Genomic DNA, 288,358 nt, shown 5'->3' on the forward strand with positions numbered 1-288,358 from the left:
TTTTGTTCATCATAGTTTGTAACTGAGTATCCTATTCCTAGGTTGCTTCTCTCCAAGGTAACCCCTAGTACATTTTTTAATATCTGAATTTTTTTCTTTTCTGGTACATTTACTCATTTGGTCTATAGATTCTACATGTAAGCGATACCATACAATGTTTGCCTTTCTCTGACTTATTTCACTTAGCACAATGCCCTCCAAGTCCATCCATGTTGCTGCAAATGACAAAAAAAATGTGTGTGTGTGGTTTTTTTTTTGCAATGTAATTACTCTCTAATCTGTGTGTCACACTCAGGATATGGACTTGACTATATCACTTCCACCCTTCCTACCTGTCTCCTTGAGGTGTGTACTTTGTCTTCAGTTGTAGAAGAGATTTTTTTCCTTGTAGGTTCCAGTCTTTCACTGTTGACATTTCTGCAAATGTCTGTGATTTTGATGTGACCTCGTGAGAAGGTGAGCCCAGGGTCTTTCTACTCCTCCGTCTTGTCCAATCTCTCCCAGATCAGTAAGTTTTAATGAGCAGACTAATTGGTTTTTTGCTTACTTTTATTTGTTATTTCCCATGTGGTGCTTAAGCTCATTCACTTAACAACTATTTTTTGAGAACTGTTTCATGCTGGGGCCAATTCTGGGTGTCAGAGCAGGGAACAAGATAGGCAAAGTTGCTTTTCTCATGGAACTCACATTGTAGTAGGTGCAGAGAAGACAAAAATTAAGGATATAAATCAGTAATGACTGCTTTGAAGAAATAAGGAGTAATGTAACAGCCCTGACTACTTCAGAGTTAATAATCAGAAACATCTCCAAATAAGTGACCTTTAAATAGACTATAAGCCAGTTTATAGAAGATTCGGGGGGACATTTCAGACAGAAAAACACTAGGCAGGTAGGTAAAGTACCTCACATATGGTCATGTGGTTAGGAGTTTTTAGAATCTTGGCTGAATTCACTGAGAAACCATTACTATAATCTGATGTATACTTTGTAAGTCTTCTTGGGATTGTTTAACAGATTTCAGAGGACCACAAAAATGAAGCAAGAAGACCAGCCCTAGGAAATCGATGTCTTGGTTTAGAGTGGTAGTGATAGTGGTGAACTCTGAGTTAAAGAGTATTTTAGAGTTACAATTGATAGATGATGTGAAACAGTGAGAAACAGTGGGGCCAGGAATGCCTTTCAGGCTTTTGGTTTGAGTGACATAGTGATAATAGGGTCATTTATTAAGACAGAGAACCCAGAGAAAGAACAGTTTAGAGGTGCTAGTGGAGATTGTTTCATGTATCTGGACTAGCATTTTCTCAAATGCATTAGTTATTTGGAATATCTCCTGTGACTATTTAACAAATATATTAAAAATGTCCCTCGGATGCCAGAGATTATGCTAGACAGTTGATGCTTCATAAAAAAGAAGATGCCCTTATAGAATTTCTGGACTAATCAAAGTAATAGACATGGTAATTACTATAAAACTGCAACAGTGACTGGTGCAAATATTGAGAGGTAAGTAATAATCCGATACACTAAAAAAGTGTGATTTGACCGAGTTATCGAAGTTTGGGGAGGTTTCTCTAAAGAAATGACATTAAACTTTGAAACAGATCAGTGGTTTTGTGAAGAAGTAAGTTTAAAAGGCTCACAACAGGAAGAAATTGACCAAATACTCAGAGCTGATAAAAGCTGAGTCTTAGCCTCAATTCCTTAAAAGAGCCTGCAGCAGTCAGTATATGGACTACTAATTTATGAGGGAGTGCAGTCCCCATAAACTAGTATTAGGCACAAGGGAAAGGGAGAATGAGGCAGGAAAAAAAAAACAACCAATTAATAGATTCTATTCAATTGGCCCCTGTTAAATGCAAATGATTGATCTAATCCATGGGACGATCCTGTATAAGGGATGTGGGAAGGGACATGAGACAAGAAAGAAGGTTGGAATTTACCTACCAGTTTCCCTGTATCACTGTAAATCCCTTACTCTGTGTACTCTTAACTCCTCCATGAGCAGGAATAGGGACCAGGCAGGGTTCCATGGCATCTCAAGCCATAGTGGCAAGGGAAGAGCTTTCTGGAAGTTTCATCATGAGCACTCCCCTTCATTTCCACCTGGATTTCGTCTGTCATTCATGGGGAGCCACTCACTCCAACTGCGGCTGGTACAAGACTGACAGCACCTCAAGAATCGGAAGCATTTGATACAACCACTGTAATAGGAAGGAAGGGAGGGAACGATGGTAAACAATGGGATTCAGGACCTGAGGAGGAATCTGACCGTGCTGGATAATGAGGAGCAATTAAAGACTTTCTGCTCTCTCTTGAGAACAATGGAAAGTCATTTGGGGGAGCAGAGTAGGGATGAAGTTGGTTTAGCTGAAGTGCTCCTGGGCCAATCCAGGACATACGCAAGCAATCACATCAACAGAATTTAGTGACAGGTTGAGCGTGGGGAACAGAGAAGACTGAATATGAAGGATGATGGTTAATGGCTTGAGTACTTACTGTTGCTTAAAAGCACTGAGCTGTCCAGTTGTGGTAGGGGGTGGGAGTTAAACAGCTTTAGCAGGGGAAAATTATGCATCCACTTTCGAAACATTTTTCCTCCTGTCATCAGAGGGCAGACATCAAGTAAGAAGTCATCTATGGAAAACTTCAGGTGTAAGGATTTTGGAATAGAAAATACTTCAAAGTTGGCAGTCAGGATGTGACAATCAAAGTCTTGGGGGTGTGAGATACTTCAGGGAAATGGTAGAGTGAGAAAGAGACTTAGGATTGAGTCTGCCAGGAACTTCAGGATCCAGTAAGCTTGTATACCATATTTTCTTCCTGGAGAATTGCATTGTAGCAGATTTCTCAACTTTTCAATGACTGCTTTTTAGGTTGTATACACCGAACTGTTTTATAGACACAGTTTTGTCTGTTTTCCCCTAGTATACGCTCTGACCATACTATATTAAAACCAAGAAGTTTCTAACCATGAATAAGTCAGCTTTAAACTCAAGCCCACCTTTGTAAAGCATTTCTAAGAGGAGTGAGGGAATAAAAAAAGTATATACTGTATGGAAACTGCTTAGTGCACGGAAATTGCTTTTTAGAAATCACAATTTTCAGTTGATTTTCTGCTGAGCCAGATCAGGTGTTCCAATTACCCACTAGCCTTGGTGGAAAGTACAGCCTATTGGATGTTTTCTTGCAAAGGGACACTTCCACATTGTTCTAAAACCAATCAGATGAATATACGTTCACTTTAATTTTACATTTATCATAACTATAGAGTTTATTGGCATATTACAGTTTGTAGATGTGGATGATATTAAATGGTCTATTTGTAAAAATTATCATTCAGCTCAAAATACCTTACTTATACCTTTATGCTCTACTAATTTATACTTCATTTACAGATATCCCAGGATCAGAGGCAACTGAAGGTAAGGTTGATATGTAAATTCTGACTCTCCTTATGTGGATAGAAAAAAAAGGAAACATTCTTAGAGTACGTGAAGTTGAACGTTTATTGGGAAACTTGAATTTCTTGTATACTGAAAATATTTTTAAACCATACATATTCATAGGCATAATACAAACACCACCTACAATACAAACACATTTTAATAAGGTTCTCTATGAATATTAATTCTAGCCAAAAGAAAATCAGGTAAACCAGTTCTGCGTATCTTTCATCTGCCTTGATGGTGTAATCCAACAATTTAAGATATAAACAAAGTAAGCTTTGGCACAACCCTACTTATTTCACTATGGGTACTAGGATACATACTACCACAGATTACAAACCCAATCCCTTCATAATCAATTTAAAATTGTTACAAGAAGCAAACCTTAATGACATGTAAACATTTTTAGGGTTTCAATTGGCAATTATGTCTTAAATGCTTAGAAAAACACACCACCATTTCTCATTAGTGTTCTCTCTTTAGCTCATCTCTTCCATGAATATAAAGTAGGAAAAATATTATTTGAGACTTCCAGCATAATTCCATTGTGCTTTACACTTTTATAAATATGGATACATCTAAAATATCAGATGCCTTTTTACCAACAGAATAAATCCACCAAATTCACATTTTCTTATAAACACATGCAAAATTAGTGAAAAACACTTTTGTATAGCAAAGACCCTGCTTAATTTCCTTCTGATTAATAATTTTGGATGGCATGTGCAAACCATACTGCTCATTGAACAGTAGATTCATTTCCTGTAGATTTGGTTTTCTATAAAAATATATTTATGTGTTCACAGGAAAAAAGTTGGTATGTGTGGAGTGACTTTTTGACGTATCATTAGATTATAGGTTTGTTTATGAAGTTAGAAGGCATCTTAGCTTTTATCATTTTCAAATTTTTCTTCATACAAAAGAACACCCTGTGACAGAGATAAGGTAACTGAGATCATCATTAGCACTTTGAAGTTGAGACAGTTTGAAGCAAAGGGGTCAAGCCACTTGCCTAAGGTTTACGTACAACATCAGTGCTGGAACCAGGAAGAGAACTTGCGTTTTCCTAACCCTTGAACAGCTCCCTAGGAACTGATCCCCACCATCAATCCTGGAGATTATATACAATCTATTACATTGAAATAATATTGGCTGTAGGCTAGAGAAAGTTAGTCATAGACCTATTCCTTCTGTGCAGATTCCCAGTAGAAACCAAATGCTATTGAAACAGGGTAATGAAGAGTCATAGCTAAAGGCAATCTTATAGCAATCTGATTTTTCAAATCCATATGTTTGGGACATTCAGAAAATATGAGCAGGTACATGCTTATTGCTCACAAGTTAAAGAACTCTGTGATCCAGGAAAATAAAACATTATTTGTGTTAATTTCTAATTGAAAGGTGATTAAATTTATATTAATCCTAATGCATTTTTAAGACTATGTCCAACCTGCAGAAACCTTTTCAGCTGATGACAAAGATGAGGAACCGGGATACTAGAGGAACTAAACTCATAAGTCCTAACCTTGGCCTCATTGATAGCTGAGTACCAGAAATTCCCCCCAGGTAAGTCAGAACATGATGACTCTTCCTTGAGAAAAGCTCTGCCTTAAAATTAGATGGGGATCAAGCTCAAGTGCTGGAGGGGTGTGTGGCTCCTCATTCCCAGCTTGAGGACCACAGTGCCTTCCCACTTTGGTAATCCTTCCATCAGAAGTGTGGTCAAGTCCTGAGCCCACCAAGTTTTGTTGTAAGTAAGACATTCTTTTCTGCTGCCTATCCATTTCGGAGGACACACAGGTTTAAAAGGATAATTAGCTATTCAGTGTGGATTAGTAATTGACTATTATACACAATTCCTCATTTTGGTCCATAAGAGAGAGAGTGGGCTATATGAATAGAAGTCCAGGCTTGAACAATATATACCCATGGGTAGAGTTCAAAAATGAAAGGAAAAACTGTGAGTTGGTTTCACATAAACATAATTCAGAAATATACTTAAGGATTTAATGGTAAGGTTAAGAAATATTTCCATAAAATGGGCTCAACACTGAATTTTACTGACACACATGCACAGCCCTTCATAGTATTTCTAAACCGCTCTCATGTACAATTTTAGAAGGACTAGTAGCTCACATGCCAGGAAATAAATTCTCTGAATTTGTACTAGCTTTGATAGAAGGAGAACACAGAAAAATATCCCACCCTGAAGATTCTTAAAATGTGATATAGGCAAACGTATGTATAGGAATTTTAATTTATGCTGTAAACGGTTTTTCTTTTTGGCGGGCTGGGGTACACTCAAAAACAACAATCTACTTTGAAAAATATGAAAACATTCCCCTCAATATTTATATGATATTTTATTTTGAGATTGTTGGAAAAGCATATAAGAACAAAATCCAAATGCTTTGTACAAAGTCTTCAGTTTGGGAACCTCATGTTATTGGTCACAGCTGTGGATTGATGAAAAATGGTATATTACTATATACTCTAGCTGTACAGACATGCCTGTTAATGTTCTTTCTCACTTCAAAATAAAACAATCTCTATTTTAAATTGTGTAAATATTAACATAATATGTACAATGCATTCATGAAATATATGGAACATACCATTATACAAACATAGAAAAAAGGTAAAAGCAGTCAATTTAGAAATGGAGATATCAAATAGATACAGTTATCAGACCCCAGCACAGACACCTCTCTTGCCTGTTCTTTCGTAAGATAATCTGACCACTGCTTCTTTTGCAGCTGAATTGAGTCCAGAAAAAAAAAAAACAAAACCATAAACAAAAATGTTTTTAGGTGTCCTAACTGATAGAAACTAAGTTCATGTTGAAATTGAAAGAATTCTATTTAAACAAGACCGTCTCTGGGCAAAGAGTTAGGAGCTCAATAAATACTAGTTGATTGTTCACCTAAGACTTCTGCTAGTAACATTTTAAATAATAAACTCAGACTATATATATTCAATGAAGTGTTATTTAATAAGACATTCATATTCCTCTTTACAGCTTAAATAACCAGGTGGCTTACCATCTTTTAACCATTCATGAAGTGAAGTCACTGAGCCAGTTCTCTGAGAGTGAGGACACATGTGCATACGCAGAAAACCCACAAGGCAGCAACGTCTATGCAAACACAGTGAAGAGTGGGACCAGGCAGGTATGCATTTCACCGGATAGAGACTTTGGATTCAGTTGCGGTGAACCTAAATACAGGATTTGTTTTTGTGGTTTGCATTTTGAGCACCTGAAAGAAAAAAAAAAACTCCAGGCCTATAGTGCTAAGTAGTTTCACTTTTTCAAGGCAGTGCTTTTTTTCTTAACAGAGTTGCAGGATGTTTGAATTCTGGGTGAAAGCTTCTGCCAGAATGTTTCTATTCTATATGAAAGTTCTTGCTCCCTTGAACAGTTAAATCTGGAAGGTTGGTGTGAACCACTGGTTTGTTGCTACGTGCTCTGTTTATGCCCGGAGTGGAAACGTTGCTGTGGAACTTCCATTGCTTTCCACAGATCCTTTCTCCTTAGACCCAGCATAGGCACCAATAAAAGAGCCATCCTCGTTGAAGAGACCGTGGTCACCTTCTCCGTACTCCACTAAGCTGTCGGCACTCTCTGTGGCCTGCATATCCCTGTTAAGGGACCGAAGGCTTCCTTTGAGAGGTTTTTCGTCACTGTCACTAGAAAATCAAAAAGAATAGTTTGACAAAATCTGAAATATTCATGGAAAGCAAGACTCATGCCAAAGTGCTAATAGGTTTTAAAAATTTCCAGATAATCATGTTAGCACTGAAGACACTAAATGACCCTTTCATAGAGAAATGTTTAGAAAGTCATTACCAATTTGTGTTATGCTGAGTAACTGAGAAACTTTTCTGCTATTCACAACACTCCTGCTTCCCTTTAAAATTGAGACATGCAGATATTCAATCTGCTTATGTACATAGAGAACAAAAGTTATTTCCTTCACTTTCAGGAACTTTTAGAACTCCTGGTCATCAAAGCTTGATCTTCTGCCTTCACCTTTGATCCTCCGTATTTTTCCAGATCCTTCCAAAAATGTCACTCTCATCCGGGTTAATCAAATTCTGTTGCTTGTAACCAAAGAACTTCAATACAGTTTATAAACTCAAAGTTGTTAAATTAGAAAAAGAATAGCTGGATTTTTAGAATAGGAATGCTACAAGTATCCTGCATTTATGCTCTGAGTTTTATTCTTTAACAAATCCAACTCTGAGTTAGTAAAATGTCTTTCAAATGACACAGTTTTCTTAATTTCTACCTGAGGATTTTTTTTTAAATACCAACTTCTTTCACACTATAAAGCTGTATACCAAATGAGAAGATTTTATGAAATTCTAAAAAGGAAAAATTGGGGGAAAAGGTAATTAGCACATGATGAGCACTTTATAGAATGGGGAAGTAGCTGGTGGTGTCCATCAAATTGTTCCATTAGCTCAGTTTTTCTAGAAACAGGGCAGGATGGTACTTCACTGCCCTCTGTGTTAGTGAGTGCCGTATGATTGGCTTTGGCCAAAGAAAGGTGAGCAGGAATGACAATATCACTTTAGAGCTGCTGTTCCACGTGCCATATTCCGGTTCACTGCTGTGGTGATCTGCATACTCACCTACCAGCCAGTTCTCCTAAGCACCAAGATGGCCAGAGCCATCTATGGTGGACACAGGCACGTGCACACAGAACTTGAGAAAGAAAAATATCTGGAGTTGTTTTCACTAGCAGTGTAACTACTGCACAATTGCACTCATATCACACGCTAGTAAAGTTATGCTCAAAATTGTCCAAGCCAGGCTTCAGCAGTATGTGAACTCCCTGATGTTCAAGCTGGTTTTAGAAAAGGCAGAGGAACCAGAGATCAAATTGCCAACATCTGCTGGATCATCGAAAAAGCAAGAGAGTTCCAGAAAAACATCTACTTCTTCTGCCTTATTGACTATGCCAAAGCCTTTGACTGTGTGATCACAATAAACTGTGGAAAATTCTAAAAGAGATGGGAATATCAGACCACCTGACCTGCCTCCTGAGAAACCTATATGTAGGTCAGGAAGCAACAGTTAAAACTGGACATGTAACAACCGACTGGTTCCAAATAGGAAAAGGAGTATGTCAAGGCTGTCTATTGTCACCCTGTTTATTTAACTTATATGCAGAGTACATCATGAGAAATGCTGGGCTGGAAAAAGCACAAGCTGGAATCAAGATTGCTGGGAGAAATATCAATAACCTCAGATATGCAGATGACACCACCCTTATGGCAGAAAGCGAAGAGGAACTAAAAAGCCTCTTGATGAAAGTGAAAGAGGAGAGTGAAAAAGTTGGCTTAAAGCTCAACATTCAGAAAACTAAGATCATGGCATCTGGTCCCATCACCTCTTGGGAAATAGATGGGAAAACAGTGTCAGACTTTATTTTTTTGGGCTCCAAAAATCACTGCAGATGGTGATTGCAGCCATGAAATCAGAAGGTACTTACTCCTTGGAAGGAAAGTTATGACCAACCTAGACAGCATATTGAAAAGCAGAGACATTACTTTGCCAACAAAGGTCCGTCTAGTCAAGGCTACGGTTTTTCCAGTGGTCATGTATGGATGCGAGAGTTGGACTGTGAAGAAAGGCTGAGCGCCTGAAGAATTGATGCTTTTGAACTGTGGTGTTGGAGAAGACTCTTGAGAGTCCCTTGGACTGCAAGGAGATCAGTCCTGGGTGTTCATCGGAAGGACTGATGCTGAAGCTCAAACTCCAGTACTTTGGCCACCTCATGCGAAAAGTTGACTCGTTGGAAAAGACTGATGCTGGGAGGGATTGTGGGCAGGCGGAGAAGGGGATGACAGAGGATGAGAGGGCTGGATGGCATCACCGATTCGATGGACATGAGTTTGAGTGAACTCTGGGAGTTGGTGATGGACAGGGAGGCCTGGCATGCTGCAATTCATGGGGTTGCAAAGAGTCGGACACGACTGAGCGACTGAACTGAACTGATAACTCAGACTGTCCTGACTCTTACAATAATTGTTTCCAGAACCAGGATGCTACAGTTACAAAAACAAATATGAAGAAAACTAAAAGACCAAATGTGGCATTACCTTACAGATCAGGCAAAGGGATAGCGAAGAAACTATTACCAGAAACTGGAAAGATGAGAATTCACGTTATGTTACTGTCCCCTGGAATAATCTTCCTGAAAACACATAGTTTTGAGGAAAGGTGATAAGAACTATTAACTACTCTAAACAAGATGCCAGTTGAAATAGCGCAGGAGGTGGTTTTACCTGGCTTTTTAGAGCAGCCACAAAACATGAGGCAATGAGTTTTGAGTAAGGCATGTCTTTAGTTTTTTTCCTCATAAAATTGATCAAGTAATATGCCTTTCAATAAAATTTTAAACAGTTGCCATAGATCCTCAATGGCCCTTGCCTTGTGGGATTTGAGGCACAGTTTTCTAGTTTGTGCTTCCCTGGTGGCTCAGAGGTTAAAGCGTCTGCCTCCAATGCAGGAGACCCGGGTTCGATCCCTGGGTCGGGAAGATCCCCTGGAGAAGGAAATGGCAACCCACTCCAGTATTCTTGCCTGGAGAATCCCATGGACGGAGAATCCCAGGAACGGAGAAGCCTAGTAGGCTACAGTCCACAGGGTCGCAAAGAGTCAGACACTACTGAGCGACTTCACCTTCTTTCTTTCTCCCTCCTTTCACCCTTTAATGCTCCTTTTCTTAGATAGTATCTGAAGTCATTTACCAGGAAATATCACAGTATAAAGAATATTTACTAAATGGAGGAAAGAAAAATAAGTATAGAGGCAAGGAGAGCTTACTATGAGGTTCAGATGTACATCGGTGTGTGTGTGTGCATGCGCGCGCGTGTGTGTGTGTGCGCATGTGCGCTTAGTCTCTCAGTCGTGTCTGATTCTTTTGCAACCCCGTGGACTATAGCTCGCTGGGCTCCTCTGTTCATGGAATTTTCCAGGCAAGAATACTGGAATGGGTAGTCATTTCCTTCTCCAGGGATCCTCCCGACCCAGGGACTGAACCCACATCTCCTGCAGTGGCAGGCAGATTCTTTACCATCCGGGCAACCTGGGAAGCCCGCATAAGTTAATGCAGGAGAGCTAATGAGAATATTCCACAACTCTGTGTATAATGATGGATCCAGGGCAGGGGCCAGTCAGAGCCAACTGAGTCTGCTCTGTAATATGGCTCCTGGTCTTGTGTGCTAATGGTCATATACGCTTGGAAACTGCAAGAGCTCCCTTGGCTGCAGTATACAGAGCACCTGGCTGAAAGCAATAGAGTCCTCAGCAGGAACAGGTAAGTAAAGCAGAGGGTGATGGAAAGGTGAAGATGCGCAGTGGCAACACGAGGGTGAGACGGGTAACACACCCTCAAGAGGTACTTACCTCCCACCAGGTTTCTTGCAGTTTCTCCCACTTTGGCACACTTGTGTAAGTTTGGTCCAGGGGTTAAGAGTGACACAATCTTTTTCATCCTTTAAAGGCTGTCTTAACCTTCTTTGGATGAACTTTTACCAGAGCTCATCTTAGACAGCAATAGTTGCTCCCTTTTTTGCTCTTATTCTAATTAATTACAATTATTTGCATAGATAATTCCCCCCCGACACACACACACAGACTAGGTTCATCTTGAGGACATGTTTTGTGACTTAATCACCATTATAGGTGCACACCGCAGGTACACAAGATACGTGTTTATGGGTATACACTGAATACAACCTGAGTTCACAATGGCTACGGTGAGGAGTGACTACAAGATATTTTACCTATTTTATATAGATAATCTCTAAATAACAATACTGTCCGGTGAATAACACCTTTCAAAAAAACTGTCCAAGCACACACAGTCTACCTAGATAGCAGTCACACCTCACACCTCCTCACACAGACATTTGGTTGCTATCAATCATTTGTATTACTATTCTTTATAAGGGTTTTAAAATGTAGTCCTGTAAGCTTTAAGTAGAAATGCTTTTTTTTAACCTGATGGATATATGCTTTGATGCATTTTTAAATGGAGTGTAGTGTTTACCTGTATTCTCCAAAGGTTTCATCTTTCGCTGACTGAACTTCAGGGTCTGGATGAAGATCCTCCTTTTCTTTCACTAGAAAAACACACACACAGGTAGAGGAGTAATAAGAGTCATTTTTGAAGACATATTTCTTCAAAGCACTGTTAATACGTCAAGTGTTTTGTGTCTGTACCTATTCACTCATCTTTCACCTCTTTGTTACCAGAGTTACAGCCTGGTGCAGTTATACATGAATTTCGTATTATGTGGGCAACATGTCTTAATGAAAGAGTCAAACCTAGTTACAGTCTCTCAGTGAAGACCAAATTACTGTGTGAACACTTTACAATGCTAAACTTCCTGAAAATGACATTGGCTGATATCAGATCTATGTTGTTAAACCAAAGGACTAAAAAGTCTATCATTTGGCTGTTCTCTTCTTACTCCAAACTGCCTCAATAATCAGAATACTAAAGTCTTTAACACCATAGGTTAAATGAGATTTATTCTAAACAGTGGGATATAGAACACGAAGATGTTGCGTCATTGTGCTCAGAAAACTCGAACTAAAATCCCGTCGTGGCAGCTTTTACTGTTTACTTGCAGAGGGATGAGAATTTCTCTTGGTTTTCCTACAGTGTGAAATGCTGACTTGTGTTTAAGAGCACAACTTGAAGAAACTCCTTCAGAATCTGGATAAGGTAACACTTCACAAAGGACAATTTGGTGCATATTCTCTACAGTTTTCAGTTACTTACCTAGAACATCCATTAGTTACTGAAACTCTGATTCATAAGAATTCCGTATTCACAAGAAAAGGGGTATAATTGCATAAGCATTCTATGGAATGTTACAAAAATTTAGAAATTATTCTCTGGTTTGATTGTTCAATATACCTAATGGGCTTCCCAAAACATACACTGGATGAATCAGAAGCCAGTAAAGAATTTCATACTGATCTGATCAACAACAAACAAATAGCACTGGGATGTAAATCTTTCCCCCTCTATAAAAGCATCATGAATACTGAGCAAAAATAATAGTAACAATAACAATATACATATATCTAAAAAGATAAAATACATTTGAAAATTGAATGAAGTTAAAGCCAGCTATTAACTAGGATGATTTTTATTTTATGTACCATTAATTCAAGAGGTATTATACCTGATATATATCAGAGGAATAAGGGATGCATTCCCAGCAGTGGTTAACACAGCTGACTAGTGAACCCAGTACTATTAGAATGTACTAGTGCAAAATATCTCTGGGTCATGAGTCTGTAGAGAGGCATACTATTAAAATATATGTGTGTGATTTAGTAACAAGTCTCTCTAACATCTGTGATATTTTACAGATAGAAAATAGAAGCATGGAAGTATTATATGCCTCTCTAAAGCCTATTTTATATACTAGAAATGAATATTTCATTTTTAAAAAGATGGAATACTGTTATTCATAAAACAAGTAACTAGAAATAATTTTCTTGATCATACATACACCTTTTGGTTAGTTAATAGAGGAATTTTCTTTTCCTCTCAATACACTATATAACTAATGTACTAATATAAATAGACTTTAATGTGTAATTAAAACAATTGAAGATGTCTCTTACAAAGCTCTCCTAGAAATTAAATGTAAAGTGTGGAAGTGTTAATCGCTCAGTCGTGTCTGATTCTTTGCGACCCCATGGACTGTAACCTGCCAGGCTCCTCGGTCCATGGGATTCTCCAGGCAAGAACACTGGAGTGGGTTGCCATTTCCTCCTCCAGGGGATCTTCCCGACCCTGGAATCAAATCCAGGTCTCCTGCAGTCCAGGCAGATTCTTTACCATCTGAGCTACCTGGGATGTCCTAAACAGGTAAGTAGAATTTACTTAGTAAAATTTAAAGTCATCGTAAGAAACAACTTTACCTGAGTATTTTCCACCTTTGTTCCTCTTCACAAAGCAAACAGTTAACAATATTAGTGTGAGTAGAGCAATTGCACACATCAATCCAATAAACCAGCCTTGAGTGGAGATGTCATCGTACAGACCAGCATATTCTGTTGTACAAAGAGAAGGCACACTGAGTACTGGAAACAGTCTTTGAAATTAAGCCCCTTTTGGGAGCATTAAACATCATTTTTAAACATACAGAATAGCATCACTTTTGTCCTTGGAGTGCCCCTAGAGGGTATGTGATTTGAAGTACAGTTCATCAGGAGAATCCTGATAAATCGTTAATTCAGTGTTCAGAAATGGCCCTCTCAAACTGCATTTGACTTTGAGGATGAAAACCGAAGAGAAACAGTAGAGACAGATCAAGATAAAGCAGCAGCAGCAAGCAAGCAAAAGCACAAGCTGCTTTGGTTACATGCAGATTGCCAAGGAGATTCTGGGGTTTTGTTTTTAGTTTTTGTTATTAACACATGTTAATTAACCACAGACATTTTTAGGCAACTACTCCGGTAAAAACAATTGAGAGGTAAGTCTGGACATTGGTGAGACATTTTTCATTTTGATACTTTTAAAACGCTATGCCAAAACAAATTGACACTATGGATTTTACAACTACCATACTTCACATTTTCAACATAGGAAGTATGTAAAAGTAAATAATCTACAGAACATAGATGTATTGTCTAAGATGGCTCCAAACAGAATCTCATTTCTCACCTCTCCCTCTTGTCTCAATTACATCTTCAAAAATGCTATTGTTATCAACCCAATTCTTAGTCAAAAGGCGAACTACATGTTCAGCTCCAGGCTCAAATGACTCAACTGGGTGAATCTTTTGAGTAAGATTTACTCCTTCTGATATCTTCCCGACACTTTTACCTAAGAAATGTACACAGTTAATTCATATGAATTGTAATCACTGAAAAGTAGGACATGAAAAGCAAAAAAGTACTGTTATTTGAGATGAATAAGAGAGCCATTTGTAGCATTTTTTCCTCCGTTCTGAATTATCAGAAGATGAAGAAAATGAACATTTCAAGATTTTCTTTTTTAATGTGCTGAAATGGAGTAATGAACTTAATTCATGTCCTTTAAAAATGATACAGTGGTTGATGAAGTGATGCTATAAATTTGCGTGGTCATATGAATGGTTTAAAACCAAACACAGACTTCAGAAAATTATACAATGTCACTTTGTGCAATTTGGACTTTCACAAACCTCGTAGGAACCAGATTTGGAGATTTTGGCTTATAATTGAAAGTATATGGCATTAAAATCTTTACCTTACTTCCTTTGCTCTGGTCATTTTCATAAGTATTGATAGAACAGCATAATATACTCATATTAAATGCTTGAAATTTCTAGAAACTTAGGCTACATAAAAGTGCAGGTTTATAGGTACTTTTAAATGAAATGAAATTTTTGAAGTGTTTGAGAACTTTACACTTCAAAATAAATGTATGTCAATATATTAATTGTAGAATATCATAGTAGATAAAAATGACAAGTACAATTAAAATATACATTTAATTTCTGACCTTATAACAAAATATCTAAAATAATTTTGCTGTTGATCCATAATGTTGCTAAGAATTAATAAAATGGTTTAACAACGTTTAAAGGCTTTAAATGAGAATGTGTCACATGTTAAAATTTAGGTATAACTTTTCAACACAGAGTAAAAATTGATTATATAGTTACTGATTACACAAAGACATCATTAAAAATGGCACCGTGAGAAAAATAAGACGTTATATTAGTTGAAGAAAACCTTCAAGATTGAACACTATTGAAACAAAACACAATTTTGCCTTTAAAAAACATAAATTTAGTGTTCCATTAAATAGCACAAGCTTTTGAAAAACAGAGCAAAGCAAGTATTTTATTGCAACCAGTAATAACACAAAAAAGAATATTTCTGATTAACTTGATTTTCCCCCCTTTTAGATTATGGACTGCAAGCCACCTGAAAATCAGTGACAACCAGAAAATGATGGGGGGAAAAATGCTTGTGTATCAAATCCCATTCTCTGATTTAATCCCAGATGTCCTTAAAATGCACCATCCAGGCAGAGCAAAGAAAAGAAAGATACACAGAAACAGATTCCAATTTGCACAAAAGTTAACAGTTTTAGAGTATTTAGTAATAGTAAGATGGATATTCTCAATAGAAATATATATTTTTTTCATTTTTTCCCAAAGATCATGCTGAAGACTACGGAAAAGACTAGTTTTTTCTGTAAATATGGCCATATAGGCCTATAGAAGAAAATTCAGTGTCAACAGGGGAAGGGGACAGTAGCTGACATTGCAGAATCCTGAAAAAGAACACAAACATACCAGTAAGAAACACTTTCAAATCATGACACATGAGAGTGAAGAAATATGCTATAAGACACTCATTAGATATATTTTGCATTTGCAGAAGAGAGTAGCATCCCTTGTATAGCCACATAAACAGCATTTTCCACCCTCTGAAAACAACTTGTCAATGCAACCAAGCCCAAATTTGCCAATATTTCCATATATATGAGAATGCATGACTATTATAAGACAATTTTGTGGGTTTTTTTCTTACATGCTGCTAATCGCCACGAATAGGACTAGCATTTCTGATATATATTATAGTGTTGGTCCCTAAATAAAAGCAACCCTCCCCTGCCCTTAAACTCTGTTTTAGAAAATGCTATAGTTGCATATTTAGATTACCACTATTCTGACTTATTTTCTTGGTGTCAGACACTTGTTAACCCATCCATTTGAACTCTAGAGGAATAAGAACCTTTTAGTTACTGAGTGTTTTCAGTCACCATTAAAAGTAGATAAATAAGTTCGTCAGTTCACTTGGTGTCCAGTTCATCCTGGGGAACAATTTCAGTTTTTGAGAGAAACTATTTTGGATATATATGTGTGTGTGTATATACATATGTATATATACACATTCCCCCATAAAAGAAAGTTTTGAGTATATAGGAACTGTTAGGAAAACATAAGCTCTTCAGTATTTACATTGAATAGGAACAAAATGAGAGGAAGAAACAAACTGACCACGGTCCCAGTATAACCACTTACACATTCATTTCATAGTGAGTCATGAACTTAAATACATTGCAGTATATATCTTATATAAATGATAGTTCAAGTTTCTTCATTACTATTTTCTCTTTTTCCCATGGATTCTACCTTTCATTTAATCTAAAAATTGGGAAAGCATCCACAACAGTGGATGCATAGTACATGAAACATAAATGACTTGTTTATATTTCCCTTTCTGCTCTCTCCCATTTCCTTTTGCCTGCCTCCAGTAACCCTCTAGGTCTCATCAACTTGACTTCAATGCAAGGCCCTCTTTTTTAAGCTTAAAAGTGTGTTTATCCTTTCCCCCAATCCACTTTCCTTTCTTGTTTTACCTTATTTTATCTCCTAATGCCCTGTTGATAACATAGAAAGCTTAGTAAAAATACTTCTAAAATCATAATTGGAGAAATAATTTTTGAAGGGAAATGGCCCGAGTTGGAAAAAAAAAATAGAAAAGTAAAATTGAATTAGGCGAACTATACAAATGAAATGATACAGTTATGAGCCATTTTCAAGCTAACTACTTGGCATCATCCAGCAGACAGTAAAATAAAATTGGTATATGAATCACTGTAGAGATGAGTCATGACATGAGGGTGAAATGTGTTAGATCAGTGTTGCGAAATGTCTACCAGTGCAAGAGGCAAACATTTTTCTGCGAGGAAACATTTCCAAAAGAAAAATACCCACTCTACTAACCTTATGACTAACTTTGTGACCTTATAGGCCCCTATTTTAATTAAAATTATAGTTCCTGACCTTATATACACTGAGGCTACAGTTTGATTACTGTTGTGCAGAAATCCATAAATTGAGTCAATGTGAACTTTAGAAACAAGAAAAATAAATTCTGTACATCAGTGGAAAACAGAAGGTCAGACAGATTGAGAGCACAATCATTTCTGATTTATAGTGACTACCATGGTGCCTTCCTTTCAGAGCAGTTTAAAATGGAGCATGCATAAACCTCCAGTACTTACTCCCTTCTCCTAATGTAGCACTCTCCTCAGTGATTGGTTTTCCACAGCCCTTTGAAGTGCAAGCCCTCAAGTAGAATTTGTACTTGGTAGTTGCACTGAGGTTCAAGAGACGCCAGCTGGGCTTTGATGGAGTTGTAATGTTGATATCATGTAGCTCTCCAATTTCATCAGTGTCATTGACTGAAGAAAGAAACAGGGACATCAACACCTCGGATTTTGTAGTCTTAACCATTCAAGTTATGTTATGCCTTATTTCTGCTTCTATTTATGCTTGTGGCCTGCCATCTTAATTATTCATAGTTATCAACTCAATTCTATGAGGCAGGTACAATTATTATGACATATTATCCATGGGTAATTTAAGATCTGGCAAGAATAAACACACTGCCTAGATCTAGGGCCACTAACTGGCAAACTAGGATTTGAATCTAAACCACAGACTTTTAACTCCAAAGCCCATGCTCTTAATCACTATGCTACACTGGACAACCACTCCAGCTTTACCATACCTGTTAACAATGATGAGCTTCCCCCCACTGATATATTTTCATTGTATCCTTGACGTGTGTGTGTGCGCATGTCTATATATTAGTCACTTAGTCATGTCTGACTGTTTGTGACCCCATGGAGTTTTGGCCGCCAGACTCCTCTGTCCATGGGATGTCCCAGGCAAGAACCCATGGAGTGGGTTGCCATTTCCTTCTTCAGAGGATCTTCCCGACCCAGTGATCAAACCCGGATCTCTTGCATTGCAGGCAGATTCGCTACCATCTGAGCTAAGTACTTTTTAATCTTTTATTGTAAAAATTTGAACAGTGATTTACTGGAGTCTTCTATAGTTTCTGGTTTAATATGTGGCACTGAACAAGTATTCAGATATAAAGACTCAAGAAACTGATAACTTAATGTATTTTAAAATGTCTACTGTATACTTAGCACTATGTAAAGTGCTGTATGGAAAAATATGATTTAGATAGTGCCTTTCAAAGAACCTGCAGCATAGCAAGATCTTGCTATTTGTGCAAAAGCACGAAGTGCTATAAGACTACCAAAAGAATAATCCGAGATGAAATGGTATGTTCAAGATTGTGCAACCATTAGTGGTAAGAAAAGGGCTAGAATAAACACTTGGTCCAAGAGACCATAAAAATATATTTACTCTTTAACTTAAAAATGCCTTCATTGTAGATATAATGCAGTGAGATAAATGTAAATGAAAAATTACTAATCCAAACATAGGAAAGAAGTAAAATAATCACTCTTGGTAGATTACTTGAGAGCACTCCTGTAAATACCACCAAGTCAATTGAAAAACTACCACAATCAATGTAAGAATTCAGCAAAGTACATAGAAAACTCTCATATACACACTCAACAACTATTTAGAACATATAGCCACAGAAATAGATAAGCCATCTAAGAATATTTCAATCACTTAATAGATAGCTAAATAAGTATAGATATAAGACTAGAGATCTCTTCAAGAAAATTAGAGATACCAAGGGAACATTTCATGCCAAGGTGGGCACAATAAAGGACAGAAATGGTATGGATCTAACAGAAGCAGAAGATATTAAGAAGAGGTGGCAAGAAAACACAGAAGAAATGTACAAAAAAAGATCTTCACAACCCAGATAATCACAATGGTGTGCTCACTCACCTAGAGCCAGACATCCTGGAATGCCAAGTCAGGTGGGCCTTAGGAAGCATCACAAAGCTAGTGGAGGTGATGGAATTCCAGTTGAGCTATTTCAAATCCTAAAAGATGATGCTGTGAAAGTGATGAATTCAATATGCCAGCAAATTTGGAAAACTCAGCGGTGGCCACAGGACTGGAAAAGGTCAGTTTGCATTCCAATCAAAATGAATACCAAAGAATGCTCAAACTACCACACAATTGCACTCATCTCATATGCTAGTAACATAATGCTCAAAATTCCAAGCCAGGCTTCAACAGTATGTGAACTGTGAACCTCCAGATGTTCAAGCTGGGGTTAGAAGAGGCAGACGACCCACAGATCAAATTCCCAACATCCATTGGATCATCGAAAGAAGCAAGAGAGTTCCAGAAAAATATCTACTCTGCTTTACTGACTATGCCAAAGCCTTTGACTTTATGGACCACAGCAAACTGTGGAAAATTCTGAAAGAGATGGGAATACCAGACCACCTGACCTGCCTCTTGAGAAATCTATATGCAGGTCAGGAAGCAATAGTTAGAAATGGACATGGAACAACAAACAAATTCCAAATCAGGAAAGGAGGACGTCAAGGCTGTAAATTGTTACCCTGCTTATTTAACTTATTTGCAGAGTACATCATGAGAAACTCTGGGCTGGATGAAGCACAAGCTGGAATCAAGATTGCCAGGAGAAATATCAATAACCTCAGATATGCAGATGACACCACCCTTATAACAGAGGGTGAAAAACTAAAGAGCCTCTTGATGAAAATAAGAGACTAGAGGGAAACGTTGGCTTAAAGCTCAACATTCAGAAAACTAAGATCATGGCATATGGTCCCATCATTTCATGGGAAATAGATGGGGAAACAGTGAAAACAGCGACAGACTTTATTTTCTTGGGCTCCAAAATCACTGCAGATGAAATTAAAAGATGCCTGCTCCTTGGAAAAAAGCTATGACCAACCTAGACAGCATATTAAAAAGCAGAGACATTACTTTGCCAACAAAGGTCCATCTAGTCAAAGCTATAGTTTTGCCAGTAGTCATGTATGGATGTGAGATTTGGACTACAAAGAAAGATGAGTACCAAAGAATTGATGCTTTTGAACTCTTGTGTTGGAGAAGATGCCTAACATTCCCTTGGACTGCAAGAAGATCCAACCAGTCCATCCTAAAAGAAATCAGTCCTGAATATTCACCGGAAGGACTGATGCTGAAGCTGAAACTCCAATACTCTGGGCAACCTGATCTGAAGAACTGACTCACTGGAAAAACCCAGATGCTAGGAAAGATTGAAGGCGGAAGGAGAAGGGGACAACAGAGGATGAGATGGTTGGATGGCATCACCGACTCAATGGACATGGGTTTGAGTAAACTCTGGGAGTTGGTGATGGACAGGGAGGCCTGGCGTGCTGCAGTACATCAGGTCGCAAAGAGTTGGACTGGACTGAGCGACTGAACTGAAGTGAACTGAAGTAAATATAAAGTCGTTATCTTCCTGAAAAGTCCACATATCAAGTAGTACAGTAACCACAGCGACTTTAATATTTCAGCTTTTTCTCTATATATTCTAAACACTTGTTTTTAAAATAAGTTTAGATATTATATACAGATCAACATGAAGGTAGGAATTTATTTAATATTCAGTTTTTCTATTATTAGAATAAAGATAAGATCTATCTTTACCAAATAAAGTTGACATTGAAAAGTTCTCAAGTATTTCTTCAGTGCTTCCTACATGTTTGAAATCCGGTTTATGGAATTAAGAGACTTAAAGTCTTCCCTGCTGGTAAAGAATCTGCCTGCAATATGGGAGACTGGGGTTTGACCCCTGGGTTGGAAGATCCCATGGTGAAGGAAATAGCTACTCACTCCAGTATTCTGACCTGGAGAATTCCATGGACTATTCCAAGGGGTTGTAAAGAATCAGACATCACTGAGCAACTTTCACTTTCAAGAGCTCAGCATCTAGAGTGCCTGAGCTGGGTTTCAGTGTTTTCATAACACCTGTTTTACTGCATGACTCTTTGTAAGCGAACTCTGTATACTTCTCAGTCATAAAGTAGTGATGGTGCATACCTCATAGGCTTTCTGTTTTCATGAAAAAGGAAGGGAGAGTACTCAATTTTTACTGATCCTGCTAACTAGCCAATACTCAAAAATGCTAAACCGCTGCCTCTATTAGGGTTATGCCTGTACCTGTTTAATCATAGGTACTCAAAGCAGAACAGAAGCTAAAGCTGATACCTGACCTGAACTGCTGCAGGCCTTCAAGGGATTGATGGCAGTTCAGGGTTATGACCCAGTTGACCTATGTAAGCAGTGTAGACTGGGCTTCCATAGACTTGATGGGTCTGCTGTTTAGGAATTCATGCCTTAGTAATATTTTCCTATAAGCTCAGTCCCCTAATCTCCATGTTGAGCTGATACTTAGATTTGAAGACTGTAACAGATGGATGGTGCTATGATTAATCTAATCTAAACAACATGCTTTCATCTAAACATGTTGTTTTTAACTTAATGGCACAACAGCATATGGGGAGAGCCTGTGTGGTAGTCCAAAGACAACTCTAATTCTCTCAGTGTGACATGACTGGAGCAGTGGGCTACAGAAGCAGGATTCTATGAATACAACTATATGCAGAGTTGAGACTGGAAACATGCCTCAGAGACAGAAGAGGCAGGGTAGGGTAGAAGTCAGTGTGCTCTGAACTTCACTATATCACTGCTTTTTCTGTTTAAGTAAATTAAATTTTAAAATTATAAACTAAAAATAGAAACAAGCTATTCACCCGTTTCTCCTACCCCTCCCCAGCTTCCAAGTCTGGGGCTACCACCACCACTACCAATCTATTCTCTATCCACTATATCATTTACTAATTTTTTTCTTTGCATATTTCCTAATTCTCAAGGTATCTTATATATATATAATATCTCATATATATATATACATATATATATATATATATGAGTGTGTGCGTGCTCAATCATGTCTGACACTTTGTGATCCTGTAGACTAAAGCCCGCCATGCTCCTCTGTCCATAGGATTCTCCAGGCAACAGTACTAGAGTAGATTGCTATTTCCTTCTCCAGGAAATCTACCGAACCCAGGGATCAAACTTGTGTCTCCTACATCTCCTGCATTATCACTGATCCACTTGGGAATACCTATATACATATTAAAATGCATATTTTCTGGTATCTATTAACACTGCTTTTCTCCCCTCAAAACAAGAATTGGCAAACCTTTCTGTTTAGGACTAGACTGTAAATATTTTAGCCTTCATGGGCTATGTGATCCCTGTTGCAACTACTCAGCTCTGCCACTGTAGTAAGAAAGCTGCTATAGACAAATATAAGTTAGTGGACATGGCCATGTTGCAATTACCTTGTAAGAACAGGCAGCAGGCTCGATTTGATCTCTAAGCCAGTTTACAAAGCCCTGTGCTATAAGTAAGTATGCCAGCCTACCAACCATGAATTAGATTCTCAGCATGGAAAACCAAATACTCAACCAAAAAAAAATGAAACATTAATAGGCAAATCTAATTCAAATATGTACTCACTTATCTGGTACTGCAATAGATAGCCAGTTAAGTTTCCATTCAATTTCTTGGGTAGCCCCCAGGACAAAGTGGCAGTGTCTTTATCAACTTTGATGACTTTGAGAAAAGTTGGTTGTTCAGGTACTGGAAAACACAAAACCAACAATAGACACTCCAGTAAATTTCTTTAAAAAGCTACTAATAAGGGAGGAAATGTTTTGACCATTGGGATATTTGTTATTTTAAATTGGTATTTATAAACTAGATATTAATCCTAAACTGTCTCACCTCCTTCCGGTGTTTGAAATATAAAAGGCTCACTCTCTGGACCAGCTCCTTTGGAATTATAGGCTAAGACTGTTAAGTGAAATTCACTAAAGGCATCCAGAGAAGGAACCATTCCATAGTTTCTTTGTCCTGAAAATCTCAGAATGTTTACTTCTTTGGGATGTGTCCTTCCATCCAACAGGCTTTTTGTCTTCCACCAGTTTACCTGCAATGAGAATAGGAACCCTTAACATATCACCAACTCAATGGACATTAATGTGAAGGACAGAGAAGCCTGGTGTGCTGTAGTCCATGGGGTAGCAAAGAGTCGGACACAGCTTATGGACTGAACAACAGCGTATCACCAGTGATAGAAGATTTCTCTTCTGAAATCAATCTTACTTACAGGAAATATATTAATTTAACAATGAGAAGAAGAAAAGCTATGATAAAAACCTGATATCCTTTCAGATGTCCGTGTACTCTTTCCTTTGGAACTGTTGACCAGGTAACTTTAACTAATGTGCTGTTTATAACATCCACCCCTTGGATCACTGGAGCTGTATCAGGATCTGTTGGGCACATAAGAGGGATTAGCTTTCAAATAATCCAAACACAATTATTAGGATCCTTTTCTAAAGGTGATCCTTCACTTTTTTTTTTTTTTTTAAATCTGAGGAAAGCACTTTTCTCAAATCAGTTTCAAATGGAATGAAGAGGGTTTCTCATTACAGAAGAGTTTCAGGGCCCCAATATTAATATGTTTCTAGAGAAAAGGAGGGCCTGTACCACACTGAGAAAAGCCCCCGTCCAGATGGATATGGTATAAGCAAGGTAACTGAAAACAGTGGACAATGAAATCCTCCGTGGGCATCTTGCCTTGGAAACGTGAACTAGACTAATATTATAACTTAAATGACTTGGGAGTTTGATGAATAACATTAATTGAGCATATTAATGTTCACATTAATTGAGCATATTCTGTGTGTCAGACACTGTTCTGAGAGCCTATCCTGGATTGGCTCACATAATCCTTAGAACAGTCCCATAAAGTGATATTATCATTATTATCCCCATTCTACAGGGGAGCTAACTACAGAGAAGTAAACCAAACCCACTGCAGCCAAGACTAATGTGTTAGTTCCCAGTGAGGAGATCTGAGTAGTGAAAACAGAGAGAGAGAGTGAGAGTGAAGTCGCTCAGTCGTGTCCGACTCTTTGCAACCCCATGGGCTATAGGAGCCTACTATGCTCCTCTGTCCATAGGATTCTCCAGGCAAGAGTACTGGAGTGGGTTGCCATTTCCTTCTCCAGAGGATCTTCCTGACCCAGAGTTTGAACCCGGGTCTCCTGCATTGTAGGCAGACGCTTTACCATCTGAGCCACCAGGGAAGTCCCGGTGGGAACACAGGTAGCAGGGAAAGGAAGAGCTAGTCGTTTCACATTCCTGCCCTTCTTCTTTTCTTGGATCAAAATATTACTTTGGATACTGTAAGAACAATGAGAATAATGCCTACTATCTAGTTATTTCGGAGAAGGCAATGGCACCCCACTCCAGTACTCTTGCCTGGAAAATCCCATGGATGGAGGAGCCTGGTGGGCTGCAGTCCATGGGGTCGCTAGGAGTATCAGACACGACTGAGCAACTTCACTTTCATGCATTGGAGAAGGAAATGCCAACCCACTCCAGTGTCCTTGCCTGGAGAATCCCAGGGACGGGGGAGCCTGGTGGGCTGCCGTCTCTGGGGTTGCAGAGAGTCAGACACGACCAAAGTGACTTAGCAGCAGCAGCATCTAGTTATTTGCAATGCAGTGTCTTTCCTTTTTCCAAAAATTTGCAGCAGTTCTTATGGTATAAATATCTAATAATAAAATCATGTCATTAGTACCTCAAAATTCTGCGTGTGAGTGCTGCTATATGGAAATCTGGGTCTGCACCTCACCTTCCTTAGAAAGGCTCCAGCCCTGAGGCCAGGCTGTGGCAGCAGGCAGCTGTTAGGAGGTCCTTGACAAATAAGGACACATATGATTGGACACCTTCTAAGAGTCATGCTGCTGAACTGTGTGCACTGATGGTTCCAGGTCTTTGATGTTCATTATGGAAGTAGTTTTTTGGGGGAAACTGAATAAAATTAAACCTTTTCAATGTTCTTCCTCACCATCCCTCTGACAACTCTCCCACAGTCAGCTCTAAAGTAGAAACCATGTGTTCAATTTCTTTTTATCTCCCACTGTAAGTATAGCCTCTTTGCATGCAGTACTTGCTCAAAAATGCTCCTCGACAGTGGTGCAATCTACTTGAGATAAGCTATTCTAGAAGTGGTGGCTGTCTGGTACATCACTTACAGTCTTCTCCAGAATAGAGAATCACTGACTGTGGCTCAGGGCCAGAGCCCAGGTGATTGATGGCTTGGACCTGGACATCGTATGGTGCATAGACAGCAGGTGTCATCACCCGCAGGGTGTGGTTGGTGACTGTCTCTTCCTCCCACTCCACCGGAGCTCCCTGTGGCTTCCAGGTCACTCTGTACTCCAGTCCGGGTCCATTCTGCTCCATGGCTTTCAAAGGCTAAAACAGAAGGTTGGCGTGATCACAGATATGCTGAGTTAGGGGACAGAGAAGCCACCCTAAGTGGTACAAGAAATGTGGCAAAAAAGGGATCATTTTTGGTGAGATCTTTAATCCCCCTCTTTGGTTTGGAAATGCTTGTGAAAAGTTTTTTCATTCTGTTCATTTAAGCTTGATAGTTGCTCCTTCCCAAGTAGAAAGAATCCCACAGTTTCGACGTCTGGATTATGCCCTTGTGGTTAATTCTAACTGTTCATATATGAAAGAACTTACTAAGAATTTCCATAGAAAGTTTTAGCTTTTCTTCGCACTTTCTTCTATATTCTAATTTTTTCATTCCTAAAGAACTGCAGAAATGAAAAGGACATGGCTATAAGTTCCCTTAGAGTTAGTCGCTGTTTGCAACCCCAGGGACTGTAGCCTGCCAGGCTCCTCTGTCCATGGAGTTCTCCAGGCAAGAATACTCGAGTGGGCTGCCACTTCCTACTCCAGGATCCCTAAATATAAATGGGATTTTTTCATGGCTTTTCAGTCAAAACTCTTTCCATCTGACTCCATCTATTATCCCCCATCTTCCTTCCAAGAGAAGAGAGAGAGCAAGTAAATATTTTTGGATAATATGTATTTGTGTGCACCAGTACCCAGAAGATGTAGCTCTTCTTTATAATACAATAGTTCCCAGCTCCTTGCCCATTCTGTTTCTTTTAGGAGAAAGCGCTCCCCATCCTCCAGTTTCTTTTGCTGTACAGAAATTTTTACTGGAGGAACTTCTTGAATAGGAGATTGGTTATTTCCACTCTAGCTTTTAATTAAATACTTTAATTAAAAAACATTAATGTGATTTAAACAATCTGTTTAATATCACGAAAATGGGAATATGCATTTAAATGAATCAACTATATACAACACATAAAAATTGGATTTTAGCCATAGATTTATAAGAGTCACTTATATAACTAATAATTTTGTCTGTATATGCAAGTGATTCAATAACCATATATAATGTTTTTATAGAATTTGCAATACTTCTTGACTCAGATTAATTTATAAGTACTTAATAGAGGGATTGGATGGAATAAAGTTAAAAGAACAGTAGTATATCAGCACAATAATTTCAAGTCTGGTGCTTATTCTAGGGTTAATAGTTAAATTCTCTAAAAGGAAAAGATGTGAAATCAAAAGCTTTCTAAGATTTTCACAGTCACTGTTTATATTTTGCTTTCAAACTTTTGCTCCAAGATATTTCCTACTCTCATATAGATAAACTTACCAGAGGCTGTCACATTGCCCAGATAAGTCAGGCCACAAGCTTTTAGTTCCAGTTCTACAATCTGGAATTACAATTACCTTCAGTCCCAACTGACAATAAATATGTACAAATACTATTATTCAGTTTATGCATGCTTTGCTTCAAGAAAAATAGTTGCATTTGATAAAGCTCTCTGAAAAATTTTAAACTGTGCCACCCTGGTAACACTGTTAAGAAAAAAATCTTACCTAAATTGCCAGCCTCCTTTGGTGCCTAGACTCCCAAAGAAACTGCAGGAATACTTCATATTTGGCTTTCAGACAGTGGACAACAAAACCTCAACAAATTCACAAATATATCCCAAACAAAGATAACAAATCATAGTAACCAGGGATGTGGGGTGGGGAGTGGGGGAAGATCACCAGCATTCCTTCCCCTCATGAAGCTGCTCATAAGAAAGGCGTCTCTATAAGAGGTTCTTAATTTGATGTCTAGGCATCTCTAGATGGGGTCTGTGGATGCCCTTCAAAGGATCTGAAAACCCATGGAACTGCTAGTAACACATTCTATGTATAATTTTGTAGAACAAAACTGTACTTCTATTGTATTTTCAAAGAGATCTATGAACAAAGCAAGTTATACTGACTAGAAACTGCATAGATTTTTTTGTACTGCCTAAGTTCATTTTAAGGCTCGTGGTTTTCTGATTACAATTGTAGTAGAAACAATAAGTCCTACATCTTTTAGAGGGCTTAAACCACTTGGCTGTGATCATATAACCAGGTAACTGGAGAAGTTGCTATTTCCCAAACATTAATGAAATGGGTTTTTGTTTGTTTTGATCATTTTCTGGAATCTGTGAGATTAGATATTTGCTATTTTATTGACGTTCAAATGCAACATAAATACATTTATACTTAAGAATAAAGTATAAACTCATCATTATCTTAGACGATAATGTTAGCTAAAAAGAGTAGTTTTATCATTAAGTTAAAATTTAATGTCACTTTAAAAAAAAGTGAGTCCTTAATATTTACTGTGCCAAATTTATAAAGATAATGTATATACAATAGAACATGAGTTAAATAAGATAACTGAAATCCATTTTGACTGTAAAATAAGGTTCACTTATCAATGAGTAAATGCACATTCACTAATAAGTCACAAGTAAGAGTCTGTATATTATTTTTCTCCATTGACTGTTTCATAATGATATTATTTTATTTCTCCTGTATTTGCCTATTGTCTGTCCCTCCAACTAGATTATACATTCAGGAAAACAAAGACTATTTTTGACTGCCATATATAAACCAAGGACCTCATAATACTTTTATTCATAGTTAATGCTAAAAAGAAAACATAAACCAAAAGAGAATTAGGGACAACCAGTCTGTTCCTATTTAATCCTTTTGTGAAAGATCAATGTTTTCTTCCTTTTTTTTTTTTTTTTAAGACAAATTGCTCCTCTCTGATCATTATCTTGTAAATAGGAATCATTTTGTAAGTCAATCTTCGGAGGGGATCTGGTACTCAATTTATACTGTGTGCTTGTCAACTTGGGGAAATAGCTGGCATTTAACTCCAGTTTATAAGATAATTCATGCAAAAGAATAACTGATGAGTAAATGTTCTTAAACTTCACTGGTCATGCTTATAGTTATTAGGCCTCTGACATTTCAAAATGACATGAAACACAATGGAATATATTATGAAGGTAATTGTCAGCTTAGTTCCAAATCTCTATTTCCTTCCTCTGGTCAGTTAATTACTAAATTACATGTCATTTACTTTTCAAAGACAAACTGTAAACACTTTCATAGTTTAATCCCAGTCTTCCAAGAAGAGAGCACTGGTAATTAGTCTTGTGTGTCTTTGGGGGTGGGGACAGAGTGATTTATGAACAGGATGATCAGTAGGAAGGACTGCAGATCCCAGCTCTCTCTTCATTACTGAGTCAGGGCATGCATCTGGGTACGATCACAAAGCTGTAGCCCCAGCTTCTCTGAATGTAATGCTGACAGCATGGAGCTACTATAGGCCTCCCAGAGGAGTCGTGACAATTAATGAACTAACGTTAGTGGAAAATGGTGCACTTCTCTGAGGAAGTGACCTGATAATTATACACTATTATTGTCATCTAATCCAGTTATATCATCTATCTAATAGAAATTTCTATGGAATTTAAAAGACAATAGATACTCTAAAAGGATAAGATCCTAACATAATTTCAAATGTGGTAGCAGCTATTTGTGGCCATATGTTCAAGAAAATAATACTATTTTTTACTATATTTAACTTCTGTATATTGCCAATTATTTTTCAAATTTTAAGTCTGCAAAGCTTACTCTCACTGAAATGGGAATAAAGGGTTAGTTTTACATAAAAATATTGACTACATATTTTGTAGGTATGGTCAAGGTTATCATACAAGACCAATCCATGATGAAGAAAAAAGGAAATCAAACTTTGTACCTTCTAAAATTCTTCCAAAAATCACATGTGGAATAAGTTGTGGAAATAAGTTAATATATTCCAGCATACATTAAAAAATGCTTGTAAAATTCAGTGACTTCAGTATCAGAAATCTGTTATTAAGTAGAATCGCTAAATGGTAACCTACTTTCAAGTAAGTTAAAATACTTGTTCATGAAACATGTCAAAATAGAGGAGTGTAACATCTTCCACTGTTACAGAAGAAATTTAGAAATGGCATTAAAACAAATTAAAGTCATCCGAGCAGATACAAACTTTTGTGCAAAATTCAAACAGGAAAGTCTATTTTAGTAACTTTTAATATTATATACATATATATATGAGAAAATGAGTAAGTTCAAAGATATTCATGTGGAAATCCTAGTTTTGTTGATTTCTAATTGTATAGTGACGGGCCAGTCTATCCGTGGACCCGTTTCTGTATCTAGGATACAGTATTAATGATGCTCTCTTGACAACATTGGTCTCAGAATTTGATATGAGTACACAGAATGCCTAATAGTGCTTAGTAAGCGGTGACTGTTCCTTAGGGGGTCATACTTTTGATATGCTTAATCTTTATCGGCCATGCACCAAAAGACAGTGAAAGATTATCAGTAGGTTTGTTTGTTTGTTTGTTTGAATGGGAGAGGATTAAGAATATTGCTAATAAAAATATTAGGAATCATAAACTTTGGGGGATCGATTATAATGAAATCAGCCTGTAAAAACTTTCTTAAATTATCCACCACAGTTAAACTCTATTTTACAACACTCTAATCACAATGACTTTTTAAAACATATAAATAAAATATATTTATAAAAAATATAAATAGTTTTCATCTGTTCTTAAAAGATATTGTTCTATCATTATACTTAGGATGTGGACCTAAAAAAAGTAAAAAGAACGCAAAGGTAATAAGCAAAACATAAAGAATCCTCACCTCCCATTTGATAATCATTTCCTTGGGTTGAGAAGCTTGAACTCTTATGTTTTGTGGATTCTTGTCTGGAGCTGAAAAATTATAAATATGAAAATTACTTTTCCCCATTGTATGATCTATAGATATATCATCCCTCTGCCCATAAAAAACATTTTTACATAACTTTGATTATATGTATTTATATCTGGCCCAGTTTGTAAAAAGATTCACAGCACTTTTATATAATGATTTTAGAATGTATATATTTCACATATTATATTTATACATATTATGAAATGATCACCACAATAGTTAACACATCTCACCTCACATAAAGCATATTTTACATATATATATAAGGAGTAAAATCATGTTCATGGATTGATATAATTATTAGTCATTGGAGAATAGAAGGTTTACTTTACCCATCTTCATTTTAAACCTGCTCTTAAAATTCTAAACACACTATTTAAATATACATTTTAGTTTTAAATCTGCTTTTTCTTTTCGAATTATTGTTAGAAATGTGATATGAATGTTTGCCTCTACATGAATAAAATTAAAGGTCATATATTAATATCAACAGCTGAGTTTTAGGGGCATCAAATGGGAAACAGCAGGTAATGCCCCCGTGAAATATATTTGGATGAATCTATTTTATAAGAAGGGTTAAGTATGCAGTTTAGTGCCAAGATGAACTTATACTAAAATCATACAAGTACCTGATTATTATCTCTGCTTATATTTTCTCAATCCCCAAAGGGAATTATATCCTAGCATTTTTATTTCAGACAGGGAAAAAATACCATGCTATGACCACATTGTTAATCATTTCCAATTCAGTAATACAAATTTTAGCACTATCAATATTTTGCTTTATTGATTTATAACATTATATAAGGCTCACGTTTACAGTATTATATTTTGAATTCTGTATATTCTACAGCATGTTGGTTCTTGAGATTTTAGGTAAATATTAGATATCTATTTCACTATTGAGACATAAAAAATACACTAAATGCATAAAATGGCGTTACATGCAGTAAAAATTGAATGCACTATCTATAACATGTCAAGAGTTTTACTTCAGAAAGTTGAAATGAGGAGAAAAATAAAGAGAAAGTTGACTTTAATATACACTGAACTTTAGTTTACAACTTATTTATAGTATCTGATTTTAACATAATACTCAGCTATCAGAAATTGTTCAGAATAATGCTTTTTCACGTTCCTCAAACATTTATATACAACTTACAAGATTGATGTCCTTTGACTATTTTCTGTGTTGTTAGTTCTCTACTGGAGGAAATCTAAAATCCTACACCATGCCATCAATCCTGTTTTTAAAAAGATATTCAAGGATGCGGCAAACTAAAATATTTTGTTAGAAACTTGAGGTGTGAGCGTCCATACCTGCTGGGGGTGTTTCATGATGGCCTGATGGGTGGCTAGGCTGGCTTCTCCCAACTTCATTCATGGCTATGACCCTGAACTGGTATCTCACGTATGGAGCCAAAGACAGCACGGCTGTTGTTTCCTTTCCTTGGACTCGAGTCAGTTCTTCCCACCTTCCAGGCTCCTCTTTGTTTCCTTCAAATTCTACAATATACTCTGGCAGTGGGAACACAGAAACACACATTAGAAAAGACTGAGAATGTTCAAGTTATAATAAGGTTTATATATAATATTAAATGTTTTAAAGGATGTTTTATGGATAATCCACTCATGCACTGATGGCTTTAATATTAACTCTGGCGAGCACAGCTACGCCAAGTCTTCCCTACCGCTGATATTGCTATTGTGGTCATCTCCAGCCTCCCATGTCAGTCGAACACTTCTGTTCTGTCTTTCGGACAAGTGAAGGTTTTCTGGTGGATCCGGAACATCTGATTAATAATGAAAAATAAAGGTAAGGAAAAGGCAGATCAGTGCCTTGTCAATCCCACTTCCTCACTCAAGCACACTGCAATCCTCTGCTTCCCCTCCATGCCCCTGCCTCCACTCCGACCCGCCAAATCTCACCTGACCTTCTGGCTCTATTTCAAATGCAGGTTCATCCACATCTGTTCCCGACTGTAAGTATTACCTCCCTTTACTATGACTAATACAGCTCATACACCTATTTATATGCTTGGTTCATCTCTTGTATGGGACTAAACAGATCTTCCAGAGTAGTAACCATACTTTATTCATCTTTACATCCCCAGAGCCTTGCACATAAATGTTTTGTGACTAAGTAAACACTGTATTATCACTTAAATCATGCATGTAATTATCATATAAGAATCATAAACTTAGGTCCTATAAGTACAGGAAAATAAGAACATGAATGTAGGCTTTCTTTTCAACATGCTTTGGAGTTTTCATTTATAACAATGAATTATCAGCATATCATACCTGGAGTTCTAAAGAAGAGTAGGAAAGGGATTTATATTGGAAGAAGATATTGAGCTGATAAATGTTGTGACAGACTAGAAACCTGAGTAGGCAATGACAAATTTTAAGTGTGTTAAAGACACGGAAATTTCTGGTACTTTAAACATAAAAGGAACAGTAAAAGAAAAAAAATAGTGTATCACTAATGATCCTGACTTCTAAAATTTGGTTTGACTTCTCTCGTAAATTCAAGAACAGATTTTTTTTCAGAGGAGACAATCAAAGTCATATCTAATGACAACTTCTTAGGCGAGCTTTCTTCTCCAAGTGGGAAAAAATATCCATTATCCCTGTATTTAACAACTGTTGGGAATTTATACTGACAAATATTGTTTTTTCACTTCAGGAGACAGCATGTTTATTTTTAAAATGTGGTCAGTGACTACGTTCACACTGTAGAATCCTAAATGATAATTTACTGTAGAGCCCTAAATAAGAATTTATTTCCTCCACAGGCTTGAGGATATCTGAACTCAGAGAATTTAAGCTTGTCTTCAGCACTTACTAAGTCTACTATTTCTCAAATTTCTTGAAACAACCAGTGCAGTCTGTTTTATCTGATATTAAAATCTGCTCTTTCTGAGAATCACATAGAACTACGATAGATGGACTGCAATTGAGACCTAAAAAAATGTTGCTCTTAAAGGATGCTTCTGGCAGGGCTTTTGAAAGTAACTTCTGATTGAAAAGGGTCAACCATATGCTTTAAAAAATGACTTTCCAGCAGAAAAAGTCTTTTAGAAACTATACATGGATTTGACATTTGTTACTGTCAGTTATGAGGATATGCTTCTTAAAATCAGAGACTGACCTGAAAAAAGAGGGTATAAACTCCAAGAAGTGGTAAGAGGATGCCCCCTATCTCATTAATTATTCATTATTTTATTTTCATTCTAAAAACTATCTGGCAATTGCTTCATCAATAAATAGTACATATACTCATAGTCACTATTTAAAATTATCAAACTTTAATAGTTCAAGAAGATGGGAGCCTAATTACAAGACTGACATATCAAATTCCACAAGAAAATTTACGTAGCATGTATCAGGTGGTAGGGACGCCAGTCTCTTTGCCATTGCTCAAAATACTTGAGGGCAAAGCCCATGGATCCTGACATTGACATTTAAAATTGTACCTGGGACAAACTCCAGTCTACCTGAATTTTAACCATTTTATCCGGTGAATCACTTACTGGAATGATTACTAAGGACTGAAACTTTCTGCTTTTAGTTCCCTGAAGTAGCTGAAATACATCTCCTAAAAGGTCTTTCGAACCAAGTCCATACCACCTATCATCTGATAGGTAAAAACTGAACATTGTGGGGGATTTTTAGGTGGTCATTTGTTTCACTTGAAACATGATAGTCATTTATCTCACTTGAAATAAAGTGGTCATTGGCTTCACTAGTAAAGATCTAGCCTCTTTAACTCATTTTCCACCAGCTGACCTCAAGAGGGACTGAATTCTTTCCTCTCGTTCTGTACCCAGGGGAGGCAACCTCCCTGTGAATCCCAGTGACCACAGTGCTAAGGATACAAATGCCTGTTAATAGTAAGGATTTATCTAGACACATGGTCAAGGCATTTAAGATACTTCCGTGGTGGCTGAAGACACTAAAAAAACCTGCCTGCAATGCAGGAGACATGGGTTTGATCCCTGGGTCGGGAAGATCCCCTGGAGAAGGGAATGGCAACCCACTTCAGTATTCTTGCCTGGAAAATTCCATGGACAGAGGATCCTGGCAGGCTACAGTCTATGGGGTCGCAAAGCATTGGACATGATGAGCGATTAACACTTTCTCACACCAAACCACTTTTAAGGACTGTCAGCAAGCTAAAGCAAAAACTAAGTGCTAGCCACTGAAACACAGTAATAAGATAAAATTAAAAGACGCTCATTCCTTGGAAGGAAAGTTATGACCAACCTAGATAGCATGTTGAAAAGCAGAGACATTACTTTGCCAACAAAGGTCCGTCTAGTCAAGGCTATGGTTTTTCCAGTCATCATGTATGGATGTGAGAGTTGGACTGTGAAGAAGGCTGAGTACCGAAGAATTGATGCTTTTGAACTGTGGTGTTGGAGAAGACTCTTGAGAGTCCCTTGGACTGCAAGGAGATCCAACCAGTCCATTCAGAAGGAGATCAGCCCTGGGATTTCTTTGGAAGGAATGATGCTGAAGCTGAAACTCCAGTACTTTGGCCACCTGATGTGAAGAGTTGACTCACTGGAATAAACTCTGATGCTGGGAGGGACTGGGGACAGGAGGAGAAGGGGACGACAGAGGATGAGATGGCTGGATTGCATCACCGACTCAGTGGACGTGAGTCTGAGTGAACTCTGGGAGTTGATGATGGACAGGGAGGCCTGGCGTGCTGCGATTCATGGGGTCGCAAAGAGTCAGACATGACTGAGTGACTGAACTGAATTGAACTGAAAAATGTCTTTGTCAGGCTCCCAGCAAAAAGTAAACAGTTCACACAACTTAAGGTGATTCAGTGAGTTTGTATTAAAGACTCAAAAGATATGAGCAGAATATCTTGGGTGAGGGGTGGTGGGTAGGGCGCGGGCAGTTACTAGAATTCCACCAGGGAGAGCTGTGTGGACAAAGCCTCTCAGAGCACAGATGACTAGGGCAGAGGCACACAGCCAGCCTGCAGGGAGGCAGTATCCGGAGGACACACCCTCCACCCACCACCTCTCCTGCCATGGCTCCCGACTGGCCAAAGCAAATGAAAGCTTGAGGGTAAGCGGTTTATCGATGGCCACCGTTTTCCAGATTCAGAGAGCAGGTGAGACCGAATCCAGAAGGGAAACTAGGAGAGCTATCCAGCAGTCTACAAGCTGTAAGCATGGATGACTGCAAGCATAATCGCACCGATTATGCCAAAGGGGCACGCACATTGCTTTCTAATTAGAATCTTTATTTTTTAAAAAATCAAGCCTTTCTCTGCATAAGAACCCTTCAAGTCCCTCCCTCTCCTTCCGAATGGGGCCCTGGGAATTGAGTTCAGTCCGGCCTCTGGTTTAGATCAGGACCACTGTTTAATCACCACTGGACCCCACCCTGGGCTCTCCACACTAGCCCACCTCTATCCCTCAGCCACATTTCTCTGCGTACAGCTCAAGAGTCCTGGGAACTCAAGCATACTTCCGTTTTCTTTCTGCTGATAGCATCACCTACCTCCCACTGCTTCTGGCAACAGTACCCAAGCAGAAAAAAGAAATTAAGCATTACTTAACTTCTTTAGAAGAAGAAGAGGTAAAAGCATTTGAAAGTAGGGTAACTAATTGAAAAATTTAAACTAACAAACATGCACAGGCTTAATAATCATTGGCTTAATTGCCAAGAACAGTGAATTTAATCAGTAATAGAGAAAAAAATGAACCAAGATTTCTCTATTAGTTAGTACACTTACCAAGGACAGTTACTTGCGTCATATCAGCAATGCTATCCAGAGCAGTGTGCGCTGAACATGAGTATATACCTTCATCTTCCATGGTGACATTAGATATCGTCAGATTAGCTCCATCAATAATTATCCTACCAGGAAAAAAGTGAGTCTGTGATGAGGATGAAAATAATAGAAACAAAAGAAATGTAATCCTGTCAAAAATAAATATTCCCCGTGGAAAATATTTCAAGGAAGAATTTTATTTTAAAAAGCCTGTCACATAATGCATTTTATTAGAGAATTCAATAGTTGAAAACTGGGGATAAAACATTATTAAAATGCACAAAAATGTCTACAAGGCATGAAAGGGATCAGGTTTGTTTGTTTTTAATTTATGAACTCCAACCATCTGTGATTCACGGGTCAGTGATGAACCTGTCTTGCCTGGTATGTCTAAAGACTGTACAATAATTAGGATACATTTGAATAATTCGTAATGCACGTTTGGGAAACCACCTACACAGGATCAACTAGGGTGCTTCTTAGAAAGATGGATTCCTGAGTCACACCTCAGCTCTACAGAGCCAGGATATCTCAGTTCAAGTGTGGTAATCTATCTTGGACAACTTTCTCTTTTCTCCATCCTTCCAACCTCCCACATAGAATGCACATTAAGATCTGATACAAATTAAACTGTGACTCATTTGAACACTAGATGGCAGAATAGGACTTCTTTTTGGAAATTATTTGATGCTTTGCTGCTGCTGCTGCTGCGTCGCTTCAGTCGTGTCTGACTCTGTGCGACCCCATAGATGGCAGCCCACCAGGCTCCCCAGTCCCTGGGATTTTCCAGGCAAGAGTACTGGGGTGGGATGCCATTGCCTTCTCCAATGCATGAAAGTGAAAAGTGAAAGTGAAGTCGCTCAGTCGTGTCTGACTCTGTGCGACCCCATAGATGGCAGCCCACCAGGCTCCCCCGGCCCTGGGATTCTCCAGGCAAGAATACTGGGGTGGGGTGCCATTTGCCAATTTTTAATTGAGTTTACATGATTTTTTTAAATAAATTATACCTTTTATTCTATGCCTATGTATTATTAGCCTAGTTATTCAAGTCATTTTTTTTAAATAAAGTTCCATTAAATTTGAGATATGTTCACAGCAGTTTGTTATTTGGTTGAAATAAATGTCTTCCTTGTGGAGAAGGAGAGAAAATCTTACATAATTTTTTAAAAATATAAAACTCATATGAACTGTTTAAAATTCTGAGTTAAGCCACTTAAAAGTGTAGTAAAGTTAAATATGGTTCTTCCCTTTGATGATAGACGTCAGCCCCTTAGCTTTATGCCAATAACTGAACAATTTGCCAATTGATACTACCTGTTATTGCTAGTCAAGAAACTCACTATAATTCTAATGAAGAAGCTTTGATATAAATCAGTTTCTCAGTTCATGTTAGCTATGTGTCCATTTGGTACAAATATCAGAATATTACATAAACTTACAACCTTGAAAAGTTTACCTGCTTAGATGAAGAAATATGATTTAATAACCTCTTCAGGAGGGCTGTTTGAGCCCTGCACATCCACGAGGGCCCAGAGAAGCTGAAATATAGCCTGAAATATACAATGTTTTGGCCAAGATTTATCCCTTAGTGTGCAGCTGCTTCAGGCCAGAAAGAAAGGGCAACTTTTCTGTAATGCTCTGTGTTTTAAGAACTCAGAAATGTGCCTATTTTTAATCAAGGTAGAATGACCCACTGGTTCTTGAAATGTGGTAGCTATGATGTACCAAGGGAGGTTATTAAAATTCCATGCATTGGCCTCAGTCCAGGTTCTGATTCAGAACTTCTAGGAACAGGGCAAGGGCCTCTGCATTTGAACAAGATAACTAGGGAATTCTCGCTCACATCAAAATTTGACTATTTGTGTTAGCAAGGATGGACTCTGCTGTGCAGAAATAAGAAATAGCTCCATATGGTTTTTATTTTTCAATTTGTTAATGTGGTGAATTACATTGATTGATTTGCGGATATTGAAGAATCCTTGCATCCCTGGGATAAAGCCCACTTGGTCATGGTGTATGATCTTTTTAATGTGTTGTTGGATTCTGATTGCTAGAATTTTGTTGAGGATTTTTGCATCTATGTTCATCAGTGATATTGGCCTGTAGTTTTCTTTTTTTGTGACATCTTTGTCAGGTTTTGGTATTAGGGTGATGGTGGCCTCATAGAATGAGTTTGGAAGTTTACCTTCCTCTGCAATTTTCTGGAAGAGTTTGAGGAGGATAGGTGTTAGCTCTTCTCGAAATTTTTGTAGAATTCAGCTGTGAAGCCGTCTGGACCTGGGCTTTTGTTTGCTGGAAGATTTCTGATTACAGTTTCAATTTCCGTGCTTGTGATGGGTCTGTTAAGATTTTCTATTTCTTCCTGGTTCAGTTTTGGAAAATTGTACTTTTCTAAGAATTTGTCCATTCCTTCCACGTTGTCCATTTTATTGGCATACAATTGCTGATAGTAGTCTCTTATGATCCTTTGTATTTCTGTGTTGTCTGTTGTGATCTCTCCATTTTCATTTCTAATTTTATTGATTTGATTTTTCTCTCTTTGCTTCTTGATGAGTCTGGCTAATGGTTTGTCAATTTTATTTATCCTTTCAAAGAACCAGCTTTTGACTTTGTTGATTTTTGCTATGGTCTCTTTTGTTTCTTTTGCATTTATTTCTGCCCTAATTTTTAAGATTTCTTTCCTTCTACTAACTCTGGGGTTCTCCAACTCTTCCTTTTCTAGTTGCTTTAGTTGTAGAGTTAGGTTATTTATTTGACTTTTTTCTTGTTTCTTGAGGAATGCCTGTATTGCTATGAACTTTCCTCTTAGCACTGCTTTTATAGTGTCCCACAGGTTTTGGGTTGTTGTGTTTTCATTTTCATTAGTTTCTATGCATATTTTGATTTCTTTTTTGATTTCTTCTGTGATTTGTTGGTTATTCAGAAGTGTGTCGTTCAACCTCCATATGTTGGAATTTTTAATAGTTTTTCTCCTGTAATTGAGATCTAATCTTAATGCATAATGGTCAGAAAAGATGCTTGGAATGATTTCAATTTTTTTGAATTTATCAAGTTTAGATTTATGGCCCAGGATGTGATCTATCCTGGAGAAGGTTCCATGAGCACTTGAAAAAAAGGTGAAATTCATTGTTTTGGGGTGAAATGTCCTATAGATATCAATTAGGTCTAACTGATCTAATGTATCATTTAAAGTTTGCGTTTCTTTGTTAATTTTCTGTTTAGTTGATCTGTCCATAGGTGTGAGTGGGGTATTAAAGTCTCCCACTATTATTGTGTTATTGTTGATTTCCCCTTTCATACTTGTTAGCATTTCTCTTACATATTGCGGTGCTCCTATATTGGGTGCATATATATTTATAATTGTTATATCTTCTTCTTGGATTGTTCCTTTGATCATTATGTAGTGGCCTTCTTTGTCTCTTTTCACAGCCTTTGTTTTCTCAACAGATGCAGAGAAGGCCTTTGACAAAATTCAACATCCATTTATGATAAAAACTCTCCAGAAAGCAGGAATAGAAGGAACATACCTCAACATAATAAAAGCTATATATGACAAACCCACAGCAAACATTATCCTCAATGGTGAAAAATTGAAAGCATTTCCGCTAAAGTCAGGAACAAGACAAGGGTGTCCACTTTCACTGCTACTATTCAACATAGCTCTGGAAGTTTTGGCCACAGCAATTAGAGCAGAAAAAGAAATAAAAGGAATCCAAATTGGAAAAGAAGAAGTAAAACTCTCACTGTTTGCAGATGACATGATCCTCTACATGGAAAACCCTAAAGACTCCACCAGAAAATTACTAGAGCTCATCAATGAATATAGTAAAGTTGCAGGATATAAAATCAACACACAGAAATCCCTTGCATTCCTATACACGAATAATGAGAAAGTAGAAAAAGAAATTAAGGAAACAATTCCATTCACTATTGCAACGAAAAGAATAAAATACTTAGAAATATATCTACCTAAAGAAACTAAAGACCTATATATAGAAAACTATAAAACACTGATGAAAGAAATCAAAGAGGACACTAATAGATGGAGAAATATACCATGTTCATGGATTGGAAGAATCAATATAGTGAAAATGAGTATACTACCCAAAGCAATTTACAAATTCAATGCAATCCCTATCAAGCTACCAGCCACATTTTTCACAGAACTAGAACAAATAATTTCAAGATTTGTATGGAAATACAAAAAACCTCGAATAGCCAAAGCAATCTTGAGAAAGAAGAATGGAACTGGAGGAATCAACTTGCCTGACTTCAGGCTCTACTACAAAGCCACAGTCATCAAGACAGTATGGTACTGGCACAAAGACAGACATACAGATCAATGGAACAAAATAGAAAGCCCAGAGATAAATCCACACACATATGGACACCTTATCTTTGACAAAGGAGGCAAGAATATACAATGGAGTAAAGACAATCTCTTTAACAAGTGGTGCTGGGAAAACTGGTCAACCACTTGTAAAGAATGAAACTAGATCACTTTCTAACACCACACACAAAAATAAACTCAAAATGGATTAAAGATCTAAATGTAAGACCAGAAACTATAAAACTCCTAGAGGAGAACATAGGCAAAACACTCTCAGACATAAATCACAGCAGGATCCTCTATGATCCACCTCCCAGAATTCTGGAAATAAAAGCAAAAATAAACAAATGGGATCTAATTAAAATTAAAAGCTTCTGCACAACAAAGGAAACTATAAGCAAGGTGAAAAGACAGCCTTCTGAATGGTAGAAAATAATAGCAAATGAAGCAACTGACAAACAACTAATCTCAAAAATATACAAACAACTTCTGCAGCTCAATTCTAGAAAAATAAACGACCCAATCAAAAAATGGGCCAAAGAACTAAATAGACATTTCTCCAAAGAAGACATACGGATGGCTAACAAACACATGAAAAGATGCTCAACATCAGTCATTATTAGAGAAATGCAAATCAAAACCACAATGAGGTACCACTTCACACCAGTCAGAATGGCTGTGATCCAAAAATCTGCAAGCAATAAATGCTGGAGAGGGTGTGGAGAAAAGGGAACCCTCCTACACTGTTGGTGGGAATGCAAACTAGTACAGCCACTATGGAGAACAGTGTGGAGATTCCTTAAAAAATTGCAAATAGAACTACCTTATGACCCAGCAATCCCACTTCTGGGCATACACACCGAGGAAACCAGAATTGAAAGAGACACATGTACCCCAATGTTCATCGCAGCACTGTTTATAATAGCCAGGACATGGAAACAACCTAGATGTCCATCAGCAGATGAATGGATAAGAAAGCTGTGGTACATATACACAATGGAGTATTACTCAGCCGTTAAAAAGAATTCATTTGAATCAGTTCTGATGAGATGGACGAAACTGGAGCCGATTATACAGAGTGAAGTAAGCCAGAAAGAAAAACACCAGTACAGTATACTAACACATATATATGGAATTTAGGAAGATGGCAATGACGACCCTGTATGCAAGAAAGGGAAAGAGACACAGATGTGTATAATGGACTTTTGGACTCAGAGGGAGGGAGAGGGTGGGATGATTTGGGAGAATGACATTCTAACATGTATACTATCATGTAAGAATTGGATCACCAGTCTATATCTGATGCAGGATACAGCATGCTTGGAGCTGGTGCATGGGGATGACCCAGAGAGATGTTATGGGGAGGGAGGTGGGAGGGGGGTTCATGTTTGGGAACGCATGTAAGAATTAAAGATTTTAAAATTTAAAAAATAAAAAAATGAATAAAATTTAAAAAAAAATAAAATAAAATAGAAGAGTGAGAGGTGGGGACAGAAAAAAAAATAAAGTGGAGCATGGGAATACCAAAAAAAAAATAAATTAAAAAAAAAAAAAAAAGAAATAGCTCCAATTTCTCAGTGCATAAGAACACAACACTTTAGGTCTCTCTTATGTTTCCATCAGAGGTCAACTGTACTCTGCTTGAAGAAGTGCTTTCATTACATTTGTTAAGCATATTACACATTTTAAAAATGGATTCTACTCTACTTATAGAACCTGCTCTCTGGTTTCATCTTCATCTCTGTCCCTCCTAGTCTTTCCTCCTGTTTTTACCTGCTTAATTATCTTCCTTGAGAACCTTGCCATCACCTGCAATGTCTCATCTCCCTCATCTGAAACATCTAGCTTGCTAGTCCCCAACCCAGGTTAACCTCCACTGTTTTCTTGCTCCAGTCTGTCTGTGTAACAGCCAAACTTCACTCCAGACAACATGACAACATGGTTCTCTCTTTGGGGACCTATGTTTGAGGCTCCAACTATGACTGTGTAATCCTGAACAAAACTTGGAGCCTAATTCATGTTATCTAAGAAATGGGCATAACAGTATTTTCTTTCTCTTCAGCAGAAGTAAATGAGGGAAAAACACACAAAATGATTGGTGTACAGAGCCTGGCTTAGTATGTGCTCAGAGAGTGTTACTAATAATATTGATCAAATTGATTTAATTCATTGTTGGCTCATAACTCATCACATTTCTTAATGTCCCCAACTCCCCATTCCTTCTGCCTTTCTGCTTGAACAAACTACCTTAATTCTTCATTTCTTAGGAAGGGACCCTTCTATCCTTATAATCTCTGCCTAATCTAATGCCTTATAGCTCTGAATTCTTGTCTTCCAGCCATAAGTTCTACCCCATTCATTTGCTGCAATTTTCAAGGGGAAAAAGTACCCCTTCCATGATGCCAAGGTAAAGCCTTCCCACTTGTGCTCTTGACACCTTTCCCCTCTCATCCTCCTATTCACAGACATATAGACACATCCCAAACCCCACTGCGATCTCCCCTGCAGGGCAGTCCTTCTCTGTCGTCATGATAGTCTGCATTACATTTGTTAAGCACAGTTGAAATTTTACAAATGGTTTGATATCACATCCATTTTCCATTTCATTTTCCTATGTTAACACCATTGTATTGTCTAGAGCCTCCTGCGGGATACAAATCCACAGAAAATCCCTTGAGATCATTCCAGCCTTCCTAAAAGGTTTGCTGTGAGGATAATCAAGAGGAAGCAAGGATGAGAGGCACTAAAATAACATGAGGCACCCGGCAGGTATAAAGGCCCAGGGTGGCAGTTTTCAACACTCATCACACCCCTGTATGTGACAGGAGGCAGGAAGAAAGATAAGCAGGTATTTTCACTTCTTTTTTTACCCCTCTATGCGTCTTTGGATCAGAAATTTAACCACTTTGTAGGTAAAAAGCTCTGACTCCCAGCCTAGTGACGAAAAGGCACCCTAGCAGAAGGTGGGAGAGAGGAGTCTACTAATGGTTCTACAGAAATTTAGTGGACACCTGTGATCTCAACTTCCTGCTAAAATTTCACACCTGCTCCTGTCTCCAGTCAAGACTAGCCAGGAACAGTCACTCCCAGCCCTTCCCACCCCAGACATCCCTTCTATGTTAAGGTTATTGTCCTTCCCCCTACCCGTGTTTAAAGAAAACTAGAAGAAGATCTCTTAGGTGACCAGATAGCCAGAGCCAGCATCCTGCAGAAGCTGTAACACTGAGTCACAGAAAGAGGCTGTTTCAAATGTCTGGATTCAGGGCCTAAATATGCGGGTAACATCACCAACAAGCCGTGGGGCTGATTTCCTTCTCAGCTATAACCCAGAGATTATATGGAGGATCCCAGATAACTAGACAGTAGTGAAAACAGAGGGAGAATTTGGGGATATCTGAGCAGCTGATGAATCGACTGACACCTAACCAAAGGCTGAAGATCTCTGCTGCAGTGTGTAGCCTATTAGACATCAACGCTATTCTTTTATGCCCCTGACAACTGGTTGCAGTACGTATGCTGTCTTTCCACAAACATTACATTTACAGAAGAGATGCGATAGAATAAATTAAGTACCTAGGCTAAGACCAATCAATGCCTTTAGGGAGAGGTAGCACACACACTCACAAATACCAAAGGAGACCAACCAGGTAACAGAAAGGAGACAAGAGCACTAGAGAAATGAGTAGAATGGGTCATCACAACTAAACTGGACTGTGTAGTGAGTATATTCTAGTACTTGGTGTTAATGCACAATAATCCTATGATGAACTTACCCTGAAAAACTTTTCTGAACTAAACTATGTTATAGAATATAAACCTAAGGCACAGAAAAGTTAGGCAACCCAGAGAAAAGCGTAATTCCAAAAGATATTCCATGAACCCCAGTGTTCACTGCAGCACTATTTACCACAGCTCGAACGTGGAAGCAAGCTTAACGTCCACCGCGAGAGGAATGGATGCAGATGTTCCACGTATGGAATAAACTCAGCCATAAATAGGAATGCAGCGGTGCCATTTGCAGAGATGTGGATGAACCTAGAGACTCTCATACAGAGTGAAGTAAGTCAGAAATACTAACACATGTATTGGGATATAGAAAAAATTGGTATAGATGAACCTATTTGCCAAACAGAAATAGAGACAGATGCAGAGAACAAATGTGTGGATACAAAGGTGGCATTGTGGTGGGACGAACTGGGAAATTGGGGCCGATGTGTATGCAGTACTGTGTGTAAAACATAACTAATGAGAACCTACTGTGCAGCACAGGCAACTCTACTGACTGCTCTGTGGTGACCTAATGGGAAGGAAGGGAAAAATACAAATGGGATATATGTATATGGATGGCTGATTCACTTTGCTGTATAGCCAAAAATAACACAACACTGTAAAAATTTTACTTCAATAAAAATTTTAAAAATACAGAAAAAGTTAGGCACCTTGTCTAAGGTCACAAACCCAGTAAGTGACAACGCTGGGATTCCAACCCAGGCCTCTGGGCTCCAGAGCCCATGCTCTTAATAATGACATTGCCACCATCTCGTGCAGAAAAGCAAGTCCTGTCTAAGGATCTTTAGAGTTAGACATTCAGAATGATGGATAACCAAATAAGCCTGCAGGTGAGACTTGGATCAAACATGGTCACTGTTTAATACCTAACTCAGCAACAATGCAAAAGAACAGAGAACTGTCCTCTGCTTTCAAAAGATAGCATATGTATTCAGTCAATAATATTTTCTTAGATGTACTTAATAATGTTTAGAACTAGTCAGCATCTATTCATACATTATTCTATATTCTCTTCTCTATTTTTATATATTATCTACAAAAAAAAGTGGACAGCTCAAAAATGTACTTGTCCACACTTAATTAATGGGAAGGGTTCAAGATATGATTTAGGTTCTGCCCTTGAGATAGACTCCTGTGAGACTGGGAGGGAGAAGGGACAGGACACCAGCTCCTCCTCTGGGGCCATGTGAGTCACTCAGTTGTGTCCGACTCTTTGCGAGCCCATGGATTGCAGTCCATTAGACTCCTCTGTCCATGGGATTCTCCAGGCAAGAATACTGGAGTGGGTTTCCATTCCCTTCTCCAGGGGTATCTTCCTGACCCAGGGATCGGACCCAGGGATCGAACCCAGATCTCATGCATCGCAGGCAGATTCTTTGCTGTCTGAGCTACCAGGGCCCTGTGAGCAGACAGAGACTCTGGCACAAGTCAGAACTGTCAGTGTTGGGGTCACCAGGAGCACCAATGGGCTGAGGGGGCAGTGAAGGCAGCAGCAATATCAGCCATGTGAACTGCAGCTGCAGGACCACACCACTGAGAACCCAAAAGCTCAGGAAGCAGCGCCCTTAGCCTAACTCCTCCAGTCTTGCCATGGCTTGGTGAGCACCCAAGCCCGTGCACAAGTATAATAACAGGACATTTCCTGTCCTTACAGAATGGTACACATTATATGAAAGTGAAGTCGCTCAGTTGTGTCCGATTCTTTGTGACCCCATGGACTGTAGCCTATCAGGCTCCTCCATCCATGGGATTTTCTAGGCAAGAACCCTGGATTGGGTTGTCATTTCCTTCTCCAGGAGATCTTCCAAACCCAGGGATTGAACATGGGTCTCCCGCATTGTAGACAGATGCTTTACCATCTGAGCCACCAGGGAATTTCTTATATGAAAAACAGCTAATAAAAATGAAAAGACCAATGTTTGAGGGCAAAGTGAAAGAAGTACATTATATGACCTTTTAAATATTGCCTTAAAGACTGAAATGTAATAATCAGTTTTTATATCTTAATGCAGTGTAAATACTTTTACCACTATTTTTCTTTCAAATGCAAGGTTTAATCCCCAGCCAATATCATGAGATATGGTAATGGTGTACTTACCTGCCATCCTCGGTGCCGTTAATCTCAAAGGCTTCTCCATCTTTACTCCAGGACAACTTCAAACTGTATTTCAGATGTGAGTCACATTTGCTCTCACAGTGTAATTCCAGTGTATGTGATTTGGGGACCCGAGGATTCTTGGGAGAAACTCTAAGGTTTGTAGCGTCTGTTTTTATAAAACAAAGATACCAGTCAGAAGTACAGAACAGCTTATTTTATTGTTAAAGTGAAAGTAAAAGTCACTCACAGTCGTGTCTGACTTCTTGCGACCCCATGGGCTATACAGTCCATGGAATTCTCCAGGCCAGAATACTGGAGTGGGTAGCCTTCCCTTCTCCAGGGTAGCTTCCCAACCCAGGGATCGAACCCAGGTCTCCTGCATTGCAGGCAGACTCTTCACCAGGTGAGCCACAAGGGAAGCCCAAGAAAACTAGAGTGGGTAGCCTATCCCTTCTCCAGGGATCTTCCCGACCCAGGAATTGAACCAGGGTTTTTCTGTATTACAGGGGGATTCTTTACCAACTGAACTCTCCTTGAAACTTAAGTTATCGACAATTTGGCAGCGGTGGGATTATTGTCAAGTGCCTGTCTTTTAATCAATCAAAATGGTCAACAGTTATTGTCAAATCTTCATGCACTATTTATCACACTGTCATTTCTTAACATCATATATCATTACTAATTTTGTTCCATCCCGGCCAGGGAACCTCAGTGGAAGTATTAATTAATAGCACTATCCCTTTCTACTTCCTAGACAAAGGGAATAAGAAGAAAGCAAGGAAGCAAATGCATCCAGATGTTGAAAATAATATAAATTCTCCTTCTAGTGCTCTGGATATGTGATAAAAATACCATAAAGAAAAGAAGAAAATAAAATAATTTCCTATTATCATGCTTATTATTAGCTCAAACCTGAGGTTAAATGGTGCAGCCTATGCAGAGATGAACTAACTACACAGAGGTGTGGACCGTGAACACAAGCCCCATGAAGGCAGAGGCTGTATCTATTATGTTACTGCATTCAAGTGTTCACAGAGCCCAGAAGGGAGCCTGTATACAGTAGGTACTCAATACGTATTTGTTGAATGAGTTACAGTGAGTCACATTTTGAAAATAAAGTAGTAATATCAATACGATAAAGCTCAAACATTGGTACCATGGCTATATTGAAAAATGTTTTATTATAATTGTTCCAAACATATAATCCTTACTCCTAGGGACCATAATAAGGCTGACTTCCAATTTCACAATCATGCCCTAGTATTTGCTATCTATATGTTACTCAAAAAGCTGATTAAAATGGGAAAGTGTTAGTAATATTAATTATTTGATATCCCAAGCACAAAATTTGAAGAGATTATCAAACTGAATTAATTCCAAGTAAATTACTAAACATCCTATTCCTAATTTGAAAGTCAGAAATCTACTGAATGATAACCAACACTGTATGATAAGCACTTGTTTAACAAGACTCTAAAGTTCATATTCATTGTGACATTTTATAATTATAACAAATCTTTGAAAATATCTCTGCCTTACAGAGAAGATAACTTAAAGGCTAAAATGAAATTAAGTAATGATACTAATATTTTCTAATTAGTAAGGGACTGAACTGTAATTTGAACTCAAGACTGGAAGAGACCAAAACTCATGCTTTCATGGCTAATAAACACATGAAAAGATGCTCAACATCATTCATTATTAGAGAAATGCAATTCAAAATCACAATGAGGTATCATCTCACGCCAGTCGGGATGGCCACCATCAAAAACTCTACAAACTACAAATGCTCGGGAGGTGTGGAGAAAAAGGGAACCCTCTTACACTATAGGTGAGAATGCAAACTGGTACAGCCACTATGGAGAACAGTGTGGAGATTCCTTAAAAAAAGGGAAATTGAACTGACATATGACCCAGCAATCCACTGCTGGGCATACACACCAAGGAAACCAGAATTGAAAGAGACACACGTATCCCAATGTTCATTGCAGCACCACTTACAATAGCTAGGACATGGAAACAACCTAGATGTCCAGTGGCAGATGAATGGATAAGGAAGCTGTACATATACACAATGGAATCTTATAATGAGGTGGATGAAACTGAAGTCTATTATACAGAGTGAAGTAAGTCAGAAAGAGAAACAATACAGTATAGTAACGCATATATATGGAATTTAGAAAGATGGTAATGACCATCCCACATGCAAGGCATCAAAAGAGACATAGATGTGAAGAACAGACTTTTGGACTATGTGGGAGAAGATGAAGGTGGGATGAACTGAGACAATAGGAAAAGAAAAAACCTCATGCTTTTAATCACTCTGCTGTATAGCCTCTTGATCAACTCCATTCTTGACATTCTTTTTTCATTTGTAACAATTACCCCCTTAATGTGGTGTATTGCACTGACTAACTTGCTTATATTGAAGAATCGTGTGTCCCTGGGATAAAGCCCACTTTATGATGATGCCTTTAAATTGTTGTTGGGTTAAAAAAAATATGCCCTTAACTCTCATGGATATGGTTCCTATATACCCCTTACATATACAGTGGACATTAGAGCAGACCAAAAGTTTATGAGCTTGGCCTTCTCTCTGGCCACCAGCAGTTTCGAGGTCCACTTTGGGCCAAGCACTGTGTTGGACAGTAGGGAGGTCAAGGTTTATTTGGATTCCAGACTTCGCTCCCATTGCCTTTCACCTGGCAGAGCTGCTCAACTTTGATTCAGGTTTTATAATGTATAAAGGGCTCCCCAGGTTCAGTGGTAAAGAATCTGCTGGCAATGCAGGAGATGCAGGTTTGATCCATCAGTTGGGAAGATCTTCTGGAGAGGAAATGGTTACCCACTCCCGTATCCTTGCTTGGGAAATCCCATGGACAGAGGACCCGGGCAGGCTACAGTTCATGGGATTGCAAAAGAATTGGACACAACTTAGTGACTAAACAACAACAACACATAAAGTGTAAAAAGAATCATCTTCATTGACATTATCAGAGTATTTTAAAAATTATATGTATCATTTGAAAATGCAGAGAGACACCCAATATAAGTTGACATCACAGAATATTAATGTTCCTTAAAAATATAGTCCATGGGGTTGGCAGGTTGGGTAACTTTGGGTACAGAAAAAAAAAATACAAGAAAAGAATAAAAGAATATAAGATACAGATGGACCTAGAGAGTGTCATACTAAGTGAAACCAGTCAGACAGAGAAGAAGTATCGTGTGACACCCCTTATATGTGGAATCTAAAAACAAGTGAACGAACTTACAAAACAGAAACAGACTCACAGACTTAGAGCATGAGTCTATGGTTGCCGGCGGGAAGGATGGGAGGGTAGTTATGGAGTTTAGGGTGGACATGTACACACTGCTGTATTTAAAACAGGTAATCAACAAGGACCGACTGTCTAGCACAGGGAACTCTGCTCAGTGGTATATGGCAGTCTCGATGGGAGGGAATTTGGAGCAGAATGGATGCATGTATATGTATGGCTTACTCCCTCCACTATTCATCTGAAATTATAACAACATTGTTAGTTAATCGGCTATAACAAATAGAAAACAAAATACAAAGTGAGAAGGTAAGAAAATACAAGACAGCAATGACAGAATAAGAGGAGGAAAGGAGAGTGTGTGTGTGAGAGAGAGAAATGCTAAGGAAACACTTAACACAGATGATTACACAAACATGCACCCAGTCACCTAAGAAGAGGTAGTAGCTGGTCATGTCAGTGACCTGCCACAAGAAACACAAGTCCTCCCTACATTTACCATACACACGTATGTGTGAGCTCAGTCGTGTCTGACTCTTTGTGACCCCGTGTATTGTAGCCTGCCAGGTTTCTCTGTCCATGGAATTCTGCAGGCAGTCTCCTCCACTGGCAGGCAGATTCTTTATCATTGAACCACCGTTCTCTGTGTTTTCCTGAAAAGGGTTCTCTGAGCAATTTTAAAATCAAAATATTGATGGTGCCTTTGGGTCTGGGTTCCAATTAGCCTGAGTCTAGGTGCAGAGATGCTCCTCTTTGGGACGCTGATATATTTTGGCACATACTTAACCTTTGTGAGCACTTAGAAATAAAATACGTTGCTTGGACAAGAGAAAAAACACAAAGCTGTTTATGATTTGAAAACAGGACGAAAACCTTTGCCATTCTGTCATGCCCTAGTCTTTACAAAACAGATCCCTTATGAATTTATTTGTGAAATTTTTAGTTCTAAGAGTTGAATACTGATGACATTTCATTGAGTTGGTTACTGAAAAAAAAACAGTTACAGAAATATACCAAAATAGGGGATTTTAAAGTGTTGCTGGTCATCCATCACCAAGAACACCCAGCTCTCTCTTATAATGGTATAAAGCTATGGACACATCACTGACATAGCCTCTAATTCTTGTGATGGTCTTTTAGATGAAATCTGATCTAGAGAAAATGGAAAACTGAAGCCTTGTGACCGTTTATGCAAAGTAAAATCAAAATAAAATTACTTCTGATATCCAGATTGGCTGTGACTGCTGTTTTTCCTTTCGCATTTTCTACCCAACAAGAGTAGGAACCAGCATCTTCTTCGGTGGTCTCAGTGATCTGTAACGTGCCATTCTCATGGACATGATACCTTCTGCCGTCGAGAGGTTTTGCTTCTTCCACTTTCTGCCTATGGACATAGAAAGCATGAATTAATTCAGGCTATGATTGAATCGTATCTTTTTTTTTCAAACTGGCCACTGGTGTCATTCAATCTTACCCCTTCTTCACAAAGTTAGCAAACCTTACAAGATTTTCCATTATACTTAACAATTCTTTAAAATATTATGCATGTGGTTGTACTGGGTTGCTGGGTCTTAGTTGTGGCACGTGGGATCTAGTTCCCTGACCAGGCATTGAACCTGGGCCCTCTGCATTGGGAGCACAGATCTCAACCACTGGACCACCAGGGAAATCCTTACAATTTTTTTTTTTTTTTTTTTTGGTAATAGGTGGTAAGTGTATATCTTACCTGCCCGAATAGACTGTAACTGGAGGAAATTTGAGTCTGAGCTCTGTGCTTCTGCTCTATTTATAATAGCTCTCAGTACCACTTTGCATCTGTCCTCAGAGTTTAATAAATTGTTTCTGCCTTATTGATAGTGAACTCTTTAGTTAATCATTGCTGCGGGGTACTAAATGGGAAAGCTAGTAATTGAAAGAGATAATGAACCTTCTGAACCTCCGGCTGTCCAGAGCGAACATTGGTCATTCAGAAATATTATAGGCCAGGAAGACACCCCTGTCCTGTGAACATGGATTACATTTACCCTTATCAGCCCAAAGTCATTTTCTCCAACATTCATCCATTTTCCAAGCTTTTTTCTGCCACAACTTGATTCACCTTCTACATTTCACAATAAGAGGCTGCTGGAGAGAAAACAGCCAAAGGACAAATTCTGACTGCTGCTCACACAAGATGTTAGAGGGTTGGGACTAGGGTAAGACAAGGGAGGCACTTGTCTAAGAGAAAAAATTTAAGGGTTGCCCCCACCCCTGCCCCAAATCTCAGTAATCCAGATAAATACTTTTTTCAAAGTATTTTTTCTTTTGTTTCTGATGTGGACCATTTCTAAAGTCTTAATTGAATTTGTTACAATATCGCTTCTGTTTAAAGTTTTGGGTTTTTGGCTGCAAGGCATGTGGGATTTTGTTTCCCCAACCATGGATTGAATCTGCACCCTGTCTTGGGACAGGGATTCCCTGTCTTTGGAATTCCTGTCTTTGGAAAAACCACTGGACCACCATGGAATTCCCAAGGTATGTAATATTTTAATGCGATATTTGCACAAATCAAAAATAATGCAAAAAAATATCCACAATGAACAAAATAGCTGCCTTTTAAATAAAGACAGAATCTGGTCCTATAAATTATATGACATTGCCCTGCTCACCTCACTCTAATCTCAGCCCCGCAGAGCACTGGGGAAAATCACTTAAGATCCATTTAAGCAAGCTTTCCTAGAGAAGGAACAAGTGTGGTAGATGAACAGAACGATGTGCCTGGAGTTACTATCCCAACCTATAAACTGAAACTAAGATTCAAAATACACATTGAAAACGTTTTAAACACAGGCATTTGTAATGGAATGCAGGCTTAATAATAATGTCGATAATATCCAAAACAAAACAACAATGCAGGACTTAGATACACTCATAATGAAAACCTAAATCTACTTGTAAAATTGTCTTCATCATTGCTTCAAGGCTTCGCTTTCTTTTGTAAGCAGAAATGGCTCTCCCTATTTCCCCATGTGGGAGAATCCAGATCTAGTCAATAGTTCCAGGAGAGGCAGGAAAATAAGTTTGCTACTTTATTTCTCAGAGACACTCGCTACATGTAATAACACTGACACAATGCAGCCTGTCCAATGGTGGCTGGAGGAACATGGGAAATTTACAACCAATGTTCTCTTAAGAAAACTGTGTAACAGCTTACCAGGACACTATTGCCTCCGGTGAAGCAAAGAACTCACAATGTAAGAAAGCACTGTATCCAACCACTGTAGCATAATTTTCTTCATCTGCCGTTTGTATCAATGGACGGACATCTATGTGAAAATAATACAATTTTAAACTTTTGTGTAAGAAATAATACAAGAAAGTTAATTTTTTTCAATATCCTAGTCATATTAATAACAATAGAAAACAGCTGAGTATCACACCATTGTTGTTTAGTCACTATTGTGTCTGATTCTTTGCGACCCTTGGACTGTAGCCCATCGGGCTCCTCTGTCTATGGTATTTTCCAGGCAAGAATACTGGAGTGGGTTGCCACTTCCTTCTCCAATCACAGCATACATTCCTGAATTAGGAAGTATCCCAACGCAGTACCTTTCTGGAAGTTTGGTATGGGGCCTAATACTCAAATGTAAGGCGAAAGGTACTTCGATCCCCTCCGCCCTCCCCCTGCCCCCACAACTGTTTTTTCTTTTTTTGGCTATGCTGTATGGTCTGTAGGGTCTTGGTTCCTTGACGAAGAATTGAACTGGGGGTCATGGCAGTGAAGGTGCTGAGTCCCAACGCCGGACCACCAGGGAACTCCCTCCATGATGTTTCCATGTACTGAGAATTCAGTCGATTTGTGAGTATGACCTTGATCATTTTCCTGAAGATAAGAGTGGATAGATAGCTTGCTCCTGTGTATGCTTGCCTACAGTCCATAGGGTCACAAAGGGCAGGACATGACTCAAGTGACTGAGGACACACACATGCTTACCTACAACATCGATGTTGGCATTGGCAAGGATAGTGCCATGGACATTTGAAGCCTCACACTGGTACACAGCGGTGTGATTCGGTTGTACATTGGTAAAACTGATTTCTCCAGGAGAGATGACATCACCAGAAAATGGATTTCCTACAAGAGATGAAAAAAATGTCAGCTTGATAAAAAATAGAATCTGAAATATTTATATGCCATTCATTAAACGTGTCACACAGTATTTATATTTTAAGACCAGTTTAGGGTGAATAGTTCATCAAAGCCAATTCTTTAGAATTTCTTAACTTGAACCATGGAGTTTTCTTTCAATCCCTTCTGCAGTTTCAGTCTTCCTCCAAATAAGTATTTACGGCCAACATATCCGTTGATCTCTAGCCCAAAGTCTCTCCCTAGATTCCAGATGTTCTGTTTAGCACTGAAATCCCACTGGGAACTGAATCTCACTTACTCTTATAAATTGAGGTCCGGCTACTGCCCAGCATAACCAGATGATCAACACAGCTGGATCCCCCAATCCACCAATATTGGCTGCTGTTTTCCCTCTTGACATGTTGCTCCTTTGTTTCACTTTCCTGCCCTTCTGCAGTTTCCTGATCTAAACCATTCGTTTCAGTTGCCTTCATTTGCTATTTTACCACTTCAGATAAATAGCTCATGTATTTCACTTTCCCAGGAAGACTAAATTCTTCTTGAGAGCACAGGCCAGCTTTTTTCTCCTTTCTTGGCAATAAATCCCTATCCCATTGGTTATACAAGTATAATTCTGGAAATATCTTTTGGAAATGAGAAAATCTAACATTTATGCCACTTTAATTAAGGGCCAAGGAACTCTGCTGGATACACCACATGTGGTATCTCATTAACTCTGCTCAGAACCTGCTAGATCAGCACCAACATGGCTGCTGAGCAGGCCAGGGGGACTGTATTTCAGAAAATACCACGTCCCACAGCAACTGGCCATGTGTCAAATCACATGTCTTACTCGGACACTTGAAAGCAGCACTGGGAAGAAAAAATATATATACTAGCTAGGAATGTTGAATGAGGAGCACACACGGTAAAATTTTTCATTTCAATGTCATTTCAAAGTTAGTAATATATCTAATTTTTAAAGCTAATACCATATACTGATGCATATATGTGGAATCTAGAAAAACAGTACAGATGAACTTATTTCTAAGACGGGAATACAGATGTAGCTGTAGATAAGTAATACATGGGGACACAGGGAGGGATGAGGAGGGTGGGCCAGACCGGTAGATTGGGGCTGACATATATACACTGCCGTGTGTAAAATAGATAGCTAGCGGGAAGCTGCCATAAAGCAGAGGAAGCTCAGCTCAGTGCTCTGTGATGACCTAGAGGGGTGAGATGGCTGGGAGAGGTCCAAGAAGGATGAGATATATGTATGCATATGGCTGACTCCCTTCATCGTACAGCAGAAATCAACACAGCATTGTCAAGCAGTTATATTCCAGTACTTTTTTTTTTTTCTCATGGTGTCTCCATTATAGAAAATAGTCTCACTATACTAAGTATGGGGTTATAGAAAACACTGAATAATAAAATTAAGGCTTTTTGTTAGGCATCATTTGTCCCTCTGGGAGTGAGAAAGGAATATATTTTTACACTTGACTGTGAGCTCCGTGGGAGCAAGAGCTTGTGTGCCCTAGAGTTTCAATCACTAGGTCGTCCCTGGTGCCTGGAAAGTAGCCACAGTGGAGGAGACAGTGAACATGTGCCTAAGGTCAAGCACTCAAGATTGGACAGTTATCCTGGACTCTCCAAGGTGGCCCAATGGAATGACATGGCTGTTTATAATCAGAGAACCTTGCCCAGCTGTGACCAACCAAAGGGAGAAGTGACTATGAAAAAATGATCGGGGAGATGTAGCATTGCTGATTTGAAGTTTGGAGGAAGGGAGCTGTGACTGAAGGGAAGTGGCTACCATCTAGGAGCTGGAAAAGACAAGAAAAGAGTTTCCCCGTGCCCGCAGAAAGAACCGCAGCACTGAGCACACATTGGTTTTAGCCGAGGGAGACTTGCATTGGGCTTCCAACAAACAGGATTGTGAAGTAATAAATGTCTACTGCTTTTTGATGTATGACATGGGAAACCCAAATCCAGTGCTCTGTGACAACCTGGAGGATGGGTGGGGAGGGAGGTGGAAGGAGGGTTCAGGAGGGAGGGGACACATATATGCCTGTGGCCAACTCATGTTGCTGTCTGGCAGAGGCCATCTCAACATTGTAAATTATCCTCCAGTTAAAATAAATACAGCTTTTTAAAAAGTATACTATTTTAAGCCACTAAATTTGTGGTCATTTGTTATAGCAGCAATAGAAACTTGATAGAGTCCTGTAGGACAGTGTATCTGTCAAGAATCATCAGGATGAGTAGCGCTTCTAAGTTTTCAAGGCTACACAGAATCAAGTCTCTGATCTCATTCTGCAGTCTCACACTCTACATCAAGTTTTAAAAGCTTCAGCCTATTCGGTACTCCTTATACCATCTGCCCCATGGTAAATTCTGAGTCTACACTGTGCTACAAAAAGAAGAAATGAAACTCTGGCCTCATGGTTGAGTGACAAACACTGCTCAAAGCTGCCTTCTGGGATAGGTATGGAAACTGTGGAGTACTTGTCGCAAACAGGCTACGGGGAGCTCCCAGAATTCTAAAAACTCAAGTTATTTATCAACCAAAAACCACTCTTTCTGACTCAGGTTGTTTGATCAGTTCAAAGGGCAAAAACGCAATATAGGGGGAGAAGCTTCAGCTCCGGACTTTTTCATTTCAGTTCCATTTATGGCTCTAAATTCACTTGGGGTGTGTCCTCAAGTACGTAATGCAATCTCTCTGGGCCTCATTCGACATATGTACAAACTGGAGAATAAAAAAAAAAGTCTTTCAGGGCCAGAAATATTGGATGCAAAGCGTTTGAAGAAGGTTAGGCTTGCAATCAATAATAGTAATCGTTTTGATTTAAAAACATTACATATAAAGGATAAGTAATTGCTAAAAATAGATGCTTACAGAGATTCCAAACCCTTCAGTAACCCCACAGTCTTCAGACATCCCAGTTAAAAATGGTTATGACCAGTTGGCAGCGGAACAAGGAAAGCTGTGTAAGGAACAGGGAGCATGGGCTCCAAGGATGAGGATGAGGCTTTGGTTCCAGCTCTGCCCTTTCTCAGCCAGGCTCTCTCGTGTTAGTTTATTTTCAGCGATCATGTGGTCATCCACCAACAAACCTGTTAGCTGAACTGTGGATATAAATCCATAACCTAACTGTTACTACCAGCAACCTAGCCCAAGGGCCCAGTATCTTTAAGGCAGCTCTTACGTGGAGTCCTACAACTGCTTCTCCATTCAGAGTCCAGAAGTCTTTCTTAATAAATTAGAGCCAGTCACTATTCTGCTGTAAATACTCCAAGAGCTGCGTATCTGATTCACAATAATATTCTGAGTCCCTTTGGGACCTTCCCCTTTCCATGCGACATGGCCCCAGCACCTCCAAACTAGACCCTCTCAGCATGGCCTCCTCACTCACTCAGCTTAGCTACACTGTGGTCCCTGCTTTTCCTCAACACTCCAAACACACCTCGGGTGTCTCTACACGTACTGACTCCACCCTGGAAGCTCTTTCACTGGTACTGGCATGTCAACATCACTCACCTCTTTCAAATCTCTACTCAAAGGTAAATAACCACAATGCTCTTATTGGCATTATCCTGAAATCTGATAGCAACTCTAGGTTCTGCACTTCCCTTACATCCATCACCTTCCCCAGCTAGCTCTCACTTTGCCACATCTACGTGATTATCTACTGCATATATGTGATTATCTATTGCATATCTATTGGTGTGGAGACACATCTCCACACCAGAATATCTGTTTATGAGAAAAGGAATCATTCATTTTATTCACTGCTATGTCCCAAGCAACAAGGTGAATGCTTGGCTCTTAAGATGAAGGTATTCAATAATATTTGGAGAAGGCAATGGCATCCCACTCCAATACTCTTGCCTGGAAAATCCCATGGATGGATGAGCCTGGTGGGCTGCAGTCCATGGGGTCGCACAGAGTCAGACACAACTGAGCGACTTTACTTTCACTTTTCACTTTCATGCATTGGAGAAGGACATGGCAACCCACTCCAGTGGTCTTGCCTGGAGAATCCCAGGGATGGGGGAGCCTGGTGGGCTACTGTCTATGGGGTCGTGCAGAGTTGGACATGACTGAAGCGACTTAGCAGCACCATTCAATAATATTACTGAATGAAATGATCTGTTAAATATGAATAATTGTACTTCCTTTAAAAGCTCATTTGGGGACAAAGTAGTATGTGAATATTCTTCATATATAGCAAGGTGCCATTCAAATATAAAATTTTATGATTTTATGTTCCAGAGGTTCTGCATTCTTTTAGTGTCCTTAACATTCTTTATAAAAAAAACTGTTTTCACTTCCCTCAGATATACCAGAACTCTTATTTTTCATTTCCTATTCTGTTCTCTAAAAAGACAAGGAAAAAGTCTCAAATTGAGGGTATTAATAATGAGGCCAAAAGTGTCATCAACGCATGAATAAAGAAAATGTGATATATGTGTGTGTATATATGCATATACATATATTCCATTATATATATAATGGAGTATTACAAAGTGAAAGTCACTCAGTCATGTATGACTCTTTGCGACTCCATGGACTGTAGCCTACCAGGCTCCTCTGTCCATGGAATTCTTCAGGCCGGAATACTGGAGTGGGTAGCCTTTCTCTTCTTCAGGGGATCTTCCCAACCCAGATTTGAACCAGGTTTCCCACATGGCAGGCAGATTCTTTACCATCTGAGCCAGCAGGTAAGCTGGAATACTGGAGTGGATAGCCTATCCCTTCTCCAGGGGATCTTCCTGATCCAGGAATTAAACCAGGGTCTCCTGCATTGCACGCGGATCCTTTACCAGCTGAGTTACCAGGGAAGCCCCCATGGAATATTATTCAGCTACAAAAATGAGAAAATCATGTCACTCATGACAGCATGGACGGACCCTGAGGGCATTATGCTAAGTGACATAAGTCAGAAAAAGACAAATACTATACGATCACACTTATATGTGAAATATAGAAAACAAAACAAGATCATAGATACAGAGAACAGTTCATGATTGCCAGAGACTGGAGGACAGGGGGATGGGCCAAATAGGTGAGGAAGGTAAAAAAAGGCATAAACTTCCAATTATAAAATGAGTAAGTCATGGAGATATAATGCACTGCATAGCAATAATAGTTAATAATACTGTATTATATATTTGATAAAATGTGGTCAAATATTTTGGCAATGGCCAACCACTTCAGTATTCTTGCTTTGAAAACCCCATGAACGGTACGAAAGGGCAAAAATATAGGACACTGAAAGATGAACTCCCCAGGTCAGTAGGTGCCCAATGTGCTACTGGAGATGAGTGGAGAACTAACTCCAGAAAGAATGAAGAGACGGAGCCAAAGCAAAAACAACACCCAGCTGTGGATGTGACTGGTGATGGAAGTAAAGTCTGATGCTGTGAAGAGCAATACTGCATAGGAACCTGAAATGTTAGGTTCATGAATCCAGGCAAATTGGAAGCAGTCAAATGGGAGATGGTCAGAGTGAACAGTGACATTTTAGGAATCACTGAACTAAAATGGACTGCAATAAGTGAATTTAACTCAGATGACCATATATCTACTACTGTGGGCAAGAATCCCTTAGAAGAAATGGAGTAGCCCTCATTGTCAACAAAAAGACTCTGAAATGCAGTACTTGGATGCAATCTCAAAAAGGACAGACAGATCTCTGTTCATTTCCAAGGCAAACCATTCAATATCACAGTAATCCAAGTAATCTGACCAGTAATGCTGAAGAAGCAGAACAGTTTATGAAGACCAACAAGACATTCTAGAACTAACACTCAAAAAAAGATTTCCTTTTTATTATAGGGGACTGGAATGCAAAAGTCACGAGATACCTGGAGTAACAGGCAAATTTGGCCTTGGAGTACAAAACAAAGGAGGTCAAAGGCTAACAGAGTTTTGCCAAGAGAACGCACTGGTCATGGCAAACATTGTCTTCCAACAGTACAAGAGAAGACTCTACACATGGACATCACCAGATGGTCAATATCAAAATCAGATTGATTATATTCTTTGCAGCCAAAGATGGAGAAGCTCTATACAGAAGGCAAAAACAAGACCAGGGGCTGACTGTGGCTCAGATCATGAACTTGTTATTGCCAAATTCAGACTTAAATTGAAGAAAGTAGGGAAAACCACTAGACCATTCAGGTATGACCTAAATCAAATCAGTGGAAGTGACACATAGATTCAAGACATTAGATCTTATAGAGTGCCTGAAGAACTATGGAGTTTCATGACACTGTACAGGAGGCAGGGACGAAGATCTTCCCTAAGAAAAATAAATTCAAAAGGGCAAAATGGTTCTGAGGAGCCCTTACAAATAGCTGAGAAATTAGAAGAGAAGCTAAAGGCAAAGGAGAAAAGGAAAGACATACCCATTTGAATGCCAAAGAGTTCCAAAGAATAGCAAGAAGAGATGAGAGCCTTCCTCAGTGATCAATGCAAAGAAATAGAGGAACACAACAGAATGGGAAAAACTAGAGATCTCTTCAAGAAAACTAAAGATCAAGGGAACATTTCCTGCAAAGACAGGCACAATAAAGGACAGAAATGGTATGGACCCAACAGAAACAGAAGATATTAAGAAGAGGTGGCAAGAATACACAGAAAAACTGTACAAAGAAGATCTTCATGACCGAGATAAGCACGATGGTGTGATCACTAACCTAGAGTTAGACATCCTGTAATGTGAAGTCAAGCAGGCCTTAGGAACCATCACTATGAACAAAGCTATTGGAGGTGATGGAATTCCAGCTGAGCTATTTCAAATCCTGAAAGATGATGCTGTGAAAGTGCTTCACTCAACATGCCAGCAAATTTGGAAAACTCAGCAGGGGCCACAGGACTGGAAAAGGTTAGTTTTCATTCCAATCTCAAAGAAAGGCAATGCCAAAGAATGCTCAAACTACCGCACAATTGCACTCATCTCACACGCTAGCAAAGTAATGCTTGAAATTCTCCAAGCCAGGCTTCAACAGTGTGAACCGTGAACTTCCAGATGTTCAAGCTGGGTTTAGAAAAGGCAGAAGAACCAGAGATCAAAATGCCAACATCTGTTGGATCATCGAAAAAGCAAGAGAGTTCCAGAAAAATATATACTACTGCTTTTTTGACTACTCCAAAGCCTTTGACTGTGTGAATCACAACAAACTGTGGAAAATTCTGAAAGAGATAGGAATACCAGACCACCTGACCTGCCTCCTGAGAAATTTGTATGCAGGTCAGGAAGCAAGAGTTAGAACTGGACATGGAACAACAGACTGGTTCCAAATCGGGAAAGGAGTATGTCAAGGCTGTATATTGTCACCCTTATTTAACTTATATGCAGAGTACATCATGCGAAATGCCAGGCTGGTAAAGCCCAATCTTGAATCAAGATTTCCGGGAGAAATATCAATAACCTCAGATACGCAGATGACACCACTCTTCTGGCAGAAAGCGAAGAAGAATTAAAGAGCCTCTTGATGAAAGTGGAAGAGGAGAGTGAAAAAGCTGGCTTACAGCTCAACATTCAGAAAACTAAGATGATGGCATCCCATCGCTTCATGGCAAATAGATGGGGAAACGATGGAAACCAAGACAGACTATCTTCTGGGCTCCAAAATCACTGCAGATGGTAAATGCAGCCATGAAATTAAATGACGCTTCCTCCTTGGATTGAAAGTTATGACCAGTCTAGACAGTGTATTCAAAAGCAGAGACATTACTTTGCCAAAAGAGGTCCATCTAGTCAAAGCTATGGTTTTTAGTAGTCATGTATGGATGTGAGAGTCGGACTATAAAGATAGCAGAGCACCAAAGAATTGATGCTTTTGAACTGTGGTCTTGGAGAAGACTCTTGAGAGTCCCTTGGACTGCAGGGAGATCCAAAACGTCAATCCTAAAGGGAATCAGTCCTGAATATTCATTGGAAGGACTAATGCTAAAGCTGAAATTCCAATACTTTGGCCACCTGATGCAAAGAACCAACTCATTGGAAAAAACCCTGATCCTGGAAAGATTGAAGGCGGGAGAAGAAGGGGAGACAGAGGATGAGATGGTTGGATGGCATCACTGGCTCGATGGACATTACTTTGAGTAAACTCTGAGAGTTGGTGATAGACAAGAAAGCCGGACATGCCGAAGTCCATGGAGTCACAAAGAGTCTAACACGAGTGAGCAACTGAACTGAACTGAAGGTGGAATTTCCTAGTGGTCCAATAGATAGTTGCTAATAGGGGATTTCCTAGAAGTCTGGTGGTTACGTCTCCAATCTCTCACTGCCAAGGGTCCAACCAAGTTCGATCCCTGGTTGGGGAATTAAATCTCACAAGCCACATAGCACGGCCAAAATTTTAAAAAAGGATGCTAAGAGAATAGATCTTAAAAGTTCTCATCACAAGAAGAAAAATTCTGTACGAAAATTCTGTAAGAAAAACTCTGTAAGGTAACAGATGTTAACTAGATTTATTGTGGTGATCATTATGCAATGTATATAAATATCAAACTATGATGCTATACACCTCAATTTAATATAAAGCATACCTTAATATGAAAAGGAAAGAAAAATTAACTTTCAGAACTGTTCAGTGTTTTGTCAAAGTATTTGTATTTTAAATAAGCAGGCACATTGAAAGCTATAACAATTTCAAAATTGAAAGCAATTTTGTTTAGTTACTTTCTGAAAGAGTAGATATGGCCATACTGTTTTTTGCGCAATTCTAGATTAATAGTCAAGCCTATGTAATAGATATTTTTAAATAATTATTTTAATTTTCAATCTCATCATCAAATGTGTTCAGTCAGTTATCTGCTTGTCACTGACACTGTACTTATGATCATACAGAGAAAAAGAAAACAGATGCGCTTCTCAAAAATAATGGTAATAAGCACTAGAGTTTCCTGAGTATTTGCTATGTGAAAACAATACTAAACAGTATTTTGGGAGTATTCTTTGTGTGGTAGCCCCTGTGAAGCGTTCTCTATGTGTGCCTCCTTTAATCTACATAACAACCCCAGTGGTCAGTGCTATTTTCATCTTCATTTTACTGACGATGAAACAAGTTTAAAGAGGGTCAGTAATAGTGGGATGAATTGAGAGAATACACTGAGATACACACTACCATGTGTAAAATGGATAGCTGGTGGGAAGCGGCTATGGAGCACAATAAGACACCAAATCACAGTAAATGCTAGAGCCTGAATGCAAACACAGACCCTCTGGATCCACAGTGTATCAACTGTCACAGTGTTCTACAGATAAGCATTATCCTAGGTGGTAGACTATGTTGATCTCACGCAATTACAATCAACTACCATAGCACCATTTTGTAATTAAACACTTAAGTTTCAGGAGATTCCCAGCTGTATTGGAGTTGCCTGATCAATCTCCCCAAGCTTGAGTGCACAGCCTGGTTGGGACCCCAGAGACACATGTCACTAGGATGCCCACCCTGACATGAGTGGGTCCAAGGCAAAAGGAACTAACAGAAGCATCACACATTATGCCTCAATATTGTAAATGCTCTAAATTAAGCTAATCAACTGACAAACAAGACTTGTTCTATTATCCAACCTTTACAAAGACATTCAAAATGACCAGAGCTCTAGGTTCAAATTGAGGATTTGGGGCTTCTTGGAGCCCTAGGCTAGAACATGGTGGAGTGGGCAGATTAGGTCCATCTCTGCTTTTCCAAGCCAAGGCCACCTGGGAAGGGCTCAGAGCTGACTGCACAGGGGATTCTTCTGGTCTTGGGGACTCAAGCTTGGTTGAGAACCTGAAGTGAGCCTGGTTCCGGCTTTGCATGCCTCTTTGGCCCTGTGGATTTCTCAGATTATGGAGACAGGTGTGCCAGAACGGGTCCTCATTAAGAGCAGAACCCAGTGAGGAGTTACGGTTGCCTGGATCCAAGGCAAGTCCTGAATTTCAGCTGCACCCTCAACCACTGGGTCCCTGTGCCTGTTCCTTCTCAGGCAGAGAAATTTCCTCCTTGGATGCATCCTCTATGTCATTCAATTGTCTTATTTAAAGTAATATAACGGCCAAACAGATAGTATTTATGGCTTTTCCATAAATGTATGCACAAACAGAATTACTTTGAAAGATGCAATTCTGGATTCTCTGGTTAGATCTGTCTGACAGTAAGGACCACTTACCAACTCCACTTTAGCCATAACAAGGGTGTCTAATCATTAAGAATCCCAGCCAAACACTGCCTTCAGCATCGCCTCATAACTGGGGTTTTCACTTACTCTCAATTGGTAAGCCATTGACTCTCCACTTGATCGTGGGTTCAGGCCGTCCTTCAGCCTCACACAACAGGATGCCACTGCTGCCAGTGCTATATACACCACTCTGAGGTTTCTTGGTCCAGCGAGGGGGCTCTGGAAATAAAGGGAAGAGCTCATCAGTGTTTTATCTATTTCAGAAGGTCCAGAAATGCTTTATCAATAACCTCAGATATGCAGATGACACCACCCTTATGGCAGAAAGTGAAGAGGAACTAAAAAGCCTCTTGATGAAAGTGAAAGAGGAGAGTGAAAAAGTTGGCTTAAAGCTCAACATTCAGAAAATGAAGATCATGGCATCCGGTCCCATCACTTCATGTGAAATAGATGGGGAAACTATGGAAAGAGTGTCAGACTTTATTTTTTTGGGCTCCAAAATCACTGCAGATGGTGACTGCAGCCATGAAATTAAAAGACGCTTACTCCTTGGAAGAAAAGTTATGACCAACCTAGATAGCATATTCAAAAGCAGAGACATTACTTTGCCGACTAAGGTCCGTCTAGTCAAGGCTATGGTTTTTCCCGTGGTCATGTATGGATGTGAGAGTTGGACTGGGAAGAAAGCTGAGCGCCGAAGAATTGATGCTTTTGAACTGCGGTGTTGGAGAAGACTCTTGAGAGTCCCTTGGACTGCAAGGAGATCCAACCAGTCCATTCTGAAGGAGATCAGCCCTGGGATTTCTTTGGAAGGAATGATGCTAAAGCTGAAACTCCAACACTTTGGCCACCTCATGTGAAGAGTTGACTCATTGGAAAAGACTCTGATGCTGGGAGGGATTGGGGGCAGGAGGAGAAGGGGACGACCGAGGATGAGATGGCTGGATGGCATCACCGACTCGATGGACATGAGTTTGGGTGAACTCTGGGCGTTGGTGATGGACAGGGAGGCCTGGCGTGCTGTGATTCATGGGGTCGCGAAGAGTTGGACACGACTGAGCGACTGAACTGAGAAATGTTAGGCATTGCATTTCCATTATACACCAGCAGATGGCAGACACAACAAAGTGTTTCACATTAAGTCTTCTCTGAGGTAAGACAGCCATTGTTATTTGCCTGGAATGGGGTTTGTGTGTGGGCATGCGTTTTTCTGAGTGTGTGTGTTGTAATTTGGAATCTTAGCATGTATAGTAAAATCGACACACTAAAAACAGTTATCTACATTCAATTTTATCTAGCTACACTATCTCATTACAGAAAAATGCAGGAAGGGTGAAGTTTACTGAGTGATGACCACAGCTTATTTCAGGCTGAAGCAAGGCATCCAAAATGGCTGATTTTCAAGTAACATATTTTGAAAAATTTTTAATGAAATTAAAACATTCAGCCCCTATTTTAAATATTTCTTAGTTAATGACTTTATAGCATTTTATATCTCCATATCCCAAAGTCCATCTTAGGAATTTGGAAAACATTATTTCCTAGATAAATTCTTTTTGCAAGGGGGTAGGAGAAGGAATCCTAAAAGCAACATTTACCATTCTGCCCTCAGAACAATGGAGGAAAAGATATACCAAATTACTTGCATCTTTCCATGTCGTAATACGCCAATATTATAATGCTAAGTGGTATTTCAGTATAGAAGGAGACATTTTTCTTTAAGTGCAAACATCACTGTCATGTTTTGTCACCTTAAGTATATTACTATGTCAGGAGCGAATAAAAGATTAATATTAAAGTATGGATGGTTTGGATAATTTGATTTCAGAGAAAATTGCACAACACCTACAGGTAGTAATTCCCATCAAGTGTTGCTTGGTTATTTCTCCCAAGATAGTTTTGGATTTACATTTTTAGTCAAAAAGGAAACTCTTTAAGATACATATACGTGTAAAACAAAAGTGTCATTTGAAGAATGTGTTACAAAACAAAGGAGGAAAAGGGGGATTATGTGGGGGAAAATGTCCATAAACTCACCAGGAAAAACAAAGAACTACAAATATCCCTGGCAAGTTCAAGTTTGAGCAAGAGACATGCCTTTGTAATTATTCGACAGGATACAGACTTGTTAAATTCCAAGTTAAATATGTGTGTTCATAATCTACATGGTGTAAATATTTATTCATATAGTTTAAAGTGTAGCTGTCCAAATTATAAACTGCATATGAGCTTTTAAAGTGAAGAGTTTTACTTCTGTGTGTATGTCTACATTTTTACGTCATGGTTACTTTCTTCTGATCTTTTCTTACAACCACTGTAAAATAAAACACTTGAGCTACAGAAAAACCATGAAAGATTTCATATTTACAGTAGAAAACTAAGACTACTGCTTTTAGAACATGTAAAAGAAATCATGGCCATGTAATATACAACATGATGGCTATAATTTATGAATAATAATGTATTACCTATTTGCAAGTTGCTAAGAATATATCTGAAAAGTTATCATCAGAAAAAAATTGTAACTATGTACTGATGGATGTAAACTATACTACTTGTGGTGACTGCTTTACAATACATACCAATATTGAACCATTATATTGGATAACTGAAACTAACGATGTAATATGTCAATTATATCTCAATAAAAATAATAAAGGATGTCATGCAATGATGACCCTTCTCTAAATCTTTCTGAGTAATAAAATCAAGATTTCTATTTCTATTCTCATCCTACAAATTTCATTAATCCTTTGGTACCAGCATTAAGATATACTACTGTTAGATATTGCTTCTCAGCTGATGCAGTGGTAAAGAAACCGCCTGCCAGTGCAGGAGAAGCAGGTTCAGTCCCTGGGTCAGGAAGATCCCCTGGGGAAGGAAACGGCAACCCACTCCAGTAATCTTGCCTGGGAAATCCCATGGACAGAAGAGCCTAGCAGGCTACAGTCTATGGGGTCGCAAGAATCAGACAGTACCCAGTGACAGCCTGCACTCACACACACACTGTCAGATCTTAGGTAAAGGGTACTTACATGACCATCTTAATCCACCCTTTAACCTTACAGATGGAGAACTGAGCTCTGGAGAAGTCATTCACCTTGCCCAGGGTCACCAGTCAAAGAAGCCTCACTTTCTGTTCTTGCCATTCCATGGACCAGCAGATCTACTGAGTGAGAAGCACTGAGACCCCTAACTGAATGTGGTGTTATTTCTAACTCATTACTATTTCATTAATTTGGATCACAGGAACAAAGGCCAAACAGTTGTACCAACTTTCATTTTGTACTTCCAGATCCAAGCTCTCCAACATGTATCATCTGTGCACACTCACATCATCAATCAACTTGGTTGCTGTTTAGTTGCTCAGTCGTGTCTGACTCTTTTGCGACCCCCTGGACTGTAGCCCACCAGACTTTTCTTTCCATGGACTTCTCCAGGCAAGAATCCTGGAGTCAGTGGCCAGTTTCCTTCTCCAGGAATCTTCCCAACTCAGGGATCGAAGCCACATCTCCTGCACAGGCAGGCAGGTTCTTTGTGGCTGAGCTCCCTGGGAAGACCCCACTAAACTTCACCTGAACCCTTTCTGATAAGCTTTCTTTACAAATGCTTAGACATTTGTTTTTATGCTTCTCATCCCTGTTTCTCCTGAAGAAGTAAGCTGCTGCTGCTGCTAAGTCACTTCAGTCGTGTCCGACTCTGTGCGACCCCATAGATGGTAGCCCACCAGACTCCCTGTCCCTGGGATTCTCCAGGCAAGAACACTGGAGTGGGTTGCCATTTCCTTCTCCAATGCATGAAAGTGAAAAGTGAAAGGGAAGTCGCTCAGTCGTATCCGATTCTTTGTGACCCCATGGACTGCAGCCTACCAGGCTCCTCTGCCCATGGGATTTTCCAGGCAAGAGTACTGGAGTGGGGTGCCATTGCCTTCTCCAGAGAAGTAAGCTAGTCCTGAGCAAAGGTATGTTTGGTCATGCGATTTGAAAGGGATTTCAGGCTTGTTCTTCAGTTCAGTCGCTCAGTTGTGTTTGACTCTTTGCGACCCCATGATCACAGCACGCCAGGCCTCCCTGTCCATCACCAACTCCCGGAGTTCACGCAGACTCATGTCCATCGAGTCGGTGATGCCATCCAGCCATCTCATCCTCTGTCATCCCCTTCTCCTCCTGCCCCCAATCCCTCCCAGCATCAGAGTCTTTTCCAATAAGTTAACTCTTCTCATGAAGTGGCCAAAATATTGGAGTTTCAGCTTTAGCATCAGTCCTTCCCATGAACACCCAGCACTGATCTCCTTTAGGATGGACTGGTTTGATCTCCTTGCAGTCCAAGGAACTCGCAAGAGTCTTCTCCAACACCACAGTTCAAAAGCATCAATTCTTCGATGGTCAGCTTTCTTCACAGTCCAACTCTCACATACATACATGACCACTGTTCTTCTTAGAAGCATATCTTCCTGGGTCTGTTGCGACACTGCTCTCAATACCTGCCCAGGCTGAAATTTTCACACCTGGCATCTGCAGTGAGAGCACCTAGACTATATCTCTTAGGTTAGTGATCTGTGAAAAGCCAGGACAGAAATCCTCTCTGATGTCTCCTCTGCTTAGTATAGGGGAGCAAAAATTTGCCACCCCAAAACATCTCTTTGCCATGCAGATTGTTTTGAGCTGAAAATAATCAAGGCCCAAAAGATTCAGGAAGAAACTCTGATCTAGCCACTAACTGCATAAAATAGTTTAGTTAGAAGGCCTGTTTCTGGAATACAGCTCTTGTAGAAATATGTGCCAAGAACAGCTAGCATAGTGGATCAGATGGTAAAGAATCTGCCTGCAATGTGGGAGACCCAGGTTCGATCCCTGGGTCGGGAAGATCCCCTGGTGAAGGGAATGACAACTGGCTCCAGTGTTCTTGCCTGGACAATTCCATGGGCTAGGTTTGGTGGGGGAAACTACAGGGCCTAGACATTAGAGTCCACTCTATGTCCCCCTGTCTGCCCGGCCCTGCAAACACAGACAAATCCAGCATTGGCTCTTCCATCTCCAGTCTTTCTCGGAGATGCTGTCCTCTCCTCTGAAGCCCCAAATATCCTCTTTAGTCTTTAGCTGAAGATGGTGTTTAAGCTGTGGCCCTTTTGGTCAGTTACTCAGTTCTCCTGGCTTGCTCCCGTGTATACATGTTACTACCCTTTTGTTTTTCTCCTGTTAATCTGTTTCATGCCAATTTAATTTTTAGATGAGCCAAAAGAAAAAGGAAAATTTCTTCCTCCCTGATACTGGCACAAAGGAGAACAGATGTGTGTGGTGTAATTTTAAGTTGAACTGAAATGACTTAGTGGGTACCACAGTGAGCCTGAGGACATTGGCTAGGGGACAGGAAATATCTGGTGGTTGCAATGAGGCTATGGGCATGCAGGAACACCAGAACAGATTTTTTCAAAGGTTGGAACATGCAACTGTATTCCTGACAGGTAAGACCTATTTGAAAGGATGGGGGCGGGGGGGGAGGCTTAAGAGAGAAGAAAGAATGATTAAAATGGAAATTTCCGAGAGAAAGCATCATCACTGAATCCCAGTCTTTCATCTATTATCCATAAATCTCTGGTAACTGATGAAAATAACTTATGTTGAAATTTTACTCACTTAGTTATAATTGTAAACAAAAAAATAAGATGATAAATTTCTCTCACGATGATCAAAACTGAGATGCAAATGTCTGAATGTTTACAATGTAATAAGCAAGCTAATTAGAGATGTTTATCACTAGAAGGAAAACAAAACAGAAAACTTGGTACCTATGAAATATACAACACAGAGGTTATTTTCTTAGTAACAGATTTCTATTAAATATCTATATTCTAACAGATCAAAAATTATTAGGTTCAGCAAACTTGGATTTCACTGCAACTTTTTAGAAGTAGATTTGTTACTTGAAAATGAGACTTTCTCAAATAGGTCGATTACTGAATTGTGTTTGAATTCATGACATCTTTTTAAAATGCACCACAATTATGGTTATAAAATTATGTATAAATACTTGCCTATTACATTTACTAAATTTCAAAAGCCCTACATGATGCAAAAGTTTACAACACACTGTTAGTTGGATGCAGTTGAAACATATCTGTGATCATACTTTGATTTTTCTATTTAGAAAATTTTAGAGGCCATTTTGGTTTCCTAGGCGGCACAGTAAAGAATTTGCCTGCCAATGCAGGAGAGGAAAGAGATGCCAGTTGGACTCCTGGGTCAGTAACCCACTGGGACCCACTCCAGTATTCTTGCCTGGAAAATTCCATGGACCGAGGAGTGTGGTGGGCTTGTGAAATTTTAGTTCCCCAGCTAGTGATGACAGATTTTAGTTGTGTATTATATTAATAAAGAATAAATATCACAGATACAGAGAACAGAGTAAAATACATGTTTTTGCTTAAGCACATTGGATGTTTTCAGAATGGGCTACATTGTCAAAGTTTATACTAACATTGCTCTTTTCTCATATGACTAATCCTGTTATTTAATTAGTTTCCAAGCAAGAGACAAAGTAAGGGAAAGAAGAAAGTGCAGGAAGGCGGAATAAAATTGAGTGAAAGTGAATTTATCCATCCATATGATTAATGAAGGATGTATTCACTGCCTTCACACTTTAAAGAAAAGAAAGACTTCTTCAGCTGGGCTTGCTTTTCACTTGCATGTGTGAAGAGAAACTCCTAAAACATACAACTGAGGGCACGTTTAGTAGTTTCTCATTAAGGATAAAGGATTAAATGTCCCCCATAAAAACATTATTTACATCTCAATACTGCTAATAGCTGTTTTATGAATAGCAAGGACAATTTGTTCAGGAAACCTATATTCCTTTGGAGCCCTATAGTCAACATTTTAAATTGCATAATTAATTTTACATCCTTGATTTATTTTTTTCTTTTTGCAACCTTTGCAGTTCTTCTGAAAGCTTCAGTCTCACAGTCAAGAAAACCCATGGCCAGATTGTTAAAATATTCAGCTACCGTAGCGATGTTCCAGCCATCTGGAAGGATTTCTAATAGTCAGCAACTTGGAGTAAGAGCAGCTAACAATTAGACCTGTCGGATTCGTGGGTATGTGTTGGTGCTGCGATGAGGGTCGGGGGCGCAGAGGGTTACAGAAAAACATCCCTGTTGTATGGTCTAGCTCTATTATGCAGAGGCACCAAACACTGACTAAAATTATGGAAAAAATCTCTCAAACTCTTCCTCTCTGAATTCCTTGGTGAATACTGTCAGAGGAATATGTCACTATTGGCAACTGTTGATATTTATGCATAACAACAGGCTTTCTCTTATAACAGGTTTTGCTTTTGTTGAACTAAGGGAAATGATACTCTCATCTTTGGTCTTCCATTCTTCCTATTGTGAGATGTGCTAAGTTGCTTCAGTCCTGGCCAACTCTTTGCGACCCCATGGACTATAGCCTGCCAGGCTCCTCTGTCCATGGGATTCTCCAGGCAAGAATATTGGAGTGGGTTGCATTTCCTTCTCCAGGGGATCTTCCTAACCCAGGGATTGAACTGGCATCTCTTGCATCTCCTGCATTGGCAGGCAAATTCTTTATCACTAGTGCCACTTGGGAAGCCAACACTGAGAGACGGGTTTTGGAAATATGCCGCTATTCCAAATAGCAACATGATTAAAAGTTATCTTAACATTTACTTGTTAATATAACTTCCATCAGAGTCTTTCTTTTTTCCATTAATTAAAACAGTGGGCTTTACTTAGGTATTCCTCGTGCAGAATGAAGCTTTAAGAGGGGAACTTCATTGGAATATAAATGAAAGACTTACAGCACCAGTTCACTAAATAGAAACCTGAAAGAGATCATTTCTTTCAATAGTTAAGCCTGCGCAGCACTAAAAAAGCACAAATGCAGTAATCATCCCATTAATTTGATCCATACAGTCAACCAAATCATACATAAAAACTGCAGTGTTATCAGGACCACGGCAATAGGTCTGCATCAGTCAAATTCACAGGATGACTAGGTAACCTTTACATGCGCCCAGAAGCCAGAGCCCTGATAACAAATACTGTGGCTTACCTTCTTTTTCAATGGTGACATCACTGCCTACTTATTTCTGTGAATACAACAAACAATATACCAGGCTCTGTTGATCAAAAAGCTTGAGTTTACAGAAAGAGGACATGAATATAACGTGGTTTTTGCAACTCTTGGCAGAGAAATAATGCTTACATCATACTATTTTTCTTTCCCATTAGCAACATACTAAATATCATCTGAATCCAAGAGATGTATTCCCCTCAAATAGGAAACAGTTAAGACAGTAATCTGTCTGACTCCCTCATTTCATTGGTAAGAAATGGAGATACAGAAAGGTGAAGTAAATTGGGCAAGGACCCAGGAAGTTAATGCCAGGACTGGGAAACTCCAAGCTTCTCTCAGGCCTATCGTAATACTTTCTATGATGGTAATGCTTTCTTCTTTTAAGATTTCATATTATGCAGTGTTACACACATGTTACACTAAATGTTTTCTTATAATAAGATGATATGAGAGATCAGGTTTAGTGACCAAACAGTCTAAGGCATCTGTGTTCAATCCCTAACCCGAGATCTTTTCTTGTCATCTGTCCCTTCTATGTGGTTTCATGCGGTAAATGACAAACCTGATTAATTGAAGTCTAATATATTCCATTGCTCACTCTACAATTAAATGCTGAAACAGCTTACTCATTTATATATATATATATTCATTTGAGGTGGACTATACATATGAATTCACTTTTTAATAGAAAAGTAAATCAACATGGGAAATGTACCTTCTACTGTAACGTGAAATTCATGAGTGGCTGATCCCAAGAAATTGTTGGCTGTGCAGCGATAGTTTCCTTTGTCCTCATAGGAGACATTCTCTATCTTCAAAGTGTCGACAGAATTATTTTTTGATTCTCCTCCCTTTGGTAAATCACCTCCCATTTTGTCCCAAGCAACTTTTGGAGTTGGTCTGTGAAACAATACATAAATGGTAAACACTTTTTAAGTGAAAAATAAAATATAAAGAAATCCACAGGGTACTTCCCTCACTGTGCTAATTTCAGGCCTGCACTCAAGGGTTCCACTGAAAACATCAGCCTTCCCAGTGCACAGATTTGCACACCACCATCCACCATCCGTAGTGAAGATCAGGGTTGGATCATGTCTCCCTCATTGCAAACTCCTTTAATAGGCTACCTCTTCAGAAATCTTCTGTTTCCTCTACTAAGAGGGCTAGCTCCATGGAAGTGCTGAATACGGATGGTTAGATGAAGGATGGATGACTGGACCCATAGAAATGTACAAGATTTTTTTTCAAGTGTGCTATCTCCCTGTGGGTGGTTTTGAAGGGGCCAGAAATAACAGCCGTCTTCCCCATATGAGTTTGAAAAACACCATAAACTAAGACCCAAGGTTTATGATAGCGGCGGGTAGCTGTGACACCCCTCTTAATCCTTATGAGGCTGCTATTGCAGAATAAGACTCAAATGTGTGTGCCCAGTGTACTGGCTAGACTGGGGAATAGCTCATTTTAGGCCAAGGTGGGCTCTGAGGTGTAGACTGGGTCACCCAGGCAGACTGTCAGCCTAGTAGGGAATACAGGAACCAAGGAATGAACCAAATCTCTCTTGATGAGAAAAATCAGATTGCCCAATATAAACAACAAATGGTAAAAGCAAGAACAAAACAAATCCCAAGTTGATAACTTGTCATACATCAACCCAATGACATTTTCCACCTTATCTGGGTGGAAAACAGGAATGAGGAATCAAGCCAGCTAGGTTTAAAACAGAAAAATCCCATCTGTTGGGATTTTTGAAATGAAAATTTTTGAATGCAAACCAGACAAGTGGAGAACTGGGACGCTCTATGACTTTTGTGATTTAAAAATGATATGAAGAACAGTGATGCCTGATTTTAACTAATGGATGATTTTTTTTTCTCCTCTTCACTTGAGCTGTATGACTGAGTGGAAGAAGTATTTTTGCTGTTTTTACTGATGACTATTTTCTTCTCACTACATTTCTTTTTATCATTAATTCCTAAAAGTTATTGAGTATGTTCTAAATGGGAGCACCATTATCATCATTTTACCAGTGAGGATTCTAAAGTTCAAGAAGTTAATTTGTTTAAAGTCACTGGGGTAATAAATGACACATTAGAACTTGAAATTGTCTGACTAAACTTGTTCTTTTGATCAGTCTTCTATTTTATTTGTGCTTTCCCCATTCTTTTTTTTTCCCCTTCCTAACCATGAATTCTGAGAATATATGCTTATAGGCAAATTAATTAGTTACTAGTTAATAAGTGAACAATTCATACTGTTTGCATCAATTTTCTTAAATTGTATTGTTAGGCAATGGTTAAAATAATTCAGTTATTATGCAAAAAAAAAAACAGAGGGAAAAACGATGATTTTTACACACATCTAGTCTCTTCCCTCATTGCATAAGCACTTGTCTGGAACCACCACTACCATTCATTTCACCAGGCTTAAAATACAGGATATAATACTGACTTCTGTAGGGAACAGTAAGGATGCTCAGATAGGTGGCTATGACAGTGTATTAGCTGTTGGCTTCCTGAGAACACCACCCAACAGGATGCATAACCCGTATCTCCTAACTGCTTGCTTTGCACTCCATCTGTCAAAACGGCAATTTGCCAAAGTGCAGGCTGCTCTGGACCTTAGTTCCTCCAAATCAGGGGATTTTTCTAAGCTCATACTTTAATGGTACAAGCATCTCACCTGCTGTAAAATCTTTTTTTTTTCTTTTTGCCAGTCCTTGGAAACCAGCCTAATCTTCTAATACCTATTCTTTGAAAGAATAGGATAAAATGATTATCTAATAAGTATCATATGACTATAAGACAGATTCATCTGGGGACACATCTGTACCACTGCAAGAACATCCAGCTATTGTCTTGCTAATGTTTTTCTTTCCTTTTTCAAAAGTTTAGTAAACATTTACTAACAGCACTTGAACAATAAATTTTTGAAGGAAAATATACTGCTTAATCCATTTTTATACATAAATCCACACCATACCATCATCTCAACATTTTCTTTAGATCCTTGCCCAGCCAACTTTAATTCTTAAACTTCCTTTGTTTGCAAGAGAATTGTATCTAGCTTCAACCCATGAATTCACAAAACAGAGAAAAGACAGAAAAATTGAGCCCAACAGTCAGCAGAGGGTATTTGCTTTTAAGCCTAACGAAGCTTTCACAGGATGTGAGTGAGTGTGAACTGGTCCATGAATGTGCTCTTTCCACCAAGGGACTCACCGTCTGCACTCCTTTTGGGGAGTGAACACTTTTCTGAATAAAATTCACAATGTTGTTTTTTAGCTATTCTTAGTTTCTACCTTACAGAATCTGAACCCCTCAACCTTTCCCTGTGAAAGCTTTCCCGTTTTACTTAATAGTATCCACATTTTCATTATTACTAGCCCTTTTCTGAAACATCTACTATACCCCACTCCTTTAGACTCAGGCACAGTGCCATCCTCTGTCCACCCTGCCTTTAACTGAACAGAACAGTTCATTTGGTTGAAATATGCTGAAGAAGTCAAATTTAGAGGTAGTATAGGGTTCTGGAGACAAACAGGATGGAATCCCAGCCTCCATTGCGTACTAAGTCTAGAGAGGTGAAGTCCACTCTCCGGCCTGCACTTGCCTAACCAACAATAGGAGTGAGTCATGAGATGCGTGTGGCAAGGATATAATGAGCTAATGTATGTGAAGGGCAAGACACAGTGCCGGACACATAATAAAGAGGACAATATCTTCATTATACTTATTACAGTAGAAGGTTCGTGCTTAAACCTTCTTAGAGGGCCTCCCTGGAAGTTCAGTGGTAAAGAATTTGCCTGCCAACGCAGAAGACATGGGTTCAATCCCTGGTCTGGGAAGATCCTACATACCATAGAGCAACTAAGCCTGAGCACCGCAACTATTGAACTGGTGTTCTAGAGCCCAGGAAGTACTACTGAAGCCTGTGCTCCACAGCAAGAGAGGTCACTGCAATGAGAAGCCTGCACACCGCAACTAGAGAGCAGCCCTTACTCACCACAACTAGAGAGAAAGTCCATGTAGCAATGAAGACCCAGCACTGTCAAAAGGAAATTATTAGATTAATTAAATTTTAAAATAAAACTTCTTAGAATACATTTTTTTTCAAGTACTCTAACAATTTTACTATGTATCACGTTCACCTGGAAGAGAATTAGACCAGATAGGATTCTCAGTCCAAATCCATGATGACTACAAAGAAAACCCTTCAGATGAACTTCTCTGACAAGACCTTAGGAATCCTCAAGTCCTGAAGACACCACATGCCAGTACTCACTTTTTCTCTACTGGCTCATGACGCTGCATTTTCTGAAAAGCCCACAGAGTCTATTTTATTGAAGACCATCCATGCAGTTGGCAGCCCACTCAAGAGGTAAGTTATGGCATTTGTGGGCAACAGGAGAAAAGAGTTACTGACACATTCTCCCTGCCCAGAGTCAACCAAGAACAGTGATGAACCATGGAAGAATGTAATTTCTACCACTATAAACACATTTGAATAAGAGTAAAAATGCAGGCAGTTACCAACATGATCCAAACGAACCTGATGCTTTCATCTCTTCACATAATACAGAGATAAATTATCTGAACAGAGGCCATGTCACTGCACATCTAATTACTCTATGGCAATATACTTGGGCAGTTTAAGACAGATAAGCAACCTGAATATTTTGCAGCATGGAAAGAGAAATTTACAAAGCTTAGGGGTTATAAAACCATTAAAATCTGCTCCTTTTGTTCACAGTCCAATTTAAAACCACTCATTCAGAATATACACTGAACAATGAATGAGTATGAATTTCAAATTCTAGTCCATGAACCAGATGACCAGCTATAAAAGCCCTTAGTTTACAAACTGAGTATATAAACTCAGGTGCTAGGAAGGTGGAATATATTTTCCCGTGGTATTCCCAATGGCAGGGATGGGTATGTGGTGGTAAAGAAGAGTGATGATAGCAAAGAGACAATCTTGTATGAGCAGGTATTAAATAAGATGATCCTTGTTTACATAGACTTATGATAGCTACTTAACAAGCATCACAATTTCAAGAGGTGACCAAGTGAAGTCTTTTCTTGGAGGATTTGCAAAACTATACTTTAGGTGTGAAAACAACTTTGGTTCATTGGTTCTGATGTGAAACTCTCTTAAATCGCATGATCTGGGACTTCTTTGGTGATCCAGTGGTTCAGAACCCACCTGCCAATGCAGGAGACATGGGTTTGATCCCTGGTCCAGGAATATTTCACAATGCCACAGGACAATTACACCTCATGTGTCACAACTATTGCGCCTGTGCTCGAGAGCCCGGGAACCACAACTACTGAGCCCACGTGTGTCACTACTGAAGCCTGCGTGCCTAGAGCCCATGTTCTGCTGCAGGAGAAGCCACTGCCTACACACGGTAACTAGAGAAAGCTTATGCACAGCAACAAAGACCCAGTGCAGACAAAAAAAAAAAATTAATTTATAATTGCATGATCTAGATCTGTTTGTGTGCAAAGGACATGTGGGTAAAATAAGAGATCCACAGAACCTGGGGAAACATAACAAGCAGAAGCAGGACAAATAATAACAGCAGAAAGACATAAACCTGGCACCAGTAGTGACAGGCTGACTCTTCACAACCTCATGCTCTCAGGATGCATCCCCCGTTGACCGAGGTAAGGAGGGCACTGTCCCTGCCACCTCCATTCACACTTCCACCAACTGACAGAGCTATCTAATTATAAATCAATCTCGGTCACAGCCTGAAATCTGCAGAGAGAAGTGCAAATTACTTTCCCCAGAAATGTAGTAACAGGATTTTCTCTTCTAAAGAAATCATTTCTTAAAGATGCACGCAGGCACACTCTTCACTGCTACCTGATTCTTTACAGAACAGAATGGAAAGAGTCATGAACAGGGTCAAGTTACTCACAGGCCTTCAGCAAAACACTCGAGCAGCAGGGTGTCCCCTTTGAGGACGGTGATAGAAGACTCACTGCCACTTTCAGGAGGAGGCAACAATAGTCTGGGTTTTCTCTGCTTGATTGAATTTGCTACAGAACAGAATAGAAAAGACTCAGATTTTGTTCAAACTAAGAAACTCCTTTGGCACTCAATCCTTCCTAAAACATATTTAACCATATGGACCTGTGTGTATGTATGTATATTTACATACAGATTTTTATTTATTTTCACACATTTATTTCACACATTTTAATATATTCCTATTTAAATAGATTTCACTCTTACCAGGAAGCATGGGTTGCCCTTCAGATACATTAACAAAGTGCTGCATTAAGTTTTATAAAGGTTATGATTCAAACCACATCTTCAAATTCAGAAGTTCAAACAGTGTTCAAGATAATTAGTTTCTTGATGAAAGCCTTAAGTTCATCGACAGTCAATAGCTTTATATTCCACATTTTAATCATACTTGGTCATGTTTGATGGCCGTGTGTATTTTTCTTGAATTGAATGTGCCTAAGTATCTGACAGGATTCCTCTTATAATACAGTTTCCTGGTCCCTACACCCAGAAACTCTGATTCAAGAAGCCTGTGGTACACACCAGGCATCTATGAATTTATCAGTGAGATGATTCTACTTTCAGTCTTGTATCCTCAAAGACACTGTTGTACAAAAAGATTCACAAGCCATCTCAGTAACTGGTAAGGAAATGTTCCATTTCTTATTTTCGTAAAGTGAAAGTCACTCAGTCCTGTCTGACTCTGCGACCCCATGGACTGTCCATGGAATTCTCCAGGCCAGAATACTGGCATGGATAGCTGTTCCCTTCTCCAGGGGATCTTCCCAATCCAAGGATCGAACCCAGGTCTCCCGCATTGCAGGCAGATTCTTTACTGTCTGAGCCACCGGAGAAGCCCCCTTTTCCTAAGAAGCCTTTCAAATACAATGGAAAATGAGGAAGCTTCCATTTTCAATGCAGATTCTGATTTCTGCTCCAAGTGTTCACACAAATTTTGTTTCACATCCAATGTCAATGTGATTTGATGGGATATGCGAAGTGTAGAGGTGAGGGCTGCTATCGGAGTAGAGGAATGAAGGTGCTGACAGCAGTGTGTACCTTGCCATAGCTTCCTTACAAGTGTTTGTTTTTTGAAAAATATGAACAGGTATTATATGGTGTGATTTTTTTTTACACTTTTATATTGGAGCACAGCCTATTAACAATTGTGTGATAGGTTCAGATAGACAGCAAAGGGACTCAGCCATACATAAACATGTGTCCATTCTCCCCCAAACTCCCCTCCCATCCATGTGTAATGATTTTATTGAGTGCTGAAAAGATACAACAATATATGTTTGTGTTATTGACAAAGGAAAAGATGTTGCCTATATACACCTAATCAGTCCATTTTCAAACTGAGGATACAGCAAGGAGAGCCCTCATCCAGCCCTGGTGATGCTATCAGTATATTAGATTACCAAAGTTATCATGGAGGGTTCATTGCTGGTGCCAATTATAAAATAAATATTTGTTGCATTCAGACAAATGATTCTTTTCTCTGTAGAAAAACTACTTACTATATAATTTGGTTAAATGTTCTATGGGAAAAAATTTTTTTTAAATAATAAAAACCATTTCATAGACAAGTGAGCCTGGAAAATGCTGCAACTTATATTCTTTCTCACTGAATCACAATGGACAGTTGTGTAGTAAGTACTTCAAGAGGTCTAGAAAGGAAAATAACCATTTGACTTTCTTACACTCCATGCCTTCGCTACTTCTGTTACACTCAACCATTGCTTTTTCCTTTCTTCATGTAGCAGCTCTCTGCCAAACTGCTGATTAACCATAAGGGGCATTTTGGGAGATCCGTCATAATTACTCCATGAAAAACATAATGTTATATATGTATATGTATTTACTTATGGTAATTATATCATCAATAAGTATGTAGGTGTATTTATATAGTTATGCATTCATAAATATTACCCCCTTTTACATAGAAAATAGAACCCTCTATGTTAACCCTTTCCTTACTAAGAGTCAATATATTAATAAACTCAGAAGGTATTAAAGTTCAAATTCTGAGATGACAATGAGAGACCACAGGTGAAAATAAATGTCAACATTCTACATGTCATCAACTTACCCTTGGAAATATTTTCTGTGGATGAACTCGAGTCATTAACATGCTTTACTGAAATAAAAAAAATGGAAGAAAAAACTCACAAACATAATGGTAGATGCTGACATCAAAACAATGAAAAGCCATAGTTTTCTCCTACAAAAATTACAAAATGAGGTATAAGCATACTTCACTAGAACAGCGCCTTTGGGAACATAGGTGAAAAATATTTATAAAGAGCTTAATCTTGATCTACCATAGATGAAATCCAGGTGGAAGGACACAAATTAGAGCTCCATTAAAGAGAACTGACGTTACTGAAGGATGCTATAGTGAAGCCCTGACATAGAGAATCAACACACAACAAACTGATGAACCAAATTATGAAAAAATTATGAACCACGTTAGACAATGGAATGGTCATGCCAACTTTTGACTCTACCAGAGCCAGTTATTCAGTCAATGAATTTCCGGAGATTATCTCCGCCCTTTGAATCTTGGTTATTTCTTCGACTAATAATGACAGTTTTCAAATTTAAGAGCCCAGAATGCCATCTGCATAATCAAGTAGGAAAGAGAAGCAATTCAAATAACTTTGCCAATTTGGGAAATACAGAAAAATTTGATGTGATAAAAATGATCATATTACTTCTTGTTGCTTTTGACTCTGTTCTTTTCTCCCACATGTTCAGCCTTGCCAGTGTATCCAAAATCACAGAGATTCTGAGCCTGAGACTTGCTGAGAAAACCCTGGAATTTTCTTCTGTATTTCACACAAGGAAAGTGACTCGACTCTCTAGTCCTCAAGTGAAATACACTTGTCCTGTGAATTGAGATTTGATTTTCTGGCTGCAGGAGACAGAGCTACTGTCGATGCGCAGCTGCAGATGTTTCTTTCATCTGGAAGGAGTCTCCAGAGTTCAACTAAACAATGCTGGAAAATATCAACCCAGCTTTAACTGGCTTCAACCAGAATAAAATTACAGACACATTTGTCTTCCACATTCATGCTGGCACAGTAAATTATTTCAACTTACAACTGTTAACTGTTAGCTTCATTGGCATTTTCTGCACAATAGTCCTCAATCTCGGGAACGCAGCAAAGCAACAGTAATCGTTCCGACTGTCCTGTTCCTCCACATTTGCGAAGTACAGATCTCCCTTTTGGCTCATGTATACTCTCTCATCTTGCTTAATGTGTTCTAGTTCTGGAAGAGAAATATCTTTTCATTAAGAGGGGCAATTGTCCTTTATTATGCCTCGTCACCTTCTTTTCATTATCCTTTCTTTCACATTATTTTGTTTTTCATGTAGGCTCTTCTTATTCCTCCCAAGTCTGGTCTTACTCGAGAAGTGATTAGTGAGTAAGAAGTAAAACCCAAAAAACCACAAGAAAATCATTGAGAGAGCACTTATCAGCATTAACTGGAGTACCCTGATGGACAGTTAGTCTGGGCATTTGACCTCTCTTGACCATTTAGGATTCTACTTCTGCTCTATGGGTCTGCATTGACTTATTTGAAAACTAGTCAAAACAGATAATGGCCTAATTATTACTTTTATTATATTAGGATCATATTTGTTAAAAACAGATTTTCACAAAATTGTGTTTGAGATATTAATCCCTCTGCCATGATACAGCCTAGTTAGGTTCTAGGATGGGTGGAATCTGGAACTCTGGCTACAACCAAGAGTAGCTTCTTTTGCTTTCTTCCAAATACTGTACGATTATTACTTTTCTCTGTGGGTCATAATGAGAAAAGATTTAGATAGACCTGCTAAGGCACATGCCAGAGGTAGGGTTTACAAGAAGCTGGAATCCCAATGCAAGAGCTGATAATAGCTTTCGGAAAATTAAACACAGAAGTTAATACTAATTTCTAATACTAATAATAATTTGTGCAGCACTGTATTAAGTAGGTGCAACGTATTAAAAGAGAAATATAAAGCTAGCAACACAGATACAAGCCTTTCTCAATTTGACATACTGTATCGTATTAACAGACTCTACTCTTTCCAGATATGACAAAAGCAACACATATTCAGTGGTTTTCTAGTGCTTTCATGTATATTCACAACTTAGAGCAGACTATAGATGGAAATAGTTTTTAAACTATACTTGATTTCACATTCATAGATTCATATTAATTTTGTATCCTTCATTTCAGTATGTCATTTGACACAATGCATAAAATTAAAATGTCCCCTTATTGATAGAACAGAACATTACTTACCAATATTCATCCAATAAATGTGTAAAGGTGGCAGGCCTTTGGGAGGGTTGCATGGAAGGACAATTGGATCACCTTCCTCCACTTCAAGAGGGTCAATTTTTTCTTTGGGAAATTTTGGAGTATCTGATATAAAAAATCATTTAAAGACACTGTTTAAAAATTTTAATCTTACAAGTAATTCTTAATGTTGTAAGTATTATCTTAAAGCATTCTTCTTGTAGAAATTGGAACATTTTTAGTAAATTCAACACCCTAAATCTTCTTGTCTATGACCTGCAGAGGAAAATACTGTTAACAATCTGTGCTGCATCATTATACAACTTTAAAAATATTTCTGCATTCTGCAGAATATTTTTACAATGTTCTGCATTGTAACTGGAGATAACAAATAATTTTGCTTTGACATCAATAAGGCAACAATATGCTTGTGCACATTTCTCAGTGAAGAGGTATAAGCTCTGAGTCACAGGAGTTGCTTAAGTTTTCATAGATTTGGTGTCATTTTTCTCCAAACGTTGTGATTTATTTTTTGGCAAATATTTATTTTCTGTCTTTTGCTTTATTCTGAAGCCCTTGAATGTGACTGGCAAATATTCCATTCAGATCATAATCAAACAAAATACACAATTCAAAGCCCACATGGGGAAAAAATAGTATGAATACAATGAAAAGCCAAACATGACCACTAGAAGTTGCAAAGAGAGCCATCCACATTGGAATCACTCCCAGTAAATAAAATTTTAAGTGAAATGAAATGGATGTAGGACAGGAGACTTTGCAGTATTTGAAAACATTGTTTCTTTCCCATGCTGGAATCAATTTCCTAAAAAGGTCAATGCAATTACTGAGAATGTAAGTCACAACAGTGCAGAATTTGAAATAGAACACTGAAGTTTGATATTTTATGAAGTTATTTGTAAAAGTTTTAAGAATATTCAAAATATATTCCACCTCAACATTCCTTGTACATCTGCACTATAGAATTACTTAGGGCTTGATAGATAAGAAAAGTCTTATATGAGGTATTTATAGCCTTCCTGACCTGGAGGAATTTATTAGCAGTTTTCCATCTCTATATTTCATTCTTAAAATATGGCTCACAAAAGATTACTATTATTCCTGAGAGTCTACAAATATATTCATTTACTGTCAATTTTCCTCTTGAGAAGCTTTGTGCCATTCCCTTGCTCCTCACCCCCACCCCCTACTGTAACTCCTCAGTGATTGAGGGAACTCGCTGACATTTCTTATCGATGCACTAGCTACAGTGAATTGCTTTTTGTCTAAATTCAAGGACCTTTCACAGCTTAACATCGCAGGGGGCAGTGTCTTTATTACACTGCCTTTGCCAGTTCAAAAGACAGGCGCTGGCATGTGACAGTCCTCAGTGGATTCCCTCGCAGTCTACTCATTCTAAAATTTCTCCTGGCAAGTCTGGAAATAAAATTTGAGATAGGAACCATCTTGGACACGAATTTGGTATATTTTCTGCGAAATGATTTGTATAACATTTGGTGTCAGTCAAAGCTAGGGCTTGATAGATATAAGTTTGAGCAAGCTCTGGGAGTTGGTGTTGGACAGGGAAGCCTGGCGCACTGCAGTCCATGGCGTTGCAAAGAGTTGGACACGACTGAGTGACTGAACTGAACTGAACCATTTTAGAATCATGCTTTTGCTCTAGGTAGAATGAAACTTCCAACAAAAGACAGAAGAACATCTGAGTATATCCCCTACATGTACCTTGTTGATAAATTATCAATACCACCTATTTGGTAAAGCCTTAGCTTTGACTGACAGCAAATGTTAAACAAGTCATTTTGCAGAAATATACCTTATGCAAGTAAAGTGCAGTAACTTACAGAACTAGTATGTACCCTAAGCTCCAAATTCAAATCACTTGTTTAGTGAAACTCGCTCTAACTAAAGCTCTGTATTTATTGTTATTGAAGTTAGCAGTGTTGTTTGGTAGTTATTGAATCTATTTATAGATCTCTTTATACTCAGATGATAGAAGCAAAAGAGGAAGGGAAACAGATTAGGAAATAAAAGACGCATGTAATCCTGTTTTGCAACTAGCAAACTTTACAGTGCCCAATATGAATAGACAGTTCCCTGGGTGGTATCTAATGTAAAGTCGCTAATTAAGTTGCATAAAGCCCTAATTGGAGAGCTGTCTCTTTAGAAAAAGTTTAATAATTCAAACAGATAGTATCGCCAGTGAAGCACTATCATCCTTGCATTAATTAAATCTAGATTATAAAATTCTAATTACAAAAGTGTAACTATGTTACTCAACTGGCTTCCAAGGCATTCATAATAAAAAAGATAAAATAAGATTTAGAAGTCTACCAAAGCCTTTATCACATACCATAAATCTGGAACAGCTGTAACCAAAGAGTGAAATTAATACCTGGAAACCGGGAAGAATATTTATATATTTAATAATTTAATGCCCGAGAATAAACACTGTAAAGGATATAAATTTGTCAGGGTTTTTTTTAGATCTTACTCTTTGACTTTCAAACTATATTGTAAATTTGATGCAAAGCAGAAAAGTGAATATTTTAACATCCACAAATAAATGTGAAATTTAATTATTATAACAACTGCAAGCATGACATCTACCTCAATTCATTTAAAAAATGACTATTTAACTCCAACCAATGACTTTTGCTAACTGTATTTCTCTGGTGATAAACATTAGCATTGTTGAGTTTGGACAGATGTAATACTTTAAAAACATGAATTGTAAACAGTCATTTTTCTTTTGTATGAGGCAACTACACAGCTGGAGCTCACCAACACACTTCAAATGAGTGCTCTATTAATACCAAAAGCAAAATCACTTAATTGTGACTGGACTTGATCATGGAATGGTGTCTTTGCAAAGGGATCAGCATCCACGTCTACATTAGCATCTGCCTAACTAGGATTTGAAGAATGTTTGGAAATCCCATAATATCAAGTCTAGATGAAGCCATAAACATTTAGTCCCTATCAGTCTACCTCATCAGAAAATCAAGCAAAGCATAGCACCCATCCCTTTACTACTTTTCAATAGGCTTCCACATTCATTACTCAGTGTAGCAGACAAACTTCTAGTAACAACTCGAAGGGCCCAATTCCCTAAAAACCCACCTAGCATGAAAAGCCTTTCGGAGAGACAAATTAGCTACATGCTAGCAATGGCACCCCACTCCAGTACTCTTGCCTGGAAAATCCCATGGATGGAGGAGCCTGGTAGGCTGCAGTCCATGGGATCGCGAAGAGTCAGACACGACTGAGCGACTTCACTTTCACTTTTCATTTTCCTGCATTGGAGAAGGAAATGGCAACCCACTCCAGTGTTCTTGCTTGGAGAATCCCAGGGACGAGGAAGCCTGGTGGGCTGCTGTCTATGGGGTTGCACAGAGTCAGACACGACTGAAGCGACTTAGCAGCAGTCTTCTTATTGAAGCTATCAACACACAGCAAACCTGCAAATACAAAATCTCTAGGGGCTCTACACTTGAGGTACTGACAATTAATTTTGAAACTCATCATCTTAACTCTTTCAACTAATATACTAAAAAAAATAACATCTTTATATTTGAAATATAGCAGACTTGTGAAAAACAATTTTTTTATCTACAGACTAGCCTATAAATGGCTCTGGCCTGGACACTAAAACTAACTGGCTATTTTGCTTCAGACCACTATCCTTACTTTCTGTGCCCCCTTTTTACTTTTCTCTGGTATCTTAGAATCCTTTCAATTCATCTCTCTGCCACTGCTGCTAAGTCGCTTCAGTCGTGTCTGACTCTGTGCGACCCCATAGACGGCAGCCCACCAGGCTCCCCCGTTCCTGGGATTCTCCAGGCAAGAACACTGGAGTGGGTTGCCATTTCTTTCTCCAATGCATGAAAGTGAAAAGTGAAAGTTAAGTCGCTTAGTCGTGCCCGACTCTTCACGACCCCATGGACTTCACCTCTCTGGTCTCCTCAAAAGCCTCCCTCAGAGGCTTTTCTTAAGGACAAGTTGCACAGTCCCACATGGAAACCAACAGTAAAGAACTGGTAATGAAATGTCCTCAGAGAAATTTAATGAAATACAAGTAATTCTGACTAACCACGTCAATGAAAAGGTACTGGTGACTTAACCATTACCAAGTTACATTATCTACATATTATCTTTATGTTACCTACAGAGTATCTTTTCTCTGATACCCAAAGAATAAAATCAAGTCTCCCTATATTCTCTATCTCTCTCTGAGTCTGATAACCTATTGCCAAGGTTATTTTCAACAAAGAAGGATAATGCTTTTTAGCTCATCCAGAGGATGTGTTAACAGAATAATCAAAGCATAGGCAACACTGTGTAGCATTGGATATAAACATGTGTTCTGGAGCCAGCTGCTTAGGGCTGAATCCTGGCTTCATCCCTTACTATGTGACCTGAACCTATTACTTAATGTGTTTCAGTTTCTTCATTCATAAAATGGAATTCGACATGACACCTAATTCATTGATTTGTGGCAAAGTTTAAATAAACTATTTCATATGAATCAATTAACATAGTGTCGGGCACTTAAAAATCACTCAATATGGTGGCTCTTATTCAAATATTTTCACTTTACATGGTAAACCCAGCCACATTGTATAGAGATGGGCAAAGGGACAAAGGGCTTTCCTTTGCTATTGTTTTTGATCTTTATGTAGCCTATATCATAACAACTTCTACATTTCATTCAACTATTTGGAATTAACTTTATCAAAGAAAGTAGGGAGGGTGCCTGAGGGATGAAAGACTGTATCTTATAGAGAATCTATGGTTTGTTTAATGAATTATTCTGTCCCCTTTCCTATGCCAAAGAGCTTTATCTATTTTGACTTCTCACTTTGTTTACAGGACTGGCCTGGGGAGCTTTTGAGTGCCTTCCATTTCCCTTGAATGTGCTCAGCAAATTGCTGACAGTCTGGCATCATTATCACGAATGCAAGCCACTGAGCTCACATGCTGTATCACCCTGAACTCCAGTTTCTGTCTGCAAAGAGATTTAATTGATTCCCATTTCCTGTAGCGTACCCTATTAACCCACTTAGAAGTACAGAGAAATAGCACTGGCTTTCAGTCTATGAACTGGTAATGAATTCACACTAAGGAAGGACGACCAATGCATTCCATTTCATTCTAGTCACTCACATACTGGGACGTGTGAGGGCAAAATCCTCGGCTTTAATTAAACCTTTAAACCTCTAAGTTGCACTCTCTCCTGAACAAATTGATCCTCCTAAGGTTAGTCTGCATATATTAGTAGAAGAAATTAGCGTATACCACTGGACCCCTAACTTTTGCTATTCTACCCTTCCCAAATTAGAGCAGTAAATAGCCAAGATATGTCTTAAGGAAACTGACCTGAGGAATTCATACAAATGTAGAAACCCAGCACACTAGAAGTTCTAGGTAGTTTCTATGAAACCAACATACAGATGATTTCCCCCTAAACCTGCTATTCCTTGCATTACTTTACGAGTAATGTATACCACATTTTTACCTTTATTCATTCTTTTCATCTTTAGTCAGTAAATCAATCACTGATGATAAGAATTCACACAGCATTTATAAGACAATATAGAGAATGAAGAATAGGACAGGATGATATCATTCTCGCCTTTAATATCCTGATTAATATATTTGACAGTCAAAGTCTCTTCCAAACAACAAAAAATGCTTTTAAAATTCCACAGAAATTACACATGGATATTCCTAACATTACTGATTATTACTAATTTTTTTTATAATAGTCAAAGTTAGAAACAATCCAAATGGACATCAACTGGTGAATGGATAAACAAAATGTGGTATATCTGTATCATTATTATATGAATATTATTCAGCAATAAAAATGAACAAACTACTGATTTATCCTAGAACATGACTGAATCACAAAAATCAGGCTAAGTGGAAAGAAGCTAGATGGAAAAGATCACATATTGTATGATCTCATTTGCATGAAATATTCAGAAAAAAAAATTTCTAGAGGCAAGCGTCAGACTGGTGACCGCCTGGGCGTGGGGACAGAGAGCGCCTAATCTTTCAGGGATGAGGGAAATGCTTTAATACTGGCTTCTAATGATAGCTGAACTGAAAATTTTTATGATAAAAGAAACCACTGTGTACATAAGCTGGTAAAATTTATGATGTGTAAATAATACACAGAATCTATAAGAAAAATTAGTATAGGCTAAAGTTATGACCAACCTAGATAGCATATTAAAAAGCAGAGACATTACTTTGCCAACAAAAGTCCATCCAGTCAAAGCTGTGGTTTTTCCAGTGTTCATATATGGATGTGAGAGTTGGACTGTGAAGAAAGCTGAGTGCTGAAGAATTGATGGTTTTGAACTGTGGCGTTGGAGAAGACTCTTGAGAGTCCCTTGGACTGCAAGGAGATCCAACCAGTCTATCCTAAAGAAAATCTGTCCTGAATATTCATTGGAAGGACTGATGCTGAAGCTGAAACGCCAATACTTTGGCCACCTCATGGGAAGAGTTGACTCATTGGAAAAGACCCTGATGCTGGGAGGGATTGGGGGCAGGAGGAGAAGGGGATGACCGAGGATGAGATGGCTGGATGGCATCACCAACTCAATGGACATGCGTTTGAGTGAACTCTGGGAGTTGGATGGACAAGGAGGCCTGGCATGCTGCGATTCATGGGGTCGCAAAGAGTCAGACATGACTGGGCGACTAAACTGAACTGAAGATAGACTAAGAATGTTAAGTGGAGAAGGCTGATCTGTGCTCTCAGGATAAATAAAACTGAACAGCCAAAATGGAATTATTTACAGCATCATTCTAATTTCACCAATATCTGTCATAATGAAGGCAAGAAAATAGCTTACCTTCTCTCCAGACTCAGTGACCACACCCACAGGATTTAGGTTTCTTGGGTACAGTCTTTCTTTTGTTCACTGCTGTATCTCAAATTACTGGAAAAGTGTCTGACACATGAAGGGAGTTTAATGAAGATCTGTTGAATAATTCACGGCCTATCTTACCATGCCGTATCTTGGAAAATCCATTCAGTTGAATGATTTTCTCCATATTTGAAAACAGTACATTGTATTTGGTTGTTTTTTCTTTTACTCGCTTTTCCTGGCAAAGTCAATTGCAATTTTGTTAAGTGAGCTTGCTCAGTTGTGTCCGACTCTTTGTGACCCCATGGACTGTAGCCCACCAGGCTCTTCCATCCATGGGATTCTCCAGGCAAGAATACTAGAATGGGTTGCCATTTCCTTCTCCAGGGGAACTTCCCGACCCAGGGATCAAACCCAGGTCTCCTGCATTGCAGGCAGGCGCTTTACCCACTGAGCCATCGGGGTAGATAACTAAACACAGTATATAGATTTTTCTGTCTGTAAGGGGTAATGGCTAGATTTTCAGCTACTATACCTATGTCCAAACTTAGAATCTAGCCTTTAGGTTTGTTTTAAAGAAAAGTTTAAGAAATGAGAGTTAAAACTTTAAAGTTTTACAAACTTTAAAACTCATATCACTCTCATATCATATCAGAGTGTAATATAAATGAAGAATCAATTCTCTACACCTTAAGAGAAGAATCAATTGATAAAACTTGTAGGAAGCCTTTAATGGTCTCTGATTTATAAACCCCTAAGAATTGGGCTGATGGTCCTATTCAACATATAAATAATTGCAGAAAGGTGTTAGATGATGAAGTAATTTTAGGAGGAGCTGGAAATGATGCATGAGAAATCTAATTTACTTTCCTCTTTTCTGCAGCAGCAGAAAAAATGGTACAATTATCTACTACACAGCTCAGATTCAACTCTCATCTCTTAATTACAATACTAGCCAATTCTGGCCAGAATTACCCTTACATTTTTCATGCCTTCACTTGGTCTGCTTTGATAATGACAGAGAACATTTTCTTTTCAAAATCCTTTAATTGCAGAACCTTATACTAAAATGTGCCATTTCTCTGCTATAGGTCTAGCAACTGCCTGTTCCTTTGTGTCTCCATAGCAACCACTAGAATTCAGGTTAGGGATCACCCTAATGCCTTGTCTTGTACAACAGATTTTTTTTATATCTTCCTTTCCTCTCCCTCTGTCTCCTACTTCCTCATCTTATTTGTTAATTATATTATATACTTATTATACTTATTATATACTTACTTATTTATATTATACACTATATTATAGTTTATAATAACATAATCTATAATATAGAACGATAACTATAGCTGTATAGTTAGTTATATCTATATGATTTTATGATTCTCGATTACAATTTTCTGACCCAGAATTCAAGAACATTCCCTACCGTCATTCTAAACCCAAACTCCAGAGGCAAATTTTCAAGTCTGTACGTCACTACTGTGCCCACTACTATGCTCTAACCTCACACTTAATAATTCAGTATGTCTAAGACAAATCAGTATGCTACATACTAATTAACTTTGTATATATAAAGACCGCATAAAATAAGTGTAAAGAATAAAAAGAAAGAAATGCAACACTCTTGACCCATCACCCATCGTAAGAGAAACATAAAAGCACCATCACCATTCTATTTGGTGTAGATCCTAGCTGTTCCACATCCCGTTAGAGGTAACTAACCTCCTAAAGTTTGTTTTCATCATTCTCTTTAATGTTCTGCATTATGATTTTACCATATGAAATGATAATCCTAAACAATATTGTATTCATTTTTACATATACTGACCTTACATAAATGAAGTCACATTTATGTTTCTTTTAGAGATTTGCTTTCATTGTTCAACACATCTCTAAGGTTCATCAGTCTTCACTGCTGAGTAATTTTTGTATGAATATGCCACAATTATTTCATTATATCACAAATGAACTTGTGTTTTTGTTCAGTATATTTCTAAAACACAAACAATGCTGCCACAGCTATTCCTGGCGCTCACAGGTAAGGGGCACGTGCACGTGAGCAAAGAGGAATTTCTGGGTCACTGGAGAGAGTATCTTTAACTAAGTAGGCAGCGACCAATATCCTCCACAGTCCAAGCAGTAAACTGGACTTTCCACAGTGGATACCTGTTATGCCGGCCGCAAAGTCCCACCTAAAACTGCTACTTTCAGACTCTGCTGTATTTCCCAATTTTGCAGGAATCAAATGCTTGTATTATTTAGGTTACCATAGATCTATTTCCGATTACTAATTATATTAAGCACATTTTTATATTTGTATTGGCCATTGCAGTCTGAGGTGCAAGTTTATATCTTTTGCCACTTCCTTTTTCGCTCTTCGTGGTGGTGGTTTAGTCGCTAAGTTGTGTCTGACTCTTTGCGACCCCATGGATGATAGCCTGCCAGGCTTCTCTATCCATGGGATTCTCCAGGCAAGAATACTGGACTGGGTTGCCATTTCCTTCTCCAATTTCAGTTCAGTCGCTCAGTCATGTCTGACTCTTTGCAATCCCATGAACCGTAGCACGCCAGGCCTCCCCGTCCATCACCAGCTCCCAGAGTCCACCCAAACCCATGTCCATTGAGTTGGTGATGCCATCCAACTCATCCTCTGTCATCCCCTTCTCCTCCTGCCCTCAATCTTTCCCAGCATCAGGCTCTTTTCTCCAACTTAGAGATCTGTAAAATTATTTATAAATACATTAATATCATCTTCAGTTATATTCATTGGTAATGCTTTTTCTGGATTATTTTTTAAATACCCATTTCTCAACTGTATTTTGGACATATTTACTTTATAGCTTACGTATCATCAAATACTGAAAAACACTCTGCAGTTTCAGGTATAATGTTCTAAACATGCTGATTAGCTAGAGTTTGTGATTGGGTTCTTTAAATCCTCCATGTGCTTTTCTAATGTTTCCTCTGCTTGAGCTCCCAAATAATGAAACACACATGTGAACATCTTTCATCACTATGGTAGATTTGTCTATTTCTCCTTGTACTTCTATTTCTCCTCCATACACCTTCATATTACATATGCCTGGTACATTCATCTCCAGGGAGCCTTTATAAAATAGTCTATTCTGATTGATATTAATAGAGCCATATGTACTTTTCTTTTGAACAGCATTTATTTAAGATATCTATTTATCTATTAAAAAGATGGAACATCTTTTCCCCCTTTTAGTTTCAACAACTCTATCTGCTCATGCTTTAGATGTGTAATGTGGTAAATAGCTTATAACTTTTTAAATTTTGGAGCTTTTAGTTTACTTTCATCTTTAATTAATGATATGTTTAGATTTATTTCTATAGTTTTTTCCTCTCCTTTCTTGCCTTTTTCTTTTTCTTCTTGATACCAGAGTTTCATAATCACTCATATTTTGTTCTGTATGTATCCTGTAACTATTCTATACATTTTAAGACATATACTTGTTAAGATTTTAAATTTGAGTTATAGTCTCTCCTCTAGAACAATACAGAAAACTTAAACAAATTTAAACCCAGTTTCCTGTTCCAGCTTCAAGGATGACACACACGTTTTTCATTATTTGTTCTCCCCAGGTTTGTGTACATTCTATTCCCCCAGCATAAGGTGTCCATATCCTGAAAGGTCTAGAACTCTGCAAGAAGAAATTGCAAAATAGAACCTCTTGGCAGTTTTATATCCAAGAATTTTTCCTTCAAAGCCTTTGGTTAGAATCGAGTAATGCTGGATACCTTAAAATTCAGGAAAATAAATGACCAAATGTGAAAGTCAGTCATCAGAGATCCCATGCTACAGAGATCAGATCTGGTAATAAAGAAGTTGCTTACTCTTGGGATAATTATTGATAAATAACAGCTTTAATGGTAAGGGGACTTGTAGTTTCCCATGGTTATGATCTATGGAAGATATTACTAACATATACTAATATCACTGGGCACTCATACTGAGGTTAGGTGGGGCTATGCCATTTGTTTTGCCCCACCTAACAAGGTGAGTAGAAGCTGCCTGTGTAACTTCTTGTGGGAAGCAGTGTCTATACCCCCACTCTCTGACCCAGATGGTACAAGTTTCACATGGTGCAGAGATAGGATGATGGTATATCCATCAGTTAGGATCTCTGAAAATCTACATGGAGAACAGTTTCTCTGAAGAGCTGCCAGAACTACAGCAAACTGCCTCATCAAGGAACAACCCTGTATTAACACAAGGGCTTGGGGATTACTTGCGACTGCAGCATAACACAGCCAAATCTAACTATTTAACTTCATTGGATTAAGCAAAACAAATACTATTTTTCCTCATGTTACATGTATTATTAGTGAAACACAGCGAAAGTATGTCGCTGTCAAGGTCATCAACTTCTAAATATCAAAACCTGGAAGATAATTTCCCTTATAAATAAAATATAAAGCAATTATAAGCTGATTAAATCAATAATCTTATTTCATTGCAGCCTAGTAGAACTCCTACTAAACTTCACTAAAATATTAAATGAAATCTCCTCTGTAATACTTACTGTTACTGCTGCTGTTTAGATGCTAAGTTGTGTATGACTCTTTTGCAACCCCATGGACTGTAGCCCAGCCAGATTCCTCTCTCCATGGAATTCTCCAGGCAAGAATACTGGAATGGGTTGCCATTTCCTTCTCTAGGGGATCTTCCCCAACCAGGGATTGAACCCACGTCTCCTGCATTGGCAAGCAGATTCTTTACCACTGAACCACCTGGGAAGCACTGAAATACTTACTAGGAACTATAAACTCGATTTCTTCTGACATGGCAATCCCCAGCTTATTAGAAGCAAAGCAGCGGTATTTTCCTTGAAAGTGAGATATGTGCCCATCATTTGGTATCCTGAAAGTCCCCCCATTGTTAGATACAATTATCCGAGGGTCAGAGAGATTAAAGGGCTTGTCATCCTTATTCCACAAGAATCTGTAAGACAAAACTAAAGTTAGCAACCCTGAAAAAAATCATAACTTATTTACAAATAAATATACAGAAATAAGAAAACCGAGACATTTTAAATTAAAAAGTATAAATATATACATCTATTTAACTGAATATAACAATACAAAAAGGTATCTAAAATAATCTGAGAAATCTTATAAACTGCTATAGACTTAATGTTTATGTCTCCCTAAAATTCGTATGTTGAAGTCTATTTCCCAATATATTGTAATAGTATTTGAGGGTAGGGCCTTGGAGAGGTGATTATGTCATGCCCATGCTTGCTCCCTTCTGCCATGTGAGGTTACAAGAAGATGACTGGCTGTGAACAGCAAGCAGGTCATCACCAGACGCCAAAGCTGCCAGTGATACTAAATCTGTCAGTGACTTGGTCTTGGTCTTCTCACCACCAGAGCTGTGACAAATATGTGTCTGTTGTTTAAGCCATTCAGTCCATGGCATTTTTACTGTAGCAGCCAGAACTGACTGAGACACAAGCCATGAAAAAGCTGTGACAATTGGAAGGCGAAAAAAAGATAGGTTTCATTTTGTTCTTTTAAAATTAAAGATATATTTTAAAACTTATCCAATTGAAAAGATAATGTAGGATCTTTACTAATATTTCAGACATTACAGTATTTGGAGACTAAAAAATATAAATATACAATATGTCCATGTATGTGTGTGTGTGTGTATATTTGAGAAGAGCTCACTCAAAATTCAAAAATACACAAAGCAATTATTATCAAATTGGGTTATATAGTCCATCAATATTTTTAGACATATTTGTAACATAATTGAGACCACAGTGAATGTATAATTTTTCCATTTAAGTTTTCCCAATTATTGCAATGCTCTAAAGATAATTTTATGACTACATTATCTTCTGTCTTATGGCTCCTAATTAATTTATCTAACCATTTTCACTTTTTCTCTTTTATGAACAATATTGTTACAAAACTCTACATATTTATTTTGGGTGGTACAAATATTTTATTATGGTAATTCCTTAAAAGTCAGATTGATAAACCCATAATATAAAAAATATTTCATCATTTTTGATAAGCACTGAAGAATTATATTCCAGAAAAAACATAGACAATTCCCACTCCCACATGTAACAGTATCCATTCTATGACATGGTTATAAAAAGTTTTTTTTTTCTTTTAATCTTTAAAAATCTAATAGATATACAGTGACTGCCCAATTAGATTTTATTTTATATATTAATAATGCACACCAATTTGAATATGCTCCAAGAACACAGTCTGACGCTTGTTCAAAAAGAACAGCAAAATCTTATGAGACACAATTTTCTTAGGAGCATGCCTGTCTCCTGACAACTTCTCTTCTCTTCTCTCTGCATCTTTCATATCTTTTTGGTTTTAGGTGCAAATAACATATAGAATCTTTTCTTTAAAATTCTAATACCTTGATTAGGATAACTCTATATATTCAAAATGAAACACTTCCAATTTGTGCCATGCTGCATCTTTTCATTCATTCAAGGTTTCTCTAAACCTCCTACCCAGTATTCATGCTACATAATTGATGCTACGTAGTTTTTGCTATCACTTTCAGTGATATTGCTGTTACTAACAAATGGAATTTCTGGATTTGTTCCTTTTACTATCATGATGGGATTTTTTTCCCTTCTTGTTTTCTACTTATTTTCTGTTTTATATAATAAGGTATTTAACTATACCTTTAAAAAAAGAAAAATTGACCACTTATTTCATATGTATAAAATTTTATTTTTGTCCATTGAATTTTATTGAGTTTTCAGATAGAATATCAATTAATAATAAAGATAATAATAATGTAGTATTAAATATTCTTTCTGTATCTAGTGTCATTAAAAAATTCTTATATAACTATATTAGATATGACTTGAGAAGAATAAATAATGCTAATAGCAGGTACTCTATTCATGATTCTGAATTAGTAGTTCATAATTAAACTTGATACTGGATATTGACATGATAAATATAACTCATTATTAATCATCTCCCATGATTGTATGGTGTATCTCTTGATATAATCAAGTTAACCAATATTTATATATAATAATATTGATTGATCCATATTTGCAGTGATTAATACATTCTCCTTTATTCCATTATAATTTATCCATATTCACATATATGAATTATATTATAGTTGGTAAAAGACAGAAAAATGACAATTAAGAATGCTAATGATTCACTAATAATTTTTAAAATATCAAATTATCAGGCAATAAAAATGTTATTCACAAAACAATTTAAAATAATTAATTTCCATTCTTTCATCTTTAATGGATACAAAATGATCAGGTAAATCAATGAAAGTCTGTAGGTTTGCTTATCATTCTAGAATCATTTAGAACTTAAAAATCTTGAATTATCTTCATATCTTTTCCTCTTTAATTTCGGTACTCACACAGTTCTTTCTCTCCAAACAGTAGGTACTTAGAAAAAACTTTCAGAGGTAATAATTACCTATAGTAACAATTTTTTCATTAATAATAAAATACTAGATAAAATATACCATGTCATTTTTATTTTGTCATCTGAGTTAACATCTTTATAACAAAGTTAAAAATATCAAGTAACAACCTATTCACTGAATATATGTGTCACAATTAAGACATGCAATAATAAATATGTACAAAATAACATTTACAAATATATTAACTTTCATTTAATAAATGCCACCTTTCAATAAAGAGAATAAAGTATTTTCTGTTATCTATCTAGCTTGTTCACTCATAAATAATTGGTGCATGTTTCCACAATGCCAAAGCCTATGCTAAATATTTAACATAAGATGATTTATGATAAAAATAATTTTAGCTGGCAAAAGAACATGCATAAAATAACCAAGCTTTGTTTTTATAGACATAGCTATCATTCACTTGGAAATTTTTACTTTCAATAATGTGTAGATTTAAGTGACTTAGCAGTTTAGTAAGCTTATAAAGATTAGAATAAAATTCACTATAAAGGATTGTATAATTTTAAACAACTACTTAGTTTGAAAAAAATACTCACTTTGGTTCTGGATTTCCTTTAGCTACACATTCAATTTGAAAATACTCATCAAAAGGAAAGGCAACTTGCACTGTTGACTGCTTCACAATTGTTGGAACCTGTTGAACTAAATATTAAAATAAGTATTTAATTAATGTGCTCTCCAAAAACTGGTTGAAGTTAGCTTAGCTACAACAAAAATAATTTCAACACACTTTCTATATTAGTAAGTACAACCAGAGAACAAATCTGACTTCCCCTTTGCAAAATGTAGTTAGCTCTAGGGAATATACTTCATTGCATCCATTTATGTTGTCATATGTTTTTATAAACCCACAATCATGTAACAATGTAATTTTAAAACATCCAACTTATATTGGCATTTCATCTATGTTGATGTGTTTATGCATTTTTACTTGGTTTGGTCATTGACAATTGACAATGTTTGGTCATTGACCATATTTGGTAACTTACCTAATAATTTTATTTTTGGAAATTATACTATTTCTTCATTCCTTAAGTATATAGATTTTTCCTTTATTGAATTAGTTACCTGTGATAAATTTCTAGGCATGGATACTAATGGTAATGACCCTGGATAAATGTAAACATCTCTAAGAGGATATTTACCACAAACAACCTATGAGTATAGCGGTTTCCCACAGCCATGCCATGAATGAATAACAGCATTTTAAAATGATGAAACATTTTGCTAATTATTACCACAAAATAACCCCCTCCACTTTAGTTTTATTTCCATTTATTGATTTTGTTATATTTCCCCTGAGCTTGATTTTCATTTGTCACTTCCAATTTATAAATTTTTAAATATATTTTGCCACCTTGGGAACTTGAGGGTATTCTCCTCCTTATAGAATTTAACACTAATGATCGTTAGGATGAAAATGATAGCTAATATATAATAGTTTATTTATAGAGGATTCCTCAAATTCAGATATTCCTTCATCTTGTGATGATTTTTTTTTCATTTTGACATGTTAAATACCTTCCAGACAAATTTAAAAAGTAGAGGATAGCTTTGTATCTCACCAATTCAGGCAGAGGGATGGCATTTCTGAGAATTATGACCATAAAATAAACGTCCTAATGCTGAAGTTTCAAACTTGGATTAAGTTTTAAAACAGAGCACCAATCATGATATACGTTAAAAATCTGTCATAGAGCATTCAATAGCTTTCAAAGGAAGAAACTACAATTTTAGTACATTTGTAACAAGCTCTGTAAGAAAACAGGATTGAATTCCTAAGAAAGTATAAATGGTTCAGTAGCTGAAATCTGACTTTGGCAAATAGGCTCTGAGAAAGCATTTTCTGTGTGACACACACAGGTGGTATTCCACAGTGGATACAAAGAGGCCCAAAACCCTGTGACCCTAAGCCAGGCCCAGAGCCACACTCTACTTCTCCCATTTGTAAAATGAGAGACTCAAGCCAAGTAAGCAGACTTTTTGGTCACTGGATCCCTTTGCATTCTTAAATATTATATCTTCAAGTGGTTTTGTAATGGTAGGTTGTATTTAACAATATTTACCATATTAGAATTAAAAGCGAAAAATCTTTTAAATATTTATTCACTTAAAACAATCCTATTATTCATTAAACAACATTTTATCAAAAATACTGAATGTAGTTAGAAAAGTGGCATTGTTTTACATTATTACAAATCTCTAATATCTTCAGGGACAACGGCTGGATTCTGTCTACCTCTGTATTCCATATGTTGTTTCGTTGCAATAAATGAAGAGCCAACCTTACCTAGATGTGTACCTAAAAGAAGGCTGAGATATTTTATAGTTCTTTCTGATTTTTGTGGGCTTCCCTTGTGGCTCGGCTGGTAAAGAATCCACCTGCAACGCAGGAGACTGGGGTTCGATCCCTGAGTTGGGAAGATCCCATGGAGAAGGGAAAGGTTACCCACTCCAGTATTCTTGCCTGGAGAATTCCATGGACTACATTCCATGGGACCTCAGCGTCAGACATGACTGAGCGACTTTCACTTTCTGATTTCCGTGGGCACTGTTTTTGGATAGTACCCCCAAAACTCACCAAGCATAATTTCTTAAAGGTTTCTTGCAATATGAAATCGGAAACCCTGTGGATATATTTTCATATTCTGTCATATTAAAATGTTTTATCCACGGGTGCTTTTTAAATCATGCATGTTTTTGTGACATGTAATATTCATCTGGAAAAACTATCAGTTAACTGAGTTATATAAATCTTCCAAATACTGACACATGTCATTACACAATATTAAAATTTCACATTTGTTAATATCGCTGATCTTGGAAATGCCTTAAATGTGGAGATGCTGTCAGTCTCACAGACGATGCAAGCTTTCCACAATTCCAATATGTGCCTAAACACTCATATTTTATCACTGACAATATATATTTTATCAGTTATTTCTGTTGAAGTGACAAGCTCCCTTGGTTCATTTTGGGGAAAATATCCATTTTTTCTATCAATAAAAATGATATCTGGCTTGGCACTCACATAATGACACAATCAAGGAAGACAGACTGTCATAGTACTTCATTACATGGCAGAATTATTTTATATTTATTTCCAAACTCATCCTACAGAATATTAAGAAGAATGTATTCAAGGATGAAGATTTAATAAAATCAATAACACTTAACTGTTTCAACGAGGACAGTCTTAAGCAAAACTTTACTTTTTGGTGGTTTTTAAGATTTTTTGTTGTTGTCATTTTAGTGTAAGTATATGGTCCTGGGAATTCCATAAGTTTGGTGCCAATGCCTTGATCTATGCTGGGCAAGTGCCTGTTTAGCACCATTGCTTTTGCAACATCAGTGCACAGTGGAACATCAACATGGTGGAAAAGTAAAAAGTGACATCTTGGTATTATTATGAAACATTTGATCAATGGACTGCCTGAACAAATCTCTGTGACTCTGAGTGGTCCATGAATCACATTTTGAACACCAATGGCCAGCCTAGTATAACAACTCAGCCATTTCCAATTCTAAAATTCTTTACTTTTTCCTAATGAATCTGATAATGGAATTTTACCACTTTAGCGGCATTAGCCCAAGTTCAGGATTATCCAACTGGACATTTATAAACACTTTAATAACACGTGGAAAACATTCAAATCTTCACTGACATTTACTTGGTTCTGACTACCACCTCTTTCTGTGTAGAGCAGGTCTTGAGCATATTGCAAATTCCTATTATTTAAATGTTATTACAGTTATAACTGATGAGGAGTGATGCACAATAGCAATGGTCCCTAAGATATCAGCTAGTAACTTGTGAACAACTTGTTTATTAGAACATTATTCTTTGTTAAATTTGCTAAGGTTGTAAAGTCTCAGCCATAACTAATTATTCAGGGAATGAAGCTAATAACCTTTGGGTGTTTATAAGAATATATATTCTACATTATAAATCTTTTCCTCCATAATTAGGCCAATTACAGAGACACCAGACTCATTGACATTCAAACTGAATACCTGCCTTACTTCATTTGCCAATGAGAGCTCTAGAGTACTGAAATAAATGGGTAATTTTCAGATGTTCTGAAAACATGTCATTAATATTTTATAACAATTGTTGTCTAAGGACATTACAGCATGAAAATGCATAAGTAACTGAGACAACCAGAAATTTTAAAAAATGTGTCTTATGTACTAATACAACATTTCCTATCACCACTGATGAACTAAATGAGAAAAGATGGAAGGAAAATGTATAGTCTCTGCTCAGAAATCTGAATCAGGAATCCCAGTACATCTTTGGCACTACTGGGAAGAAAATGTAATTATTAACCTCTTTTCCATAAGGATCGCTAAGAACCTTGCTCTTAATTTGGCACTGCATATTCGAACCCAAAGAATCAACTAAAGATGTATCATTTCAGGTTTTTAACCAGTGTTTGTACATATAGGCCAATATATATGATGTGTAGGCTAACAGATTTTCACTTTGAATAAAACAGAGCTTTAAATTTGTACATCTGTACAACAGGTCTGAGGTCAAGACTGATCCTTTGAAGTTTACATGATCTGCAAAGAATATTTCCCATGCTAAGATTATAATGATCAATATATCTTATTTTATGACTCTCCAAATTAGATATAAAAGAAGACAGTAGGGATCAATACTTGAACTGTATGCATAAAAATATGTAAATAATCCCAAATGCTTATAAACAAGAGAAATTCTCCTAAACTGTACTTTAAATACTTGATACATTATTACATAAACTGTTTTTCCAGGTACACTATTTCTCAACTTCTAGTTACTATAACTTGTTCAAGTTGATTTGTAATGGTTAAAGGTTTGCATCCATTTTTATTGATACCAACATATGCTAAGACATATACCCCCAAAATGACTAACATTTTGATATGAATTCACTCCATAGAATGCTTTAAATTTGCAGAGGTATTATCATATTACACTTTTAGTTGTGTACTATAAAAAATGCATTTTCAATATTTTTCTAATTATTTTCATTCTTAAATAGATAATTATTGTGAGAAACAATACAAAGTTCATTCAGTTCCTCTTTTGTCCTGATTGGTTGAATTCCATTAACTTCTGAGTCACGACTCTCTCTAAAATAAACTAATCAAACACCTAAAAGAAATAACTGTTGCTAATATTGCAGATTACCTTACATGGTAAAATACCACCTGATCTATAGGTTGTATTTCTTGTTATGTGCCAAGTTTGCCTACAAGTATAAAAGCCTGAGCTGCAAAATAATTGATTATAGCAAGCAGCCAAGTATAAGCCTTCTGAAAAATTTAAAAGGAGAACATGAATTCCATGTAAATTGCTATAAGACTGGTAGAAATATGGCAGAAAAATCACATGTTCAATATATAATTATTCAACTTGAAAATCAAAATGCAAATATGGACTTCCAAAGTAGATATTGAATATTGTCACTTTACCTGAAAGTGGTATATCAACAGCTGTTGAGAATTTTAACAGGAAGAAAATTAGAGATGTGATTAATCCTCTTCCACTTAACAATACCTCCATTGCTCTTCAGGAAGGAGGCAGCCCAGAAAGAAGGAAAATTGTAATGTCTTTTCTTACTTTTGATCGGAAGCTGGTTACAAACAAACAAACCTGGAAACAAACAAACAAAACAGTAACACATACCCTAAGCTCATGTACTGTAATGGTCAACAGAAGTTGAATATATTTTTCTGTTGGCAATAATTACCTCTTTATCAGACTGTTCTCAAATAACTGCATACAAATGTAAGTTTTTCCTCTTTGTATTTAAAATAAAGGACAGTTGATATGGTAAACCATAAACTACTCCCATAATTTTTTTTTTTTGATCAGAGGAAATTTTACTTGGAAAGTACTCTAGTACACTCTAATGAATGTCAGTGGCTGAGAGTAACTTCAGTTAGCTAATTTCTTTCAAAAGGTGACTCTTTTTCAATCTTTATTTTAAGCATTTAACCTCATTTGAGTTGTTCACTGTCAGAACTTTAATATTTTATTTCCCTGGCAAAATAACTTTTCATGTTCAGAATTATCACACTAATAGAAAGTAAATAGCAGGATACAGGGAAAGGAATAAGGAAGAATGAATGGATAAGGACCAGCCACTACAACTAAAATTCATGAATCTAGACTTGCCTCAAGAAAACATAAGCGCATCAGTTAATTTCCACTTCAGCAGAAAGTTTATTCATTCCATGTTGACAGAAATATATTAAGGGTAAAATATAAATTTCTCCTTACCTTCTTGATTTTGTTTTTATTCTGAAGCATGATAATACATATTCAAACATTATTTATCATGTACTGTTTTATTATACTTTACTGTTCTATATTAATTTTATTGTATAATATTTATAATATATTATATATTATTATTTAATAGTTTATAATAATATACTGTTTTATGATACCACTAGACCATTCAGGGATGACCTAAATCAAATCCCTTATGATTATACAGTGGAAGTGACAAATAGATTCAAGGGATAAGATTTGGTAGACAGACTACCTGAAAAACTATGGATGGAGGTTCTTGACACTGTACAGGAGGTAGTGACAAAGCCATCCCCAAGAAAGAGGAATGCAAAAAGGCAAAATGGTTGTCTGAGGAGGCCTTACAAATAGCAGAGAAAAGAGAAGTGAAAGGCAGAAGAGGAAAGGAAAGATATACCCATTTGAATGCAGAGTTCCAAAGAACAGCAAGGAGAGATAAGAAAGACTTCCTCAGGGATCAATGCAAAGAAATAGAGGAAAACATTAAAATGTGAAAGACTAGAGATCTCTTTAAGAAAACTAGAGAGGTCAAGGGAACACTTCATGCAAAGATGGGCACAACAAAGGACAGAAACAGTATGGACCTAGCAGAAGCAGAAGACATTAAGAAAAGGTGGCAAAAAAAAAAAAAAAAAAAAAAAAAGGTGGCAAGAATACACAGAAGAACTGTGCAAAAAAGATCTTCATGACCCAGATAACCACAATGGTGTGATCACTCACCTAGAGCCAGACATCCTGGAATGTGAAGACAAGTGGGTTCTAGGAAGCATCACTATGAACAAAGCTAGTGATGGAATTCCAGTTGAGCTATTTCAAACCCTAAAAGATAATGCTGTGAAAGTGCTGCACTTGATATGTCAGCAAATGTGAACACTCAGCAGTGGCCACAGGACTGGAAAAGGTCAGTTTTCATTCCAATCCCTAAGAAAGGCAATGCCAAATAATGTTTAACCTACCGCACGACTGCACTCATCTCACACACTAGCAAAGTAATGCTCAAAATTCTCCAAGCCAGGCTTCAACAGTACGTGAACACTGAACTTCCAGATGTTCACTCTGGAGTTAGAAAACGCAGAGGAACCAGAGATCAAATCGCCAACATCTGTTGCATCACTGAAAAACCAAGAGAGTTCCAGAAAAACATCTACTTCTGCTTTATTGATTATACCAAAGCCTTTGACTGTGTGGATCACAACAACCTGTGCAAAATTCTGAAAGAGATGGGAATACCAGACCACCTGACCTGTCTCCTGAGAAATCTGTGTGCAGGTCAAGAAGCAACAGCTAGAATCAGACATGGAACAATGGACTGGTTCCAAATTTGGAAAGGAGTATGTCAAGGCTGTATACTGTTAACCTGTTTATTTAACTTATATGCAGAGCACATCATGCAAACTGCTGGGCTGGATGAAACACAAGCTGGAATCAAGATTGCCAGAAGAAATATCAATAACCTCGGATATGCAGATGATACCACCCTAATGGCAGAAAGCTAAGAAGAACTTTAGAGCTTCTTGATAAAAGTGAAAGAGCAGGCTTAAAATACAACATTCAAAAAAACTAAGATCATGGCATCTGGTCCCAGCATTTCATGGCAAACAGATGGGGAAACAATGGAAATCACAACAGACTTTATTTTCCTGGGCTACAAAATCACTGCAGATGGTGACTGCAGCCATGAAATTAAAAGATGCTTGCTCCTTGGAAGAAAAGCTATGACCAACCTAGACAGCATTTTAAAAAGCTGAGATATTACTTTGCCAATAAAGGTCCATCTAGTTAAGGCTATGGTTTTTCCAGTAGTCATGTATGGATGTGAGAGTTGGACTATAAAGAAAGCTGAGCATCGAAGAACTGATGCTTTTGAACTGTGGTGTTGGAGAAGACTCTTGTGAGTCCCTTGGACTGCAGGGAGATCCAACCAGTCCATCCTAAAGGGGGTCAGTCATGGGTGTTAATTGGAAGGACTGATGCTGAAGCTGAAACTCCAATACTTTGGCCACCCGATGCAAAGAACTGACTCACTGGAAAAGACTCTGATGCTGTGAAAGATTGAAGGTGGGAGGAGAAGGGGACAACAGAGGATGAGACGGTTGGATGGCATCACTGACTCAATGAACATGAGTTTGAATATGCTCCAGGAGTTGGTAATGGACAGGGAAGCCTGAAGTGCTGTAGTCAATGGGCTTACAAATAGTTGGATGTGACTGAGCAACTGAACTGACCTGAATTGTTTTATTGAATGAATGTTTCTTTAACTTCTACAGTGATTCCCAATTTTTAAAAGTTTTTCACACATAATTTCATGTAATCCCTTAATAACCCTTTTATCCTCCTACCCCTAGATTGCCATTTCCCCCACTTTCCTCTATCCACTGATAACCATAAGTTTGTTCTCTATATCTGTGTTTGCTTCTTGCTTTTGTTTTATTCACAAGTTGTAGTTTTTTTAGATTCCACATATCAGTGATATCATACAGTATTTGTCACTTTAATGTCTTCCAAGTCCATCAATGTTACTGCAAATGGCAAAATGTCATTCTTTTATGACTGAGTAGTCCATTGTGTGTATGTATGGATGTATGTATGCGTATATACCACATCTTTATGCATTCATTTGTTGATGGATACTTAGGTTGCTTCCATACCCTGGCAATTTTATACAGTGTTGCAATGAAAGCTGGGAGTGCATGTGTCTTTTCAAATTAGTCTTTTGGGGTTTTCAAAGATATATACCAAGGAGCAGAAAGCTGGGTCATATGCTAGTTCTATTTTTATCTCTTTGAGAAATCTTCATACTGTTTTCCACAGTGCTTGCACCAATTTATATCCCTACCAACAGTATACGAAGGTTCCCCTTTTTCCACATCCTCATCAATATATGTTATTTGTGTTCTTTTTTCGTGATAGACATTCTGACATAATAAAGGCCATATATGACCATCACATGGTCTTCCGTGGTGGCCCAGATGGTAAAGAATCTGTCTGCAATGCAGGAGATCCTGGTTCAATCCCTAAGCTGGGAAGATCACCTGGGGAAGGGATGACTACCCACTCTAGTATTCTTGCCTGGAGAATTCCATGGACAGAGGAGCCTTGCAGGCTACAGTCCATGGGGAAGCAGTTGGACATGACTGAGAGACTGAACAACAACAGGAGGTGAAAGACCTTACTCAGAAAACTAAGACATTGATGAAAGAAATTAAAAATGAAACAAACCAATGGAAAGATATATTGTGTTCTTGAATCAGGAGAATTAATATTGTTAAAATAACCACAGTACCCAAGGCAATATACAGATTCGATGCAATCTCTATCAAAATACCAAGTGCATTTTTGCAGAACTAGAATGGATAATTTTAAAATTTGTATGGAAACACAAACACCCCAAGTAGCCAAAGCAATCTTGAAAAAGAAGATTCCAGTACGGTACTGGAACAAACACACTGATCGCTCAAACAAAACAGAAAGCCCAGAATAAACCCAGTCACTTAAGGTCAATTAATCTACAACGAAGAAGGAAAAAATATATGATAAGCAGGCAAGAATACTCAATAAGCGGTCCTGGGAAAACTGGACAGCTATATGTAAAACAATGAACTTATAATATTTTTTTCATATATAAAAATAAACTCAAACGGATTAAAGATTTAAATGCAAGACCAGATACTATGCAATTCCTAAAAGGAAACATCAGCAGAACATTCTCTGACATAAATTGTTAAAATAATGTTTTGGATCTGTCTCTTAAAAGAAAGGAAACAAAAGCAAAATTAAACAAATGGGACCTAATTAAATTTAAAAGCTTTTACACAGCAAAGGAAACCACTGCTACAATGAAAAGGCAATCTATTAAATGGGAGAGGAAACTTGCAAATGATATAATGTATCCTTAAAAATGAATTTGCTTTAAAATGTGATAATTAGTTTTCCCAGGTACTTAATTTTTTTCTGTAAAAATAATTTACTTATTTATTCATTACAACTAGTAGAAAAATTAATGTAAGTAGAGTCAGATAAGCAATTTAATTTATATTTAACTTCAAATATCTTGACTTTTAAAAATTCCCATCAAGTTGTACCTCAAGATATTATGCACTAGAGCTCTCCATACATTTACGCAAGTAGGTAAAATCCAAAGTAGTAACTAATGCTACTGTGTTACTGTTATAAAACAGAAAGTCTAAAACGACAACAATACATTTATATTTTGACTAAAGTTATATTGATCATGAAGGAAAATACTCCCAACCTCCCCACAAAATGTCATGAATCTTTGTTCTTAGAGTAATGCCAGTTTTACTTTGTCTGATCTCATTTGACCCATTTGTATAATAGAAATTGGAAAAAAAAAAAAAAACTACCCTTGAGTGGTTCAGAATATTTCCTAAAATGAAAAATAACTTACGATGGTAATTAAAAGTTATTTTCAAAAAGGTTATTATGTTCAATGACACCATTTTCCTGGTGAAATGAATTATCCCAGTCAACAAAATAAAATGTGAAAAAAATTGATTTCATTATATAAAAAGCAGAACATTGCCTGAGGACAAAAACTCAGTTCTACATTATTTGTAGAGAGAGAATGAATCATTTAGCTATTTCTAAGGTAAAAAAGTAAGATGAAAATGTTAATTCCTTGACCTTCGAATTTTCCTTTTCCTTCTCTTGAAGTACTGTGAAAATGGTAATCTAAATTCATTGTTTATAGTTATATATAAACATTTACCTGCAATTTATTATTTAATATTCTGTTCCACCAATAGTCAATGCTGATTTAAAGGCATTTTATGTATTTGAGCGGTCCTCTATCTATAGAAGGTGAGGCTTTCAAATGCTATTGTGAGACCAAATTTCCAGATTAATCTATCATCCTACCCTAAATTAGAGAATAAAAATACTAGACAGCCAAATAAGTGAGAACAGGCTTAATTTCAATTAATTACTGATTTAGGTTAGTGAGCTCAACTGTCTCTAATTGCCATAGTAAAATATCTCATAGATATGAATTGTTCTACAGTGATTGTATGACTTTTGTAATTTTAATGATTTTAACCACATGGTCTTGATACAAGAAATTCTCTCCCATAAAAGCATGCCACACTGAAGCCCTAGCTTAAAATAAGCATATAAATTCAGCCCCATAACAAACAATGATGACATCCTTAGTTTCCAGAATAGCGGTAATGGTTAGTTTTATATCTGACCTTATCACCTGCAGGGACTAGCTTCAATTTACCTGAGACTTATATGTTAAGAGGGTGTTACATAAAGGTCACTGGAAGTTAAAATATGAACCCCTGCAAGCAACACTCCATTATGTGATGATGATGACAGCACCAAACAGCTTTCATACTGAAAAGGGAAAGTCAGTCATAATCTCACAGTCAGAAGGCATAAAAGGGCATATTGTTTAGTAATTAGGTTTTACAACAGTACAGTAACAATAAGAGCACATTCTCATTTACCTTTATTCAAAGAATACAAATTTAGAGAATCTGTGGTGGCTCAATGGTAAAGAATCCGCCTGTCAATGAAGACGACACAGGTTTGATTGGAGAAGGCAATGGCACCCCACTCCAGTACTCTTGCCTGGAAAATCCCATGGACGGAGGAGCCTGGTGGGTTGCAGTCCATGGGGTCGCGAAGAGTCGGACATGACTGATCAACTTCACTTTCACTTTTCACTTTCATGCATTGGAGAAGGAAATTGCAACCCACTCCAGGGTTCTTGCATGGAGAATCCTAGGGACGGCAGAGCCTGGTGGGCTGCTGTCTGTGGGGTCACACAGAGTCTGACCCGACTGAGCGACTTCACTTTCACTTTTCATTTTCATGCATTAGAGAAGGAAATGGCAACCCACTCCAGTGTTCTTGCCGGGGGAATCCCAGGGACGGGGGAGCCTGGTGGGCTGCCGTCTATGTCTACGGGGTCGCACAGAGTCAGACACGACTGAAGCAACTTAGCAGCAGTAGCAGCAGGTTTGATCTGTGATCTGGGAAGATCCCACAAGCCCCAGAGCAACTAAGCCATGGTACCACAATTATTGCGGCTGTGCTCGAGAGCCCAGGAGCCACAACTGCTGAGGCCACCTGCTGCAGCTTCTGAAGTCTGCATGCCCTAGAGCCTGTGCGCCACCACAATGAGAGGCCTGCACAGGAGAAGCCACTGCAATGAGAAGCCTGCACACTGCAGCTGGAGAGCAGCCCTGGCTCTGTGCATCTAGAGAAATGCCTATGCAGCAACCACAACCCAGCACAGCCATAAATTTAAAGAAAAAATATTTTTGAAAGAATATGAATTTAATGCTTTACATCAGAACTCAAGATAAAAGTCATTATTGCAACTCAGGATGGTGCTGACACTAAGACAATAAAAAAACATACTAAACTATTCTTGAGGCATAGGTACATAAAGCTGATTAAATGACATTAACTCAGATCCAAAAAAGAACCAACGAATTTTCAGGACTCTGGACCAACTGGGTTATATCTTCCTGCCATACTAGATCCTGCTCAGAAAGAAACAAAATATTCATGACATCTCACTCAAAAGGAAATGGATGTCTCACTGTTATTAAATTGACCCTTCCTGACTTCCTTAACTTTTCCAGAATGACTAGCATGACAACAACTAAGAACACATTGGTTTTAACAGAATCAGAAACATGGATAGGTGTGCATACATGAGCCGCTTCTAATACAGCAATAAGAAAATGAAGGTCTTTGCTTCTCCAAAACAGCAGCCTCTAACATACACGCATCAACAACATTAGAAAGTGAACCCATAGATCTGTCTCATGTTCTTAACACAGCTTCACTGTGGTAAATCTGTGAACAACTTACTCCCTTAACTTAAATTCCTTTTCTGCTTTAGGAACTGGAGGAGAGGTGGCTTAGCCTTTTCATTTCACCTGGCCTCCGTAAGTAAATGTCAAGATACTGCAGCCTGCTAACCAGCCACAAAAGAGAACAATATGTAGTAAATAAGAATATGGAGAATGGAGTCAGTTTATCGTGACTTCAAAGCAATCACTCACTAATCATGTAGCCATGGGCACTTCACTTAACCTTTACCATTCACCTCTATAAACGAATATAAGAGTTGCCGCCCTGTAAGCATCCTTAGCAAGTGTTAAGTGAGGTAATATACGTTTAGCATACATGAGTAAGTGAGTGTATGAGTGAAAGTTTGCTCAGTCATGTCCGACTTTTTGTGACCCCATGGACTATATAGCCCATGAATTCTCAAGGCCAGAATACTGGAGTGGGTAGCTTTTCCCTTCTCCAAGGGATCTTCCCAACCCAGGGATCGAACCCAGGTCTGCCGCATTGCAGGCAGAGTCTTTACCAGCTGAGCCACCAATGAAGCCCAAGAACACTGGAGTGGGTAGCCTATCCATTCTCCAGAGGATCCAGGAATTGAACTGGGGCCTCCTGCATTGCCGGCAGATTCTTTACCAAATGAGCTATAAGGGAAGCCCTAGAGTACATGACAGGATAATAAATGCAATTTACTACTAGTGACACTGATGGTAACTTTGTTGTTAGTGGTAACTAGGATATAGCCTCTGGTAATAATATTTTGATTCAGAGTATAGATAACTTGTTTGGCTTCTATTAGAGTAATAAAATCATAATGACTTAAAACACTTTTCACTATTTAATTCAGTTCAGTCGCTCAGTCATGTCCGACTCTGAGTGACCCCATGTTCTGCAGCACCCCAGGCTTCCCTTGTCCATCACCAACTCCCAGAGATTACTCAGACTCATGTCCATTGAATCAGTGATGCCATCCAACAATCTCATCCTCTGTCGTTCCCTTCTCCTCCCACCTTCAATCTTTCCTAGCATTAGGGTCTTTTCAAATGAATCAGGTGGTCAAAGTACTAGAGTTTCAGTTTCAGCATCAGTCCTTCAAATGAATACTCAGGATTGATCTCCTTGAGGATGGACTGATTGGATCTCCTTGCAGTCCAAGGGACTCTCAAGAGTCTTCTCCAACACCACAGATCAATTCTTCGGCACTCAGCTTTCCTTATAGTCCAATGTTTACATCCATACATGACTACTGGAAAAATCATAGCTTTGACTAGACCAACATTTGTAGGCCAAGTAATATCTCTGCTTTTTAGTATGCTGATCATGGCTTTCCATCCAAGGAGCAAGTGTCTTTTAATTTCATTGCTGTAGTCACCATCTGCAGTGATTTTGGAGCCCAAAAAAATAGTCTCTCACTGTTTCCATTGTTTCCCCATCCATTTGCCATGAAGTGATCGGACAAGATGCCATGATCTTAGTTTTCTGAATGCTGAGTTTTAAGCCAACTTTTTCATTTTCCTCTTTCACTTTCATCAAGAGGCTCTTTAGCTCTTCTTCATTTTCTGCCATAAGAGGGGTACCATCTGCATATCTGAGGTTATTGATAGGTCTCCCGGCAACGTTGATCTCAGCTTGGGCTTCATCCAGCCTGGCATTTCGCATGATGTACTCTGCATAGAAGTTAAATAAGCAGGGTGACAATATACAGCCTTGACATACTCCTTTCCAGTCTGTTGTTCCATGTCCAGTTCTAACTGTTGCTTCTTGACCTGCATACAGATTTCTCAGGAGGCAGGTCAGGTGGTCTGGTATTCCTCTCTAAGAATTTTCCAGTTTGCTGTGATCCACACAGTCAAAGGCTTTGGCATAGTCAATAATGCAGATGTTTTTCTGGAACTCTTTTGCATTTTCAGTGATTCAATGGATATTGGCAACTTGATCTCTGGTTTCTCTGCCTATTCTAAAACCAGCTTGAACACCTGGAAGTTCAGGGTTCACGTACTGTTGAAGCCTGGCTTGGAGAATTTCAAGCATTACTTTGCTAACATGTGAGATGAGTGTAATTGTGTAGTAGTTTGAGCATTCTTTGGCATTGCCTTTCTTTGGGATTGGAATGAAAACTGACCTTTTCCAGTCCTGTGGCCACTGCTGAGTGTTCACATTTGCTGGCATATTGAGTGCAGCACTTTCACATCATCATCTTTTAGGATTTGAAACAGCTCAACTGGAACCTATCACCTCCACTCGCTTTGTTCATAGTGATGCTTCCTAAGGCCCACTTGACTTCACATTCCAGATGTCTGGCTCTAGGTGAGTGATCACACCATTGTGGTTATCTGGGTCATGAAGACCTTTTTTGTACAGTTCTGTGTATTTTTGCCACCTTTTCTTAATATCTTCTGCTTCTGTTAGGTCCGTACCATTTCTGTCCTTTATTGTGCCCATCTTTGCATGAAATGTTCCCTTGGTATCTCTGATTTTCTTGAAAAGATCTCTAATCTTTCCCATTCTATTGTTTTCCTCTATTTCTTTGCACTGATCACTGAGAAAGGCTTTCTTATCTCTCCTTGCTATACTTTGGAACTCTGCATTCAAATGGGTATATCTTTCCTTTTCTCCTTTGCCTTTTTCTTCTCGTCTTTTCTCTGCTATTTGTAAGGCCTCCTCAGAGAGCCATTTTGCTTTTTTGCATTTCTTTTCTTGGCGATGGTCTTGATCCCTTCCTCCTGTACAACGTCACGAACCTCTGCACATAAGTTCTTCAGGCACTCTGTCCATCAGATCTAATCCCTTGAATCCATTTTTTACTTTCACTGTATAATTGTAAGGGGTTTGACTTAGGTCATACCTGAATGGTCTTGTGGTTTTCCCTACTTTCTTCAATTTAAGTCTGAATTTGTCAATAAGGAGTTCATGATCTGAGCCACAGTCAGCCCCCGGTCTTGTTTGTGCTGACTGTATTTACTGGTGAAACAATATTAATAGATTTTAAACACTCTACTAAATAGGAGAGTTTTTTTTGTTTTTTTTGTTTTTTTTTTTTGTTTGTTTTTAGGTGTGGGTGGACCATGGTAGATTGATAACAAAACGTCTTCCATTCTCATGCATCCACATGCTTTGGCAGATGACTTTACATGTATTTCCTCACTTCTTCAATCTGGTCAGCTTTTGACCAACAGTGTGAGCTCTGAGTTGAGGCTTCAAGAACTCATGCATGTTTTATTCTCTTTTGGAACTCTGCTCAGTATAGACTGCACTAGCCTACTGGAAGATGAGTGACAACTCTGCCATCACTCTCTATAATCCTGGCCAACAGCCAGCCAGGACCAATGTAGAAGGACAGCACCCTAAATGAGCCAGCCCCAGATGACCTGCCAGTTGGACACACGTCTAAGAGCCAGCCTGATCAGTATCCGTCCAAGACTGGTTAAGATCAGCAGAACTGCTTGTGTCTTGCCTGGGGTTCAGGACACCCTACCCCCAAACATGCACTTTGACGTATTGACTATTTTAAGCTGAAGGAATTTTAGGAATGGGAAGGCCTGAAGGACTCTTTGACCTTCCCCTGAAGCAAATTCATAAAACCTTCACGTAAGAGCTGCCCTCCCTCTACCACGAGGAAAAGGAATATCCTTATCTCTGAAGATGGAGGGATGCTGCCAAGAATCGAAATAAACAGACCTTGCCAAGTTTCCTGCAGGTCACTGCACTTAGCTCAGATGCCTTTTTTTCCTAACACATTTCTACAACTTTCTGCTCTTTCTCAAATGTAGCATGAAAAAAACTCAGGTATAATCACTTGTTCAGGTCTTTATTTCTTTTTGAGGGCTCCTGTATCACATAAAACTTAGATTAACAGAAACATGCAACTTTATTTAATATGCCTTTTGTTTCAGAGACCCACTCAAGAGGAGTAAAAGAGTAAAGGAAAAATATATATTTATATTTCATCCTCTATACACTGGAACAAACGGTAGACTAAGCAACAATAACAAATGTTTATTGTATGAAATCAATCTGTTTTAGCATGGTTGCAACGCAGAAAGGGCTAACCGATATAGTGCAGAAAGAATGAAAGAATCGATAAAGTATTGATAAATGCGGAAGCCATGCAATAGATGTATATGGAAATTCTTTATTTTGAGGTATATTTTAATATTTCCACAATAAAGACATTTTTAATGTTTATTCAATCAATGGAAATCAGAGATTATCCTGAAGTATTCCAATAGCAGTAAGGAGGTGCCTTAAAGCAACACAAAGTCTTGAGAACTTCCACTAGCTTGCTTGTAGAACAAAAGACAATAGGAAGGAAGGTTCCTTTAAGGCTACCATGCTATCCAGACCTCTTCTGTTTGAACTAGATTCGTAAAATTTGGAATCCCTATGAGGGTAAGTGTATCTCTATTCCACACATCCTGAACAACAATTATATAATATAACACAATGCTTGTTTCTTATTGCTTTATGAGTTTGTAATGTCATGGTCCAACTAAAGAAAATACAAACCCCAAATATAGTATTTATTTTAATCTGGGTAGCTGTTAGTAGAATACTTGATGCCTTCTGGTATTTCTTTCATGCTTTGAGTCTTAACTCACTGATTTTGCATTGTTTCTGTTGGAGTCTGCTTTAAATTCCATTAATGAAGTATAAGAAAGGCAAAAATGAATAGAATAAATCAAGATTACATTTTTACACTGAACTATTATATGCTACCTTTCTAAACTGAAGAGAAATGCAAGTATTTTAAAATTAAATGTCTTGTTGCTTTTGTTAATATATTCTGAATAATAATCATTCCTAACAGCCACTTGTTTTTTACACTTAACAGTAATGGTGTCATGTTTACTCAAAAACCTCTGACACTATTGTTCTCCAGAGGTCCTACTGAATTATAAGCACTTTCTTCCTTGAAGGAAATAATGTAACACAAATTCATATAATTTCATCTCAAAATACGGATATTCCTACTTCCTTTTAAAATGAACCAGAATCTGACCAGTGAGGTAATGGATCAAAAACAGCTTAGAAGGCAGCTAGTTCAAGATACTAAAATTTATCTTGGTGGTATTTTTCACATTCTTGCCATTTTCTGTTAATAATTTTTCACAAACATGCTCAGGTCAAATTTCTAAAGAGAAAATATAATAAATCAGCTTCAAAAGATAAAAAAAAAAACTCTCGTGACCACCGTTTGTAAAAGCCTTATTTCTACTGCAGCAGCTACACAAAGCAGCCATGTCAGCGGCTGTCCATCTGCCATTTCTAAAGAAGGCATAGAAGGTAATCAGCCCCCAAAAGTGCTGTGTTGACATTCCTCTTTACTGAGAAACAGCATGAAGTTGCTGCTGCCACCATGATTTCTAGGGGTCGGAATTAACTTCATGCATGCTAAATCATTAAATAACATTTTTCAACTAAGAAGCTTGAAATAGATCAGCAACTTTTATTATAATCATCAGGAAGAGATATATTATGACATTGGTATCCAAATTACAGCTTTAAAAATAACTCAATAGATTTGTGTAATAGTCTGGCTTGGTGTCATATCATAGAATTATGTAAATTGCATTTTCTTTTCAAAAATAAGGGCTTGAGAATTAGTGACACTTTGTAACACAAAGTGTCTTATATAAAGCAATCTGACATTTTCAGGATGGGGTGGATGTCACCCTCACTTCCCTAGGACCTCAAGTGCCCCTTTACGCAACTCCATTTTATGTGCTTGTCAAGCTAAACGATTCCCTTCATTCCAAAATTAGGTCTTATAGGGAGGAAGTCCAGCATATTTCCATAAGCCTAAAGTGTGATCTGAATCACTCAACACCTTGAAACTGGGAAAGGATAAACACAAAGAAAATGAAAAGGCTTTTGTTCACTCACATGCTTGGCTAATACCATAAATCAATTTACAAGTGTCATAAACACGGTAATCCTGAAATAACTGTTAATGGGCTTTTTGCTCTGAAAACAAAGGAAATATTGTACATTACAGCTAAATCCATTCAAACTGTTTCATGTCACTGAAGTGACAAGACAAAAGAATTGTTTGGAGTTTTAATTCACCCTCCCTGCAGGAGATGAAAGAAATGTAGATTTTCACTATGAGCGAATTGATTTTATTGGGAAAATGTCACCATTAATTAATAATTATGTTGGATAAACTAATATCATTAATATAATACCATTTGTTTGATTAAAGAGCAAAATACTGTGCTTGAACACTGACAGGACTAGAACTGAATCTAACATCTTCTGTCTGTTTTCCCTTTATTTACCTATAAACTCCAAATTCTTACCAAGCAGTATTCTGAGACAATATGTAATTCAAATCCTTTCAAAATGGAGAAAAAGAAAAAGAACCAGATCTCAAGGTCACTTGACTACAGCGATGGAGAAAATGATCTATTTTATACCCCAACATGTAACTCATGTACTGAGCCATTTCTCATAAAGCTTTTACACAGTGATAATCACCTAGTGAACTTTTTAAAAACTGAGGAATAACACAGATGTTCTAAAGTATACAAAACTTAGGTGTGCAGCTCAGTGAATTTTTGCATATGTATAAATTTGTGTCACCACTTTTTAAACCGTTTAGGGAGTTCTAGTGACACAAAACATTATATTAGCTTCCTTCCTAGAGGTACTCCAGATTACCAGTTCCCAAGAGAGCAAACCAGTTTGCGTTCCTCTAGCCTACTGCATCCAAATGAGGGTGGCATCTGGGTTATGTGGGGTGGGGGACATGTATAGTTATAATTTTTATTTATAATTTTTAAAGAATAAATTATACACAATATTATAAAAATTATTACATTTTAAAAAAGAAAATTTATTAAAAACATACATAGGTTTTAGATGGTTTTAATATGCCTTTTTTAGTTTTCTGTATTAGTGAAATGTTTCTCATGTGCATGCTCTACTTATAAAACTAAAATAAGGGTTCTCAAGTTATTTTTGCCCTTGCTTCATGCACATATTTGTAAGAGATTTTATACACCTCGGGGTACATGCCAGATCCTGTCCATCCTTATTCCGCATGTCAAAACCATAGGAGACACTCAATAAACCTTTATAAATGAATGAATGAATTTCATACACTCATTCACAAAAGAATATATTCTGCATAAATGTACAATGTTGATAAAACTCTAAATACATCTTTTTTGTTGTTCGTTCAAAGACAACTCAGAAATTAAATTTTCCTAATTAGTCATTAAACTAAGCAAGGATTTCTATATGTAAAACATTGATGTAAACATTGCTAGGCTTGTTTCAATAACAACTGCTCACAGAAGTAGAACTTTCAATGAATATGACTAATTTTTATCAGGGTTTATTTGAGGCCAACTATTTGCATAGCTTTCAGTGGTTCTGACAATTGTCAACAGAAGTGAAGTACTACATTTTCTACAATTACTTTAGAATACTTCAACATGAACTATGTTAGAGTTGCATAGATATGATGTGCGTGTGCTAACTTGCTTCAGTCGTATCCAACTCTTTACAATCCCATAAGCTGTAGCCTGCCAGGTTCCTCTGTCCACGGGATGCTTCAGGCAAGAAGACTGGAGTGGGTTGCCATGCCCTCCTTCCAAGGGATCTTCCTGACCCAGGGACTGAACTGGAGTCTCTCCTGACTCCTGCACTGGCAGCTGGGTTCTTTACCATAGTGCCACCTCTAACCCATAATCTTCCCAGATGGCTCAGTGATAAAGAATCTGCCTATGATACAGGAGGTTCAGGTTCATTCCCTGGGTCAGGAAGAGCCCCTGGAGAAGAAAATTGTAACCCCCTCCGATATTCTTGTCTGGCAAATTTCAGGGACACAGGAGCCTGGCGGGCTAGGGGTCGCAAAGAGTCGGACACAACTTACCAACTAAGCATGCATGCATGCATAGTTTAGGTAATATTTGAAAGGTTTTAATCAAAACTCTTCTCAATTTCTAATCAAATGTAGAATTGGCCATTACAAGTGCTTCAACTATCTTTATTTTTTCAAGTATCAGATGGCTTGTTCATCACCAGGAAAAATGTTACAAGAATGTTCCATGGTAAAACAAATAGTGTTCAAGATATAGAAGGACTCACTTGAAATATTTGTCCAGAAACAAGCACCCCTACATAAATAGGATATAAAAATCAAGCAAGCCCTACAGCCTACAAGTCCACTGTACTCTTGGCTAAGAATCCTACTCATTCCTGCATTGACCGTCTTTTCCTCTTTCCAATTTAAAGAGTAGCTGAATACAGCAACTAGAACAGCAACTCAACACCTCTATGGACCCTTCCTGCAGAATTCTAACACAATGCCTTGAAAGTTTAGTGCCCAGGACTCCACTGAGCTGACAGAGTAGAGGGCATAACTGAATGTGGTGTGCATGCTTGTGAGCACACATATATATGAGCACATGTGTACATTTGATGCTTAATAAATATTTATTTCCCTGGGAAACTTCCGCCTAAGACTGTCCATGTCCCAAAGCACCTGATAACCACATTGAGAGAGAGAAGAATGAAAACCCTCATCTTCTTTTAAGTCCTGGAAACTATCAGTATCTACAAAAATGATGAAAAAAAATGGATGGGGTCAAGATGCAAACAGCAAGAAATTATTATATGATATGAACTTCCTATGTGGAGGCACTTTCAACAAAGATACTCATAAATCTGAAGAAGTTATATACCATTAACCTTAACCTTGGCTACTTTCAAAGGTATAAAGAATACATTCCAACCACTGGCACTTGAGTATGGTCTTATTTTTCCTTTAATATTCAAAAAGCACTTAAGGTTCTGATACTGATTGGGAGGGTCATCGCTGTTAATAATTGATAATGACTGTCAAGCACATGGACAAGTCATTACTAAGTCATTCAGGGAGGACAGACTGGATGATGAAGATGACTAGACCACAATTTGGGTGTATCTTGCTTATTTTCTCTCTATACTATTTCACAGTTCAGTTCAGCCCAGTTCAGTCGCTCAGTCATGTCCAACTCTTTGCGACCCCATGGACTGCAGTATACCAGGCTTCCCTGTCCATCACCAACTCCTGGAGCTTACTCATGTCCATTGAGTTGTTGATGCCATCCAGCCATCTCACAAGTGCTTGTTAATTGTTTGCATCTTTTCTGCTTTGCTCCCACATTTCTTTTTCCATTCTATGAGGCAAAAGCATCCAAGGCAATTTATTGGTTAAAAATGCTAAAAACCATATAGTACTACTATAACTTTCAACTCATTTTCTCTTTAAATTTGTAGTTCATAAAGTATTCTTCTTGTCAATTCAAAACTTTTAGGTGCAATATAATGAAGCAAATCAACTATGATCAGGGAGTTCTGGGACACAGTAAGGAAATAATATTTATGCCTTGTCACAGTCTAGGGGTTGCCAAAGTGGGATTTCTTTACTCAAGTTTATAAAAAGGTGTAAGTATTTTTTACAAAAGTCTAATAGATGTACAAATGCCTAGTTATGTTAGAAATTTAAAGCTGGTCACTAAACAAGTTCTAAAAAGCAATCCTATTCTTCAAGTCATAAAATTCAAAGTACGATTCCGAGGTACTTAAGAGAAATTTATAAAAAGCTTGCAATTTCCTTCGGTTTATCAATTACTCTTATTATGGCACTATAAACATTAGATGGCATTAGAGCTGACAAAGTTGACTGATAATCCTTTCTGCTCCTACGAGAAGAATTAATGCAGCGTTCTGGGCTGGTGACCTAGATCTCTAACCCCTTTTTATCTTGTAGTTGTTTTTCATGAACAAGAAATAAGAACAAGAAAACATCATCACCTTATACATCATTCACAACTGATTACCTTGTTTATCTGTACTATAACTAGTTAGATACAACTTTCTGTGGTAGAGTTATATGGCTTCTGTAACACATACGTTAACAATGTGAAATAATCTTATGCCATTTGATTCTAATATTAATACTTTTTAAATTGCATTCAGCGGGCATTATCATATACCATTTTAAAGTTTTTGTTTTTTGCCCTTTTTATAACAAAAATATACCCTTATGAAATTTTTATAGAAAATTATTAAATATGATACATATTAAAATAATTAATATGTAATTATAATAATTAGATGAAAAGATTACACATGTCTCTTCTTCCTCACCCCAGCCAACACTTAAGGTATGACCACTTCCAGATATTTTTCTATGGAAACATATTATATAATGATGTATAATTTATCTATTTTTACACAAATGCTATCATGTATCTATGATATTCTGTTGAGTGAAAAGGCAAGTTGTGAACAAAGAAGAACCAAAGAATGTGGGTTTACCAAACACTTCCACAAGGTTTAAGTCATATCCCACTGCCTTTGCCCACCTTCTGTGCAACCAAAAGGAATTCAGGATGAAAAACAGGATGAGGCACTCTGTGTTTTGGATAGACGGACCCTTAGATAGATGCATGGGTGTCCCAAGTGGCACAGTGGTAAAGATCCGCCTGCCAATACAGGAGACGTAGTTTCAATTCCTGGGTCAAGAAGATGCCCTGAAGAAGCAAATGGTAACCCACCCCGGTATTCTTGCCTAAGAAATCCAGTGGGCAGAAGAGCTTGGCAGGCTACAGTCCATGCGGTTGCGAAGAGTCAGACACAACTGAAATTGTGTGCACATGATATATATATATATATGTGTATATATATATGTGTGTGTGTGTGTGTATATATATATATATAGAGAGAGAGAGAGAGAGAGAGAGATTGCTTCTTCTCTACCTCTTCAGAGAAGTTTTCTCATAGCTAAGTGAGTGGCTGCCTAAGGGCTATAGTCCTCAGTAAGGTTGCTGAATAAAACTTGTACCCAAGAGTCTTATCTTGTGTGTCTTTAAGGCAACAAAATTATAAAGTCCTATTTATAGAACTAACACCTAAAAGACCATGAGGCTTTTCATGGGCAAGATATTTCTTTCTGCTCATTTCTGTTTAGGAAAAAATGATTGGAAAAAAATTGAAAGATTTTAAACTTCTCTGGCTAAAAATTATACTTAGGACCTGTGTCGCTGCCAGTTTTACAAACATTTTTAAGTTCATTAAAACGTTAACTCATTTGTTGGATATTTCCAAGTACAAAGAACATTCTCTCTACTATAGAAATTTTCTTTATATTGTTTTGTGACTCCAAAGACAATACTATATGCATTGTGCCAACTTAAAATTGGTACTTGCCTTCTGCCTCTACAAGGATTAAATCACAAGCTGCTGTGACCACTGACCTCCAACACATCCTGCTTGCCACCTCAGCATAGAGATCAGAAATGAGGCACTCTGTGCTCTGGGAAAAACTAGCAGAATAGGACTTCAGATAGTTAGATACTTTCAGGAGATTTTATGAGCCCAATTTTTGCATCCCTTCATATCTAAAAAAGCACTAAGATGATAAATGGTGACATCTGCTTTTCGTGACTAGCAATAACCTTTTGCAAAAAATGTGGACTTGATTGCATGTACCATCTTCACCAAAATCACATACATATACTGAACTTCCCCTTGAACTCTTCAGAGCAATTTCTCAGAACTAATATCTTGTCTCCCAGGCCACTGTCCTCATTTTGCTCCAAATAAAACTTAACCCTTATATTGTGCACTTTTTCTCAATCAACAGTTAGAATATCCTGAAAGAGAGAAAGAAAGTGAAGTTACTCAGTCATGTCCAACTCTTTGAGACCCCATGGACTGTACTGTAGCCTACCAGGCTCCTCCATCCGTGGGATTTTCGAGGCAAGAATACTGGAGTGGGTTGTCATTTCCTTCTCCAGGAGATCTTCCCGACCCAGGGACTGAACCTGGGTCTCCCGCATTGCAGGCAGATGCTTTACCGTCTGAGCCACCAGGGAAGCCCATGAACACTGTAGTGAGTAGCCTATCCCTTCTCCAGGGGATCTTCCTGACCTAGGAATCAACCAGGGTCTCCTGCATCGCAGGATGATTCTTTACCAGCTGAGCTACCAGGGAAGCCCCGTTGACTCTGCTTCAGATCATATTCCTGCCTACCTATAAGCTATCTCTATCAGAAAGACTCAAACCTCAACATTTAGACTCCTTAAACAGAAAATCCAGAGGTGCATTCATTTTCCTCTTATGGCAATTTCCGTCTCAGCACCATCAATCCCCTCCACACACACACACAACCCACCATGATCAGAGCTAAAAGCTTGAGTCCCCTCAGTGTCCTCAACAAATCTTACTCATTTTTGTTGCTGTCATGCAATCTATCATTGCCTCTCTAGATTCTCTCATGATTTCACTTGCTGTCATATTACAGCAGGCTTCTAAAACTTTTCTCTAACCGTTTCTCTAAGCTTTCATTTCTTTCTTCAAATTCTTGACCAGTTTCTTGACCAGTATCTTTCTGAAACCCAGTAATGATCTTTTTCTTCCCATACTGAAATCAGGTAGAAGTGCTTAAATACTTAGTGTTAAAGTGGGGCCAGGATCTGCAACCTGGATAGAAGGAAAAGGGAAGTGGAGTTTTTTATATGGTATTTCCAAGGAAGTTCACTCTTCATAGGTATCTGTGTTACCCTGTTTGAAGACACACACAGACGCAAACTATAGGTGGGGACTAACTGTCCAGAAGCCACGCATAAGTGCTGATGTGGTTTCATTGCTTCCCCATCAGGTTAGTATAATGTGCAAACCTCGGAACATAATATACAAACTCATCTTTTCTCCTTGTGCAAACTCATGGAAAATGGGTTTTCATAAAACAGTTCTATATATTTTATAAATAACTAGATTGATATGTATAAAGCCAAGATATTACATCCTCCAAACATGGTATGAGAATTCAGTGAGGCAACATTTCTACCTAATATTGTACCTGGAAAATCACAAATTCTTAAAATTGGTAGCAATGGTGGGGTTTTTTGGTTGTAATTTCCTCCTATCCTACCACCTTTTTCTCCCCTCATCACCCAAAAAGGAACCAGTGGTATTTACAAATATTTACAACTCCTTGGGCCCACTGTGTTCCCTCATGCTCTGCCCATCTAACTCTCTCTCCCTGAAAAGCTGTATCTTCCTACTTTAGCCAGTAATGACTTACTCAGGTCTCAAGATTTTAACTTATACATTGATTTTACATTTCTAGAGACTAACTTTGTTGCTTTTCTGAAAGCTAAAGCACACATATCATAATGTATGTGTACTTTTTAACACCCCCATCACCATCACCTCACATAATTAACAAATTTTTGTGGGATGTGAACATTTAACATCTAATCTCTTAACTTGCAAGGGTATTATACGGTATTGGTAACTATAATCACCATGCTTTACATGAGATCCCCAGAGCTTACTCACCTTTCACTGGAAGTTTGTGCCCTTTGACCAGCATCTCCCCATTGCACCCATACCTCGGCCCCTCTTCTACTCTTCATTTCTGTGAGTTCAGCTTTTTTAGGTTCCACAGATAAATGAGAATATACCCATTTAAGTAAGAATAGCATTTGTCTTTGTCTTATTTCATGTAATGCCACAACCTGTTATTTATTTACCAGGCTGCTGCTGCTGCTAAGTCGCTTCAGTCGTGTCCGACTCTTTGCAACCCCATGGACTGCAGCCTGCCAGGCTCCTTTGTCCACGGGATTCTCCAGGCATCACTACTGGAGTGGGTTGCCATTTCCTTCTCCAACTCCTCTCATTATATTGTAAAAATATTTATGATCGGGGCTGTTTCAATAATCTCTGTATCCACATCACTGAGGGAAAAAATTAGAAAGAATAAATACTTAAGTATTTCACCCAAAGAAGGCCACAATAAAAGACAGAAATAGTAGAGACCTAGTAGAGGCTGAAGAGATCAAGCAGAGATGAAAAGGATATATGGAAGAACTATACAAAAAAAGGATCTTAAATGAACCAGATTGCTACGATGGTGTGGTTAGCCACCCAGAGCCAGACATTCTGGAGTGTGAAGTCAACTGAGCCTTAGGAAGCACTAGGAAAGCTAGTGGATGTGATGGAATTCCAGAAGAGCTATTCACAACCCTAAAGGATGATGCCATCAAGGTGCTGCATTCAGTATGTCAGCAAATCTGGAAGACCCAGCAGTGGCCACAGGACTGGAAAAGGTCAATCCTCATCCCAATTCCCCAAAATGGTATTACGAAAGAATGTGCCATCCATGGGACAACTGCACTCATCTCTCATGCTAGTAAGGTCATGCTTAAAATCTTGCACGATAGGCTTCAGCATTATGCGAACCAAGAACTTCCAGATATCCAGGCTGGGTTTAGAAAAGGCTGAGGAACCAGAGATCAAATTGCCAACATTTGCTCGATCAGAGAAAAAGCAAGGGAATTCCAGAAAAACATCTACCTCCGTTTCATCAACTATGCTAAAGCCTTTGACTGTGTGCATCATAACAAACTGTGCAAAGTTCTTAAAGAGATTGGGACACCAGACCATCTTTCCTGTCTCCTGAAAAATCTATACACAGATCAAGAAGCAAAAGATAAAACCCTGTATGGGACAACTGATTGGTTCAAGAATGAGAATGCAATACGGCAGGGCTGTCTGCTGTCACCCTATCTACTGAGCACATCATGAGAAATAATGAACTGGATGAGTTACAAGCTGGAAACAAGACAGGTGGAAGAAACATCAACCACCTCAAATATGCAGATGATACCGCTCTAATGGCAGAAAGCAAAGAGGAACTAAAGAGCCTCTTGATGAAAGTGAAGGAAAGTGAAACAGTTGGCTTAAAACTAAATATTATTAAAAAAAAAAAAAACTAAGATCATGGCATTCAGCCCCATTACTTTACAGCAAATAGAAGGAGAAAAGGTGGAAGTAGTGACAGATTTCCTCTTCATCAGCTCTAAAATCACTGCAGATGGTGACTGCAGCCATGAAATCAGAAGACAGTTGCTTCTTGAGAGGGAAGCTATGATAAACCTACACAGTGTGTCGAAAAGCAGAGAGATTACTCTGCCGACAAAGATTCATACAGTCAAGGCTATGGTCTTCCCAGTGGTCACATATGATTGTGACACCTGGACCATAAAGAAGGCAGAACACCAAGAATTGATGCCTTCAAACTGTGGTGCTGCATAAGACTCCTAAAAGTGCCCTAGACAGCAAGGAGATCAAATCAGTGAATTTTAAGGAGAAACAACTCTAAATACTCGTTGGAAGGACTGATGCTAAAGCTGAAGCTCCAGTATTTCAGTCATTTTGCCACCAGCTGACTCATTGGAAAAGTCCCTGATGCTGGGAAACGTTGCGGGCAGAAGGAGAAGAGGGCATCAGAGGATGAGATGACTGAATGGCATCACCAATGCAATGGACATGAACTTGGGCAAACTTCAGGAGATGGTGAGGGACAGGGAGGCCTGGCATGCGGCAGTCCATGGGGTTGCGAAGAGTCAGACATGACTGGGCAACTGAGCAACAACAAGCTTAAACAGCAGATCTGCCATTCAAATTCTTTCCCTTCACCAAGAGGCCGCCCCTCAGAAATAAAAACAGCGATCCAGTCAAATCTCTGGTTAAACATGGTAGTAACAGACTTCCTGGCAAGTAAGTTAATAGCATTGACTAGTGACAGCCCTCTTCTATAAAGTGACTGTCTTTAGCACTGCCTATGGTAAAACAACCCAGAATCTAACATTAGTGGGACATAGTCTATTGAAAAAAGCTAGATTATATGAACATAAAATGCAGATTTTTATGATCTAAATATTGCTTTGTAGTAGTAATGAAAATAGCACACATCACTTAGAGACTCCCTACATGAAACTGGGCCCCATGCATGCTCCAAAGCAGCATGAAAAGACTTTAGAACTTCAGAGGTCAAGTACATCTCCCTCAGGAAATCATGGAGGTGCAGGAAGAAGTCCTTGACCTCCAGTGACGTTCCCAAGTCCTTTCTTGCTGCCTCAGAGCATTCAAGGGGTCCAGTTTTACATAAGGTTTCACCTGTGCCCTAGGATTCTCTGTACCCTTAAAATTATTAGTCACAAGAAAGAAGTCCTGAAACATGCTACAGCGTGGATAAGTCTTGAAATTGTCATGCTAAGTGAAAACAGTCAAACACAAAAACCATATACTGTATTGTTATTGTATAATCCCACTTATATGATATGCCCAAAATATTAAATTCAGAGACAGTAAGTAGATTCCTGATTGCCAGGGGCTAGGTAAGGGAGGAATGGGAAGTGACTATTAACAGCTACAAAGTTTCTTTTTGTGGAGATGAAAATGTTCTGGAGTTAGAGCTGATTCCTGATTATTGCACAACTCTGAATATATTAAAAACCACTAAATAGTACACTTCAAAGAGTAAAGTGTGTGATATGTGAATTAGATCTTCAGAAAGCTGTTTTTTTTTCTTCTAAGAAGTAACAAATATATAAAAATGTTAAAAAATTATTAGTCAAGCTATATTGGGTGAGATCTGTGATTATCTGTTTCACCGTCTGTATTATCTCAAACTCCAATAGGATTATCTCAACCTCCAATAGGATTATCTCCTAAAAGAACATATTTTCATGTCTATTGAGCATAATGGGACTGAAATTCTGAGAGAGATCTTACTGGATTTATCCAACCAACACACATATGCTGACATTGTTTCATTCTGGGGAGTTATAAGCAAAGAAAACAGTCAAGTTTGGTTTTATACACTTAGATGGAAATAAGCCCACTCAGGAGCCCATTAACATAATCACAGATGATTTTCAAGTGGGCCAGCTAATACACTGCCTCTGCACCTTACAACTATACAAGACCTACAGAGTTGGTTTATATTTTGAAATTCAGCTCCAATTTGAAATTCAGTCTCATTCAGCTCCATAACCACCAGCCCACTGTGATGGTCCAGAAACATTTCCTGCATCAGAGTAAAGAATTCACAATATTAAAATCAATGCGGTTTCCTGTTGTTAACCAAGGGTCTGTTTCTTCAGTCCTGCAGAGATGAGGCAAGAACGGAGCTCTCTTTGAAGCGAACAAATGCTTAAGGTCAGATCATCTCCATGGGATACAAAGCAAACCCAGGGAGAAATAATAGCCAAATGTATTTGAAATGTTCTGTTAGAACGAGTATTGCTAAAATATACACCATTCATGCATGACTGCGTACAGTTTTGTTCTCTCGAGTGTCTGAAGTATTGTACAATTTAAAAATATAGTGTTCTATCTCCCATTGATTAAAAGTACCTCTATTTGAGAACTGTCATTACATTGGTTCATACTATACTGAAAGGCATTTTACAAATATGAAATCAATGTTACCCACAATTCCCTAAGTATAATATGCCTAATAATGCGGAAATGTTCTGCTCAGCAAAAAAGAACAAATACAAAGATGATATCACTAATTTTCTCAACCACAAATTATGCTGTTAGGACCTCTTCTCTCTTCCCTTATGTCAGTCTTCAGTCTTTTTCTCTCATTATCTTTGTCTTTCTCCCTCATGTTTATCTCTCCATCCTCTAGCTAGCTCTCTGTCCTATTCCTTTCCGTTGGTACCTCTCCATCTGTGCTCTCCTCATTTATTAACTTCAGGACTCCCCACACCTCTTTCTGTTCTTCCCCAATGCACATTTTCTCCTCCCCATGCTTCCTATCATTCACCCTGCCCTCTTGACTTCATCATGCACTTTAGGGATGTCATTATGCATGTATATTTCAACCTACAAAATGTTATATATATTAGCTTAACTATTCTGCTCTAAAGTCTACAAGCCCCTCTTACAGGGTTTTTTTTTTTTGTTCATGATATGATAAATAGCTACCATGTGTCTGCATCCCACCTTTCTTTTTTATTTTAAATTACTTCCCACCCATTTTGTCCCAGGTATGGGCTCATGGTCTATGGTGGGGCATCCCCAACATCTAACCTCTCCAGGTCATTGTGATACGTGAATGTGTGACCCAAGTGTGAGTAATGAAAACGATAGCCTGAGAATGTCCAAAGCCTCTCTTCCTCTGTGGTTATGAATTTATTAAAGCATGGGTCAAAAACAGTGATCATGGTAATAAATTCATGGAGAAAGTAATTTAAAGAAAAAAATGAAACATAAACAGAAAGAAAAATATAGACAGATATAAGAGACATGAGAGCATTTAAGTCTTTGTACCAGTATCTGTGAGGCCAGATCCATCCATGTTTTCACATAGTTTTCACATATAAAATAATAAATTTCTTATTTTACATTAAGTAATGTGAGTTTGGGCTTCCCTGGTGGCTCTGTGGTAAAGAATCCACCTGCCAATGCAGGAAACACGGCTTTGATCACTGGGTTGGAAAGATCCCGTGGAGAAGAAATAATAACTTATGGACAGAGGGGCTGAAGGGCTACAGTCCATCGGGTTACAAAGAGTCATACATGACTTAGCGACTAAACCAGAACGATGTGAGCTGTTTTTGCCACTTGCAATTTATCTCTAAAAATATATAAATCTATATATTGGAGTATAGATCTGAATTCAGTGAAAGGACATATGTAATTTCCAGTCTGGAGAAAAACAAAGTAAATATTCACCAAGTAAGTAAGTAAGTGCATAAAGAGTTGCTAAAATAGAAACTTCAGTTGCCAAGAGACTCTAGAAACACATTCCAAAGAATATGATAAAGCATAGCATTCACTAAAAAGGGGCCTAACCTCCTCATGACAAAGACAAAGATAGAGAGCTGGTTGGGAATTAGAAATTATTTCTCTGGAAAGACTTGGGCAGTGATTTCAATTTCCATTCTCCCCCAGGTAGGAAACATGCTATGGCTGCGTCTTCTAAACTCAAACCGAAAGAGGAAGAATTAGAGTTGGCAGATGATTGTACAAATAGGTTTTAAATGGTGATTGGAAATCTAAGTCTCAATCAGTAGAACAGAGCATACCTCTTCACTAAATAAGCAGTCTGCCATTTGATAAACAGCAAATGCGTGTGTCTGTGTGTGTGCATGTGTGTGCACGATGTGCACACGCTGTCAAGTGTGTCCAACTCTTTGTGACCCCATGAACTGTAGTACACCAATGTGTCTCTTGCATTGGCAGGCAGATGCTTTACCACCTGAAACAGCAAATACTTACTAGTAAATACCCAACTTTCCACGAATGAATACATACACACAGTAAACACAGAAGAAAAGCCCCCATTGTTGCTTTGCTTTACAGGCCTTTTTCATGTTCTTATCTAACTACTTTTAACTGATCTTATGTGCTCAGTCACAGCTGACTCTTTGGACCCCATGGACTGTAGCCCACCAGGCTCCTCTGTTCCTGGAATTTTCCGGGCAAGAATACTGGATATCCAGAAGCAGAAAATGGATTTTCTTTTCCCCATTGTCTTAGAATAGAGCTAACACTTTCATTTATTTTTGATTCAGGAACTCTGGTAGAGATGGATGATTCAGAACAAAAGGGAAAAAAAAAAAAACTTCCTTTTGAAGGGGAGAATTTGCCAGCCCCAAATATGGCTCTCTCAAATAAGGATTATTTTAGGACAATTATTTTTAAGAACTAGCAGATACAGGAAAAGTTCTGAAAACTGAGAAGTAACACATCTGTGAGAGATGTTTACACTGTTTACACTTGTGAGGCAAATCTCCATTTCTAAGGGTGTCTCCCTCTCCACACCAGGAAGAGAAAGATGACTCTAAATCTCTAGAAACTCTTATTCATGGAGAAGGCAATGATTTAAATAGACATGATAACCTTACCCTTGTTCACTGTGATTTTTCTTGATAAACTTCCTTAACTGGCCTCCTCTCCTGCCACCAAAGATCTTTCTTTTGTCTTTGCTGAATAATGTTTTTAAGATGATCACTTGGGCCACTGTGGAGAGTTATTCAGTTTTCCTGGATATCTGCCATATATGCAGGAAATATGTGTACATGTGTGCTCAGTTGTGTCCAACTCTACAACCCTGTGGACTGTAGCCTGCCAGGCTCCTCAGTCCATGCGATTCTCCAGACAAAAACTCTGGAGTGGGTTGCCATTTCTTCCTCCAGGGAATCTTCCCAACCCAGGGATCGAACCTGCATCGGTTGCATTGGCAGGAGGTTCTTATCAACTGCACCACCTGGGAAGCCCACAGGTAGGTTGCAAAGCCTGAAATAATTTTTTCTGTTGGCTGCATGGATGCAGGAAGACCAAGAGGAGCTACTCCACGTTCAAGGTCAGGAGGGGCAGCTGTGAGGAGATACCCCTCATCCAAGGTAAGGAGCAGCAGCTGCACTTTGCTGGAGCAGCCATGAAGAGATACCCCATGTCCAAGGGAAGAGAAACCCAAGTAAGATGCTAGGTGTTGCGAGATGGCAATAGAGGGCAGACACACTGAAACCATACTCACAGAAAAGTAGTCAATCTGATCACATGGACCACAGCCTTGTCTAACTCAATGAAACTAAGCCATGCCGTGTGCGGCCACCCAAGACGGGCGGGTCATGATGGAGAGGTCTGACGGAATGTGGTCCACTGGAGACAAGAATAGCAAACCACTTCAGTATTCTTGCCTTGAGAACCCCATGAACAGTATGAAAAGGCAAAATGATAGGATACTGAAAGAGGAACTCCCCAGGTCAGTAGGTGCCCAATATGCTACTGGAGATCAGTGGAGAAATAACTCCAGAAAGAATGAAGGGATGGAGCCAAAGCAAAAACAATACCCAGTTGAGGATGTGACTGGTGATAGAAGCAAGGGCTGATGCTGTGAAGAGCAATACTGCATAGGAACCTGGAATGTCAGGTCCATGAATCAAGGCAAATTGGAGAGGTCAACTAGGAGATGGCAAGAGTGAATGCCGACATTCTAGGAATCAGCGAACTAAAATGGACTGGAACAGGTGAATTTAACTCAGATGACCGTTATATCTACTACTCTGGGCAGGAATCCCTTAGATGAAATGGAGTAGCCAGGATGGTCAACAAAAGAGTCCAAAATGCAGTACTTGGATGCAATCTCAAAAATGACAGAATGATCTCTGTTCATTTCCAAGGCAAACCATTCAATATCACAGTAATCCAAGTCTATGCCCAAACCAGTAATGCTGAAGAAACTGAAGTTGAATGGTTCTATGAAGACCTACAAGACCTTTTAGAACTAACACCCAAAAAAGATGTCCTTTTCATTATAGGGGACTGGAATGCAAAAGTAGGAAGTCAAGAAACACCTGGGGTAACAGTCAAATTTCGCCTTGGAATACAGAATGAAGCAGGACAAAAGCTAATAGAGTTTTGCCAAGAGAATGCACTAGTCATAGCAAACATTCTCTTCTAACAACACAAGAGAAGACTCTACACAGGGACATCCCCAGATGGTCAACACCGAAATCAGATTGAAATATTATTTGCAGCCAAAGATGGAGAAGCTCTATACAGTCAACAAAAACAAGACCAGGAGCTGACTGTGGCTCAGATCATGAACTCCTTATTGCCAAATTCAAACATAAATTGCAGAAAGTAGGCAAAACCATGAGACCATTCAGGTATGACTTAAATCAAAACCCTTATGATTATACAGTGGAAGTGAGAAATAGATTCAAGGGACTAGATCTGATCGACAGAGTGCCTGATGAACTATGGATAGAGGTTCGTGACATTGTACAGGAGACAGGGATCAAGACCATCCCCATGGAAAAGAAATGCAAAAAAGTAAAATGGGTGTCTGGGGAGGGCTTACAAATAGCTGTGAAAGAAAAGAAGTGAAAAGCAGAGGAGAAAAGGAAATATACAAGCATCTGAATGCAGAGTTCCAAAGAATAGCAAGGAGAGATAAGAAAGCCTTCCTCAGTGATCAATGCAAAGAAATAGAGGAAAACAACAGAATGGGAAAGACTAGAGATCTCTTCAAGAAAATGAGAGATACCAAGGGAAGATTTCATGCAAAGATGGACTCAATAACGGACAGAAATGGTATGGACCTAACAGAAGCAGAAGATATTAAGAAGAGATGACAAGAATACACAGAAGAACTGTACAAAAAAGATCTTCAGGACCAACATAATCATGATGGTGTGATCACTTACCTAGAGCCAGACATCCTGGAATGTGAAGTCAAGTGGGCCTTAGAAAGCATCACTACAAACAAAGCTAGTGGAGGTGATGGAATTCCAGTAGAGCTATTTCAAATCCTGAAAGATGATGCTGTGAAAGTGCTGCACTCAACATGCCAGCAAATTTGGAAAACTCAGCAGTGGCCACAGGACTGGAAAAGGTCAGTGTTCATTCTAATCCCAAAGAAAGGCAATGCCAAAGAATGCTCAAACTACCGCACAATTGCACTCATCTCACACTCTAGTAAGGTAATGCTCAAAATTCTCCAAGCCAGGCCTCAGCAATATGTGAACTGTGAACTTCCAGAAGTTCAAGTTGGTTTTAGAAAAGGCAGAGGAACAAGAGATCAAATTACCAACATCTGCTGGATCATGGAAAAAACAAGAGAGTTCCAGAAAAACATTATTTCTGCTTTATTGACTATGCCAAAGCCTTTGACTGTGTGCATCACAAGAAACTGTGGAAAATTCTGAAAGAGATGGGAATACCAGACCACCTGACGTGCCTCTTGAGAAATCTGTATGCAGGTCAGGAAGTAACAGTTAGAACTGGACATGGAACAACAGACTGGTTCCAAATAGGAAAAGGAGCACGTCAAGGCTGTATATTATCACCCTGCTTATTTAACTTCTATGCAGAGTACATCATGAGAAATGCTGGGCTGGAAGAAGCACAAGCTGGAATCAATATTGCCAGGAGAAATATTAATAACCTCAGATATGCAGATAACACCACCTTTATGGCAGAAAGTGAAGAGGAACTAAAGAGCCTCTTGATGAAAGTGAAAGAGGAGAGTGAAAAAGTTGGCTTAAAGCTCAACATTCAGAAAACTAAGATCATGGCGTCTGGTCCCATCACTTCATGGGAAATAAATGGGGAAACAGTGGAAACAGTGTCAGACTTTATTTTGGGGGGCTCCAAAATCACTGCAGATGGTGACTGAAGCCATGAAATTAAAAGATGCTTACTCCTTGGAAGGAAAGTTATGACCAACCTAGACAGCATACTCAAAAGCAGAGACATTACTTTGCCAGCAAAGGTCCATCTAGTCAAGGCTATGGTTTTTCCTGTGGTCATGTATGGATGTGAGAGTTGGACTGTGAAGAAAGCTGAGCATCAAAGAATTAATGCTTTTGAACTGTGGTGTTGGAGAAGAGTCCCTTGGACTGCAAGGAGATCCAACCAGTCCATCCTGAAGGAGATCAGTCCTGGGTGTTCATTGGAAGGACTGATGCTGAAGCTGAAACTCCAATACTTTGGCCACCTAATGCGAAGAGTTGACTCATTGGAAAAGACTGTGATGCTGGGAGGGATTGGGGGCAGGAGGAGAAGGGGACAACCGAGGATGAGATGGCTGGATGGCATCACCGACCCGATGGACATGAGTTTGAGTAAACTCCGGGAATTGGTGATGGACAGGGAAGCCTGGCATGCTGGTGATTCATGGGGTTGCAGAGTCAGGCATGACTGAATGACTGAACTGAACTGATTCTTTGTCTTGCCATTAGAAACAGTTTCCTTTCTTAGTAGGTAGCTCTTCTCTATAGACTACATGGGATACTGCCTGATTCATGAATCATTCATTAAAGCCAAATAGATCTTTAAAATTTACTCAGTTGAATTTTCAAGTTAAAAAGGAAGGAAGGAAAAAAGTCAAAGTTTCATCTATCTATATAGTATCATTTTAGTAAGTAGAATTATAATAAGTAACTTAAAATATCATAGAACAGCACTACAGTCTGGCACACAGTAAACATCCCATAAATAACTATGAAATCAACAAAAAAGAATAAATCTATGGCATCGACTCCCTCCCATTTAGACATATATGGTCATGCATTTCCATCATGAGTAGTTTGCAAGCTGAATTCCGGTCAACTTCACTTCTAAAAGTTAAGAGGTGTTCCATCCTGGAATGTGGTGAATTGAACTTATTAACTCTGCTGACTTTAGTTTCTATTTGGTGTACTATTACTAATATATTAAATCCTTATTTAGAAAGAAAGATTATTCACATCCCCGGGTTCACTGCAGTATTACTTACATTAAGCATGATATGGAAACTAACTAGAAGTTCATTAAAGCACGAATGGATAAAATTTGTGTGTATCTATCTATACACACACACACATACACACACAAACACACATACACACAGACATATATATATATACACACACACATATACACACACCCACATATGCACATGCACATATACACACACCCATATATATATACACATATGCACATGCACATATGTACATGTATACACACACATACACACATATATACACACAATGCAGTATTATTCAGCCCAGAGAAATGAAATCTTGTTTTTGTGACAACATAGATGGACTTCAAGAGAATAATGCTAAATGAAATAATTCAGATAGGAAAAGACAAATATTGTGTGGTCTCCCATGGGTGGAATCTTTAAAATAACAAGCTCATAGATATGGAGAATATGGGGCAATTGGGAAAATGTTTTTTTTGGGGGGGGTTTAAGTTTTGATACATTGATTTTTTAAAAATTATTATTATTTAACTTTTTAATTTTAAACATACAGTAACAATAGTCAACATGAAAGAGAAAAAAGAAAACAGAAGAACTTCTCTTTTAGATGCCAAATCTATCAGAAAGAATCTTGGTTTCATTCGGTTTTGGTCACTGTTTTTAGGGTATCAGTCAAAAAATATAATCCTAGTTTTCTATTCTAAGCATATGTAGTTACAGAATATTACATGAGTAATGTGAATTCCGATACATTTCTGTTTCTAATTGAAGTCAGTGGATTCAAAAATGACTTCCTGGATTCTATGCTTATTGTTAAAAATCGTGTATAGCCTTTCCCCTAACAACATCAGAAAGCACACATACATGAATTCAATGATATTCAATGATATATTCAAATCAGAATCATCATCTGGAATCTTTGACAGGAGTGCATAGGAGAAAGATGAAGAGCATTGGCCAGTATCTCACAAATGAGAACATATCTTGCTTGACCTCTGATTTCTAAATAAATATCCAGTATTTACTGAGTTGTATTTTACATTTGTTACTTTTTCTTTCTTCAGAAAAACAGGGGAAAGAGCCAGCCGATTATATATCCATTTCTCTTCCAGCTAAAAAGAGTTTCCTTTACCAGTTTCTACCTCAGCATTTCTAAATTTTAACAATGAATCAATTACTCATTATTTAAAGGTGGTATTTGTTTTATAAACTAACCTAAAGCACTATGCTGTACCTATATTTTTATATCCAAACAACCAATCAATAAATGTTTTACCATAGATCCATAAATCAGGCTGATACAAATCATTAAAAAGCGTTGGTATTTTATACCAGAGTATCAATTTTTTCCCCCCAAGATTTATCTCCTGGGACATAGTGAATCAAACTTTCTAATTATGTTCACTGCATTAATTTCTATTACAGTACTGTAGGCAATGTTTCCAATATAAAAATTTTATATTTAGAAAAGTTTTAAAAAGATGCACTGAATTAATAACAAAAAGATGACTATTTCTGTAAGCAAAATAGCAATACGTAAGTACGTTATGGTGATGGTTTAGTGGCTAAGTTGTGTCCAATTTTTTGTGACCTCATGCTCTACAGCCCACCAGGCTGCTCTGTCCATGGGATTTTCCAGGCACAAATACTGGAGTCGGTTGCCATTTCCTTCTCCAAGGGATATTGCCGACCCAGTGATTGAACCCGGCTCTCCTGCATTGCAAGTGGATCCTTTATGGACTGAACCAAAGAAGCCCAAGTATACAGTTCAGTTCAGTCGCTCAGTCGTGTCCGACTCTTTGCGACCACATGAATCGCAGCACGCCAGGCCTCCCTGTCCATCACCAACTCCCGGAGTTTACTCAGACTCACATCCATCGAGTCGGTGATGCCATCCAGCCATCTCATCCTGGGTCGTCCCCTTCTCCTCCTGCCCCCAATCCCTCCCAGCATCAGGGTCTTTTCCAATGAGTCAGCTCTTCCCATGAGGTGGCCAAAGTACTGGAGTTTCAGCTTTAGCATCAGTCCTTCCAATGAACAACCACGACTGATCTCCTTCAGAATGGACTGGTTGGATCTCCTTGCAGTCCAAGTGACTCTCAAGAGTCTTCTCCAACACCACAGTTTGAAAACATCAATTCTTTGTCCCTCAGCCTTCTTTATGGTCAAACTCTTGTATCCATACATGACTACTGGAAAAACCATAGCTTTAACTATACAGACCTCTGTCAGCAAAGTAATGTCTCTGCTTTTTAATATGCTATCTAGGTTGGTCATTTCTTTTCTTTCAAAGAGCAAGTATCTTTTAATGTCATGGTTGTAGTCACCATCTGCAGTGATTTTGGAGCCCAGGAAAATAAAGTCTGTCACTGTTTCCATTGTTTCCCCATCTATTTGCCCTGAAGTGATAGGAATGGATGCCATAATCTTTGTTTTTTGAATGTTGAGTTTTAAGCCAACTTTTCGGCTTCCCTGCTACCTCAGCTGGTAAAGAATCCGCCTATAATTCAGGAGACCTGGGTTCGATTCCTGGGTTGGGAAGATCCCCTGGAGGACGGGATGGCAATCCACTCCAGTATTCTTGTGTGGAGAATCCCCATGGACAGAGAAGCGTGGTGGGCTACAGTCTACAGGGTTGCAAAGAGTTGGACACGACTGAGTGATTAAGCACAGCACAGCATACTCCAGAAACAGGGCCATGTGTTGGGAAGGAAAAAGTGATGAACACATGGCTCCTTCCAAAATTCTGTTATCAAGGATGGCAAGTTAGAATTTGTCACTCAATTAAGCAAAAAAAGAACCAAGAGACGGAAATACTAAACCAAAGTATTTCAAGGGCTCATTAAATGACTAAGGGAACTAATTTTCTCTTTTCTAACCTAACAAGCATATGCAGGTGGCCCTCATTATTGGCAGACTCTATCTGCAAATTAACATAGTTACTAAAATTTATCTATAGCCCCCAAATCAATGCAGTACTTTTGCAGTCATTCACAAACATATAAAAAGCATGAGAAGATTTGAGTTGCTTGATACACTTGTTTCTAGCTGCCTTGAATGAGTTGCTCTGCCTTCTTGTTGCAGTTTTCATACTGGAGTGCCCTTTCCACAGTCTATTTAGTTTTTCTCATTTTTATATCTTTTGTTTTTGGCTTTTTTTTTTTTTTGGCTGTGCCATGCAGCTTGCTTGCTGGATCTTAGTTTTCCAACTAAGGACTGAACTCATGTCCTTGGCAATGAAAGCAGAGAGCTAACCACTGGACCACTAGGGAACTGCCTCATTTTTATGCTTTCACTATATAAAATGGTTCACTATTTAAAAGCGTGGGGCTTCCCAAGTGGACTGGTGGTAATGAACCCGCCTGCAATCCAGGTGGTATAGGATACTCCAGTTTACTCCCTGGGTGGAGAAGATCCCCTGAAGGAGGAAATGCCAACCCATTCCAGTGTCCTTGCCTGGAGAATCCTATGGACAGAGGAGTCTGAAGGGCTATAGCCCAGAGGATCACAAAGACTCAGACATAACTGAAGTGACTGAGCATGTATTTGAAAGTGTACTGTCTACCAATCCTAAATTCAAAAAGGCTATGATAAGCTTTGCAGGGAAAACAGATGTATTAGGTAAGTTTCATTTAGGAATAAGTTACAGTGCTGTTGATCCTGAGATCAATGTTAATGAATGAACTATATATTCTAAGAAATAGCAAGGGAATTTCAGAAAAACTACTACTACTGCTTCACTGCCTGTGCTAAAGTCTTTGTGTGGATCAAAACAAACTGTGGAAAATTCTTAAAGAGATGTGAATATCAGACCACCTTGTCTGCCTCCTGAGAAACTTGTATGAGAAGTCAAGAAGCAACAATTAGAGCCAGACATTGAACAAATAACTGGTTCAAAATTGGGAAAGGAGTACATCAAGGCTGTATATTGTCACCCTGCTTATTTAATTTACATGCAGAGTACATCATGCAAAATGCCAAGCTCAATGAATCACAAGCTGGAATAAAGACTGCTTGGAGAAATATCAACAACCTCAGATATGCAGATGATACCACTCTAAAAGCAGAAAGTGAAGAGCAACTATAGAGCTTCTTGATGATGGTGAAAGAGGAGAATGAAAAATTTGGCTTAAAATACTCATTCAAAAAAAAAGCACCTGGTGCCATCACTTCATGGCAAATAGATGGGGAAATAATAGAAACAGTGACAGATCTTATTTTCTTGGGCTCCAAAATCACTGCAGACAGTGAGTGTAGCCATGAAATTAAAAAATGCTTGCTCCTTGGAAGGAAAGCTATGACAAACCTACACAGCATATTAAAAAGCAAAGCATCACTTTGCTGACAAAACTGCTTATAGTCAAAGCTATGGTTTTTCCAGTGATCATGTACAAATGTGAGAGTTGGACCATAAAGAAGGCTGAGCATCAAAGAACTGTTGCTTTTTAATTGTAGTTCTTGAGAAGACTCTTGAGAGTCCCTTGGACAGGAGATCCAAGGAGCAAGGATATCACACCAGTCAATCCAAAGGAAATCAATCCTGAATATTAATTGGAAGGACTGATGCTGAAGCTCCAATACTTTGGCCACCTGATTCGAAGAGCCAGCTCATTGGTAAAGACGCTGATGCTGGGAAAGATTGAGAGCAAAAGGAGAAGGGGCTGGGGGGGGGGATGAAATGGTCATATAGCATCATGAACTCAATGGACATGAATTTGAGCAGACTCTGGGAGACAGTCAAGGACAGGAGAGCCTGGCGTGCTGCAGGCTATGGGGTCACAAAGAGTTGGGCATGACTTAGTGACTGAACAACAACAAGGTCTTTGAACAGAAACATACATACAGCAAAGTTATGTATTGATTAGTTAATGAAAAATTTGTAGTCAGAAGCTCTAAGAAACCTAACCCTGTGGTTCCCCTTAGGAACAATGGTTCATATTCACTCAGTATTTGTGGCAACTTTATAGAATGTAACTACCTTCAGTTCAGTTCAGTCGCTCAGTCGTGTCTGACTCTTTGTGACCCCATGAATCGCAGCATGCCAGGCCTCCCTGTCCATCACCAACTCCCAGAGTTCACTCAGACTCATGTCCATCGAGTCAGTGATGCCATCCAGCCATCTCATCCTGGGTCGTCCCCTTCTCCTCCTGCCCCCAATCTCTCCCAGCATCAGAGTCTTTTCCAATGAGTCAACTCTTCGCATGAGGTGTCCAAAGTACTGGAGCTTCAGCTTTAGCATCATTCCTTCCAAAGAAATCCCAGGGTTATCTCCTTCATAATGGACTGCTTGGATCTCCTTGCAGTCCAAGGGACCTTCAAGAGTCTTCTCTAACACCACAGTTCAAACGCATCAATTCTTCGGCGCTCAGCCTTCTTCACAGTCCAACTCTCACATCCATACATGACCACAGGAAAAACCATAGCCTTGACTAGGCAGATAATTAAAATCAGTTGTCAATGTTATTGTTTTAGATTTTATACCATCTCTCATATTTGATTTAGTTTCAGAATAATCCTAATCCATAATGAAAGATTAAACTAAAAAATCCAAGGACCAAGTAACCTATTTTCCATGATTTCATTCACGGTACTAACTATACCAAGTTCTCATATCTTTAAGGTAAAATGAAATGAACTTTGCAGCAGTGAATTTTTAATCTTCAAAGTATCATATAAACATGTTTTGTACAAAACTCCTTCTTAAATGAAAAAAATGTTTCAGACCACAAAATGAATGCAAAACAAATGATGTCTGCATGTGTGTGTGTGCATATATATATATGTATATATATGTATATATATATATATGTATATGTGTGTATATATATATATAGAGAGAGAGACCTGAATTCTAGACTTTCAGTTGACATATTTCCCCTAGATTGTACTTCAGTATCATTTGATCTGTGTTACAATGGAAGAGAGATTGATTATAGGTATTCCAAAGAATAGAATAGGGAAATGTAGGTGTTCTAAAATGCTGCTCTGTTTCACAATTGAGCTTATCCCCCGCTCTTTTTAATAACGTGTCTTCTCCATATAAAGATGGTGTTCATGGTCCTGTTGATTAAAAAAAAAAAAACTTTAAGGGGCATTCCTATGAACAAAACCTGACATACAGAAAATGCAAAGATGAAGACACCCCCGTCCTGCCCCTACTCCCTGGTGCCCGCATGCCATTTGTCAGGAAAATGGTGAGAGCCTTGACCAGTAGACGTGGAGGGTTGGCAGGGATCTGCTCACATCTCCAACATGGTCCCCTCGGGTGACAAACAGCATTTGTGAAACAGCAGCCCAGGGGTCAGGGTAAAATCCACGGCAATGGAACTGGGCCAAAAAATAGACTCAGAGGAACACTAAATCTGTTACCTTGACCTCATTAGTAGTAAACAGTAACCAACTGCTAATTACCTTATGGCTACATTGTAAACTGATGACATGTATATGTAAATTGTGTATGTCTGTATATAAATCATGTATGTGTGTAAACTTGTACACACTTGGTATGCATTTGGCACCTAAAATTTGCAAGGATTTAATATGATTTAAGTTAGGGAGACAAGATACTAGATTAAGCAACAGCCTCTAATGGAAAACGAGGGTTGAATCTTAAAGCAGTGATGAAGTTTCTGGTGGAAAGTATACAAACTGTACAGAGCTCATTGGCTTAGTCACCTGACTTTAGCTTTGTCCTGACTCTGAAGAAGAGGTGATTCAATCTGAATCGAAGTAAAATGAAGCGAGATAAATGATATCAGTAAAATGCAAGATAGCATGCTGTTCCACAAGAACAAAACTTTTCAATTTATCTGGCATTTGGAGGCGCGTCACAATATAAGGGTGCTGTAAGTAAAGTAAACAATTTCTTATTAAGCCAAATTAGTACCATGCATTGAAAATATGACCAAAAGGATTAATTATATCAAATTAGAGAGTAGCACTTACAAATCTTTACAGAAAAAACTTTAGAACAGGTTCTAGATTACAAAGAGAGGTCTCTCTCTTCTTCCCCAAAGCAGAGTTTTATTGTAATATATTACAATAATAATTGCAAAGCCATATGCTTTTTTAATATCTCTGTTCAAGTTTATATAAGAGAAGGTAATAAAATAATCCAAGATATAAGTCTTCCAAGTGGCAAATATGGTTTGAAGGAAAAGCAAAGATCTTTAACCCCTAATAGAAGAATCTTGAGAGTCCCTCAAACTGCAAGGAGATCCAACCAGTCCATCCTAAAGGAGATCAGTCCTGAGTGTTCATTGGAAGGACTGATGCTGAAGCTGAAACTCCAATACTTTGGACATCTGATGCAAAGAGCTGACTCATTTGAAAAAGACCCTGATGCTGGGAGGGATTCGGGGCAGGAGGAGAAGGGGACGACAGAGGATGAGATTGTTATATGGCATCACCAACTCGATGGACATGAATTTGGGTAAGCTTGGGAGTTGGTGATGGACAGGGAGGCCTGGCATGCTGTGATTCATGGGGTCACAAAGAGTCGGACACAACTGGGTGATTGAACTGAACATATTGAGTGTCTATGAGTGCCAGGCACAGAGCTAGCATTCAGAGATACAGTGATAACCAAGACAGATTTGCTAACTCATCGATTAGAATTCATATTTTAATGATGGCAAAAGAAACACATATGAAAGTAATGGTCACGGTAAGTGCCATGCAAGAGACAAACTGGGTGACGTAACTGAGAACAGGGAGGGCATGGACATCTTAGGGGGCTTCAAGGAGGTCTCCCTTGGGATATTTATCTTGGACCAGAATTGTGAAAAGAAGGGTAATGAGTTTTATGAATTACGTTCATTGTGAATTTTTTTCATGTGTTGCTCATTATTATAATTATGTTCAATTATAAAAGTGTGAAGAGAAAAACTTGCCAGAGCAAAACATAATGAGGGAAACTAAATAAAAAACATCACAAGTCTGGAAACACTGCTTCCTCTCACTGCAACCTCTTTTCTTCCCTATCTCAAGGGTCAATGAAGACTCACACAGGTTCATAATTAATGGTGACCACAAATGCAAGGGGAAAAATAAATTCCAGGGTTTCTGTTGCTCCTGTTGTTGTCACTTCTGCAGGAAATTGCTAATAATAAGGCTACTATTTACTAAGCCTTGCTTATTTTATATGCATGCTATTATGTATAATACTTCATTTAATCCTCACAAATCAAGAAGGTAAGTGTTATTAACTTCATTTTGCAGTTCAGTAAACTAGCATAGAGTCTAAATAATTTGTCTGCGATTACACAGCTGTGGAGGAGTCCGGTTGTACTCTGAAGCACAGTTGGACCTGTCAAGACTGATTTTTAAGTACTAGGGTAGAAAGCAAAACTAAGGAAAGAACTGAAGTGATTATCTTCTCTCTGGCTTTCCCTTATTCATCCAGTGCATGTTCTCACTGACTATACTGAATTTTGTACTCAATTACTTAATTGCAGTATAAAAATAGACTTTGGCTTCTCTGGCGACACAACTTTTACATGCCAATGATACTTGTAGAGAAAACAGTGGGAGGGACTTCAGATTTCTCTGAAATGCCCAATCACCCAGCTGTAACCATATCTTCCTCAAATAAGAGCTATCTTGTTGTTTGTATTTTTGCAAAGAATTCCACATTTCCTCAAGATGTTTGACTGGCAGCTGCAGTTTTGACTTGATTTAGCATTTAGTATAAGAGGTAAAGATGTGGTAACAAACTCATTATTCTAATTAATATTTCAATCATGTCTGCAAACAACCTTTTACTTTCAATAGATAAACCCGTTTCTAAAAGGCAAGTATACCCTAAAAGATTTATCAAGGGTTTTTCTTCAAACAGGAAACAGGACCATAAAAATCAGACTACATTATTGTGACTGGTCAAAGAATGACAACGGATTCTACAGTATTTTATACCTAATTTCATTGCCTACACCAATGGAATTATAAATGGATCCACATACAGGTCCATAGTTTTCTATTATCACAAGTACATATAATTACCTCAAATAAAATCTGCTTATTCAGTTACGCCTATTGTAAAATGGGTATCTCAGTCCAATACAAATTTAAAGAAAAATTAGGGAGGTGCTACAAGAAGAGATAAGAAAGCCTTCCTCAGCGATTAATGCAAAGAAATAGAGGAAAACAACAGAATGGGAAAGACTAGAGATCTCTTCAAGAAATTAGAGATACCAAGGGAACATTTCACGCAAAGATGGGCTCAATAAAGGACTGATATGGTATGGACCTAACAGAAGCAGAAGATATTAAGAAGAGATGGCAAGAATACACAGAACTGTACAAAAAAGATCTTCACGACCAAGATAATCACAATGGTATGATCACTCACCTAGAGACAGACATCTGGAATGTGAAGTTAAGTGGACCTTAGAAAGCATCACTACGAACAAAGCTAGTGGAGGTGATGGAATTCCAGTTGAGCTATTTCAAATCCTGAAAGATGATGCTGTGAAAGTGCTGCACTCAATATGCCAGCAAATGTGGAAAACTCAGCAGTGGCCACAGGACTGGAAAAGGTCAGTTTTCATTCCAATCCCAAAGAAAGGCAATGCCAAAGAATGCTCAAACTACCACACAATTGCACTCATCTCACACACTAGTAAAGTCATGCTCAAAATTCTCCAAGCCAGGCTTCAGCAATACGTGAACCGTGAACTTCCAGATGTTCAAGCTGGTTCTAGCAAAGGCAGAGGAACCAGAGATCAAATTGCCTACATCCGCTGGATCATCAAAAAAGCAAGAGAGTTCCAGAAAAACATCTATTTCTGCTTTATTGACTATGCCAAAGTTTTGACTGTGTGCATCACAAGAAACTGTGGAAAATTCTGAAAGAGATGGGAATACCAGACCACCTGACCTGCCTCTTGAGAAACCTATATGCAGGTCAGGAAGCAACAGTTAGAATTGGACATGGAACAACAGACTGTTTCCAAATAGGAAAAGGAGTATGTCAAGGCTGTATATTGTCACCCTGCTTATTTAACTTCTATGCAGAGTACATCATGAGAAACGCTGGGCTGGAAGAAGCACAAGCTGGAATCAATATTGCCAGGAGAAATATCAATAACCTCAGATATGCAGATGACACCACCCTTATGGCAGAAAGTGAAGAGGACCTAAAGAGCCTCTTGATGAAAGTGAAAGAGGAGAGTGAAAAAGTTGGTTTAAAGCTCAACATTCAGAAAATTAAGATCATGGCATCTGATCCCATCACTTGATGGGAAATAGATGGGAAACAGTGGAAACAGTGTCAGACTTTATTTTTTTGGGCTCCAAAATTACTGCAGATGGTGATTGCAGCCATGAAATTAAAAGATGCTTACTCCTTGGAAGAAAAGTTATGACCAACCTAGACAGCATATTGAAGAGCAGAAACATTGCTTTGCCAACAAAGGTCTGTCTAGTCAAGGCTATGGTTTTTCCAGTGGTCATGTATGGATGTGAGAGTTGGACTGTGAAGAAAGCTGAGTGCTGAAGAATTGATGCTTTGAACTGTGGTGTTGGAGAAGACTCTTGAGAGTCCCTTGGACTGCAAGGAGATCCAACCAGTCCGTCCTAAAGGAGATCAGTCCTGATGTTCATTGGAGGGAATGATGCTAAAGCCGAAACTCCAATATTTTGGCCACCTCATGCGAAGAGCTGACTCAATGGAAAAGACCCTGATACTGGGAGGGACCAGGGGCAGGAGTAGAAGGGGATGACAGAGAATGAAATGGCTGGATGGCATTACCAACTTGATGTACATGAGTCTGAGTGAACTCCGGGAGTTGGTGATGGACAGGGAGGCCTGGCATGCTGCGATTCACAGGGTCACAAAGAGTCAGACATGACTGAGCGACTGAACTGAACTGAATGAAGAGAGAAGCCATTAAAGATTAATATTATTTTCTACTTTCTTATAAATCTATCAGAGCAGGATTTTCTTTTAGCAGTTTTCTCTAGTCACTCCCCTCTCCCCAGCTATATACATTAACATGAAGGCAGAAACCATATTTATCATGTTCTCTGAATAATTTCCAACTCTTTCACAGGATGTTTTAACATCTCACATTTCTTTTTTAATGGTCCAGTGTTCATGGTATTGCTATGAGTGTGACTATCTTTTCACTGGTAGGGCTACACAGTTTCATTTAGAAATGAGCCAGACTTCAATTCATTTGGAACAGTGTATAAAAATTTCCATACAAACATTTTAGTGTTGTTCACACGTATATGTAAAGTCAACATGCCAGCAAATGATCATCTCTTTACACTCCTAACATAAAACCTTGTGTGGATAGAAATAAGTCAACATGAATGAATAATTCATTCACATCTTTGCTTTGCTGTCCTGTATTACTCAGATCTCACATTAAATGCCACCTCAGAGTCCTTCGTAGTTCACTAATGTAACCCTGTCATTCTCTCATAACCTTCTGCTTTGATCCACAGAACACTTAGCAGCAATATCTTTTGTTTAGACAATTTTCCCCCCAGATTCTAACCAAAGGCAGCAAAGCACTATATGAACAGAGACTTATATTTCACTAATGTATCCCCAGTACTTAGCAAAGTACTCAGCAAATAAAAGGTAACCAATAAGTGCTTGTGGTATGATATGTGAGTGGATGAATCAATGTGTGAGAGAATGTAAATCTGAGAAACAAAGAAATCCATTCATGCATCCAATAAATATCCCATCTTTTTGATGCACATTTCCTGAGCCCATGGCTTAATCCTTAGAGCATTTTGCCACCTTACCACCCTGGCCTCTTGAGGGCACCAAACTCACCCTAAGTGTGTTAGTTGCCCAGTGCTAAGCTGCTTCTGTTGTGTTCGGCTTTTAGCAACCCCATGGACTGTAGCCCACCAGGCTCCTCTGTCCATGGGATTCTCCAGGCAAGAATACTGGAATGGGTTTCCATTCCCTTCTCCAGCAGATCTTCCTAACCCAGGGATCGAACCTGAGTCTCCTGCGTTGCAGGTGGATTCCTTACCCTCTGAGCCACCAGGGAAGACCCCCATCTTTAGGCATTATTAAATACTGATTTTAAAGGACATGTATATTATGATAAACGAAATAATGTATTTTATACCAGTGCTTCTCACCTGAGTGGAGAGGGGGGAGGACATGTCACAATATCTGAAGGTGTTTTGACTTCTCACAACTGGCAGGGTAGTACTGGCATCTACTGGAAGGCCAGGGATACTGATGCTAAGCATCCAACATTGCAGGAGATTGTCCCCTACAGAAAAGAATTATCCAGTCCCAAATGCTAACAATTACAATGTTGTACTATATTCTCTATTCCTTGTAAGGATTCAAGGTGACACATATTTATTAGATAACTATCATATGCTAGAATCAAATTGATTTCTTATGAATAAAAAGACATATTATAGATGAATTACAAGTGGATTGATTAATAGATAGTTGACTTGCCAGATGGATGGATGAAGGGGTACAGATTGGTGAATGGATACTTTATTGACATATATGCATACATACGTTGAACTAAAGCAGTTGTAATGCTCTGTGTAGGAGTTAAATAAACCACATGTAATTGCTAGTTTCAGGACATTTAAATTCTTCTTATTCATCTTACTGCATCTCCACAGAACTTGTTCTTTTTAACAGTAAAATACTGGACTGAATAGAAAGCTACTCATGAATTTGGGGTGAGACTGTATGGTCATTTTGGCTTTAAATGGTAATGATATTTGTGGATAGATTTGCTGTGAGAACTAATTACCAGATTTTAGTTAAGTGCCTCATGAAATAAATATAATAATGCCTTCTTCAAATGAAAGGCATGTCTCTTTCCCAAAAGTGAGAATCACTGTGACAAGTGAGAAATCCATTAACTATGTAGATGGAATCATTCTGCATATAAGGAGGTATCAAACTGGAATCTAGGAAGACTGTGAGCAGAGGCTTTTTGAAAATAGAGGCTCAAATAGTGGAGATTATACTTAGATCCCTGAAGAGAAAATAAAAATTTTATTTCCCTGGAGGTCCTACATTTTACATAGCATAGCCCAAAGATCAGACTGTAAGTAGCAAAGGCAGGATTTATGAAAAAACAGGGAGTAGAAGTAGCTTCTACCTCACCAAGTCTCCCGCATTTCCACTGTAGTAGGCAGGGATCCATAGTGTATGGTTTGGAAGCATACAAACTAAGACAACACAGAGATTAGCATGGCCCCTGTATAAAGATAACATGCAAGTTTATGAAGTTTTCTATGTTGTACAGTGGGATGACATATTCAAAGTGCTAATGGTCAACCAAAAAGTCTAAGTCACTCAAAACAATTCTGCAAAACTGATGAGAAATTAAGACATTCCCAGGTAAACAAAGACTGATGTGTTGCTAGCATATGTGTCCTATAAGAAATATTACCGTGACTCCTTCAAACTGAAATGAAACGACACTAGATGTTAACTTGAATTTACACAAGGAAATAAAGAACACCAGTAAAAGAAAATATATAAGACATTGTATTTTTGTAAACTTTTTACTCTTGATGAAAAGATAATGGCATAAAACAATAATTATAAAACTGTACAATGGTGAGCTTACATTGTATAAAGATGTAATTTGTATGACAATAACAGCACAGAGAAGAGGAACTCAGATGGATTAAAGAGTTGAGTGTAACGCCAGAGACTATAAAACTCTTAGAGGAAAATATTGGTAGAATTCTCTGACAAATCGCAGAATTTTCTTTGACCCACTTTCTAGAGTAATGAAAATCACAACAAAGATTAACAAGAGGGATCTAATTAAATTTAAAACTTTTTTCACGCAAAGAAAACCATAAACTAGATGAAAAGACAGCTTTCAGGACCAGAGAAAATATTTGCAGCTGACAAAAGATCAATCTCCAAAACACGCAAACATCTCATGCAGCTCAAAACCAAAAAAATAAGAGGGGGATTCATTGGTGGCTCAGTGGTAAAGAATCTGCCTGCCAATGCAGCAGACATGGGTTCAGTTATTGATCCCAAAGATCCCACCACTACTAGAGAGTAGCCCCTGCTTGCCGCAGCTAGAGAAAAGCTCATGCAACAACAAAGAACCAGCCTAAGAAAAAGTAAATAAATTTTTAAAATTTAAAAAATGGGCAGAAGACCTAAATAGATATTTCTCCAAAGACGACATACAGATGGCTAGCAAACACATGAAAAGATGCTCAACACCACTAATTACTAGAGAAATGCAAATAAAAAACACAATAAGGTACCACCTCACACCCGCCAAAGGTATCACCTCACACCTGCCAGAATTGTCATCATTAAAAATCTGCAAACAATAAATGCTAGAGAGGGTGTGGAGGAAAGGGAACCCTCTTGCACTGTTGGAGGGAACGTAAATTGATATAGCCACTGTTCTCCATTCTGAAGAGCAGAATGGAGGTTACTTAAAAAAATTAAAATAGAACTACCATATGACCCAGCAATCCCACTACTGGCCATACACCAAGGGAAAACCATAGATCAAAAAGACACATGAACCCCAATGTTCCATGCAGCATGATTTAACAAGAGCCAGGACATTGAAGAAACCTAAATGTACATCAAGAGAAGAATGGATAAAGACAATGTGTACATATATACAATGGAACATTACTCAGCTATATGGACCTAGACTATCATACAGAGTGAAATTAATCAGAAAGAAAAACAAATATTGTGTATTAAAATAATTTAAAATTTTGAATATTCCATATTAAAAAAAATTTTAAGTGCATATGTGGAATCTTGGAAAATGGTACAGATGTTGAAAGCAGAAATAGAGACACAGAAATAGACAATAAATGTATGGACACGAAGGGTGGAGGGGGGATAGGATAAATTGGGAGATTGGGATTCATATATACATACTATTGCTACTAAATATAAACTAGATAACTAGTGAGAAACACCACCCAGTTGTGGATGTGACTGGTCATAAAAAAAAGTCTGAGGCTGTAAAGAGCAATATTGCACAGGAACCTGAAATGTTAGATCCGTGAATCAAGGTAAATTAGAAGTGGTCAAACAGGAGATGGCAAGAGTGAACACTGATATTTTAGGAATCTGAATTAAAATGGCCTGGAATGGGTGAATTTAACTCAGATGACCATTATATCTACCACTGTGGGCAACAATCCCTTAGAAGAAATGGAGTAGCCATCATAGTCGACAAAAGAGTCTGAAATGCAGTACTTGGATGCAATCTCAAAAACGACAGAATGATCTCCATTCATTTTCAAGGCAAACCATTCAATATCACATTAATCCAAGTCGATGCCCTGACCAGTAAAGCTGAAGAAGCTGAGTTGAAGACTTCTATAAAGACCTAGAAGAACTTCTAGAACTAACACCACAAAAAGATGTCCTTTTCATTATAGAGGACTGGAATGCAAAAGTAGGAAGTCAAGAAACACCTGGAGTAACAGGCAAATTTAGCTTTGGAGTAGAGAATGCAAAAGGGCAAAGGCTAATAGAGTTTTGCCAAGAGAATGCACTGGTCATAGCAAACATCCTCTTCCAACAACACAAGAGAAGACTCTACACATGGACATCACCAGATGGTCAACACCAAAATATCAGACTGATTATATTCTTTGCAGCCAAAGATGGAGAAGCTCTATACAGTCAGCAAACAAGACCAGGAGCTGACTATGGCTCAGATCATGAACTCCTGATTGCCAAATTTGGACTTAAATTGAAGAAAGTAGGGAAAACCACTAGACCATTCAGGTACGACCTAAATCAAATCCCTTACAATTATACAGTAGAAGTAAAAAAATGGATTCAAGGGATTAGATCTGATAGACAGAGTGCCTGAAGAACTATGGACAGAAGTTTGTGACATTGTACAGGAGACAGGGATCAAGACCATCTCCAAGAAAAAGAAATGGAAAAAAGCAAAATGGTTGTTTGAGGAGGCCTTACAAATAGCTTTAAAAAGAAGAGAAGTAAAAAGGAAAGATACATGTATTTGAATGCAGAGTTCCAAGGAATAGCAAGAAGAGATAAGAAAGCCTTCCTCAGTGATCAGTACAAAGAAACAGAGGAAAACAATAGAATGGGAAAGCCTAGAGATCTCTTCAAGAAAATGAGAGATACCAAGGAAACATTTCATGCAAAGATGGGCATAATAAAGAACAGAAATGGTATGGACCTAAGAAGCAGAATATATTAAGAAAAGGTGGCAAGAATACATAGAACTACTATACAAAAAAGATCTTCATGACCCAGATAATCATGATGGTGTGATCACTCACCTAGAGCCAGACATCCTGGAATGTGAAGTCAAGTGGGCCTTAGTAAGCATCACTACAAACAAAGCTAGTGGAGGTGATGGAATTCCAGTTGAGCTATTTCAAATCCTAAAAGATGATGCTGTGAAAGTGCTGCACTCAATACGTCAGGAAATTTGGAAAACTCAGCAGTGGCCACATGACTGGAAAACGTCAGTTTTCATTCCAATATCAAAGAAAGGGAATGCCAAAGAATGCTCAAATTACTGCACAGTTGCACTCATCTCACGCACTAGCAAAGTAATGCTCAAAATTCTCCAAGCCCAGACTTTAACAGTACGTGAACCATGAACTTCCAGGTGTTCGAACTGGTTTTAGCAAAGGCAGAGAAACCAGAGATAAAGTTGCCAACATCCACTGGATCACTGGAAAAGCAAGAGAGTTCCAGAGAAAACATCTACCTCTGCTTTATTGCCTATGCCAAATCCTGTGACTGTTTGGATCATGACAAACTGTGGAAAATTCTTAAAGAGATGGAAAAGCCAGACCATCTGACCTGCCTCCTGAGAAATCTGTATGTAGGTTAAGAAGCAACAGTTAGAACTGGACATGGAGCAACAGACCGTTTCCAAATCGGGAAAGAAGTATGTCAAGGCTGTATATTGTCACCCTGTTTACGTAACTTATATGCAGAGTACATCATGAGAAATGCTTATCTGGATGAAGCACAAGCTGGAATCAGGACTGCTGGGAGAAATATCAGTAACCTCAGATATGCAGATGACACCTCCCTTATGGCAGAAAGTGAAGAACTAAAAAGCCTCTTGATGAAAGTGAAAGACGAGAGTGAAAAAGTTGGCTTAAAGCTCAACATTCAGAAAACGAAGATCATGGCATCTGGTCCCATCACTTCATGGCAAATAGATGGGGAAACAATGGAAACAGTGACAGACTTTATTTCGTGGGGCTCAAAATCACTGCATACGGTGACTGCAGCCATGAAATTAAAAGACACTTGCTCCTTGGAAGCAAAGTTATGACCAACCTAGACAGCATATTAAAAAGCAGAGACATTACTTTGCCAACAAAGGTCTGTCTAGTCAAGGCTATGGTTTTTCCAGTGGTCATGTATGGATGTGAGAGTTGGACTATTAAGAAAGCTGAGCACCAAAGAATTGAAGCTTTTGAACTGTGGTGTTGGAGAAGACTCTTGAGAGTCCCTTGGACTGCAAGGAGATCCAACCAGTCCATCCTAAAGGAAATCAGTCCTGAATATTCATTGGAAGGACTGATGCTGAAGCTGAAACTCCAATACTTTGGCCTGATGCGAATAACTGACTCGTTAGAAAAGACCCTGATGCTGGGAAAGGTTGAGGGCAGGAGGAGAAGAGGAAAACAGAGGATGAGATGGCTGGATGGCATCACTGACTCGATGGACGTGAGTTTGAGTGAACTCCGGGAGCTGGCGATGGACAGGGAGGCCTGCTGTGCTGCCGTCCATGGGGTCGCAGACAGTCGGACATGACTGAGCCACTGAACTGAACGAGAACCTGCTGTACAGCACATGAACTCCACTCAGTGCTCTGTGGTGACCTATATGGGAAGAAAATCTAAAAAAGAGAGGATATATCTATACATGTAGGTGATTCACTTTGCTGTATAGTAGGAACTAACAATATTATAAAGCAACTATACTTCATAAAAAAAAAACAAAAAAATAAAAGATGGTACCATTTTTTTAAAAAGAAGAAAGAAATAACAGGAATGCTTGGGATCTTTAGTTCTTATTGATATTCTTATTAGCATTAACCCAATAAGTTGTTTTATGTCAGATGCTAATTGTAATCCTCAAGGCAACCACTGAGAAAATGAAATTTAAAATACAGAAAGTAGAACAAGGGAAGTAAAATGGTACACTGCCAATTATTTAACACAGAAGTTACTAAAGGAGAGATTAAAATAAAAAATAGATGTAGAAAAATAGCAAAATGCTAGATGTCAAGTCTACTTTAACAGTTATTACATTAGATGTATGTGGATTGAACACTAATTTCAAAGCAGAGATTGGCAAAAGAATTTAAAGAAAAATTTCCAACTATATGGTGTTCAGAAGTGCATAACTTCAGATTCAAAGATGATTATAGGCTGAAAGTAAAAGGAAAAATAAATACCTTGGAAAAGGTAACCAAAATAGATCTTAGGTGGCTATACTACCATTAGGCAAAATAGACTTTAAGAAAAACATTGTTACTTTAAAGACAAAGAGGGACTTTTTTTTTTAATACAATGCCAGCAAGCCAACCCATCAGAAGATATAACAATTATGAAAATAAATGTACCTTAGATCATTCTCAAATACACAAGATTAAAAATGGGTACAATGAAGGGAGAAATAGAGAGTTCAACAATAATAGCTAAAAATTTCAATACTTCATTTTCAATAATGGATAAAACAACTAAGCAGAAGATAAGGAAATTAAAGATTCAGAAGTTTCCATGGGCTCTTGTTTGAGGACACAGAAATGGCTGAACCAAAAACTACAGAGCCACTATACCAAGACGGAACAGACTTATATATTACTAAGAGCTTTCCAGAGAAGCAAAACCAACATGATATGTATATATGTGTACAGTCGTAGATATGGAAATTTATTTTGAGGAATTGGTTCACACAGTTGCAGGGTTTCTTCAGTCTAAATGTGCAGAGCAAGCTAAGAGGCTGACACTCAGGAAAGAGGTGCAGTGTGAGTCCACACGCAGACTTGCTGGCAGACATCCTTCTTGGCATTAGATAAGGTAGATTCTATTCTGTAAAAGACTTCAACTGCCTGCATGAGGCCCACCCACATCACAGACGCCAACCTGCTTTACTCAGTGTCTCCAACTTAAATGCCAATCTAATCCAAAAAGGCTTCCAGATGGCTCAGGGGTGAAGAATCTGCCTGCAATGCAGATGTGGATTCAGTGTTGGGAAGATCCCCTGGAGAAGAAAATGGCAACCCACTCCAGTATTCTTGTCTGGGAAATCCCATGGACAGAGCACCTGGTGGGTTACAGTCCATAGGGTTGCAAAGAGTCAGACATGACTGAGTGACTGAGCATGTATGATACATCCAAAAAAATATCTTTACAGAAACACCTACAATAATGTTTGACCAAATATCTAGGCACTGTGTTTAGCCAAGTTGTCACATAAAATTAACCAGTACAGGCTCCAATGATAAGATAGATAGGTGGCTAAGTCTCAGAGGGGCCCAGCACCACATATGGCTGTTGGCATAGCTGATGTCATTTTAGGCCCTTACATTTTTTCATGTCCTTCCACTGAACCTATCTAGGACTCTGCATACATGTAACTATACTGGGCAGTGAATCACTTCTGTTATCAAGGGCTTTGTAGTTAATAGATATGGTTTAATAATCATTAGGACCAGGTAGCTTCTATGCTGCTTCGTCCCATTAGTTCCCACACAATAAGAACAATTTTCACTGACTATTCCCCCCATCCACAAAAATAGCTATCCATTCATAAATCTAGACATAAGAATGCATGCCCTGTTTCCTAGCACCTATTTTTATACCCTAGGTTAACAATCAAATTGGCCCAGTGGCCTCAAGGCAGTGTTGAATGCAGCTGCCAATGCTTCCAGATCTTTGTCCGCCAATCCCACCCAGAGCCTAAATTACCGTATAATAACTGAGTGCCTCATTATTCAGTCTCACCATGCATGCCCATTTTGGTGGGCACTTTTTGTTCCCAGTGTTCTCCAACACACCACTTAACGAAACTTAAGGTGGACAACCAAAAGCAGAGGATTTCTGGTCCCTCGCAATGCAAAATAACCAGAAGAATCACTATTTACCAGCCTCATAATTTGGAATGCTGGTCATGACTGTGTGATTCAGACATTAAATACTAGTCATGGGGTAGGATGGTAAAACCAAGAAAGGACCAGAAGACATCAGGGCCACTCTTCTAAGATGAACAGACCTGTATATACTAGTAAGAGTTTTTCAGAGAAACAGAAGCAAAAAGATATGTATATATGCATCAGTTCAGCTCAGTCCAGTTGTTCAATCGTGTCCGACTCTTTGCGACCCCATGAAACACAGCACACCAGCCCTTCCTGTCCATCACCAACTCCTGGAGTTCACTCAAACTCATGTCCATCAAGTCGGTGATGCCATCCAGCCATCTTGTCCTCTGTCATCCCCTTCTCCTCCTGCCCTCAATCCCCCCCAGCATCAAGGTCTTTTCCAATGAGTCAACTCTTTGCATGAGGTGGCCAAAGTATTGGAGTTTCAGCTGCAGCATCAGTCCTTCCAATGAACACCCAGGATTGATCTTTAGGATGGACTGGTTGGATCTCCTTGTAGTCCAAGGGACTCTCAAGAGTCTTCCCCAACACCACAGTTTAAAAGCATCAATTCTTCAGTGCTCAGCTTTCTTCACAGTCCAACTTTCATGTCCAACTAGACGGACTTTTGTTGGCCAAGTGATATCTCTGCTTTTCAGTATGCTATCTAGGTTGCTCATAACTTTCCTTCCAAGGAGTAAGCATCTTTTAGTTTCATGGCTGCAGTCACCATCTGCAGTGATTTTGGAGCCCCCAAAAATAAAATCTAACACTGTTTCTACTGTTTCCCCATCTATCTACCATGAAGTGATGGGACCAGATGCCATAATCTTCATTTTCTGAATGTTGAGCTTTAAGCCAACTTTTTCACTCTTCTCTTTCACTTTCATCAACATATAGGTGTATATATTTATTTCGAGAAATTGGTTCACATTGGGAGATTGAATTGATATATATACACTATTGCTACAATATATAAAAGATAACTAATGAGAACATACTCTATAGCTCAGGGAACTCAGTGCTCTGTGGTGTGAGCCCTTTAAATGCACTCATGGAGTCATGTAAATTCCCAGGCTCCTTGGCAATTTCTTTGGGAGTAGAAGTTCTAAAAGTACTAACTCTAAAATACTGAACAATTAATAAGGAGACTAAGTTACTCAAGACAGTTGAGTTTTTACAACCTGAACACTACTGAAATTTTAAATGGATATTTCCTTGCTGCGGAAAGATGCCCCGCTCATTCTAGGATGTTGAGGAGAATCACTGACATCTGAACCACGAAATCAGTAACGCCCTTCCTCTTCTCCCAAATTGTGACAGTCAGCCATCTCTCCAGATATTGTCAGATGCTCCCTGATAGGCAAAATCACTTCAGATGAGAACCACTAGGTTAAAGAAGGTGATATTCTTAACTGGAAAATTTTCTGGCTAACAATTTTACATATAATGTGTTTATCTGTGTATGTGTGTGCATATGTCTACGCATCTCCGTGTACGTCTCTGTGTCTGTGTACATCTCTGTCTGTGTACGTCTCTGTGTACATCTCTGTCTGTGTACGTCTCTGTGTACATCTCTGTGAAGTCTCTGTGTGTATACACCTCTGTGTACACCTGTGCATCTTTGCATGTACATGTGTGCATGCATGTATGAGTGATGGGGAGGAGGAGCACTAACTGTTATCGTTTAGTTGCTAAGTCATGTCTGACTATTGCAACCCCATGGACTATAGCCCACCAGGTTCCTCTGTCCATGGGATTCTCCCGGCAAGAATACTGGAGTTGGTTGCCATTTCCTTCTCAAGGGGATCTCCCTGACACAGGAATCGAACCCACATCTCCTGCTTGACAGGCAGATTCTTTACCACTGAGCCACCTGGGAAGTCTACACTTGCTAATAGTTAACTACTAAAACCAGTGAGGAAAAAGATTACCATCTATAACCCAAGAGAAAACAGTATGTATTAAACTAACCATCCAACACCTGAAAGTTCTTGTAGTTCATTTCTTTATCCTTCACTGATCCCTCAAAGAAATATTTAGTTGACTATTTTATGGTTATAGTTTGGACTATTTTATAGTTATAGTTTAGTCATTTATAGTCAAGGTGATAGTTTTTATTACCCTCTAACTCTAGCCTCTTGTGCCATTCTTGTATGCTTGCCTTTTGACAGATTAAAGTTGTATTTCTCAGATTCTGCTTACATGTAGTAAATATACCAAAAGCAGTTGTCAACCAGCTTTACCAGTAATGAAGAAACTATCAACATTTCTTATCTATTTTGGAGGTTCTCCAGTTTGCCATTAATGACAAAATGATTTGCCACAAATTATTTTCTTCTTTTAAGATTGATTTTCAATTTCTAGGTAAATTTTGTTAGAAAACAGTTTATGTATTATCCATGTCAACACAACATTCTCTTGAAAAAAATACTGGAAAATCTCCCATTTTTTTAAGTACAAATTGTCTTCACTGTTGCTGAAATTAAGATAAATATCTTAGTCTACCAATAACATTTTGAAATCTATTTTTAAAATTTACCTTAATACTGACTTAGTGAAGATATTCCATACACCCATATGTGTGGCAAATAGACCAGTAGAGTCCTATTGTCATTTATCTTTTCTTTTTGTTTAGTGGAAATCTGATTTTATCCCAACCTGAGCATAATCAGTGGTTTAGGAAAAAAGTGGACTATGTGGAAAAAAAAAAAAAAAGGCTATTTTTATGCAATGGTTTTATACTCAGTAGGGAAAAAAAAAAACCTGTTTGCCAAGTAAAGGCATTAACACATCTTCAAGGGACTTCTCAAGTTCAATTTTTTCCCCCTGGCTCAGCATTTCATTTTTACGGCATCTATTAATCAAGTCTAAGAGCCTTAAATCCCCAACCCCTACTTAAGATTATTTCACAACTGCTGTCCTCTTCTCCCTTTGTCTCTAGCAGCATCTTCCTCTTTCTCTATTGTTTTACCTCAGCTCTTCACCCTACTCCTTCCGTCATCCCAAGTCACCATCCTTTCAGCACAGCAGCCATCAATTTCCAAAACCATACAAGGACTAACATTTATACTTTCAAAGGGAATTCACTAAGTAATGAAGATTATTTAAGAAATGTCAGGAAAAAAATGATCACTCCAGAATTTAGAGCAACCAGCCCCAACTGGAGAGGGAAAAATGGAAAAAGGACTAAATTTATCTTTGCTATTTATTGTATTTGAATATCAAAACTCACAGTTAATCAGGAAAGAGATCAGCTATAGCAAATAGACCCCCCTTCAATGAAAATAAACATTTTAAGAAGCTAAATGTATGCAAGATATATGTAAGATTAAAAAAGAAAAACAGTAGGGTGGTGAAAGGACCCAGGTATAATCTCCACTGAGAAATCTGTTCTTTTTATTTCACTAAAGCGGAAAGTCACAGGTAAGTGATTGGCTATTTTCTCCCCTGTCTTCATCCTTAAAAGTAACTGAAAAATTGCTAAGGATCTAAAAGGTCAAACATCGTTGATCTATCTTTTTCTCAGATACTCATCATAATTCTGAATGTTGCTAATATATAGGTCTATTTTATGCATGTCCCCTTAAGAATACGAAGATCTGGGCATAAGAGATACACAGAGAAATCAGAGTAATTCCAAGTTGCTTGAAATCATTTAAAAGCCAAAGGCAAACTTCTACCTGGAAACCAAACACCCTGCCTTTTCTTCCTTAACAAGACTCAAACTAACATTTCTTTCTTTGTTCCTATCCTTGATAGAGTTCAGATACTAAAGCATTACTTCCTGTCTGAGATTTGCAGACTGCCATTTATAACGTTGTAAAAAACGCCTTTTATCGAGTAACTGTGTGCGTATCTCTGCAAGCAAATGGTCTATTCCTCAGGTCCAGTATCCCAAATCTACCATTACGCTTCTTGAACTGACAGGAAAATTGCTTTCAAATGCGATTTCTACTCATCCTTTTTATAGATAGGGTTAAAAAAAAAGCAGCAAATCAAAAAGGAAAACAGGTTAATTTTATGCCAATCACGAAACCTGGTGACAGGTGTTGCCATATGTTGCGACAAGATCTCCTAGCCATGGGTCATTGCTTTGAAAGCAACTAACGAATGGCTTGCAGTACTGTGACACGCGGAATGGCCCCCTGGGATCTCATGCAAAGATCTCATGACGGGTGTGAAATTAACTCGTGGCATCATGCTATTTTCCAAACATGACAGCTCCCAGATCAGTATCCAGTTAGCGCAGTGGGGACTGTAGGAGGAACTTCGACATCTAGTAAATGATTTCAGTGGAGTCCCCTGTGAGCCTTAAGAAAAAACATCCCCAGAGAGAATGTCTGCTGCTGCTGCTGCTGCTAAGTCACTTCTGCCGTGTCCAACTCTGTGTGACCCCATAGACGGCAGCCCACCTAGAAAGGTTAAAATCATAGAAGGTAGTAGGCAAATACATTAAGGTAAGCAAAGTAACTCTGCCTGGGACAGGCTCATAATTTCAATTTGCTTCCTGGACTAATTTTCACAAAGATAAATAAAGTACTCAGTATTATAATTGTGAAGAGCTCTTTATTTCTTCCTTGAGTTAGATCAAGAGATTCAGTCATGAGTTGAGGAAGTACTGAAGTAACCACACTTCTTCCCAACACACACACGTGTGCAAATGAACCTACACAAACACACACTTCTCTGACACATGGAGTAAAACAGAAATGCTCACATTGGAACTTTCATAATTTTATGTGCAAAAGTAAAATTTCTAGACAGTAGGAGTAAAACTTTGCTACAGAAAATAAAAGTGAAAGAACAAAGTGAAACACTTGCATCATGTAATAAATGAATGGGTCACAGCTTTACCTACTGACTTCTGAGTTAGTTCCCTTTCCTACATCAATTTCAAATGTCATATCAAAGATAACAGGTAGAAATGGGCAAATACGGAGTAAGCAGAGTAAGCAAATTCAGCATTTAGAAATACAGCCATCTAAACACAGTATTTATTTTCTTTGAATTTCCAGTACAAAACAACACTTTTTGCATAATGTTCATAGTATTTTTTAAAACAAACAAAACCATAGGCACAGTGACTGTTTGAAATGCAAGCAATGTTTGGTCTTAAAAGCATAAAAGGAAGGCATGAATACCAATGTAGTAGAGAGCGAGAAATTACATGGGATTGAATGCTATGTTCTTTGGCCAACAGGGAAATTAAGTGTATTAATATAATGTGTGTGTACAAATAGAGACCATTAAAATCTGGTTTCACAATCTGGGCACTAGTTACGAATTCCTATTTCTTCATTTTACTTTTTAAATTTAAATTTTCCTCAGAATTACTTTTTGATCCTAGCATGTGGACATTACCATTTAATTCTAGGACTGGGAATACCTGAAGTATCAAATAATAACCTTCAATTTCCAAGCAGATGTTTAATACATTTTAAGATCAATAAGCATTTAACCCATTATAAACAATTTCCTTGAATGGCTATATATGTAACAAACACTACATAATACATATTATGTGCTCAGGACTATTCTAAGAACTTTATAAGAAATTAATTTAATCTTAATAAAACAATCCAGTAAGGTATGTATTATTATTATTCTAACTTTTGGATGAGGTTAACATGGAAGCAGAGTAAGTCATGTAAAACATGTCTAGGGACTTCCCTGGTGGTCCAGGGGTCAAGAATCCACCTGCCAATGCACAGGGCATGAGTTCAATCCCTGGTCCAGGAAGATCCTACCTGTGGCAGAGCAATTGAGCCCGTGTGCCATAGCTACTGAGCCCATGCTCTGCAACCAGGGAAGTCACTGCAATGAGAAGCCTGTACAACGCAACTACCGAGTAGCCCCCGCTGACCACAGCAAGAGAAACCCTAGGCAGCAACAAAGACCCAGTGCAACCAAAGATGAAAAAAAAAAAAAAATGTCTACAGTTAATCTCTGGAATACTCTACAACTGAACCAAAATCCAGACTTTAAAAAAATTTGTAATTGGAAGGTAACTGCTTTACAGTGTTGTGTTGATTTCTGCCCTGCAACAATCTGAATCAGCCTCTGAGTCTCCCTCCTACTCCCCACCCTATCCCACCTCTCTAGCTTGTGACAGAGCACCAGGTTGGGCTCCCTGTGTCATGCAGCAAATCCCCATTGGCTATCAAGTTTACATATGGTCATGTATATGTGTCAAGGCTACTCTCTTAATTGATCGCACTCTCTCCTTCCCCTGCTTTGTCTGCAAGTCTGTTCTCTATGTCTGCATTCCTATTGCTGTCCTTCAAACTGGTTCATCAGTACCATTTGTCTATATTCCATATATATGTGTTAATATACAACATCTGTCTCTTTCGACTTACTTCACTCTGTGTAACAGGCTCTAGGTTCATCCACATCACTAGAACTGACTCAAATTCATTCTTTTTATGGCTAAGTAATACTCCATCGTATATATGTACCACATATATTGTCGTTTGATGGACAATTAGGTTGCTTCCATGTCCTAGCTATTGTATATAATGCTTCAACAAATACTGAGCAACAGACATCTTTAGGAATTGTGGTTTTCTCAGGGTAGATGCCCAGTGGCAGAATTCAGACTCAACCTCCACACCATGAAGTTCAGCGTCCAGTAGGTCTTCAATCCTGACTACTAGTTTGTAGAACTTGAATTACTTTCTTGAACTTTCAAATTCAGGTTTTTTCCACTATAAAAAGGGAGTAATAGCATTTAAAAATGCTATTTTTAATGCTAGAAAATGGCTAGGCACACAATATGTATATTCAATTAACAGTATCTTTATATCATTGCTAATAATGTTTAAATTTCACACACGTCCTTTTATGTAAGCTTGTCTTTATACAAGTGTTCCTTTCAGGCTAAGAACTACCCTTTTCAATAGTAAAAAAGGCCTTTTTTTCAAATTCAGGAAATACAGTTTTCTCATTATAAAACATTAAGTTTATTAAATGCCCCCATTCAACAGTCTTATGAATACAGAAAAAAATAGACTATTGGGAAAAAAGGTGACACAAATAGTCTCCAGGTGTCTGCTGTTCCCTGATTATGACATCATGTAAGCTATCTGCACTCTCTACAGATACTAATTCTACACAGCAACTACAGCAGTTCATAAGATATGTTTCTTATGCTGGAGATGAAGCAAATTTGGACCCACTCTTGCCTTAATACACATTAACAGGATAGATTTATGTTCTCAATCTGACCAATGAATAGTAAGTTTAAGTAACAAATTCTTTTAAGATAGCAAAATATATTCTTAGCATATTAATGTGATATTACATAATGAGTCATGCAATGAGCAACAACCAGGCACAGCCCGGCCACTCGATAGCTAAGTAAACTTGGGCTCACTGATCCTGTCGGAAAGTGAAGGTCATTCAGTTGTATCCAACTCTTTGAGACCCTATGGAATAGTCCATGGAATTCTCCAGGCCAGAATTCTGGAGTAGGTAGCCGTTCACTTCTCCAGGGTTATCTTCCCAACCCAGGGATTGAAACCAGATCTCTCGCATTGCAGGCAGATTCTTTACCAGCTGAGCTACCAGGGAAGCCCTATCCTGCCTGCTCTCCCCAAAAGAGGCAGTTTAATTATTAGCAAATATGTAGAATGACCCCATCCAGCACCTACTGTGTGCACAGTGCCATGCTAGACACTTAAGGTACAGTGGTGAGCAAAACCAGCCTGGAGCCCATTTTAACAGAAGGTACTATCTAAATCGCTTAGTTAGAAAATGGAGATATTGCTTGTCTCATAAAAATGTCAATGAAAAATTATATGGTTCACTAGAATGATAAACGAAGATGCTACAAGGATCACAACGGTTTATATAGAAAATATAAAAAAGTAAATATCAATATTTCTTGCACATTAGCAACTGGATAAATCCTCATATAAATAAAAGAAACAGAAAAAACTGTGCATTGACTGAGGCACAATATAGCTTGTAATGTCCCATACTGGGAGAAGATTTTTTTTAATTAGAAATTTCTTAGATACTCCTAAAAATGGCCACAAATATTCTATTTAAAATTTGAAACCCATGGTAAAGGGGAATCTAAAACTAAGTAATGAGCTGTTACAGTAAAAGGGAGCTGTTGGTAGTGTGTATGTCAGCCTACTTTACACTAGAGTAAAAATAATAATAATAGTAATAATAAATTTCACCAGAAATTTTTTTTTCAGTGCCTGGATTTAGAAGATTGTGAGTTGTTGAACTTTAAAATCAGTTCTTTCCTCATTTAACTTAATTGAATAATGCATTCCACGGTGCATGCATGCTCAGTGGTGTCCAACTCTTTATGAGCCCATGGCCTGCAGCCCACCAGGCTTCTCTGTCCATTGAATTTTCCAGGCAGTAATACCAGGGTTGTCATTTCCTCCTCCATGGGATATTCCTGATTCAGGAATTGAACCCACATCTCTGGCGTCTCCTGCTCTGGCAAGCATATTCTTTACCACTGAGCCAGGAAGGCCTAGAGAAAATGAGCCACCTGGGAAGTCCCATATTTGAATAGTGGGTTTATTTATTCTGCTAAAGACAGCTTTAGTTGTCTTAATAGTTTTGCCTATTAATTTGAGTATGGTTTAACCTAGGCAAACTCATTTACATTGGGGTAGTAATATATCTGAATAGTATCCAAAATATATGTGTATATGTTTTATAGGGATCAGAAATGCCACGTGAGACAGTACTCTGTCCAGATTTGTTCTTTCCAAAATGGCAGTTGCTAGCCACATGTTGTGATTACATTTACATTAATTACACTGAAATAGAATCAAATATTTAGTTTCTCAGTCACACTAGTCACATTTCAAGTACTCGATAGCCACATGTGGTTTCAGGCTAACATATTGGATGAGGCAGATACAGAACATTTCTATCATTGAAGAAAGTTTTATTGAGCAGATCTGCTATGGACATTCATGTATTTCACCCATCCATTATTTTTGCCCATTCATTTTTGATTCTTCGTATCACAAATATTGATCAATTACCTACCATACACCCAGCCCAGGGCTAAGCCATGGGACACAGTGATAAGCAAATAAAGATATTGTTCCAATTACCATGGAGCTTATACTCATATGGGGTAAAAGACATTAACAAATCACACGAATAAAGATAAGATTGAAAATATGCTAAGTGCAAAGAAGGAGGGAAGGAGTGCTATTTAGAGGGAGGAGATGGATGCACCCAGCAAAAATGACTAATGAAGGGACAACTGAATTGAGATCAGGGAGAATGCGCAGCTGGGCAAAGAGGCAAGATCATGTAGAGGGCACAGGTAGATGAGCATGTGCAAAGGCTCAGTGGTCAGGAAGGCCTGGAGAAAATGAGGAGAGTAAAGGTCAGTGAATGGGAGCTGGTGAAGGGGGGTGGGTACTGTGTTCCCAGTTGAGCCTGCAAGTTAATTAGGCTGACATTACTGAAACTTTGTAAACTGTGTAAAAAGCTGGTCTTCATCCAAGATAAACAAAAGCAATTTTAAGGAACAGAAAGTAATTTTAAGCAGAAAGATGGTATGATCAAATTTATATTTCAGAAAGAATCTCTGGGTAGAATATGAAAAACTACCATATGGGCAAGACTAGACAAGAATAGTTAGCAGACACATCGGTGCATATTATCATCTGCCACCTGCCACCTCAAGTTTAAATATAGGCAGGCAGACTATAATTTAAACATACGAAGCATTCAAAAATTTAACTGTTAAGTATGAAAGATACTTATATCATGCTTAGCTAAATTTTTGAAGGATATTATAATTGAAAACATAAACCTAACATCAAACTCATGAAGCCGATAATATCCTAACATACACAATTTCATCCATCCACAGAGACAACAGCAGAGAGAAGCAAAAGGGAATAATGTGAATGTGCTGAATCTAACTCCAACGAGTATTGCTGAGGCTTAATGGCGAAACAATAAAGGTCCAGAGAAGACCCAGCTCCTGAATAAGATTAAAGGAGATGATGGGGGCTAAGGAGGAAATAATGAAGTTTGGGAGGGATCACTACCTCCAAGAAATTCAAAAGTTTAAATTTTGTGGAAAAAAGGCTGCCAAACTAAAACATACTAATTCAGGTTCTTGGATGAGGAACTCTGAACATGGTCACAGGAGAAGCAATCTCTTTTTGGCCATGAAAAAGCTGCTAAGCAAATTCCAGCTTGGTACACTCAGTGATACCAGAGACTGCAAAATGCACAGGACTTCCATGAAGCATTTGATTTACTATGATTTCCTCACTGTTCCTAGGATACATGCCAAACTCTCTTTTCTAGAGTCTTTGCAGATGCTCTTCCTCTCACTTCAATGGCTCCTTCCCAGATACTCACATAGCTACACTTCCTTCCCATCTCTCATCTGATGTCACCCCTTCAGAGAGGCCTCCCCAGACTATACACGAATATACTAGTGGCCCACGTCCCTGTTTTTACTTCTCATAAAGATGAATCAAGTCACAGTACGAATCCAGCAGTCAGTCATCTTTGGAACGTTTATCACAAAATGTGCCAACTGCTACTTTGAACTAGTTCAGAAAACTCTTGCCTGATTTTGCAATGTCTTTGCCACAATGTGAACAACTCCACAGCCTCTCTAGTTAGGAGCATGAAAAGTCTCCCTTGCCTTAGGCTTCCTGCAATTTCAAGTGTCACGGTTAAACCGCTAACTTCTGACATTAACTACCTGAGGGAAGAATCAGTGTCTAACTCATCTTCCTATGTCCACAGAACCAAAACACAGTATCTTGTAATGAAAGGAGCTTGTCTTCTTGAAATGTTTCTGAGAGGAAAAGTGCCATGGGAAAATGAAAGAAGGCTTGAAATTTATGAATTAAAAATACATCCCTTACTATACCTAAGACTTTGAAGAAGACCATAAAGTCCATTCAGAAATGACAAAGAAGATGACTGTATCAATAGGAGTAAAAACATACTTATGAGTTGGAAATACATTTATCACTACCCCTAGAGTTTGGAATAGTACAAGAGTACTCACAAATTTCACAGAAAAACAAGGTTATCAGAGAAATAAAACATCTATAGCAACAAATAAATACATTCTGATGCTTTGAAAAGAATAAATTTCCCCAATATTTTTGGCACTGCTATACAGTCTTGTAAAATAATATGTTTTAAATAACAGTAGCAATATTATGGTAAAGTAAAAAAAATGACAATTTTATAGTAATTAATAGGTATAAGAATTTAATGTTTTTATGGCAACTGGTAAAATTATTTATGTCTATATTATTTACAAATATAAAAATTTCACTTACCCTATTCTGTTGAAATTTTGCTATGTTGCAGAAAATGTCTATACATGATTTCACAGTGAGCACATATCAAAATAGTATTTTATCACAATGTGATTTTTAATAGCTTGAGATAAGACTACCAAATAGATATGTCACAAAAACATGATCTTCACTTAACATGAGAGATGACTTTTCATAAGAGTGCTTCGAACCCAGCATATGTATGAAAGGAAGAACCATGGTGCATACCCGACACCCAATACTCTCAACCACATTCATCAATGTTCACTTTGATTTCCCTTTCCTGTCTCCATTGCTCCTCTGAATCTCTTTGTCAGATAACATTATCACACATTTCCTGATTTCCACAGTGGAATGAAAATACCAGCCTTTGCAGCTCTGCATCTCTGGATTTCTATTTATGGCAATGTCCATTCAAAATTTAAAATTGTAACAGTTTCTCTACCCTCACAAATTCCCTGTATTTCATCTCATGGCAATTTCTCCTTGGTAAGCAGTCTTCCATAATCTCCCCATCAGCCACTCTGCCTATTACTAGGGAAAAAAAAGTTAGTGGGCACAAGGGGTCTACATGGCAGGGAAAATAAAATAAAGGAGGCCTCATGGAGCTCTCTAATCCAGTTGTGACTGGTTGATCAAAGATTCTTACCTCAATTGGAACATTAGCCCGAAATGATTTCATTTTTTTCCTTCAAATGTTGCTTTCAACTTCTCCGTCCCCACCATTCTATGCTATTTTATTCCATAAGACTCAAGTCACTGCTTATTACTAAGTATCAGGCTGATTTAAAATGCTCCCTTCCTCACTATTTTTGGCCAGAACTATGCTGAAAGGAGTTGGAATGAGGAGAGCAATGTCATTGCTTCTTTTATCCACTTCTCTCTCTAGCATCCTGGAATTAGAACCCATTCTTACAGCCTGGATCTTCAGCTGGATCAGCTCCTGTGCAGTCCCCAGCTCCCACCCACAACTGCAGGGCCCAGAGCATCTTGCTCCTGTTGTCGCTGCTCTGAGAAACCCCCTAGGTGAGGTACCAGTAAGACAGCTGGAGCCCAGATACTTAATACCAGGTCTGCTTGATAGACAGGACATTTCAGGTACCCCTGCTGGGCCCAATGGTGAGAGTCTGGGCTGCTCTACTGGCCCATCCTACTTTCTCCTTCCACTTTTCTTCTGCCCTGCTCACATCAGCATAAGAAGTCATCACTGATTCAGGTAAACAGGGAACAAACTGCCAGTTTCCCGTCTTTCAGGCACATCAATCTGTGCTAATGTTTGACTGGACTCCTTCCCTGACATTGCAAAGGGAAAAGAGAATCCCCTCTTATCACCAACAATGAACGTGGCACAAAGCCAGAACATTTCAAAGAGCCACTCTCACCTTCCTGGCCCCAAATCTTTCTGCGTACAAACTGGGCAGCTAAGGCAATGGTTGGGGTAATCTGGCTTCTTCTTTCAACTCTTGGGAAACCCCTGAGTGGTATCCTCGTGTGAGCAAGCAGGACCCTATGAGGCCATCCCAGAATAGACTCCCCACCCATGTCCTCCACCTGCCTTTTGTCTGTTAAAAAAAAAAAAAAAAAAAAACTTTAGTCAAAGAATAAATTCAATCTGAGAAGTGAGAAAATGCAGAAAGTAAAACAGTCAACAAGACAAAATACTTCAGCCATTAAACAAAGGTGAAGACTTTGAGCTCTTCCTCAAGGACTATAGACAATATCCTGAGCCACGTCCTTTTACAGATACCGAAACCCAGAACAGGTGGAAGAAGTTAACTGTATGCTGCTCACAAGCACGCAGACCCCAGACCCGCTGGATGCAGAAGGTTGATGATTAATGATGCTGACTCCCATGTCCCTCACCACTAGCCAATCAGAAGCATGTCCATGAGCTGATCTCACCTTGCTCTGTGAATACTGTCAGACTCCTCATTACCCTCTACAGGGTGGGGCACACATTTAGGAGGGCTTTAGGTTGCTGTGACCCCCTTTGCTTGGCACAGCAATAAAGCTGCTCTTTCCTACTCCACCCAAAACTCTGTCTCCACGTTTCTATCAGGCACCAGTGAACAAAGGCCAAGTTTCAGCAACGCTAGGCTCATCTCTGATTTGGGCTGTGAGTTCTACCTACCAATTTGAGAGCAACAACAGCAATAAAAACACAACATCTCACTCAATACTCCTTTAAGACTCATTAGCAGAGAAGTCTAAATTAGGTCAATTTTTGGCCAGCACCTTAATCACTTTTGTCTTTAAACCCTATGTTCTATAACATTTCAAGAGGAGCAGAGTGAATTATTTCCTAAAACTGAGTCCTACTAATGAACACAGCATCTAAATGCAAACCTGCCAAACTCCAAATATTATTTTTTAGTTTTTTTCAGTCCATTAAATAAAATTAAAATTCATAGCTGTGTCTGAATAATTATTAAGCTTTGCAACATATATTTATGACATGTATAACAATCTTGGGTAAAGGAAAAGGAACATGTATAAACAATTCCATTAATTATGAAATTGAATCCAAAGCACCAACTAGTCATCACTGAAAATACTTTTTCGTATCACTGCTATGGCTTCTAGAAAATTTTATGCTTCATTTTTGCAAAACTAGTGTTTGACTCACTGTTTGAGATAAAACAAAACATAGATGCTTGTGGAATATACCAAGATCTGCATGCAGAGAATTAAATCTATTGAACAGGTGTTGGGACAAAACACATTTAGAGCAAGAATAAACAAAAAACGTGACAATGTCAACAAATATGAATTGAATAAACTACCAGCTGTGATTAAAAACCAAACAAGTTTTTCTTCATAGGAAAGACATACCATTTTAAAATTGACCATCACCAGTGCAACTGACCAAACTCATGGTTAGAGATGAGAATACCGACAAGAGCATTTTTATGAAAATCGTTAGAACTTCTTATGAAAATGTGTTCAATTGGCTCTTATTGTTTTATCAGAATTATTTCATACTTTAAATCTATTTTAACAAAATATCTCATAAATCAGAAGTTACCAGCAAGTGATATTGTATTTAGCATTTTTCTTGAGTTTTATACAACTCAATGGAGAAAATCAACATGAAGCTGGCCTTGCCTTTGAGATGCACAAAAGAACTTAACTAGGTGTTAATGTTAAATCACTGAAGATCATGAATATAATATGTATAAGGTGATTTTAGATTCTCAAGAGGGGAAACTTTACAGATGGGATACATTTAAATTTTCCTTTGGCAAAATAAAAAAATTTAAATTCTCATAATTTAAGGTAATATCAGCCACTGGAAACTTCAAAACACTAAAAGTTCTTAGGAAGTGAATACAATTTTAAGGAGAAGTAAGTAAAAACTAAAATGTGAACAGAAAATAGAAGAAAATGAATAATTCCAACCTAAGGCCTAAATCTCCTCAGAGTGGTTAATTAGAATTTTATGCAAAGTTGCTACCAGGCCAAAGAAACAAATTTTCATTATATTCGGAGCCACAAGTCATGAGGGAAATGATAGCATGAAGCTTCTTAGAGTAATTTTGAGAAGGGATCTTGCTACCAAGTAAATCTGCCTTAAAAATGGTCTCACTTATTTTTTTTCAGCTGTTTTATAGGTATTTGTTTAAAACCTGATGTATACAGGGAAGGGGCACAGACTAACAAAAGCCTAGGATCCTTACTACTGTGAAATATGAAAAACATATTGCAAACAGCAGATGAAGGCAAGGAAGCAGACTCACCAATATGAAAAATAATGAGGATAAATTATGCTGGTAAAAGCTATGGAAGTGTAGACCCGTGATTAGTCACCAACCAGCTTCCCGCAGACTTAGTTCCTAGCATTTCAAGTCGGGGGGCAGGTGAGATGATTTCCTGGATGTCTTAGTCTGTTCAGTCTGTCATAACAGTACCGTAAACTGTGTGGCTTAGAAACAACAGAAATTTATTTCTCACAGTTCTGGAGGCTGGGCAGTAGTCCAAGATGAAGGCTCTGGCAGATTCAGTGCCTGGTAAGAATCCTCTTCGGCGTCACAGGCGGCAGTCTTCTAGCCGGGCTCTCTCAGGGGTGAAGGGCTCTGTGGGGCTCTTTTAGAGGCTCTAATACCATTCATGAAGGCTCCACCCTCAAGTCCTAATTGCCTCCCAAAGCCCCACCTCCTAACACCATCTCGCTGGAGATTCAGCTTCAGCTTAGCAATTTTCGACGAGTCACAAATATTCATTCTATAGCACCGGACCCTAAGAGAATCAGGGAACAGCTTTGGTTAATAACTATTGCTCTAAGAACTACTGTTGTGATCATATGAATGGTAAACAACTGTGTCTTGGAGTGCCCTAGAGTAGCACCCTGAAGTGTTGCTTCACTGATTTAAGAACCTCCCTTCCCACCTGAGAGCTTCAGGGAGCCGCACTGTGCTCGCAGGTATTTCGGGACTATCCCATGTGCTGTTAGCTTATTTGTTCTAAGTGAAAACCACACTATCTCTCATCCTAACTTCTCAATGCATGAAACCTACACAATTTCTCTGAGATAGGTTGCCGCTGAGCGGGGAGCCACACACACCACCACCCCAGAGTGTGCCATTTCACCTTGTGGATTTTTTTCCAGCTGAAGCCAATTAAGACCCAGCAGACTCAGGTAAAGCTTTTTGCCTAAATGGCAACCCACTCCAGTACTCTTGCCTGGAAAATTCCATGGACAGAGGATCCTGGTAGGCTACGGTCCATGGGGTCGCAAAGAGTCAGACAGGACTGAGCGACTTCACTTTCACTTTAACTGCCTATAAAAATTTAGATAGAGGGCCTGTACCTAGAAGAGAGCTATTATCAGAGATAATTTTTATATCTCGAAGACATATCTGCATGACAAGGCAAACATCCGGTTACCAAACATGCTCTTTTCACCTTCCTATGGATTTGCTTCTACATTTTTGAAGCCCAAGTTTCCTACTCCTGTCTCCTTAGCTCAGGATGGTATATAAGCCACAAGTGACTGACTGACCTTGAGTCTCCTATTTTTCTTTCTTTCTTTTCTTTTTTATGGAGCTCCCTGAATCCAAAATTAGGTTTGTTTTTCTTCTGTAGTCTGTCTCACGTTAATTTAATTATTAGACCAACCAAAGAACCTAGAAGAGAAGGAGGGAGAAGTTTTGCACCCCATCAGAAAGCAACCCTCTATCCTAATGTTACTGATGCCAAAGCCAGAGCTTAACATTTTTACAAATAAAGAGGTGTTGTGCCAGCCTGCATATTCAGGAAAGGGACTAATTCTTCCATAAGTTCCATCAACTCCAAGACATCCCAAAGAAACCTACAATCTGAGAAAAAGAGTCTGCCTGTCATGAAGATAGAGCCTCATGGTCAGCGCCTACCCGGCTCCTCACCAGATTGCTGCTGTTGCCACAGCTGCTGGCAACATGTGCCAACTAGGCCACCTAATTTTTCAAAATGCAAGAAAGCAGGCTCTTTTTCCAGGCATTTATGCTTACCCAAGGATGCTGCACAACAACGTTGGCCATGGTTACTAACCTTATCACATTTTATAGACCTTTCCACAACGGCCACTGAGACACTGATCTGCTCCAAGTGGACGAGGTCCAGAGACCCAGAACTGCCACCCTCTTTAAATACCTGCTGGCACCATTTATTTCTCTGTATGGAATGACTTATTCATTTTTATTTCTTTTCCTTAGCAAGCTTGTTATTTTGACTAGGCACTAGAGATTTCAAAAACTTTGAATACTGAGGAGAAACCTCTTTTATTCTCAAAGATCCCTGGAATGTTTATCCAAATTTACCACCTCATTTTCCTTATAGCGACCATCAAGTTTAAAAACCTTAAAATTCCACCTCATTAAACCCTCTGCTTCATTGTGCATACCTAAAAGTTCCTGCCACTGTATTTCCCACACCTTTCTCACAAAGGTTTTGAATGAATGTAGGGAAAATATATTACTGTATAGAAATTTGAGAAACATTCTGAGTAGGAGCTACCCTCTTCCTTCCTTCCATAATGTTATCCTTCTTGTGCGCTTGGGGATCACATCAATCAGATTTTGTATTTCAACTCAGAAACTCAGTAGTTTTTGACTGAAAGAAATTCAGTGTGAACCTCAATTCCTTATTTATAAAATGAGGATAGAGAAAAAGTTCTCTTCTTTAGGTTATAGAAAGCAGTAAGTGATATAAAAGTATCACAATAGTAAATTTACAAAGTATCTATATCTTATTTTAAAAATAGATGAAAGTCTGTATCTCACTTGTAGTCCTTTCCCAACGTCCAAGCCAAAGTTCTGTCAAAAACGCTTGGAATCATAAACCAGGAAGCAAGGACTGGAAAGAAATGTTTAGGCAGAGTTGTAGATGTCTAATTCACTTAGCTTTCTGGCCTTTTATGCAAATAATCCATTATGAAAAAAGAAAGAAGGTCTTTGTATAACAGAATGACACATTTTCCCTACAAGCCCAAGACTATTTTATTAATCAGAATGCCCTTTGTTAAAAGAGCAAGTATCATTCATTCTGAGATAATGAGCAGTCCCCAAACCCCCAATTCAGAATATCTCAAAGATAGGAAGTGAATATTTGCCTCTGCGGGCTTCCCGTATGGCACGCAGTAGGTCTACAATATATTTCCATAGTATATATAAATGATACACGTCAGGGACATTGTGAAAGTGTGACAGTCTTGAGTTATCAAAGGTGCAAACTGCCAGTATTCTCATCACTGATCTCTTATAGTGTTGTTTTCAAAACTACTTCTCCCTTTCTGCATGATCTGTTTATTCAAAAGCCTATGCAATTTTACTATTAATATTACCAAGTTCTTATTTCCATTAGAATACAAATAGGACCTCTACAAGTTCATTTTCAAAATGATTCCCTGGTGTAGGAAAGAGAGCAATAAAGGTGGAGGCTATGAACAGTATCATTTACTGCTTGGACTTTTTTTAAGTGCATAAAGAAATAATTCACCTGTCCTATTCATGTGGCAGTGAGTTTAGTGTCATTTAAATAGAGTACATAAAAAGAATCATTCAACTCATTTAACTGCTCATTGGTTATCCTTAGAGTGAGGTCTGAATGACAGCACCAGACTGACGCATCCAATAGAGAAAGAAACTAGAACAAAAAACTACAGGGCATTTCTGTAAATCCATCTACAGTGAGAGTGCAGCCTATGGACACTATCCATCTTAGAGCCGACCCCTGGGCAGGAACACACAGGAAAAGGTCATTCTTTTCAAATCAATGTTAGCCCTTTGCGCTACCACCCTGTGACTCTGCACATGGATATAATCAAAGTAGCTTATGCAAGTGTATGGAGCTAAGGACAAAGCAAAAACTGGCATCCTTAAAATTACTCTTTCAACACCCACTACTAACCCATCACAGATGGGGTGAATGTTCTTTACGTTCCAAGGTCTGTAAAAATCTGAAAGTAAGATATATAAAAGCAAATATATGTATAAATAAACATAACGTAATTGTTGTCTTTAAGAAGCTGACTCAATAAATCAATTATGTGAATAAATCTTAGCTAGAGGGAGCGATCTGGAGCAGTGACAAATGAAAGTGGAAACAAGGGACCTCTTACATCTTGTCTAGCACATTTCATCACTGGAAGCTTCTGGTAACAAATGCTCATCTCCTTTCTCTAACATTATTCCTTCTTAAAAGAAAACAAAAGAACAAACAAGAAACATGTCACAGTGGTACAGTGAAGAAGTTGCTGAAATTCAGAGCCATAGGATACATGACAAATTTTCAGTTAAATGTTCATTACGTCCATTGCGTACTTTTTTTTTTCATTAACTACTCCAAGAGCTATAACCTCTTAATGCATCAATACCACCACCCTGGGGATGACACTAAATTAGCTCTTTCAGATGGCTAGGAGTTCATTTGATGAATCACTACAAGTCTCAGGGCACTAGAGTGGACAGAAGCGGGTCGATGGGGCAGCTCAATCCTATTTCTGAGAAGCTTAGCTGCTTGGGCATCTGGATTCTACTTGCATGCAAAGCATTTAGCAGGGAAACTGACAGAAGAATCTACTTTCCAAATTTCCCTCACTTTGCACCATGTTTTGGACTAAACATTATTCAGTTCTCATATTTCAGGACCATTCTGAACTATGGGGAGGAATAGTTTTGAAATATCTAAATGAGATTACATAAAACTGTCACTAAGGATTGTCATTAAGGACTTTGGCCACCTAATGTGAAGAGCCTGCTGCTAAGTCACTTCAGTCGTGTCTGACTCTGCGTGACCCCATAGACGGAAGCCCACCAGGCTCCCCTGTCCCCGGGATTCTCTAGGCAAGAACACTGGAGTCGGTTGCCATTTCCTTCTCCAACGCATGAAAGTGAAAAGTGAAAATGAAGTCATTGAGTCGTGTCCAACTCTTAGCGACCCCATGGACTGCAGCCTACCAGGCTCCTCCGTCCATGGGATTTTCCAGGCAAGAGTACTGGAGTGGGGTGCCATTGCCTTACCCAACTGGAAAAGACTCTGATGCTGGGGGGAAATGAAGGCTAAAGGAGAAAAGGGCAACCAAGGATGAGACAGATAGCATCATTGACTCAGCAGACACCAATCTGAGCAATCTCTGGGAGATGGTGAAGGACAGAGGAGCCTGAATGCTTTCTCCTCTCCCTTACCTCCCTCCCTCACCTCCCTCCCTCTCTTCCTCCTTTCTTCCCCTCCCCCTTTTCTTTCTACCTTTTTTTAAGACCCAGCAGTTTACTCGGAGGTAAAAATTAAGTAAACATCATGTTAAATAGATAATATTTTGGTGAATCGCAGCATTGAGTAATTTTTGTGTGCGATTTTGTTTCACTCTGCTTGTATTACGCAATGCCAGACCTTCTCTTTGTACAATGATCAAGGGTAAAAACAGGGGTTTTGTCCAGTCCAGAGACCTGGGAGGCAGAACTAAGCGACCAAACCACCATGGGATTTAACAGCTTAGCTCATCCTTCAGATGATTCTCATTTATTTCTGAAAAACAAACTCAGTACAATTAATTTAATAAGTAGAAAAGGGGGCAGACAGAATGGTTTCTCAAACTGTCAAAAACCAGGCTGATTTCCAACAAGCTGGTGGTTGCAAAGCTGCTGAGACTTCATGGAAATGTCTGGGAAAAATAATTTCATTTAAAAACCATTTTGGGTTTCCTAATCTTGTTTATTTCTTACTGCTTTCCCCCCTTATTTTATTAGCAATGAAGTTTATAGGAAAATAAGAGTGTCTCCTTCCATAGGAAGCTTTTAGGTAGCTCTTTTATTTCTACCATCCAATGCATTGATTTTTGAGGTCAGCATCTTGAACAAGTTTCACAAACTATACCCCAGTGTCAATGAGTTACCTTTTAAAAATGATCTTCCCATCTGTCTGTCTGGTAAGTTACAGTAGCCTACAAGTTCCCATATAAGTATAGATCTTTGTTATCGTAATAGCATGAGAATGTGATTTAGGAAGTAAGAGTGACTCCTCAAGCTATAGTGGCATTGTAGTCAAAAAGGGATTTTTTTTCTTTTTTTTGGTAATTGGAGGATAATTGCTTCATAATATTGTGTTGGTTTCTGCCATACAATAGCATGAATCAGCCATGAGTATATACATAGGCCCTCCCTCTTTAAGCTCCCTCCCACTGCAATCCCAATCCATTCCATTAGGTCATCACATAGCACCAGGCTGAGCTCACTGTTATACAGCAAAACAGGTTTTATTAAGTCCTTTTTACCTCTTTAAATGACAAGCATACTTTATAGCATATGTTATGGTTTGGGGGGTAGTGATCCCAAATTGGTCAGCAATAGGCAAATGACTTAAAGCATAAGATGGAAACTGTTGTTTCTAATGGCTTGGTACAGTTCATGTCTTTTAAGAATGTAAAAGAGAAGAACCATTTTATGACATTCCAAAGATTCACTTCTTGTATTTTTTTTTCAGTTTTTAGTGTACTGAACACTGTGTGCACTCATTCAAAAATACTTCTGCTGAAATTTTAGAACACAGATTAATTATTAGAATCCTGTGCCCTGCAGTCAGAAATTCTAATTCAGCAGGTCCAGAGTGGAGCCCAGGAATCTACATATGTAATTAACATCCCAAGAAATTATTTTACTCATTTATTCAATTATTCATTAACAAAATCTTATTGTGACAGATATTATGCTGTGTGTGGATACACTGGTGAAAAACAAAGTCCCTGCTTTAATCCATTGGTTTAATGTATAAATAAAATGCTTGGAAGCAATAAAAGCCAGGAGTAGAAATAAAATAGGGAAAGCAATTGCAGGGAATGATGAATGAGACAGCAAAATGGGATATTCAGGCAAAACCTCCCTGATAAGATACTGCTGATACAAGTGGTTCAAGGACCAAAGTTGGAGGAAAAACTCCCTTTAAACAGGCTAAGGATGGGGATATAGTATACATATAGCTATGTATACACACAACATTGTAAAGCAATTATGCTCCTATTATATATATAAGTGTGGGGGGGGCAGGTTGCCACTTCCTATTTCTATAACACATACGCATATATATATATATGGGCTTCCCTGGTGAAGGAAATGGCAAACCATTCCAGTATTCTTGCCTGGGAAATCCCAGAACAGAGGAGCCCGGCCGGCTACAGTTCATAGGGTCACAAAGAGTCGGACACCATTTATCAACTAAACCACTATACATACACACACACAGACACACACACATACAGGGCTTCCCCAGTGGCTCAGTGGTAAAGAATCTGTCTACAATGCAGGAGATGCAGGTTTGATCCCTGGGTTGGGAAGATCGCCTAGAGGAGGGCATGACAACTCACTCCAGTATTTCTGCCTAGATAATCCCATGAACAAAGGAGCCTGGCAGGCTGCAGCCCATAGGGTCGCAAAGAGTCAGACATAACTGAAGTGACTGAGCATGTATGCATATATGTATATGTATGTGTGTGTGCATATATATGTATAAGTTTAAAAACAGGCTGCTGCTGCTGCTGCTGCTGCTAAGTCACTTCAGTCGTGTCCGACTCTGTGCGACCCCATAGACAGCAGCCCACCAGGCTCCCCCATCCCTGGGATTCTCCAGGCAAGAACACTGGAGTGGGTTGCCATTTCCTTCTCCAACGCATGAAAGTGAAAAGTGAAAGGGAAGTCGTTCAGTCATGTCCGACTCTTAGCGACCCCATGGACAGCAGCCTACCAGCCTCCTCCATCCATGGAATTTTCCAGGCAAGAGTACTGGAGTGGGGTGCCATTGCCTTCTCCGTAAAAATGGGCTAAGGAAAAATAAAACTTATGTCTTGCTTCTCAGCTTGCACATGATGTCAGATATCTCATATGTCTTCAAATTTCTAATTTCTCTTGGTACTTAACAGTTTACTCTTCAGTTCAGTTCAGTCGCTCAGTCGTGTCCAACTCTCTGAGACCCCATGAACTGGGGTCGCAGCCAGGCCATGCTGTGATTCATGGGGTCACAAAGAGTCGGACACAACTGAGCGACTGAAGTGAACTGAACTGAGGCCTCCCTGTCCATCACCAACTCCTGGAGTTCACTCAAACTCATGTCCATCGAGTTGGTGATGCCATCCAGCCATCTCATCCTCTGTCGTCCCCTTCTCCTCCTGCCCCCAATCCCTCCCAGCATCAGGGTCTTTTCCAATGAGTCAACTCTTCCCATGAGGTGGCCAAAGTACTGGAGTTTCAGCTTTAATATCATTCCCTCCAAAGAACACCCAGGGCTGATCTCCTTTAGAATGGACTGGTTGGATCTCCTTGCAGTCCAAGGGACTCTCGAGTCTTCTCCAACACCACAGTTCAAAAGCATCAATTCTTCGGCGCTCAGCCTTCTTTACAGTCCAACTCTCGCATCCATACATGACCACTGGAAAAACCATAGCCTTGACTAGACGGACCTTAGTTGGCACAGTAATGTCTCTGCTTTTCAATATGCTGTCTACTTCCCTGCAATTCCTATGTCCTCCTACATGCACATAACACAAATCACACATATTTTTATAAAAAAGATGTTGAAAATGAAGACAGTTTGGCACAGTTATAGTCTTTTTCTTTAAAAAGACTGTTCAAGAATGATGTGATAAAATTGCCCAAACGTTGGCAGTCCTAGAATATAGTAAAAATAATAATAAAAATAATGGATCTAGAATAAAGAATGTGATTGTCACACTTTACTTTTCTCCCCCAAGAGACACTTGGGAATTTTTATACAGGTCTAGGTGCTTCAGTTTAATGGATTCATACCAACAGCTCATTCAGAAGTGAGCTTCCATGATGAGAGGTGGGACAGACAGCATCCCATGGAAAGAAGAGTAGAAGGACCTGGGGATGTTTTCCTGTGAAAAAAGATGACTCAAGTGAGATATAAGTCTTCTCTTCAAACATAAGAGGGTCATAGAAAAGGAATAAGACTTTTTTTGTGTGTGTGGGGTCTAAAGAGCAGAACTGGAAGAAACAAAAGAAAATTCCTGGGAGAGATATTTGAGGCTTATACAAACTTAGCTCTAGGTTTAGAGTTACACAGACATGGGCCTGGAAGCCTCAGGAAGGAGCCCCTGTGTCAGAGGAGGTGAAGTAGGGGTCAATGACCACTTAGGGCAATGGGAATGCAAATGCCTTCAAGCCCAAAGGAATGGTTGAATTAAAGGACAGCTGAGGTCCTGCTGACTAAGAGAATCTATGACTCATGATTCAGAATTCCATGACTCAAAACAGTAGGACTGACTGCCCCATGAAACAATAGCCCCTCTTACTCTTACAGGCCTCTCAAACCAGGAGGCATGTTGGTGCTGCCCCAACAGACAGCCCCGTGGGAAGAACTGAACGTCTGAAGTTGATACAGTCGGCCTTTTAAAGGACAGTGTGTCCTTCCAGGGCTTGCTCCCTCTTTTGGGGGCTGCCCTCTCCCAGCCTCCATCATCTTCTCCCACGTGGTCCCTTAGACATATAAACACATCCCCAGAATATGCTGCCTCTGTCGGAACCACCCAGCCTGGTGTTCTCAAGAGTCCATCTTCCTCAAAGGGAGATGCCAAATTAACAAAAAACAAATTCAAAGTTTTTCAAGTCATTCAAGTGATATGTTCATGATTTTTTCATATGCATGGATTACTGCACTTATTTTTAACTGACTTTTCAATTGAAAGTATTTTAAGATAATATGCTCTCTCACTACTATAAAATGGGAACTAAGTACCACATTCCATAAAAAAATAGATACATTGAAACCTCAATAATTAAGTTCTACACAGACATTTTAACCAGCTGAATCCTGGATTTTGAAGTCTGGTCTCTTTTTATGAGAAAGAGATAGTAGAAAGTTAAAATTTATAAACTCATACAAGCACAGATCTATGTGGTTTTTTTTTTTTTTTACTTAATCTGAAGTAACCGAAAGAGAATTAAAAATGAAAAATGTTTGATGCATATGCCTGCTATTTAATCTTAAATTACCTATGATTATTTTATATTCCATCAGTGGTACTCACCCCATAACTAATTAAAACTAATGTCCCCATGTTAGAGGAGAAATGAAGCCTTAACCCCTAAAGCAGCCCAGCTGGACAAAACTTTAAGGAATAATGAATTAGAGAATGCCAGGCACCATGGAAAATCCATGGAAATATCTTTAATCACCTACATAGTAAGTCTCCCTTGAACTGTAGTTTCCATGTAAGGACAACCACAGACACAGGCAGAACTCAGTTCTTGCTTGTAATCCTTTTGCCTAGATTCTAGGTCTGGCAATACAAGGCTGTCCAGTCCAAAGCGTTGACTCATTCAGTAATCCAAAATAACTGGGCAACCACTGTATGCCAACTGCTCTGCTAGGCACTGAGAATACAGCACTTGATACATAAGATTCCTGCGCTCACCTCCAAATTTACATGGGAATTATGTGGGTGCAGGATAGCTACGTCTCTAAGTCAGAGTTTATCCACCTCAGTGTGAATGACATTTGGGGCAGAATAATTCCTTTTTCATAGGAGGTTGTTCTCTGTGTTGCAGAATGTTTAGTGGCAGCCCATTTCTCTACCTCTGTCCAAAGGTAACAACCAAAAATGTAAAAATGTTTCCAGATAGTACTAGATGTCCCCTGAAGGACAAAATTACCCCTGGTTGAAAACCACTGCGCTAAGTCCTTCTTCCCTATATGCAAAGCAACAGCGCCGCCTTGTACAACTTCAGGGAACACCATTCATTTGTACTCCATGTGAATTTCTTCCTTAAAACTGTGTAACAAATGTACATCCCTCAAAAGGAGAAGCTCTGCTGCTTTACTGTGTAATGGGTGAAATTACACACTCTGGTGATATACACCGGGCTTCCCTGGTAGCTCGGATGGTAACGAATCTGGCTTCAAGGCAGGAGACCCGGGTTTGATCCCTGGGTTGGGAAGACTCCTGGAGAAAGGAATGGCTACCCACTCCAGTAGTCTTGACTGGAAAATTCTATGGACAGAGGAGCCATGAATTTAGAGATTTAATAAAAGACAAGGATATAGAATACTTATCAAAGTTTTATCTTTTTTTTCAAACTGCATTCATGAATATTGCTTCTCTTTTCTCATTTCTTCTGTCATGCACACACATACACAAACAAAGGCATGGAACTCTTACTTTGTCTAACACATGATTAGTTCTAAGCAGAAACCCAAAGAAAGTGAAGAAGCAAAAACATTCATTGATGAATGCTGCTGTAAATTCTAGGTAATTCAATGTCCTTTCGGAAACGAGAACAAAGATCCCAGAAAAATTTTTTAAAGGTGAGAGTGTGATACCAGGCAAAAGAAGAAATACCCTCACTTCCCAGATACCTTCCTGTTAGGTATTTTAACAGACCAGTGCTTCTCAACTCTGCTTGTCAATAAAATCATGAGTAGAAGTTGAAAAGCGCAACCCCCACAACAACAACAACAAAAAAACAGCTATCTGAGCTTTGCCTACAAAGTTAGAATAGCTGCCCAGAGAGCCTGAGATCTAAAGAGTGCCACAAGTAATTATTATGGGCACTAAAAGGTGCGAACTACTGTTCTAGGTTGTCAGGAAATACTGGGGGAAAACAGACAAGAAAATAAAGCCTGCTCTGCATTTTCCAGATTTGAGATTTCAGATACTAAGTTTCTCCCATCAAGGAATGACACTTGCCCAAAATAAATGAAAACCTTTAGCATTTACACTTTTATCCAGAGAGTGCACACACACCCACACATACCTGCCAGTTATCAGATACAAAGATGGCATAATGCCCATCTGTGCCTCTTCATGACCTAGAAGTTATTGAATTCCAGAGGTCATTTGAATGACCTCTCATTCGTAAATCAATGTGATATAAACTATAATCATTAAAAATGTCTAAGAAGGTTTTTATAATCACATAAAACTCTAGGAAATATCCCCCATTACCTTTGAGTCATAGCAACTGGAAGTCTAGCCTTTTCAGTGGATAAAGACAGACATCTCTTAAACTACACACAATTGACTAAGTCACAAATAATAGCTCAAAACATCCTTTTCCCAGAAAACAACTGCTTTTTGAGACTATAATTACAGTAGGAAGCCAGTGAGAAGGGTAAGAATGAAAGGATCTATCTAAAAATAGCATTCTGAAAGAAAACACGAATTCAAGTACAATTTCATAGGACAGAAATGGGCTCTACAGGGCAGAACAGCCAGAGACAAGGGGAAGAGAATGCTGGTGCAAAAGCATAAAGAAGGGTAGAAACAATGGAAAATACAAGTCTAGCTTCTTTCTATGACTTACAAGGCCATGCACAGTCTGGGACCCACAACCCTCCCAAGACTCTCTCCTCCCAGCTCCTTGTGTTCCAGCTGCAACAATCACTTTTAAGACCCTAGGGAAAAAAATCTAGTTCTTTCTCTGCTCAGACTTAAGAGCTATACTTCTCCCAAGCCTGAAGGTTTAATCCAGCTTTACCTCCTCAGAGAGGCCTCTTCTCTACTGAGGAGGGATCTTGAGAAGTTACCATAGCAGGTTGATTTCCCTGAAAAGCTCATTCTGGTCTATGAATGAGCTATCTGAGATCAGTGCATGGGGAAGAGAAGGGAAGGAAGCTGAAACACCCAAAGGGAAAAGCTGAGCTGGGATTCAGCTTAAAGAGAACCCTCAGCCCACCCTTCAAGGAGCTCTGAAGTGGGCACGATCCTTAGAGCTGATCTAATTTGCACAAGCGTGCTGGGTCTTCATCCCTCTACATCAGATAGTAGATGTCCCCCTGTAAAGGAGGCATGACCTTGCACAAAGGGGTACTCTCTTCATCTGAGGCAACTCTGACCCTGAGTACTGATTGTTGGAAGCACCCCAAACAACAGAAGGTATAGAACTGGAAAAAAGTGAAAGTCACTCATTTGTGTCCGACTCTTTGTGACCCCATGGACTGTACAGTCCAGAATAACGGACTCCAGGCCAGAATACCGGAGTGGGTAGCTTTTCCCTTCTCCAGGGGATTTTCCCAAACCAGGGATCAGACCAAGGTCTCCCACACTGGAGGTGGATTCTTTTCCAGCTGAACCACAAGGGAAGCCCAAGAATACTGGAGTGGGTAGCCTATCCCTTCTCCAGGGGATCTTCCCGACCCAGGAATCAAACCAGGGTCTTCTGTATTGCAGGCGGATTCTTTACCAACTGAACTATCGGGGAAGCCCAACAGAAGGTATAGCTGGTTCTCAAAGGCTGATCTGGGTAGATTATAGAATCTACCACCATAACTTTATCTCATTGTTCCTCGATTTCCTCATTTATAAAATGAAGATGACACTAATGATCTCAAAAGATGTCCAACATCTTCCATGGTGACTAAGCTCAACGTTAAGTTCTCAATAAATGCTGAATATGCATCTTTACCAGCTCTATTCAGGAAAAAAATGTGGAAACACTTTTGATTAGAGAGCATTTTTTCAAAATTCCCTCCTTTCTCCCTTTATCCATGGACTCAACCAATATTACCTGAGTGTCTACTAGGTATTACGGATTTTTCAATACCTGAGGAAAGAGGGTTGAATGTTCTTGTCCAAAAGGAATTTACTTTTTAGTAACACGTGCATGCTAAGTTGCTTCAGTTGTGTCCAACTCTTTGCGACTCCATGGACTGTCACCTTCTTGGCCCTGTCCATGGGATTTCCCAGGCAAGAATACTGGAGTGGGTTGCCATTTCCTCCTCCAGGGGATCTTCCCCATCCAGGATTGACCTTAGTCTCCTTCATTGGCAGGTGGGTCTTTACCACTAGCACCACCTGGTAAGATTTTTAGTAACAGGAAGAAGGAAAATAACCATGTAAATAAAAAGGTAATAGAACACTGTTAATAGTAATGAGAAGTCTCAGATATGCAGATGATAATACTCTAATGGCAAAAAGCAAAGAGGAACTAAAGAGCCTCTTGATGAAGGTGGAAGAGGAGTGCAAAGAATCTGGCTTAAAGCTCAACATTAAAAAAAAAAAAGATCACGGGATCTGTTCCCATCACTTCATAACAAATAAAAAGGGAAAAAGTGGAAGCAGTGACAGATTTTTCTCTTCTTGGGCTCCTAAAAATCACTGCAGATGGAGACTGCAGCCATGAAAATAGAAGATACTTGCTTCTTGGAAGGAAAGCTATGACAAACCTAGACAGCATGTGAAAAAGCAGAGACGTCACTTTGCTGGCAAAAGTCTGTATAGTCAAAGCTATGGTCTTTCCAGTAGTCGTGCATGGATACGAAAGTTGGACCATACAGAAGGCTGAGCACTGAAAAATTGATGCTTTTGAACTGTCGTGCTGGAGAAGGCTCTTGAGAGTCCCTTGGACAGCAAGGAGATCAAACCAGTCAATCCTAAAGGAAATCAAGTGTGAATATTCATTTGAAGGACTGATGCTGAAGCTGGAACTCCAGTACTTTGGCAACCTGATGCAAACAGAGGAAAAGACCCTGATGTGGAAAAGATCGAAGGCAAAAGGAGAAGAGGGCAGCAGAGGATGAGATGGTTAGATAGTATCACCGACTCAATGGGTATGATCTTGGACAAGCTCCAGGAGTAAGCGAGGTACAGAGAGGCCTGCCGTGTGACCATGGGGTCACAATAGTCAGACACAACCAAGTGACTGAACGGCAACGAAAGAGTAATAAATGTTAACTGAAGGATGAAGAAACGTGTTTACGAAATTGTATTATTGGACTCATTAATGAGTCACATAAACCCAAATCAAACGAACTTAATTAAAGGAATTTATCAGCCTACAAACAAAAACATATATGAAAAGCAGAGGGAGAAGCAGCAACAGGAGCCTCTGAATTCTGAAACCCAAACAGCATTAAGCCATCCTGCTTACTCATACTTCTGTCTTGCTTGTTTGCAGGATTATTCTCTGATACTAGCTCTGTTATTCCCCCTTGAGTACAATTTATCCCTAGTGAAAGATGTTGAATATCATCAAATTGGCACTACCTATCCCATCATATAAACCATGGTGCTAAGGGAGGGTCATAATTCAGTATGTACACAGTCTTATAGTCAAGGCAATAAAAGTAATGTTTTTAATAATTATCAAGGTTTTGCCATGTATAAAATACAATACATTTATATAATTGTATCTAATAAAAAATAAATTCTGTAAGTACTATTATCGCCTTTTACTAAAGGAAAAAAAACTAAGGCTCAAAGAGATTAAGTAACTTACAAAAGCTCACATTATTAGTAAGTACTGAAGGTCAAATTCAAACTCACTTCAATCAAATCTCCTAAGCACATGCTCATAACCACTAGATAATTAGGCCGTGCTAATGTTGGTTACTATATAGTTATATAATAATAAATGTAATTATTTCACTACTTTAATTAATCCATGCTGATCAGTCTTCCATCCAACATGAAGGCGTGATAATTGGACATTCACAAATGAAAAGCATAACCATACCAAGGCCAATAAAACGGGAAATAGCACAAGAAAAAAGTAGCAGAAGAAATCAACATGAAATATCATTTAATGCTATAATCATTGAGGCCAATCAGACAATGATTGGGCAATTTAACCGTATCTAATTCATGTTGGGGTTTACATGCTTCTATTAAGTTGGGAGGAGTCTTTATTACATTGGAAAATCAAGGAGGAATTGTAAGATGTACACTAGTCTAGAAGCTAGGAGATATAAGATCTAACTCTTATTCAGTAAATATGCATTTGACTTTTTTAAAAGATTTTTTTGATGTGGACCATTTTAAAGTCTTTATTTAATTTGTTACAACACTGCTTCTATTTTCTGTTTGGTTTTTGTTTTTTTGACTCTAAGGCATGTGGGATCTTAGCTCTTTGACCGGGAATGGAACTCACACCCCCTGTATTGGAAGGCGAATTCTTAACTACTGGACTGCCAGGAAAGTTCCTGCATTTGACTTTGAACGCATCAACATCCCAGTTTTTTAACCCAGAATTTAGGGACAATAGTCCCTGGCCTATTTACTATGTTTAATATGTATTCCCTAAAGGTTAAGACAAAATATACATAAGCACATAGCCTATTTATCACACAAAACATCTGAGTGAGTTTTTAAAATACCAAGTAGGAAAAAACATATATCTGAGTTTTCTTATACCTGTAGCACTAGAAAAAAAGGTTAAGTGTTTGATATAATAAAGTTTAAAGTAAACTTTTTAAAGCTAAAACAAAAGTAAGTGAAACATAAACAGAGTGAAGAAGATGTTCCAATCAAACCAAATATTTCTGTATTAATACTTAAATACAAAGATATAAAATAAGTCATCTTCTAGATTTAGAAATGTTGTAGAATTTTGCTTAGACCAAAAGAATCTTATACGTATTCCTATACATTTTATAAGAAATAAGAAAACACTATTCTGGAGGTATTTCTAGATGTTACAGTGGTTGAAAACTTTGGCCTGAAGCCTCATTTTTCTATCATTTGATTTTACAGTCCTAGAATTTCCATGTCCAACTCAGCTTGATATTTTTAGTTGGAGAACTAAATTCATTTTAAACAGGACTATAAAAATGTGACAATTACAAAGGGAATGATTTGAGAAACCAACCGTAATGGGAAATTAAATGTCCCACCAAAATAATTTAAAGGCTTTTTAGCAGAAGAAATATGTGCTATAAAATTTAATCTAAGATAATAGAAACTCCTAAAATGTGACTTATAGAAATATAAGTTGCTAAAAGGTGAAACTGGGCTTCTTTTCAAAATTTACTTCCCCAAAACAACACTTTCCCCAACCTGTCAGCATACAAGCTTCCCATATCTGGCATGAAATTTCCAGCTTTAGATTTGCCCAAAAAGTCATGGAAAGTTGGAGCAAGAAGGAAACTTGCAATCTTAATCCAACACTCCCATTTCATAGAAGTATGAAGTTGAAACTCAAAGTAACGAAATAATATGCCTAAAATAATACTACAAATCAATGCTAGAACCCAAGATGAAGATGGTGATGATGATGATGACAGCGACCACTCACTGAGACAGTTCTGTAACGTAAAGATTACGATCAGAGGCCTGAGGTTCAGAGAGGTTGGCTAATCAGCCAAACCTATGCTCTTCATTAGTTTACTATCCGCTGCACCATTCTCTGCCTGTGCGTGTGTACTAAGTTGCTTCAGTCATGTTCAACTCTCTGCAACCCCATGGACTGGAGCCCACCAGCCTCCTCTGTGCATGGAATTCTACAGGCAGAAATACTGGAGTGGGTTGGTTATCTGCCTTGTAACTGGACTCATTTTCTACCACCACTTCCCTTCCAAGAAAAATAAATCCATGGTGATAAAATTCTCTAATCAAATGGATCCTTCTTATTTCCCTCTTGCCCGGTTTATTTCCTACCTCTGATCAGTTTCTCAGAGAGGCTTTCTCTGACCTCCCCTAAGTCAAATCCTCATTTAACTCTCCTAACTAGCATTTATCAGAGGTGCAATTTCATAGTTGTTTGCATGATAATCAAATGAATATGTGTTTACCATAATAGAGATAAGATTTACGAGGGTAAAAACTGCCTGTTTGTTTTCTGGTGTATCCTCAGCCAAGTGTCTCCTAATAGTTGAGCATCTTTTCATGTGTTTGTTAGCCATCTGTATGTCTTCTTTGGAGAAATGTCTATTTAGTTCTTTGGCCCATTTTTTGATTGGGTCATTTATTTTTCTGGAATTGAGCTGCAGAAGTTGCTTGTATATTTTTGAGATTAGTTGTTTGTCAGTTGCTTCATTTGCTATTATTTTCTCCCATTCAGAAGGCTGTCTTTTCACCTTGCTTATATTTTCCTTTGTTGTGCAGAAGCTTTTAATTTTAATTAGATCCCATTTGTTTATTTTTGCTTTTATTTCCAGAATTCTGGGAGGTGGATCATAGAGGATCCTGCTGTGATTTATGTCTGAGAGTGTTTTGCCTATGTTCTCCTCTAGGAGTTTTATAGTTTCTGATCTTACATTTAGATCTTTAATCCATTTTGAGTTTATTTTTGTGTACGGTGTTAGAAAGTGATCTAGTTTCATTCTTTTACAAGCGGTTGACCAGTTTTCCCAGCACCACTTGTTAAAGAGATTGTCTTTACTCCATTGTATATTCTTGCCTCCTTTGTCAAAGATAAGGTGTCCATATGTGTGTGGATTTATCTCTGGGCTTTCTATTTTGTTCCATTGATCTATATGTCTGTCTTTGTGCCAGTACCAAATAACTGTTGAATGAATTAATTTTTTAAAAAACGTTTGCTTCCTACAAATGAATGAAGAATACTATATTAGACAAATGTAAAGTGATTTATAAGATTCATTTTCTTTTACGGTCATCTTACACATGACACAAGTTTAATATATTATAAAATATGTAAAATATGATGACAGGAGAGTTTGATGTATAGAGATATTGTACACAGTTAAGGAACTTCCTATATTCACAATGTGGAATGAAATACCAAAATCACATAAGGGTTGATTAACTGGTTAACAAGAAATTAACAATTAGCAGGGAATGAAATCCTTGACCAAACCCAAGGTCAGTACACAATAGTCACTCAAATATAAAATATAACATACCTGCTGTTTGTAGTTGTGAACAAAATACTAAAATAGGCTTGGAAAGATCACAAATATAAGGAAGCACTTCCTGGAGTCTATCTGCAAGAAAGTTACTCAAGACAACGGTGCCAGCTACTCACTATCTCAAAGGCAGACCTCAATCATACTATTAAAAATATTCATTTTCACTTTTCTAACAGTGAATGCTGCCCTTAAGAAAAGGAGATTATACTGTACAGGGTTCTTAGAGAGCTTCAATGCGTTTCTCCGTTTCACTTCTTTTCTTGCTCTTTTTGGGGCAGGGAATGTTGTGGTTTCTATGGAGGCTCCAATCTTTGATCTCTGTGCACAAGGCTTCCTTCCACAGCAGGATATTTATGACAGGCTATATTAGCCTGTGATAAGAGGCTTTGATTTACTTCCTAATTCCCTGCTTCATCACCAGGCTCTCAGAAGTGCCTGCTCCATCGCCCTCCCCAGTCCAGATAGTGATAGCAATGATGTATTTCATTGGTTTGCTTCCTCTCCAAGGCCTGAAATATTTTCACACATCTGCAGTTCAATATAATCTGCTATTTAGGGGAGATGCTTAAGATTTGTGTCAATGTTATACATGGTATTTTTCCCCAACATGGATCGCCTTAGGGCAAAAATGGCATTTTGTTGAGGGAACACAATTTTCTCTATTCATTGGATTTTACTCTGAATCATTTGTTTGCTTGTTCTACTTATGTCCCCGGACATTTTATTCATGCAGTATGTTGTGCTGCCACTTGAAAAGCCTTTTTAAATGACAATAGAAGATCCACAATGTCCATTTATTAATTTAAAAGATCACCCACGTTTTGGTGGGTTTCAGTGTCTCTTTGTCTTTAATATTTTTATGGACATTTTGCTTTGGTCTTTTCTCTGAAAAGCAATAGAAACTTTTTTTTCCCACTGAAAAGACACTCTGTCTTCTGAAAGTGCAAAGACAGAAAAAATAAGTAAATGATTAGAAAATGGCTAAGAAGACTAAACCCAACCCTGTTAAAATCTTACAAGCCAGTGGACTGGCAGTAACAACAAAACCTGCAAAATGATCGCAAACCTTGGCCTTAAAAGAAAATTCTTCACATAATGCTCATTCTACAATTGTTTGATTTTGAGATGCCATTTCTCTAGTGATTTAGAATCTACCTGTAGCATTTTAACAACATATTTGCATTTCTCAGTTTCCCTTTGGAGCCCTCACTGAATTTTCATGCTTTAGAGAAGACATTTATTTGTGTGTGTGATTTGAGTAAAAGCAACTTCAATAAGACTCCCATTGAAACAAACATATTTTTGGCACCTCGATACTAAAATTATGTATGCAAACTGGAGGCGATCCAAAAAACAGCCACAAGAATGATGAAGGGAATGCAGTGCTTGGCTAAGGAAGAAACGTGGGGCTTCTGAATGTCTCAAGAGTGCCTAAACAACGATAAAGGAACAAAACAGCCCATAAATATTGAAAAGGTGTACACATCAAATACGGATAGGAATGATTAATTCTGGACAAGAGCATGGAGCTAGTTTTGGTGTTCTTATATGATGGGGAGGAAAAGAGAAAAAGGACCCTGCCTAGTATCATCCATTTAAAATATGCAACTCTCATTCCTCATGCAAAATATTTTAGCATCCAATGGAATCTTACCATCTCAGAATGCCTCTATTTTAAAAGATACTAAAAAATTAGCCCTTTATTCAAAATAGAGGAACTGCTTTCTCAGGATATCAGTTTTACTCAGTTTCAACTTCAAATCTTTTGGGGAGAGACTTTCATTTTGGGTAAGACTCATTCAACAATTCTTCACACTTTTATTTCAGAATGGTCCTGAAGTGAATTAGACATAGGCAATGCCAACAAGACCCATGTCTCTTAGCCAGTTGGGGATGTTAGAGAAAGGAGAGTTAAGGGGACATGAGAATTAATCAGAAATCAAGTTTTAGTGAGACTAGAAACTACCAGCATGATTGCCTACATTAGAGGATGCAGAAAAGCAATCTGAGAATTTAAATTGAGCCCAGAAGGTGTCCAAGGAGTAAACTATCAGGAGAATCTTTTCGTCCCGCTGTTCTTCCATTCCTTTTTCTCCAGGCCCCATCTTTATAAAGCATCTAGTGGGTGCTATGTTCTATGCTTAGTGGTAACAAAGCAAATATATATCTGAACTGTACTCTGTCCTCAAAGACCTATTACTGAGACAAATACATACACAAATTATTGAAACTGAGTGTAAGGCCTAAAACAGAGTTAGAATAAGACAGATGCAGGATCAGCCAAACAAGTTGCATCTGTGCAGTGTATTCACCAGAGATCTCCAGAGAAACAGAACCAGTAGCATATATACAGGAATAAAGAAAGAGGTACTATTGGAATTGTCTCACAAGATTAAGGAGGATGAGAAATCCCATGATCTATTCTCTGCAAACTGAAGAACCAGCAATGCTGGTGGAATAATTCAGTATGATTTCAAAGGCCCGTGCTTCTCTGGTGCCTCAGATGGTAAAGCATCTGCCTGCAATGCAGATCTGGGTTCGATCCCTGGGTCAGGAAGATACCCTGGAGAAGGAAATGGCAATCCACTCCAGTACTCTTGCCTGGAAAATTCCACGGATGGAGGAGCCTGTTGGGCTATAGTCCATGAGGTCGCAAAGAGTCAGACACAACTGAGCGACTTCACTATTATTCTTTTCAAAGGCCCAAGAACCAAGAATGCTGATGCCCGAGGGCAGAAGATGGGTGTCTCAGCTCGAACAGAAAACAAGTCCACCCTCCTCTGTCTGTGTTTTATTCACGCCCTCAGTGAACTGGATGATACCCACTCAAGTTGGTGAGGGCAGTCTTCTTCATTCAGTCTACTAACACAAACGCTAATCTCCTCTGGAAACACCCTCACAGACAAACCTAGAAATAATGTTTCATCAGCTCTCTGGGAATCCCTTAGCCTGGTTAAACTTACATTTAAAATTAACCACCAAAAGGAGTATATGCATCACACTGCATTGAGAATATTTCAGAAAGGACGGATATAACTTGTCCTCCCCAGGGTATGGGAGTCAAGGCCTGATATAACTGAGCATGTGAAATGCTTTCTGAGAGTAGGCATGGATTTCACTGGAACATCATCTATACCTTCATGACAGCTTTACAGACCAGCAAGGGAGGTTGGCTATAATCAATCTTCTCTTAGGTAGTAACAGCATGATACTAAGATGCAAAAGGAATATACTACTCTGTCTTACTTCCTCTCAGGACATGCAGCCTAGAGTCCGATAAAAAAAAAAAATTCACTCAAATTCATAAATCAGTAGGAGGAGCCATGTGTAGAGATAAGCACCAGCAACCAGTCTCAGCACATGACCCAATGTGATACATCATTTTATCAGAGTACATATTTTACTGTGACCTTCTGCAAAAATACAGACACTATCATTCAACTACTTAATCCTTCTGCTAAGATATAAAGATAGTATCATCTCTGGATAAATTATATATAGGATTGGCAATGATTGAAACATATAAATAAAACTATGTTAATGTGCTATGCACAAACTCACGCTCAATTTTTTTTTTACACTTAAAACATGTGGACTGTGCTGTGAACAAGTTCAGACACATTTTAGTGTTGAATAATATAATAGCAAAATTAGTATTCATATATTATAGTCTATCAGTATCTTGGGGATTATTTCACCCCATATTTTTAATTCTTGGGAGATTGTGAGAGGCTCTCTAAATCAAAGATTCTCAAAAGAAAATTAACGCTAAAGTATGTTTGCATATGTGTGTACATGCTTCTGTCTGTGTGTGTATCTTTAGGGACTATAATTCCCTAAGCACTTCCTGGAAGCTGCATAGTTAAATTTCTCAAGCACTAAAATGGATGGACAGCAAGGGAACTTATTTTGTGGAATTAAATAATGATTTGATTGATCATCAAGAGGAACACAAGAAAACAAACATAACAATAAAATGAAGTTAAGAATGTATGTCATGAGTGAGCAGTTGTTTTATAAGTTGCCATCCTTTTCCATGAGGTCAAAAGACACAATTATTAATATATCATCATGACACAACCACAGTTAAGGTTCCTCATGGCAGCATGCTAACATTTTTTTTTAAATTTAATACACTAGACATTGTATTTCATCCTTTAATTTCTGAAAAGATTTACCTAGGTTTCTTAGGATCTAGAAATTCATTAGGATAAAATCATAAAAGTGTTTTAACATAATAAATGTACTCCTAATAACCACTCATCACAAAGGATTTGATTTTTCATCAGATTTCAAGAAGAGTTTTCTCTAGGAATATATCTCAAATGCTTTTTAATCTTCTAATAGACCAGTAGATTCACTGGAGTTAGAAAGACTGCAGAGAGTTCCAAAGATCTACACACTACAGTAGAGGGGTAAAATCCCTCATCTGAATGAGACAGAGGGCACAGGCTATCCAAACCACACAAACAGCTTCCCCATAGACCTCTTCTTGGAATAGCCCTGCATTCATTTAGAAGGCCCCTCCTGGTTACCAGGAAGTAGGTAAGGAGCAATGACTCAAAAACTCAAGGAGTCCCGTCTCTTTCCACACTGCCTTCCTTATAGTTACTAAGGTCCCCATATACAACCAGCATGTAGAAACATTTTGCATGCACCCAAAAATAATTCTACAGGAGTGCATATTCTCTTGGTTACAAAATGTGCTCTTGAAAAAGTAAAAAGAGTATTATTCTTCATTGAAAAAAATACCATTTTTTCCTCATACAACAAACTAGTGAATACAACAACAATTAAAAAGGAGCAGACTCACAGATACAGAGAACAGACTAGTGGTTACCAGTGGGGAGAAAATAGGGGCAGAGGCAATAAAGGAATACAGGATTAAGATGAACAAGCTATTAGGTATATAAGCTAAAAGGATATATTATAAATCACGGGGACTAGCGTAAGTACTTCATAATAACTATAAATGTATATAACCTGTATAACCTTTAAAAAGTGGGAATCACTATATCATCACTATATTTACATAATGCTATTTATCGACTATACTTCAATAAAAATGCTATTTTTGTCTCAAATCACTTTGTCTTTAAAAACTTATAATGATAGTAAGGGTTAAAATTAACTGAATAACATATGGACTCAACACAGTGCTAATATGCATTACCAAAATAATTTGATTTAACCCACACCTACAGGAAATTACAACTATTATTCTAATTTTATGAACTAGGAAATGGAAGTTTAAAAGAGGCAAGTAACCTCCCCATAACCAGAGTTATGTGTATCTGGCCCTTAAAAGAAGGCTTTTTCTCACTCTTCCAAACCCTTTGAAATTTGTTACAATTCAGCCTGGTATTGCACAAAGACTTTGAACAAGCTCCAGAGGAGGACTCAGGTCAGATTCCACACTGATCCAAATCCAAGGGACAGTTACTAAAGCTGAAAGCCCTTCAGATTACGAAGGGGCTAGCTCTGTGTGACCGATGCTTTGAAAATGCATAAGGCACCTGATTAAAGACAATATTCTTACCAGTAAATTAAGTTCCCTTCAGTTCCACTATGATGTCTGTGGTATTAACACAGGGTCATTGTAGTTTACAGCACCTAGAGATAGATTAGAAAGTTGTAATTTTAGAGATAATCCCCATCTAAGAAACCATTTTTAAGTAATTTTTTACCTTTTCCATGTTTAAGAAGGTGATTTATTTTTTCTTCCTCACTAACTCTTGAAAAAATTCCCAGATACCTAAACAACAGCATTGCTCTGTTGCTGAGAATAAAATACAGTCTCCAGATTTCTATCTATGAATAAACGAAACAGAGATGGAAAAACCAGCCACAAAATTACTCTTCTTATTGATAGAATTATTGATGTGTCTTCTTTCGCAAACTCAAGTATTTTGCAACAGACCACAATTGCGTGAATTTCTTCTTGGCAGTCCTCCATGGACTGTTTTTCACAATAGCCACTTGCTTTTGTCTGAGGCTGTGACCCATCTATCAGTATAAAACTGTACAGACTGAAACGATGAGAGCTCTATCAGGAAGCACTCTCCGAGATCAGTATTCTATGAATTAGAGTTAACATAAACCTTCCGTTCAAGAGGCCATCTCTCACCCAGGTGTGTTCCCAGCAATCCTCCCATCTTTTAAAAAACCATGTGAAATGAAGGAGCTGTTTCAACCAGTACACACACTCTTTTTATTGTTAACTCCCGAATGATTTGTGGATTGGCTCCCAACCTCTAAAAGATTATTTATAAGCTTTTTCCAAATGCCTTCCCAAGAGTATATCTTTGAAAAACTAAGATTTTTCTGCTGAACATAAGGACGGTCAAAATGAGTCAAAGATTTTTGTCATACCAGTTGTCTTAATTTAATGAGCATCATTCTAAAGAGCTAAATTCCATTTAGTAATTTTCACTCATTCCGGTGGAAACTACTAATTAGAGTTTATAAAACTACAATATCTTTTGCCCTTAGAAGAAAGATGGTTAAGATATCCAAGCAATACACTTCGTTTCTGTGCATTATTTGACGATCTTTTTGGCCTTGTTCCAAAAGCTGTTGCCAAAATGCTATAAGCAGATTGCAATGCCTCCGGAGAAAAACTGACACCAATACACTGAAAAGAAAAATTCCATCCTGGCAAGAATGAGAATAGTCCTCACTGCTTTCCAACTGACCAAGTGACACACTGCACAGACTCTGCCCTGTATACTTTTGTTTAGTGGCCTCATTTTAGTTCCTTTCAGCTGACTTCTTACACTGTTACTGTTATAATTTTCATTATAACAAAAAGAACTATTTATGCATGGCTCACAAAGCCCAAAACAACATTTAACATGGCCCCTAACCAGTAAGTTCATGGTATACATAGCTTGAGTATAACTGTATTTATAGAGGTCTACAGGCTAATAGAAACTTTTCCCCTAAATACAGGAATATAAAAACAGGCCATCATTGTTGTATTCAGCGTGCTCTGTGTTTCCATAGTCACCTAGTGGGGAAAAGAAAAAATGAAATGTTTCATGTATGGATTCCAAATGAGGTTTGCTGATTGCCCTAGCTCGTTTACTGAGACTAAAGTTAGATGATATCCTTTATACAAGCAGTGATAAATTGGATATATTCTACAGCCAGGTTCCCACATTAAGTCTGTTTAAGACATCTCTTCAAAATCCACCCATCTCGTACAGCTCCTGTAGGTAGCTCTTCCCAAAGGGACTCACCTTTTTATCTCCATGAGTCACTCCCAAGACAATAGGGATCAGTGACCATGCTGAAGTTATCCACACTTTCACTTAGCAATTTCAAGAGTGTCTTGGCATTAGGCATGAAGACTGTAGCTACTGATCAAACTGATTTGTATGCTCACAGCAGCAGCATATGCCTGCTGAGCTCTCATCTGCTTCATTCAACTTTGGTTGAGAAGGCACTCACATTAATCATGGATTTAAGTTCTGTGCTGCTAATCCAATCACTGTGTGTGAGTGTGTTGTGTGTGTCTGTTTGGTATTGGTGTATATAAAGGGTTATTTCTGTGTTATTAGGTCTCCTTTCATTCCTTCACGTTATGGGTGTATGATCTCCAAAAAGGCATGAGAAGACAATTCTTTAGAATGCAACAATATTAGAACATATATATGCATATGTATACATATAATTCATATTAAATACATATATTAAGACATATATGCTGATAATAAAATATGAGCATATATGCTATCTTTATCTCATTGTATCTAATTCTTTTAAATTTGTCTGATTTTTTGTTTCCTTATGGTAAATATTAGCAGACCATGAATCTGTACAAATTTGGGATATACACAGGTGGGAGGTACAGGCTTAAATATTATTTTATAAGGGTATGCACATACATGGGCTTCCCAGGTGGTTCAGTGGTAAAGAATCAGCCTACCAATACAGGAGACACAGGAGACATGGGTTCAATCCCTGGGTCAGGAAGATCCCCTGGCAGAGGAAAATGGCAATCTATTCCAGTATTCTTGCCTGGGAAATGCCATGGAAAGAGGAGCCAGGGGGGCTACGGTCCCTGGAGTCACAAAGAGCTGGACATGACTGAGTGATTGAGCAGGCACGCACGCACACACACACACTACACTGTGCAATCTAAGGCGTCTTTCTCATCCTACTTTTATTATATTTAGCAGGATATCTTTGAATTTGTTTGTTTAAAGCCTTTACCCTTCCTCCTATCACCAGTGATACAGATACTAGTGTCTGCTTTTCCACACTTAGAGGTAAGTTGATCCTTTATTTTTCAAAATCCCTGTTTTCCTACTTATGAGATATGAATAACCACACCTACCAAATGTCAGGGGAGGAATGAGGAATACTGAAAGGGAATCTGAAGAATTTAGAAGCATATTAAAGCAATACAGGCGTTTGAGCCCTTCTTTGTTGTTCGCTTTTACTCAAAAAAAAGAAAAAAAAAAAAAGGATGACAAAGAAGCTATAGTGTATGCAAATCAAACTAGTTAAACTCTACTCACTTGTGGAAAAAATAACAAAGAACACCGGAGGGAGAAACAGAACTTTCTCAAAGTAAGAGGCACTTAAAAAAGTGGACCAGGGTCCACCTGGTGAACAGCAAATCCATGACAAGTGTCAAACAGGAGCTCTGAATCAGCTGAACTCAGGTGTACATGCTTTCCTGATATGGACACTTGGCTGCCCTGAGGTTATTTAGATTATGAAAATAGTGTTTTTCACACAATACGGCCTTTACAAGCAAACATATGACTCCATAGTTATGCAGCAAAAGAAATAGTGATTTCTTCCAATGCTGGAGGAAAAAGATTACTTAATAACATGCAATGCTTCTACATGACACCATCCTAGGTTATTTTTAAGGTGAGTTCTCCATACCCACTGAATTTACAACAAATCATATGTAAATTTCAAGCTGCATTTTAGATAAAATGAACCAGATCAATGGCTACCCTAAATATTCCTGATAGCTTCTACTCTATATTTAATACAGTGAATCTTGAGTTCCAAAATGGCAAATCTTGATTGTTGCTGTAATCCCAGTACCACTGATTGGCAATGTAATGAAGCTTAAAAAGTAAATTTTGGAAGAATTAGTGATTGAATGTATAAAAGTTACATGTATCAAAAATTAGTGTTACTTCAGTTCTTTAACCCAACAGTCCTAAGTATGAATGTCACTCTGATAGAACAGGGAGCACATTAACCAGTGTGTCTGACAAAAGGGACACAGGAGCATAAGGAAAAAGAGCCCGAGGAGCTAAAAGTAAAGTGACTATGAAAAAAAAGTAAGATGAGCGTGCACTTACTGTGTGATCTTAGGCTAGGAACTTTCAGAACTCCAACTGTCCTGTTGGCAAATAAAGGATAAAGGTATCTACCTTGCAGTACAGTGTTGAGGGATAGGACTGACATGGACAAAACACTGAGCTCAGGGATTGGACCTGGAAAATGTTCAGTGACCAGAGGGGCAGCTTAGCTCTCCACCATCACCAGGAGAGAGGTAAAGGAATCGGGAAGGACACCCAATCAGTGTCCCCAACTCAAACTCAGTCAACAGGTGGAAACCACATGTTATCTTAAGAGGCAGCATAGGAACCTTGACAACTGTTCTATAAGCTACCTGTGTGGGCAGGTACATACATCATTCTCATGAGACAGAAGAGGATTTCTGTACGTGTGTGTGTGTTTGTGTGTGTTTTCACAAGTTTGTGAGTTCCTCAAGGCCAAGAAAAACACTTGTTTTATTAATTTTTGCTTCCCTAATACTCAAGTGTATTGGCTGTCAAATTATCAGAAACTGGTTGCTTAGTAAATATACCCTGAATGAAAACGCATATTCTTTGTATGCGTGTATGTGTGTGGGGGGCAGTATATGCATTTGGAACTGTCGTTGATGTTCCTTTTCCTTTTAAAATGTGCCTAATTTCAATCTTTAATCACTGGAGAATATCTGGTGACAAAAAATAGACTAAGAGCACTTCAGCTTTTAGTCAATATTTGGATCCATATTCTTCAGGCACTGGGATTGAAAATGCATCTTTCTGTTATCAATTGACATTTACTTGGCATGAATAAATGAGCTCTTGATTCAAATCATGGAGTTCTATGCCCTCAAAAATCTATGCCAAGATGCTTGGTTCAATTTTGTGTAATTGTATCTTTTTAAAAGGAAGTGATATAATATTATTTAGGAAATAGACAGTAGTTGGTGGTACAGTAAAAATGAACACCCAATGGAACTTCTTCAATATGCATAATAAAATGAAAATAAAAACAAACAGTAAATGTTTGCTTTCGGAAGTTCTTTATAAGCAAAACCTTACACAAGCAATATAGAAATGTTGAATTTCTTCCTACAAACACTTCTGAGAGAATACTCAAAAAGAAGAGTTCCTGTTCTTGACCACTAGCTTTAGTATTTGTTTACTAAAACCAATTATTGATGTCCTACTAAGGATCATATGTGAATTTTTTCTAATATCAGTTGACAACATACTTTGTGCTGGATGTTGTGATAAGCAGTTTATGTATTATCTCATGTAACAGAGTGCCCTCTAAGTTAGGTACCATTGACCATAATTTTATAGATGATGAAACAAATTCATATAGGTTAGTCTGTACAAACACACAATGAGAATGAGTGGCAGAGTCAAGATGTGCAACCAGTGTTTCTTCAAGGCCTACTTTCTCTACTAGCTTATTTTTCCTACCACATCATTCACATCAAGTGCCATGAGTTTGATAAAAAGACTCCATAGTAATTATTTATCTATGTTCTGCCACATTTTGAGATATACATTCTTAAAGAGGTTAATAGCATAATACAATGAAATCAGCAAAGAATATCCCAGAGCTACCTAATAAATATTATTCCTAGCTCTGTTACTAGCATTGCCTATAAATAGAAAGTTTCTTAACCATTTTGAGGCTCATCATCTTCATCTACAACATGACAGTGTCAACAGTGATTGGGAGACTCTTTCTGCCTCAAAAGTCAATGATTACAAGAAAAAATTTCTCCAATAATGGAGCTGAAGGAGGTACACAGAAGGATAATAAAAATGTTGAAGAGGCTGAGATCATGAGACTCATAAAGAGGAAAACTAAAAAGTGTTTTGCAGGTAAAGATGAATACACAGAACATATAGATCAAACTACATAAAACCTTGAGAATACAGGAAAGTCAACATAATATCTTTTCTACAATCCTGGATTATTAAAATTTGCAAGAGGGACAATCCCTCAGAAATGAGTTGAGAAGCAATTCATACACAGTAGAATTCTACTAAGACGACAGGTCATGTATGTTAGAGAAACAGTTTCCAAAAAGGTCAAGACATATTTTGGGCAAGTGCACTCATAGTTTATTCACAGAAAGGAGGGTTTATATCTCACTATTTTTGAGAACATCATGGAGAACAATAAACCCTCTCAAGAATCCCTTGTAGATGGCTGATCTAGAAGGGTCTGGATTTGACCAATGATATCAATTACACTCAGGTACTTTGGCATTTGATTCAGTGCCAGTAGGTAACACACAGCAAGTAATTAATACATGTGTCTGAATGAATGAGGTCTGCCACTTAAGAGCTGTGTCACCTTGAGGAAACTACTTAACTCTTGTCTTCTTTACAATCAAACGTGGCTGTGATTTCTTCTGTTGATGACCTGAGAATCAACATTATTAAACAGTAGGAAAAATACAAAAAGGTAACATTTACTGATAAAACTCCCAGCTAAGCAGCAATAGCCAAGCATCTAAGGCATTTTGTTGTAGCAGAATCCTGAGGTGGAGGAGCATGACCTGAGGCTCAGAGTGCATCTATAAGGCACAGATTCCTCATCACTCCCTCTGTGCTCTTCCAACCATGAACGCCAACGTGGCAAAACAACCACATTCAACTATATTCCGTAGTCACAGCACAAACCTTGAACCCAAGCCCCATATGACACCAGAGGAAGAGCTGGAGCTTTTCTAAATAATATGAATTAAAAGTCCCACCTCCCAGAGGTCAGAGTCTCTCTTCTGGACCTGTTGTTCTTCTGTTTATTACCTTGGAGTGTGATGGTCAGACACATTCCCCCATCTTCTCAATATGTCAAATGCATGCAAATATTAATAGAAAACATGTTTAAAATGGTTTTGAAAGCAATAAACAAAAATGTCAACGTTTTAAGAATAGATCAAATCAATCATCTTTTAGATCTCAAAGAGGATCTAGATCTGATTTTATAGTACTTTCTAACGCAATTGGAGATTGTCTTCCCAGGAAGTAGGAATGTCCATTACAAACTGGCAGTAGCAATTCTGAAAACAACTGGTTGAGGAGCACTTTGCTGTTATATATGCTCCAAAATGCACGTAACAATAACCTCACATAAAAAGTGTCAGTCTCTCAGCCGTGTCCAACTCTGTGCGACCCCGTGGACTGTTGCCCACCAAGCTCCTCTGTCCATGGGATTCTCCAAGCAAGAATAATGAAGTGAGTTGCCATTCCCTTCTCCAGGGCATCTTCCCGACCCGGGGATGAAACCTGGGTCTCCTGCACTGCAGGCTGATTCTTTATGGTCTGAGCCACCAGGGAAGCTCAACCTCAGATATCAGAGAAGCAAAGCTCCTTTGACAAAACCCTGAGCAAATCAGTTGACCAAGTGAATAGCAAGAGTAAGGCCCATTTAGAGATGATAATAAGATATGCTTACGTGGGGCATGCTGTAAACCAGGCACTGTTCCACTTCATATTTTATGAATTAATTTCATCCTTACAACTTTATGAGATAGACACTTTTTTTGTTTTTAAGGTCCTCATTCTAGAGATGAAGAACTAAGGCACAAAAATTTTACATACTTCGTAGGTTCTTACAGAACGGTTTCTCCAGAATGTAGCTTTGTAATTTTGATAGGCTTTAATATTGCCAAAGACATTACTGCAGCATCAGAATGCTTTTAAAACAGACTCTTGTTGTTTAGAGCTGCAAGCTTAGTGACACAAACATTTCAAATCATGATTAAAGAAAGGAATTTCAAACCATTAAAAGACACACTGAAAAATGAATTAAAACTGCTTGAGAGTCTTTCAGGCACATTTAGGTAGGACAGGAAGTTAACATAGCTATTATTAGGATTTTCTGTCCCAAAGCATTGTACAAGGGGTCTTTGTTTATTCATTCATGTATTTACTACTTGTCTGTGTCTTGCACTGTGCTAAGTCACGCCCATGAATGGGAGCCCTATGTCCCCGCAAAAGGAACCTGTCCAAACAAATCCGATCCCAGGATGCTATTCCCAATTTCCTGCATGAGCCACACTCCACCTGCTGCTTTGGTCAGAGTATTTGCTCACGCGGCTTTCAAGCCTTGACTGGCCTTCACTGTTCTCATACCACTGATTTGTGAATCTCAGACTGTCCACTTCCTTCTCAGCTTACTCAAAGAATACCCAAGGCTATACTCTCTAACCCCCTATGAAATAAGATGAAGATTCAATCCTCTCTCCACCTTTCCCAGATATTTTCAGTATGGTATGTATTTTAGTCCACCACAGTGAACCAGTGAACTTTCAAGTGGTTTTACTACTCCATCCATGAAAAACTCATTTTCATCCAGGAATTTCATTTTAGAAAGGCTTTGTAGGAAATGACAGTTGGTTTAAGTGGATAACTGTGTAGGGCTTTTTGCTTTATTATGAATGTAATAAATGTTCACTGTAGAGATTTTTGGTAAAATATTAATGTGTGTGTGTGTGTGCATATACATATATACATATACATGTGTGTATATGCATATATGCTATGCTAAGTCGCTTCAGTCGTGTTCAACTCTGTGCGACCCCACAGACGGAAGCCCACCAGGCTCCCCCGTCCCTGGGACTCTCCAGGCAAGAACCCTGGAGTGGGTTGCCATTTTCTTCTCCAATGCATGAAAGTGAAAAGTGAAAGTGAAGTCGCTCAGTCGTGTCCGACTCTTAGTGACCCCATGGACTGCAGTCCACCAGGCTCCTCCATCCATGGGATTTTCCAGGCAAGAGTACTGGAGTGGGGTGCCATTGCCTTCTCCATATGCATATATACATACATATAAAATAGATATCATCTATCAAACATAAATACTTATTAACATTTAGTGCATTCCTTTCCCAAATTAATATATCAATATTTAAGGACTTCCCTGGTGGTACAATGGGTAAGAATTCACCTGCCAATGTAGGGCACATGGGTTTGATCTCTGGTCTGGCAAGATTTCACATGTTGTGAAGAAACTAAGCCCATGTACCACAGCTCTTGAGCCGATACTCTAAGGCCCACAAGCCACAACTAGTGAGCCCATGGGCTGCAACTACTGAAGACCACGCACCTTAGAGTCTGCGCTCCACAACAGGAGAAGCCACTGCAATGAGAAGCCCACACACCACAACGAAGAATGGCCCCCACTTGCCACAACTTGAGAAAGTCTGCACACAGCAACGAAGACCGAGCACAATAAAAAATAAATTGATAAATAAAAATTGCTTTTAAAATATATATCAATATTCAAATAGTCATATAGCTATACACACAAATATATGCATACTCATCTATGTATATATACTAGTTAATATCTAAACCCATAAACTGTTTAGCTATACATAACATTAAGAACATTTTGCTTTATTGATCGCTTCTCGGCCTTTTGGCTAAGATCAAGTGTAGAACATTTTGCTTTACTGAATAACCTAACATCCTCTTATGTTCATATGCTTGGGCCAATAGTCACATAACTGGAAATCTAGCTTATGTATTTTTCAAATGTATTTTCAAAGAATATTGAATGCTGGAGAAACTTCTTATGTCATAACATTAGGTGAAACCAACAAAATTTTATAGAGTTTGAGCTCGGTTTTATCAAAAACTGATCTATATCTATAGCTACCTGGGGAACAACATTGGAAAAAACACATTATGAGCATTGCCTTTGTTGGGGGAAGGGGCAAGAAGAGATTAAAGATGATCCAACTGAATAGACATATTTTTAATAGTCATAAATTATTTTTTGCATCAAAATAAACATGATAAGAAATGAAAATACTTTTCTCCCAAAGGCTGCATAGTTATTTGAACTAGGTAAGTAAATGGTCCAATTTATCAAGCTGAAAAGAAAGAAACTGCATTCCAGTTTTAGGGCATAGGATGGGTATGGGAAAGCAAAAGAGGCAGCTGAGAAGTAGTCTAAGGAAACAGGGCAGAGTCAGGAAGATATATGAAGTCTGGGGAAGCTGAAGATAAAGACAGAGAAGAGATAAAAAAGAGATAAGCCTAAAACAATGTAATCACTTCACAATATATATGTATATTAAGCCATATGTTGTACACTTTAAATATAAACAGTTTTTGTTTGTCAACTATACCTCAATAAAGCAGGAAAGTAAAGTTATATTTCAATTAAAAAACAGAGATAATGTCTAACATGATGATCTTATTTTGTATACACTCATTGGCAAATGGAAACTTTGTTCTGCAAAACAGGTCAAAGGGCAAAGACCTAACTTCTAAAACTATGTAAATAAATAAGTAGCAGAGCATGGAAAAATTATTCTAATAATTGAAAAAAAATCTAAAACTGCTACAGAGATGTCATAAGATGTTCAAAGACTAAAATACGCTATCATTTATTGATACACTTTAAATGATATTTGAACTATCAAACTACTAATTTTCTATAATAAAATAGTAATCCTAATTAACTGTAATGCAGAAAAACTATGCAAATTCAATGGCAACTCTCAAAATGCTTTTAATGGGGACCAACTCAAAATAATTCTGCATGAAGGGCTCCAGGGAACTGTGTACAAGTATTATAATATACAAACATAACTGTGTCACCCAAAAGACCAAATTAATAATTTGTAACAACCCCACCAATACGCAGACCTAGACCCTGATTCCTCAGTGCCCCTTTACAATGAACTAGATACACAGGAGATGTCAAAAATCTCTGAGTTAAAGAGATGAATATGTGAATTTTCAGTATAACTTTCTGGTCAACCAGCAGTGATTGCCATGACTTCCACTCCTGCCAAAAACTGATCAGCAAATCAATCAGAAATATAAGAGATTTCTGACATGAAGAGATAGAAAAATCATTAGTGATTCTTTTAAAAATATTCATTAAAATAAAATTTATATTGGAGTAAGTAAGGTGAAAGTACAGTTGAGGATCAGACCAGTACACTGAGGGTGAGATACATTTGGGGTGATAGAGAATAAGAAATAAAGTCGAAAGATACACTTTTGGTTGAAAATTTCAGTTAACATTAACTTTTTAACATGTTAAAAATAAACATTCAGAAAAAATTTTAATGCAAACCTATTTTGCAAAATTTCAAGCTTTGTTCACCTAGGGTTAGGCCCATTTCAGTTCTCTATGAAAGTGTGCATCTGCAGTGACATAAGACATTTAAAGCAAAATGAAGAGAAAACAGCAATCGTGGTCATGATGGTGGTGTTTCTTTTAAAAAAAAAGAAGGAAAGAAAGAAAAAAAATTTGCCTTAATTATGGGAAATCTCCAAGGTAATTTATTTTCTTTTTACTTTTTATACATATTGGGGAAAGTTATTTGGATCTCCAATCTGCATTGATTTTATCCCCCAGGGAATCTGGGAAAAAAGAGATAGTTATAACAAGCACAATTTCAGTTAGACAAAAACTCGGAGAAAATATAAACTAATATATTAAAATCACTTTTCAGATATTTAATCCTATAGCAGGAGGACTACCATTAAGGTGAAATGAAAATTAGTGAGTTTTATGCAGTTAAGAGATTTTTTAACACCATTAGAATCACAAACATATTTGAAAATCTGGAGAAAGGTGACTCTTCAGAAATACAGACACATATTCATGCATTAAATATACTGAACACAATTACAGCAGTCTCAAGGGCTCCCCTGGTGGCTCAGCTATAAAGAATCTGCCTGCAATGCAGGAATTGCAGGAGATCCCCAGTTGGGGAGATCCCCTGGAGGAGGAAATGGCAACCGCTTCAAGTATTCTTGCCTGGAGAGTCCCTGGTGGGCTACAGTCCATGGGGTTGCAAAGAATTGGATACAACTAAAGTGACTTAGCACACACGCACAACAGTCTCAATGACCCCTCTGATCTGGGTCATCGAAACTATTCAAGATGAAGTTCAACCTAAAAAGAGGATTTTTTCAGCAGTAAAATAGGGAACTAAAATATGTCGTAATTATTTAATCAAATTTTATTGCAAATTACCTAACTTAACAATATGACATTTACATTATTTTATAGCACTACATGATTTTTTTAATCTAATCCTTGAAGTAATTTTTTGTGTTAGTTTTTTTAGGTTCCTTTCTAAATCAGGAAAAATACAATCCAGTGAGCTAAGTTACTTCTTTAATGTCACACACAGCAAGTGACAAAGGTCAAGTGTGCAACATCATATTGTGATTTCAATTCTAGTCCTTTCTTGACAATGTTATAACCTAGTTTATATGTTTTCTTTTTTAAGTGGTTTTTACTTTGTGAAGTTACACAGTTTAAAATAGCACAAAACAAACTCAATCTTTTCCTGTGAAAGGAAAACTATTTCTTTTCCCAAATCATCAGCTGGTGATTTGTTATGAACCAGTGAACAAGCTGTGGACCATAGCTTCCTACTTGGGATTTTGTCAGTTTTAAGTGTTTGCTTTTATCTATTTCTGTTTAACGTGATAACACAAAAGTCGAGAGAAGCACCACTTCCTTAGTCTCTTCACATAATCTGGGCATCATACAGTCACTTAAAAGACAAGTTTTATTCTCTTCATTATATACCAAATGCTCTGAATTTATTTTACAAGAGACCCTTTGATCCTTCAGAAACAAGCTTCTTTTTGAAGCCCTGGCAACATAGTGCTCAAGAGGTCTCCTCCAACAGGGGCCAGTGGGTCACTCCGCACACATTTTAAGTACTTACTTTGTATAGCTCCTGCAGCTTTATAATACTGCAGAAATTAGGGGTAGCGGGGAGAGGGAGGATCCATTCAAAGCAAAGCAAAAGAAAAGCAGCAAACAGTAAGAAGGGTTCAACTCCTTCCCTTAGTGAGCCCTTGGTGAGACGGAGACAGGAAATTTTATCTAAGGAAAGCAAGGATGGTGGACTGAGGAGGGGCACAGGCAGGTAACTAATTGGCAAGTCCAAGACGAAACAGATTAAGGTGAAAATCACATGCAATCAACATTATTTTCTGTTTTCAAAGCCACATACAAGATTACAAGGTATAATTTGAACCCAGCTAAAAGGATCCCACAGAAATCTCAAGTCATTTTATAATTCCAAAAGAGTGAAGCAACGAGTAGCTGAGAGCTAACTAATTATCTGGGAAATTCAAGCAAAACATCGTTTCCTCTAATCCTCCCATATTCACAAATATTTTAGGAAATACTAGGCTCTAGAGACCTACATATTCTAAAAAATGGACCAATTTTAGAATAGCCAATTCCACTTTGGACCCTCATCTTCTTTTGGTTAGAGAAACGTAATATTTGCAGGTTATTTCTTGCATGAATCACTCACTGAGTATACCCGGAGCAGATGACACTGAATTGCTTATGTGTTCTAGGGAAAGATTTCAATGGACACAAGGGGAAAGGACCTGGTCAGTGGACATTTTGGGAATTATGCTTTTTTCTGTCATTTTTACACATCATTGCTCAAAATTAATCAAGTTTCTGAAGAAAGTAACAATTAGAAAAAAGGATTAGGACAGACTTTACATAAATTGTATCAGATACAAACCATGTTGGCAGAAATTATAATTAATAAACAATGAAATGTAACACCATCCTAAACAGAAAGCAGAATCTCCTTAGAAACAACACACAGGGCTAATACAAAAATCAATGTTCACTGTGCTGGTTGCCTGCAAAATTACACAATTAATCCTGCGTAAACTAACCTATCAGCAATGGACTCTGCAGGATTCCTGTAACTATTAGGCTGCACAATGTATTAAAGAAAGAGAACCTTAATGAGATCCCATGAGAACCTAATGATTTAAATCATGTTCTTTTCCTCCCTAAAAGAACATTTTTACTCCACTTAACGGACATTACTTTCCATATCTGATACACATATGGTCAAATTCACCATTAAATCAAGTACCAGGAACCAGAGGACAGCCTATCTTCAGTCTATAATATGCTATTAAGCTGATATCAATGTAATAAGAGGATTTAGAAATCTACTTGAAAAAGATGTCACTTATATTCTTAGATTTGATAGTAATATACTGCTATCCTATGTCAGTGGGCTCTCATAGGGGCTAATGAGCTATTACAAAATTGTATTACCACAAGATACACCATACGAAGACATGTAGTCTTGTGGGGCATTCAATTTATGTAAATTATAATCTGGTTTATTTTACCTCAAAAACAACTAGAAATAAAGAAACCACTTAGGTATAATCGTTTTAAAGATATTGCTCCTGTTACACATGTGCTTACACTTACGTAACAGTACAAGCAATGAGGCTTACATTCACGTGAGAGTACTCTTTTGAATATTTAACATATAAATAGACAAGTCTGCAGAGTTTAATCAGAGAAACAGTTCAAACATTTTTTGATGATTGGGGTAAGCCTTTGAGGGACTTTATTCAACTCTTAGGATTGACTGTAATTCCATCTATCTGCCACTTAGATAGAGGCAAAGTGATTCTTCAGGCTCTCCCCTGTGCCTCCGTAACATACTCAGGTAAACTGAAATTCTCATGGTAAAGAATCTGCCTGCAATGCAGGAGACCCAGGTTCAATCCCTGGGTTGGGAAGATCATCTGGAGGAGGGCATGGCAACCCACTCCAGTTTTCTTGCCTGGAGAATCCCCATGGACAGAGAATCCCCATGGACAGAGGCGTCTGTGTCAACAGAGTTGGACACGACTAAGCACAGCACAACACAGACATATTATTGTTAAACATTCCAATAACATCATTAAATTTGGTCTTGACTTCTTCTGAGTCTTGATTCTGTAATCCTGACAACAATCTAGTCATAGATGAAATCCAGTTAGGCACTGTCCACCTCTACCCCTAACTGCATGCCAAAATAAACAGATGTATGGATGGATCTGTCTGCTTAGTCATCTGCAGATTGATAAATACACAAAGACACTTAATTGCAATAAGCAAAAGTGAGAAAAAAGGAAATGCTTTTTTTTTTTTTTTCCCCAACCATGTTCCTGGAGCCCTTGTGGACATCCTGGAAAGCCTCACCTGAAAACTCACAAGCATCGGCTGGTTTTCTCCCCTTTGCCTCCACTGCTGGAATCAAACAGAGGAGAGTCCAAATATCACAACGAAAATTGTCAGCAGGAGGCTGGAGCAATGAGTACGCGTATTTTAAGGGGTAGAAAGATGGCGGAAAGTGGGGAGAGACAAAAAGAGGGAAATCCAGGAGGAGAAAAGAATGTAGGTGCGCTAAGGAGAGCCATTTGCCTGAAACGCTGGAAGCCTCCGAGGCAATAAAGTTAGACGACATTTCTGCAGTGACATGGTATCATGAAACTGCAGCAAGGACCCACACATGTAGCACCTTGCCACACATCACCTATTGTCTTTCAAAATGATATGAGTCTTTGGGCTCTTATTTTCATACAATAAGAATCAAAAATGGAAGAGAAAAGACAGAGGTTTGGTTTGCTCTTTTTATTCTCATTTAGCTCAAAAGCACCGTGCTCTCCTATCTGGTCCAAGGAGCTAGTACCGATGGCTCAGCAGCATCACTAACGGAGCACACACACCTGCGCTACTCTAGATCCCAACCTCAGATCTAGCTTCTCAGGGCTAATATATCACTTCCTGTCTCATGTTTCTTCTCATATGGCTTTTCTAAAAACATACAGTTTTTCTAAAAACAGGCAGAAAAATATTAAAAAGGATTTACAAGACAGCTCCCTGCTTGGTTTTAATAGATGAGCATTCACAGGTGGCTATTGAAGAAAAAGTAAGATGAACATGGAGTAGAGAGGAGATGGGTAACATTTATATTCCCTATAGATCCTGGGAATATCTGCACCTGCTACTTGCTTGTAGGATATAAATATTAATTTTACCTCTGAAGACTCCTAGTGAAAGTATTTACCTGAAATAATAGGCATGAATTAACCTGATAACCAGTTTTCATAAATTTTTTTTTTAATTTCCAGCAAGACAATATTTTGACAAGGACTAAGACATGCTTCTTACGCTGTTTTCAAAACTCTCCCATGTGAAGTCTACTCAGAAAATTATTTTTCTTTACTGAATTTTCTGCTAAGTCCTGGGGAAAGGAAGAAGAACTGTGGAAAATGAAGGGAAAGACATAAATCATAAGCACCATAGGGTAAAAATTTTCTCTGAGAAGTCACAGAAATATCCCCACTTTTAAAAGAAGACAGCAAAGCACTGACTCCCTCATTATACATTCTTAAGTATTGCTTTCTATTTTAGATATTAGAGAAGTATAATCATTGTTTAGTTCTTAGACTGTGGTGGTGTGTGTATGTGTTCGTGAGTTTCATTATGAGCATGTGTGCAGGTGCAAATGAAAGGTAATCATTTTGTGTTTGAGCCAGCTTTCACTTTTGGTTTACGTGCTATCTCAAAAAAAAAAATCCTTTGAGAATCAATTCAGGCTCTACTTTATTGGATGGTTCTCTAATTTATATTCATTAACAGGCTTCAAAGATATTAAATTTGGTTTAACTTAAGGATCAAATAAGAGACAGTGTGATACCCTGTGCCATTTCCATCACAGCACTTACTATTGATCTATTAACTGTGTATCTCCTGAGCTAGACTGCAGTCTCTGAGTGTCGGTACCCATCCAGTTGCTCGTTATTGTTCCTGAACTTAACACAGAACTTAGTACACACTCAGAGCTCAATATTAAATCAGAATGAATAAAAGGTTTAAAAACTTAACCTCCCAGTCAATTAGTACCTAATACAGTCCTTTTCAGTTTTTTCAACTGATTTTTTGCACTTTTCTCTCCACCGAACTTTGCATGTAACCAACATGGGTTTTGATTCTTTACTGAATCTAATAATGTTCACAATTGCAGCAAATACATTTTTAGTAAATGCTTCATTCCAGTCACTGTTCTAACAGTTTTTAAAGGAGTAATTCATTTACTAACATTGAGACCATCTTCACAGAAACCTTAACACAAACCAGGTGGACTCTAGAAGCTGAAAAATGTAAGAAACAGATTCTCCTCTAGGGGCTCTAGAGGGACACAGCAATACTGACATTTTGATTTTAGGACTTGTAGTCTAAAGAACAGTAGGCCTCCAGAACAGTAGGAAAAGAAATTTAAAGCCACTAAACTGGTGGCTTTAATGGCAGAAAACAAAGAGGAACTAAAGAGCCTCTTGATGAGGGTGAAAGAGGAGAGTGAAAAAGTTGACTTAAAACTCAGTATTAAAACACAAACTAAGATCATGGCACCCAGTCACATCACTTCATGGCAAACAGAGGGGGAAAAGGTGGAAGCAATGACAGATTTCCTCTTCTTCAGCTTTAAAGTCACTGTGGATGGTGACTGCAGCCAGAAATTAGAAGACGATAACTTCTCAGCAGGAAAGCTATGACAAACCTAGACGATGTATTAAAAAGCAAGGACATCCCTTTGTCAGCGAAGGTTCATATAGTCAAGGCTATGGTCTTTTTTCAGTAGTCAAGTACAAATGTGAGAGTTGGACCATAAAGAAGGCAAAGCACTGAAAAATTGATCCTTTCCAACTGTGATGCTGAAAAAGACTCTTGAGAGTCCCTTGGACTGCAAGGAGATCAAACCAGTCAATCCTAAAGGAAATCAATCCTGACTATTCATTGGAAGGACTGATGCTGAAGCTGGAACTTCAGTACTTTGGCCACCTGTTGCAAAGAACTGACTCACTGGAAAAGACCCTGATGCTGGGAGAGAATTGAAGGCAGGAGAAGAAGGGGATGACAGAGGATGAGTTGGTTATATGGCATCACTGACTCAAAGGACATGAGTCTGAGCAAACTCCGGGAGTTGGTGATGGACAGGGAAACCTGGCGTGCTGCAGTCCACGGGGTTGCAAAGAGTTGGACATGACTTGGTGACTGAACAACAACAAAACTAGTGGTAACTGTTTAGAGCAACAATAGAAAACTAATACAGGTTGTGTAATATACAAATGTGTAGATAACTCACATTCTAGAGGACCAATTTCTACTCTTCACAAAATAGCAATTTCTTTTTACAAACATAAATCAGATCAAGTTGTTTTATCTGCCTGAAAAACTGAATAGACATTTTTTTTTTCTCAAGGAGGAAATGCAGATGCCCAATAGGTACATGAAAAGATTTTCAACATCACTAATCATCAGTTCAGTTCAGTTCAGTCGCTCAGTCATGTCTGACTCTTTGCGACCTCATGAATCACAGCACGCCAGGCCTCTCTGTCCATCACCAACTCCCGGAGTTCACACAGACTCACGTCCATCGAGTCAGTGATGCCATCCAGCCATCTCATCCTCTGTCAACCTCTTCTCCTCCTGCCCCCAATCCCTCCCAGCATCAGAGTCTTTTCCAATGAGTCAACTCTTCGCATGAGGTGGCCAAAGTACCGGAGTTTCAGCTTTAGCATCATTCCTTCCAAAGAAATCCCAGGGCTGATCTCCTTCAGAACAGATTGGTTGGATCTCCTTGCAGTCCAAGGGACTCTCAAGAGTCTTCTCCAACACCACAGGGAAATGCAAATCAAAACCACAATGAGGTATCTCCACACAGCTGTCAGAATGGCTGTCATTAAAAAGAACACAAACACCACATGCTGGTTAAGGATGGAGGACAAAAGAGAACCCTCGTAGATTGCTGGTGGGAATGTATTAGTGCACCCACTGTGGAAAATAGTATGACAGTTTCTCAAAACACTACAGACAGAAACTCCATTTGACCGTACAATCCCATTCCTGGGTACATATCTGAAAAAAATAACAAACACTAATTCCAAACATACACGCACCCCAATATTCATAGCAGCGTTATCTACAACTGCCAAGATGTGGAAACAATCTAAGCATTCATCAACAGATGAGTAGATTAAGATATGGTATATATACACAACATAATATTCCTCGGCCATATAAAATAACAAAATTTTGCCATGTGCAGCAACATGGATAGACTTGGTGGATATAATGCTAAATGAAGTCAGACATGGAAAGACAAATCCTGTATGATATCACTTACATGTGGAATCTAAAAAATACAACTAACTAGTGAATTTAACACAAAAGAAGCAGACTCACAGATATAGAGAATAAACCAGTTGTTTATTTAACCAGTAGGTTACCAGTGTGGGCGGTTTTGTGGGGGCAGGAGGGCATGGGGCAGGGGAGTGGGTGGTACAAGCTCTTGGGTGTAAAATAGGCTCAAAAATGTTTGTACAACACAGGAAACATAACTAATATTTCATAATAGCTAGGAATGGAAATTAACCTTTAAAAATTGTATTAAAATGTTTAATTAATAAAAATTTTAATTTGCTTAACTGGCTGGAGTCCTTTGAAGTTCCTATACTGCATTTGAAATCCATATGCTCACACACAATCTACAAGGCCTTATACAGTCTGCCCTAACCTCACCTGTGCCAAGCTCTACCATGCTCACCGCACTCCTGATCCCAGCCTTCTGTCAGTTCGTGACTTCTACCCTGCCTTTCCGCTCCCTGCCCGTCTGCCTGGAACTCTGCTCTTCTGGCTCTTCTATTTGCCTTCTTCCCTTTCAGGCTCGGTTTGAAAGTCACCTTCTCAGAAAGCCCTTTCTAAAGTAGGTTCCTCCTCTCATTTTTCTCTATCACACTCCTTGTTTCTTCCCTGTAATGATTTCATTGTTTACTTATTTATTGGCTGACATTTTCAGTAACGGCAAATTCTGGGAGGCAGGGAATCTGTCTTCATCTTAATGCTTAGCACAGTGCCTGTGATTTATAAACACTCGATGAATATTTGATGAATGAATGACTCCTTGAAATCAAAATTACACACACACACACACACACACACACACACACACACTTTTCTTGAAGACATCATTTCTTCTGTTTTCTACCTGGTAGCATAGCTATACCCCCACAGGTAAAGTTTTCTGATACTATTACTTTCCAGCATCAATCTGGTCAGATCAAATTATTCAGGAGTTGTACAGAAGGTAATTCCTCCCTCGATACACATAGGAATGAAAGGGAAAAAAAAATCAAGCTACTAAAAATTCCCTTCCTCTGCAGACTTTTAAACTGCTAATCAGCACAAGCAGCTTGTAGCAGATTGAACTCAAAGTGTTGCTGAAATGGCACATAACTAATTTCAGGTGATTTAATATCTTACATTGCCCTAGTGAAAATATTGACACAGAAGAAGAATATGATTTGGAGTCTTTCTGCACTGCTGAATTCGGTGTTAGCTTTGGAGCCTCTATCAAGGCATTTTCATTAATCAACACTGCTGAAAAAAGGAAGTCTGGGTGTGGCATCCAGAAACCACTGCCAACTTGGGAAAATGCGAGAAAATGGTCAAATGCTAGTTATCTGGTATGAATATTTAGAAGCCCTTTCCAAAAATGTATAGTCCACTTGGTCTGTTTCAAAGTCACATCCAGCAATGTTTCTTGAGTGGTCAATGGCACATGCCTGTGGAGGAAATAGTCTCCCAAATATATTGTCAATACTCATAGACAATTAGTTTTGTTAAGGTAAATATGATGTTAAGATTCTTCTGGCAAAGTCACATCTTACTACTGCTGCTGCTGCTGCTAAGTCGCTTCAGTCGTGTCCGACTCTGTGCGACCCCATAGACAGCAGCCCACCAGGCTCCCCCGCTCCTGGGATTCTCCAGGCAAGAACACTGGAGTGGGTTGCCATTTGCTTCTCCTCACATCTTACTAACGGTGTCTATAAGTACAAAGTTTTCTGTTTTGTTTTTGTGTTTTATAAACAGGTCTGGTATATACTAACTAGAGCTCCCAGGTGGCTCAGTGGTAAAGAACCCGCCTGCAATGCAGGAGGCATGGGTTCAATCCCTGGAAAAGGAAATGGCAACCCACTCCAGTGTTCTTGCCTGGAAAATCCTATGGACAGAGGAGCCTGGCAGGCTATAGTCCTTGGGGTCAGAAAGAGTCAGACACTACTTAGCAACTAAACAGCAGCATATACTGACTTCTAGGGTTCAGAGGTCATTGTTTTATTCATAAGAGCATTCTCTAGTATATTATGTCATAAACAACTCTCATTAACTTTATGAACGAAAATAGTTAAACTCCTGACAACATTGAAAATAATACAAAAAGCAAGGAGACCTTTCCAACTGCCATATAGGAAAGTCAAATTGAAATTTTGGGACATCAAAAAGAAAAATAAAATTGTCGTATTTTGAATTATTGTGCCATACACTTGCAAAAATGGATTTCACCCTCATTGGGTCAAATTTCAAATACCAGTAATGCTATTTCTCTCACAGTACTTCAGTCTAAAGCTGTACCATTCGACACAGTTTTTAAATATCATTCGATCAATAGTGCTCCTCTAAAATACAGCAATGCTTTTTAAACCTCGTATTTTGTTCACATATTCTGGCAGCTAGGACTCAGATCCTACATTCTTAGGTTTAAAATATGTCAACTACATATATTCCCACTCAGAACATGCATTATACCCATTTTTAAAGGTTTAGGCTGGAAGCTGACAAATTTGATTAAAATGACTGATTCATGGAGTCAATGAAAGAAAAATGAGTGGAAACACCGAAAGTCAAACAAATTCAGAAATCATAAAATGGCAAACTCAGAAGTAAATTTCACCATTGAATCATTCAATAGATGTCAATGACACCTTTGTCAAAGTCAAGTTGTAAAGCTTTTGAGAGATGCTTCAATGCACAGAACAGTTTTATAATTAATCACCTAGTATGTGGCCAAGAAATAGATGTCACTTTTTGCCCTCAATAAACATGCAGTGGCAAAGGCGAATCCACTGACAATTTTAAGAGGTTTTCACTTCGCTGATGAATGCTTTATGAGAAAGCATAACCTAAGCGAGTGAATGCAACATAAGTGAGGTTTGGTGGATATACAAAGGATCAATTATATACACATTTGTTTGTGTGTGTGCATGTACTTAAATGTGTTTAAATTTTCAACTTTTAGTCTTTAAATTGTGCCTTGCCACTGTTACTTATTAGATGTGTGTAATTAATCTTTATAAGAAGTTCCTTCAGAAGAGTTAGAATATTTCACATCACTGTAACTATTACTTTATAAACTCTACTAATGGAAGCACTTCTTCAAATAGAACTCCGAATTTTTGTGTATTTCTAGGTATGGATGAAAAATTCATAGCAATTAATACAGGGTGTATTATTCAAAGAGCTGTCAGAAGGAAGAATATCATTACGAACCAATACTGTGGGTGTTTACTTTTGTACTTTTTCTTAAAGTAAAATTCCTTAAAGTTGTAAGTTTATACAAAAATGTAAACAAGAATTTAGAGAATCGTTAAGAGCTCATAGTCAGATCCCAATATTGGAATTCATTATCATTAATTTCCTTTCCTCTCTGTTTTTTTTTTCATTTCACATGCATATTATGTATAGAAAACTGACCACAGAATGTTCATACCTGCAGAATCTGAGCTTGCCTAACTAAGAACGAGGTCCTAGAAATAGCAGTACTCTGAAACACAGAGAAGATATTAACCCAAAAGGAAAAAAAAAATGACAGTGCTGTTTTTCTATTGGTTCTCTGGCCACATCACAAGGTCACTGGCACCAAATAGCCCTATAATAGCTCAGAATGCCCATACCCTTGACCTCTCTGCCAATCAAGAAGGCATCTGGCTGGCTCCCTAAACACAGATGCTGTGAAGTCACCATCTTCCAACTATGCTTGGCTTTCTCTAAGCCTACTCCAAATTAGGGTGGGAAGGCCTTCCAGAACTTGAGAAAAGTATGCAAATCGCACTTTATCACATCAGGTTTTCTCAAACAGCACTAGATTACACTATGCTGAGGTATATTTTGTTGATGATACACTGATAAATACTGCTAAAAATCAAATGCTCATTAAATAGGGTTTGAACATTTTCTATTTCAGAAAAATTATAATTGCAATGGAATTTCTTCTTCACCTTTCAAGTTCTGCCTCTTCTCTGACATCTTTGAGTAGTGCAAGGAGATCCAACCAGTCCATTCTAAAGGAGATCAGTCCTGGGTGTTCATTGGCAGAACTGATGCTAAAGCTGAAACTCCAATACTTTGGCCACCTCATGCGAAGAGTTGACTCATTGGAAAAGACCTTGATGCTGGGAGGGATTGGGAGCAGGAGGAAAAGGGGACGACAGAGGATGAGATGGCTGGATGGTATCACCGACTCGATAGACATGAGTTTGAGTAAACTCCGGGAGTTGGTGATGGACAGGGAGGCCTGGCATGCTGCGATTCATGGGGTCACAAAGAGATGGACATGACTGAGCGACTGAACTGACTGATTGACTGAAGCTGGAAGTAATCTTTCTCTATTTTGACCACACATCGTCAATACATTCCAATACAATGCAATACGTCCATTGCATTCCAACATATACATCAGCATTTATGATCCTTTATTTTGCAGTGCACTTATTTATGTACATGTCCCAGCTCTTTAATTGGACTGGAGGTTCATAACATTGCAGGAATGTAAGACACTAGAAAATGCATCTATACTCATATTAATAACATTTTATGGGCATGTATTTAGTAGAAAGTGTAAGCATCTTCAGGCCACCACTTGTGTCTAACTCCTCTTGGAATCTCTCTATCCAACGCTGTAATTTCCACACAGTAAGAACTTCCTAAATTTTCACATAAACACTAAATGCAGAAACAGAATGAAGAGAGAACAGGACTGTGATGAATTTTTCTTAGGGATATTTTTACCCTCCTGGAGTTCGGCTGCATGTCCTAAAATAGTACTCTCAGTACCAAGAGGATCTTAGAAGGTGGCTTTGGGCATGATGTAAGTGAACATCCTTTGTCTTTTAATCCTTCTGACTACAGAAACCTGAAAGTCTCAAGTAGATCCTAATACATCATCACCAGCACTTTAACGTTACCAGTCTATTTCATAAAGAAGGAACAGGACTGAAGTACGAGGCCTTTGGCAGGCAACAGGATCTTGCTAGAATGTGACCTTGGGCTGTTTTCGCTCTATTCACGTTTGTACGCACCTTTCATTATTTCCCCTGGTGGTGTTTCATTGATAGCAATGAAATCAAACTTCCATTTTAAGTCACTGTCTTTATAATGAGCTAGCTAAAATTTTACGTGAATTATGGTGGATGGCACAAAGATAGGACAAAAACCGTGACGATGGTTACATTTCAGCGAGTACAGTCTTAGAGCTGGAGATTACTGAGTGACCTGTAACTTTCAGAAGAAAGGAGAGCAGGAAATGTATTGAGAAGACAGACAGGAGCAGCGAGCTGTTCAGTAACAGGAGAGGGTCTCTAAGGATACAGCAAAGTACAGGGAATCATGAAGGCTGAGTCCGGCTGGCTGTGGAAAGCGAGTGTGACAGTTACTTGGCAGTCAAAGCAGTGGGGAGCCAGGGGGAGTTTTTAGGAAGTAAGTGACATAGTGGTCAAAGTGACAAGCGAGAAAGAGGATTTTAACTGTGACATTTAGGTCTTAGTGGAGAAGGATGACAATAAAAGGCAGAAATCCTGTGAGAGAAAGGTTGCAGTGGTTTAGTGATTAGAAGACTGAACAAGGAATTTTCCAGAATGGCTCATGAGAAATAAATCTTAGTGTGTCAAGAAGAAAGCTAAAGCAAGTTTTACAGTTGTTTAAAGTGGAGAAAGAATACAGAGGACAGAGAATAGCAAACTGCTAAAGGGAGATGAGAGAAAAGGCACTCTCAGCTACAGTAAAAATATATTTTGCTAAATCAAAAGAAACTACAGGGAAACCTAGGATGCTTGTCTTTCAGTAGTCCCAATCATTTTTAAAAATAGAAACTCATTATAGAAACCTCAGCTTACAACTACCATGAATTTCTGCCATCTGTTTCATTTTTTTTCTCAAATCCAAGAGAGCAGAATTTAACATTTATAAGGCTTCAGGTTATATCATCGAAAAATGAAACCTGTTCAGAAAATTTGTATTTCTTAAATAAGGAAACCTTTTATCAGTCACAAATGATTTGTCATTAAAAGACCTTTAAGACAAAATCATACAACCTGAGTCCAAGTCTTGCGTTCACACATATGAGTTAATGAGTTTCCTTAGTTTTTTGAACAGGATGAATACATACCTTGCGTATATAACTAGCTGCTATGAGTATCAAATCAAATGATGCACCTATACAGTGTCTTTCATTCAAAGACAATTCACAGCATTACCAGGATAGAATTAAATTCACCATAGCACAGCATTTTAGGGTTATGTATATTGCACATTGCCTGTGGAAATAATTTTTGCAATATGAAAATTATGGTGCAGTACTTTTCAGCAAGACTGCGGGAGAAACACGTCAACTCACTTCTATCAGAAGGCTGGGATTCACAGGTACAAGAAAAATGGCATGCATGGTTTCCAAGCACTCATAGAAAAATGCCATGCTATAGAAGGAAGAATATGATGGAGCGTTTTGAGAAAATAGAGAAGCAATGAGAACACAAGTTGAACCTGCATCAGGCATGGCGGTAGCTGTTCTTTAGCTTCTCTCAGTGAACATCTGAAGAGAAAGAAATATCCCAAGCAAGCTCCCCTGCTGTATCTTCTTCACCTGTTTCTTGTTCTGAGCACAGAAGATATAGGAATAATGGTCCTTGCTACCCGTTAGCATCTTCTCATTACAGTCATGCTTCTGAAAGGTACAGGTAAAGGAGGCTTGCCGCCAAATGTATAATCATCATTTCAGGCCAAGAAGCCTACTTCCTTTTCCATCTGTGGCTATAATGGACAAATAGAAGGAAATGGAGCAGCTCTTTTATTTCCCTCCTCAAGTCAGAGGTTTGCACAATCTAAGTAGTCTCCTTGATTCCTGGCATTCCAGTTTCACCTTGGCCCTTCTGACTCAGATGAAGAGCCTCCTGGTTCTCCCAAGCCCAAACCACTTCTAAGGTAAAAGGAAAAGAGTAAGGATAAACATAAGTGCATCAGAGGACAAAAGCCCAGAGCCCAGACAAAAGCCCAGAAAAGCCCATCCCACTAAAGAATCTTTGGCCAAAACTATTCTTGGCCAACTTACCCCTCTTTTCTCTCAGCTCTAGCCTCTCTCTCCAGACAAAACTATGGGTACTTCCATGGAGCCCACATTCATCCTCATGTCACACTCCCTTCTCAAAGTCAAGTTTCTTCCTAAGCTTAAGATAGTTAGGAAGATATTTAGATATTTAGGAAGATATTTAGGAAGACTTAAGATATTTAGGAAGTGAGGAAGAGAAAGGAGTGTCCACTCGGGACAGAGAATGGTTCTACTTGTTCCTCATTTTCTTCCACTTTCTAATCAATCATGTATGGAGGAAACAGTGTCACAGCAGGATTGATAATTCTATTATGAGCATGGATTTTTACAAAATTTCTTCCTTTCCTGTCTACTAGCATCCTCCAGCAATGTAGTTAGAGGAGTCCTCCCTTTGAAAAGGGGTTGGTCTTTGATAGCTTGGACCAACGGATTCCAGTGGAAGCATTGCTCCAGGGCTGGACTTCAACAAAACTGACAGTTTTCTAAGTTGAGCTCTCGGAGCCCTGAGCCATTATGTAAAGTCCAACAACCTGTTGGAGAGACCGGTGAAAAGATCATGTGGCTACATGAAAAGGAAAAGGAGACCAGCTGAGCTCAATGCCACTGGCCAAAGCAGGACACATGCAAGCAAAGCCACCTTGGGGCCCTCAGTCCAGCTTAGCCACCATCTGAAAATCACCATGTGACCTCAGTTGTCATGCGGTAGAGCTGAAGAAATGACTCACAAAATAATGAGATTTCATAGAATGAAATTTTAACTTGTTTAAGTTATGGGTTAGTTTACTATGTAGCAGTAGATAAATCGGACAATGCCCCTTCACATTTTACAAACTGCTATTAATACATAATCACATTTCTGAATCAGTTTTCATCATTGCCTTTCTTAGCTACACATAAGCCTCCAGGTATTTTTCTTCCAAACAATAAGCAGCTTGTACATTTCCCCAGTAATCTCATATGCAAAACACATATCTACTGAGTTCTTAAACATATGGTGAATTCCCAGTACACAATTCAAAAAAGAAATGATGAAAATGACATGAACTGAATTTCAGAAGTCAATGGAATGGTGAGGGTACTTACAAATCACAGTTTCCCTAAGTGATAGTAAGAGTACACAAAAATGAACGATGATTCCCTTGCAGAAGGTGATACTAAATCTCATCTGCAAACAACAGTACCTTGGATAGTTACCAGTGCATTGTTTCTAGAAGGATATCTTGTAAAAGGTTTGGAGGTTTTATCATTGCTGTTTTGTATTTGTATTTAACATTCTTAAGCAGCTGTATCACTAGTTAAGAGGGCTTTGGATGATTTTCAGATAAACGATCTGTACTCCTATAGGTGATACATAAAAATGTTTCTTTGTTTTATCCTAAACTGTATTGTGGTCTCTTACTGACCCAGGACCAGCCATATACCCATGATCTCTGGGTTGTCTTTTTCTAATCTTTCTATCCTTCTCCCTTGCTGAAGAGATGTTAGCTGTGAATTCTTTTGTCTGTGAATGAATCTGCAACATTTCCTTCATCTGTTCTAACCTGCAGTTTACACTTCATCATCCACTAAAATAAAACAATTGAACTTATTGAGATGGTTCTAAATTAAAAGTAAACAGTCACTGAATGAGGCAGGTATTTCCATAATAAAATGTTTGCAGTTGGTGAATTTTTGCAGAGATAAGATTTAGGTTGCTATGATTTTGTTTGTTTGTTTGTTTTTGTTTTGTTTTTTGTTTTTAGATACCAGCCTAGGATTTAAATACTGGAGGTAGCTATGAGTAAACTCCAAATGAATACCTATCATTATAGTCATTGATCTATATTTTCAGTCTTATTTGCAATAGTAAAACACTATGGATAAAATGAGTGTTTAATACCATTAAATACTGAATGTATCATTCAGTATTTTAGGACATCTACACAGGTCAAAATAGATTGGGATTGAAAGGATTTAATAGCATACATTAATTACAGAATAATAAATTACTCTGTATAATTCAAGGCCTCCAATTTTATCTTTTAAATATGTATGTACTTGGGTAGCTGCATAATTACTTCAGTCTTCCTTCCACCTCAGTTTTAGACTGAGTTGTGAACAGTGCACACCCTTCTGCCCACCCCATGCACGGATACACTTACAGCCACCCACATAATCTTGTTTCATTTATGGAACTAGTTTTAAATAACCAAGAACATATTGGAATGCAATCTTCAAACATACTAAAAGCATTGCAAATCCAGCTGAATAAAAATCAAGACTAGGTCTTCCGTTCCTTTCATAGGACACAGAACTAAATGTGCAGCCAAATTATCCTCCCATTAAGGTCACATTCTCGTTTTTGGAGGAGAAAATCAAAGGCGTCTACCCCAGAAGCATCCAGTCTATTAAACTTGGGAAATGATGACACACACCTTGCTGTCCCTCCTCATCAGTTCAGAATTTGGAGGGGCAAAGGAAGTGGAATGCTTGCTCAATTGAGGCAGTAAATACTAGGCTGTAGCAGACTGTTTTACTGTTAAATACAGTAATGGGTTTTTAATGGCTGCTGTCCAAAGTTACACTGGAGAAAAATGGCTTATTAGTAATAATAATAGCTGGCACTTTTATCTTCAAAGCACTTTACAAATATTAGCTCATTAATCCTCTAACTGCCACTGGGAGGGTGCGTTAATGTTTCTATCCTCAGTTTACAGCTTGTGAGACAGGAAAATAGAAGGTAGAAACCAAGTTTTCAAAAGGAGGTTTTGTGTATGGAGGTCAATTTCCAATTCAAACAACTCATATCAATTTATATATATAATTGAATGGTATTCACTCTGATGACTGTTATTCCTTTTTTGAGGGGATAATAATTAAGGTCAAGTTCAATTTTTTTTAACTTGATTCACATGAGATTCACCTGAATTGCTCATTCCTGGTCCTTTAGCACTATTTCAAGCAAATCAATTGTGTTCAGAATCTTTTCAGCCCAAATCAATTACATGCAGAAACTTGTATGCATGGGAAAAGGTCTCTTGAGACCCTTTGAAATTTAGCTCCACTGAGAGTTGCTGGAGATCACAATGTGAAACAGGGTCAAGGTCAAATTTAAACACCTTTATTCTGGCTTTCTATTTTTAACCATTCACTCAGATCTCCTTTCCGGAAGATACTGTATGTCTCAAATTAATGAACAATAATGAACAACCCAAACAGTCTATTAATCCTTCTGGTGTAGTCTGTAGATGGTAAAATTATTATTGGTTTTCTTTCTTTACTTGCCACCAAGGACAATGTTTTCAATTCTTTGCCATTGTACAATGCCTTAAGTATTTTAATTGAATAAATTATTTCCCCACTGTAATTAGATGCATTGTAGAGAACAAGTTTACAAATTCTCTGAATTTATAATACAAAAATAAATGCATTTGTTAAGGAGCCAAGTGCTATGCTCTAAAGAAGCAGGCATGGATCAAACAAAAGCCTTATAGCAAATTCATTCCATATAATCCAAGGAAATGGGATCTACTGTCTAGATAAAGCAGAAAGCAAACACATTTCTGCCACTATCTATTACATAAAAAAGTCTTTTGGAGTCAGTGTTCAAGAATGCTATTGTTATTTTGCATATTAAAAAATTAACATTTTTCTAAATACCACATACCCCCAAAATCAAATACCTCTCAAAATTCCCAAATATATTGACCATGCCTAGAATAGGGTTGATTTTTTCCTCCAAAGCCTTATCTTAATTGACAGCTGCTAATAAAGACAGTGTCACCATTATGATAGGTGTCATTTTCAAAAACAGCCAGCCTGGGATATGGCATCTGCCATTGCCAACTATGTCTATCTTAATCTGGAGTGGCACATACACCTTTGTGGGAATGCCAACCGTGTAATGCAATTGGTTACATATAATACCCAGACGTGAGGGAAATCTATGCATATTGAGATTACAGAGTATCAGAAACATTTCTGCCAAGAAATAAAAGATGGTAATGAAGGCAACCAAAAGGTTTGGTGAACGTGAAGTTTGATTTTTACATATAGTAGTGCCCAGGACACATTTTAGGAGGACTCAGACATCAGACACTTTTATGACATGATTTTGCAGAAAACACAAATGTCTTTCTTTCCCAATGTATCTCCCACATGGGAGTGTCTCACAGCAAATCTTTGCAACAAGAATTTTAAATCCTCTTTTTAAATGCCACCACTCTGAGGATTAGCATTTAATATCATTTAATACTTTAGGAGGAGCCCTTAATTATCTACTTTCCATATGACAAAATAATACACAGAAGAGGCAAATCTGGATGTCCCTTGACAAAGACCATAGTTAGAGAATCCTGCTAATCCTGGGGTGCTGGTACTATGGATATTGCCTAGGTGGGAAATGAAGTCCAAGAGTGAAGAGAATGGGTATGTAATGAACTGAATGTGTGTCTCTTCCAAATTCATATGTTGAAACCCTAATCTCAATGAAAAGCTATTTGGAGGTGTAGCATTTGCAAGGGAATAGGATCATGAGGGTGGTGCCCTCTTGAGTGTGATTAGTGGCCTTATAAAAGGGATACTGGAGAACTCTTGAACTCTTTTTGTCATTCTCACCATGAAGGTATAGTGAGAAGTCAGCAGTCTGCAAATCAGAAGAAGGCTTTCATAAGAACCAGACTATACAGGAATCCTGATGTCAAGCTTCCAGTCCCCAGAACTGTGAGAAACAAATTTCTATTGTTTATAAACCTCCCCTTCTGTGGTACTTTGTTACAGTAGTCTTGACTAAGATGGGGTGTTTAGGGGTCTCTTGGACTCAAAGGTAGCACAGTGTAGTAGTTAAAGAGCTTGAGGCTGGAGATTAGATACTTTTGAGTTGGAGTATTACTGGCTTGGCCACTTGCAAGTCATACTGTGTGACCCTGGACAAGGACATCCTATGTCTGTGACACTCAGCATTAAATGAATATTATCATAACAGTACCTTCCTCCAAACACTGATCCAGAGATTATAAAATACATCATTAACATTTAGTAAGGGACAGATAATTTGACTGTTTGCCTGGCATAGCCTCAGTTCTGTCTCTAGCACAAAGCAGTTACTCAATAAAAGCCTTTAATGATTGGTCACTGTGAATGTCTCATAGCATATCCAATAAATTAATCATTTAATCAGTCAATGTATATTGGAATTAACGAAGCTATAAAAAAAATCAAATCTCCTTATCTTTGGGCAGGGTTATATTCAACCTTGGACAGAAAACTGGTGAATTTTTCAGTATTTCCCCTAGACTCATTGCATTCCCTCAGCTTATGTTAACTCTGAATTTGCTTTTTAAAAACAAATCAGTTATACAATATTTCTCTTTTCTTTCAAAGAAGGAAATTTAAAAGCTGTAGAGTGTATTATGAACTGAGTTACATACGACAGTATCTGCACTTTCATTCTGGCTTCACCACTGCCCAGCCCACTATTCAACCTTCAGTTCAGTTCAGTCAGTTCAGTCACTCAGTCGTGTCAGACTCTTTGCGACCCCATGAATCACAGCACGCCAGGCCTCCCTGTCCATCATCAATTCCCGGAGTTCACCCAGACTCATGTGCATCGAGTCGGTGATGCCATCCAGCCATCTCATCCTCTGTCATCCCCTTCTTCTCCTGCCCCTAGTCCTTCCCAGCATCAGGGTATTTTCCAATGAGTCAACTCTTCACATGAAGTGGCCAAAGTATTGGAGTTTCAGCCTCAGCATCAATCCATCCAATGAACACCCAGGACTGGTCTCCTTTAAGATGGACTGGTTGGATCTCCTTGCAGTCCAAGGGACTCTCAAGAGTCTTCTTCAACATCACAGTTCAAAAGCATCAATTCTTTGGTGCTCAGCTTTCTTCACAGTCCAACTCTCACATCCATACATGACTACTGGAAAAACCCTAGCCTTGACTAGACGGACCTTTGTTGGCAAAGTTAAGATCTCTGCTTTTCAATATGTTATCTAGGTTGGTCATAAGTTTCCTTCCAAGTGTTGAATGTCAAGGGTCTCAGAAAAACTCAATACTTGTCTTCCACTTGAACCTTTGCACAGGAGATGTGTTTTTCTTTGAACACATAAATATATAAGACATCCCATAGTAAGCTGATATCCTGTCACATCACTTTGTTTAGTGGTCTTCAACACAGTAACAAACTAAACTCACAGTCAGCTCTAATAGCACAAATCATTAAAAATCTCCAAAAAATTCTCACCAATTTACTTTCTATTACTTTGGAAACTATGTTCCTTAGCCAGGGTAAATACAAATGTATCATATCAGGATGCTGCCAATATATCCCTGATCTAGTTTCTCATCCTCTTTATCCTGATAACACTGCACCACAGAGAGGGAGCCTTTCAGAGATCCAAATATCCAGGTCACAATGACTTTAGGCGATCAGAGTATTATCTGAGGGTATCTCCGTCTTGGGTACATCTGTAATTCCTAGAGTTAAAATCACCACTTACAGCAAAAGCTTTTGTTAGGGAGGAACCTCTGCTAAAAATGCAAACCTGTTACCAAAGAAGCTAGAATCCATTGTTTGCATTATTCACTGTTCTTACAGCTTTCTCTTGGAAGGCAGAGATTAATTCAAAGGAAAGGGCAAGTTTGTTTTGAAGTTTGAAGCTTCTACTGAAACCCACTTCTGGCCATGAGCATGCCCACCTGGGGCAATGAAGGAGGATCAGAGGAAGGAATAACAAACAGGAAGCGGAGATGATGGCCTTGAATGCAGATTTCAGGATTTTCCCTTTTGTTCAGCTTTTGGCAGTTCGGGTTTTCTTCTTCCCCCTTACACAAGTTCCATAAAAGTGAAGCCTTTGGGGGTGTGCTGGATATTCTTCAGGAGCTCTCCAGATTCATATTGATTCTCCACCTTCCTCCAGGCTGCTCTGGGCAGAGGGAACCAACTGCAGCACATCACTTGGACCAGCCTCCTTTGTCCTCTGCCTGCTGATGGGTACAGCCACTGGGAGGAAGCAGCAGGAGATCTTGGGGTAGGAGGAGACCAGTGTCCTGTGACTTGACAATGGCTGTGTTCCTCTAAAACCACAGGTTCTGTCTGCAACCTTCCCCAGAACTATGGCTCCCATCCTTTCAGTAACTTCTTTCTCCTGTCATCCCTCTAGACTAAGGGCAGTAATAGATCAGGGTTGCCTCAGTAGGCTTTCCTTGTTGGCTTCCCTCAACTCTGCCCCAAAAGATGCGGTTGGTTTCTTCTTTAAACTCCCTTCAATTGCCCCATTTGAGTACCACTTATACACAAGGAAAAAAAAAATCAAGTGAAAGCAAGAGAGTGCCAACTTTCACCCAGAGGAGATAAAAAACTCTGGGTCCTTTAACACTGCCAAGAGAACATGCTACCCTGTTCCACTGGATGGCACTCTGCCACCAGGGCATTCAAGTCCAGCACTGCAAGATCATCACGTCTCTCAGGATGAGTCAGAAATACGAATTTTATGTGACATCCCTGGTTTTAAAATATTGGCTTAAATATTTTCTAAATATGTCTTAGGCCAAAGAAAACACATATGTAGCCTGGGTTCAGTCCAAGGGACATAGGGCTGGATCTTAAATAGACTACAGTGCCTCTTAAAAAAAAAAAATCTGCTTTCTGTTATAATGCAGAATTATATCAAGAAACATAGAAATTCTTATCTATACAACTCTTTCCTACACAATTAATTAATCTAAAAACAATAACTTTCTCTCCCTCGTTTGAAATTTCATAGCTAAAACAGAACTATCTGGAACCCAAAAGTGACAAGAATCTTGTCTAGGATTCTTATCTAGATTGTTCTAAATGTATGAATCTAATCAAATCATATAGTTTCTGCATGGCTCTCTCCATTCATCCGCAAAATCAGGATAATGACTTTTTTCCTACCATCTTCACAGGGACATTTGGCTGAAAAATGAAATAATATATAGCAAATGAAAAGCACATTTGAGCTCTTCAGAGAATAAAGTGCTGTATAAACCAAAGGGATTACTAAGAAAAACCTCAGTTTTGTCAGAGCTTTTCTTCTTTTCCAACCACATTTCATGATGCCAAGGTAACTGTAAGTCAATGCCTCAGGCCAGCACAATGTTATAGAAGACCTCTCCAAGTTCTCAACTCCGGCATTACTATTTCACTGGACTTTTTCAAAAATCCACATGCCTGGTCACCACTTCCAAGAATTCTTACTGAATTTATCTGGGTTGGCAGTTTTTAAAAAGTTCTCTAGATGATTCTCATTTCAGTCAAGCCTGAAAACTACTACCCAGGATTTTTCAAACCTGAAATAATCACTACCTACATATGAACATCTAATTGATGTAATCAACAAAGTTCCATGATTTTAACAGTAACATAATGTACTGTGCCATGCTGTGCTGAGTAGCTCAGTTGTGTCTGACTCTTTGCCCACCAGGCTCCTCTGTCCATGGGGATTCTCCAGGCAAGAATACTAGAGTGGGTTGCCATGCCCTCTTCCAGGGCATCTTCCCAATCCAGGGATCAAACTCAGGTCTCCTGCATTGCAAGCAGATTCTTTACCAGCTGAGCCACCAGTAAGTTCACACTTATTCATATACATAGACACAGTCATGTCTATCTTTTTTCCATTCACACACTGAGCATGATAAAAATTATTATAATAAAAAGCCAGAATTTATTGAGTGCTTAATGCATTCCAGTAAGTTGTCTACCTAGATTGCTGCATATAACGCTCATAATAACACACGTGAGCTGGGTACAGATTTGTTGTTGTTTAGTCACTAAGCCGTGTCCAAATCTGTGCAGCCTCATGAACTGCAGCATGCCAGGCTCCTCTGTCCTCCACTATCTCCTGGGTTTGTTCAGTTTCATGCCCACTGAGTCAGTGATGCCATCTAATCATCTCATTCTCTGCCACCCCCTTCTCCTTTTGCCTTCCCAGCATCACAGTCTTTCCAATAAGTTGGCCCTTCACATCATGTGGCCAAAATATTGGAGTTTAATGAATATTCAGAGTTGATTTCCTTTAGGACTGACTGGTTTGGGTATAGATAGTGCTCCACATCTCCACAGACAAAATCAGTTGTAGAGAGGTTAAAATGACTTACTCAGGACCACGCATTGAGGAATTAACAGAACTGGACTGGGAACCCTGGCAGCCTGGCTCTTATAGCCGTGATATTTATGTAATAACTACCATACCCTGTTTGCTTCCCACTGTGACAGAACCTGTAGTGTTTAAAAGGTAAGTAAAATGAAGCATGTGGCCTCAAAAAGATTCTGCCATCTGATCGGGGAAATGTGATGCAGACTAAACTTCACAGGTTAAACAGGGAAATAGTACACTGTCGTCCCTGGAATGAGGGAGAGGTGGATTGGAAAATGGGCAATGCCTGGCTTTACTAAGCTCCTACTTCACAACTATAGAGGAAATGAGATGTACTCAGACATCCGAAGAGAGAATGTAATAAGACCACCAAGGGAAAAAAAAAAACTGGTCAAAGAACAGACTGCATTTATATATTAGACATATATTATTCTTATCACCTCCTGGTATCACTTGGATTGAATGTTCATGCCTCCCTAAATTTACCAAATTATCATCTCCACCAGCAAACCACAACTTTTGAAGAATTCACCACAGTTCAAAATTTATTTCTGATTCTTACTGAAAAATTGTACACAAACCCAACTGTAACACACATGTATACACACACACACACACACACACACACAGACTCTTAATGTGATTTCCAAAGAGGTAAACAAGTTGCAATTTTTGGTAGTAATAAACTAATGTGAAAATTAAGTACAAATTTTTACAGAAAAATTTTAATAACTGAAAACAGTATTCTTTCTCTTTGTACTTTTATTATCTAAACACAATGGGAATGTAAGCAAGACCATTTTTTTATCCACAATACATAAAATCTCAATTAGTTATGGTCTATTTGTGCACTGACTAAAAACATTCGTTAACAAAACAGAATTTTCTAGTTTACTGGATAAATATACCAGGAGAAACTGCAGAATAATGTTAGGTTGCCAAGCAACCGCTGCTCTACTCCCTCATTCATCAAGCTTCTTATCCCAGTGCTAGAGAATTCCAACCAATTTGTTTCTTGGGAAAATTATAGTGACTTTCAGTAACACAATAACACTTTTATTCTCAGAAGATAAACTTGGATGTTCTTTTGATCAAAGGGATGTGTCAATTCATTATTCTCTACGTGGTGCTAATGAGAAAGCTATAATTAACCAACTACACTATTGCAGACACACATAAAATAAACTGCAGTAATTAGTAACGTTTAAGGTGTTAACCAGCCTCCAAAATTAGAAAATACAGAATCTTTCCCCCAATAAAGATGCAGAGAAAGGAGAAATCACCATAGCTAATTAAACTGAGAATTGTTTCCATTCCCTACCCTCCCCCCCCCCCAAAAGTGGGAGAGGCACAGGATCACTGAAATGTGAGAGATTTCATTTTAAAAGCAGAGAAAATGGCTCAGTGCCAAAATTTACCTGTAGGTAGACATAAATGCTGGAGAATAATGTAATCTTTTCTATGAAAGAATGCTTAGCACAATATTTTTCCAGGAATGAACAGAAAGAATATTATGCTTTCACTCATTAGCTGTGTTAACTTAGCATATTGTATGTAAATCACCATAATAATTGCATTCTCTTCAGACTGAATTAGTTAGTTAGAATGAAGCTGTAATCAAAATGTTCATAATTGAAAATATAGTATTCTTGGTCTCGTTTTGAAAAAATAACAAGGAACACTGATTGAATCAAATAATACAGTACATCACTGAAAATAGCCTCTCTAGGTTATACCTTAGCATGTCAATTAGCTCCCCAAATCTGGATTTGTCTTGGTTTTTTACTGTTACCCTTTGTCTTCAGCCTAACTTCAGCTTTCCACGTGCAAAATCTAAGACTGACTTTTTAGATTTTAGATTTTTTTTTAGGAAAAATATAAAATAGTAAAAAGCTAAATTTTGCTTCTGAAATGTATTAGACTCTATGCACTGCTGGCTGTCATAAATCAAAGGGCAAAATAATTTCCAATAAATGGAACATTTAATGCCAATGCTCCTGGGAAAGAATATGTAAATGATCACATGAATTTCAGGCAAGCTGTCACAGTAATTCCTCAAGGTACCCTTTAAAGATGACATATTCACTGTGAAGAAGGGGGCATTGGTTGTCTTGCAAAAGTCAAACTTGAAGCAATACTCCACTGTATGAACTGATACAGGGCTTCCTGACATTCATTTCTTCAAATCTAATGCCATTAGCCACCCTCTATTACTTAATTTTCTTTTATGAGATAAAAATTGGTAGAATCTCAAATCTGCCTTAAATCATTACTTTCACTTTGATTTCCCCATTAAAAATGAGTCTGTCTAAAATATTTTTAAAAGCAAATTTGGGTCAAACAACCTTCAATCTTCAAAGATTTCAGAAGCTAATTATAAAATCCAAGCTCCAATTCAGCAAATATTTTCCTAGGTGAGGTCTATTTTGTAAAAGTCATAAGGAGCTTTGTGATGGTGACATCTGTCTGGTTTCACTTGCTTCAGAGCCATCAAAATATGCCAATATTCTAAAAAGCAAGTAATTTTTAAATGAATTTAATACTAGTTCATTTCATGACATGAATTCACTTTAAGGTAATAAATATATTACGTGCAATATCAAATTCTAGCAGACTTGTAATTAGGTAAAGGGGATATATAACTTGCTCATTACTGGATATGTTGGAGCACCTGTACAACCAAGAGCAGTAATAAACATCCATAGCCTTTTCTTTAAAGGAAAGGGCCCATAAGCTGCAACAGAGAACAACCTGAATTATCAGGTTAATCATTAATCATTAATCATCACAGTTCTGAACTTCTGCAGTGAAGAACAGAAATATGCCTGGAAAGAGATTTTAATGAACTGTCCTAGCCAGTACTCTTACTTGCCCAGGAATAACTATTTGTTTGCATTTATTCACTGACAATATTCAAGAGTTTGTGAGAAACGGTTATACACTATGTGCCCTGCCATACTGGAGGGAAATCCACAGCAGTACTTAAGTCCGTAAAATAGAAATCCCCATTATACACTAGACTCTAGAACCAAGTTAAATTTTGAAAGTCACAGGGTGATCCATCCTAAAAATAATGAAATTAAGCCAACTGCAACATTAGCAGATGAGAGAGGAGACATTTTTACCCACAAAGCAGTAAAGTCAATTTTTTGTTCTCCTGTTACTAAAAGTTTCCCTAAACAGCTTTCTAAGCTTCTTTCTCCATCCCAGTCGGTTAATTTATGTCTTCCAATCTGCTGGAAATCAAAGCTTTTAGAAGATAAACTGGACAGTAATACTAATGTCAATCGATGGTCTCCAAAATTAGACATCAGTATTTTGCCTTCAGTAAAAACACAGAGAAAAGAGAAGACGCCTTATCTACTTAAATTGAGGATTAATTTATAATAACAGGAAACGGGGTCAGCAACCATAACTTTAGTGTTGATTACGCATCAGACGCTGAGCTAAACTGTTTACTGGAATTATCTTACTCCATTTGTTCAAAAACCCAAAAAAGAAGGTATTGATACTATCCCTATTATTTAAAAGGGGAAACTGAGGCAGGGGGTAAACGACTCGTCCGAAACCACACATCTCAGAGCTATGAACCCACGTCAGCGCGGCGAGAGACTCTGCCTTGCACGAGCCCAGGTGGCTCACCAGGTGCCCACCTCCGCGCGCACGCGCAAACGTGCCCCCTACCTCGGGCGTTCCGTGAGCGCGCCATCGCGCACGCGCATGCCCTGGCACCACTTGCCAGCTCTGGGGGCTCTTTGGGAGCTCCCCCACCCCGGCGGAGCTGAACCCCGGCGCCACTCGCGTATGGATGAACCTGTCTTCCTCCGCGCCTTGCCGCCCTCCGGTGTCACTACACACCTGCCTTCAGTAGCTCACCTCCTACCCCTTCGCCGCCCGCCCTTCGTGACAGCCTGACCACCCAACCCCGCGCTCGCCCCAGGATGCGACTCGGGGTGTGGGTACCTGAGCCCTCGCGGTGGCGGCTTCTTCAGCCCCCGGCTTTTCGCAGGAATTCCTCAGTCCTGCCACCGGCTGAGAAAGTGAGGCTCGCAGTGAGCAAGCGGAGTGGGAATGAAGGGGCTGGCTGGTGTTCCCCAGCTTCCCGGCTCCAGTCCCAGCTCTCCAGATTAATCACTTTCTCCCTGCTCCCCCCAACCCCCACGCACATTCTCACTCAAAAAAAGAAGGGAGGGAGAGAGGCACAAAGAGGAAGAAGGGACCATCCGTGACTGGCATCTCTTAGCTCCCCCAGCTCCGCTACCAGGGAGCCATGGCAACCACGCCCCCGACCTGCCCCCTCATCCCCTCGGTGGTCTGGGGAGGTGGAGCCCCTAACCCTCCCGGTTTTCTCGTCCCCCATCCCCGCCTCACCGACCCAGGTGTCCAAAATCTCCCTTTTCAAGCTGACGGCGCGTATCAAACCTCACCGGCATGTGTAATCGTCCCTTGAGAGTGGGAGCATGACAGTGGGGCGGCTGTGTTGGAGAAAGAGAACTGAGCCCTCCGACCCAAGAGATGGTAGTGGGCAGGGAGGAGTCATGCCAGGACTGACCCTCAAACCCAGCTGGACTTCGCTGCCCCCACCCGGGTGAGGCTGGAATCTCCAGGAGGGTCTGGAATCCCCTCCAGAAGGTAGCAAGAGATGCAGGTAAGGGAGGCTGGAGAAAAGACAGAGTCAACCTACCTACCCGTGACCAAGAGGAGAAAGTGGGAGCTGGAGGATTCGAGGAGCCGCTTTACTCCTTCCCACTGACCAGAACCTCCTGAATCCAGCCTCGGCCACCAGGGGGCGGGGCTGGGAAAGGGGGTGTCTCTAACTGGCTGAAGGCTGAGGGAACCTCGGACCACCCTACTTTGTGCAATGACGGAGCCCTGACTACGCACCATCACCGACCCACCATGGGTTGAATCCCTCCCCGCTGGATCAAACCCATTATCCTCCTTTGATCTCGCTCAGAGTTGGGGAGCTCCCCGGGGCTAACAAGACAGAAGCACATTAACCATAGCCCCCCACCTCCCACCCCCGGCACACCTGAGTCGCCCCCAGTACCAGATCCGTTCTGTACCTTCCTTCGAGGAAACCTCTCCTTTAAGCTGGCTTGGAGCGGGAGAAGGGCGTGGAAGTCCAGCAGCTCCCGGCGGATGCACGGGAGTTTCTCGCCGGCAGCTCCCAGCCGATCTGCACGCGGGTCTGCCCGCGGAGAGGCCGCCGCGCCCCTCCCACCGCCGGCAGTGGCCGCGAGGACGCGGACCTGTTCTGGCTTGCTCTCGGATCCACACCCTCCCCGCAGAGGGAGGCTCGCGCAGCTCCTCTCTGCGGTGGTTCTGCCCACCCACCCCACACCCACGCCGCTTATTCCCCCTCCCTTTCCTCGCTCCCTTGGGACAGCGAGAGTTTCAGGCTTAAGGCTTTTATTTCACGGTGAAAAGCAAGGGACGAAGCCCAAACTTTGCTCGCCATTTTCTACGTCTATGGTTAAAAGAGGTAGGATCTGCCCCTTTTATCTGCAAAAGAGAAATTTTAAAGTCCGTCTGCCTTCTGATAGCTCCACTCAATACATATTCCAGACACAGGTCGCCAGTCTGGTTTTCTCCCAGAGCTGCATGTTGGAGGGGTGTGGTGCCATGGACCTTTTTTTTTTTTTTTGCTATCATTACTCATTTAGAGGCGTGATGAGGCTTGCTATCTAATTTAGAAATAATGCTACTTCCGTAAACTGGCAAATTATTGTTATTGGAATGTATGCACCTTCTTCTGTTACCATTTTTTAGTTGTCCTATTACTTATGGTCTATAATTTTATCATATTGTTCCTTAACATTTTTTCCTACTTATTCTGTATTAATTCACTAATGAATTAATTATAAAATAGAAAAAAGTCTTGGGTACTTATTTCCACTACAAAAGGCCACTTCTGTTGCCTTATTAATTCCCCCCAGAAATGCAATTTTTATTTGAAGATTCCAAAATTAATCTGGGAAAGTTACAATCTTTGCAGTATAAAGTGATTTTTTATACCCCTTTCATTTTTTCCCTCACCATAATCGTATTTTCCAAAAATTTCACACAGTACCACTTTTTAAAAAAATTTGTTGAATTTAAGTTCTCTTTGATGGTTAGAGAATCATTGACTTCTAAGTTTTACTCTACTAAGGCAGTGAGATTGACCTTACAGTCTGGTTTTGTCCATTGAACAATGAGGGCATTTAGAGATGTGAGCCCCCGTCAGAGCTGGATGCCACTATAGTGAGCAACAAGGGGAAGGCAACTCAGGATTCTGCTTCAGAAGCAACTGAATAAAATATTTTGAAAATGAATAAATGGACTTTTAAATTTTAATAATTGCTAACCTTGGAGCTCCAATTCTGTCAGTTCATGTGTGGGCATGGCTCTTACTGACTGTGTGGCAAATTGCAAATGCAAGTGAGGGCAGGATATGTCCTGAGTTTAAACTGAACTGCTGGAGTAATTTCTTTGCCCGAGGCATCATTATTCACATGGCATGTTTTCTAAAGTAGAAACAAAGATAAAATATTGAATAAAATTCCGACAGGGAAAGTACTGTATTTGTAAGAAAACATTTCAGAGGTCAAGAAGACACAAAGCTAAGTTGATCTCCTGAGTATCTCACCTTCTTGGAAGCATCTGCTGAGCAGAAGACTCAGAACTCCAACCTGGTCAAAGCAACAGAGTACTGAAACCTATTGCTCTTCTTTGCTTTATGGTATGTTTGCTTGACATTTGGATTCCTATTTAAAAAAAAAAACAACAACAACAAATGTTTGTTCAGCACCTACTAATTAGCAGTCATTGTTCTAGGAGCCAGAGTACAGTGGAAAATTCAACAGGCAAGGCTAGTTGCTTGCTTTTAAATTAACTACCCAAAGATATAGAAGAGAATAGCAAGGCATGATACCTGAAACAAGAAGGTGATGTGTCAGTTCTTAAACATGAGTTTTTCTTAAAAGGGGAAAAAATATGATTCTGAATGTAAACTAGGAAATAGCCCAAGAGTAAACCTATGGCTTAAGGACAAACATTAAGTCCTCATGTACACAAAAAACTTTACCCCAGGCAAGTACATTTTAAGAAAGAAGTGAGGGAGAGAGGGAAAAGGTAGGCTAGGGAAAAGGAAGGAAAGGAGGGAGGAAGGAAGACAGGCGAATGATTAACCAAGAAAGGAAAATAGAATTTGAGAGAAAGAAAGTATTTTATCCAACTAAATAAAATTTGTTTGTTTTTTAAGGAATTCAAAATGGAGGCAGTGACTTAAACTTCCATATCCAAGAAACACTTCATAGTTATTACCTCCAAGGATAATTTCATATTTTTAATACATTGTCAAGGACAGGCAACCAATTCAGGTTTTCCCATCCCAAGAAACTTACAGATCTACTGCCTCTGCTTCTAGAAAGACTGGAACCTAACACCAGAAGGCAGCCAGCCTTCAGCCTGTATGGATGTTTGCTGAAGATACCTTCTGCTGCTGCTCTGAAATCCTCTCTTGGCTCCTATTCTCCGGTCTGACACTCTATTCAGCACATTTCTCACTCTACAAACAGTCCTTATCTATCAGCCGTCACACCTTTGCATGTGGGTGCTAGAGAAAGACTGGATACTTATGTCACATGAAAATGTGATTGCATTAGCCTTGAAAGGTGTGAATTTCTTGCTCACAATTGAGGAAGATCGTGGAAAATAAAATTTCAGCTATCAAATCACAAATGCAAGGGAGAAAAGGACTTCTTTCATGAATAGAAGCAGAAGGTGAGAGAGATAGGCTGGTCATCTGGAAAAAAAAGAGGAAGGATATTAAAAGCCGGGGTATTTTTCAGCTTTTACTGCTGATTTACTACCTACCCTCGGCCTGAACCATCATTTGGTATCATTCCCAGAGTAGGGCCATTGAAGGAATATTGGCTCTTGGCAAAGGCTAGTAGCTAGTGATATGGCATCATTCCTAGAAAAATTGTTTAGCAGAAGAGCTATAGTTTTGGAAATGGCATTTCAGTCTAGCAGTTCAGAACAGTCACAGATCGACAGAGGTTTTCCAGCCAACTGCTGTAATAAAGGAAAGCAGGATCTTTCCACTGAGGGATAAACCCTCAAAGGCAACCTTGGAAGTACAAAGCAGCCACCTTAGCTTAGATATTAATAAAGCAAAAGAGGACCATATTAACTCTGAGGAGTTAAAATGACAGAGTCGATACTCCTTTAACTTGTCCTTTAATGTGAGAACAAAAGGACATGTATTAAAAATCAAAGGGCAATAATTCTGGAACAAATACAAAGGTAAAATCTTGTATTTCGTGCTGTGGATCATTAATATGTGTGATTCACCCTTAGGAGGTCATGGAACCAGATACTTTCATTGGATTTTAATAGGACTAAATAATTCTATGGTCATTAATAACACTTTACTTATATAGCTAAAACATTGCTTGTATCTTGTCAAATTTCAGGCTTCAAGGCATTTGTTGGTTTCTTGTGGAGATCAGAAAGATTTCCTGTCCTCCAGTTAGAAACACCTAACTGTCAATTATGGCTGGCTTATTTTCATATTGGTGATTCGTTCCAAAGTCCTAGGCAACCAAGTTTTATTCACATTTATTGGGGGAAAAGCCTGATATTTGGGGAAGATGAGAATTTCATCTGAATCTGTACTCCAAACATAGCATAAAATCTTTTCAATCTGGTAAGGACCTCAGCTAACATATTCTCCTACAGCTTCTTTTTATACTTGAGGTAGGTAAGGTTCAGAAGTTTTCTCAAGGTGGTACAACTAGTTAGTGGCCTATAAAATATTTTTTTGAATCTCCTTGTTTTTAATCTTGTATCATTTTAGAATGTGACAAGCCACTGCAATTCTGGAAGATAATTTATTCCAATTTTGCTACAGCAAACAAAACGTATGCTAAATAGTGAGATAGTGAGTGATGCACAAGAATATTGGAGAAGGCAGTGGCAACCCACTCCAGTACTCTTGCCTGGAAAATCCCAAGGGCAGAAGAGCCTGGTAGGCTGCAGTCCATGGGGTCACGAAGAGTCAGACACGACTGAGTGACTTCACTTTCCTATTTCACTTTCATACATTGGAAAAGGAAATGGCAACCCACTCCATTCTCTTGCCTGGAGAATCCCAGGGACGGCGGAGCCTGGTGGGCTGCTGTCTGTGGGGTTGCACAGAGTCAGACATGACTGAAGCGACTTAGCAGCAGCAGCAGCAGCACAAGAATAAGGACTGATCATTACAGAAAACATAGTTCAGCTGAAGTAAAGGACTTAGTTTATCTTTTTCATCTATTCTGTCTTGTTGGTTTTGGCCAGTAAGTCTTACTGCTGTCTGTATAATGTAACCACTTTAGAGAAAAAGGAGAGAACTAGTGGGTCTTCTTAATATAAGACATTATGTATGGCAGGATGTTTACTCCCCTCTCCTCCTGCCTCACCCCTCAAATCTGTTCTTTTTTAATTCCTGGGCACATGGCCACCTACTAAAAGACTGTATTTCCCAGTTTCTCTCATGACAAAGTGTAAACCAAAGACGAGGTTCTCGCTAAAGGGACATGAAGAGAAATGTAGTTGGCAATTTCCAGGTCATCGACTTAAAAATAATCTAGATTCTTTTAGCTCTTTTTCGTTCTAGCTAGCCTGCAATGGTTAAAGTCTTACATTGAAGATGACAAAAGAGCATCTAGGAACCTGCTTATTACCATGAACCGACTTTATCTCTTCTTTGAGCCAGTGTCTTCTGGGGTCTCTGTATTATATTTATTTAACCTTTCTCCAAAGTAATACAACTGTTATCTCAATCATCAGAGCAATTTCAGAGCAGTAAAGTAAAATAAAAATGGAGGTACAGTGGATACTGCTATTTTTTAAAAATTTCCCTGCATTTATCTGCATTAATATGGCTCAACCAGTGCTAGGGAATAACAAATCCCCCTATGTTTATTTGGCTGAGTGGAGGCTCATTCCAATGCTTCCTCTCTACTTCTGGTCCAGGTGATACAGTCATGACCAACCAATATATTCCATCCCTCTGCTCAGAGCAATGAAAGGCAGATTCAAATGGAGTCAACCAGAGACATATCTTGGACTTACTCTGAACAACTGGGATAAAAAGTGATGATTGCTCAGCAGGTCTGATGTAAGTGAGACTGCTTCTTATCAACACTTAGAGCATGCCTGAGAATGAAACCATGGGGGAAAGAAAAAGAGAGAGACAGATACTTGATATTCTTATTAGAAGACCTTGATCTTCAAATAAGCTCAAAGTTCACTGTTTATTAAAAGCTAAAACTGAAATAAATCTCAATTTGTAGCTAGGTGAATGGAAAATAATTTCCATAAAATAATTTGCATTGGTTTCCTGTTTCTTGTGATCAAAATCATTTTTTTTTCACTATAACTGCCCAAGTAAGATTATTATCTTGGGATAAGTAATCTCAGATATGCAGATGACACCACCCTCATGGCAGAAAGTAAAGAAGAACTAAAGAGCCTCTTGATGAAAGTGAAAGCGGAGAGTGAAAAAGTTGGCTTAAAGCTCAACATTCAGAAAACTAAGATCATGGCATCCAGTCCCATCACTTCATGGCAAATAGATGGGGAAACAGTGGCTGAATTTATTTTTCTGGGCTCCAAAATCACTGCAGATGGTGATTGCAGCCATGAAATTAAAAGACGCTTATTCTTTGGAAGAAAAATTATGACCAACCTGGATAGCATATTGAAAAGCAGAGACATTACTTTGTCAACAAAGGTCCGTCTGGTCAAGGTTATGGTTTTTCCAGTAGTCATGTATGGAATTTCTTGTAGTAGTCATGTATGTATTTCTTTTTTCTATAAAGAAAGCTGAGCACCGAAGAATTGATGCTTGTGAACTGTGGTGGTGGAGAAGACTCTTGAGAGTCCCTTGGACTGTAAGGAGATCCAACCACTCCATCCTAAAGGAAATCAGCCCTGAATATTCATTGGAAGGACTGATGCTGAAGCTGGAACTTTAGTACTTTGGCCACCTGATGTGAAGAGCTGACTCATTTGAAAAGACCCCGATGCTGGGAAAGATTGAGGGCAGAAGGAGAAGGGGATTACAGAGGATGAGGTGGTTGGATGGTATCACCGACTCAATGGACATGGCTTTGGGTATACTCCGGGAGTTGGTGATGGACGGGGAGGCCTGGCATGCTGCGGTTCATGGGGTGGCAAAGAGTCGGATACGACTGAGCAACTGAACTGACTGAAGTTGTTTAGTAAGAGGGATGTGCATGGCAAAAAGTCTCCTTTCCATGACATTACCTATCTGGTTGGCAGTGACGCCTTTAAATACTCTGCCTAAAGGATTCCACCCTATATCTGAATTCAGCAGGAAAGAACAAAGTGATCTATTAATGATGCCTGACATTAATATTATACAAAAAGTGATTCTCATGTTCCATATGTATTTGTCATCCTTGTTTTAAGGCATTCTTAAAATTTGACATAAATCTAGATGTATGGAGGCCTTACTTTTTTAAAAAAAATTATGATATAATAGTACATTCTTTGGGGGCATGTTTTTCACTCTTTAAAAGAGAGCCCTAGACCAATTAGTATTCCCGTATAGTGTTTAGGGGCCATAACTCATACTTTCAATTGACTTTTTTCCCTGCAAAATAAACAAATTAATTAGCAGAGATGTGTCTAAAGCACAAACTGCTGTTAATAACGTGTTTTACTGTGTTAATAGAAACCATAATACAATTATTTAGTCATTGCATTGGATTTATTTTCTTTCAGGGGTTAAATGAGACTTATCAATCTATTTTTTCATGCCGTTTTCAGAACATGATAAACAGACAAACTCAATAAGGCATTCCAAACTCTATTCCATAGAACAGTAAGCCCACAGCAAGGATTCTGAATCCCCTGTTTGTACTGACATGAAAGATTTGCCTTAGTGTGTGGGCATTAGTTCGTCTATCTTCCGCTACATAGCAGAATTATACTCAGTAAGTTTAAGGATGTCCATAAATTTGGACCCAGGATTTCCACTTCAATGACTCTATATAATTTGAATAACTTAAAACACAGGATATTTACTGTCTTTTTCACTCAGGTAGTTTTTTGCCAGCTCATACTAAAACACTTAAAGGCACATAACTATAGGCATGAATAATACATAAAAGTATTACATAACGTATATTGCCCGTGTTCCCTTCAAACAAGCAAAATTTACTGACTTGTTTAGTTTTCCTACTGCTTAGTCTATACACTAATACAAATGTGAAATACATTAAAAATTTTTCCTATCTCATATAAAGAAGCCATCTTAAAAGTTTCCTCAAATTAAGTATATTTTAATATCTCAAATATACATAAAAGAGGAAATTTGGATGATGAAAGTCTGAAATATTTCAGGGTTCCTGAAATATTCTGGTGCAATATCCAGAGAAAATATATAGGAATCGACAAGTACAATGAATATATGCAATGCAGATAATAACGAACAAACACAAGGCACAATTCCAGTTAAAGCCCTTGATAATATTTTTGCTAATGAAGAAACAATACAAAAGAAAAAAGTAAAGCTTAAATATAATTGCATTACCCAATTTTAGGACAGATGCCATTTTAGAGGTCATGCAACCATTTCAGAAAAATATAACTCATTACGTTTTATTACACTGGGTGTGTCTGATGGCGCTAGTGGTAAGGAACATGGCAGCCAATGCAGGAGATGCAGGTTTGCTCCCCTGGTCATGCAAATCCCCTGGGGAAGGAAATGGCAACCCAGTCCATATTTTCGCCTGGGAAATCCCGTGAACAGAGGAGCCTGGTGGGCTATAGTCTATGGGGTTGCAAAGAGTCAGACACGACTGAAACAACGTAGCATGCACATTATTATATTAATAAATAATAAAATCAGCAATTATACTCAATATGTTTAAGGATGTCCATAAACTTGGACCCAGGACTTCTGCTTCTATGATTCTATAGCATGTAAATAACTTGAAATACAGGTAACTCAATATGCCCATAAATATTCAGTGATAAAATTAATTATAAATACAGGAGAACATAGTTACTAGGTTGAATCATATGAAACTGTCCTTATGCCAATCCTGCAACGATGGTGATTTCATGTTGTTCAACCTAATAGATTATTCTGCAACCCTATGAAGATTAAACAGTGTTCTAAAATTGTGTTTTTAAAGATCTGTAATATAAGAAATTCTTTCCAATGTAAAGTTGTGGAATTCTAGTTAGGGTTCCTTTCAGGACCAACCCTCTTATAGATAAAAACTATAATGTATGGATAGAATGTAAACATAATGCCTGAAAGCACTGGAAAGTTTCCCTGAACAGGCAGATAATGGAAAGGGTAAACATTGGAGGAAGGAGATGGCACTGGGTAAGTGTCCTGTTTTATAACTCTTCACCAGAGGGCAGGACTCAGTCTGTCCATAGTAAGTGGATAAAATAAGGAAAGAAAAATTACAGACTTACCGGTTTAAAGAAGGAGGACAGATTTTGCATACCCAGACCGACTGGAAAATGAAAGGGAAAAACCCATCAAGGAGAAAGTCAAAGGAAAAGAGTCCCAAATTCTGTGTATAAACACTGCCCAGCCTCTGGCAATCCTCTGAAATATGCATTAGTAGGACAGTCTCCAAACAGCTCTGTTGAGGCTAAAAGAACCGAACTGAGATTTCAACCATCTACCCAAAAGGGACTCTCATTTGATCTCAGCCACATTTTACTGCTTTCTAAGAAAAATAGAAATCAGTATTATTTGGAGAACATACAGAATCCAGAATCTCTACAATGCTCAAAAAACAATCCAGAGCTACTGAATATTTGATAAACATATGTGAACTCCACTCAAAAACAATGGAGATCAATCCTGAGATGATAGACACTGGACTTAGTGGACAACAGATTTAAAACCCGATTATATTTATATTTATACTCAAGGAAATAAAAGAAGATATTCTCAAAATTAATATGAAGTGAAGAAATATAAACTGAGGAATAGAATCTTGTAAAAGAGAACAAAAAAGAAATTCTTGATTTCAAAAAATATAATAGCTAAAATTTAAAATTTTCATTTAGCTTAATAACAGTTTGAAGGTAACAATAGTCAATGAACTATAATAGAAACTTTTCAACCTCATCAATAGAAATTTTCCAACCTCAAAGACAGAGAAAAAATTGGAGGGGGAAAAATGAATACAGCTTCAAAATACTTAATATGTGTATAATTGGAGTCCCTCTAAAAGAGAGAAAGATGGGGTGTAATAATAAATAAGAAATAATGGTAATAAAAGTTTGCCAAATATCATAAAAGTCAGAAATGTATAGATTCGAGAAATTCAGCCCCATAGCAGAATAAGCACAAAGAAAGCCCCACCTAGGCAACACAGTAATTAAATTGCTAAAATAAATAAATAAATATTAAAAGAGAACTTTGAAAGAAGACAGAGAGAAAAGCAACACATTACATACAATAGCAAATTAAAAATGCTGAAGGAAAAAAAAAAAGCAAAACTAGAATTCTAGATCCAGCGAAAATGTTCTTCCAGTATGAAGGCAAGATAAAGATAGTTCCCTATAAAAGAAAACTAAAGAGAGTTATCACTCTCAGAACTGCCTTACAAGAAGTGTTAAAAATAGTTATTAAGGCTGAAGGGAAATGATAACAGATGCAACTAATATCTTTAGGAAGAAATAAAGAGTCTGAAAAGGGAAATATGTGAGTAAAAATAAGACTTTTTTTTTCTTTCAGTTTTCTTAAAGTATATGTGACTGTTTAAACTAAAAGCCCTAGCTCTTACTTCCAATAAAACTGAGACAATTCTCCCAACTAAAGAGAAAATGGTGGGCTTCCCTATGTGGCCCAGTGGTAAAGAATCTGCCTGTCAATGTGGAAGACACAAGAGACACAGGTTTGATCCCTGAGTCAGGAAGATCTGGAGAAGGAAATGGCAACCCACTCCAGCCTGCAGGCTACAGTCCATAGGGGTGCAAAGAATCAGACACAGCTGAGCACATAGTGCACACACACACACACACACACACACACAAGATATGCATATATCGCGTGTATATACAAACATAAAGACATGTTTCAATTATTTATATTTCCTGAATAAAAATGAAGCATCTTTCATAATGTAGATTTCATCCAGAATTTATTATTAGCACAACTACAGAAGCCTGCAGAGATTTTACAGAAAGATCAGCTCAATTAGATAAAAATGAGAATCTTCTTTTCAGATCTAAATTTTGCATCATTATCTCTCTAGGAAGAGATCATTAAATTATGATTTAGTCACAGAGCTGTTTACTGATTAGAATGCAGAACACTTAATCATTTGCATTTGAAACGAAGTGGAATATATATAGATAATCCACTTTAAGACGAAAGAGCTTAAATTTAATCTAAATTTGAATGAACTGGTTAAGAGGAAGTATGAAACAACTCTGCTCAAAATAGTGTGTTTTTGTACTATATAGGCTTAAAGACCTGGTTTTGGTGGAAACAGCTAGGGCTGATTAATTGACAAAAGTCTTACACACAAGGTACTTAACAACAATTCTTAGATACCAAACAAGTTTTCTTTGCTTCATCCAATGAAAAATACATTTGGGATCAACTTTTGTTTTTGTTTCTCAAAATTAGACTGATGGTTATTCCAGGATCAGATACGATTATCATGAACAAAAGAAAAGTATTTCTCTCAATATTTCATCCTGTATCTTATCATGTCTTTTCTTTCATACAACAGTTGGATATCATAAGCAGAAGATATTTTTAATTTTTCATAATTATCTAAAATCAGAAATTATAAAAGCATCATGTATAAGGCAACTTCGAGTTTTCAAGGCACTGGTAAGTATTAAGAGTCCAGTTAAAGACGAGGACATGATAGAATAAATAAAAGTTTGTTTTATATTCCTAAACTTTTTTTTATAAAATAAATATTTGGAGGATACCATGTTTCTAACACAAATAAAAATACCATAAATCTAATGTACATCCAAATGCAATTTTCCACTAAATGCTACTGAAATAAATTGCAAATAAAATTTCTATAAACTGATATTAACTGGCAGCCTAATTATGTCTTTAATTCATGAACCCACTCCAAAATTTAGATATAGTGAAAATATAAAATGCTCACCAAGATATCTAGTGAACTGTAATAATAATCTTTTGAAAAACTTATAAAATGCTATTGAAATATTTTTATTTTGATAATAACAAGTTTACTAGAGATGAATTGCAAAGCCTTCCTGACTGATTCTTACTCAAAGTATTTAAATGTCAAATTCTGTTGCCAGATTTTGAAGGTGATAGCTGGTCATTAACTTCTCTGAAAGTTAGTGAATAAAGCAAGGCATATGTTCCAGACTTGACGAATTACACACATCCATTATAACATCTAGAAAAGAAAGGCATTCCCATGCCAACCTTCAACCCTCAACAAGAATTTATTCAAGCCATAACTCCACACTGATGACAGAGCAAACCAACATAAAATGGGGACTTTACCAAAGGAATTGTTTATAGAGGGGTCAGAAGAGGTTTCCCGTAAAACGCTGTAGAAGCCCAACTGTTTTGTTCTATTTTATCCTTACCGTAATAAACTCCTATCCTTTAAGTTATAGAATTTTCTCACCATCATGTGATCTTAAATGTGAGGTGAAAAACGCCCTTGTTGGAATTATCTCAAAGAGGGAAAATAAAAGATGTTCTCTGAAACGGTGACTATGGTTTTGTTCTTATATCCTTTGGCAAATGAATTAGCCTCCTTGGGAATTGGTAGTTAAATGGAATTCTGGTTGTGGGGAGCATCGCCAAGTTTGTGCTTACTTCCATCAGTAGGTGTAATCTTGTATACTTGTTAAAATGGATGGCTTTGTTTGTGCTTTTGATTCCCCAGAGACTGGACTTTAGTAAAAGGATACAGAAAGTGTTGTTAAATGGGGCATCTATGATGCATGTTAACGTCAGAAAAAAAAATACATAATAAGGTCAGAAAAATAACGAGCCTTAAGCACAAGCAAACATTGCTTCCCTAAGTAAGCAGGAGTAACGGAGAGAGAGAAAAAGGGAAAATGTAAATTGTATAGTACATACTAAAAGTGCTTCAAAACACATTCAATAAGTTTATTTCATATTTCTTGAGAAATAAATAACCCTATCAATAAAATATGTGGTATTCTAGGGTCAAAGCAGTAAAGTGAACATTCAGAGTTTAAAAGGGAATTGGAAATTAGACACAGGCTCATAACCGACAACCAGATGCATTTGTGAACCTTATACTTTATGAGCATTTCAGAGGCCCTTCAAGTGAAGAATATGGTAAAACTGTTTAATGATACCATTGTTCATATAAATTATCTTAGGAAAAATAAAGAGCCTATAAAGTTACTGAATTATCATCCAACACATACATATGTAATCTGCATATGGTAAACATGAAAAACAGCTAATTTTCCAATACTTTGGAATAAATGGTACTTCAGTATGTTTTACAGACCACCTTGACTATCTTAGAGAAGCAATAGTTCCTTTCTGTATCTAAATTTGGAGAGCTTCACTCCCTGCCTTCATAACAGCCTAATCCTTACCAAGTGATATCCTGTGGAGATTTTCAGTATCTGCTATAATGGGGATTCCTTTCATCTCAAATGTAGCTCTGATAGTAGTGCTGCTTGCAGGATACTCAGGAAGTGAATACAAGTGGAGCATCCTGCTATGAGCTGGAAAGCACAGGCAGGAGCCTCACCACTTTGCCAGGCCAATGCCAAGCCTCCAAAAACAAAGGGATCTTTCCTATTAGAAGGACAAACAACTCATGCCAGGTGAAATGCATTCTCTAAGGCTGACTTGTCTTCCCTCCATGCATCAACGTGGTTACGGTTCAGTTTGTCCAAGTGGCCATTTCATTAAGGCCCTTTGTAAGTACTGGCTTATCATAGTAACTGGCCACATTTAAAAACAAATATATTCTATTCTGAGAGGTAAACAATTTAAAATAGCTCCTCGGTGTTTACAATCACAATATTTGATCAAAACAACAGAACCACCAAAGTAGAGCCAAATAAGATGTTTCCATCTAAATCGATATTTTCTCACTATGGGAAAAACAGGGAGGATGCTCATATATAAGCATAATTCAGCAGAATAATCAAATCATCCTGAAGACTGTACCTCAGAATAGTAATCCATTGGTTTTTTTCTCTAATTTTAAAGCAGTGGAGATGGCTTAGCTGGGGTCCATCATCTTTTTTGTCTTGTGACAAAGCACCACATGCCTTTTTAATGGTAAATTTGCCTTGATTTAATAGCACTGAAAGTAACCAAGGGACAAAATAACAAAATTAATCTATCTTCATAAAATAAAATGATTCAAATGTTCCCAAAGCATTTGCTTCAAAGAAGTTATATTTCAATAAATGATCAAGTATTTGGTGAATACCTATTATGTACCAAAAATAAGAACTTTGAAATAATATGCAGTTCATCCTTTATTCCACATGGGACAATGCAATGGGGATAAACCATATAATTGACCTTTATAAGGGTCCTGCATACAGGAATAGGGGATAATTGTAAGATTTTAAATTATTTTAAAACATTGATTCCAGGGGCTTGCCTAGTGGTCCAGTGGCTAAGACTCCACGTTCTCAATGCAGGTGGCCCAGGTTCAATCCTTGGTCAGGGAACTAGATCCCACATGCAAAAACTGGGAAAAAAAAAATCCTACATTTTACAACTAAAGATCCCACATGTTGCAACTAAGACCTGGTGCAGCCAAATAATAAAATAAATATTAAAAATTGATACTATTAAATTATTCCTCTATTCAAACATCTTTGTGATCACATGGACTGTAACCTGCCAGGCTCCTCTGTCCATGGGATTTCTCAGGAAAGAATACTGGAGCAGGTTGCCATTTCCTTCTCCAGGAGATCTTCTCAACCCAGGGATCAAACATGAAGTCTCCTGCTTGGCAAGTGGATTCTTTACCACTGAGCCACGAGGAAAGCTCCAGATAGTAATATATAACAAATTAACTATTCCTTTCCTCCTTTTCCATTTCATATAACTGCAAAATAGCAGTTTGATGGGCCACAAGGCAGAGACTACAAAGGTTAATCTATCCCCCTTTTGTTCCTTGTATACAATTGAATTGGTTTTCCCAGGATCTCTTTCATCCAGATGGAATCATTCAACTGAACTCTGGTCAATGGAATACGGATGAAAGAAATATGCACCACTTTCAAGGATGGCTATAAAACAATCTTTCAAGTTTTCCCTCTCTTCATCTATGTGGCTGGAAGCAAAGGAGGAAACATCTGTGCTTCAAGAGAGAAGAAACTGGGCTCTCTGGATTAACTTTAAGAGAAGAGACTTCCAACCTAGAGTACTTACAGTGAAGATATAGGAATGAGGAACAGATTTTATTCTGTACAGTCACTAGAATTTTGGAAAAGGGACAAAAATTTTGTTATATCAGCAAGCATCGATTGCTCTAATAACATTCATAAGATATGTTTTCCATGAAATGGCATTATGTTTTTAGCCTTTACAACGTAACCATCAGATTATTACAAAATAATTATTACTGATATTTTACTAAGCCTGAGTCATGGTAACATGCCCTTGCTTTTACTAATTCTCTGCATTGATCTAAAAATGCTGTTTCTACTTTCTTTATTTCTGTGAATGGCTCTGTATTAGTTTGCTAGGGTTGCCATAACAAAATATCACAGACTGGGTCATTGAAACAATAGAAACATATTGTCTCATAGGCCTGGAGGCCAGAATTCCAATAACAAGGTGTTAATAAGTTTGGTTTCTTCTGAGACCTCTCTCCTTAGCTTGCAGATGGCTGATTTCTCACCATGTCTGCACCTGATCTTTCTTCTATGTATGCACATCCCTAGCCTCTGTGTGTTTAATTTTCTTTTTCTTATAAGTACACTAATGACTTTCTTAAATGCCTTATCTCTAAATATAATCATATCCTGAGATACTGAAGGTTAAAGCTTCAACACATGAATTTTAGAAGAGATACAATTCAGTCTATAGCAGGCACCAAGAATCATTCATTATTTGACCCTTGATCCTTCCCCCTGCATCACCTCATATATTTGCCAAGTCTGATTAAGTTTATCCCAGAATTTATCTTTCACTTCTATCCCTTCATCCCCATTTCTGCTGCCACCTTGTCCATGACCTTATTTCTTTTAGTCAGAACTTCAGTAAATTGTCCTTCTGTATCCACTTCCCTACATCTCCAAACCATCCTACTATCTGCTCAAAAATCAGCAAGGGTTTTCAACTACTTTATGAAAAAAAATCATACTTTTAGACCTATCTTCAAGAGCCTGGAAAATTATGTGTCAAACTATGTTTCTGCCTGTCTATCCTATTACTTGCTTTCATTCAAATTTGACATTTATTCCCCAAAATCACGTCTTGTTTTCTTAATACTCAGCATTTAATTTCTCTATTTCTTGCTCCTAGAATCCCTGTGCTGTCATCTTGATCTGTCTTAACTGAATGTACCTTTTTATTCTCCAATAGACTGCTTCTGATCTCCAAAGTTATTTCATAGAAATTCCCCTCTAAGCTTTCTAGCACTTACACTAGTGGAACTCCATTTTGTATTATCATTACTGTCATGATTATTATATTAGATCCTATGCAAAATGCTTGCCATATATATCTTCCTTAATCTCCCCATTCATCCTGAATAGCTGTAATTATTTACCCATTTTACAGATGCAAAAATGGATATTAGAGTGTTGAATGTCTTCCTTAAGGTTACACAGCTGAAAAGTGGCAGAGCACACATTTGAATCTGAGTCTGCCTGCTCTGGTTCCAGTGATTTTAAACATACAGTATATTACTTCTGCATATTTATAAAGAAGTTTTTCTAACTGTGAGCATTTCACTAATGTACTTCCAGGGATGTAGTCAAAACCATTTTATGAAACAGAAACATATCAGCTCTGTCAGCTGTCAATCGATGGCATGTGATATAGAGTCACTTTCGTCTCTGCTACTGTGCTTACATACAGTCCATCTTTAGAATCATTCATATTTTAGTTACCTTTGTAACACATAGTGGTTACTACCTAGTGCATGTTGCATACGTATATACTACAAAAATGATGCACAAATCAAATGGAAAAATGAAGACTGTCCATTTCAACCAAGACAATCACCCTGTTATCACGTATGATGGATAACCATCTATTAAAAAGAGAAAAGGACTTTCCTGGTGGCTCAGATGGTAAAGCATCTGCTTACAATATGGGAGACCAGGTTCAATCCCTGGGTTGGGCAGATCTCCTGGAGAAGGAAATGGTAACCCATTCCAGTATTCTTGCCTGGAAAATCCCATGGACGGAAAAGCTTGGTAGGCTGCAGTCCATGGGGTCACAAAGAGTCGGACACGACTGAGTGACTTCACTCACTCAAAAAGAGAAAGGAAAGGAAGAACTATACAAAATCAAAGTTTGTGTTGTATTTTTTCTCTGGATCATTTCTCTCCTCTTACTTAGGATGTCAGACATATACAGCTTTCAAAATATATTCTGGTTTAAAAAAAAAAACAACTTTTTTTTTTTCACAGTACTTATGAAAGTGAGTGTGAGTCATTTAGTTGAGTCCAACTCCTTGCAGCCTCCTGAACTGGGGCCTGCCAGGCTCCTCTATCCATGGAATTCTCTAGACAAGAATACTGGAGTGGGTAGCTACTCCTTTCTCCAGGGAATCTTCCTCATCCAGGGTTCAAACTTGGGTCTTCCACATTGCAGGCAGAGTCTTTATCATCTGAGCCACCAGGGAAGCCACTGGTTGTATAAACTGTTTCTGTTTGGTTGATAATATATGTATATATACATTTCTCAAACAATTAGAAATTTGGTGTTATCTAAGCTAAGTAACATTGGGCATTTATTTTAAAAATCATGACCATTCACTTTAATACCATGACTTAAATCATATCTACACCCAGTAAACTGAATAACTGAGATAGTAATCCAAATAATTCAGACCAAATCAATTTTAGTACAAAATAGTCAAGTAATTTTCCTTCTTGAACTATCTATTAATTGTTTGTACTCTGAACTTCACTTTACTAGTGAAGAAACAGCATTATTTCTAAATCAATATTACTATTAAGTCTAGATCATTAATTAGTAATATATTTTCTGAGTTCAGAAGGAAATTACACATGAGGCAGTGGCCGTGGGCATGAGGTTGACGCTATCAAAAGACTAATTTTATGATCAATGCAGTTACCAAAAAAAATCTCAGTATGGTCATCCGAATCGATTTAGTTGAAGCAACAAAACTATATTTGCATAAACACAGACTGAAATTCACTTTTTCCATTGTGTTCTCCGTAGGTTAGCAAATGCAAAGGATCAATTTATAAACCTTCTTTTCCTTGGCTGTACTCTGGGCAGTCTATAGAAGGACAATTAGTCTCTGGGCCCAAAGAATCTTTACATTTCCAATAAACTGTTTCAGTTTGACAAAAACACATACAGGCAAAGATATATGCTGGCTATTGTAGGAGGTTCTTCAAAATGAAGATATGCTTACAATGGATTTAGAAAATATGTTGGCAACAGGCAAACGAGACCTAAATTTAGCTTTAACTGGGGTGAAATGGATAAAGAGTGATTATGTCTGTTTTTTCCTGATGAGGTTAGTAGCTTGAATCATGACCTCTTGAGAAAAATAAGATGGAGTGTTCTAATGGATTTTTTCTTAATCTAATGTAGAAATGACATTGAATGATGGTTCCTAATTAGGATCCTCCTCTTCACCTGCATTTAGTGTGACATCCCCACGTTTGCTTTGGTTATCTGAGTAATACAAAGCTAAGTTTCAAAAGGTGAACTCCTCTCTGCATTAAGGACACGAGAATGACCAATTTAAATTTGTACTGTGCAAATGAAGAAAAAGATGTTGCCTAGAATTTCACAAGTATCTCATATTTGTATTGCAAAGTCATAAGAATGCTGAACTGTGTTACAATATAGCACATCCAATTCCTGTACAAAATTAAATTATGCATTCTTGACTCTATTATTTTTCAGATATATAGCATTAAGAAACACAGAGCAGAAAAACCATTGTGGTGGATATTGGTCATTTTCAAAGGCTTTGTGCAATACTAACCCTCAAGAGTCTAAGCACAGTAGTTCATCCTGTATTTAATGATGAAGGGAAGAATGCCAGATTTATCTGTTCCTTATTCCTTAAAGAAACAGCCTGTTATTCAATATCCCCCTCTCTGAAACTAGAAAAATTTAAAGAATATAAGATTCTGAAAATCCCTCCTTAATTAAACTAGGTGCCTGACTCCTAAAATTTGGTTAAATATCCCTCACTGAGAAGTGTTTAAATTTCTTCCAAGTTTTTCCAACAGGAAATCTAGTGAAGACCCCAGAAAGATACAGATTGTTTGGTGGTGGTGGTTGGAGGGAGCCACAGGACATGGGGGCTTGCTATTCTGACCTATGTTTTAAGATAACCTCATATCAGGAATGAAATTCAACATTCAGAATCCATTCCAATGCCTTATCTTTAAAACCACCTAGAGCTGGTAATTCGGAAAAGCCGGATGGATAAATGGAAAACCAGACTCTGATTTCCTCAGGAGAATCAAGCTTGCAAATCCCTGATGAATCATGGAAATTAGGCATTTCCCCAAACCACCCTTTTCTTTTGCCCTAGGATAACCTGATCAAATTTCTTGGCTTCATTTTCTCTATTGGGCTACCAGTAATGTGAAACTGCCGAGGACCTGTCAGATCTAAAGCCAATTTCAAAGGAAAACCAGTTCCTTGGGGGAAAGGCAGCCACGCAAAGGCAAGATTGTGCTAATAGTTAAATCTCATCTTCAAATGCCACCAACTGTCTTAAGAGAAAATGATATAGAGAGGGAGAGGAAAAGAGAGAGGAAATAAAGCAGCAATGAGAAGAAACAGCTGAAAGGGAGGATCAGTGGAAGAAAGCAGAGAAAATCTAAAGCTCCAACATGTCACAGGAAATACACTATCTATCCTGGGATCTGCAAGCTAAATGCAAGCTTGTTCCTCACAAATAATCTGAAACAGTCTTCATGTTGATTTGTTATGTGAAAGAATTAATTCAAGGTTGTATTTTATAACACCTTTCAAGCTGCTCTGATGCCTATTTGGGTAATAAAATGAGAATCATTGGGGGAAAAATAGGTATTCATTTATTTACTTCATGAGACTTACTTTGTAATATTTTATAATATTAACTTCAAATTTTTTGTAATTTTGGAGAAAATTCAGCTGATAAATTCTGAGAAGTATTAGGTTTTTACAGTATTGGCTATTACAGAATATTATTGTTGCAGATTATATTAAATATTGGTAATTATAGACTATGTCCAAGTATGACAAAGAGAGGTGTTTGGACAAGAAATTTTTGGTATTACATGTATGTTGAGTAAGATACTATTATTATTGAGAAATAACACAGAATAGAAATATTGCTATTTAAGGACCTTCCTTAACTAGTAAAACTACCTTCTAATTAACAATTCATTGAGTGTATGAATACCAGTCAAAACAATGTGCATTGTTAACATGGAAATTACTTAAGAGCAAGTCATTTCTCTCTCCTTTTTTAACCCTGTGAGTGGCCATAAATCCAACACAAATTCAGATTAGAATAAAGTAACATTCATGTAGAAATTATTAAGAACATTGTTCATGTAGGAAATGTCTGAGCATAGCTTACTTGGCTTAATTTATTCTGAAGTTTTCAAATAACCAAAGGGAAAATAAAGGCTTATTTTCAGTTGTTTAATGATCCAAGCTGTGCAATATGCAGAAGACACAAATCATAATTTCATGCCCAAAGACCACTTGTTTCCATAAGTTTAAAGCAGAGATATTAAGATTTGGAATTCTGTCTTAGTCTTAGATTTTTGGTTTGTTTTGGTTTTGTTTGCTTGATTCTGCTTTTTTTTTTAAAAGAAGCTCCTGTTCCTCTGCTTTGTTTACACTGAGTGTGGGTATCTATTATGTCAAGTCATGATGACAGTAACTGCCCTCCTTATTGGTCATTCTAGGGTTCCTAATTAGATGGAACAACTGTAATGATTCTAAATGTTCTTTTCTCAGCATCATTTTCATTATTAATTCATTATGACCATGCAGATAGAGTCAGTTATTTAACTGAAGAAATTTTCTGGATAAATCTGGCAAAAGAAATCTTGCACATGCTTATGTGTGTGTTTGTGTACATGTGTGTGTGAGAGAGAGAGAGAGAGGGAGGAAGGGAGAGAGGGAAAGACATCCATCCAGTCTTAAATATCAAGTTTATCTTTCTAATTAATTAAATTTGCCAGGAAATTTCTCACTTGCTTGCTACATTGTATAGTGGAAAGATCATTCAGTATTCTTTTGATGGAAAAGAGAAAACACCAAGCTCCTCTTAGCTTTTTGTTTATTTTGCTTTTTTTTTTTTTTAAGGGGAAATTAGCTGTTGTCTTGGGAATTCTGATAATATACACTGGATTTCAGGCATGGATGGATCCATGGATCCAAGCAGTATGTCTTACCTGCTGTCCCTTCATTCCTAATTTTTTTGTTTTTGCTTCATTTTTTCCTTCTATACTCCTTGAGCAAAATAGCCTTTGTAGCTATAAACTATTTTTGCAATCCTGGAAGGAAGATAATATCAATAGTAGCAACAATAATAATAGCTTATATTCAGTTATAACACACACTGATAACTTTATGCTAGGGCATTTCTAAGTTCTTTAGTATTCATCTACCAATCAAAATAATTTTATTAAATATTATTCTTCATATTTTGTAGATGAGGGAAGAGAAACACTTTTTTTGCTAATTCTATTAGAAAATTTGGGAAATTTCTGATTGATTTGTTTCACCTAAACGCCCTTCCTGTTACAATTTAGATCTAAGGCAGCTTTTATATAACAGTTTGCTCAGCCTTGTTTAAATTCTACCTCTATGACCAGGTAAAGTGTGTGACACGTTCTAAAGAAAAGAAAAAATGTGCTAAAATTATCCATCCTTCATATGGAGCATGGCACTCAGGTTACGATCCACTTCTATTAATACACTTCAAGTTTTGAATTTAGTAATCATTCACTATCATAATTTAGACATCATAAGGAAAGCATAACATATAAGAATATAACTTTTACTCTAAGTTTGAAGATTTAAACAAGTACACAGGAGAATAGTAAGTAAACATACACTGAATTTTTGAAATCCAGGAAAAAACAAAAGATAAGTGAAGATAAACAAAGAATGAGATTCCGTGCCAAAAAATAACAACAATTTTAGTAATTCTCATTTTAAAGAACCTGTTATGTGCAGCATACAATTAATCACTGTAGCAAATACTTAGATTTCACAAACTTTTTAGAAGAAGAAACTGAGGCTGAAAGAGAATTCATGACTCAACCAAGGTAACATAGCTATAAAATTACTGGGCTTGGATTCCAGAGCCTACACTGCTCTCTCTCATGGATGGTTCTAATCTCTGAATAAAATTAGAATTGGATAAAATTTACTAAATTTGATTCATGAAAAAATATACCCTGAACTATCAAGATCCTTTATATCTTACATATTTAAATAATTATTTAATAATGTCTTAAAATTAATTTTAATTTTAATGTCTTAAAATTTGTAATCCAAACTTGTAATATGGAATTCCAATTCCAGAAAATGTACAGAGCCATGCAAAGTTATATCCATAAGGAGAAAGAATTTCTTCAGTATTTCACCTTAAATTAAAGAAATAAGCCCAGAACAATATTAGCTATAAATCAAATTAATGAACACATTAATAAAATCCTAGTGATATTGCTACAGTCCAGTGTGAAATACAACCCCAAAGAGTGTGGTCATATATCAAAATAAAAATACATTTTGCTAAGTTGGTAGGAATGAAATGTATACCTTATTTCAAACCTACTCTTTGAAGACCAAAAGGTCTACATTTAGATTGTGGCACGACTCCACTAATGTCATAAAATGTTAAGAACCACACTTTGAATTTTTAAAGAGGTGTCTTGCAGTTTATCACCTCAGAATTCATTTGTTAGATGTTATGGGGAGGGAGGTGGGAGGGGGGTTCATGTTTGGGAACGCATGTAAGAATTAAAGATTTTAAAATTTAAAAAATTAAAAAAAAAAAAAAGAATTCATTTGTTATCAGGTTAGGGCTTTTGCTCTATAAGCCTGGAGCTGAGAACAATTGAAGCCCATTCACTTGGCAAGTTAGCACTTGGAGTATCACATGCAGTAGACTTGAAGAATCAGCTCTGGTTCAGGTTAGAAGACTCAATAATCCCCTATGTCAGCCCACCATTCCAGACTACACTTTATAACACTTGAGGAGTTTGTAAACTTAAATTTTACCTTTAAAATTTGCTTTCAGATGGAGTGAAATTGTCTCTGTCAGCAATAACTTAAATATTTTCAATACTTTAAAAGACAATTTTAGATTTGTCTATACATGTTAGATGAAGTAGCAAATGGCAACCCACTTCAGTATTCTCGCCTGGAAAATCCCACGGTCACAGGAGCATGGTAGGCTACAGTCCATAGGCTTGCAGAGTTGGATATGACTGAGCAACTAAGCACATATGTGTTCGATGCACCAACATCAAATAAATCCTTTAAAAATGTACCCTTCATAGTGATATTTTGCATAACATCTGTGAACCATAAAGAGTTATGAAGATGCTAGGAAAAGCTTATGTGCTAAAAGTACCTGAAAAAAGATTTATGTTGACTTGTTGATGGATTTGTCTGTGTATGGACAAAACAACGAGTCCAATATCCAATATGGGAATCTTTTACATCGAATCCTGTAGCAATGTCAACTTAGATTTGCAAAGGTAAAAGGGTAATGCCATCAGAAGGATTCAAAGGAGCTTTGCACCAATTCATTAAAAAATCAATTTGCAAGCAGAGATAAGATATCAAGGTATTGGGAACAGCAACTCTGACTTATAACATACAATCCATTGGTGGGCACTTAAGCAAATCCTTGTAGATGGGAACAATGGTAGGTTGTTTATTACACATTGAGAACAGTGTGCCATTTGGACTTAAGAAATGTACTGAAGAGTGTCAGCAGGAAGAGAGGCAGTCGACAATGAGTATTCAAAGAGAGGGAAAGGAGTTTAGATTTATTTGTATTTAGAAGTGGGAATCCATGAAGGCTTTGAGCAACAGCCGAAATGGTATGGTTCCAGAAATGTGACCTTCAGTAGAGAGTAGGATGGATTAGAAGAGAGAGACGAGCTGGGAAGTAGGCTAGGATGATATGGAAATGAGGCAAGCATGACTGTGATAAAGATGGCCAGATGGGAACGATGGGATGGGGATGGCACTTCAAAGACAGAATAGGGAGAACCTCGTGTCTTTACCTCACATACACAAAACCTGAGCTAAGGATTCAATCTGGGCACTGGGGAAAATGAGAGACAAGTCTTTGTATAAACACAACTGTGTGATCTTAGGCTCATTTTGTTCCCCTTGAGACTCAATTTCCATGTCTGCAAATAATGTTACTCAGTTCAGTCGCTCAGTCGTGTCCGACTCTTTGTGACCCCATGAATTGCAGCACGCCAGGCCTCCCTGCCAATCACCAACTCCTGGAGTTCACTCAGACTCACATCCATTGAGTCGGTGATGCTATCCAGCCATCTCGTCCTCTGTCGTCCCCTTCTCCTCCTGCCCTCAATCCTTCCCAGCATCAGAGTCTTTTCCAATGAGCCAACTCTTCGCGTGAGGTGGCCAAAGTATTGGAGTTTCAGCTTTAGCATCAGTCCTTCCAAAGAACACCTAGGACTGATCTCCTTTAGAATGGACTGGTTGGATCTCCTTGCAGTCCAAAGGACTCTCAAGAGTCTTCTCCAACACCACAGTTCAAAACCATCAATTCTTCAGTGCTCAGCTTTCTTCACAGTCCAACTCTCACATCCATACACGACCACTTGAAAAACCATAGCCTTGACTAGACAGACCTTAGTTGGCAAAGTAATGTCTCTGCTTTTTAATATGCTATCTAGGTTGGCCATAACTTTCCTTCCAAGGAGTAAGCATCTTTTTATTTCATGGCTCCAATCACCATCTACAGTGATTTTGGAGCCCAAGAAATAAAGTCTGATACTGTTTCCACTGTTTCCCCATCTATTTCCCATGAAGTGATGGGACAAGATGCCATGATCTTAGTTTTCTGAATGTTGAGCTTTAAGCCAACTTTTTCACTCTCTTCTTTCACTTTCATCAAGAGGTTTTTAAGTTCCTCTTCACTTTCTGCCATGAGGGTGGTGTCATCTGCATATCTGAGGCTATTGAAATTTCTCCCGGCAATCTTGATTTCAACTTGTGCTTCTTCCAGCCTAGCGTTTCTCATGATGCACTCTGCATATAGGCTAAATAAGCAGGGTGACAATATGCAGCCTTGATGTACTCCTTCTTAGTAAGTGCTTTTTCTCAGCTCAGAAATCTATGCCTCTATAATACAGTACACTGGAAGAATGGTCAGAGTAAAATGGACTAGAATGAAACAAAGGAAAAATCAAGAATGGGTAGTCGTTTGGGTAATAAAACATAATAGAGAACTTAATATGGATGAGGAATTGTGTTGGTTATTTTACATTTATTACCTTGTTTAGGTCTCATAGCAAACCAGTAATTCAAGAGGTGGACAAAAAAGAATTAACAACAAATGTACAGAAATACTTGTCAAGGGAGGCAGCAAAGAAAGGCATCTTTCTCAGAAAAGATGGGCTAAACTGATAGGGTAGAAATCTGAGGGTGTTATGAAATGAAGATGCCTCATCAAGTCTGGCCCAAGTGGCCTGGGGTTCAGTTTAATGTGAACTCGATGATATCTCTTGTTTATTTAACTCGCAGTGGCACATCTGAAAAGAAAGGGCAGTGACACCCATCTTAGTCTCCATTTACCAGCAGGGCTGTGAATCTTCTTTTTTTTCCTACTTGCCAACCTCAGACCACTAAATTCCTATGGCTGCCTCGTTACTAAGCCATTTCAGCATCAAATGCATTCCTCTTCCGCCTCTCTTGACCAGGAGCAAAGTAGAGAACAATTGTTTAGATGACACTAACACTCGAGCTTAGATTAATGATGCCAAATCTGATTTATATTGTCTTTCCTCAGCCATATGATCTGGCATTCTCTGTGCCCTTTCACTGCGGTTGCACATTAAGCTGCATGCTTTAGAGGTTTTCTCCAACAACTCCCAGACCACTTTCCTAATCAGTATTCGCCACTATCTTTCCTTCCAGCAGAAGCACATTACTTTCTTTTCCCTTTGTTCTTATATTTATTCCTGTAAGGTTTGATAGCATCAACTACCTCTACTATTTATTAGTCTGGTTTGAATAATGAGCCAAAAGTCTACAAAAATATATGTTTAAGTTGCTTGATAGAGAAACACACCAGCCTGCTTATAGGAAAATTAAGAGGTAGAATTTATGAGGAATGCCTAAAAATAAGACATCTTTCTTCAATTGGATAATCAAGTTTTGACAGAATTTTTAGGTTTAAGATTTATGGTGGAATCTTGTTTTAGCTCTTATAGGCGACATATTTTATCTTACTGTTTGTAAAATCAGTTAAGTCAAAATATGCATAACAGCATCCATTTGTTTTGGAAGAGAAAGAATGGATGCATTATGAAATTATCACAAGACTTTCGCTTTAGCTCTAGTGTGTAATTTTTCAAAAGTCAACTGATTGCAAAAATATCATCGAATCAATCTGAGACATAAACCATTTTCAGCTTTCCTGACACGAAAATGTGAAAAGCTTGATAAAAATCAAAGAATATGAGATGCTGGTTAAAGATAATAATCTTTTCATTCTGAGCTCACAGACTGTGCCAGGGAGAAAACACAGGCAAACAAAAGCATTAGGCCCCAGGCTTCCAAAGGAGGAACAGACATGATTTCAACCCATGGGTTTATTCAAGTGGTGGTCAGTGTGATTCACTAGCTGAATTCTGGCTCTAATTGCCATTACTCAAACTATGCCTATTTATCCCCAGACAGGACAAAATGGCTGTCTTTGTAGCCCACTCTGTAGCAGCACATTTGCAGCAATCAACGCTTGCAATTGTTCCCTATTCATGCCTCTAAGAATACAAATTGCTGAACGAGGAGAAATAACAAGATGAGTAAAATGTATGTTTTAAATCAATCAGATTATGCATTCATTTACTCATTCACGCACACAATATACACGCTAGACGGTGTGCTAAATCCTGTGACTAAATGGTGAAGAAAAGCAGACACAGTCTCTACCTGCAAGGAGCTTATAGTCTAGTGGGGAGGGAGGTTGGAAAAGGAGACATTAATCAAAACATCACACGAATATATGAATGACATAGGCAGTGAGGGAGAGAACAGGTGCTATCAGAGCCCATAAGAGGAGATTATACACCATGGTCAAAGATCTTAGAGAAATTGTCCCAGAGGGAGTAACATAGCACTGTGATAATATGAAACAAGGGAGTAGATCAGCAAGGTGAAGAAGGCAAAAAATCAGCCCAGGCAGAAGGAATGGAATGGTTAAACCTCTGATGTGAGGGGAGCTTGATGAATAAAAAGGACTAAAAGGGCAGCTTTGTTGGAGCACAGATTGAGAAGATTTTAGCATCACAGGAAGAATCCAGATTCAAAAGAGTCCTCTGGGCCATAACATGGAGTTTTGTTTTATACTGCATGAAATGGAAAAATACTAAACTGTTTTAAATAGGAGAGGCATAATCAGATTTGCATTATGAAAGGATCGCCCTGGCTTCAAAGTGGGGAATAGATTATAAGAGAAAATCAGAAAATCCCCAGTATGTTTCATCGTCTGCAGTGCAAACAAGTGGTGAGGCAATTCCATTCCCACATTAGCTGAACTGAAATTAGAAGGATGGTAGAGAAGATGTACTTGGACTGAGCTGATGGGTGAGATTTTGATCCAGTGACTCTGCCAAGCATGATCTCATTTTAGAAACCAAAAGAAGTTGGAAAGCAAGATCTCTATCAGTCTCTTCACTCCCATGACCTCAACTATCCAATCGTCTATCCAAGCTGTCCAACCAGGAAATCTCTCTTTCAAGCATTTTGTTTCTAAGTCAAAGCTTATTTATTCTCTAATTAGATTGTGTCCTCTCCATATCAGCTACTGTTTTAAAAAATTTGTTTCTCCATTCAAGATGTATCAATGCAACTAGTATTTAGAGTTTCAACTATGAGATGTACTCCACATGCTATGCTGGGAATATAATCTATATATATATATATATATTTGACCCTCAAATATCCCAGTCCAGATGAGAACTTACATATAGGTCACAGTACAGAGTAGGATGGGCTTCCCGGGGGGCTCAGCGATACAGCATCTGTCTGTGATGCAGACGACGCAGGATATTTGATCTCTGGGTTGGGACGATCCCCTGTAGGAGGGCATGGCTACCCACTCTAGTATTCTTGCCTGGAGAATCCCATGGACAGAGAAGCCTGGAGGGCTACAGCCCATAGGGTCAAAAACAGTCGGACACAATAGAAACGACTTAGCATACATATATACACACACACAATAGCATACTTCATATTAAAATCTAGATCTCTAATTACTCTAGGAAAAAATATTTTAAGGAAATAGAGGATATGATAGTACTATATTTATATCCTGCATGGCAGTGATGAGCCTAAGCTGATCATTCCATTTTTTATTAAAAGAAGACCAAAAAATGATCAACAATGGAGAAAATGTTGAGAAAAATAGAATAAAGCACATTTCTTGTTGCAAGTGTTATTTCTATGTGTTTAATATGCAACTACCAGCACATTTTCCCTTCATTTACATTATTTCCCTAGTCCCTGTAGGCATTTGAAATTGTATGATGTGATGTAGACCTTGAAAGATGAGTCGAGAAGGGCATTGCAGGCAGAGGAAGCAGGGAGGTAGAGAAGAGGATGTGAGTTGCTGGAGAGAAAAGCATGTAGAAGCAGCAAAGGGGAGCAAGGCCAAAGGCCACAATCTGTGGCCAGGTTATAAAAGTTCTTTTATGAAATGCTAAAATGTTGAGATTACCCTGTGGAGAAAAATTGAGGCAAATGTGTTTTTCAAGCTGTTGAATGCATTATTCATTAATCCTGTTATGGCTATGAATTTAAAAGGAATAAATAAAACTGAAAATGAAGATCTGAGGGATTTTCTGTAAATTTAGCTCCATGAAATTGAATACAACTCTTTCAGTGACTCAAAGCTGTTTGCTACTTTTCAGTCTATGAGTATGTTGTGATAAGTTTGAAGTTATAGGAAATACGATCTCCAGAGGAGATCTGCTGCTGCTGCTAAGTCACATTAGTTGTGTCCGACTCTGTGCGACCCCATAGACAGCAGCCCACCAGGCTCCCCCGTCCCTGGGATTCTCCAGGCAAGAACACTGGAGTGGGTTGCCATTCCCTTTTCCAATGCATGAAAGTGAAAGTGAAGTCACTCAGTCGTGTCCGACTCTTCGCGACCCCATGGACTGCAGCCTACCAGGCTCCTCCGTCCATGGGATTTTCCAGGCAAGAGTACTGGAGTGGAGCACCATTGCCTTCTCCAGAGGAGATCTAGTTTTTATATTAAACTGATCGTACTAGCAGAATTCATAATGTGATTTATAAACGTAAATTAAGATACAGTAAAGAGTAAGATACAAAGAACTGTATGCACTGTGTACAGACACTAGTGATGTGAACTCCAAATCTACAGGCAACCCAAGCTCCCCTGCTGCTCCTACGCCGAAGTTGCAGCTAAATACCTACCACTCACCTGCACTTCCAAATAGGACAGACCAAGTGACCCATTATGGCTCCAGAGACCAACAGAATCTTCCAGCGGTAGTTAAGATGAATGGGAAAGGAAATACTGAAAGGGAAAGCCTGTTTGGCAAAGATCTTCTTATTTCTTGTTTTCTCTCCTCTTCCTATCAGATGTTAACAGCTAACTACCAGTCTGCTCCTCTCTTGGCAGCCCTGAACATTTTCACTACTGAACCCCTTTCTGGCTGCTTGTTTTGTGAGAGGATAAAACTCTCTTTCTTTAAACCAGTTCTCATTCCTGGTTGTCTTAGGCGACCTCTAAGAAGACCCTCAACGATCCCCCTTCCTGATATTCCTTGTGTAATCTCCTCCTCTTAAAGATGTGGGAGACCTAAGCACTTGGTTCTCAAGAATAGAATACATCATAAGTGATGGGATGTTGCTTCCAAGATTAGTTTACACACAATGGTAAGGTCCATTTGGCTCTCTCTCTTGCTCTCTTGATCACCTTACTCTAAGAGAAACCAGCTGTCATAATGTGGGGTGCTCTTTGGAGAGACTTACATGGGAAATGGAGAAGGAAATGGCAATCCAATGAGACTACCCAACAGGCACATGAGTGGGCTCAGGAGCAGATCTTCCCCCAGTTGAGGCTCGAGATGACTGCAATCTCAGCTGACACCCTGATTAGTCTTGGGAGAGAACCTATGCCTGAGATTCCCAGCTCAGCTACACCTAGATGCCTTCCCCTTACCTGTGAGATAATAAACGTTTGTTGTTCTTAGTTGCTAATTTCTGAAGTTACTATGTAGTGATAGAGAATAACACATGAGCAGCCATTAGAATGGCTGAGGGAGCTTTTTAAAAATACCCTATGCAATGGCCCTGAAAGAGAACAATTTCATCAGAAACAGAGACGGCTGGGGCCCAGTAAGCCATCATTTTAAACAATGTCTGGATGATTCCAGTCATACTTAAGAATAACTGCTTCAAGCTATTTCTGGTTGGTTTCTCTGCGTCTTTCAGCTGAACAGACTCCTGTTATGACTTCTAATGTCAACTATATAAATATTTTGTTACCCATGATTTCTGAACCTAATTCTGGTTTTTCTCTTCGCATTTAGCAAAATGCTGAATTTAATCTTGGTTGTTGCCATATATCGTTACAAGCATATCAACTTTCTTTACCTATTATTAATTTTAACATGTCAGTTTGGGGGGGAAGAGGAAACATATTGTCTTCCCTGACAACTGTAGTTGTCAATGTTCTTATCTTTCTACTTTCAAAATAGATACAGAAATAAATGTCATATAATAGGACTATATCAAGCACTACTTAAAACTGCATTAAAAACCGTCTTTACCTTCCACTCTGTGAAAAGACACCACAGAAGTCACATTGATACTTGGCCCCACTTTTGTCCTCAGTAAACAAGTCACTGTTTTGTGGTTTATTAATTTTTACAAAGGATTCAGGCAAAGTTGATTTGTTTAACTTTAAATAATTTTTACATACTTGATGTAGCCCTTACTGAAAGTACGTGAACTGCGGACCCAGAAAGAAACAGTGTTGAATGCTTATTCATTTACCAACTTATTCATGTTAAATAAATCTGCTTATATGCTGTTTAATTTCTTCATGTATATATAAGAGTAATAATAAATACTTTATAGAATTATTATGAAATTTACACATAAAAATATACATCTCAAAAACATTTGAGACAGTGTTTGGTAAATGCTAATTGCTATTGCTATTGTTGATATCTTTGTTTTTAATAAACAAAAGAACAGTTACATAAAATATAATGTCATGGTTAGCTCTCTAAGGAAAACAATAATAATAACTCTATATCTAAGTTTCTGGAAAGCACATAAGAGAGGAGGATAAAATGTTTTTAAAATTCATGTCTGCAGAAATTATTACCCTATAAAAATGTTCTAGGGCATAAACCTTGAAGAATTTTGGAGGTGGTATATAACCAATATATATAGTTTTAGGTGAGAATTCATGGGTACTTTAAAGCTTGAAAGAACCTAGTAGGAATTAACAGGTGTAATATATTTAAGTGAGGCAAGGGAGCTGGACTAATGAGTCTAATGAGTCCCATGAATATATTGTATTAGGATTTATGTTCATTCTGTTTGGATCCTGCCAAAGCAAGATTCCCACAGTAGAGAGTAAGATGTTAGATTACAAAGTAATAGCAAAACCACTGGAGCTTTTTCAGGCAACAATCTATACGAGTTCCCTGAATTCCGTTCATATTGCATCATGAAATTAGTCATAATCACAATGAATCCAGAAATAAGGGTTATGAACATTAGGTAGTAACAAAAATCAAAGGAAGAACTAATTGAAAGAAACTTGAAAATACTGACATTTTATGGAGTTCAAAATAGGCTTTAGATATTGGCGCATACGACCAAAACTAGGATTATCCTGTGCACAGAAAAGGTCATTAAAAGCAGCCAACTTAATACCCTCATGAAGCTTAGAGTCGAATGAGAAGATATAAGTGAAATGAATAATGCAACTGTGTTCATTGTAACTGTGAAGAGGTATGGGGTGCTGGCTACAGGGACAGATATTAACCAGTCCTAATCAAGGTGGGGCATTAGCATAGGCTTTCTGAAGAATGAGCTTTAAATTTAGATCTAAAGACAGGAATAGTAGTACATATGAAAGTCACAGGTGTCATGACCCCCTTTTGCTATATGAGGTAAGGTAAGGTGAAGTCGCTCAGTCGTGTCCGACTCTTTGCGACCCAGTGGATTGTACTAGGCTTCTCAGTCCATGGGATTCTCCAGGCAAGAATACTGGAGTGGATTGCCATTTCCTTCTCCAGGGGATCTTCCTGACCCAGGGATCGAACCCGGGTCTCCCGCATTGGAGGCAGATGCTTTAACCTCTGAGCCACCAGGGAAGGATTACTAAAATTAAAGGCACTTTGACTGGAAGAAATAGTGGATATTATCCTTTGTGGAGAGAATCATGAATGATATGTCTGGACTCAGATGAAATTGTCTGATGACAGTGTTCATGCTGTGAACGTAATTATAGAAAGTGACTTAGAGTGGCAAAGCCCAAGAATCCTCTTGCTCAGCCCCTGGGGTAACTAGGAAAAACTGTAGGAATACATTTTCTGTGAACTTGGTAACAAGTAACGAGGTGGTGCCTCCAAAGCCCTTCCTACGACGGTAGTCTGACTTTATGATAGCAGCTGGTCTCTTTCAAACTCTTTGGTTTCAAGAATATTATTACTGGCTAAGAGCTTTGTCTTTCAACTCATTGAAGTTTTGTCTAGGTGGTATGAAAAGCTATATAAACTTAGACACCAGAATGATGTGTAGATGGGCATGACATGGACTTAGGGAATATGATGATTTATATCTTGGCGTCCACTACAAATTGCTGTGAAAGCTTGAAAGTAAAAGTGTTCGTCGGTCAATCATGTCCAGCTCTTTGAGATCCTATGGACTGTAGCCCGCCATGCTCCTCTGTCCATGAGATTTCTCAGGCAAGAATACTGGAGTGAGTTGTCATTTCCTTCTCCAGCGGATCTTCTGGACACAGAGATCAAACCTGAGTCTCCCTCATTGCAGTCAGACTCTTTACCATGTGAGCCACCAGGGAAGCACAAATTGCTATATAGTCCACCAAGTTACTGAGCTTCCAGTAGCACATACTTGCGCTACTCTTACAAGAGTACCAGTTACTTAACAGTGCACCAAGAATTATTCTAAAATCTTCATGTATGTTAACTAGCTTAAGCCCAGCTGGTAAACTGGGGTTAAATAAATTGCCCAAGGTCACACAGTAATGGTGAGAGCCAGAATGGGAAAAGAGAGGTCTCACTGCAGCATCTATATTCTAAAGCATCTCGAAGGACAGGTTTTGTTGCTGACTGTATTGTGTTTGTTTTTCTTTCTAAATAGGTAGATAAGCTCCAGGAGACGGTGAAGGACAGGGAAGCCTGGCGTGCTGCAGTCCATGCAGTCACAAAGAATCTGATATGATTGGGCAAGTGAACAACAACAACAACAGATAAAATGTGGTCTGAACAAGTAACGTAATAACTATCTGTGGTGATATTAGGGGCACTCGCGGGGTGAGTCATTTCAGGATTGTGTCGACATCCTTGGGCTCCTTTAGATGCCTGTGCAGAGCTGATGTCTGTCTGCAAATTCAACCCCTCCTGGCCCAAGACAGAATTTAAGTTCTGTAGCTATAGTTCTGCAAAGCAGAGCTGCCAAAGGAAGCCAATGACTGTGAGGATCAGGGGGTTATGTGGGGCCAGTTCTCCAGAACAGGTGGGACTACTATTAAAATATACGGCCAAAGTCTATCCTTGATGTGTTCCATTATAAATTTTAGGGGTGGATTTAAGAGACACAATTTTAACATCCCTTGAGAAAACAAACCCTGGGGGGTATGGTGCTGTTATTCTTATTATTATTTATACAGTTATGTCAGTCAGTATAATTATTATCATTATTCTGGATGTTTTGATCCTCACTCCATCACAGATTCTGCCCTACCATGAGAAGGAATGCATCTGCTTTGCTCGACACTGCAGACACAGTGTCTCACAGAGTTCAGGTTTAAAAAATATTTGTAAAATAAGCGTATCTTAGTTGAGAGAAATATTTACTTTAAATCCACATTAATTCTGATGGGTTATTTATAATAAATGATAAAGTTAAACACTGAAGAACATAAAATATGAATAAAAAAGGTGTTTAACATGCACACTTAAAAAACACCCCAAGAGGAGATAGAGAGTTGTTTAGTGGGTATGGAATTTCAGTTTTGTAAGATGAATTGGTTCTAAAAGGATTGGTTGCACAACAGTGTGAATATCCTTATCATTACTGAACTGTACACTTAAAGGTGGTTATGATGGTAAATTTTCTTTTTTTAGAACAATTACAAACTTTAAAAAAATTGTAATAAAGAACATTTGCAGAGTAAAACTAAAATAAAGACCCTGGTGAGTGAGTGAAGTTGCTCAGTCGTGTCTGACTCTTTGCAACCCCATGGGCTATAGCCTGCCAGGCTCCGCCATCCATGAGATTTTCCAGGCAAGAATACTGGAGTGGTTTGCCATTTCCTTCTCCAAAAGACCCTGGTAAATTAAAACAAAAACATATAGATTGTTTAGAAAAAAACACATGCAAGGCTATAAGAGTTATGATTCCTTGATATGCTGATAGTAATTTCTTTTGCTCGTTTCCTCCTACATTTTTGCTGCTAGAATTTCCCTTGCTTACTGTCAGATCGTCCATCTATGAAATGTGAACTATAATTGCAAAAACTTTGTCCAATATTCTTAGGAGAAAAGCTCTTTATCATTGTTAAGTATTTGTGATGCTTTTAGGAAAAAAAAAATTGTCTTGTCTGTTTAACTGCAGAATCTTTACAAGACCATGTTTCTGCACCTACAATTCTTCCTTATTTAGACCATAAACTAAAGTCATGCTAATGCAGGCAACACAAGAGACGCAGGTTCAATCCCTGAGTCAGGAAGATCCCCTGGAGACGGAAATGGCAATCCACTCCAGTACTTTTGACTGGAAAATTCCATGGACAGAGGAGTCTGGTGGGCTACAGTCCATGGGGACACAAAGAATTGGCCATGACTGAGCACACATGTAATGGTTAATTTGGGTATGTTCAAGACCATCCTCTATATGTGGTGCCAAGGATATTTTTTACCACTGATTACCTGCTCTGGGAGAAATACCTTGCTGTGTGTTATTTCATTCAGAAAAGATTAAAAATAAAACTGCTACAGATGTAATGTTTTGTGTTCTCCTAAAATTTGTATGTTGCAAGCATAATGCCCAGGGTGATGGTAGTAACAAGGGCGGCCTAGGTCTTCAAGGTGGAGCCCTCGTGAATGGGATTGTATGCCTGCTTAGTCACGCAGTTGCTTCCAACTCTTTGCAATGCCATGGACTGTAGCCTGCCAGGCTCCTCTGTCCCTGAAATCTTCCAGGCAAGAATATTGGAGTGAGTAGCCATTTCCTACTCCAGGGGATCTTCTTGAACCAGGGATCAAACCTGGGTTTCCTGCTTTGCAGGCGGAGGATTCTTTACTGGCTGAGCCACCAGGGAAACCCCACGAATGGGAAAACTGCCCTTAAAAGAGGCCCCAGAAAGCTCCGTCCCTCCTCCCACCACATTAGACCACGATAAGTCTGAGATCTGAAAGAGGGCCCTTACCTGGCATGCTGTCTCCTGATCTACTATTTCCAGCCTGCAGGACTGTAAGACATAAATTGCTGTTGTTTATAAACTTTCCAATCTGTGGTATTTTGTTACAGTAGCCCAGATGGACCAAAACATAAACAATAAGCTACAAACCAAGTGTGATGTTGCTGAACAGGCAAGACCACTGAACTTGGAAGCAAACCATCTGCATTAACACCCAGTTGGGTTTATGAACTGGTTCATATTGTTGCTTAATCTCACTTTTCCCCCTAAACAGAAAAGCTCTTCAAACCAGATTCTATTGTTTGGCACACACACCAATCCACTGCTTATGTATCATGCACTCACAAATACATATAGGTGTTTTTGTATACATATAGTGTGTGTGCAGTATGTGAGAAGTTGTCTATACATTGAGATTTTAAGAACTGTAAGAAGGGCCTGAACTCCTGGTGTCATGACCTGAAACGCCTTCCTGCTCTTGATACTGCCTTTGTAAGAACCCAGACATTTAAGTAAATCACATTTCTTCCAACTCCATTATTCCTCATGGTCTGGGCTATGTCTTTTGTAAAGTGGCTCGAGGTAAGGAAGGCTCGGAAATAGAAATCTACAGGTGACATTATATAAAGATTCCAGTAGGAAGCAGAGTCCCATCATGTAGGGAAGTATCTGCAGATGTGTAGACAGGTTGAAGGAAACAACAGTGGTGGCTCAAGCCTAGAGTCTAGCAACAGTAGGAAGCACTAGCACACACGAGCTCCAGGTGAGGCGAGGAGGAAATAATGCTGCTGGAGACAAAGTGAGATACAACCATGCAGCAATGTATGAGCTGTAATCACGACAGTATGCAGCCTCTGGCAGAAAATGCAGCCTGGACAAAGAAGCAACCACTGAAAAGAGAAACCTGCCACTCTTTCTGTCTGTACAGGTCTCCTGCCAGTGCCTGAAAGTGAAAGTGAAAGTCGCCCAGTTCAGTACAGTCATTCAGTCGTGTCCGACTCTTTGCAACCCCATGAACCGCAGCACACCAGGCCTCCCTGTCCATCACCAACTCCCGGAGTTCACTCAGATTCACATCCATCGAGTCAGTGATGCCATCCAGCCATCTCATCATCTGTCGTCCCCTTCTCCTCCTGCCCTCAATCCCTCCCAGCATCAGAGTCTTTTCCAATGAGTCAACTCTTAAAATGAGGTGTCCAAAGTACTGGAGTTTCAGCTTCAGGATCATTGCCTCCAAAGAAATCCCAGGGCTGATCTCCTTCAGAATGGACTGGTTGTATCTCCCTGCAGTCCAAGGGACTCTCAAGAGTCTTCTCCAACACCACAGTTCAAAAGCAGCAATTGAAAAAAATAAAAATTAAAAAAAAAAAAGCAGCAATTCTTTGGCTTTCAGCCTTCTTCACAGTCCAACTCTCACATCCATACATGACTACTGGAAAAACCATAGCCTTGACTAGATGGACCTTAGTTGGCAAAGTAATGTCTCTGCTTTTGAATATGCTATCTAGGAAATACAAAGTGAAAGTTGCCCAGTTCAGTTCAGTCTCCCAGTCGTGTCCAACTCTTTGCAACCCCATGGACTATACAGTCCATGGAATTCTTCAGGCCAAAATACTGGAGTGGGGAGCTTTTCCCTCCTCCAGGGGATCTTCCCAACCAAGGGATCAAACCCAGGTCTCCTGTATTGCAGGCAGATTCTTTATCAGCCATGCCACAAGGGAAGTCCAAGAATACAGGAGTGGGTAGCCTATACCTTCTCTAGCAGATCTTCCCAACCCAGGAATCAAACTGGGGTTTCCTGTGTTGTAGGTGGATTCTTTACCAACTGAGATATCAGAGAAACCAGTGCCTGCCCCCAGCCAAATACTGCTTCTCACATGATGGTGATGTGGCTGGTATAAGGTCCCTACTCTGAGAAGCACAGACGTACAAGAAGCCAGCTAGCAAGAAAGCCCAGGAAATGCCGTGCACAAGCCATCACGCTCCCTGAACAGGCAGAGAGCAGAGGAGGGAGTATGAGTCTAAGGATGGAAATGGGAAATAGCCAGCACAGAGAGAGACCATCAACGTGCCTGGAAGAAACCCAGAAGGCAAGAACAGTATAAAGTGGGTGGGATGTGTCCCTGAATTGTGCAGTACAGAGCAGGAAGATTTTCGAGAGTAAATGGAAGGCTTAGTTCTTTGACTGAACTTGGGGAACAAGGCAAGATCCCAGCTCCTACACTGGAAACAGGGGTAAGAATCAGCTCTACCAAGAATAAAAGAACCTCATGGTAAGATATAGAGGAGGTGGTTGTGCAGTGAGTTATAAGCAACAAAGCAAGAGCTTATAGTAGGAATGGAATCAAGGATTCCATGATGCTCAGCACAGAGTAACTAACCTGAACTTATTCTTTCCCACACCTCTGGGTAAGAGTGTAGAGGAGGGAGGGTCCAAATGTTCCAATCTGTAGTAGAACTGATAAACTAGGAAGAGACATCCAAACAAGTGATTAGAAACCATTTTAATAATACAAATTTGTACTGTGGCTTCTATTAACATACTCTAAATGTAGAGGCAAAAATTGTAGCATCAACCTCAACTGGGAGGATGTTAAAACTGCGAATTATCAGTCTCCCCACAACAGAGGTATTGAATCAACATCTCTGGGGTGGGATTCACAAATCTGTAAATATCACTGGTTCTCAACCTGGTTGCTCCTCAGAGTTACCTAATGTGTTTCTTTAAAATGTCACTGTCTGCATTCTACCTCCAGAAAATCTGGTTAAGTTGGACTGAGAGGTATCATAGATTGTTCTAAAAGACAGCTTTATTAATCTCTCATGCCCCTGTGCACACTACTTACCATTCCACCTATCATGAGGTGGAGTTTATTTCTTCACCCATAAAATCCAGGCTTCATGATGTGGCTTGTTTTGTCCAGACAATTAATAGGAGAATGAGTTAACTCGTCCTTTTAACTCACAAGAGGTGAGTTAGAAAGACATGTAACATTAGGGCTTACTCTTTTCAGCTATTTTTGGAAACCTGAGATCATATTGTGAATAAACCCAAATGAGGCTATTAGACATGCCAAAAAGGAAATGAGCACCCTTATCTGATGATTTGCCAACCGCCAGATATGTCAGAGTCCATATTTAGTCACTCAGCCAGAGGACTACACCAGTGACCACAGGTGAGATGAGCAGAAGAACCAGCTGGTTGGGTCAAGCTCAATGGCAAACAAGTATGGTTTTTAAGATGCTAAGCTACAGGATGGGTTATTTGTTATGTAGCAAAAAGTGCTGATACAAGGTGTGAGGTTTTAAAATGATGATTTTTTTTTATGTGCAGTGGCTGATATTAAATCACGTGTTCTTCTACATGATCATAATTGGAATCATCTGGAAAGCTTTTAATATTAATGGCTGGGCTTCACCCTAAAAATGTCTGATATAATTGATAAGAGGTGTATCCAAGTCATCAGAATTTTTTAAAACTTCCCTAGTGATCCTAGTTTTTAGCAGAAGTTGATGATCGCTGCCCTTATATTTTTGTTGATATGGATACTTAGAAACACTTATGCAACCATCTACTTGGGTTTAGAAAAGGCAGAGGAACCAGAGATCAAATTGCCAACATCCACTGGGTCATAGAAAAGGCTAGGGGATTCCAGAAAAACATATACTTCTGCTTCATTAACTATGCTAAAGCCTTTGATTGTGTGAATCACAACAAACTGCGGAAAATTCTTAGAGATGGAAATACCAGATCATCTTACCTGTCTCCTGAGAAATCTGTATGAAGATAAATAAACAATCAGACGCAGAACAATGGGCTGGTTCCAAATTGGGAAAGGAGTATAAAAAGGCTGTATATTGTCACCCTGTTTAAACGTCTATGTAGAGGATGTCATGTGAAATTTCGGGCTGGACAAAGCACAAGTTGGAATCAAGATTGCCAGGAGAAATATCAACAACGTTAGAAATGCAGATGATACCACTCTAATGGCCAAAAGCAAAGAGAAAATAAACAGCCTCTTGAGGGTGAAAGAGGAGAATGAAAAAGCTGGCTTAAAACTCAACAATCAAAAAACTAAGATCATGGCATCTAGTCCCATAATGAGGGCAAATAGATGGGGAAAAAGTGGAAACTTGCAAATTTTATTTCACTGGGCTCCAAAATCACTGTGGACAGTGACTAAAGCCACAAAATTAAAAGATGCTTGTTCCTTGGAAGAAAAGCTGTAAAAAACCTAGTTCAGTTCAGTCACTCAGTCATGTCTGACTCTTTGCAACCCCATGAATTGCAGCACGCCAGGCCTCCTTGTCCATCACCAACTCCCAGAGTTCACTCAAACTCATGTCCATGGAGTTGGTGATGCCATCCAGCCATCTTCTCCAGTAGCATATTGGGCACCTACTGACTTTGGGAGTTCCTCTTTCAGTATCCTATCATTTTGCCTTTTCATACTGTTCATGGGGTTCTTAAGGCAAGAATACTGCAGTGGTTTGCCATTCCCTTCTCCAGTGGACCACATTCTGTCAGACCTCTCCACCATGATCCGCCCATCTTGGGTGGCCCCACATGGCATGGCTTAATTTCATTGAGTTAGACAAGGCTGTGTTCTGTGTGATTAGATTGACTAGTTTTCTGTGATCATGGTTTCAATGTGTCTGCCCTCTGATGCCCTCTCGCAACACCTACTTACTATCTTACTTGGGTTTCTCTTACCTTGGATGTGGGATATCCTAGACAACATATCAAAAAGCAGAGACATCACTTTGCCGACAAAGTTCTATCCAGTCAAATCTACGATTTTTCCAGTAGTCATGTACAGATGTTCGTTGGACCATAAAAAAGACTAAGTGCCAAAGAATTGATGCTTTTGAACTATAGTGCTGGAGAAGACTCTTAAGAGTTCCTTGGACAGCAAGGAAATCAAACTAGTCAATCCTAAAGGAAATCAACCCTGAATATTCCCCAGAAGGACTGATGCTGAAGCTGCAATATTTTGGCCACCTGATGCAAAGAGAAAGACTCACTGGGAAAGACTCTGATGCTGGGAAAGGTTGAGGGCAAGAGGAGAAGAGGGTGACAGAGAATGAGTTGGTTGGATAGCATCACTGACTTAATGGAGATGAGTTTGAAGGACAGAGAAGCCTAGTATGTTGCAGTTCATGGAGTCACAAAGAGCTGGACATGACTTAGTGACTGAACAACAACAATAAATTCTAGAGGCACCGTGAGTACAAAGGATAGCGAAAAAGGAGATAAAGCTCTATTAAGCCAAGAAGTAACCCTCTACACACCACATTTACACCCCTTTTACACAAGTGTTTATAGATCCCGACCCTTCTGGCATAAACGCTACTTGATGTGAGCATGGTTGGGGCCTTCAGATCAGCTTGCTAAATACCAGCCTCAAGAATCATAAATTCTCTCTACCTATAGTTATCATGTAAAAAAAATTATTCACATTTTATTGTCTATAGACTCACTTTTTGTTGACTGACTAAAATTGAGAACTTTCTATAAAAATCAGGAGATCCTGTGGATCTCGAAAAATCCCAGTCATGGCTATATCGATTCTCATTCTCAAAAGGCAATAAACTGAATGAAGCAGAATCACTTACTTGTAGAAACTTCCTTCAGATGGATATTGTGGTCTTCAGTTTATAGCTGTTCTCCTCCTTCCAGCTCAGGCCTTCATCCCCTCTCCTGCCCTACCCTCCATGCTCAAGGACTGCATCTGCTATTGTTTAGGTTATTTCCAATGCCCCTGTGGGCAGTGGATATTTTGCATTCTCAGATCATTCTCTCCTTAACTTCCCATTAGATTACATTTTGTCATTCAGTTACTTTCTTCCTTGTGTGGTTATGTCCTAGCTTACATGGGAAAATCTTTTCTATCCAACTAGACAGAAAACTTCACTCTCCAACTAAACAGCAAACTCCTTGAGGCCAGAAGCACTATATAAACTTTTTTCACATCTCTAAAGGAAACCAGCGCAGTGTTAAATAGATAGACAAATACTTAATAAATATTCACTGAAATATAGTTGAACAACTTGGAAGAGAGTGGTCATTAGTAACTTGAGTCAATTACATGTCCCCTTAATGTATAATTCAAGAAAGACTGAAGGCAGGAGGAGAAGGGGATGGCAGAGGATGAAATGTTTGGAAGGGATCACTGACTCGATCGACATGAGTTTGAGCAAGCTCCAGGAGTTGGTGATGAAGCCTGGTGTGTTGCAATCCATGGGGTCACAAAGAGTCGGACATGACTGAACAACTGAACTGACTGATTTAATGTATAATTACTACTGAAAACTGAACTGAAGGTTTTGGAGCTTCACAAAAGTACCATGTTAGAGAAGCCTGAATTTGGGAAATAAAAACCATTTCTAAAGGAGAACAAATGATTCATGCTGGTGCTTCTTAAGGGTTGTTTGCATGTCATATGCACTGTGTTAAATTCTGGTAAGGCATTCCTTGATACTAACAAAATAAATCTGGCTCTGCATCTTCTTTCACTGTTTTCAAATCACACATCTTAATATCTAGTTTCCTTGCACTTCAGGTCAAATAATAAAGAAAATTCATTAGACAGAAGCTTGGTATGCTCCTACGTGTACCTCTGCAAGAGAATTTTAATAATCAAAGAATTTGCTGATGTAGGGATATGATAAATTGCTTTGCTACAGGGTAATATAAACCTTAACTAGTATGATGAATACTTCTGCTTCATGAAGAAAGCCGAAATGCTGCAAACTATTTAAATATGTGCTTCTTGATAAATGAAGACAATCATCTGCAAATATTCTAGATGAGATACAATATGACTTCCATATGAAAGTGAAATGCCTCCAGAGGAACAAAGGCTCAAAGAAAGGAAACAGACACACAAAAGCATTTAATATCACCGGTGTATTTTGCGAAAGCATCTTTATATCAACAATTTTTTAAAAATTCATTTTCCAATTTATAATTATCAAGCTTAATAATTGATTTTCAAATTTCTTTTGGAATGCTGATTTCCATGGCTGATAATGAAGAAAGAGCTTTAACAACAGAAATCCCCAGGGTTTAAAAGTCATTAATACACAGAACAGTTGCTTTCTAGGCTTTTCTCATATGCTGATATTAAAACATAACAAAAAATATCAATTGAGGGGTTACCATATTTGCTTTTGTGTAGAAGATACAAGATGACAATATCCTGAAATCTCATGAAAATTTGACCAATGGCACCAACAAATTAAATAGCTGGATGAAGTCACTTGATATTTTTTCCTTGTCAACGTGCAGATGCTTTGTGGAATAGCCCATTTTACATAGTGTAATTAATTTCTACTTTTATGCTTATTAATACACCCCCCTATTTATTTAGGGCTTCCCAGATGGTACTAGTGGTAAAGAACCCACCAACAATGCTGGAGACCTAAGAGATGTGAGTTGGATCCCTGGGTCAGGAAGATCCCACGGCAGAAGGCATGGTAATCTACTCCAGTACTCTTGCCTGGAGAATCCCATGGACAGAGGAGCCTACAGGGCTACAGTCCATAGGATCACAGGGTTGAGACACGACTGAAGTGACTTAGCCAACACGTATGCACATTTATTTGATTTTCCTATGTTGTTCTTCTACGTTCTTGAAATGTATGCTTGCTTCATTTATTTAAATTTGCTTTCTATTATTTGCATTTGCTCTTAGGTTTGTAAGTGTTTCTCTTGATGTCACCATGGCTTCAATTTTCAGGGCCCAGTGTGATGTTCTTAAAACTTCACATTTCTTAATGCCATTTGCAGCAACACGCTGAGTGAAGTCAGACACAGAAGGCGAAATATCATATGACATCCCTTATGTGCAGAATCAAAAAGAAGTGATACCAATTAATTTATTTACAAAAGAGAAATAGACTCACAGACTTGGAGAACAAACTTATAGTTGCCAGGGGAAACCATGGGGGGAAAGAGACCGAGTTTGGGACTGACATGCATTTAAAATGGATAGCCAACCAAGACCTACTGTGTCACACAGTGAACTCTGTTCAATATTTTGTGGCACCTTACATGGGAGGGGGATTTGGGGGAAAATGGATACATGTATATGCATGACTGATCACCTTTGCCGTCAAGCTGAAACTATCACAACATTGTTCATCAGCTATATTTCCATAAAAAATAAAGTTTTTAGAAAATCTTCATGTTTTTAAACCATTTGCAATATAAGGAAGTCTCCAGCTTACAGTGGTTCAACTTCCAATTTTTTGACTTTACAGTAGTGTGAAGCAATACAAATTCAGTAGAAATTGTATTTGAAATTTTGCTCCTTTCCCCTGGCTAGTAATATGCAATATGAGACTCCCTCTTGATGCTGGACAGAGGCAGGGAGCCATATTTCCCAGTCAGCCATATGATCACCAGGGGAAACAACCCACTCATTTACAACCATTCTAGTTTTTCACGTTCAGTACATTGTTCGACAAATTCCATGAGATATTCAACAATTTGGTATAAAATAGGCTCTATTTTAGATGATTTTGCTGAACCATAGGCTAATGTGTTTTGAGTCCGTTAAACATACACTAGGCTGGGCTTCCTGGTGGCTTTGTGGTAAAGAATCCTGCCAGTACAGGAGATGCTGGTTCAGTTCCTGGGTTGAGAAGATCCCCCGAAGAGGGAAATGGCAACCCACTCCAGTATTCTTGCCTGGAAAATTCCATGGACAAAGGAGCCTAGCGGGCTACAGTCCACGGGGTCACAAAAGAGTCAAACATGACTTAGCTTCTAAATAATAACAACAATCTAACTTAGGCTAAGCTGTTAGTATGATGTTCAACAGGTTGAATGTATTTAAATACTCTTTTGATTTATCTAGTTTTGACTTACCAGGGGTGTATCAGGATGGAACCACACTGTAAGTCGAGGAAGATTTATCTATATCTCTGTTTTATATTCTCTTTTCAAGGCTTATTTAGAAGTGTGGCTTCTTACAGTCTTTCAAGGAGTGATGCTTGGCTATTCTTTAATTCCTACCCATCTAACTTCATTATCTCTTGATTCAATTATTTAAGCTATATATTTTCTGCTTTGGAGACTCTATTGTGGTTTTTGTTTTTGACCTAATACACAGAATTTTTTTGGTTGTGTTTAAAAATATGTCATGTATCTTTTAAAATTTAAAAATATCTAGATATACCTATTAATCCTATAAAATTTATTAATCATATTATTTATGTTCACATTCTTTACTCAGTGTCAACTGGATGTCAATTTTTAAAAGGAAAATGACTTTCTGTGTGATTTGGGAATGTTCTTTTATTTCTATTAGCATTATAGAGAGTATTTCAGTTTTCTGTGTTTGCAAAGATACCACATTGTCAGTGGGATATAAATATTTTTGATATAAACTTTTTTTCTAAAAACTTGAAAATGCTAAGAGGAAGCCAAAGAGAAATATAATAACTCAAAAATACATCATATGTGAAATGGTAAAAGTGGTTGTAGTCCAGAAAATTCTAGTCTATAATAGACAAGACTTGCGAGGGGATGGAAGAGGTAAGAAATAAACCATTCATGTTCAGTCTCGTCCAGCTCTTAGAGACGCCCAAGGCTGTAGCCCACCACCTTTTCTGTCCATGGGATTCTCCAGGCAAGAGTACTGGAGTGGGTGGCCATTTCCTTCTGCAGGGGATCTTCCTGACCCAGAGATCAAACCTACATCTGCTGCATTGGCAGGCGGATTCTTCCCCATTGAGCTACTTGGGAAGCCGGTGAAGTAAACCATCCGAAACCAAATCCGTCATGCTGTCACATGGCTGCGATATGCTAGTAGCCATCTGACTCCTAGAACCGTGTTTGGCCATAGAGAAATAAAATTAATAAACATTAAATCACCTTTTTCAACCACATGAAATAGGAAGCAGGATGGCACAGTGAAAAATGCAGGGCTCCTTGGCTTTGACTGTATTTCCCTTACACACTAGCTGTGTGATCTTGAGCCAGTTACTTACATCCTCTGAGCCTCAGAGTCTTAAACTGAAAATAATAAAGCCTTTCTAATAAGGTTGTTATAAAGATGAATGAGATAATTTGTGTAAATAACATAGTGAAGTGAAAGCATCTGGGACATGTAGGTAGTCTATAAAGGGCAGTCTCTATTGTTATTGTAGTAAAACAAACAGTACTCATATAATTTAATTATTATTCATGAAGCTTCTAAAAGGGGAATTAACATTCAAACCATGATGGGTAGTTCACTAGTTATCTATTGCTGCATAACAATTATACCACCAATTTAGTGGCTTGAACCAACAGACATTTATTATCTCACAGTTTTTGTAAGTCAGGAATCTGGGCACAGCTTAACCGGACCCTCTGCTTTAGGGTCTCTCACAAACTATAATGAAAGTGCTGAACAGGACTGGGGTCTTAAGTCAAGGCTCAGAGGGGAAGGGTCTGCTTCCAAGATCATGTTTGTTGGCAAAATCAGTTTCTTTTAGCCTGCTGGACTGAGGACCCTGATTTCATGGACTGTTGGTCAAGGCTATAGTGTGGCCTTCGCCATAGGGTTACCTACAACCTGGCAGGATGCTTCCTCAAAGGCAATAAGGAAGAAAGTCTTGCAGCAAGACAAACATTACAATCCTACATAACATAACCACAGAGAGATGTTTCATCACTTTTTATCTGACTTCTTTTGGGTAGAGCTATAGGTACCACTGATGCTGACTGGAGGAGATTACATGAGGATATGAATACTAGGAGGAAAGGAAGATGGAGACCATCTCAGTAGAGTATCCTCACCACAGGTAGAAGCTGGAAAGAGGGCTGTTTGGCATCATTTAAGAAATACTTTAAAATATTTGAAAAATGGGCTCCCCTGCTGGCTCAGAGAGTAAAGAATCTCCTGCAATGAGGGAGACCCGGGTTCGATCCGCGGTTGGGAAGATCCCCTGGAGGAGGGCATGGCAACCCTCCAGTATTCCTGCTTTGGGAATTCCGCGGACAGAGGACGCTGGAGGGCAATAGACCACGGAGTCACAAAGAGTCGGACATGACTGAGTGGCTAACACTATACAGTTTTAAAAAAGCAAACTAATATGCTGACAAAATTGGTTTAAACAGTCTCCTTAAGTAATAAAGTTTAACAATTGTCATTCTGGTAGCTCAGCTGGTAAAGAATCTGCCTGCAATGCAGGAGACTGCGATTCGATTCTTGGGTCAGGAAGATCTGCTGGAGAAGAGATAGGCTACCCACGCTCGTATTCTGGCATGGAGAATTCTGGCCTGAAGCAATACCTATTAAGGCTTCCCTGGTGGCTCAGATGGTAAAGGATCCACCTGCAGTGCGGGAGACCTGGGTTCGATCCCTGCTTGGAAAGATCTCCTGGAGATGGGAATGGCTACCCACTCTAGTATTCTTGCCTAAGAATCTCCATGGACAGAGGACAAATTTTAATCTAATCCAAGATTCTCATTAAGAATAACAAAAACATTGAAAAACATTGAAATCAAGCTGCAACAAAATGGGGTTAGTTGGACATGACTGAGCAACTTTCACTTTCAATGCCTTGTTTAGAAAATAGCAGCTGAACTCTTTAAATATTTGTTAAATGCATAATGAAATTTTACTTGAAGTCAAGAGTGAAATCTTTGAATCAGATGGGCAGTGTTTCTAACTCTTTCTCTGATAATTACTTCTGTGTGACCTGGGACCTTACTTAATTACCAGTGCCTAAGTTTCATCATCTGCAAAACTGAGGGTAATAATACTGCTCTTTATAGAATTGTTTTGAAGATTAAATACATTTATTCCTGTCAAGTTTTTAACATGACTATCCTATGTATGGAATAAATATCAGCTATTTTTATTATACTATTTAGTCAAAATGGATTAAAAGTAAGGACAGATAGTGGCTTTTAGAAATTACATATTTTTAATTTCTCACATTTAAGTATGTAAATAGCCATCACAAAGTGAGCTTTCACCCTTTTACCAAGTCAAATATTTGATAACTAACAGGGCACGTATAGCCAGGTTCCCATTTTGTTGCAGCTTGATTTCAATGTTTTTGTTATTCTTAATGAGAATCTTGGATTAGATTAAAATGCAAGAAAACAGGTGGTTACTCATATTTTAATAATAGCAGGGTGATGAAGCCTTTGTCTTCCAATTTAATTAATAAATTGTCCCCTTTTGATCCAACAGCAGTATTAACTTTTGGTAAATTATCAGCCTGCCAATATTTGTCAAACATTTCACACTAAATTGCTGTCATTCGGATTACAAATGTATGTGGTTCACAAACCCTCCTGGTTTTTTCCCAGGAGCAATGTGCAACTAAATGAGCTCAGAGAGAACATAAGGATTTGGAAGAACTGATCTGAATATAACAGAAGACATTTCACAAAAGCACTAGTTTGCATTCTTACACAGACTTGAGCAATGCTAACAAATTGCCTGGACTGAAAAAGGCTGTTTCCTTCTCTTTCCTGTTTCTTTGTATGTGGGAATTTATTGAAGAAATATTTTACATTGATGGTGAGAGAGTTTTACAATTAACCCACAGGTTGAAATAGTGTGGCTTGCCAGTATATCTTCACCAACTTCAGTTTCCTGGTGACCCAGAAATAGTTTTCTTTAATCCACCAAAGCCATGCCAATTGCCATAAGGGCATAGGCGCCAATGAGGTGGACCTCACAGATATTTCTGCTAAGGACTAATTAGACACTAGTTTCTAAGAGATACTATTTTATCCTTCATCTTTACCTTGCTCTTCTTTTAATTTGTCAGATAGGGACAAATTTATGTACTTTAAAAATCTTTAATTTTATTCAACTAAAAATGATTTGGGATTTTTCATATGTTAAACTCATATATTATTTAAAGTAAACAAATACTTGAATTCATAGTCAAGAAAATAAAAGTGCTTTCTTATTTAACTCCCTTAATAAAATTTCATAATTTCCTAATATATACCTTTATATCAATTGTTATTTTAAGTGAGATAAAATTGACAAGTAATATAACATTAGTTTCAAGTGTACAAAATAATAACTTGATAATTTGTGTACATCATGGAATGATCACCATGATGAGTGTAGTTAACATCTGTCACCATATGTAATTACAGTTTTTTCTTCCATTTTTTTCTTGTGATGAGGACTTTTAAGATCTACTCTCTTAGCAACTTTCAAATATTCAAAATAGTTTTATGAAATATAGTCACCATGCTGTATGCTATATCCCCATGATTTATTTAGTTTATATCAGGAAGTTTGTACTTTTAACGCTCTTAATCCATTTGCCCACTCCCTACTCTCATCATTCCTCAACTACCAGTATGGTCTCTGTATCTATGAACATATTTTCAGTTTGTCTGCTTGTTTGCTCTTTAGATTTCATATGTAACTGAGATCATACAATATTTGGCTTTCTCTGTTTGACATTTATTGTAATATATATGTCATATGTGCTTCCCTGGTGGCTCAGAGGTTAAAGCGTCTGTGTGCAATGTGGGAGACCTGGGTTCGATCCCTGGGTCCCCTGGAGAAGGAAATGGCAACCCACTCCAGTATTCTTGCCTGGAGAATCCCATGGATGGAGGAGCCTAGTGGGCTACGGTTCATGGGATCTCAAAGAGTCAGACACGACCGAGTGACTTCATATGTCATATGTATATATGTCAATCTTCTGTCCATTCATTGATGGACACTTATTTCCATTTAGCTATCATAAATAACACTGCAATGAACATGAGGAGGGGTACATATATCTTTTAGAATTAATGTTTTTGTTTTCTTCAGATAAATACTCAGAAGTGAAATTGCTGGTTCTGTTTTTAATTTTTTGAGGAACTGCCAGTTCAGTTTCCACCAGTACTGTTTCCACCAGTTCAGCTCAGTTCAGTCACTCAGTCGTGTCCGACTCTTTGCAACCCCACGGACTGCAGTATGCCTTCCCTGTCCATCACCAACTCCTGGAGTTTACCCAAACTTATATTCGTTGAGTCGGTGATGCCACCCAACCATGTCATCCTCTGTCGTCCCCTTCTCCTCCCGTCTTCAATCTTTCCCAGCATCAGGGTCTTTTCAAATGAGTCAGTTCTTCACATTAGGTGCCCAAAGTGTTGGAGTTTTAGCTTCAACATCAGTCCTTCCAAAGAACACTCAGGACTGATCTCCTTTAGGATGGACTGATTGGATCTCCTTGCAGTCCAAGGGACTCTCAAGAGTCTCTTCCATACCACAATTTAAAAGCATCAATTCTTCAGCACTCAGCTTCTTTATAGCCCAACTCTCACATCCATACATGACTACTGGAAAAACCATAGCCTTGACTAGACGAACCTTTTTTGGCAAAGTAATGTCTCTGCTTTTTAATATGCTGTCTGGTATTTATAATTTACATTCCCAACAACAGTGCCACAAAATTTTCTTTTTCTACATCCTTGCCAACATTTGTTATTTCCTGTCATTTTGAAAACAACCATTCTAACAAATGCGAGGTAACGTCTCATTTTGGTTTTGATTTGTGTTTCCTCAATGGTTATTGACACTGAGGACCTTTTCATATACCTTTTGGCAGTCTTTATATCTTCTTTGGAGAAAATATCTATTCAGATCGGCTGCCCTCTTTCCAGTCTAGATTGTTTACCTTTTGGCTGAATTGTTTCCCATATTTTTGCACAATTACAAATATATTAAGAAAAATAGAGATTGGAAGACACTTCGAATGTTTCTTTACAAAATTAAACATTCTCTTACCATATGATCAATCATAATCCTTAGTAGTTACTCAAAAGGAGTCGAAAACTTATGTGCAACCAAAAGCCTGCACATAAATATTTATAGCACCTTTTTCATAACTGCCAAAGCTTGGAAGCAACCAAGATGCTCTTCAATAGGTAAATGGAAAAATAAATTGTGGTACATCCAGATGATGGAATATTATATGGCACTAAAAAGAAATGATCTCTAAGCCATGAAAGGACATGGGGGAATTTTAAATACATATTGCTAAGTGAAAGAAGGCAATTTGAAAGGCTACATGTACAATTTCACCTATATGACATTCTGGAAAAGCAAAAGTATGGAGACAACAAAATGGTCTATGGTTGCCAGGAGTTGAGGGGTGGGGGAGAGAGAGAAAAATAGGCAGAGTACAGATTTTTAGGGCAGTGGAAATACTTTGTATGACATTATAATAATGGCTAATGCTATTATAAATTTACACAAATCTATAGAATATAAACATTAAGAATTAACCATAAAGTAATCTATATATTTTGAATGATTATGATGTTCCCTTATAGGTCGGTTGGGGAAGAATCTGCCTGCAATGCAGGAGACCCGAGTTCAGTTCCTGGGTTGGGAAGATCCCCTGGAGAAGGAAATGGCAACCCACTCCAGTATTCTTGCCTGGAGAATCTCATGGGGAGAGGAGCCTGATGGGCTACAGACCATGGGGTTGCAAGAGTCAGACACGACTTGGCGACTAAACCACCACCATCACCATGATGTGTCCATGAAGATTTATCCCCAGTAAGAAAAGAATATACCATTCTGGTAAGTGATGTTGATAATGGAGGAGGCTATGAATATATGGATTAGGGGGCATATGGGAAATTGCTGCACCTCCCTCTCAATGTATATTTAAACCTAAAAATGCTGTGAAAAATAAAGGCTTTAAGAAAGAAAAAAAGAAAAATACAGACACAATCTCTCTACATTGAAAAGAATAGCAGCCTTATTCCACTAAGCCATAACTCCAGACAACAGCGACCTCTGCTAAGGGTGAAGATTTTTTATTTACCTTTCTTCCCTTCTTCCTATTGCCTGCTAACTTAAATGCCCATTAAGTCTGTACCACTATATATTTGTAATATGAGCACCCACATCTCAGCTACTAGACCAAGACCGCCAGCTGACCTCACATACCATTGAATAGCAAACAGACAACATGATTGTTTCAAGATACACACACACACACACACACACACACACACACACACGCACACACAACTCTTGAAGGTATAGTGTGTCCAGGTAGAAGCGAGAAAAAATAATCCTTAAGGGCAATGTCTTTTCTCAAAATTCACCAACTTTAATATAGACAAGTAATAATAACAGAAGAATGCTCTGAATACAGACTGTCTGATTTTCTATCATGGGACCTTTGGGCAAGGTATTCAGTGCTTCAGTTCTAGGGACACAGTTTTTATAGAAAAGACCCCAAAGAAGACCAAGAGAAGTATTGAATTGGTTATAGTTATAGTTTAAGTGGTTGCCTTGTTTGGGAATCCTGGTTGGCTGTGATTGGTTGTTCTTAAGTTTTGCTTTCTAAGATTCAAGTGCATTGACTCTGGCTTGGGTTTTGGTTTGCTTTCATAGGCTACCAAGGCATTAGAGCAACCTCAGTTTAATGGCCTCCTTGCTGAAATACTTTAACAGAACGTAATGCTTCAGCTATTACTAGGGCTATACAAACTCATTCTGACAGAGAATCCATAGTGCTTTGCATGTGGTCTTTTTTGATTAAAGCCACATTTCCCACCTGTGAACACAACATATGTGCAGAAAGACTTACCATTAGCCCTTTCAGAACCAGTTCTGAAATTAATGCATTTTGAACAAATTCACATTTGTTTTTCCTCATCAATATTGCTATTGTTGTAAATGCCTTTTACATTAAAAACAGTTATATACGTGGCTCATCTTTGCTTTAGAAAAATTTTAAAAAGTAGAAAGTATGTCTAAAGGACAATACGTAAAGCAGTAAGTAGAAATATTTATTATCATTCTCTGTTATATAGATTTGAATACATTGATTATTGTAGCATATACTACTATTATTTGAATATAAGAGTTCCTAATGTTTCAGCTAATGTTTATTGAATGCCCACCATGGGACAAATAATGGTAAAGTGTTCTCAGTTGTTTCCTTAATCTTCTTTCTAACTTCAGGAGTATAATAATACTAAGCTTTACTGAAGAAGAATGAGGAATCTGAAGTACCAAAGAGGTAAGTAACTTTAATAACACCTTACATATAGTAGAGCAGTAGTCCCCAACATTTTTGACATCAGGGACAAGTTTCGTGGAAGATAAGTTTTCAAAGGACTGGGGGTGGGGGTGGTTTGGGGATGATTCAAGTATATTACATTTATTGTGTACTTTATTTCTAATATTATTACATCAGCTCCATCAGGTATTAGATCCTGGAGGTTGGGACACCTGCTGTAGTGGATGGACCAGGATTAGGATCTAGGCAGTCCTGCTCCACTGTCTACCTCATGCCCTCATTTAATTGTTAAACAAATACAAGTTGAGCCACTAAAAAATAATATTTCCTAACATTATCCTTATACCTCCTTTTCCTATTTGTTGATTCTCCGTCTTGTGAGTGTGGAAATTGAGAAACAAAAGGATTAAGCAATTTGTTCAAAGTCATTCAGCTAGCAAAAGTGGGGAGCCAGGATTTGCACCCTGGCTCTACTGCCTCAGCTGGAGACACAATCACAGGTGCTGTTGAAAAAGAAAGTTTCTAGTTTTGAGTTTCAGATTTGCAAGATGAAAAGTATTCTGAAGATGGATGGTGCTAATGTTTGCACAATAAGAATGTGAAACTTAATACCAATGAACTGTACATGTAAAGTGGTTAAAATAGTAAATTTTATGTTATGTGTATTTCATTATCAAAGAAAGAAATCTTAAAAAAAAAAGTTTTTTTTTAAGTATTTTCTACTTGGCCTGGCTCTCATTACTAGTAGAGAACTCGAGTCTACCAGAAGTATCTCCTTCTATAAATGTTTGCCTTCTAGTCCATCTGGTGTTCAGTAATGATCACTATTAGTGTTCCTCTTCATATTTAAGGTAGAGTCACTTTGCACCGTGCCCTATTAGTAGAGTAGCATCCATCCCTCCATCCATTAAAACACCATCAGGAATACCTGACTGTAACTTTAGAAAAGAGAGTTCCAAGAAAATGGGTCATAGTACCAGTAAATCTCAACAAGTTCATGACAGAAGAAATAAGAAAGATGGAAAATAAGTTTCAACTCCTTACTAGGTCCTGAATGAGGACAGTGAAATAGCAAGAAGGGAAAGTAGCTAGGGAACCTAGGAGCATCAGGACCAGGGATGTTCCAGCAGGAAGTGATAACAGTGTAAGTCAACTGAATACTGAACACCACAATCTTACCTCAAATCACTTCTACGGATTAGCAAAGCCCTACTGTTTTACAAAATACTTTCTCAGATAGTACTTTATGTTTTGTGCACTAACACTACCAATAACACAAACACAAATAAAATATGTGGTGTGCCTAAAATTTTTGCATGAATTTAGACGGTTTGAAGAGAAGGCGAGGGCAGCAAGTCTTTAATTTTTTGTTTTTCTCTTTTTGGCCACACAGCTTGTGGCATCCTAGTTCCCAGATCAATCTGGGGATAGAATCCACTTCCCCTGCCACAGAAGTGCAAAGTCTTAACCACTGGAACACTCAGTAAATCCCACGAGTCTTTACTTTCAAAATGATAGCACTTTTAAATGGAACAGTAGCAAGAAACTGTATAGAAAACATATGCACAGAAATAGACTCTATTGTTTCAGGGGCTGGAGAGAAACACTGACATTGGCCCAGGGTTACTTTACCACTTCATTAGTGACACTCTGGTCTGTTGGGGGATATGATGAAATATGGCTAATGAATCCAAAAGTAACCCAGGTAGCTGTGAAGGGGACAGAAGAGGGCTATAAATAATTGAATGTGCTCAATGATAGGGGTAAATCTTTACAATTCCCAGACATGGATTGAGAAGGAGGGCAAACTTGTCAGTATTTTAGTTCTACAAATACATTTTCAATAGACTTATCCAAGGTCATTATTTCCCCTTGTTTGTGAAAGCATATAGATGTTTTGGTAGCTTAATTTAAATTGGAATGAAAACATTACTGTAGTAAAAAAGGTTATGGTTGAGCTTTTGTCTTTCAACTACATGTTTAGTAAGTTAATTATTGAAACAGACTTACTTCACTGAAAATGCAAAAAAAAAGGAAAACAAAGATTCTTTCAAAAGTTAAAAATGCTTGCCAAGAAGGTATCTTAATAGTTTCAGAGCTCTAATAAAAAAAATGCTGTAATATACTAAATGACCCATTCCATAATATTATAGCTTTGTTTGACACGATAAATTGCTTTATAACATGCTAGTGTGCATTGAAAGTAAGTCAGATTGCTGTAAATCATGGCTTTATCTGTCTGTTCACGATTCTTGCTATTATTATTATTACTTTATTATTTTTACATATGACTACAAACAAATGTTGAAAAATGAAGACTTCTTTCCTAACATTTGTAAGATAGATATGAACACAAATTGTGGAAATTGACATGTCTGTGAATAATTGCTTAGTCTTACTCTAGCGCCCTTCAATATATTTTCATGACATTAAAATGCACCTTGATCTCCACCACCTGACTGACTTCTTGACAATAGCTGGCAAAATAAGAGCAATGTGAGCAAGCTAAATATTCATTAATACCACAAGTTCAAGAAAAACACATATTAGTTTTTCTAGGAACATATGGAAATATTCAATGTTATAGAAATTTTATACATATGAGTTTGCTGTGTGAATACAATATGACACTGTATTTTGAAAATATATAACAATGAAATAAGTTGGAACTTTAGAAGATGTCTTACCTTTTCCTTTTCTGTTTCCCTTCCTGTTTTTTTTTTTTCTATTTCTCTCCTTCCCTCCCATTTTCTTTCTTTCTCTTCTAGAACTGTCTTAAAGACTTCGATAGAGTATAACAAAGTAAGTGTGTGCACCATAAGTGGGAGGGGAGGTGAGTGGAAGGTGTCAAGGCAAATTGCATGTCTATGTAGCAGGGCTCCTCTGTAACACATGTTGCAGATTGACTGGGGTGAGACAGCTATCTATGCAGAGGAGTGGCCTGGCGGAGATCTGAGGGTATCACCTAAAGGGATGCCAAGTGTGAGGTGTCTCTGTACAAGCGGGCTGAGGAGGGAATTTTATGGAAGAGAGTATGCTGGCCAAGACAGGCTATTAGATACAGAAGGACTGATCAAATAAGTATATAAAATTAACAGAAGCCAGGTTTCTCAATGTCAGAGAAAGGCTGATAAGGAAGATTATTCTCAAATAAGGAAGAGAATTAGGTTGAAATATATAGTTTTAGATTGAAATTGGCAGTATTGCCATGAACTTGTTTTCAATATATATATGTATATGCTGCTGCTAAGTCGCTTCAGTCATGTCTGACCCTGTGTGACCCCATAGACAGCAGCCCACCAGGCTCCCCCATCCCTGGGATTCTCCAGGCAAGAACACTGGAGTGGGTATATATGTGTGTATATAATGATGCACATGAAAATAAGTATCGATGAAAATGTAAATATATGTATGTGTGTGTATAATATATATATTATACACACAGACCTATACACGCTCAGTCGTGTCTGACTCTTTGTGACCCCCGTGGATTGG

At 38.4% G+C, this 288,358-nt stretch overlaps 1 protein-coding gene and 1 non-coding gene across 4 annotated transcripts; one reads left to right on the forward strand and one right to left on the reverse strand.

Annotated features, from left to right (window-relative positions):
• Positions 3,483–233,020, reverse strand: CHL1 (cell adhesion molecule L1 like). Of its 3 annotated transcripts, none has more exons than XM_005695720.3 (28): positions 232,811–233,020; positions 192,880–192,953; positions 102,135–102,315; positions 97,208–97,313; positions 93,973–94,160; positions 82,296–82,418; positions 81,099–81,269; positions 80,086–80,133; positions 77,902–78,022; positions 72,694–72,878; positions 63,973–64,104; positions 53,562–53,702; positions 52,782–52,893; positions 50,806–50,972; positions 46,311–46,476; positions 36,055–36,179; positions 31,985–32,086; positions 31,614–31,811; positions 30,222–30,292; positions 25,334–25,556; positions 23,445–23,560; positions 23,010–23,214; positions 22,743–22,865; positions 17,492–17,671; positions 14,150–14,311; positions 13,405–13,536; positions 11,510–11,582; positions 3,483–7,133 (listed from the first exon to the last, which is right to left on the reverse strand). In XM_005695720.3, the coding sequence occupies exons 3-28, from the start codon at positions 102,223–102,225 to the stop codon at positions 6,917–6,919; spliced, it is 3,678 nt and encodes a 1,225-aa protein (XP_005695777.2). In that variant the 5' UTR covers positions 102,226–102,315; positions 192,880–192,953; positions 232,811–233,020; the 3' UTR covers positions 3,483–6,916. The 3 variants fall into 3 exon arrangements, with proteins under 3 accessions (XP_005695777.2, XP_005695778.2, XP_013829113.2); XM_005695721.3 differs by lacking the exon at positions 232,811–233,020 and adding an exon at positions 232,433–232,514; XM_013973659.2 differs by lacking the exon at positions 14,150–14,311.
• Positions 9,923–9,994, forward strand: TRNAW-CCA. The gene has a single exon. It is a non-coding gene; the product is annotated as a tRNA-Trp (tRNA).

The sequence above is a fragment of the Capra hircus genome, chromosome 22, assembly GCF_001704415.2.
Source record: "Capra hircus breed San Clemente chromosome 22, ASM170441v1, whole genome shotgun sequence".
Lineage (NCBI taxonomy): Eukaryota > Metazoa > Chordata > Mammalia > Artiodactyla > Bovidae > Capra > Capra hircus.

What these genes read in the sequence shown, in the direction of transcription:
- CHL1 (XM_005695720.3), bottom strand. Translation starts at nt 102,225, where the DNA reads ATGGAGGTATTGTTAAGTGGAAGAGGATTAATCACATCTCTAATTTTC. An exon ending in GAGTGTTTTGCTGAAGGCCT is followed by an intron (nt 72,879 to 77,901) that starts GTGAGTAACTTG and finishes ATTGTTTCACAG; the next exon opens with ACCAACTCCAAAAGTTGCTT. An exon ending in ATTTCACGTTACAGTAGAAG is followed by an intron (nt 64,105 to 72,693) that starts GTACATTTCCCA and finishes CTTTATTTCCAG; the next exon opens with AGCCCCCTCGCTGGACCAAG.